Here is a 288,358-nt window from a genome sequence, read left to right on the forward strand (position 1 = left end):
TATATTTATGTTCCAATCAGAAGTAGGTAGAGTGACCTAAACCCACGGATATACTCATAAAAATGGATTATTATTTCCTATTAGTACCTTTCCAAATAACAACTAGAATAGAGATACATAAAAGTATTACTTAAAAGGGAATTCAACAGCAGCACTGATGAACCAGACATCTGAAACATTATTATATGAAATGCTTATGAATACATTGCCTCTTGTCTGAGTGTGTATATATATATATATATATATATATGTATATTAAGGTTTAAGGTTTTGTTTTTTAAATGTATTTGTGAAAATCAATTTAAGACATTTTTAAATTTGCCACTATTTTATTATATCAATGTAGGTTCACTTTTTGTAGGCTGTTTTGTTTAAATAAATATTTTAAAATATTTGTGTTGTAGAGCACCATTGTAAAGAAATCTGATTCAGTAAGTTTGTATGTAAGTCGGCTGTGTAGGTGCACGGCTGTGTAGGTGTAAAGACACCGTGCATTCCCTAACACGATAATCTTACACACACCCATGGACTAGTGTTACTCAATCTGTCTGCATGCATATCTGTTTGGCTTTCCCTGTGCAGTAGAATCAACATGACAGTAACTCACCCGTGGTTGCAACTGATGACAGGAGTAACGAGCGAGATGACAGGCAGCTGACTGAAATCACAGCATTACAGAGTGATAATATACCTAATGAGTGCAGCATTGCTGTTACTGTCTATATTTCCTTACACATAATTACCAGCTGGTCTCTTATTATGCAGGGACAGGTTACCACTGGCCTAATCCTTCCGCCAAAGGCTGTGGACAGCAGACTACACAACTGATTTCTGGAGCCTGATTTTTTCCTGTTCAAAGCCAGTCAGATATTTTCACTTAATAATTGGCTGCATCTCAGCAGTGGTCTTATCTTCTGCTTTGCAATATGTAGGCTTCATTTTTTTGCTGTAGGTTGTAAAAGGGTGGAAGCAGTGAAAGATAACATAGCTGCATTTTGAATGACATCCAAGGTCCTAACTTCTTATTTCAGACTCAACTGCACATACACATATAGAGTGCCAGCTAGGCCTTTGCCCTCGGTCAGCATAAACTTCACTTTGGTCAGATGGATCCATGCGCCTGTGTCTAGAGTAATGAGTAGCAGGTGAGTGGCAACCTAGCATAGTCCTCCTCACCTCCCTAATCCAAGGCAAACCAAGGTAAACAGCCTAGATATTCAGCTGTTCTTCCCACTCAGCCCGGCCATCAGCACAGCTCTATATTTACCAGCTTCCTGGGTTACACAAGACCACCGAGGGGCGTTCACAGACCTCAAGCCCGTGTCTGTCCCCTGGCTAAGCTAGGCTCTCTGTCCCTGCCATAGTAAACACACGAAGCACATGGTGCATGGCTAACCACTGTGGGAACAAACAAGGGGAGGGTCAAAGGCAGGGGCGTTTGCAGCCTCCAGAAATATTCTCGGAAATTGGAATGTACACAGCAGTCTCATGGCAAGCTCCTAATACCTCCTAATGAACCTTTCTCTTTACCCACGCCTGTCGGCCATTGCCTTTATATCTTGAGAACGACACCTGCGGGAGATGTTTTTGGCCTTAATGCTGATGAACCGTGACTGATTCTGTCCAGACACATTGGAATGTGAGTGATAAGAACGGACTGAGTTGAGGTAAGCACATTAATTTTTTCAAGCTTTCTGGTACAGGCAACTTTTGCAAGCTTGTAGCAAGTAGAATTCTGAGGAACACGTTTGACTCTGAACAGTAAACAGATTTTACCAATTTTGGCGGTTTCTATTAAAATTTACCTTAATGATGTCTGGATTAGGTGTGAAATCATGCAATATTTTATTAGTTGATCATTTGAATTGATTTATTAAAATTTCTATGTCTGTTGTGATCAGTTATATGGATTTATGTAGGTCCATCAGTGGAAATAATCCACCAAATTGCTTCAACTAAATGAACTCAACATACTATAAAGTTGCGGCTTATGAATTAGGCTCATTTTGAACTTTTCTGTACTGTATAACGAGTAATGAGCTAAACATTTTACTTCGTGGTGTTTGGGAATAGATTTATCACTTCATCAACATCATTCTGTTTTATGATGTTACTTTGAGAGAAAGTGGATACACAGTAACATTACCTTGTATATTGAATTATATATATATATATATATATATATATATTTATATAAACAAATGGCAAATGTACTTGAGTATATGCGTTTAAACTTTAACTCAGTCCTACAGCGGCAATCAGCAATTATATATTCAGCCAATTTAAAACAGGATTTCAAGATTATGACTCCTATTTTTGAATGTGTACATCTGCGTGTGCAGCCCAAAAGCCTTACTATTTTAAGAAAGTTTTTTTAAGTGCCATTTAAATAGAATTTGTAATATTCCAGGACAAGGCTGGGGAATACCATTGGTTCTCCTCTGTCATCACAGTCTTAGTAATGGCAGTTAATAATAAACAATAATGATTAACTTCCCAAAATAGCAGTCAGAGTGGCGCGTGTGATCTGGGGGAGAAATAAAATCAGTAGCTGTCTCTGGGGTGATAAGACGACTTAGTGCCAATAATAGCCTCATGAAATGCCCTCGTCCAACCAGTGAGGCTGTCAAGGGCAAACCTGGTGTGTGTTCAGACACAGCTGGGATATGATGCAACCGTTTTTATAAAATCAATTTTGAAAGGAAGATGAGGCCCACAAGTGCTACAGGAATTTATTAGGATGAATCAGGGGAGATGGGATTTTCAACTCGGGGAATATTACCTTGCAAAAGTAAAGGTAAACACATATTAAAACTTAAATGTTTTGAACGGTGTTTTTCATAATATAAAACAAGGAATATTCCACATTCATTTAAGGTGATTGAAATATGACCATTGGACCACAGACTGATCTAGCATTGATCCTTTTACCACCAATTACCATAACTACAGCAGACAGTTACATTTTTATCATCAGTGGTGAACCGTGACTAATAGAGCTAAGAATATAGATCAGGCCATATATGTTCAAATTTGAGAGTTTACATCTACTATAATGCTAGCTCTTGCTTCTATGGGACTCTAGTTCTATGTTTGCATTTAGCTAACTTGCAATTAACATGCATATTTTTGGGTGTTCTACATAAACCATGGATGTTTTAAGCTTTCAAATGACATTACAGTTTTATTTGAAGCCTTACTTTAACTTGTATTGGGCCTAACCAGTAGTAGAGCTAGCTTGGCTGTAAAAAAAAAAATCCCAATTGGAAAATTTTCTGTTGGCCATTTCAAGTACCTTTTGTTTCCCACCACAACAAAATAGGAGAACTACTATAATACTAATAAAATACAGAGTTTAAATACAACAAGGATGTTTATTCTATTCAATTAAAATGAACTAAAAATTCAGACAAGTACTTCTATTTTACTGAAATCACAGAAGACCGTGAGGATTTTTCCCATTTATTATTTAATATCACCTTGTTGTTCCTAAAATATTGACCAACATATCTAAATATACCTTTAGTGTCTGTTTTTATTACACCTAAAGGGTCAGTTTTGTGGAAATGGATTAGGTGACCAGTGGTTACCCATTTTGAAAGTGGTACTGTATTACTCAATTTGATATTATTTAGCATCTACAACCGATGCCAAGCATCTTTTCATGCTTGAGATTTATATTGTTTGCACCTAAAGTAAACGTAAGAAACTAAATAACACTCAATCAAAATGTCATTGTAGTCCTTTATGTCAAATATACTACTTTGTTGCTTTGTTATAATGTTTAAACACATGGTGCCTCTCACTCTCACTGTTTACAGAATGGCCTGTTCATCACTTGAGATCTTTCCATTCAAGGATCAGGAGCTTCCAGCCCACCTGCTGTGCCAGCTGAACCTTCTCAGACTGGAGCGTATCTTCACTGACGTGCTCCTGTGCACAGAGGACAAAGAGATTCCCTGTCATAGGAACGTCCTGGTGTCCAGCAGCCCGTACTTCCGTGCCATGTTCTGCAGTAATTTCCGTGAGAGCAGCCAGGCCCGGGTGGACCTAAAGGGCATCAGCTCTGAGGTGCTAGCAGGGATTGTGGACTACATCTACACAGGAAGCATCACCATAACAATGGAGCTGGTGCTGCCTCTGATGCAGGCTGCATCTATGCTGCAGTATGTGAGGCTCTTTGAGGCTTGCTCAGCCTTTCTGCAGGAGCAGCTGAACCCAGACAACTGCCTGAGCATGATTCGCTTGTCAGAGATCCTGCACTGCGATAGTTTGAGGGACAGGGCCAAGGAGATGGCCGTGCGTTGCTTTTCAGATGTAGCTGCCTCTGAGGACTTCTGTGAGCTTTCCCTGCCCGAGCTTATGTGTTATCTGGAGGATGACAGGCTGTGTGCAGAGGAAGAGCAAGTGTTTGAGACTCTTCTGGCCTGGATCCACCATGACCCCTTTTCTCGACGAGGTGCCATTCATGACCTCTTCAAGAAGGTGCGCTTGCGTTACATCCACCCTACATATCTCTTCCAGTTCATCGCCAATGACCCACTAGTCCAGTCCTCCACACTCTGCACTGAGATCATTGAGTCCGTGCGGCGTCTAATGTTTTCGGTTAGTGCAAAATGTACCCGTGAACTCAAGCCCCTGTGGACTACGCCTCGCCGCTATACCTGCCGAGAGACTTTAGTGGTGGTCGGGGGCCGCAAGAACAACGAGCAGACTTCCAGAGAGGCGCTGCTCTATGATGAACGCACCCAACGCTGGCAGTGGCTGGCCAAGCTGCCCTTACGTCTGTACAAGGCCGCTTATGTCTGCATACACAGCATTCTGTATGTGGTCGGAGGCCTCAGTCTCAGCCTGGCATCTGGAGACAGTGCAGTAAGCGCAACTGTCTATACTCTGTCATTGAAGACTAACCAGTGGAGGACGGCTGAGCCCATGCTGGAGCCACGTTACGCCCATCAGAGCGTGTCCTACCTGCACTTCATCTTTGTTCTGGGAGGTATAGGAGCCAATAAACAGATATCGAACACAGTGGAGCGCTACAATAGCATGTTCAACCAGTGGGAGGCAATGGCCCCTATGCCCACAGCAGTCCTACACCCTGCAGTGGCTGCCAATGACCAGAGGATTTATGTATTTGGAGGGGAGGATTCCATGCAGAATCCAGTGAGATTAATACAGGTAGCTATGCAGAGAATGAATCTGTGATTTGCTTATATTAATCATAGTCTGATTTCTCCTAATGAGTCAAATATCTCTCACTTTTCCAAGGTTTATCACATCTCACGAAATCAGTGGTCTAGACTGGAGACAAGGACAGTGAAGAATGTCTGTGCACCTGCTGCTGTCATAGAAGACAAGATTTACATAATTGGAGGTGAGCTTAGTATTGAATTCTTTTTCAACTGTACAGTATATTGTTTGTTAAAAAGATGCATGTAGCATCTGCTCTAAACATGCCGGCTCTTATTCTACAGTGGTGCTACAGTCCTTAGAGGGTTTCTGGTTTAAGAATTGGTAAAACCCCCCCTTGATGACATATCTTGAAAGAAACTTTTGAAAAGCTATACCTGCTTTAGGGTGTCATCTAATTTTAGGCCAGAATGTCCTTGTAATCTTTGTCATGACATTGACCTTCGATTAGACTTTGATATGGCAGAAGGCTGCAGTATACAAATGTAGCTAAATGCCTTTAACCTATATTTTTTCTGCACTGTGTGCTTTGGACATCTTGACCATCACAGTTCCACATGTGTGTTTGTGTGGGTGTTTTAGTGAATCAAGGTAATCTTGTAATCTAACAACAAGTTATTTTGGTCAAAAATGCATAATAATGTCACATTATTAATTCACCAACACATTTATTATATGCACAATGCACACGCCAATCTCAGTATGTAGTAATAGAATCACAATACAAGTACTTTGTGCGTGTTGTGTAGCCCTACTCTTTTAGATCTGGATTAGGGATTAAAAGACTTTTTGCTGTTTGTTCACAGTGATATAAAAAAGGCCTTTATATTATTTCAAAAAAGTTCTACGTACCTTATTCTGACCTTTTTCTTGAATGAAGGGTACACAAGAAGAGTGATCGCCTATGACACCAAAGCCAACAAGTTTGTGAAATGTGAGAACATGAGGGAGAGGAGGATGCACCACTCAGCTACTGTCATCAACAACAAGGTCTACGTGACTGGGGGCCGCTTTCTCAACAGCCACGACATCATAGAAGACTCTGACTGCTTTGAGTGTTATGACCCTAAAGCGGACGTATGGACATCCAAAGGTTCTTTGCCGTACAAGCTGTTTGACCATGGCTCACTGGCCCTCATCTGTGTCTCCAACCGGCCAAACCCACCATGACTGATGAGAGGGGAGACTAGTTAATTCCCTTGCACACACACAAAAAAAAATCAAATGAAGTGTCACAGTTGAAACTGGAAAACCATTTGAGAAGGTTTGCATCCCCTCGGAGGTCCAGTTTCATCTCAGCTGTGGCTTTGATGGTATGCTACTGATGCTCAGAGCATCTGTAGGGTCTTAAATCAAAGGAGATTTGAGCTGATGAGTGGCTATGTCACAGTGTAATGTCCCGGGAGTGCGCTCAGGAGTACACACTTGCACAACACACAGCTGTCCCTGCACAACTATGACCCGAAAACCTTCACTGAGCAGTGTGTCTCATTCGAGCACTTTCCATCACCATCTTCTCCTCTCAAATGGCTTAAATTACAATGAACAGATATTTGAGATAAGGGTGGGTCATATGGTAAAATTATAACATCATGATACTTGAAGGCATATGCAATACACAATATGTATGACAATATTCTTGGTAAACCATTTCGGAATAGACATGCACTAGCAATACAGTTATGCTATGAAAAACCTAGTTTGAGGATTTATTTGTTGTTTGCAAAAATAAACTATTTAAAGTCATCTATTCAACTATGTATCTGCTACCTGGCTAACACTTTATTTGAACCCCACTACAAAACACAAATATTAACTGTGGTGTAAATATATCATGGCAGATGTCATTAGCTGCCCTGAGTTGTCATGACAGATTTGTTCAGAAATAAAACAGTGTCATGTTACCTTCACTGGTAATTGTCATGACAGATGTCATAGTGTAATGACAGCTTATGCTAATTATTGTGTTCATTTAGCCATCATGACATCAAACATTGTGGCATCACATGTTTATAACATGGTTATATTAATGTTAAGTAGCAGAGTTCAAGTAAAGTGTTATTGCTACTTGTTCTTGTGCAGTTCGTGCAGTTAGTTTACACTGATTCTATTGTTTACAGGCTCTATAATTGGTCTACTACTTGCCCTTGATCAGTGGTGTAAAAGTACTGATGACACCCATGATATACTGAGAAAAGCGTATCACGATAAAACTTACCACAGTATCAAACCTGTTCAAAAGTTCAAAAGAATCACTTGCCATTTAAGTCATTTTTGTTATTTATTTTATAAAGTAAGAACTTTTACAACAAACTATTCATAGCTAGGCTTCCCAAAAGCATCTTAGCACTAAGATGATTCTTAAATGGTGGAGCGAGTATTTCAGTGAACACTCTCTCTACTAGTTCAGATGATCTAAACACCAAGATGCTTTTGGGAAACTGGGCCCACAAAGGGGATTTTATCTTTGTGCATTCAGTATTCATTAGTATTCTGTGAACAAGTAGTGAATAAAACGGCAAAGACAAAAATGTAGTGTTATATTTTATTATTTGATATAATTATTATACTCTTTACATTATTTTTGTTAACTTATGTGTCTTGAGATTTGACCTTCACTATGATGACTTAGTTGCCTTTTTTAAAACTTAATTCTATGATCTAGAGCTTTCTAAGTCATTCTAGAACCTTTTAGAACCTCCACTCATCATTTTGGACACATCTTTCCAGCGTCCTACTAGTTATTGATTTGATTAGCTGTATATTAGAACAGAAGTAAATAGATAACATTCTTCTACAATATGCTGGTGCACCATGGTCCCACAGCGTAGTTCATTTAAATTTTCTTTTTATGAGGACACATTCCTTAAAAGCAAAAAAGGAAAATTTAGTGGCTAAACTACTAAAGCTGCTGTGGAGCTCCCAGAAAAGATGACTGCTAAAAGAACAGAAATGGCTGCTGTGCTACACTTTGTATTTGCATGTATTCTGTTGACTGCAAAGCCTTATACTGTTTACTTGACAAGAAGACCATTTCTTCTGCTCCATCTGAAACAGATGGAGGCCTGGAAATGGTGAAGTTCAACAAAACTGAAAGCTGTTGCTCTGCGAAGATGACTTGAAATCTTTTAGTGCTGCTTTTGATGATGTGTTTACTGCATGACTGGTGGAAGGAGACTGAACCCCATGATGGTCAAAAACATAGATGTTTTTGTTGTACCACTGCAGTCTGAGAATTCCCATTGGTAAATGTGGCTCTGATAAGTTGTCCACTTATCATACATTTGTCTGTACTCTGTCTCTGTGTGTGGGCATTTTTATGCCCCATAGAACAAAATGTACTATTTAGAGCTTCTTTACTAGTCATAACATTTTCAAGAACCTTTTTTTCAATGCCGTGACCTAAAACCAGACATGTTGTCGTCTGCAGGCTCCTCAACTTACAGACTATCTGTTTCTACAACCTTTTCAGTTCTGCTGTTGAGGAGAAGTGTTTGCTGCATGTCTGGTGAAGGGAGGCTTCACCACTCAAGGCCTGAAACTGCTTGAAATGTTTCTAGTGTTACAATGAAGAGAAATCATACTGGTGAATGTCTTTTTGCCCATTCTTTATATTTATGTTTTTATTTGTTCAGTTTAAAGCAATATAGGAATATATGTAGTATATGGATTTAGCATGGACAATAGGGTGGGAATCTCTTGGCACCTCATGATTCGATTACGATTCAGAAGGCCACGATTCAATTATAAAACGATTATCGATGCATCTTTTTTTATATACAGGCTTTTTTTCTTTTTTTCCTCACTGTGTGACAGCTTGGTACTTTCAAAGCAAAGTACTAATAATGATTTATAGTGAATTTACTTCCAATATCTTTTATTAATAAAACAAATGGAAGTGAATCGGAAGACTCTCATTTACTGCTTTTGTTTGGAGCACATTAAATGCTGCTGCCACTCATCTGTGATAAAATGCACGGTTACGGTGAAATAAGATCCTGAGATAATGGTTGACCATGCAGCGCATGTTACAGCCATCTTCTTGCCCGTTTTCTTTAATGATTGTATAACTCCGGATTTGGTCATGTTGTAGAGAGTCAGTGGTCACTGTGTCAGTAAAGTATCTGCGAGACGGGACGTGCAGAACACGGCGCAAAAGCCCCATTTCTCAACGAGACTGCAGGCCACTTAGCAACACAGTCTCTCCTGGCCAGTAGCTACGAAAAGGCAGATCCTGGAACATTAAATCTTCAACAAGAGACTGTCAAACACTACAGTTGTGAAGCAGAAGTCTCTTCTCTTTTGAATTTTCCCGTTCCACCTTAAATGGTGCCACGTTTACACTCAGCGCCTCAGTCAGAATTTAAGGTGGAACGGAAAAATTTGAAGAAGAAGCTGGAGAATAAGAAGGAACATCAGCCTCGTAAAACAGCCGAACGATGAGAGACGTTTTACAATAAGCCACTCTACTTCTGAGGAAAAGGTTTCTGGTGGAGGTGGGAGGAAAGCGGCTATAGCTGAGCTAAAGCTTAAAGCAGAGCAAAGAGAGTTCATTAATACTGGGCATTAAATGTTGTGGCTCCCAAGGTGGTCTGATTTTTGTTGAACAAAAAGACTTCTTAACATTCGCAATGCATCTAAGAATCGATCTTTTTCCTGCACCCCTAATTCAGTGAAAACATTGCTGTGAATATTTCAAAATGTGACTTATTTACAATTTAGAATCATGTGCCATATTTGCTGATATTTTATTAGGCATAAGAAAGTATTTTAAACAGTTTATTTAACTTTTAAAAGATGCCTGTTTATCGCTGTGGACATGATTAAGTTTTTGTTGTTGTTGTTGTTGTTTACAGCTTTGTTTAAACAATTTTAAACAGGGCTGCCCAAAGCATGGCCTGCAAAGACAATTAAAAATGTATTTTTTACATATTTCATTAAGAGAATACGAAGTTATAAAATACATTGCATTAATTTGAATCAAAAAAAGTTTGGATTTTAAACTTACATAAGGGCAGAGTACTAGCATCATACTGCAGTGAATTAATGCATGTATCCTCCAAAAATGTGATACTAGTATTATAGAAAACATTGAATCCAAAATTTGGAACAGTAGCATGCATATGTTTTTTCTTTCCTTTGGACAATTTGGATTGAAGTACCTGCACCACCCAGTCCATAAAGTCTACTTTTGGTATCTAAGCTGCAATAATAACAGCCTATCTCTAATTTTTTCTGTGATGTCATAAAAAACAATGCAGTTACCTAAATCAGCCTATTTTAGCCTACAGTAGTTTAGCTCCACCCATTCACACTGAAGTCATGAGGGGTGTTTCCTTCAAGGCTGCTTTTTGAATGAGGTACAATACAGGACAACCAATCAGAACAGAGGTCATTTACATATATCAGTCTTAAAGGCAAAGTCACAAAACAGCTTGGTAATTTAAGGGAAAAAGAGATGAATTATGACTTTTGATACATAAGAACAAACAGATGTTAAGTGTTATAAGTGACTTCAGGGAAGATGTAAAATACAGAACTAAAGTACGATACAGAGTGAAGTTTAGTATTTATGGCCATGTAATTCTACAACATTTAAACTCATCGAGGTGTTACTGAAAGTAACATAAGCTGTATTAAATTTCGTTGCTGCATGGTCTAGACCAGAGCATGGCTGAGCCTTGTTTAGCACCTTGGCTGACTCATGTTTCCCAGTACTAGAATGGAATCAAGCACGACCACAGAGAATGACTGAGACATGAACACGCTCAAGTGTCACGTTGCGCACGCCAAAGTGCCTGCGCTGCAGCAGATGGGCAAAGCACGGTCCAACGAGAAAGCTGGACAGCACCAGCCACCAGAGAGGGCAGTGCAGCTTCAAAAGATACAAAAGCATGTAGGACACTGTGACTGTGATTTAGGGTGTTCTCAGGTTAACTGCTGTATTTAAACAGAAGGGTAAGGTGTTCTGGCCTTTTGCCACTTAATCTGTTCTGCTAGCTTCCATCTGCTTTGTCAGACTGCTTTGAATTACTTCACATGTTTCATTGATTTAAAAGACGTTTATTACCAGCCACTGTAATAGAAAGCCCTACACCTGCCCCACCATGTACACTATATTTCCAAATGTATTCACTTACCCATCCAAATAATTGAATTCAGGTGTTCCAACCACTTCCGTGGCCACAGGTGTATAAAACCGAGCACCTAGGCCTGCAGACTGCTTCTACAAACATTAGTGAAAGAATGGGTCGCTCTCAGGAGCTCATTGAATTCCAGCATGGTAACATGAAAGGATGCCACCTGTGCAGCAAGTCCAGTTGTGAAATTTCCTCACTACTAAATATTCCACAGTCAACTGTCAGTGGTATTATAACAAAGTGGAAGCGATTGGGAATGAAACTTGCCAACTTCAGAGTCAAACGTTACAGACCTCCAAACTTCATGTGGCCTTCAGATTAGCTCAAGAACACTGTAGAGAGCTTCATGGGTTTCCAAGGCCGAGCAGCTGCATCCAAGCCTTACATCACCAAGCACAATGCAAAATTTCATATGTGTGAAGGCAGACGAACAAATACTTTTGGAAATATGAGTGTAGCTCATCTGTCGATACACTTTTTGTGTGAACCATCTCCAGGCTTTTGTTCCAGTCAGTTTCTGACCACAGAGAAGATTGCAGCTAGATATTTTTGGATAATGGACCACTTTTAACCTAGCAGTGACATTGACGTGTAAAAATCCCATCAACACTGACGTACCTGATACACTCATACCAGCACCACACACACACCCACCACCATGTACTCTAAGTGTCACTGCTGTGCTGAAAATGAATCACCACCCAAATAATACCTGGTTAAAAGCAGCGGTGAAAAACTGACCAATGATAAACGGGGTAGTGTGTACACCCCTCACATTTCTGCAAATATTTTATATCTTTTCATGGGACAAAACTATAGAAATGAAACTTAAAGTAGTCAGTGTTCAGCTTGTACAGCAGTACAGATTTACTGTCCTCTGAAAAGAACACACAGCCATTAATGTCTAAATAGCTGGCACCACAAGTGAGTCCACCTCACAGTGAACAGGTCCAAATTCTGCTCAAAGTGTCAATATTTTGTGTGATGATCATTATTATTTAGCACTGCCTGAACTCTCTTGGGCATGGAATCCTCCTGGAATCCTCTTCCATTCCTCCATGATGACATCACAGAGCTGGTGGATGTTAGACACCTTGCACTCCTCCTTCTTCTGTTTGAGGTTGCCCCACATGTGCTCAATTGGGTTTAGGTCTGGAGACATACTTGGCTAGTCTATTACCTTTACCTTCAGCTTCCTCAGCTTCCTTGGGGTTTTTTTATCGTGTTGGAAAACTGCCATTTAGCAAAGTTTCCGAAGGGAGGGGATCATCCTCTGCTTCAGAATGTCACAGTACATGTTGGAATTCATGTTTCCCTCAATGAACCACAGGTGCCCAGTGCCGGAAGCTCCAGACCATGAGGCTACCACCACCATGCTTGACTGTAGGCAAGAAACACTTGCCTTGGTACTCCTCACCAGGGCGCCACCACATATGCTGGACACCATCCAAACAAGTTTATCTTGGTCTCCTCAGACCACAGGACATGGTTCCAGTAATCCATGTTCTTGGACTGCTTGTCTTCAGCAAACTGTTTCTGGGCTTTATTGTGTGTCAGCTTCAGAAGAGGCTTCCTTCTGGGACGACGGCCGTACAGACCAAGTTGATGCATTGTGCACCAGGTCTGAGAACTGACAGGCTGACTTCTCACTTCTTCAACCTCTGCAGCAATGCTGGCAGCACTCATGCGTGTCTTTTTTGTAGCCAACCTTTGGATATGATGCTGAACACATGGACTCAACTTCTTTGGTCAACCCTGTTGAGGCCTGTTCCAAGTAAAATCTGTCCTGGAAAACCACTGTATGACCTTGGCCACCATGCTATAGCTCAGTTTCTTATATCCTAGGCCGTCTTTGTGGAGAGCAACAATTCTATTTCTCACATCCTCAGAGAGTTCTTTGCATGAGGTGCCATGTTGAATATCCAGTGGCCAGTATGAGTGAACTGTACCCAAAACACCAAATTTAACAGCCTTGCTCCCCATTCACACCTGGAACCTTGGAAGTTATATCCAAGTTTCATTTCTATAGTGTTGTCCCATGAAAAGATATAATAAAATATTTGCAGCAACATGAGGGGTGTACTCACTTTTGTGAGATACTGTGTGTGTGTGTGTGTGTGTGTGTGTGTGTGTGTGTGTGTGTGTGTGAGACCGGCCACTTTATTAGGTACCTGTTCAGTTGCTTGTTAACACAAATAGCTAATCAGCCAATCACATGGCCACAACTCAATGCATTTAGGCATGTAGAGGTGGTCAAGACAGCTTGCTGAAGTGCAGACCGAGCATCAGAACGGGGAAGAAACGTGATTTAAGTGACTTTGAACGTGACGTAGTTGTTGGTGCCAGACGGGCTGGTCTGAGTATTTCAGAAACTGCTGATCTACTGGGATTTTCACGCACAACCATCTCTAGGGGAAAAAGAGAAAATATCCAGTGAGCGTTGATGTGAGAGGTCAGAGGAGAATGGGCAGACTGGTTCGAGATGATAGAAAGGCAACAGTAGCTCAAAAAACCAACCAAAATCTTTGAGGAACGTTTCCAACACCTTGTTGAAAGTATGCCACAAAGAATTAAAGCAGTTCTGAAGGCAAAAGGGGGTCCAACCTTTTACTAGCAAGGTGTACCTAATAAAGTGGCCTGTGAGTGTGTGTGTGTGTGTGTGTGTGTGTATATATATATATATATATATATATATATATATATATATATATATATATATATATAAATAAATGTATGTTTTGATCGACACTGAAAAATGTAAAAAGTGACTTTTATATAATGGCTGTTTTGACTGGACATAAAATAATAAAAGGGTTGTCTGACTTTTACGCAGTAGTGTAGGCGTTTTTAATAAAGTGGCTAGTGGATGGACATATATTATAGATGTTTCGAGCAAAGGAAACAGTGAATTCGTGTTAATGTAAATGATATACTTCTACAGCACTTGTTTAAAAGCAGAAAACTTTAAATGACACGGACCTTTTGAGCACCACAGAAAGCAGCGGTCACCTAATGGACGGTTATTTTTAGAACTGTGTTTTCATTACCACAAAGTGAAATACATGGTTACATGGTTACAGGGTTAGACATGAGGCACGGGCAGTGTCAGAGTGCAAGATACCTCAGTCTGACTCAGATTACATCAACCTTTTGGCCTCCTTTTCAGCCCACAAGACAAAGTAGTCAGTGAAGTGTTTTCACACAAACCTCGACTCAGTGTCATAATACATCCAGCAAATAACCAGATTAAAGGAAAACTGCTTGTCGTCTGTAAGATAAGAAGCCACATTCACTTTCAGCTTCAGTTATTCTGCCACCTACAGGATGCAAGCTGTAATTTGATGTCCAAGAGCAACAAAACATCAGCACAAATCCCAATACTAAGTAACAGATGTTCCACAATTCTGTCATCTGTCTAGAGGATAATACACTTCTAACAGAATAGTTTAATGATGTAAGGCAGGTACAAGGCCAGTGCTTTGGTAAGCACTGCTTCTCTTTGCCATTAAAGCAGTAGAGGCAGCCTGCTCACACTTTACCACTAGATGTCACTAAATACTAGCTAAAAAGTACAGAAACGTGAATGTTCTGGTTGCAGAATCCAAGAGCTAAACACTAAGACTACGCTGATCAAGTCCATTTAAATTAAAGGGGATTTTCACTTTTTTCAAATTTTCTTTTCAATCAACCTCTGAGGTGTAAACAGTGTGTTTTGAGGTGAAATGGCTCATTGTAGAGAAACTTACTGACTCAGATTTTACAGTGGTGATGATAGGAGCCAGGGGTTGTGAGGTCTACAACACAAATATAGCCATTTTATTCACCATCAGAACCAGTGAACCTGTTTTTGAGTTTTGATATGTAGTCTTGTTGATGGTAAAATAGTGGTTTGTCTAAAAGTGTTTTTTTTGTACTCTTTTGTTTGCATGATTTTAAAAATACATTTTAGCCCAAAGCCTTATGTGACAACCACCATTAAACAATGTTTCAGCGATGATCATTTCTTCCAATAACTTTGTGATGTAGCTTTTAGAAGCTTTTAAGGCTTCAAACTTCTGGTTTCTATCACTAACACTGTGAATAATCTTGACGTTTCTCTAGAACTGAGCATTTTCACAACAAACCACTCTGAATGAGCTTGTGTCCTACAGTTTCTTGCATTTTTTTTTCTCCCCCTTGGGGTCCACTTGTAACTTTTGTGTTATTTATTTTTACATCTATTTTCCCTCCTCTCTTTTTTACATGACAATTTTCTATCCTCTTTATTTCTTTGTTTTCTTGCCATTCCATTCAAACAGCAATCCAAGCTGAAACACTCCTAATAAGTGTGGATATTTGTAAATGAGTTGGTTTTCATGACATTACAGAAACTTTGAATTCAAAACAGGCCATTTTTTGCAGCTTTGCTTCTTTACATGGGCTATATGGACCTTATGGACGGAGGGTTTGTTCTAAAACTAAATGTTTCTATACTTAATCAATTTCTTATTTTTTAAAAAATTAAGAAAAATCAGTTTTAGGCCCTTTAACAATTTAATTTTGCAGATAATTTGAAAAATGATTTCTCTAACAGTGGGAGAGGAAAAAAATACAACTTTCAAAATTGCTACAGTAGTCTTAAAGTTTGTTTATTGTCAATTTATTCACTTTTTAAAAAACAGATCCTTAGTTTTTACATGCACATTTCATCCTTTACAGAGAGGCAATACAGTCAGCGGAACAGTATGGGACTTATAGCACAGTTATATGAGAGGTATCAGCCTATCGACTAACCTGCTAAACACCGAACTACTGTGTGTTTGTCTGTGTTTAGGAAATTAAGGAATAATACCTCAACCCTGTATTGAAGATTAAGTGATCTTAAACCCATAGTTAATTCAACAGCTTCACACCAGCAGGGCAGCCATAGGAGTTCTGGAATGTTACATGGCACTTACAATTACTGATTGGAAACAAAGATAAAAGAAAATGCAGCATTTTGTCGTCTTGTGAAAGTGCTATCTGTGATAATATGACAAAATTATGAACAGAACAATGGAAATATTTACAATAATTATATTAATATAAAACCATATGAACATATCATAAGAGATTACAAGATATATTAGGTAAGCAGATCAGGTGTGATTTGGACACATGGTGTGTTTCTAAATGTAATCCTAAAAAAGTAATCTCCTATTTGCATCCTTTAGTTTAAGAATATGACATTTCCTGCATACAATAGGTCCAAGACACACACAGTTCATTTTTTTCTTTTTTGGCACAAGCAAACCATTTCTTAAAAACTTCATCACTTAGCATCCAAACTATCCCTAGAAAAAGGTCTGGGGTCATATTTTGACTAACATTTTGACTCTCATAAACAAACAGTCTTTAAAGTGGAGCAAAAATATATATATCCTAAAACAAATTTTGGCGGTATCAAAAACGTTCGCTAATTTGGACCATAGGACTAACAAAGCAGCAGTTTAAACAAACACCAAATGAGGAAAAAAGCATTTGGTCAGAGTTAATTGTAAATGGGCAGAGGAGGGCAGACTGGCCAGACCTAATCTGCCTGTCAGTCTCTCAGAGATTGACTACTTAACTCACTTCTCCCTGAGTGGGGCCAATAAGAAGCGGTTAATCTTTTCTTTCTTTTTTACATGTGTGGGCTGATCCTTCAGCTTACTATTTACATACAGTTGTATGGTTCATACTTTATGAAAATGTACATTCAGGCCCTGCACCATTCAAAAAACAATTGAATGCTCTGAGCAGAAACTTTTTAAAAACTTTTCTCTCCCAGTGTTAACTTAAAATCGCCTCACTCTCGCTCAAGTTCATTCAGTGTTAGAACATGCACCTCTGTAATGTGAAGAAAGCTGGTAAAATGAGCTTTAAAGTCTGTGGTACAAAGTACATTTCCACAGCTTTAACTCCAAACTGGATAACCTTTTCCTGAGACAGGGGAGCAGGGCTGGTTTGATTAAGGACCCATGCTGGAAGGACAGGCTCATTCTTTCAGCCACTTCTGGCACTTCATAAATGGAAGAGGAAAGGAGGGGTATTAAAGACAATCTACAGTGACTTAGAGATCTTCTGATCTGGCCATGCTGGCATGTGCAAGACCCATCATGCCTGACACAGTGTCAGTGTCTTGGACTCTTACCAAGAGCACAAAATCATTCTTCAAGACGAAAGCAACCTAAACAGATGAGATGAATCATATGACTTGACCAGACCATTAGAGTTCCCACCACTTTATTGAGGGACAGCTAACATGGCTGCCATAGAGTGCAGTGCTGATGCGCAGCGAAAGAGGGCGTTATATTTCATTAATAGTTCGTTCTGAGGGACGGAAATCCCTGGAGTTGGAAGGTGACATGTAGAAGGACTGGGTCTTGCGCTTCAGACGGGCACGTTTGGTGGCCAGGGACAAGCTGCGCTTGCTGGAAGAGATGATGTCGTTGATGAACTTCCTGCAGTCTACGCACACCTCCATAGTGCTCCAGTCTTCTGTCAGCTCCTTCGGCAGCTCCACTTCATCCTTGGAAAACGAGCGCTCCCCATGCTTAGAAAATCTGTAAAGATCAAATAGTTACCAGGGGTGCAGTAACTACTACTTTAAAAGCACCGTGCCCTGTAATGTTCATATGTTTATTAGGGCTATGAAACGATTAACATGATTAATCACGATTAACTGATTTTTTTTTCTTTACTTAATTTGACCCTAAAGAAATTTAAGAAGAAGCAGTTCAGTATGTTACACATAAGATGGGCCTACAATCTTATCTACAAAGCGCTGGTGTGGCTGCAGGAGCTGGAGCACACCTGATTTCACTAGCTTTATCAGTTGGTCTCAATCTTCATGCGTGCACCTGCTTGGCTGGAATAAAAACCTGCAGCCACAACAACTCCTTGTGGATAAAACTGGTGATCCTTGCTTTAAGAGTTACCTGGAGATGGAGCGATTCAGGCTGTGGCGGTGGTGGCTGCCTGAGGCCTTCTCTGGCTGAGCTGCAGCTCCTGTCTCCTCCTTAGGCAGGGTGGTGGAACCCAAAGAGTAAATGGGCAGGTTGGCATAAGGCTTGGATGGAAGCCTCATCTTAGATGGAAACACAGACACAATTAAGCAACAGACTCAAAAATGAGATTTACACCACTAGCTGGACACACATATCAAACTGAAGTTGAGTCACGCTTACCTTCTTACAACATTGTGAACAAACAGGCCTGCAAAACAAGACACAGTTTAATGAATTCTTCAAGCACACCATTCTTAAACTAGTGTTTCTTAAATCTGTTACTAGCCGCCCCAACACTGCACAGATTAAAATTATCTCTGCACCACCACATCTGATATAGCTCATGCAGGGCTTGAAAATCAATGAGCTGAATCATGTGTGCTGAGTCAGCGAACAGATGAAACTGCAAGGCAATAGCTCATCAGGAGCAGGATTAAGAAACACTGCTTTAATCCCTTAAAATGGCCAAGACATGCCAAAGAGCCCCAACTTTTAGTACACACTTATAAGTCATAGGAATACCATAGCCATTTTGCATTGTAGTCTAGGTAGTTACTGAATAAAAAGTCCTAGGATTTAACAAAACTAGGATTTTAAGACATTAAACAATCAATTTTCAAGTTCAGTAACAATAAGTACTTATTTTATCACAAATTTTCATATTTCATTAAAAATAATAATAAAAAAAAAATACCTCTTGCAAAACTGACAGGTGTAGGCCCAAGTAAAAATGGAGAATCTCTTTGTCCGACAGGAGAAACAAAGCTGAGAGAAGAAAAACTGGGTTCACATACAGTGTCTTTACAAAAATATTAATCATCATTCATATTTCTGCATAATTGGCAGCATCAGAAATTGAAAAGACATGAGCCCTTGTTCAGAATAAGCATTAGACAGAGTTTATAGCAGTGCTCACTTTTCCTTTCTTGAGTGCGTTGTAGATGTCTTTGTACTGCTGGAACTTCTCCAGTTCAGCTTTCACCAGAACCTGCCTGATGTGCATGACTTCCTCCACTGTCAGAGCCAGACACTCCACAGGGTAGCAAAATTCCTCCTACACAGATCATTTAAAAAAAAAAAAAAAAAAAAACACATTAAAAGCAGACCTGAGCAAAATAGCCAACATGCTGCTGTCATTCACATGTATGCATGTCATGTTTGCAGATTCCAATATTGTGTGAGGCAACAGCAAACAGGCAACAGAGCAATGGGGACACCTCAGACCAAATTACCAAAGCAATGGACATTTGTGAACAAAACAACCATAGCACAAATGGAAATGGCGCGAATACATAACAACATAAGCTGGCATTAGGGTGGTACCTCCCACTGTAGTGTTTTGTTTTGTGTTGCAACCCAGCTAATCCATTCCCAAAGCCTCAAATGTACATGCGCGGTGTGTTGAAACTTCCAAGCCCCCACAAACATGCATCCAATGGCAAATGTAAATGTACAGCACCCATTTAATTATAGATCCCATAAAAGCCAATCTGCATAATACTAATTATACTAACCTCTTTTTACCAGTAAACTACCACTTACAAGTCAAAACAACACTCCGAAATACCCACATATTAGCTTTTATGTACCCACACACCACGTTAGGGAGGAATTAGTGTTGTAACAGTATCTGTGTAGTCTCAGACATTAATCCACTCTTCCACTGGACATTATTGCATACCACTGCCTACTCATCCGAGTAATTGGTATCCAAAAAGTGCTATTATGTCATGTATTTGGTAAACACTCTCACCCAGAGTAACTTAAAAAATCTTGTTACATATATAGATGAATGTAACGTTAGGTGTCTTGTCCAAGGACTCTGGCATAGCGTGGTGTGCTTTCCTAGGCACAGAATCAAACCCTAGTCTTCTGCATGGAGGGCAGTGGTTTTTATCCTCTACAACACACCAACCACTCTGGTGTCTTCAGTATCAGCAATTAACTGTGTAGAGGGTTTTTGTATATCATCCATATCTAAATCACACTGTCCAGTAAAGGCCATTATTATGTTACGTTTTTAGTGATTTAATTTGTGTTTTATGCCTTTTCTCACTTACAGATCTGTGTACTTGTGTTTTTAAATAACCCCTTTGAGTCCCCTTTGCTAGGAACACCTTATTCTGTGAGGTCTTGTCAAAGTCGGAATGTTAGTAAATGGAAAGAGGCAGTAAGGGCGATTTACCTTCTTTTCCGATGGCAGCTACAGCAGAATGCAGAGGAGGAAAGAATCTTAATTACAGCTCTAATACTGAAGAACATTAGCACTACTACCCACATAGTCTCTATGAAAGGTCTTTAGTTTAGATGGACATAGTAATCCAAAATAGAACTGGTCACAATAATAAGCAGTTTTGACTTTGAGCTATTATAAATAAGCAGGTTTTATTCAACGGAAAAGCTCCATGGAGGTGAAACATACTAGAGATCTGGAGCTCTGGCGAGATGGAGGCACAAATGGGCGGACGCTGGTGGGGGCTTCCTTCTCTATGGAGTGCCTCCGCTGAGGAGCCGTGCGTCGGTCAGGCTGAGGAGTGGAGGATATGGGGAGAAACTGCGGCGGACCTGAAGAGAAAAAGAGAGAGAGAGAGTACAAGAGAGCGAGCGAGCAAGCGAGAGCGTGAGAGAAAGAGAGAGAGAGAGAGAGAGAGAAAATGCCAAAATTTTACAGTGCTTGTAGAAAGGACACTACAGCATTATTTTTCAAAACAGAAATCAAAGTCTTTACTCTTCTTGCCCGTGACAGACTCTGGAGAGGTGTCGTCCACCAACGAGGTGGACATGCTGGAGCTGCTGACTGACCGGCGAGTGCTGGGCTCCTCCTGTGGGCAGAACAACAGCCATTACGACTTACATAACATTCCATTTAAGACCCAACCCAAGTAAAGAATCTACTCATGATTTATTCCTAATTAACACAAGCTCTTTAAGACCCAAGCCTTAAAAAACTGGCCCCATCAGCATTATATATAGATTGTAATGCGGTGTTACATCAGCAAGTGATCTCTGTCCTCTGATTAAACTCAAACTTAATTTGTCAGTCATGTTAATTACTGAACAGAAATATTCAAAATAAAAGAACTACACTCATGCCTTCTCTGGATCTGGTATATTTAATCGTCTGACTGGCGGCAAAACGCTAATAAAAAATAAGATGTAGTAATCAATGGATATTGACATTAGGACTGGAAATTGAAATTCAATCCTTTTATGGTACAGAATTACTTAAATGCTACAGAAAACTACATTTCAATATCCAAGGAGTAGGTCTTATCAGTATCGGTGGGCTTGTGTTAAAATCCAGATTAACTGATTGTCTAAATTACATTCGTATGCATGCTAGTAACCATGGAGCTAACTGACTTGCCATTGTGTTGTGTCAAAAATCCAGGAATCTACTACTGGAATATACATTAAAATATTTTAAACAATACCCAGCCCTATCTGACTCTCATTCTATTTCCACTGTGACTTAGTGGGCAGACGACACAGTGGACTTTGCAGATGTAATGTAGATTGTGCCCAGTATTACTAACAGAAGTACATCTGATCAGAAAGCTCAGTTTCTCTAGTTTAATGTGGAATTTGGAGCTTGTTGACATCTCAAATGGCCATAAGTTGAAAATGGTATGTTAATGTTTCAATGATGACTTAGTTGGCTAACAAATACATGGATTTACATCATATTAAACACTAATGGTCATAAAAAGAGGAAAAACAAACAGAAAAACATACAGCACTGACAAATATTACTGCTGATAAAACACAAAACTAGCATCACTTGACAAAAACTAGACATATGAAACACAAGAGCAGCACACTTGGAGCTTTTTGTTTTGCTTGGTGCTTCCATTATTCTACTTGGAACTGGCAGGCATACACAAACACACTCACGTCAGAATCAGAGCTGTCTAGCTCGGCAAGCGTCGGTGCCTTGAGCAGTCTCTTTCTCTGGGAGAGTGGCTGAGCCCCAGCAACTCCATTCACAGGGCTGTGAGCGGATGGTGTGCCATTAGCCAGGGTAAGCGTGCTGACCGCCAACTTCCTGGGTCCATCAGGGATGGATAAGTCTGTACAAGGTATCACATGGCACAGTCAGACACAGAACAGCAATGTAGCTAATTAGATCTCATTTTAAGATCTCATTTGATGAAATGACTGCACATGCCACAATTCCCTGACCCTATGATACTAACTTGTGACTCAAACAAAACAGAATAGACCCAATGAGAGATTTTCACAGTGACTGTGACTGCATGTCATCAGTGAAATCCTGCATGTCATTTCAATTAGGAGATCCTCAGATAACATCAAGATCTGTGGCAGCCAGTAGGGGCATGTGCTTGCATGCAGTTTCTGACACATACATTATTAATAGTGCAAGAGCACAAAAGTCAGACTTGTTTCATGTTCCATTAAGAATAAACAGACAATACATCTGAAACTGAATAAATCAGTGAATGATACTACAAGCAATTAATATCATGCCATATTATGGCACTTTAAAAAGGCTGAACAAACCTAGCTGATATTCGAGTAATGTTTCAAGAGGAACTATGACTTCAGTAATGTATGCATTTAGATCTATAGGAAACACATCAGTAAACGTGGTTAAGAAATTTAATTGAAAGCGCACATTCAAAGCCGTGACACTAGTGCACCAGTGATTTTTGATCCGACATGATTTTTGATCCACCCTCATCAAAACACCTATAGAGGGAAGAATGGTGCTCCATCCTTCCAGTACAGTTTCAGAGATTTGTGAAATCTATGTAGTGGTGGCTTGTGGTGTTCTAAACTTTTATTAAGACACTTTATCTTGGTTTTTCCTTTATTTTGTCACTGTACATCATCCATTCATTAGCAGTACAATACAATTACAAATGCAAGTTTGAGCCATCAGGCCAGCTCAAGAGCTACTACAGAACTATATACGTAAGAAAATTTAATGGATGTTCATTTTTTTGCACAGATCAGTATAAGCACTGTACATGTTGTATGGGTGAGCAAAGCATAGAAAAAGTAACACTTCATTAAATACTGATGTCCGAAGATTCAGAATTACATAAGCACACAAACTGGACTAACCCTCAGCTAGAAGAAAACATGAAATCTGTGAGCTCCGGCGTAAGACGACTGCTCACACACACTTAATATGAGCGAGACTCTCTCATACTCAAGCTTACAAAATTCAACCACTATCACCAACACTCCACTAGACGAGTGTATGAGTGGTCTGAATTTCATGCGTGCTTTTATAATACTTTACCTGAGCTTCGGAACAAGTCTTGAGGAGTGCTCATGCTTTTGCCTGCGCCTAGAAAGGAACATATCCTTCAATATGATCCCAAAAACACCAACATGCGTTGCTGCTTTATCAACAGTGCCTGCCCTGTCTGAGCTGTGCTGTGACTGTGGGGCTCTCGATTGATAAACCAAATCAACCAAATTCACAGTGAAACATCAACCAATCAGCCACAATCACACAGTGAGCTCAGCCAATAAGCACAATACACACAGTGACGTTAGCCAGTCAGAGTACAGCACACTGTGGGAGCTGGATATTAGCACACAGAAGCTCAAACACAGTCTAGTAAGGGCTAAGAAGCAGCAACTCATTACTTATGGTGTAGCATGGTGGTGGGGGCCAAGAGCACACTAAGAGAGAGAGAGGAGTCGGAGGAGAGGGTCAGAGCTAGCAGCCACACTAACTGCCCACTGGGGGCTGACACACAGCCTTAGACGATGTGCGCGGAGGTCAACTGTGGCATAAGGGAGCAGCTGTTACATAATTGCGAGTCTGGCATCATCTGGACTTGCACTCTTGGGATTATTATGGCAAGCTGGCCATGAGAGCGGGAGCTACCATTGTGATTAAACCCTATTTATTCCCTTTTTTGAACGCTATAAGAAAATAAGACAGTCGCTCAGCTAATCTAGAGGGAAATCCAATACCAGTGGTCTGCAACTACATGCCTGTAAGTTCGGTGCTAGTTTGGTGTAGTTAGGTGTATTAGCCAATACTTTCAGTGCTAAGTGATTACATTAGCAATGCTGGCTCAAAAAACTCATGGCAGACCGCTACAGACATGCAACTTTGTATAAACCTAATAAGGATGCGCAATAAAAGCAGAATTATATCGGTATTAACAGAACAAAAAAAATGAATGTCATCAGACAGATGATTAGATTTGACGAATATTTCAAACCAATATAATCCAGGTGGATCTAATCCTGATTTCTATATTTGTATATCTGTATATGTATCATTGCTAGTTGATATAGGGTAGTGAGTTACACCTCTGCCTTCCATGTTGTAGACTGGGGTTCAATCCCCTGCATGGGTAAGCACCCTACACACTACCAATAAGAGTCCTTGGGCAAGACTCCTAACACTACCTTCGCCTACCTGTGTAAACTGATCAAATTGTAAGTTGCTCTCAATTAGAACTGAACGATTTGAGAGAAAATACATAACTGTGATTTGTGAAAATATAAAGAGAACCACTGTGCTAGAGGATGACTACACTAAGGAGGTCAGTGTAGTAAGGAGGCACCCGCTGCCACATCAATGCATGTGAACTCAAAAGACAGGATGTAGCCTCTCAATTTTCAGTGCTTCCTAAACAGAAACTAGCATTTGACAGAAGGCTAGAGTAACACTGATGTAATGTAGATATGGCTTGGGCTGAGGATGCCGCATTGACCCCTTCCTTTCTCCTTTCTCTTCAGAAGTGTGCGGATGCACCAGCAAACTCGTGTACTTTCCTACAGCAGGAGATGAGGGGAGAAGCTACTAAACCAGCAGGTCTAACATGACAACATCAACTAAAGGATCAGAGGTAAAGAAGCCACACTGAGTCTTTACCTGATGAGTCAAAACTCACAGACATGCTAAGCGGTCGCATTACTGAGAGATCAGGTCAGTGTTAAAGGAGAACAGGGAAAGGAGAGGAAAAGAATAAATGAGGCAATTACAGTTAGTTACAATATAACATAAAAGCTTTCAATGATAAGTTCACAGAAAATAATGAGGAAAATATACACAAATTGCTAAACTAAAATTTCTTGGAAGATTTCAAGTGATACTATAGTTCTGCACCATGATATGCGTGATATGATTTTTCAAATAATTTCAGGTTAACTCACCTGCATATATGGCACTGTACTTACCACAACTAATAATAAACTGTACTCTGTTATACTAGAAAACCCAAATATAGCTGCAGTACTAGATTAGCATTGCTTTTTTTTAATTTTATGGCATAATAATAACCCAGCCAAAAACTATTCATGTCCACTATGTTTACATAACTGAAAGCTTCAACACTATATAAGTACAAAAGGTATCAAATTACTAGTGGTTATGTTGTATTAGGAACAGGGTTGCGAAACAAGATATAATCTGTTATTGAATTAAATAACAATAACAAAATGACAGGTAAACAGAGACAAAACACATGACAATTAACACTTTTATCTCAGTAATGATTTCTATCAGTGTGCAATCTAATCAATTTCTCTTTCTATCTGAAAGACGATACAACAGTGTTGACAGTGTCTCTAAGCCTGTATTGTCCCTCTGGGGGAGGTGCTTTTCACAAAATCACAGGAACACAATGAAACAGTCCTACTGTACCAAAATCATGAAACAATTTGTTAATTATAGTAAGGCAGATTAGTTAAAAAGTTTTTAAAATATAGCCATACACAGCCATGGGTTAGGCAACTACTGACTATTGCCTGACCTTCAATTGAAAAATTTTCATAGAAAACTTTGGGTGTAATGAAACATTTTAGGTTCAATATGATCTTCTTCTTTTGGCTGCTCCCTTATGGGGTCGCCACAGTGGATCATCTCTTCTATATACATATCTATACATATACACACATATATATTTATTATTTGGGCATACTGGTTTGTTTTTGTGACAAAAATTGCATCTCCTTGTATTTAAGCAGCTTCAGAAAGAAAACTCAGTCATTTGAGCAGGAGTGCATGCAATGCGTTAGTCCTGCCCCCTTTCTGCCCACTATATTCCAATAGGATGCACCCAGATGCATTGTTTTGATCACTGACAGTGGTTTCCATGAGAGACACAGTTTCTGAATGAATCTGCACAAGCTACTAATATGATTTCAATTAATATGGTCTAAAATAACAAATGCATGTGCTCTACTTTGTCCTGATTCAATCATTGTTTCCAAATTTAGCACAATAACAGCCACAAGTTAGCCAATGATGAACTAAAAATAGCATTAAACATAAAGTATCCTACTAGCATGTGTCCATTAGGTTGGCACAAAGACAAAGCCCTAACTACACCATGCAGCTCAAACAATAAATGAAATCATCAGTCATTTTACAGCAACAGGAAATGTAGAAGTAATATTATTTATAAACCATATGGAATAATAATTCAATTAAAACAAAGTAAAAGGAAACTGAAGGTAAATCCATGTTTGTTGGTGGGAAGCCACAAACAGAACAGTAAGGATGAAGCATTAGCATGGAGGAGAGAGCCAGGGCCAAATAACAAAAATTCATGTCAGTTAGGACTTTGAGGCGATATTAGAGCAGCAGCAGAGGCAGCCATGCATGAGAAAATGGCACAATGTCACACATCCACACTGCCACATGGATGACCTGTGCTGACCTCTTCTTTCTTTGACTGAGGTACACTCATACAGTTTGTTCTTAATAAATGACATGACATTTCTTTGGTATTTAAGTTAACAGAACTCACAGAACTGCTTCATTTGCACACAGTTAGGGTAAAGTAGGACAAATAAAGTCATCATGAAATAAATGCAATCTAATAGGCATTCATATAGATTTTTCCAGACATATACAGTTGTATGCAAAAATCTGAGCACCCCTGGTTAAAACTCACAGTTTGATGATTTCCTACGTTATTACACATCCTCTACAGAGAACACACTTCTCCACATTTTAATGCACAGTTACTTTTTATTTACTAAATGTGATATAATGGGGAAAACAAAACATAAAATGTGGTCTGTGCAGAAGTTATGGCACATTTTATATTTTATCCAAAATATTACACTCAGCAAATAAATAGACACTGAAGGGTTCCTGAATTTATAAAAAAATAGCATATTTGAGTGTGTTCTCTGAAGAGGATATGTAAGATTTTACCAGAGGGGTTTACACTTTTGCTTACAACTGTATGCATTACAGGATGTGCTGGAACTAAGTGGACATTTTCATGTAACTGGACATGTAAATTGCGAAAGAGCACTAACCAAGCCGGCTCCTACGGATCATATCAGGAGAGACAGGCCTGAGTTTCCTCTCAGCTTTGATCTCTTCCAGGATGCGCTCATGAAGGCTAGGGGGTCTTGGAGGGTGGGGCTTTAGCTTACGAGCTGAGACCTAAAGACAGATACACATTCACACAGATTACAATAGTAACTCCATAAAAGCACGCAGAGTATTTCCAAGCCCTTGTCTTTTGTCTTGACAAAGAGTCACATTACAAGTATGCACTCAGGAATATGATTGAAGTGCAAGTCACTCTGGATTAGAGTGTTTGCCAAATGTATAAATGTACAAAATGTTTCAAAAGTGATGATCAAATCTCAAGGCAGATAACTTGATAAAAATAACTGTAAATAGAAATTTACAGTATATTATTTATCATTGAATATTTTTTGGTGTTCCCAAAATATTTCAAATTGGGCTCTGACTAATATGAAAATGTTGTGGTCGATATGACACCAATTGTCATAATATGTAACTCTATATTTATATTTTAGACGTAATCCAATAGCTATACAGCGCTTTACTGATGACTGTTAATACTCACCTGTCATACTTCCTAAACTCAAACAACAGAAACACTCCAGTCTTAAATAATATTGTAGCCCAGAACCACCGATAAATCTTTATTTTTCTGGATTTTGTTCATCAACACTGCTAAGCGGCACAATTTATCACTTACTGATATAACAGTCAGGCCCTCCTTGAAATAATGAATTAAAATGCTTCTAGGTGTGTTGTTTATTACACTTAAATCTATGCTATAGGTAGTTTTTAATGTGTAAAGAACAAACAATAAAAATCAGTAATGTGTATAAATTGAAAAAAATATTAATTACTATTGTAAATAAATTGTATGTAAATATCACTTAGTATGATTTATGATTTAATAAGCAAGTCTACATTTTTAAACAGTATGTCACGTTTGTGTGTGTGCTTGTGTGTATGTGTGTGTGTTTGTGGGTGTGTATACACTCACAGGATTAAGAGGAGGTCTGGAACGTATGAATTCTAGTATGACCTCATGAGCACTCTTCTTTAACCTGGGAGGAATGTCACCATTCACCTGCAGAAGAGAATCAGAACAAAGATCAACGGTCACACTCCTCACGCAACATGGTCACCAGCGCTATCGTGCGAAAATGTGCCGCTGCAACAACAGACAGGTTCGGAACAAAGCAAAACACGCAGTACCTGTAGAAAGTACCTTGTGGTTTGTGACCCAAGAAGAATCTGTGCTATGGGCTTATAGGCATTTTCTGTTTTTGTGATTGTGTTTACAAAGTCAAACAAAATTTAAAAAGTATTTTATGTTGACCAACAGCATTGCTCACAGTTAATCATGCATTAATTACTGAGGACAAAGGTGTGCAACGCAAATAAAGTTGACCTATTACTTCACAAGTTACTCAAGCACTTTCATTTTTATTGGTATTAACCATGACGGGGCAGTTCTTCAAACTGCTGCTCTTTCTACATATATGCAAAATCAAACGTGTATTCTGACGTCCTAGAGTGGACTTGACCTTGTGAAATACCATTAAAACTTATCATTAAACTTAAAGAACAACTAAGTCATCTTCTGATAAGAAAAGCAAATATTGCTCTGTGTAAATGACTGGTACACAGAACATTAAAAGTGAACGCTATGAACCAAAATGTGGCCTACTCTCAGACAAGGAAATGGTGAAATGGGGAAAGTGATAAACCAGCCTTCCCTATATGACTTGAGAAACCAAAAGTTCCTACAATAGCTCTCAGAGAAAGGCCGCCTCTGCCTTTAACATGAAACGTTCCATATAAATGTGTCCGAATATCAAGGTTGATTTAGATCTTATGATCGCCAAAAACTGAAGCAGACATATCCGTCCTAAACAGTAACTTACCTACAGCATTGCACTGATCCCAGGATCCAATTAGTAAGCTTATGTTAGCAACTCAATATCAACTCAATATTGTCACATTCATTATCTCAGTGAGTAAGTTTAAGCTAGTGGACCATAAGTACATGCACATGGGCATTTTGGTACCCATGGCACATGCTTGTCATGCTCCTGTAAATTAGTCTAATTAGTATTTGAGATATTTACACATTTTGATTAACAAATTATTATTATTAAATTAACAAATATTCAGTCAATGATTTAACAAACAATTGTGGAAGCCAAAACTTCATTAACTAATAACTGATTCATTATAATAAATTAACATCACTAAGAGTACAGAGTCCTTCTGGCTGAAGTTTTAGCATGAGCTAGATAACAAGTGCTAATTTAGCATAGTTAACTACAGTAGCTATAAAGGGGCCCCAAAGTATGGACTATTTTTGTTTGTTTTTTGAGTTTGATGTAATATGTAAACACTGTTTCAAAATGTACCATTCACTCCAGTCCACATATGGAAGGTAATGTGCAAAATTAGCCTGCGTTAATATTTAAAAAATATTCAATATTTTTGTGGTGTCATGAAAACCTGCACATTCATATTATATATATATATATATATATATATATATATATATATATATATATATATATACACACACACACACCTGATAAGCCAACAGAAGTGTTTCAGTACAGTGCAATACAGGGCAGGCAACCACAATAGAGGTCATTTATAGATCAGTCTTAAAGGCACAGTAACAAAAAACACCTGTTTAATTCTAATGAATAAAAATAGGCTGGATAATGGTCATGTAAAAGTGCATTTTGACTATGCACATAACCCTACACAAATGCCATAACTGGACATCAGGAAAAAAAGACAAGAAAGATGTAGGATATGAGCCCATTAACAAGTACTTTATGTTCAGGAACAGCAGCATGGCATTAGGTCAGCCACAAAAGATAACTTCTAAAGATTAGCACTGCAGGCTCATTAAAATGATATAAAATGATATCAAGGATTACATCTGAAAACCCCTGGCAAATATTCATGGCAAACATTCAAAATGTGAAGTTAGAAGCTAAAACTAACATAAACCTAATGGGCTATGAAAGACAATATCAATTAAAGATTATGCCCACTGAAAACAATCATGCAAATCTCTAGTTTAAAGAACCCATATCCTACATTTGTCTTGTATTTCATCCGCCCCAAATGTCCACTTAAAATTTGTGGATTTTTTTACAATCGTAATTCATTTTTACATAATCATCTACCTTTCTATACTTTAAAATGGGCTGTTTTGGTACTGCGCCTTTCAGTCTGACATATGCAACATATATGGCTGGTATAGCGTAGAGGGTTACACCTCTGCCCTAGGTTCAATGCCCAGCCTAGGCAAGCACTCTACACTATAGTAATAAGAGTCTTGCCCAACACTATCTTCACCTACTTAAAAATGATCAATTTGTAAAGTCACTCTGAATAAGAGATGGAAATATACAAAGGACCGTTGTTCTGACTGGAACAGTCCTTAATATCAGCAAGAACAGATGGCATTAAACTGATGTAAAGACTAAAATAGGCAGATATATGTAAATATAAGGGTTTTCATGACATCACAGAAACAATTAATTCAACACCGGAGTCCAGATGCGTTTGACTTTTTTAACAATGTCAAGATACTACATCAAACCTATTTCACAAAAGTGAGAAAATTCAGTTTCCCATGATATGGATCTTTTAAGTAAAAGGCAAATGTATTATTACTTATTACGCACAAAACACACGCACCATGACTTTACGCAGTTTGTAGCGTTTAGAGCGGATGTCATCCATGAGCATCTCGTACGGAGTGAGCTGGTACTCGATGGGCAGAGGGTTATACTGACGCTCCTGAACCTTCTTCAGCTTCACACCGTTCCTCAGATCCCTCATTACCTGCACCCAGAACCGTGCCTGCACCACACAAAAACACAAACATCAGAACACATACATCTGCAGACGTGTCCATTAATTATGTCTTCAGATTTTCAACATGTACATGCGTAAAAATGCATGTCTTTGCTTCTGTTGTATGAAGAAGAAAGCATGCTCTGATACTGAATTCTCTCGTTTGGTGTGGACTATGGTAAAAATACATCCAACAGCAGTCAAAATGACTGAACAAAAGAAGAAGTTTGATAGGTCCGCTCCAAACAAGGTAGCCCTAAATGCCTCCAACGATTACAACAACTATATATGCCAACAAGGGATGACAATAAACCTATACTAATACAAAAACACCCACATTCAGCACTGAGTCAGATTCTGGTTTCTATATTTAAGCTCCTGTGGGCTTGTGTGAGAAGCTTGCTCATACCCAATCAGCATTCTGCAGTTCATTCAGATCTCTGACAGGCTCCTCAGGAGTCTCTCCCTCCATACGCCTCAAATTCTGAAAGAAGAGGAAAAGGAAGAATTTAATCAGCATGAAAGTTCACTCAGCTGGCTAGGGATTCAGCCTTAGCACAACTGCAGAAAAGTGTTTGTTGTTTTATTCATCCTGGACTGTACATTGATATGTGCTGTTGTGAGAGCGTGTCAAATTGTGTCAACATCGAACTGAACTCTGCAGGAAGCAATCAATGCACAGCTAATGTGGCTTTTTAACTGTCTGAACTTCTGCCAAGCCCACTGAACCACTGTAAAACAGTTAGAATAACAGGGTAACTATGAGGACAGAGCTAGCAAGACTCGCAAAATTCGTATTCCCACATTTAACTTTTGAACATGTTGAGGGATGCAATATCCTACATTAATACCACATTTATTGTACTTGTGGGAATTTTTAACCATTCTTTCAGAAGTACATTTGTGAGGTCAGACACCGATGTTGGACGAGAAGGCTTGGCTCACAGTCTAATTCATCCCAAAAGTGTTCTATTGGGTTGAGGTCAGGACTCTGTGTAGGCCAGTCAAGTTCTTCCACACCAAACTCACTCAACCATGTCTTTATGGACCTTGCTTTGTGCACTGGTGCGCAGTCATGTTGGAACAGTAAGTGGTCATCCCCAAACTTCTCACAAAGTTGGGAGCATGAAATTGTCCAAAATTCTTTACGTACTGTTCTTGAGCTAATCTGAAGGCCACATGAAGTTTGGATGTCTGCAGCGATTGACTCGCAGAAAGTTGCCAGCCTCTGCACCTCAGCATCCGCTGACCCCGCTCTGTCATTTTACGTGGCCTACCACTTTGTGGCTGAGTTGCTGTCGTTCCCAATAACTTCCACTTTGTTATAATACCACTGACAGTTGACTGTGGAATATTTAATAGCGAGGAAATTGACATCCTATAACAGTACCACGCTGGAATTCACTGAGCTCGTGAGAGCGACCCATTCTTTCACAAATGTTTGTAGAAGCACTCGGCAGGCCTAGGTGCTTGGTTTTATACACCTGTGGCCATGGAAGTGATATAAGATTTTTGCCGTAACACCTACCTCTAGTTTCAACTCATTTTATTCTCTGTTTATTATCATTATTATTGTTACGCAAGTATAAAACCACTATAAGACCAAAAAAGTGCATAAAATTAGTGTGTTCATCAGGCTCTGCTTTTTACTCTAAGAGAGCGAAATCTAGGAGAATTAAAATTATGAAATACAAATGTCCAATCCCCAAAATAAACACTACAAACTTAAAGAAGGTGCATCTTAATTGTTTATTTCTTGATAATCAAGTTACTAAGTTTAATTAATTACTCCTGACAGCCTTGTTTCACCAGGGGTAATTTCTGCAGATATTTGTAATGCATTTGAGATCTATGTTTATTATGTACATGAATGATGCTGAGCACTCAAACCAAACTCCAGCTGTTTAACACACCTCAGCACTTAGTACATAGTCCTAAGTAACAGTACTGTTACCATAAAAAGCAACATGCAAAAATTCACTTCAGTAAAGCACTGAGCCTCTTTTCGTCCCCTCTGTCTAGTGTGCAGTCATCTTTCAACAGAAATGCTGCAGAGAGCAGAATGTTCTTCTCATACATATAAAGCACGCATATCCACAAAGGGATTCTGGGTCTTCTGTGGCCTGAGGCTATGTGAAACATCAGAACCAGATCAGATTCTTTCTGTCAGCCATCCTCAGATCAGAGGAAAGCCTTAGAGAGAAAATGCTGATTCCACAGCTTTACAATTCCTCCACCATATAACCATCACTTCTTCCACCACCTTGTTTCTATCCTACAGTCTCTGAAGTCACTGCAGTACCTTCCATCTCACCCACATCAGCCTGCTGCCTACAATTTGTGCTCAATGTTTATTTCTGTAGGATGCAGGAAGTGAGAATCTGTTTGCAGTTTTATTTAGTCATGTGTTTTAGCAAATGTGCTAATCATACTACTTGGCTGAACGCCTAGGAACATCCATAAGGGGAAGCTGTTTGAAGTGCATGGTGGGTACATGCTATTTGATTATGTATTTCAGAATAAACACATTTTGTACTGATATGCCAACACACAAGCCCTGAATCTAGACTGTTCATACAGTAAATCATCAAATATACTGAAGCCCCTCATTAGTATTATAAAACAGTTTTAAAATCTGGCTAAGCCACAATCTAAGTTACAAGAATGTCACTGAACATATTAGCTGTATTCTGTATTACTGCATCAAGTTATTAAATAACATTGTGTTGTTCATGTAATAATGTTTCTTGAGAACCAAAACCACTCCTTTTTAATGAGCTTCAGAATAATTCTGCCTTCTATGCTGCAGACTAGGGTTCAATCCCACACCAAGGCAAGCACCCTACACTACCAATAAGAGTCCTTGGGCAAGACTCCAAACACCATCTTGGCCTACCTGTGTAAAATGATCTAATTGTAAGTCGCTCTGGATAAGAGCGTCTGTTGAATGCCTAAAATGTAAATGTAATTCCTTTTTGTGATTATTATTATCTATAATATTATTCATATTTTCATTATTCAATTATTGATTGACTGTTGGTATATAGTACTGTCCTTTATTATTGTCCTTCCTGCTGTTTCACTAAAGTAATAAGCCACTCAAGGCTGTCCATTTCAAGGTGGTTTTAAATATACATTGTAAAATTACTATAATGAGTGACTTTACATGTCTAATTACATGTCAATGTTACTGTATTACATAACAAAAGTCAATGTGGCCAACCCTATATTGTTTATTATATATTGTCACCTGACACAGTCCGTGTCTTTAGAATATACTAACTCTACCTGGCAAGTTTACCTGGTACAATAAGGGTTTTATACACAGCCCCAGAGTACCGGTAAACAAGTACTTGCTGTAGCTTTGTACACATTGTTCTGCAGCATTGAGACGCCTTAGGTAGTTCTCAGGCAGAATCTCTCATAACTCCCTTCCACATAAGGCAGAGGTAGAACTCTAAAAAAAGTTTCAAGTGACTCGAGGCAAACTGGCACACCCAGCACAAACCCATTACGCGAACAGAGGTGAGAGGTATGCTGTCTGCTGGCGAGTGCCTTTAGAGTAATCACGAGGAAGCGGATAACAAGCCAATCCCTCTGCAAACAGCTGACAGAGTGGGACAGAGTGCTGGAGGAAACCCTCTCACTAAGCCATGTTAAGCAGCTACTGGGTGGGACAGCAGAGAAAAAAAAGCCATAGAGTAACACAACTCAGTCAGTAAGCACAAGGCTTACCCCAGCCTTCCTGTCTCACCTACAGATGCATAAAGCCTTGAAAAGTAATTACATACTTACAATGATTACCACCACAATAGTGAACAAAGGGCATGAGTGGTAGTGGGAGAATTGCTTGTTCTAAATGTTGTAATTTGTAGTATAACAAATTATACACAACATAGTGTAAAATGTTCAATATTTCATTATGATATCACATTTATTATAGATATAAAAATGTTTTTCATTATACTTCGGTTTTTATTTTTCCCCCCCCCAAAGCCTGTTACATACAAAATTGTTACAAATGGATATACAGCACTCTGGAGTGAAATGCTTCATATGAACCACCACCTTACTCCCTGCCTCCAATCAAAACACACTGCACAGCTGATTACGCTGTTAGTTTGTGTTTCTGTGTTAGACTGCAGGACATTAACATCCAGCATTTTATGCAATTTATGGATTTTTCTAATTTAATCTAGTGTATTTCTCATTGCTTGCTTAAGTGATTGTAGCCTTTGGAGCGGTGTCTTCTACATTCAGTGAGCACAAGTATTACCTTATATGCATGGATGTATTTAAAAATGTTTTATATAGCAGCAACTGAACCTCTGTAATCATTCAGATCTCTTGCTTCCCTCAGCAGAGGAAGGAACTGATCTCAGCACTGCTTTTTTCGTTTACATCAATTTCTGCCTTCCACAGAGGATGCAACTCAGAAAGGTCCAGAAGCTGAGGCAGAGTGATGAATACAGCAGTTCCTATTGCTTCCTATGAACGAGAGCTGTCTGACCATTTCAATTTCAGAGGTGATGCACTGAGAAATCTTGCAGTGAATTTACTGCGAGTTACTGTGTAGAACTTCTTGAAACGGATATTTCTGGTTCTAAAATCTGATTGGCTGAGCCAATATGTATAACCACATAAATCAATTGAATTCTGATTTTTATGGTTCTAAAATCTGATTGGCTGAGCCAATACATATAACCACACATCAACTGAATTCTGAATTAATGTGCAAAGTTATGCTATATAAAAAAACAAAGTGATGGTATTCATGGAATAGTCTTTGATCACCATGTTGATGGGCAACCAAAACTGTTTTAATTACTGTAATTATTAGTGACATATTATTGACCTTTGATGCGTTTTATCATTTTGTATTTTGTTGCCATTTCATTAAAGCAGTAAGTCACTCAAGGCTGAGCAGTACAGTGTTACAGTACAGTGCTAACCATTATAAAATCTCTAACATACAGCACCACGTGACATCGATTCAGTAATGTGATATAACATAAGGGACATCACCTCTTTGGCACTCTTGATCTTCTCAAGGAAGGTGCGTAGCTCCCTGGTCTCAGCATACAGAGCCCGGCACACAGCCTGATAGTGGTTCGGAGCATCCAATGGACTTGGGAGGTGGGACGTGCACAGCTGAAGAAAGAAAAGTGTCTTTTTAGTTACCATTATTGGTGGACCACAGGAGTGATTTCTTTGTAATTGATCATACAGCCACTGAAATAAAGCAAATGCTTCCTCTAGTAGATTCATTTAGAGGTCTGGTAATTCAATATTATACAGCAGACCAAAGCACCTCATTTTCATTATCAGAATCAGGACTAGACGATATCAGATCATCTTGAAAGAGGTCTGTTGGCAGGTGTGCCAGTCACAGAGTTTCACATAAGAAAATATGAAGTGATATTAAAAAGGACATTGAGCTTTCTATTGAAACATAAATTTACTAGAGATTTAATTTAATCCTCTCTAACTCCTAGCCATTATTCACATTTACACTAACTTCAGTTCAGCACAGACAAAACTAAATAAATAAATTCTCCATAATATTGTTGTTTCTGAACAACACCTACAATAATAGAAAATCAAAGTCAACTTTAATTTCTTAGATTATTGCTACATTATACATCTGCAAAGCACTGAGCTGCCACCAGTATGAGAAGTTCACCACTCTGTGAAAGACTGCACAGGCAAATGGTGCAACAATTCAAGAACAACGCTTTCTCAACATAAAATAGCAAAGATCACCTACATTGTTAAAAGATTTAGGAAATACAGAAAAATCTCTGCATGCAAGGGAGAAGGCCAAAAAAACAATATTGGATGGCCATGATCTTTGGGCCCCCAAGCAGCACTGCAGTAACAACAGACATGATTCTGTAGTGGAGATCACTGCATGGGCTCAAGAACACTTCTCAAAGCCACTGTCTGTGAACACAGTTTGTCGCTGCATTCACAAATGCCAGCACCTGTGATAGTGGGGTGGGGTGGGGTGGGGGGGGGGTTATTATCTTACTTTGCATGTGTGACTTGCACATCTGTGAAAGCATCATTAACACTGAACAATATATACAGGTTTTAGAACAACACGTGCTCCCATTCAGATGATGTCTGTTTCAGAGAATGTCTTGCTTATTTCAGCAAGACAATGCCAAACCACATCCTGCAAGTTTTACTACAGCATGGCTCTGTAATAAAAGTGTCCAGGTGCTAAACTGGCCTGCCTGCAGTCCAGACCAATCACCCATTGAAAACATTTGAATTTTTATGAAATGAAAAATCGTTAACCGCTTATTCCAGGTCGCAATAGCAGTTGAGAGAGCAGAGAATCCCAGATGACCCTGTCCCCCACAACTTCCTCCAGCTCATTCCCGGGGACCCTAAGCCGCTCCCAGGCCAACTTGGAGATACAATCCCTCCAGCTGGTCCTAGGACAACCCCAGGGTCTTGTAGGCTGTGGCTGGTACACCCCCACCGGGAGGCATCCTGGGGGCATCCAGATCAGATGCCCGAATCACCTCAGCTGGCTCCTCTCAATGCGGAGGAGTAGCAGCTCAATTCTGAGCTCCTTCCAGATGGCCGAGCTCCTCACTCTATCAAATAGAGTGTAGCCCACCACCCTGTGAAGAAAGCTCATTTCCGCCATTTGCATTCACAATCTCATTCTTTCGGTCATTACCCACAGCTCATGGCCATAGGTGAGGGTCGGGATGTAGACTGACCGGTAAACAGAGAGCTTCACTTTACGTCTCAACTCCCTCTTCACGACTACAGTCCAGTACAGTGACGGCATTACTGCTGCCGCCTGTCCCAGCCTGCAGCCGATCTCACAATCCCTCTTCTCATCACTCGTGAACAAGATCCCACGATACTTAAACTCCTCCACCTGGGGCAAGTCCTTTCCCCATACCTGGAGTGGGCATGCCATCCTTTTCTGGGCTAAGACCATGACTCATACTTGGAGGTGCTAATCTGCATACCAACCGCTTCATACTTAGCTGCACACCGCTCCAGTTAACACTGGAGGCATCCAAGTGATCCAGCCAAAAGAACAACATCATCTGCAAATAGCAGAGATGCCACCCTCTGGCCTCCACACATAATGCCCTCCTGACCACGGCTACACCTTGACACCCTGTCCACGAAGGTCATGAGGAGTGGAGACATGGCACAATCCTGGCCGAGTCCAACGCCAACACTGAAAGAGTCTGACTTAATGCTGAGTATACAACCACAGCTCTCACTCTGGGAGTACAGAGATTGAATAGCCCAGAATAGTAACCCCACCACCCCATACTCCCGGAGGACCTCCCACAAGATATCAAATATCTCAGGGAACAAGATACAAAATATCTCAGGGAACACGGTCGTAGGCTTTCTCCAAATCCACAAAACACATGTAGACTGGGTTGGCAAACACTCATGCCCCTTCAACAATCCATGAGAGGGTGAAAAGCTGGTCCATTGCTCCATGGCTGGGACAGAATCCGCATTGTTCTTCCTCAATCTAAGGTTCAACTATCGGTCGAAGTCTCCTTTCCACCACTTTGGCATAGACTTTCCCAGGAAGGCTGAGCAGTGTGACACTCCGATAGTTGGCACACACCCTCCAGTCCCCTTTTTTAAAAATAGGGACCACCACCCTAGTCTGCCAGTCCAAGGGTACTGTTCCCGAGGTCCATGCAACATTGCAGAGGCGTGTTAGCCTCGACAGCTCCAGAATATCCAGAGCCTTAAGCATCTCCAAACGGATCTCATCCACCCCCTATGCCTTGCCACTGAGCAGCTTGCAGTGACCTCCACCAGGGAAATGGAGCTTGACACACGAGAGGTCTCTGGCCCTGACTCCTGCAAGGGAGGCATGTCTCCCGGATTAAGGAGTTCCCCAAAGTGCTCCTTCCACCAACCGACAATATCCTCATTTGAAGCTTGGGCACAGCCACCCCGACTGCTCCTGCGTCACCGGACAGTTGTCCAAAACCTCCTTGAGGCAGACCGAAAGTGTTTTCCCATGGCTTCACCAAACTCCTCCCATGCCCTAGATTTTGCTTCTGCCACTGTTGTGGCTGCCACCTTTCTGTACCTATCCGCTGAGCCTGGAGTCCTTTGGGCCATCCAGTCCCTAAAGGCCTCTTTCTTCAGCTTGAGAGCCTCCCTCACCACCGGTGTCCACCAGGGGTTTTTGGGTTACCGCCCTGACAGGCACCACCAAGCTTTTGGCCACAGCTATGCCTGTCAGCTTCCACAATGGAGGTTTTGAACAGGGTCCATTCAGACTCCATGTCCCCTACCTCCGGGACACGAGAAAAGCTCTCCCAGAGGTGGAAGTTGAAATCATTCCAAACAGGGGCCTCCGACATTCCTAGCACACCCTCACCCTACCAGGTCTGATCATCAGTCTTCCCTGCCACCTGATCCAACTCACCACCAGATGTTGGATCAGTTGACAGCTCAGCACCTCTCTTCACCCAGAACATATGGTTCCAAGTCAGATGCAACGATAAAGTTGAACAAGAACTTGGTGTTCGTTATGGACAATCCATGTCTGGCACAGAATTCTAATAACAATTCACCATTCGTTAACACTGAAACAGCATCCATGGCTTGCTTGCTGAAATGGTACTGAGCCCCTTTTTAAATGCAGGTTTCAGAAGACACTTTCTGACTATTACAAGTCAGTGAGAGGTAGGTAAACAATTTCAGACTCTTGGGAATGTGCCCTAAAATATATCCTGTGGTATATAAGCAAGCTGGCTAATGGTAGCAAAAATAATCATTACATCCATATCTAACCAGCATCTATATAATAACCAGTTATCTACAGATAACGATTAAGGGGAGAACACTTGCTTAGAAATAAAATATCGGGTCACTTTTGTTTTCTGCCGCCTTTGTAGCCACAGCAAACAAACTGTTGTTGATATTACTGGTTCCCAAAACAGAGCCACCTACACTGTGTGACGTCTATGAACCCATCAGACATTTAGACAATGGAGATTCAATCAGTCAGGGGCACTGAAAGGCTCTTTGTCAGCGACTTCGTAAAATACAGGTAATACAGGGAGCTGTGTCAGTGGTCTAGAATGTGTGTTTTGGATTAAAGCACAAGCTACTATTCTGCCAATATATAAATCGTCTTTACATTTGGTCTAAATTCCATGTCCAGTCAACCAATCCCTAGACATTCATCATGACTGTGTCTGATGAGTACATTTTGTTCAGCCACTCAGATGGTTATGTTGTTAAACACATTCTTGTGGTCACCCAACCCAAAGCCTGAATAATTGGCAGCTCTAAACAAAGATTTGAGTCAGACTTGATGCAAGTCTCTAAGTCATTACCATAAAAGCATAACACATGACTGAATGAAGCCTTGATGTTTTTAGGCTCACTACCAACACCTCCAACCGGCTCAATAGCATTTTCCCCCATACTTTGCTGTGCTCTGCCCTGTTCAGGAATGTCTGACATGGCTGAAGGACTCATGTCTACTCTGAGGATCTTTACTAGGAAAATTTTCTGAACAGTAACATTTAGAGAAAAGAGCATATGACCTTTAAAACCTGTTCCGCTTCCAGTTAGAACTATTCAGAGTGCCTAACAAGGAATTCATGAAACAGGTTCACAATTGTTTTGAGAAAACCAGCAACTTCTGCATTTGTTTTGTCAATTTTCTTCTTCTTTGTCTGCTTCCTTTGCTCAGTAACAGCTCCTGGACAGCTACACATTCTTTCAGACCCATAGTGTCCTCTCACAGAAACACCTGTGGATTTTTTCAGATCTGTAGCAAAAGTGGAGCTTGATTTTCTCCTCTCTCTCTCTCTCTCTCTCTCTCAATGATGAAAGCTTTAAGCACTGTTTACCTGAAGGTGCCAGTTTTGGTTTTTGAGCTTTGGTTTTGTTTAAAATTTCACTTTCTCTCATTTGACTTTCACCTTCCTTATGCAAGTGGATTGTCTTGGATCTAATCTAATCAGAAATATCTTCTGAAAAATGAATAAATTGTTTTTAATGGCCATCTAGACTGGTAAAATAAACAAAAGCACAGTAGTATATGAATCATGAAAATGTCTGCAAAGTACTGTGATGCTACATTTTTGCTATAACACCCACCCTTAGTCAGTATGCATGATGAGATATGGAGTCAAAGTAAGGGACCTTAAGCTCACTTGGAAGAAGCTCGGTCACCTTAAGTCTGCATTTTCTCTTCCATCATTCCAGATAAATGCACTCAGACAGTGACTGAGCTGTGTAACTTCAAGGGGGATGCTTTTTCCCTTCATTCTCTTCACCCAACATGCACCCACTCAAACACAGTCAAGTAAAAATAACCTCCATCCCTTTGGCACCTCAGCACCATGGAAGCAAAGTTAGAGTTAAATTAGGAGAATCAGACTGGCCATATCATTTGATTTCTCTTAGCCAGCTCCATTTCACTGGAGCTCAGCAGCGAAGGCTGAGACAAAAAGGCCACAGAGTTACCTAACCAGGCCTCATGCTACACCTCATATTGCCGTTGTTCTGACCTAGCATGACCGTTACGCTGCTTACTGGATGTTAATTCTATTCCAGAGCAGCTCAGTTCACATGCATACAGAAAAGAAACTCTGTACCACTGGCCTATGAATGTAACACAAGGCGGCCCTTTTTCCATCGCAGAGTGCAGTTTGGTTAGTAAACAGCTAAATCCACAGCTGCTGTTGATATACTTATTACAGCATATAAATAACTAGCAGCAAGGCAAAACTCAGTGGTGAGTTTCAGTAAGAAAACTGAGCTAGCGGGAGCCTGAAGGAGCCAGTTTAATGAATAGGAGCTAAAAGAAACCTCCACCTCATTGCTCTTCAGTGCACAGTTATAATAATAAGGGTGGTACAATATGGAATCAAGAATATATACAAAAAATAAATAAATAAACTATCTACAGGCATATATACAACTAGAAATATATCCTGAGATAAAAAAAAGGCAGTGCAATAATGGATGAGCAAGGAGGCACAGGTAATAGCATATGATGACAACACTGAATATGTGCATACATTTGTAATGAAATAAAACTTACATAAGTCAATTCAAATCTGAATGCTGTCAAGGAGTTCTGCACCAAAAATTCTCCATTTAAGTGAAGCATGACCTAATTTCAACATCTGCAGCATCTTGCCACTACTGTCAGCTTCTTCTGTTGCCACTTCACACAAAAATCTAATTTACACTATTTTTCCACATCCAAAATATAACAGTTTTCTCTCAGTGACCTTCTGCTAAATGAAATATCCCTTACCATTATGATGTCACGGTAGCCACGTATACTGGAGACCTCCTCTGGCTCTTCCTTGCCCTCATCTTCCTCCCCCTCATCTTCTTCCTCAGTGGCTTCGTAGCCCTCATCAGGGCAGGGATCTGACTCTGTGTCTGTCATGTTGGTCATGAGGTCAATGAGCTGCTCCAGAGGAGGACTGAGCTCCCTCTCCTCATTCTCCTTCAGCCCATAGTCCAGAGCTTTATATATCATAATGCCCAGAGATTCAATCACCTACAACAAACACACACACACATACATATATCAGAAAAGTGACTAATACAGAGGTGCAGATCTTGATCTTTGACCACACCAACTGGATTATAATACTTTAGGAAATGATTTCATCATAATTCAGCCAAATGGCTTTGGTACATTCAGAAATATTAAAAATAAATTTAACATGAAAATGTGACAAGAGGAACTATTTACACAATGCAACATGGCACTGAAGAAAATACACCTACAAAGTTGTCTTTTTTATATTACCACTTTAGAGATGTTAAATAATTAGCACATATTTGTATATATTAATACAGTAAAATCTCAAATGTAATATTAATTAGCCCTTTATGATAGTGTGATGTATTCGCAAATCATCAATTATTCATAAGTAAAATAACAATGTGTTGATAAAAGACTGAAAGAGAACTAGAGAATTAACATTTAAACAGCTTGCTAAATAACACTAAACAATACATATACATAATGTTCACTTATTGTCAAAAGCTGTTTCCCCAGAGTGTCTTTAAATTTGCAGTATTTTCCATACAGCTGAAGTGTCCCAGTGGTTCAGATGAAACAAAGCATGAAAATAGAAGACTACATGCTTTTTTTTAAGTATGTGGACATGGCTTTGGAAGTCACATGCAGCCTGTAGCTTCTCATGCAAGGGCTGCTTTTAGCATGCAGGTCGCCATCAATCTACAGCAAGGAGCTCTTGAATGAACATGTTTGCAATCACATCTATTAAAATGGATGAAACTTTCAAAACATGCATACATACACACACACACACACACACACACACATATCTATACATATATATCCCACATTCACACTGACACATCAATGCAGTGCATCTTTACCACCATAGAATATTATAAATATAATAAATACAGTAACACCAGCCGAGCCAACACAGACCAAAACAAAAATAGCACTCATTATTAATGCAGATTTTTCTCTGTGCTGGATTCTTATCAGACACAAATCAGACAGCCGAACTCAATAATCAAAAATAATCATTTTGTGTAAGACAGACATTTTCACAATTCAGTAGTAACTGAAATGTAGTGAATCTACAGGAGTGTGAACTGTGTACCAATCAGCCTGGTTTAATCATCCCTTTTCTAATCTGATGAGACCCAAACCTCACTGGTACTTCCAGTCAGACATCCACCTCATTGTCCTTCAGTGCCTCACATGATTGTTTCTCTGGACACAAAGATGCCTTCTGTTATTATAATAAGCCATCAAGTAGCTATCAGATTGGCATCCTCCTCAAACCAACTTAAATCATGTCAAGGTCAGCTCAGGCCACACAGATGTTTACAGTGTGGAAGTGGCCACACCAAAACAGAGTAAGATGAAACACACGAGCATGACAGGCAGCAGAAAGAACAGTAGCAGTAAGAAATCTGTCACAGCTAATGCAATTGTGGTGTAAGAACAGTTCATGTGAGGTGAAGTGTGTACTTAACTCAGGACCTGAAGGTAAAAGTTAATTATCCAAGAACTTTCTAGAGTCAAAGTCAGCAGATCATTATGACGTTGTTAGGTTATGTCCTTGGTTATATTAAGTATAATTTTTCATATATTGTTTAAAAGACAAAATTCTTCTTTTCCTGTAATCATCCCTTACTGCCCGCCTCAAAAACATCTTTTGATTTTTGATTACATCACTGTGTACCAGTGTTCAGGGAAAAATAATATTAACCAATAATGTCATATATTTCACTTCACTTCCATCTCCCACCATCCAACATTAAGTGACCATACTCATGGCTTCCCTTGAAGCCATGTTTCACTCAAAAATACCTCATTGCACAGAAGGAAAATGTTCTTCATCAGTTGATAAAGCAATTTAACATCAGTACTTGACCTTACTTCCTCCAGGTTCTCTAAATTGCCCCTAGGTGTGCGTGTGTGAATGTATATGTCTGTCTGCCCTACAATGGGTGTGTGTCCTGCCTTCCACCCAGTGTCAGCTGGGATGGGCTCCAGCATCCGATGATACAACAAAAAAGTTGCAGGTTGAACAATGAAACCAATCAAAAATCCAGTCCAGTGTGGGAAAAATGCTAAATATTTTCCATTTCTTAAAAACATCCCACACATCTCTTACTTCCTTACCAATTACATTATTTACATAACGTCTGTGGAGTTCCAAAAGCGAGCCAGTTTTTCTGGAATACCGCAGGCATGTGAGCACCTTTAACATTCAACAGTGGCTTACATTTCAGAACAGGGGCAAACGTGGATTACAGATTTGCCCTCACTCCTTTAACCAGTAATCTAAAAGGTGTTCTGAGTTGTGTGCTATAAAATTAACTGCTTAGCGCACAAACTGGGCCTGAAGTGCATTATTGCTGCCACAAGACAAAAGCCTGTGCAATTTCTGTTATTAAAGGGAGTAGCCAAACAGGTGAGGCCAGGCCAGCAAGCACCAGGGCGTAGGCCTGCTGAACACTGCGCATGAGTGAAGGAGTGAAAGGACAAGCACTCTCATGAAAACATAATGCAAAAAATCTTTGTACTTTACACCACCTATGACAGATCTATGCAGCTTACCTCCATCAAATATCGATCCTGTAGAGTGGTTTCCTGGGAATCACTGGACACTGCTCACATCAACTTGTGTTCCAAACAATAATCCCATTCATGACATAAATAAATAAATAAATAAATAAATATCATAAGCGTCTTAATGTTACGTAATCTAATCCGCCTTGGTGTAATAGACCACCATAAAGCACAACAGCTGAACAGGCGACAGCTACTATAAAGTCAGCCTACATGCTGATGTCTACTCAGAAAAGTCAAGAAAAAACAACAAGTACATTTCCTGCTTGCAAATTGATTTCTCTTTTTTGAGGCTTTCCAGAGGCCCATGGCATGCCAGCTTAGTAAGCAGCATACAGTTCTCCTCTCATCTGCCTTTTGCTTTAAGAAAACAAACACTCATATAGCATTCACACTTTTTTATTCAGTTTTTCAAAAAATATTACTGCTAAAGTGCAAAAGTTTAAAGTACCTGCAAATTAGCTTTTTAAATCAAATTTACTAGATTTAAATTTGAGCAATAAAAGTTCATCAGAAATATAGCCTTTTTTAAAAACAAGGAATTCTTGTTACTTTTCACTGTATTTGTTTTAGTTGCACTTATTCTAATAATATATGGGGTTTCGCAAGCACAAACACATTTATTGCCAAGATAAACAGTTTTAAATAACGTGCTTAGATACCTAAAACAGGCTGCCCCTTCAGAGATCATGAGCTAAAACTAGAGCTAACCGGTACAACGCTGAATGTTGATAAGTAACATGAGATATTTTCTCCTGAATGCCAACATGCTAGTTTGTCAGTTGCTATTTTCAATGTTTCTATAATTCTACCTACTGCATACTTAACAGTGTGTCTTTGGCAAAACACTCATGTTAAGACACCCTTGTTTCACACCAGCCAAGTGTAATAAAATACACATTTATGTGCAAATACAAGCAAAACTAACTAATAGAGAAGGTCATAAACTACAGCATCTCATTCAGGGAATACAGCCCCTACTGGACACAGACTGGCCTTTTGCATGTGCCAAGTAAGAGACAAAGATCCACAGAAGGCCAGAGAGGCAGAGGCCCATTTTCCCACAGTGAAGCAACAAAAGCACCTGATTCCACTGCCATGATGACAAAAGGCCAAATGAGCAGCTTTGACTCACAGCAGTCTAGCAACCAAGAGACTCCCACAGCTAATCTGTGCTTTCCTGTTGTCATCTTCAGGTATGAACTCCAAATATAGAAAAAAATTAGACAGTATTTGCAGAAGTTGCAAAATGTTAAAACAGTGTCATTACAGCAGTCTGACAAACAAAACTGAGTTATTTCTATATTTGTAACTTTTTTTGGTTCCACCATCTTATATTAATAATTACTAAAACAACAACAAAACAACAAAATCACTCCAAGATAACTCCAATTTGATAACTGTTGCTGAAAATTCCCAACATAGGTCGCTAAACAAAGACTGATTGAGTGCATTTTGCTACTTCCTTAATCAAACTAAATATTGTTGTTCAGGGAAGCTGGTTCATTTAAATATTCATAAAATGAGTAAGTAAAACAAGCTAATCCCACTCCAGTAACTCTACTTATTTGCATATCCGCTACTTTGAGTGAAGTGTTGTACACTAGAGGACATGCATAAATTGGATGAAGTGCAGGCATCGGCCGAGAAAGAACACTCTGTCCCAGTGGACATGCAAAAAGAGCTGAAGAAAACAGGACTTTTCTCTCCAATTACACATCACAATCTCATTTAGGGGCTTGTGACTCAGGAGGAATTAGGGCAGGGCAGAGAAAGACCGAAAGAGAGAGTGAGTGAGTGTGGGAGGAGGAGAAAAGGCCTGACTGTGTGGAACTGAAATGACAGGATAGGATGAAAACAACTCTGGCCATCTCCTCCTCTCTCTCCCTCACATATGAATAAAGACAGGGGGAGAGATGGGAATGAAGAAAGTTAAACTCATTTGAGTCAAGATTTATTGCAAGAATACACAGATTAGGGCCATCATTATGCATTATTTTCGTAAATGAGCAAGCTATCGATAATCGGACTATTCAAGTAAACAGGGTTATTAGTGAAGTAACATGAGTTAGGTATAAAAATAAAGGACCTAAATAGACACTAACAAACCATGCATACGCTTTTAAAGATTACAAAATCACAGTCAAGTGAAATCAAATCAAATAAACTGTCAGGTTGGGTCTATTTACCGTAAGGCAAGCCAGTAGGATGTTGTTAAAATATCATTGTTATTGTGATAAATTGTCAAAATATGCTTTTCTGAGCATATGATAGTACTGCTAGTATCTCTTTGTTCAATACTTAATCAACTAACAGTCTGTCATAATCTGATTTTTATACAGGCTCTGCATTTCCCTACTGTAAAAAGCAGAACACTTAGGCAAAGCCTGGCTTGCAGAAGGAAAAAACACAGGAGCTTGTAATACATGCATGTTTGCTGTCCAAAATGTGTCAGAATCTACATGCATATGGGAAAAAGCACAATAAATATGACAGAGCTTTGTTTAACAATCACTTTGGCAAACTGCTAACAAGCTAACCCAGTAATATTCAGAGCAAGGTGTTTACTGGAAGATTAACTGTAAAACTGCATACAAAGTTTCCAGAACGCCTGACAAGCTTCAGATGTCCACATTTAGGCTAGTACCACTACAACTAGTATTAAAACCAGACTGGGCAAGTTCAGATACATCACTGTTAGCTTGGTGAACACATAACACTAAAAAATGATTAAAGCATTAGCCAAATGAAATGAGTGAACATTAAAACACAGACAAATACTATCAACTATACAGTGACACGTAAAAAGATAAAATTAAAATGTTAAGTTAGGCTTAAACCTATTAGCTCAGGGATCACCAATCGTATCCACAATGGGCCAGTGTGGCTGCAAGTTTATATCAAGCAGAACACTTGATTCTACATGTTTAATCAGTTGGTTTCAGTTTTAAATCTTTTTTATTTTCTTTAGTTATATGAGGTTGTGCTCCTGCTAAGTTGGAATTCAAACCTGTAACCACACCAGGCCTTTGTGGATAGGATTGGTGACCCCTGTATAAGGCCATCTTAAAAAAGACTTAGAATACAATAAAATGTATCCAAGCGTTCACTACTTGTTAGTGACATGATGTAGACTGTAAAAATCAAAAAATGCATTTAGTTTTACACTCCTAGTTCATGCTACTGCAGATGGACAGTATGAGGCAGTTGTTTTCCTCCGACCTAGCACTGTCTCTCACGCTAAACAATACAATGCACACACAGAAAGCTTCTCTGAGCTTTTCACATGACATCATTGCTCCGAGGCAAACTCAGCTTCTTTCACCCAACATCGTATGTAGATGAGCTACTCAAACCGAATGTTTTTTTACATAATCCTCTGACATAGGAAGGTGGTTGGTTTTGCAGTTAAGTCTTTTGTATTGGCCTAGTCATGCGACATGATGATGATTTCCATGTTTATCACTAACGTTTCTCTTGCATTTTCCACCCTTCTTCGGAAATACACAACTCTCTTCCAATAACAGCTTAAGGAATTCCTTTGAAGTGTATTAACTAAATACAAAGAAAATATTTGCTCCCATCTTTGTCTCTCATAGCTGCAGATTGTTCCAAGCCTTTTTTATAAAGTCCAGCTCTTTCTAGGCCAAAATGATCAATTTGTTTACACCAGCTTTAAAAGTTTAAACACCATTTCTGAGAAAAAGAGACACTTAATTATAAACAACACTCAACCAAGTCTACAGGCTATTGGCAGAGATGAGGCCAGCAGTGACACACACTCTCTCTCTCTCTCTCTCTCTCTCTCTCTCTCTCTCTCTCTCTCTCTCTCTCTCTCTCTCTCTCTCTCTCACACATACACACAGTGATGCTGCCACCACTGTGTACTGCTCTGCTTCCACTATTAGGTTAAGATGCCAGTGCCTTTACGCAGATGTTGGCCAGTCAGACGTTCAGAGAGGAATCCAGTTGTTACTGGGCCAACAGCACAAGCCTATGACGCATGAGTGAATGTGATAAAGTGCACATGCAAAAGCAATTCCCTACCAAATTCTGCCAAGCAAAAACACAAACACTGCACCTGTGAACTGTTGCATTTGAATTACGGATGCTCCGATTCAGTTTTATTCTCTCCTGATACCAATTCTGATATCTGGTATTATAGTATTGGCCAGTCACCAACACAATGCAAGCATGCTTAAGGCACTCATGTTTTGTAGCATGCAAAGTACATGAAATTACAGTGAAGACTAATTGTGTAACTTTCAAATTATTCTAAACAGTTAAAAAACTGCACTGCTACAATTTTAAAATATGAAGGTAATAAAAAAAAGAAGTGTAACAATTACATTCAGCCCATGATTGGATTTGATTCACAAACTCCTGTTCAAGATTCAATATTCATGATATTAATTAAACAAATTAAATTATGAAAAATCAACTAATGAGCTGCTAGGCATGTGCAAGACAGGTACATGCTTGTTGATTGATGCTGGTTGTTGGCAACATAATTAAATGGTGATTTTTTTTTAACTATAAAATGCTGCTAATTATTGCATTAATTGCATTTTCTTTTATTTACTAATGGACATCTTAGCAAGAAATACAGATTTGCTGGAGCTCCTTCAGGTGAACCTCTGATCCAGACTGGTGTATGAAATCTTATTAGAAGTACAGAAGCATTTTTTTCCAAATCAATCACCATCCCTCCTGATACTCAGGTTTCTAGTCACATCTCAGCATGTCTAGTCATGAATGGCAGTTTACCATCACAGGCCATCTCATTCGGGAATTCCTTCGTCATTCTGTCTGAAGATCCAAGAAGCATTTGCAGAGATTTTGGATGACCAGTTATCATTCACAGCCCAAACTGCAAATGTTTTTTCTCTAGAACATTCAGAAAATTGAATCATTTATCTCTTGGGAGGCCACCCAGGTGCATGTTCAGTCTCTTGTTATCTGAAGGCTTGACTACTGCAACTCACTCCCTACTTACAGTGGCTGTCTGAACCACAGGCTCCCTTGCAGTCTTCACATGCAAATGGAAGACACATCCCTTTCTGAAGCACTTAAACTAGCATGTAATTAAGTACTTATTGAAATGCATTGTATTGCGCTTGCAAGGCTATGTTTAATTCTCTTTCTTTCTAAGTATTTTGGATTTAGTTTCTGGCAGCATCTTAGCTCAAGGGTAGTTGAACTACCTAGAATACGTTCTCTGGACAACAAAGCACTTTTGTAAGTGGCTCTGGATAAGAGCGTCTGCTAAATGTAAATGTGTCACACTTTTGAGTTTACTGAGTGCAACCATGCTCTAATCTATCTCTGGTCAGAGGAATGCAGAGAGGATAAATTACTGTTTGCAGTCAAACAGAGCTCTCTATTCAAAGGGAGTGGGATATGGAAATACATATGCATTATTCTGCACATTAACATTTTAAAATACCTTTCAAATACCTTTAAAACCCCATTTAAAATAGCTTTACATATAAACTTCTCAACAGGGCCTTCTCTACTGACTGGAGGTACAGAGACCACGAGGGACTGAGGAAAAAGAATACAGACAGCAGGACTGGGTGGCAAAAATGAATATCACAATACTTTGTGTGTTGGTGGGTTTGCATTTCCACACAAAACACAATATTACATTATTTATTTAATCTGAGATGTGACAGATTGGAACAGACAAGAACAACCAGTGACACTAGATTTAAAAATACTATAAAACAATAAATATATGACTTCTTTATATATTCATTGTTTCACATATTGCACTGTACTAAATCCAATAAAAGCAAACTAATCATACTTTGTCTTTGTAATGAAAACATGCAGTGGGTCAGTGTTATGCTCAGAAAAGAATTGTGGATGCGTATAAATATCATCATGTGTATTAGCATCATATTGCCCACACATAATGAGAATAAATCTTTAACATCTACTAAAGATCAATTACAAGAGGTACCAGTAGCCATTTTGGAGGCTTCTCACAATAAGCCCCCCTGTAAAAATAAACAGAGGTGTACATTCATGCATATAGTCATACAAGTCTCATGATGTTAGGTTGGTCACTGCAGCACTGCAGCTGTTTTTCATTGTTCAGGCTTTCAAGCTTATCGTCACTACCTACACTAGTGGAGCCCTGTGGTATTGCACCCAGACTTCACTGGTCCTTTGTTTGAGGAAACGGCAGTTCTAGAAAGCACACGCCACACAAGACAGTATCTAGCTTGACAGATATGGAGCAGCCTTTTTCTACCATGCAGAGCAGGGAAGTGTGATATGGTAGGGTCACAAATCTGTGATTGTGCATTTTGTTGTCATTTCCATGGCCAGGCAAATCTCACTGCAATCAAGCACACATGAATTTGCCAAGCTTGCCAAGCAGGAATGTATGAGTAAAGCTAGTGATGCAAACCACCAACTGGTCAAAGGCAGTTGTCACAAAATCATCATTCATTTATCCATCCATCCATCCATTTTCTAAGCCGCTTCTCCGTCAGGGTCACGGGGGGATGCTGGAGCCTATCCCAGCAGTCTTCGGGCGGAAGGCAGGATACTGCCTTTTTTTTGTGACTTTGGTGGATGGTGACTTTGCTACTGATTAATTTAGACCAAAAGTTGACACCGACTTTAGCTCACTCATTTAATATAAATATAAAATTTGCTTTGCAATTCATTTATTAGGTTACCAACATTAGGTGATATCCAACTCCATCCCCAAAGGCTCAGTTTGTGTCTCTGCAGACTGAGCTCCATATGAGCTGTCCGTTTCTCCTGCACTGTTTATTTCTGTCTGAGTGAGGGTGGCTGAGGCTATGCAGTGGTTTACTAGTCCAGGGGAGAGACTCGACAGCGAGGTGCAGGATCAGGATCTACACTCAGATAAGCTCCTGGCGCTGGGACAACATGTGATTGCTGCGAGATGGAGGGAGAGACAGCTTTATGTAACAGCCTGGGCTGAATCCAGACCACTACAGTGAAGCGGACGCTCATTCCCCTCAGACAAACACTACAAGGATGACTCACTGCATCACACACAAGGAAAGGCTAACAGAAGCACTAAAAGTGTCATGGAGGGGACAGATCCTGTTCAGTCCCACAGCCAAGTTTCCCTCATCTCCAGAAAATCCTCCATGCTCTTCCAGGCATCTGAGGTAAAGAGGAGCAGAAAAGCGATCCTGTGGAATTGAAGCACTGCTGGAAGGTCTTCCGTCAGCACCTTTCGCTCCTTACATAATACAATTGCCAGAACCTCTACCTGGTGATGTAACATACTTCACTTTGATGTGTCCAAAAATCAAACTCAAGAAAAATTCCATTCATTCTTTTCCATTCATGCTTTTTACTTGGGCCCCTCAAGGTATCTTCAACTTCCTGTTTCAACTGCAGTCTTTTTCATGACACAAAATACAATGACATGTGGCAGCATATTGTAACGCAAGCTCTAAAACGTGCTTATACTAACCTACACTGACAACATGCAGAAAAGCCTCATCATTCTAAACTTTAATCCAACCGCTTTAAAACGGTAAAGACAATCAATAAATATATTCTAGCAAACAGCAGCTGGCTTGTGTTGGCTCCAACGAACCGGGGAGGCTCATGGTATGCATGCGCCCTCCAATGAAGGGACTGCTTATATTTTAAAATGTCACCGTGTGCCAGTTACAAGGAATGTGTATGTGCTAATGAGTCAATCTGTGTCAGGTAGTGTAGTTACTGTGTGGATTTTTTTGCTTTGGATGTTGGTCTCCATTAGGGTGAAGTGTATGGCTAATGCTGACCTCCCATGTGAGCTCTTTATGCACTACTTCTGCTGGTGTGTTTAATAAACAGTACTTCTTGCTGCAGAAACATGGCCTCCATTGACAACCTGTTTTTGTGCTTTGTCTGTTTTAAATAATTAAACAGCTAGATAGGGTGACTGTGTCAATTCATTTTCATCATGTTTCTGTGTTGCCGCTTTATGTAGTACCACGTAGCAGAGCTATTGAATGCTGACAGGGAGAGTCAATAATATCCAGGTTCAAGTTCATTTTTACAGCTTATTTCATATAAACTGAATGACAAAGTGTTCAGCATCACGTATCACACTCGGCATCCCTTTACTACCTCTTCACAAACTTGCTGTTTTTGAGCAGGAAGATACAAACTTAAAAAGGCTAGACTAATAACATTCGCAGAGATAACTTAGCATTTGCATTTGTCTGTTTACCTAAAAGACTGGCTGCCAGAGTCTCTAAGTACCACTATGGAGTGCCGGCCCTGGTGTGCATGCCTTCACCAAAATAATGATTGAGTTTTTGGACGCTGTGAAACGCAATGGTCTTAACGTCTCTCTGTCTCACTTGCACTTGCCATTATTATGTTGGAATTGAGGCATTATTTGTTTGCATACCGCAGCAAAGGGATGTACTAACAGTTTGACAGTATACTATGTACTGCTGCATTCCTTATGAAAACTAGGGATGCCCAATTATATCAAAAGCATATTGGTATCAGCAGATAACTGCTTAAAATCTAAATTATCAGCATCAGCAACAGACAACTGGATTTGACAATATTTCAAACCAATATTTGATGATGTATTTATGGTACTCTGTAAGAACAGATTGTTTAGGTGAACAGGTCTTCTTTGCTAAAATGTCTGCATTTTATTTATTTTACTGTGTGTGCAACTCTTTACCAAAGATTGTTTCATATCTCTGTTCAAGTACTCTTTAAAACAGTGAGGACTGAGGATGGATGGGGTGTGTGTTCTCTCTTTTTAGTAAAAAACATAGTTAATGCTCAGAAGCAGGCCAGGACCCCTGCAGGGAGATCAGATGAAAAGGCTCAATAAAATCGGCGACATCCTCTCTGAGGGGGAGGGAGAAGGGGACGGCTTCCGAAACCCAAAGCCATTCGTCTCACTCCACTGACACCAGCTCTGGAAGTCCCCTGGGAAAGGATGTGATAGCTTTATGTGACTGACTGCTGGCCAAACCTGCACAAATCTCCCTAAACCTGCTCAATTCAAGCACAAGCTACTTCCTCAATGAGATCAAGTTTATGTTCATGTAAAAAAGCAAATTCATGAATTATTCCTTAGGCTGTTCGATTTGCGCATGTGACAGGGTGCCACAAGAATAATGACCAGGCAAATATTCCTGTGTTAATAAGTATTAACCTGTAATTAAATACATTCAGAGCAGTTTGATGTGAAATGCTCTGTTCCAAAGAAACAGAACAGTAATGACAGAAACCACACGTGATACATTTAATGCTTCTAAAAGCTGTGTGTCATTATCTTTTGTAAGCAATTTCCATAATTGCAGTAACTGTTGCCTAATGCATGAGGCATCCCTCTATAATATGTTTGAGATAAATGTTATCAATAAGCATAGTAGGAGGTGCACACTTCTTCAGATTTATCAGATTTTCTAGAAAGCCATACTAAAAAAGCCAGGGCTGCCGCTCAGGCTCAGTGAACGATGAAGGTGAATTCAGCAGGGCCTTTAGATTGGCCTTCACACACCACTGCCTCACATCACACATTCCCTGACACACATCTCTCACATCAGAGCTCAGCTGACCACCAGCACACACCAAAACCCCATGTGTATACACACACATACAAACACTAACCCAGCTTCAAAAGATATAGGCTGGTTGCAGGTCAGCACATGGCCTAATTTAGGTTCTTCAACCCAACTTCCAGCCACAACTCCAAAAGCTGAGCAAATGATCAGATGTGATAGTGTTTTTTGTAATTACGTGAACAAAATGTTATCACTGTGTGTGAATCAGTACTAAATGTGAATAAAAAGTATTCATGGTGTCTGTGTGCGTCACTCAGGACTGTATGTGACCCAGCATACTTAAACACTGTACCTCATCCTTCCTCTCTCGCGCGCACACACAGAGTCAGCTGAGGAGGAATTCAAACCCGAGGCGAAAGAAACAAGCTTTGTGCTGTTACAGACCAACCCTCCAAGGATTAAACCACGAGGTCACTACACCGACCCTGCACCAAACAAACAACTCCTATTAACCCTGACCACTCACAGAGGAGGAGGAGATGAGAGGAGAGGGATGTTTCATGAAAAACAAAAAAAAGAAAGGAAAAAAAAAACATACATTTTTAACCAAAGAAAAGCTGGAATATTTTTATTGTACAAAATAGAAAAAAACACAACTGAACAATATATGGATAAACCTATGTCAATACATACTTTTTTTGTTTTGTTTGTTGTTGTTACTTTTTTGATTTTCCATTCCACATTAAATGAAGCAGAACATTCTGGCACCTGCACAGATTCCTAAAAATAACTGCTGAATTATTTAAGGTGGAATAGAAATTTCAAATAAGAATCCAGCTTCATCAAATTTCTCAAGTCAGCTGTCTCACACGCGCATCCCCCAGACTTGTGACTCCCATCGTCATACATAGCTGTAATTAAAAAATCTAACAGTCATTTATACTTCAGTACCAGAGGGTTCACAACTTGTTGCGTGCAGTCAGGCAGCTTCTCAGGCGGTACAAGAGGAAGTGCAGCAATCACTCTGGTCTCCATGCTCAAAAACAAAGTGGACTACTTTATATGCAACCAGACAGATAGTGAATTGTCATTTAAGTTTGAAATGTTACTGAAACACCACCGATTCAGCTGAAGAGACTAACGTGGGTGTGCTTTGCACTGTTATGCATTCTATCTGTGCTTATTTTTCAAGAGAGACATATAATATAGATGTTTTAGCTTCTAGAGTGTTCACTTGATAACACTGCAAAATGCTTGTCACTGCTCACCAAAGCTACATGAAATGCACTGACAAAGTTTATACACTGACTTCATAGATTACAGGGGCAATACATCAAAAATACTATAATCACGATACTTCAAGACATTTTCATGACACAATGAGCATCACAATATTTAGATTTTCTGAGATCTAATGAATTGGATCACATAAAATACCACCTGTACTGCCACATATAAATACTACTACTACTACTACTACTACATAAAAAATACACTATAGTGATTTTTATTCAGTGCTTTATAAATTACACTGCACTAAATACAATTAAACAGGCCTAATTATGCTCACTTTGTAAAGAAGCATATAGGTAGTTAGTGCTCTTCAAGTACGAACAATATCCAAGATATGCTAAGAAACCGTATTATGACAGAATTCTCACTATAATGATAAAATAAAATCATATTGGCCACCATTGGCTTGCTGTTGTGCCGTCGCCGGTTTATCACTTCCAATATAAACATCAGTTAAAAATTATGCTATTCTAAGGTCATTTTAATTATGACTGTAAAAGGTGTGGCTTGCCTAACTGACTACATTTTAAGTAAAAGGAAATCTATGACTTTCGTAAAATCTGACCTTGAGCCAAACTACTGCATTAAGTAGGTTTTTTTTTTCATTTCTCAATGTTTCATTATGATGTTATACCCCTCACTTGGTCTACCTAAAACTGGGATACAGAAAAAGCAATAAAACATGGCTCTTGGGGAAACTCCTAATAAGTCTGCTAATCTCACCTTAAACCACTGACCTGAAGCTTGGACCTAATCCTCTTTGTCTGTGCACCATAGGGAAGAAGTCTGGCGCTCCTTACACTTCCACAAGCTGTGACCACATTGAACTGAACCAAGATCAGTATACTTCTTTATCTCCTGAAGTTAATGGATCACATTAGTTTGAGACAGGCTGATCTTGGGTCAGCTGGTTGCACTCGATTCCATCAGTGAGGGAGTCCTGCAGTGAGGTAGGCTCGCCTGCTCTCCAGGCACAGCTTGGTTTTAGGCAGCTGCCAACACTTTGATGAATAGAGCACTTCACTCAATGTCTGGAAGACTCGCAAATTTCTGTCTTTGCTTTTGCTCTAGTTGAAAGCTTCTGAGATGAAGCCTCTGGTCCAAGGCCAGCAGTCCAATGTGATTGACCATTCTTCTATTTATAAAGCATTTAGACACCAGCTGTCATTAAAGCTGAGTTAATGGAGAAAGTGGGTCAGTTCTCTCTATGCTGTGTACATAAATACCAAAAAGCGGGGTGGTGCCAGTGTGGGGAAAGGGTGAATCACATCAGGAAAAGGAGAGAGCCATACAGCATCAGAAGGCATAAACAAACAAATTTGGTGACTGCAGTTGACCTACAACAGCAAGGAGTGGACTGAAAGCTAATTATTATTAATTTATGGGAATGTTTTTTTAAAATAATTATTATTATTTTTATTTTATTATTATTAACTTCTATTGTTATGAATTCCCTTTTTGCCATATAGAACAGTTCGCAAAAAGGTTCTATATAGAAATCATATACAATACATTCTCCATCAATCTGAAGAACCATTTCACCATGCAAAGAACCATTTAAGCATGAATTGATTCTACATTGAATTCATGGTTCTAAACAGAACCACTACCTTTACTTAAGGATCCTCAAAGTAGTTACGAGTGTAGAAAACCCTGCTGATGATGTAAGTTAAACATGGGAAGAACAACTGCAGAAGAAAGCCACATAGTTATTGTTACTCCTAAGAGACTAAATGTATAACTGTGTTAAGTGTCATCAATGAATCACTATAATGGAGACAATGGACTGCATAAATGACAGAAATGACTCATCAGATAAAGAAGATCACCAGCATTTTAGACGTTTCTCAAATTAAAAATCTATTACAAATTCTTAAACTGTATTATTAAACTTTAATGTAATTCTGTATGATTCTGGAAAAAGGAAGCTAATTTTTAATTTTACTTCTACCTTATTTCAAACCCCATACACATCTGTAGCAGTTAGCAAGTTCAAAGTAAAATTCAATAGTCCTTTTAGTATTTACAAATCAATGGCCATTCACAGTAAACATGATTTAAAAGTTCATTAAACCCTTCCTTTACTATGAACAGCCAGTTATGCTTGGTTAAAGGTATGAATGGATGATTGTATTTGAACTAGTATAAATATAAAAAAATGGGTGCATCATCAAATCTTTATGAATAAAATGTAAAACATACAGTCCTCTCTTACCTGTTCAGGTGAGGCTGGGACTCTATAACATGGGGATCTTTATCCTTATTACTTTGTACTGCATTATACCCAAAATTAACAAGACCACAAGCTAAAGCTAAAAAGCTTTAAAGTCATCAATGTAGCTTCCTTGCTGGTTATCTAGATATCTTACCTCAGTTTGGCTCCTTTTCCCCAATTCAAAAGGTTATTATTGCTATTAATTATACTATACACTATACTATATATTATACTATACTAAATATACTAGTATTATTATTATTATATTAATGATAATAATAATAATAATAATAATAATGTTGTCTGGCATCCATTTTGTGCTGAACAAAGATCTCAAAAGTCTCGACAAGTGTAATAAAAGTTACACTAAAGCTACCTGTTTGTATTTATTAGTCTACAGATCAATGGTTAAGCTAGTAGTCAAGACTGGTTGAGCAGCACAGGGATTCCCATTGTTGTCTGATTTTTTCTTTGCCAAGTACTGCAGTGAGAGAAAACATGAAAGAAAACATGAAAACAATACAAAATTGCATATTCTGTTGAAACCATAAGGCTGAGAAATACAATGCTGAGTTACAGAACATTGCTTAATTTGACAAATAACATTAAATGTTAGTTTTAGGCTGGAATATTTTAGTCTTGCTTAAGCAATTTCTGGCACTGTTTAACCAACTGTTACCTACAAAAATGTAAAGAAGTACAAGGAAAATTCAGGCTTCAAGCCAGCTTATACTACTGATTTTAGCCACCCACCCACACACACACACACACACACACACACGTTTGCCCATTTTAAAGACTACAGTATGACATCCAATATGAGAAACCCCCAAGCTAAACTCTATTTGAGATTACTTAACAACTTGACACAGTTTGATGATTTAGTCATGCAGTATGCAAAAAGCTAATTTATGGCAGATGAGCTTCCATTACTTGTTAGCTACTTTAGTCTTGCAGCTCCAGTGTGAAAACTAAAGAACCAAAGTTTCAGACAGAACGGTGCCTTAATGATGACGTAGCTCTGTGTACCATCACATGAGGCTTCAGATTAACAGCTGATAGAGCGTGAGAGCAAGCAAGAGTGTCAAACAGGGAGCAAAGCAGATGTACAACCAGGAAAAACAGCCTACAAACTCTCTCTCTCATTACTGCACAGAAACAGGGATGAGGGTTCGAGGAGCAGGACATTTTGGCCCAAAGCCCATTCTCAGCCCGAATATACACAGACATCAAAGTAAACACAGGTCACACCTTTTTATGCATGACTGTTTCTGTACACATTAAATAACTGAAAGCTGTCACATGTCAGTGCATGCTGGAGCAGTGGAGTGGAGGGTGGGTGTGCTCGCTTAAGAAGCGTGAGCATGGGCACTTCATGCGTCCAGCAGAAAAAAATGATGAGAGGGCGCTTACAGAGAGAGCAGGAGGCAGGCAGGGCTGTGTGATTCAGTCTCCTACACACCATGTCACGGACTGTTAAAGCATTGAAGTCATTTATACTTGAAAATGGCACTTCAGAAAAGGGCAGTGTTTTTGATCTCTGAGTCCATGTGAATATGCACGGGTACATTGGATAATGTGGGTGCATAGCACCGTCCCATCTGTTCTTTCTGGAGGCTTTCCAGGTCTTTCACAAATTTAACCAAGATAGCTTACGTGTGCTGACTGTGCCCTACAGAGACAAATTTCAGGCAGAGGAAACGAAGCAGCTTTATTGCAGTAGCCCATATCATATCTTACACTTATAGCTGTCACTATGGGTGTCCGATACAGCAAACTAATATTTCAATGCATCATGACATTTATATTTAACACAATATGTAGTTTTCCTGGGGTTTGATATTTTTAAACAGAGAAAAATAGTCTCAGTGGGGACACATTTAAAAATACTATTTAACTACTAGTGCTATACTGTTTAGAAACACTGTCAAAAACTAAAACTTCATGCAATGTTTTTCACGCACTCACACACACACACACACACACACACACACACCCACCACTTAATCCAATAAAACAGGACTAATTATACTGTCTCTGTAACAAAAAATGTAGTTTGGTCAGTGTTCTTTAAGAACTGATAACATCCAAAATTTGCTTATAAAAGCCTATAATTACGTAATTAATCACAATAACAATTCAATATTATATTACCCATCCTAGCGGTCACTTCAGATTCCATTAGAAATGATCTATAATGGTGATCTACTGATAATTTTCGAAATCATATTTTTTTTAGACGTGACTGAATAATAAAGGGGGATTTAAATAAGAGTGCACTGGTTACAAATTTAAATTTCTTATGGGAAGACTGGACAATATGCTTTTTTATTGTTTGTTTTTTCTTTAACCCAAAGCTGACACGGTGTTGGAAAACCAAACACAAACATACTAGTGCATTTTTGGCTCTTTTTATCAGCCAATGTGACAATACAAATAACACTTTTACTCTGTAATAGGCCACACTATCAGTTTAAATGCATAGGCCTACATCTTAAAAATCAGTTGCCTGTTTTAATAGAATTAATCAAATGAAGTGATACATTGAAAATAAGAGTCTGTTAGTGAGTAATGCATAATTATGCATAATTGCACATTTTGGTAAAGGCGTAGCAGCAAACAGCACACACGCACTTAACTGGCTCACAGTATTAAATGGGGTGTGTCCAACAGACTTTGTTCCAGCAAAATAGAATTTAAAATACAAATTGTCATCATACAAATTGTCAATTAATTGCTAATTCATTAATAGGTGATTTATAATTAGTGATTAGTGACCCTACTTAGAGTGCACCTCTATCCTTTCTGTCTACCTTTCTAGTAAACAGTGCTGCATCATGCCGTGTTTGGACTGTACATCTTTTCTTAGTGAAGAAACTCAGAAAGCCTTGTAAGCAGTACAAAAGAGGTAGGAGTAATAAATGAACCCAAAGATACAAAACTCACAAAACTCATCTCCGAGTCAACTCATGCATGTACATTTCATTCTGCTTGTCAACCTAAGACAAACGGTCACTAACGGTTGCCAGTGAAAGGGCAATATAAAACAATTAGGCTGTCACAGACACAGCTGAAAAGGACGAGCAGACAAACATTAAATTCCCTCTGGCAAATATTTCACCCTCAGAGTCAGGCTCCAGCTGATGCAGGAGTCATCAGAGAGCTGTGCAGCTCAGAGCTAAACAGGCCCAGACACAGACCACATTATGTTTCTTCATTCTGGAGCAACATTAATTAACACCAAGGAGCAGTATACACACTGCCCGTTTAGGTACACCCAGCTTTTCAAAAGTATAAATACATTACAGACTAACCAAGTTCATTTTGAGGAAAACAATACCACATGTGTATATTTCTGATATCTATGATAGTGCACCCATTGAAATAATGACAAATCCCACACATTATCTTGTTGTGACGTCAGCACTCAAACCTTTCAGCTGTTAAAACCACCTTCAAGCCAAAAGATTTCCTCCAGTCAACCTCAAACCACCACAGCTACTCAAAACAACACCCATGCTGATGAAGATAAATTGTTTATCAGATAAAACATCAGTACAACTCATTGTTCTCTGACAGCAAAAACGAGTCAAACGTCTGAAATTTTGGATGACTCACCTCTGTTGAAGAAGTAGACAGTCTTGTGTGCTTATCTGCAAGAGGAAAAAAATGAGAAATACATAATGAAATATACCATGAGATTCAAGAGTACACTTCATAAGAATAAGAAACTACTTTTATGTTCAGCCTGTATAGTACTGTGCAAAGATCAGAGACAACCCCTCACTGTCAAAAAGACCATTAAGTACAAGATATTGATTTTTCTGTAGATATATCTTGAGGTGATAAAAGATAATCCACTTGCACAAGGAAGGAGAAAGTCTAGGAAAAATAAGTAAAACTGGAGTTCAAAAAAAATAACTGTTGAAAATGGGAATCCTAACATCCACACAAGACCTGGTAGACCACTAAAACTGAGGTTCTGTCCATCCTTCCACTGACGACTTAATGCTATGGGTTTACATGAATGTGTAGCTGTCAAGAAGCTTTACAGAGAAAAGGAAATGGACAAAACAGAAGAAACTTTGCAAATTAAACAAAGAAGCTGATACTGTTCTCAGAACAATAAACTAGACATACCAGTGTCTAGAGTCCAGACATCAACATCAAAAACGTGTTTGTTTAGCTGGAAGCACAAAACAAAAACAATTTGTAAGACTACACTGGGGCTTTGGAAAACTAACCCTGCAGATTTCACTCTTAAGTTCTTTTTTTTTGGAACAGTTTTTGTTTACCTAATGGCATGAAAGACTACTTAAAGTAATTCTTAAAGTAATTAAAAAACAGATTTGAGGGAGGTAAAACTGGACTGGCTCAGCCTGTTTGGCATGCAGTGGCTCAGGAGAGTGTGTGAAACTTACACAAACTGAACCTAGTCAGTTAGTTTTTGAGTCTAGTCAAAAGGGTGTAGACATGGGGCGATCATGCTTTGGGGGCACAGCTTATTCAACCATATTTAAAACAAACAAAACAAACGTCTCTCTAATGGCACTGGTGACACAATGTTAGGGCCTAACAGTGGTTGGCTGATTACCAGAGCTTTTCCCAGTCACCAGTGAATGAACCCTGTGTCACTGTAACAGCCATGCTGCACATCCAACAGTTAGTCTAAAACCAGAGTCCACGCTCATGGCTGCACCACCTTGTAAAATTTGTTAGATGAGGATGACTATGTATGTTTTTTTTCCTTCCATCAACAATGAGGAATTATGGCACAAGCTGACTTACTTCATTCTCTACCTAAAGTTAAAAAATAAATCAATTTCTAAACTTTCTGCCATATATGGACTAGAACTTGACCAAAACACCAATACTGTACTACATGTAGCTGCATGTGTGCAACTTTACTCTGGTGCATTAATGAAGTACTGTGACTTTCCAGTCTTTTAAACAAATCATTTAGACCATAAGTACACACGTATGGTCACCTAATTCAGCTTAACCTCTATCTTACAATGAAGCCTTTTGAGATCAGCCCAGCAACATTAGTAAGGCCCAGTCTTACAGAGGCTTTTAGAGAGGAAGGTTCAGAAACAGCCTGTCTACCCTAATAACACTGCTTCAGAAAGGAAAACGCAACACTGAGGTGTTCAGACACGGCTTTCTGATAAAGATAAAGGAAAAAAAATGGCAGAATTCATAGGTCATCACGTGTGGCTATATTATCTGTAGCAAAGACAACCTACAGGAGCATTTATGACATCCTATTCTAAGTCCATACTCTACACGTGGCACAATGTAGTCAGACAGATAATGTTCTCCTGGTATTCGCCAAACCCAGACTTGTCCATGACTTGCTGCTCCACAGAATATGTCTCCACTGCACCAGAGTCCAGTGGTGATGTGTTTTATATATATATATATATATATGGAAATAAATGCTAAATGGCCTAAAGTCTATTAAACAAATGCTCTGAAGAATCATATTGAATTCTGAATTTCGTAAATCGTTACATCCCAATTGCGAGAGAGAGATGTTCTGCTTCCAGGATGGCTGCCAAAATGTACAAATGCACCAGTGGCCAGCGTAACAAAACCCAAAACAAATCTAATCCAAGTGGTGAGTGTGTGGGTTCCCTCTTTAGAGTGAATAAGCTCTGCCTCAGTGAAGCCTGAAAACACACTAATGGAGCGCAAGACTTATTTACCCAACTCAGACTGAATAATGAATATACACACTCTGTAATTCTCTTTGATGGTTGGCTCAGTTACAGCCAGAGTACATCATGACTGCATTGGTCAAGCTCACCACCATCAGCCAGACATGGAGTACAACTGGAGTATATAGCTCTTTTGCCAGTGAGCAGCTATCTGGAGATTGCAATATTCAACTGCAGCAAAATATTGCAGTAGAACAAAGAAGTTCTACTTAAGAGCAATTTTGCTGTTTAGCTATGTTAAGCAAAATATATATTGTGTAAAATAGTCTTAATATATGCACTTTTCAACTCACAAACTAGCCTCTGGATGTACAGATAGACCACACTGCCACACATCTTTCACAATTCATTATATCTATAAAAATAATGACCATTTTACCAGACCTTGGCCCAAACATTTAGTGATTTCCATGAGATTAACCCAAGAGTAGGCAAATATACATATTGAAGTACCATGATATTTTCTCAACACATGATTGACATACACTACATTTCCAACAGGATTCACTCGTCTGCCTTCACATGCATATGAAAATGAGTGAGATCCCATTCTTAATCCATAGGGTTTAATATGATGTTCCACCACCCTTTGCAGCTATAACTGTTCTGGGAAGACTTTCCACAAGGGTTAGGAGTGCGTTTATGGGAATTTTTAGACCATTCTTCCAGAAGCGCATTTGTGAGATCAGACACTGATTTTTTTTTTTTTTTGAGATCAGACACTGATGTTGGATGAGAAGGTCTGGCTCGCAGTCTCCGCTCTAATTCATCCCAAAGGTGTTTTATTTGGGTTGAGTTCAGGACTCTGTACAGGCCAGTCAAGTTCTTCCACACCAAACTCGCTCATCCATGTCTTTATGGACCTTGCTCTGCACACTGGTGTGCAGTCATGTTGGAACAGGAAGGGGCCGTCACCAAACTGCTCCCACAAAGTTGGGAGCATGAAATTGTCCAAAATCTCTTGGTGCTGAAGCATTAATCAAATCAAATCAAATTTATTTGTATAGCGCTTTTTACAACGGATGTTGTCACAAAGCAGCTTTACAGAATTTCAGAAAAGACAAAGTTTCAACAGTACTGTAAGAATGTACAGAAACCCCCCAGTGGGCAAGCCGTGAAAGAATGAGTTCTTTTCACTGGAACTAAGGGGCCGAGCCAAACTCCTGAACAACAACCCCACATCATAATCCCTCCTCCACCAAACTTTACACTTGGCACAATGCAATCAGACAAGTACCGTTCTCCTGGCAACCTCCAAACCCAGAGTCATCCATTGAGCTAAGAGCTAACCCATTCTTTCACAAATGTTTGCAGAAGCCGTCTGCATGCCTAGGTGCTTTTTATACACCTATGACCATGGAAGTGATCAGAACATCTGTATTCAATGATTTGGATAGGTGAGTGAATACGTTTGGAAATATAGTGTATCATGATATTACAATTTTCTGAGGTTTGAGAAGTTTGAACAGATTAAAAAGACAAAAAAGAACCGGTGATCCCATGTTTAAGAAAAAAAAACTATAGAAAACCATAAATACAGTACTTACTTTCTTTAATGTCACACAAAATGTACTTTACTATATCCAATTAAACAGGCCTGATTATGCTCTTTTTGTAATTATATATGTATTTGTTTAGCGTTCTTCAAATACTAATTATATACTAATAATCCATAACATGCTCAGAGAAGTATATAGTGATGTAATTTCAAAGATGGAAAAAAGGTGGAAAAAAGCCAGCACTTCTGGTCTACAGTGAAAGATTCATTCCCAAGTGTTTTTACACACCATTATCCCACACTCATTCACATAGAACTTGTGACTCAGATCACTGGTTTGGCATATTATTTAAACTGACATACTGTCCCTGAACTCTGGTCCCAAGAAGTCGGCCTTCAATGACTTACTTCAGGCCTTATGACTAGCCAGGCTAATCCATTCCTGCCTCTAATTAAAAGCCTTTTTTAATCCTTGAAGGCTGCTGTCTTTGAAAAATGAACCAGGTCTTGAGCTGTTGTACTTCAAGTGAATATGCTTTAAAACCCACATAAGATTTTTATTAAAGGAAGAACCTCAAAAATGATGTTTATGTATCCAACAACCATTTATAACACTATTATAATAAATAAACCACTACAGCACTGATATTGATTAGTAAATCACACAATAGGCTATGCCTTAAAGTCACCAAGACAAGGAAAAGTTCTCTCTTCAAGTGATGTGCAATCGCATAACCCAAAACAACTGTAAAACACAATATTTTAAGCAGCTAAATGAGGCCAGTTGTAACTCAAAACAGTTGAATGAAAGCATGGACATGCATGTATTTGCTGGCAAAATACAAAAAGCCAGTTCAAACAATACAGCAGGAATTTGCTGAAAGAAAAAAAAATAGCCTTTGCTCATGACTATATCATTTGGAGGAAGAGGGGATGGGCTAAATTGGCATCGTAGACAAAACTGAAACAAAACTGAAACCAGGACCCTGAGGCAGTATTTGGAAATATGAAACAGTAGTCATTCAATGGGGGGTTGACCATCACTTTCTATCAATGCCATGTAGATAATGGCAAGTTGGTGACAATACAAGGTGTTATTCAATACAATCTCAGCTAAAAGGTTTCTACATAGGACAAGAAAGGTTCTGTGACTTGTAACAGTAGCCATACTCTTTCCTGATGCCATGCAGAGCTGTGTGTAAAATAGTTCTTCAAAGAGCCATACATAAATTCATCATAAGGAAGTACAATTTAACCAACATAGGAATGTTTCAAATGATTCTTAGAGTGGTCATGCTTCTATTTATAACTATTGCCTAAAACTCTTGATTAACCATCAAAGGCTGTCAGTTTTCTCTATGCATAAAAATATAAAATGGTTACTATATATCTTGCCATTATGCCAAGTGATTATATTATTAGAAATAATATAAAAGCATACTAGATCAAATCTTACTACTTTAAGCAAGTGTTTAGTATTTCTACCTTATTACATTCTCATTTTATAATGTGCACGTCCACATCTTTTCATTTTAAGGCCAAAATTGCATGCCTAAAGTGCCATAAAGCCATAAAGCCCTACACACACTGAACATTTCATCATCTAGAAATGAATCACGGTGCAGCACAACAACACGTGGCAGATTTTCTCTCATCTGTATTTCGTTATAGGGAGCACTGTAGAAAGGGCAGCATGTGCGAGACCCCTTTGTGTTGGTCCTGCGGTGAGGTGTCACAGCTGGATCAGTCTCAGCTCCTATTGTTCATAGTAAGAAAGGTGCAGGGTCGCTCACACAGAGCACAGGCCTGCACTGACCTACAGGCTATCCGCAAAACTGATGAGCTCTTACCAAAAAAAAAGAAAAATAAAACAGGGAAAGGAGCTGAAACCTGTAATAATCCTGCTTGGTGTTAAACCTGCAGTCCTTTCTGGAAGCCTGTGTTCGGAGTGATGCAGCCTGGAGTTGTTCACTTTAAATAACGTGGCGGGGGCGGAGTAGCCTGCATACTGAGCATTTTAAAGAAAACAGCCTCACTGCCCACATGCCTATAATATTAAGTAGGTAAGAGCGAATGCAGTGCGTGGTAAATAACCCCTCACCCGACGACCCAAGACCTCTATTTTCATCCATTTAATCCTAAATTAGAGCCAGTCTGGTTAGTATTTTGGGGTTACCTGGGCTGCTCTGGCGGTTTAGGTGAACAGTGCCATCTTTACGGATCCTCACATCGCCGGGTCCCTCGATCCTTCTGGCCGGACTCTTGGCGGATTTAGTCCGGCGTCGAGGCGCTAAGAATCGGCAGCACTGATAACAAACAGCCCACGCTTGTTCTTCGTTAATCGGTTGACTGTAGAGAGTTAAAATTTCCTCCAGAGACAAGGCCTCCGCGGTGTCCTCCGCTCCGTCGGTGATATCTTGGCCAACCGTCGGTGAGATTAGCGTTAACGTCCCTCCGTCGTCGTCGTTGCCTGGCCGCTTGGCCATTTTCTTGTTTCTGTCCTCCGCCGCCGACTTTCCCCCGAAGAGTGTCAGTCGTGGCTCGTTTTTGAGGAGAACGTGGGAGAGGGGTTGTGTACGGTTCGGTCTGTCATTTAGAGAGCTGAAGAAGCCTCCACCACCACCATGACGGCGTTCATTCAGCGCTACTGAAATGCCAGCGCTGTGGACTCCGCGAGCGCGCTGTTGTTTTTTTTTTTTTTAAACCAGTATTCGAACAAGCCCCGCCTCCTGCGCCCTGATTGGTTGGAAATTCATGCTCAGCAGCAGTCTGCTAATCTACATGCTAGATGTACATACAGTGCATATTATATGTAAATATATTGAGAGGTGTGTAATTGGGAAAATGACGGGAGAGGTGCCCCCCTTAAGGACAAGGGGCATTTACTGAAAAAGCAAAACCATTTCCATGCATACATGAAATAAACTGGAACAGCAGATAGTTTGTTTTTATAACTAAGCAATCTTGCTCCACTGGCGGAGCGCAGCGCATCTTTACCTGGGCTAAGAAGGTAAATCTTGCACCTATTTGTCATCTAAGTTTCACACAATGTACAATTTATGTTACTTCTAGTCTTTCCATTTTTAATTGAAAAAGTCGTTAACCTAACCACAAAAAATGTTTTTAAAAGAAACTACTGCCTCTATCTCTTCATGTCGCACTGATTACAATTCATTTTTATAACCTGTAAGAAAATACAAATGCCAGTAAAACTGAAATGTCAGTTTTATCTATTAATTAGTGATTCTTGCTAAATTAACAACAGTAACAACTGAAACCAATACGTTGAAATGGTAAGTGCAAATGATTATTGAACATGACAAAACACATGTAAATGTTCTAACTGTCCAAACTCACATGCTCACAAAAAAAAAAAAAGGTAGCCTAATTCTAGTTAACAGTTGCTATATAAGGCTAACATGTAGTGCTAATGCTAGCCAGTGACCATCTTGGTGTCTTTATCATGAAAATCTAACTGAATAATGTTTTTTGGAACAATGTTCTAAAGGGGGCTTTTTGTCCCTACATCTTTGCCTGGGGGGACTTCTTCCCCCTTACACTCACTCACATAGGTGTAACATAGGGGCAGCCTTCTGGGTTAGGGTTAAGGTTAGGGTTAGGGTTAGGCCACCCCAGTTATGGAAAACTGTACAGTCAACCATTATCAGTCAGCTAAAGCTAAAGCTACTGCACATCAATTTGATGTCACTAAGACATGAAACTAAAATGGGCTGTGGGTGGTGTTCCTGCGAGTTGTGCTACCTTATCAAAATGTTCTACCACAGCACATTTTCATAGGTGTGCTTGTAAATAAAACCTCTAGGTGGGACATTTTGATAGCTTAAAACCTGATCAAAAATGCTATTAATAATATTTTTGGTCAGCTTTTTGTTCAAGTTTTCCTGTTCCACCTTAAATGGTGCAGCAGTTGTGATTAGCTATCACAGAAATCAGAGTGGATATTTCATTTGCATTATTTTCCGCTTTCAACAAACCTGTTTGATTAGACAACAAACTAATCAGACTAATCAGATTTTGACACAATTCACAATCCAGTTTTTAGTAAGCGCCGCAATAGTCAACTTGGTGGTGTGGGATCTCCTGCTGAGCCGGTCCACCTGGTGTCACAGATGCTGAATTTTGCTAATGTCACTTTATAAAATATGGACTTACATAAGCTGGTGTTACATCAAGAGGCTATCACTGCAGTAGCTAAACAGTACCTAATGACAAGCTAGAGCGGATGATGTCATGGCAGACCATCTTGCCAGGGGAAACCACCCAAGTCCCCACAACAGCACACACACACACACACACATATTCTCTAAGCTGCTTCTCCCTCACGGTCGCGGGGGTGCTGGAGCCTATCCCAGCGGTCATTGGGTGGAAGGTAGGATTGAGGACTATATGACTGGATGTCAACTAACTTCCTCCTATTCAACTCAGACTAAACAGATGTTGTTCTTTTTGGTGATGATGATGATGAAAATGGACTCAGGACGACATACATGATGATGATACATGGGGGCTTCTACAAAGAGTGATATGACGGTGTTTTCCACATGAACAAAAACGCTGACAGGCTTTCCACAGTAATCGTGTCTATTTAATCATTTCATTAATTATTCATTAAATAGAGAGAACTTTTCAGGTTTGTTCAGCATGAAAATATTAAAAGTTATTTACAGAATCCTTGTATTTTTATTATTAAATTAAACTTCAGCTTGAATGTAATGCTATGTGTAAAACAGTTTAATAATAGACTAAAGTTTTGAAAATTGAAAGTGGATCTTGTTCTTTGTGCGCCATCTGGTGGACAAACAGAGACTACACATGTGCATCTCTGTTTTTTAACCAAATCTTGAAATTCAGCTAACATGAGTGTTGAAACTGCACTATTTGTAGTTTTGATCACATCAAACATAAATAGATGTAGATTAGATGTAGTATAATAGGAGGTATATATATATATATATATATATATATATATATATTTTTTTTTTTTTTTTTTTTATAGGACTTTTCATGCTGGTGGCATGACAGGTGATAAAACATAGTTATACAAGAAATCATTAGTATTTTTTTAGAATCAGAAGAAAATGAAAAATATCAAATTAGAAGATAAATACCACGAGACGTAGTCTTAGTTAAATACTAAGCTAAAGAGAGACGGTTCTAGACGCTTCTTAAAACTAGTAGCAGAACCTTAAAATCTATCCTGAATGATACAGGCAGCCAGTGCAGTTCTTTTAAAATGGGAGTGATGTGATCTGTTTTGTTTTTGTTAGGATGCGCGCTACTATATTTTGTACGAGTTGTAAAGTATTGTTTTCTAAGGAAGCTCAGTAAGAAAATCATTACAGTGATCAACTCTGTAACAAATGTATGAACAACTCTCTGCATCACTCTGCGATAGAAAAGGCTAAACTCTAAAATGATAAAATCATTTCTCATATCATAAACAGCTCTAATAAGACAGGTCTAACAGGTCTAAGATCATGTTTCGTACTTCAGGTTTGCTATAAGAAGCTAAAGAACCAAGTTTCTAAAAAATCATTTTTCTCCAAGTTTCTGTACCAACGATCAATATTTACATTTTTTCATGATTTAATTGTAGAACATTTTGCGACATGCACTGAGAAATGTCTGACACACAGCTGGTTAGTCTGTCTACAGAGTGTTGATCTTCAGAAGGAATAGAAAATGTATACTCACCGACCACTTTATAAGGTACTCAGTTGTTTGTTAACACAAATAGTTAATCAGCCAATCACACGGCCACAACTCACTGCATTTAGGCATGTAGAGGTGGTCAAGACAACTTGCTGAAGTGCAGGCCGAGCATCAAAATGGGGAAGAAAGGGGATTTAAGTGACTCTGAATGTGGCGTGGTTGTTGGTGCCAGACGGGCTGGTCTGAGTATTTCAGAAACTGCTGATCTACTGGGATTTTCACACACAACCATCTCTAGGACAGAGAACGGTCCGAAAAAGAGGAAATCTCTGAGGAACGTTTCCAACACCTTGTTGAAAGTATGCCACGAAGAATTAAAGCAGTGCTGAAGATAAAAGGGGGTCCAACCTTTTACTAGCAAGGTGTACCTAATAAATAAAAATTTATACTATGCTTCCTAATGACATCATCTAGAGGCGTCATCAACATCACAAACATTTAAAATTAAACGTTTATCAACATCTAAAAAAAATCTAAATATTCATGTCACGTTATGAAATATCGTGATATTATTACATTATCTGTCTATACATTTAAGAAAGACACCAGGCCTACAGCCTAAATAAAAGACCAAGGACAGTACATGCGGCTGCTTAAAGAGTTTGGATGTTTAATAGACATTAAACAAAGGTAACATTACAATAATAACATCAGATCTACTGTATTTTTCAATGTCTGTCATTATGAACCAGTCTAGATTTGCTGGGAGACACTGAATAAATACTAAATATTTAACGCCCACCTTTCAGCCCACCAGGAAAATAAATTAACGAGTAAATAATCATGCATGCAGGTTGCGAAGCCAGCCTCATGCTACTCACAGTATTTTCAGCCCAAGCCCCTTGGATTTGATTAGAGACAATGTGCAAAGCAGCTGGCCCATAACATTAATTAATTAGTTAATTAATTAAATTACACCCCCCCTAAAATAAACCATATTCCAGTCTCCAAACTTGAACAGGATTCTTCAAGTGGCTTAACTTTATCAAGGCACCACAGTAAACCCTCCTGTCAGACTCTACACTGGGGATCATCTTAGTCTTTAACTTTCCTTTGCCTTGGCTGCATTACCAGCTCATTTAACTTGACTGAACCCCTTTGCATTGCTGTCCTTGTCATGTGCGGCTGAACTCTCGCCGTTCGGCATCGCTGAGTGTGAGGCCACCTCACTGCCTGATGAAGTATCCTTTGAGGGAACAGTCACATCCTTGGACGTTCTCCACTTTGAGTCATTTGTTTGCTGTAAAAAAACAACACGATGCAATTGTTTCAAATGATCAGGAAGCTGCCGCATCTTTCTGCCAATCAAACGTGGACACAGCTGCTCCTCTGTGCAAATCATCAGTTTACTTGGAGCTCATTACACCCGTTATGTGTTCTGCACACTGCCAAAGCACATAGACAAAACGCTGCCAAAGCTTTCACATCATCCATTCCCTTCCCTCCTTCATTGCACATCATTAAAGTGACACTTCTTCAAATTCAGAAATGCTAAAGAAAGAGTAAAAACTACCTCCGGGCAGCCACGGCGAGACCTTCTCTGCTGATTTGTGCAGGTGCTGGAGGCCAGCGGCTGCTTCCCACACTGTGTGCCTGCATTCACCATCCGCCTCTCTTTGAAAGAGAGAGAAGATCGAGGCTCTACGCCTCTGCCTATGGAGCAAGTAAACAAACAGCACTTAATGACTAAGCCTAACACCACACGTCCACATGAGAGACACCACAGAAACAAAACAGAAGCACGAAGGGGAGGTTTTCATAAAGTAGGATTTCACATTTAGTCGGTTAACCAAAACTTAAGCCTATCTGACACTGAATGAAGGGGTGCGTTCCTACTGGACAGTCCTCAGTTGGGGTTTCAGTTATCCACCTGACTGAGAAATCCAGTTTTGTGAATAAGCCTCTATGATTGGTCAGTTACCTGGACAACCCAAGTCCAAACTGTGCACTGTCCATTAGGAATGTCTCTTATCTCTCCTATGGACTTAACATATGCTTAAGTTATCTAGACAACCAAGACGTTCTTTGTGAATTAGCCCCCATAACTTGTCAGTTAGCTGGATAACTTAAGCCCAACGTCCTTTATCTCTCGAGGACAGACTTCATATTTGGCTAAGTGAGAAATCCTGTGAAACCTCTCGCAGTTAGCTGCATAACTAAAGCCCAAAGTGAGGATTTCCAATAGGAATGCCCCTCATATCTCCCATTGCACAGACCTGACATCTGGCTTAAGTTATGTGACTAACTAAGAAATCCTGCTTTGTGCAACACCCTACAGAAAAGCACTCACCCACAGCTTACACGAGCACCGCATAATAACGTCTGCATGCACATTCACACTCCCACATATCAGGTCACTGATCAAGACCCTTTGAGATCCAGGCTACCTGCCACCGTGCTGTTCTCCTTCGAGGCCCCTCCGCTTTCCCCTCCGCAGCCCGCGTGGCTCTTGCTGCTGCTGCCGCCATTAGGCGTTTCAGCCTCGGTGCTGGTGAGCCATGTCGACTCGGTCTCTCTGGTCCAGCTCTCCGGATAGCGCGGTTCGATGGCATCTGCTCGGCTTCCACCGCAACCCATCGGCGAGCGAGCAAAGAGAGCAAAGCCTTAACCAGCACTCAGATCATGTGAGCTCCGCGGTGGGGTCAGTGAGTGGTCCTCCTCCAGAGCTCCAGTGTATCTAACACTGTACACGACCACCACAGTGACCAGGCTGAACTGAGCATCGCTGCTGCGTCACTGAGGGCGGAGCTGCGAGAGAGATGGGCTAAATCTGACCCCAGAGCATCTTTCTCCTCATCCCTCCCTGGCTGAAGGTAAAGTGGCCTATTTACTTATAAAGCTTTTAAAAGTAGCTTTTATAGTTATTGTGTCATTTCACACGGTTTCATGAGCAGTTATGTGTTTTAATTGTGTTTATTTATTTAATTTTAAAAATGTTTTGCTGTGTATCACTTTTTCACCTGTTATTACTATTTTATTTATTTATTTTTATTTATTTAAGTGTTGTTGTTTTTTTTTATCTTACTTTCGTTTCGTGAACAATGCTTTTATTTTCTCTAGTTTGGTTTCTTTTCTAATGGGACTTTTATTTGAGTTTAAAGCACATTATTGCCTATGGTGTATAAATAAAGCTTTATTATTATTATTATTATTATTATTATTATTATTATTATTATTATTAGCAACAACGTTGCACTACAGTCATGCTTATAAGTTTACATGCCCCTGGCAGAATTTGTCAGACATTTACCATTTTTCAGAAAATACGAACAAAACACATCTCCTATTCATCATCACAGAAATGTTAATACATCATATTAGTCATAATACCTGAAATCACAGTCTTATTGTCTGAACTCTTTTGATTAAAAGCGCTGGGTGTGGTCTTCTTGTTTAGCTTAACTCAGTATTTGACTGAAGTGGAACTGTAGTGATTTGATAATGGGGCCCACTGAGTTTTTAGGATGGTGGTGTAGTTAGATGACGTCATTCTTCCTGTCCTCTTGTTGGTGAGGTGTGATGTACTACAAGCTTAAAACAAGTGATTTCCAATAGTAGAGCAGAAGATGGTTTGAAAGTATTAGATTTTATTGATACTATTAATGCCCTTAGAATTAGATGTCTCCTAAATCCAAATTCAGCGTGGCTTTTCATCCCCACTCACATTTTTAACAAGATTGCCTTTTCTTTTAAAATGTAATTACTTGCCAAATAAGCCCCCAATTTCTCTCTCCAGGTTTCATCAGCAAGCTCTTCTTGCTTGGAAGTTGTGCTTAGTGCACAGTTTCTTCCCCCATAGAACCCTTTGATGGAATAACTCTGAAATGACTATTAGGAATGCGTCCTTGTTCTTTTCTAAATAGTTTTAAAGAAATATTAATAATATTCCTTCTTTATTTGACTATTCTGGAAAAGTGTTCTCTCATGATCAATTCATGGATTCCAAGTCCCCTTTAAAGAATGTAATGCCTTGATTAGAGCTATTCCTGATGGCCTCAGTCATCTTGTAAAATGTTGCTTTTTTAATAATACTGAAATTATGCTACCCTCATTGCTTTTGGGTGGTATAAATATACTTGAAAAAATGTGATAAACATATTCAACAAAGTCTTCAACAAAGAAACAAAAGTTCCCCTAGGGGTAAGTTTAATTGGATGTCCTTTACTGAGGATATCAGTTGGAAAAGGGCGTGGCTTGTGCCTCATAAATGCTGTATGTCCAATAAGATCAAAGAAGCTGGCTTTAAAATTTTATATATAATACACCCTGTGAATTCTGTTATTTCCATGTTTGTTGATATTAATAGCTTTTGCTCCGTCTGGGGATCTGCTGATGAAACTTATTGATGAGACTCACCTATTCTTTCAGTATGAGAGAACGTATGACTTCTGGCCTGACTTATTCCTTTAATCTCAAAGATATTATTTGTTACTACAATAACTTTACTAACAAGCCTCTTGCGTATATTGTTATTTTTTTCATTCTACATGCTAAATTATTTATTCATAAACAGAAGTTTTCAAATTCTCAGCCAATCCTGTCCCTCATTTTAATGGAATTTAAATCACTACTCCAGTCCTTATATCCTGTAGAAACTAAGAAAAGTAATAGATTCCTGAATTTCTATGACCAGCTTTATGAAGAGACACTTGTTCTGATTTTATATATATTGGTATATTCTTTAAATAAAATTATATATAAATAAGAGATGTGATTTACTATGTTATTGTTCTGTATTACAGTGAATAGCATCACTGACTAATACCCATAAAATGAGATATGCTGTGGAACTGGGTGTGTTTTGCTGTTCTAAAATAAAGAGGAAAATTATTTTTGTATGTTTATTGATCTTTCTAACATCAACGATCACTGTTGTGTTTCAATATAAATAAATTTTGACCTCACAGATGACAGACAAGACATTGAGATATTGGCTCTAGACAGCAAAATCAAACAGAATCACTAATTCTACAAATACACAACAAACACTGGAATCACAAGGAGACATTATAATCAAAAGCCTGACTGAAACAGCACCTTTTGAGAGAAAAACATGATATCAGTCTCAGGTTGTGTGTCAGACCATAACACAGTAGCAGAGCACTGAATGTTAGTGCCAAGATTATTCTTCTGCTGTAAACACGTGAAATCTGTTGAAACATACCAAGCAGACCCTGAAGCTCTGTGACTCAAAAACGGCGACATGCCCGTGTGATACATTCGACAATGTCAGGAATGAGATGATTGAGATTTGTGGGGGAAGAAAGTGTGGTGAACAAGAAAGTACAAATAATACAGGAATAGTTCTATATTTTAGAGTGAAATATGCTTTTTTTCTTAGAGTAATCACATGTTGCCAGTCAGTTCAGTGATTTCTTACGTCACTCAATGGAGGTTAAAAGTACATGTGAGAATTAAGCTTCAAAATGACCAAATAGGCCTGTTTCCAATCTGCCAAGGTGCTAATATATCAAAACGTTGTTGTAGTGGGTTTACTGCATTCAAACTGATTTGAAAAGGAGTATGTGTGCTGTCAATACGGCCGTTTTCTTTTCTTCATAGTCGATCACAACAAAATACAAGTTTTCATGTTAAGAGTGCACATGAGGGGCAAGGCATGTAGTGAAGGATATGAAGGCAATAAAGTTATGGATCTTTAAAAAAAAAAACTATAGTATAAGAAAAATCTTATATTTTGCATTTTTAAAGTAGCCTGTTTTTGCTTTGATGTCAACTTTATGCACTCTTCACATTCTCTCAAGCAACTTCATGAGAAACCCTCTCAAATGCTTTTCCAACAGGCATGCAGAGGTTCCACATATCATCACCTTCAAACAAAATCTTGCACGTCCAAAAAAGTAACTTCATAAAAGAAGGAAAAAAAAAAACCTTTTCAACATTCGGTATAACAAGATCTGATTCCAAGTCATTCTGAAACATTTATATTGGTCCATTAATCATGAAATTCTGACACAAAGTAAAGGACAGTTGGCATTTTCAAATTATGTAGAGAAAAAAAAAAAAAAAAATGGAGATATAGATTTTGTTCAGCGATGATAATGTTAAGACTTTGTTGGTGCCTGAAAATGACTTTTTAGAGTACACTCCAAAAAGAACATAAGTGTTTATAATTTGCATTTTGGAAATAATTGTTATGTCAGTGGACAAGGGGTAGTGACAGATGATGTGAACCTACAGGTATTGTAAGTATGACATTATACAACATACCTTGAGTAAACACCTGTTAAATGTGTATGACATTAAAAGTCATAAGCCAATTTAAATAAGAGTTTTGCAGACTTGAAACAGGCAATATTTTAAGACTGGACACATGTATGTCCTCTGTGAACTCTGTGAGCCCCTATGACTCTTTGTTAGAGAAAACCTCTAAAAAAAAAAAAAAAAAGAACATCATTTATTAAAATAAACATCATATGTCACTCAAAGACACTGAAGCATTCCTGTAATGCTGAAATTCCCTGTGTCCCATGGATGTAGAATGTGCTGGTGCAGCTCTATTTAAAATCAAGAAGGTTGCAGTCAATCTTGTAATAAACGTAGGGGTAATATTCCTGCTGGCTCAGGTTCAGACCAGGGATATCCATGGAGGCCTGCAAGGGAAAGCAGGAGAAGTTAGAAAAACACTGCAGTTTAGTATCTTAGACTACAAGAATGGATTTCCATGTTTACTCACATCAATAATAGCAGCACTGCCGTCCAGATGTTTATAGAGCTCATGCAGGACCTCCCGCAGCTTCTTTATGTTCTTCTTATTGGTCTGCAAAAGCATAGCTTGGAAGTTGACTGGTAATCCATACCTACAGAGTTCAGATTAGAGGGACTAAGGTGTGAATCTTCACATGGATTCGTTAATAAATACAATGCATTAACAAACACATATAGCTTCATAATTCATTCATCACCACACCTCAAGACAGACTCTGTAAAAACTCTGAGAGCCTTGATGTGGATCCATGCGATAAAAGCTTCACTGAAGTTCACTTTCAGCCACCGTACCAGAGGCCCCTGGAGACAAATGAAAAGCCAGGTTTGTTCCTTGAACACAACACTTTCTCAATTCAGTCTAATATTAACATAAACATAACTCAAAGGTCAAAGCTCAAGTATTTGATTGGACATGATTTTACATTGTGGGTCCTCAGCAGTGCCACTGTAAAAGGATTTAAGTGATGAAAGTACCATTTATTTTACAGAGAGAGTCAGGGTAACGCAATTTCACCACAGGACATCGTTTATGACTGATTCACACAGGATAAGACATCACAATATAAATTATGACTACTAGATTTACACATTATCTTCACTCCAAAAATAAGTGTAAAAAAAAAAAGTAAACACTTAAAAACTTGCTATTTTTTCATTGTACCTAAATATTTAGCTAGCTGTCTTAAGTTAATGCAACATGTCAGTTAGCATTTTCATACACTTGGGAATTTGCAGCCAACATTCATCTTTGCTGCATAAATCATATCAGTAATTTTTAGTTTTAATGTTTAATGTTGAACACAAGCAATGTTGATGTAAGATAATACATGAAGAGTGATTTGAGCCGCAGAACACAAAAGTCTATACTTCCTCGAGTGCCTTTATACTTAAGAAAAAACATGAACATTTCTTTTCCACAGGAGATGATAGCATTTTTACTGACATTGCAGTTTGCTAATATGACCTGGGGTTAATTCTACAGTTTGTTACATAGTACAGGATTAATATAACCTGGAAATATTTCTGTGTTTCATTTTATAATACAGGATTAATATAACCTGGTATTATTTCTGCATTTTGTTTTATAGAACAGGATTAATAAAATGTGGGTTTATGTCTACAAACATTTTATAACACAGGTGTAACGCGACCTGGGAATATTTCTATAGTTTGTTTTATAGCACAGGTGTAACGCGACCTGGGAATATTTCTATAGTTTGTTTTATAGCACAGGATTAACGCGACCTGGGAATATTTCTATAGTTTGTTTTATAGCACAGGATTAACGCGACCTGGGAATATTTCTATAGTTTGTTTTATAGCACAGGATTAACGCGACCTGGGAATATTTCTATAGTTTGTTTTATAGCACAGGATTAACGCGACCTGGGAATATTTCTATAGTTTGTTTTATAGCACAGGATTAACGCGACCTGGGAATATTTCTATAGTTTGTTTTATAGCACAGGATTAACGCGACCTGGGAATATTTCTATAGTTTGTTTTATAGCACAGGATTAACGCGACCTGGGAATATTTCTATAGTTTGTTTTATAGCACAGGATTAACGCGACCTGGGAATATTTCTATAGTTTGTTTTATAGCACAGGATTAACGCGACCTGGGAATATTTCTATAGTTTGTTTTATAGCACAGGATTAACGCGACCTGGGAATATTTCTATAGTTTGTTTTATAGCACAGGATTAACGCGACCTGGGAATATTTCTATAGTTTGTTTTATAGCACAGGATTAACGCGACCTGGGAATATTTCTATAGTTTGTTTTATAGCACAGGATTAACGCGACCTGGGAATATTTCTATAGTTTGTTTTATAGCACAGGATTAACGCGACCTGGGAATATTTCTATAGTTTGTTTTATAGCACAGGATTAACGCGACCTGGGAATATTTCTATAGTTTGTTTTATAGCACAGGATTAACGCGACCTGGGAATATTTCTATAGTTTGTTTTATAGCACAGGATTAACGCGACCTGGGAATATTTCTATAGTTTGTTTTATAGCACAGGATTAACGCGACCTGGGAATATTTCTATAGTTTGTTTTATAGCACAGGATTAACGCGACCTGGGAATATTTCTATAGTTTGTTTTATAGCACAGGATTAACGCGACCTGGGAATATTTCTATAGTTTGTTTTATAGCACAGGATTAACGCGACCTGGGAATATTTCTATAGTTTGTTTTATAGCACAGGATTAACGCGACCTGGGAATATTTCTATAGTTTGTTTTATAGCACAGGATTAACGCGACCTGGGAATATTTCTATAGTTTGTTTTATAGCACAGGATTAACGCGACCTGGGAATATTTCTATAGTTTGTTTTATAGCACAGGATTAACGCGACCTGGGAATATTTCTATAGTTTGTTTTATAGCACAGGATTAACGCGACCTGGGAATATTTCTATAGTTTGTTTTATAGCACAGGATTAACGCGACCTGGGAATATTTCTATAGTTTGTTTTATAGCACAGGATTAACGCGACCTGGGAATATTTCTATAGTTTGTTTTATAGCACAGGATTAACGCGACCTGGGAATATTTCTATAGTTTGTTTTATAGCACAGGATTAACGCGACCTGGGAATATTTCTATAGTTTGTTTTATAGCACAGGATTAACGCGACCTGGGAATATTTCTATAGTTTGTTTTATAGCACAGGATTAACGCGACCTGGGAATATTTCTATAGTTTGTTTTATAGCACAGGATTAACGCGACCTGGGAATATTTCTATAGTTTGTTTTATAGCACAGGATTAACGCGACCTGGGAATATTTCTATAGTTTGTTTTATAGCACAGGATTAACGCGACCTGGGAATATTTCTATAGTTTGTTTTATAGCACAGGATTAACGTGACCTGGGAATATTTCTATAGTTTGTTTTATAGCACAGGATTAACGTGACCTGGGAATATTTCTATAGTTTGTTTTATAGCACAGGATTAACGTGACCTGGGAATATTTCTATAGTTTGTTTTATAGCACAGGATTAACGTGACCTGGGAATATTTCTATAGTTTGTTTTATAGCACAGGATTAACGTGACCTGGGAATATTTCTATAGTTTGTTTTATAGCACAGGATTAACGTGACCTGGGAATATTTCTATAGTTTGTTTTATAGCACAGGATTAACGTGACCTGGGAATATTTCTATAGTTTGTTTTATAGCACAGGATTAACGTGACCTGGGAATATTTCTATAGTTTGTTTTATAGCACAGGATTAACGTGACCTGGGAATATTTCTATAGTTTGTTTTATAGCACAGGATTAACGTGACCTGGGAATATTTCTATAGTTTGTTTTATAGCACAGGATTAACGTGACCTGGGAATATTTCTATAGTTTGTTTTATAGCACAGGATTAACGTGACCTGGGAATATTTCTATAGTTTGTTTTATAGCACAGGATTAACATGACCTGGGAATATTTCTATAGTTTGTTTTATAGCACAGGATTAACATGACCTGGGAATATTTCTATAGTTTGTTTTATAGCACAGGATTAACGTGACCTGGGAATATTTCTATAGTTTGTTTTATAGCACAGGATTAACATGACCTGGGAATATTTCTATAGTTTGTTTTATAGCACAGGATTAACATGACCTGGGAATATTTCTATAGTTTGTTTTATAGAAGGTAAAAGCCTCCAAAGTCTTTACTGACATGGTAGCATGCAGTCCAAAGAAATGACCTACATGGTGGACTCACACAGGACTAAAATCACTGAAATCTTGTCTGTTCACCAGTAATATACATTCTATTCAACATCACAATAACTATAGATGTACATGAATACAACATTTTTTTGTTTCAAAAAAGTAGTTAGTTAAAAGAAGCTAGCTAGAAGAACACATTTCTCCCCAGTGTTCCCAGCAATCACATATACTTGTTAAATTCCAACATTAGCACAGTTGATTTAAAGTAATGAAGGACTGATTAGACAAAACAGACACTGGAGGACAACTACAAATAACACAGAGCTTCTTCAATTCTAGAAATGTTTAATACTTACTGTATAAAATGTTCTATGTATTTACTGTAATATTAATGTTTTTTTTTACTTACTGCCTGGATAAATAGCATTTTAAATATAATTTTCTAAAACCTTTGTACAGTACTGCATAGATACACCAGATGTATATATTTCTACATCATAGTTTTAATCAAATTTTATTTACTTCTATTGTATCTATGCTGAAGAGACAGCTACATGTTCCAGCAGCAGTTTAATATAGTGTTATCTTATCTATACTTTTGTGTTTGCTGACCTTTGCATTATTTGGTTTGTGTATGTATCTGGCCTTAAAGGGAAGGGATAGAAAACATGAAAAGGATATGAAGGAAGCAAATGATACAGAGTATATAAAATAGGGGACCATATACTGAAGCTTTTGTGTGTAAAAACCCTACAATGTTTTGACTGTGAACTGTTTTGAACATTTTGTCTGGTGCATATTAACCTGTGTACACTGTGTTCTTGTATATAGTGATAAGATCAAGTGATGCAGAAAGCGTTATCATACAAACTGCTTCTTTTTGTCTGTAGAGAGTCGAGTCAACTCCTCTTTGTCTGCCTTCATCTCCTCTTCATTATACTGGAAGTCACGCACAATAAACCTGCCATGAAGAATAACACCAGTTAGCCTTTCCCTCTCTGTGTACAAAAAGGCTGTATGAATAGCACAAAATAGGATTCTGTTATGTTATTGGCTCAAGAGAGACTCACTTGTTTTCCCTGGATTTGAGTTTGAAGTCATCTATGGCCTTTCTAAAGAGAGTGACGCTGAACAGTCCACTGTCCTGGTCTTCAAACAGCAGACTGTGAGAGAAAAAGATGTTCACCAAAGAAATTACAAAAGGCTAATGCACAAGTGGATTCATACACCAGCACTGCAGTAAAAAGAAGCAAATGCATCAAACTCGGAAAGCAGATTAAACTGTCAAGACAATGGCAAAAAACAGAGGCCTAAAACCAAATTACGACATGCAAGCATAAAATACTGCACTGCACTGTGTCCAAATGTCTTTAGACACTTTTAATAGTGAATTTCAGCTACTTTAAGGCGCAAGCATTGCTGACACAGCTTGTATAATTTCCCATGCCAAGCGTCAGCTAGAGAGATATAAGGCCCCCCCAGAACTGGGCTGTGGAGTAGTGAAACTGTATTCTCTGAACTAATGGAGCTCCATCCACAATCATCTAACATGCTCTTGTGGCTGAACACAATCCAATCCTCACAGCAATGGTGCAACATCTAGTGTAACCCTCCCAACCCCTCCCAGAAGAGTATATGCTGTTACTGCAGCAAATAGGGGACAAACTGCACATTAACACCCCTGATTTTAGAAGAAACTTTTGGACATATGATCTATCCATCACAATAATAGGGAACAGAAAAGCAGAGAAACAAAACAAAAAAAATCATTATTGTGATAATTTTTTAAAATTGTGATAATGTAGTTTTCTAAGCATATCATGGATATTGTCAGCACTTGAAGAACACTGAACTGCACGTTTCATTACAACCACTGCATAATTAGCTCTGTTTAACTGATTTTAGTGCAGTGAAGTATGTTAAATGTCAAGTAAAAGTCATTCTAAATATTGCTCAATGACTATACAATCACCAAACAACTCAAAATCAGTCACTTCTGAATGATCTAACTCTGCATCCAAAGAGGAGCAGGACTTTTCCCTGATAGAGGTCTGCATGTGTCTGTTTCTGTGAGTGCATGAGTGCACGGGGTTGAAGCCCTTGTTATTGTGTTAGTCACCACGGCCACACGGAGAGGATGATAATTGGTTTCCATAGATACTGGGATGGCTGATCACATAGGTCAACCTGTCTGTTCCCCCATAAAAGGGCCAGAAATACAAAGTATAAAAACACAAAGATTGCATTACATGATTTGAACTGAGCCCTATGTTCTTTTTGAGGGCTGCACTGTCGTCTAAGTAACTGAATTCAAAAATAAAGGTAACAGAACAAAAGGCCATCTTTATTTGTGTGAAAACAAATGAGACATGAAGGTAGGTTGTGAATCACCTACTTGGAAGATCGTGGAACCACCATTTCAGAGAGGGTTTCATATGTCTTCTGCCAGTCAGGGTAACTTGCTCTGTAAAATTAAGCAATGATCATTTTATAACAGCCACAGCAAAACTAAAAGAAATGTAAATCTCTGATTTATCATAAATAAAGGTAACAGAACAGAAGACAATCTTTATAATATAAACCTCTGATTTATCGTAAAGAGCACATTTCCTACATTTTTGCCTGCTGAAGTTTACTATACATAACATTTATACATAGTATAGTTTGGTACATAGTATGTACCAAAAACACTCATTATGCGGTTTCACATGAACATTTTCTGTATCCTTAGAATTAACCAGGCTGTTTTTTGTTACTGCACCTTTGTTCTGACTGGCCGCCCTGTATTGTGCCTCCTTCAAAAAGCAGGATGAAACACTCCTTATAACTTTTTGTCAGTATGAATGGACAGAGCTGTTGTAGGCCAAATTTTTGGATATATGCAAATTAGCTGATTCTCATGGAATCTCAACAATGAATTCAAAACGGGCTGTTTTTATAGTTAAGTTTATACGGACCGTACAGACTGAGGAGTAAACAGTGAACAGTATGTTTTGAAACTTTAGTACTTCACATACTACATTCTTATTTAAAAAAGGAAAATTCTGTTTATTATCATAATGGACCCTTAGCGAGATCTGAAATATTTGGATTCAGAATTACAATGGTTATAATCTTTTCTATCCAGAGAAAAATAACCAATTTTCCTTGATTGACTACAATGAACATCAACCCTCCTCTCAGAGGTCTACTAGCTTGAAGGTTATCCAGTGATGGGTCCACAGTGAATGGGACATTCACACTGAAAAATCAGCTTAATGTGAGGAAGACACACATTAAAAGAATTATAACAAAAAACACAAAAAGTTAAAAAAAAACAAAAAAAAAACAACCTCACTTACTTTGGAACAACTACAAGCATAGTAATAAGGTATTCAGAGTCAAGTACAAAGTCCTCTTTCTTCACGATGTCAGCCAAACTCCTTGTCAAAAGGCTCCCCCTAGTGGAAAAAAACATCAAGTTCAGGAGATCAGGGATTGATCATTTCTATATAAGAAGTATAAAAGACAACAAGCACCAGTCTGTAACAACCTAGTAAACTGCTTCGACTTACGCATTCTTTCTCTCCAGGTTCTGCAAGTTGCCCTTTATGCTGTTGTAGGCTGAAGCTCTGGCTTTCAAATCATTGTCTATCTGAGTCACTTGCTATTATAGAAAGAATTAAAAAGAGAGAAGTTTTAAAGTGCTATCTTGGAAAAGGGAAAAAATAAACATTGCAAACTACAAAAAGACTACAACTACAATAAATGTCTAAATGTGTAGGTGTACTTTCTTTCTTTCAAAATATCTTCTCTTCTGGTTCTAAACCGAAATGTGTGAATCCTCATCATTACTTTTAAGGCTGGATATTTAGTCTCTGCTTCACCAGTTGTCATTGCTCAGGTCAGATATAATTTTACTGTACCAAGTTTCACTACCCATCATTAAAACTTATGTATACCATCAACAGTTCTTGACGTGTATCATAAGTGGTGATATATTGAGTAAAAATGACTTGATGGAAAGCCTCCCGCCCGAAGACTGCTGGGATAAGCTCCAGCACCCCCCCGCGACCCTGACGGAGAAGCGGCTTAGAAAATGGATGGATGGATGGATGGATGGACTTGATGGAAACGGCAGTTTGTACACACTTTGTCTTTTTGTTCTTATGGTGTGAAACACAGCCATAAACTAAAAGATAGCTCAACATTAATGATTTATCTGTAAACACACTCATTATTTTTCAGTAAGCACACTCAATTCTCAGAAGTGTTTTATGAAGTTCTCTTGTACAGTCTAATTTGCATATTTTTTGCAATGTTCTAGCTGTTTGCTTGCTTATTTCGATGGCTGGATATAAACCGAGCTAATATCTCTTAAACTTGTTCCTGGTGACACACAGCACTGCACAGTTTCACTATTTCACCGAATCAGTTAATGAGTTGCATCAGGTGTGTTAAATCAAGAAATGCTTGAAACCAGACAGTGTGAGTCACTAATAATAGGTCTGCTCTGTGCTCCTTACCTTTGAGACGATTTCTGAGATGTTCTTCAGGGACTGTTTGATTGGATACTTGGCCATATCCCACTGGAACCTTGTGACGTAGGTGTTTAAATCAACTGCAGGAAAATAAGTATTAACAAAATGGTTAGTATTGTGTCAGCCCCTAGTAGTGGTGGAAAATAAAACGTGTTGTTTCATATCGTATATTGTGTCTTCCGTATGACTGTACCATGACTAGCAGGTTGTCTTGTGGCTACTGTGTTAGCTTGGTGCAAATATGTTAGTTTGGGGCTAAAGCGTTCAACTGGGATGACTTTTGTTTGAAATATTGTGTTTCTATAATGCTGAAAATTAAAACATTAAAATATTCATATAAGCCATACTTATAGCCACTTCTTATTTTTGCTGTATCAAAAAAACACATTGAACTGAAACGCCACTATCATTTTCAATAATGAATCTGCTGAACTGTTGTACCTCTAGTCTTTTGTATTAACATAAGAAGGCTAATGGACCTTCTGCACACCATTGCCTGGCTCCCACAACAGTGCCTGTGTCCCTGTTCAGATTTCTACTGTCTCCTAGAGGCGAACTAGTTTTTATGTTGCACATTCAATTACCTCCATTGGCCAAAAGATTCTCCTGGACTTTATCTCGGCTGTCCTCCAAAACGTCAGACATGTACTGAGCTAACTTCTTCACCACACTGAGGAGATTCAAAATGAACAACTTTGAAAAAAATTAGGAATTACTAAAAAAAAAATAACAATAATAATAATTATTTCACAAACTCTGACATTTTAATACCAGCGAGACAACTTTCATGTGTCCTAGACAACAATCATTTTAACTATCCACACTTTCTGTAAATTGCATAACCATATTTTATTTAACGATGGATAATATTTTTCTCTGGAGTATCTCTGGATGGTTCTTCAAGGGTTATTTAGTAAAGAAAACTGTTATTTTTAGAATAAATCAATACCATGAACACTCAAAGAGCCCTTTGCATGAATAATGGGTTCTTTGCATCATTAAATAGTTCTTCAGATTGATGGACAACGTGCTATGGATAGTTTTACATAGAAAAGGTCTGTAACAACAGAAGAACCCTTTTTTGTGCTATACAGAACCCTTTTCAAAAAGATTCTGTACAGAACCATAGAAAACGCGTTCTCCATCAACCTGAAGAACCCATTAATCATGCAAAGGTGCTTTGAGTGTTCATGCTTCCATATAGCACCATTTTCTTTTTAACTACCCTATGTTCATTTCACCCCCTGCCTCAAAAAAATCATGGTAATAAACATGATTAAAACAAGGGTTTTATAGACCAGGTTATGCAAGTGTTCTATGGACACGAGAGGATCTGTAAATAGAGCCCACACCTTTCAACAAAGGAGTCGAGTTTGGCAAGCTCATCTGACAGACCCACAAGGACATCAAGTGTTCCCACCTATTCGGAAAAACACAACAGCACAATATTGAACAAAACACAATAATACAGTGCGTCCGTTAAGCCACACCACAAAGCGAGCTCAGGATAGTCAGGTTTGAGAGCTGGAAGCACTTAACCCCATTTCTGTGTGTTCCCATGCATTACAAAGACACTCCAGCCAAAATAAACCAAAACCTAACCGTTTAAATCTGTTCTAAACATACCCACTTGTACCTTACAGTCATGCTGCAGTATATTCTAGAGTGAGACTTTCCAGCGTACAGAATAGGAAATTTCACATTCTGATCATTTAATCTGATCATTAAAACTGTTGTAACTCTTATGGCAGTCTGTCATACAACTGTGCTAAATGTCTTCAAATTCTCAATACCATACGGAGAATGGATAACTCCACTGATAAAAATGATTCGGCACATGAGGACAGCAAGTTAAAAGCTGAGGTTAGCAAGTTAGCTAGCTACTCTTAAAGCCAAGTTGTTAGATATGCCAGGGAAACAGTTTTCAAATCTCTCTCGTCCTCTAGATGTGATGTATATTCCTATATATCGCTGTTGTCAGAATAAAACCATGCATCTTCATTTTTGTCATTTTTCATCTTCTGTCATAATTTAAAAATGCCTATTGTCTTTTACATTGTGTGTAAATTTCATAATGAATGGACTAACAGAAATGACCCAAAACTACTTGGAAAAAAAAGTCAATTCCAATGACTTACATTGAAAATAAAGAAGGTTTTTTTCCTTCTCCTGGAAAGTTACTCCATTTTGGAGTTTTGTTCCGACAACAACGATATGCATAATTTTCCTGTGCACATTAATGATCTTCCCAATAGCCACTAAACACGTGACATATTTTCCAAGAAAACAGTGGGAAAAAACACCTTTGCATATTAAACGGACACTCTACTTTAAATACATAAGATTGGTGGTCATTTTTGCTTGTGTCTTGACAGGGAGTCGAACCCTGATATCCCAGGCGCAGGGGAGGGTGTCATACAATGTAGATTTAATATTTACATCCAAGTAAACTGCACTTCTCAGATATTCTTTAACTGAACTGTGTCATCGACAAAGAAAAAGTATCTTGTTCTTGTTCAATTGCCAAGGTAAGAGATACACTAATGACAGCTTTTTTTAATTTATCATCATCTCATTTACACCATTATAGTGTTCTGGGTGTATAGTGTAGTGTTTATATGCTAGCGCCAAATAAAAATGTCTATTTCATGTAAATTAATTGGACAGTAAAGTATAATTAAAATATAAATGAGCCTATAGCTCATCAGGATTGTTTGAGCACCACAGGAATTCCCAAAGGTCGTATGGCATTGTGGCATGCTGCTGGATATTGTATTGCATTGTAGTGGAGAATACCGATGAAGCAAAGTGATATAAAATCATGAATTCAGTCAATCCAGTGAGGCTGCAGGATATGATGAGACAGAATACTGCACTAACATGACAAATAACATTAAACCCTAGTTTTAGGCTGGACTGTCCCTTAATTTACCTGAATAAGAGAAAGACAGGTAGTCAGATGTTAGTCATTGAGCTGATTACATATGGTTACTGAGCTGCTGTAGTTTCTGAGCTGGTTCTAACTGCCCCAAAGTCATCTAACCAAAGAATCTGATCTGTGGTATTCGGCTCTGGAAAGATTTTAAGCATTTTAAACACGAGGAGACACAAAAGGCAGATCATTCACCTTGAGATCTGGAATGGTGAATTTGCTGTTGGTGGACAGGTTGGCGGTGCGAGTAGTGGCTATGTTCATTTTGTCCCATGTCTGCTGACAGGTCTTCTCTCCAGGAGCCGATATCAGCCAGAATTCTGCCATGATTTCACTCAGACAGCACAAAAGGCAAAGGAAATTCCTACAACATTAATCACAATGACAATGTTATTATTTGTGTTGTTGCTGCTGCTGCTGTTGTTGTTGTTGTTGTTGTTGTTGTTGTTATTATTATAAACAATGGCATTAATCTTAAGATTAGGAAGATGAAGCTTTTTAGGCTGCGACTCTTGCATTAAGATCATTGAGAACTACATCTGACGCCTGTACGTTTCCTCATTTATTCCTCAAATAGCAGTCACGAGTTTCCTGATCATAAGGACACCAGCTTCTGCAGCTGCTTCTAACTTACAAACCTCCAGTGCCAATCAAATACAACTCCCAGCAATACGGCTAATACACCTACCGTTCAATATACTACACATAGCTCAGACGCGGCATACTGTGAGACAGTGGGCAAAACAGCCACTTCTAAACACGACAGAGCTACGAGGCTAGTAAACGTGACATTGGCCGGCTTACCCACCTTAAATGGTGCAGCAGTTGCACGAACTGCTACATTATTTAAGGTGGAACGGGAAAATCCAACAAGAAGCTGGCTTCAGCTTCGTGAATGAACTGGTCAATGTCCCTTTTACTAGAAACGCTGCACATGAGCGTCACGAACATGGGATAAGCTGCTGATATTGACGTATTCATACATACCGAATAGGACCGTCACTTCAGTAAAGCATATCACGAGCAAAAATTACAGTGAGGGCTATTTTTGAAAAGAAGTCAGTCAATCTGTGTTTTTAATGCTGCTGTCACTGACCTGCTCTGAGCTCAACACATTCAGTCAGCTGACCTGAACAGGCAGCGTTCACGGACGTGAAATCCTGCGCAAAAGCTGCACCGTGACCAGTGAAGGCAGTTCCGGATAGTGTATTTTATACAATTCGATACTCTTCACGTGTTATTTCACAGAAGTATAGCAAGATCTACAGTATTTCGGCTTTAATATAAATCATCACTTACGCAAAAAAACGGAGAAAGAGGAGCTCTGGAAACACGGCAAAAAGTGAACACACCCAATCGTCCTCTAAATGAAATGCTCCAGTCTGAGCTGAAGCTGTAGATCGCCACCTATGAGTGTGGAGAGATCACAGCCAGTCCTGATGGCAAGCAGATGTACCACTTCTGGCAAACATGTGGCACTGCTGGCCCACTGTGGGCACTGGCAAACATGTGGCATTGCTGGCCCGCTGTGGGCACTGGCAAACATGTGGCACTGCTGGCCCGCTGTGGGCACTGGCAAACGTGGCACTGCTGGCCCGCTGTGGGCACTGGCAAACATGTGGCACTGCTGGCCCGCTGTGGGCACTGGCAAACATGTGGCACTGCTGGCCCGCTGTGGGCACTGGCAAACATGTGGCACTGCTGGCCCACTGTGGGCACTGACAAACATGTGGCACTGCTGGCCCGCTGTGGGCACTGGCAAACGTGGCACTGCTGGCCCGCTGTGGGCACTGGCAAACATGTGGCACTGCTGGCCCGCTGTGGGCACTGGCAAACATGTGGCATTGCTGGCCCACTGTGGGCACTGGCAGACATGTGGCACTGCTGGCCCGCTGTGGGCACTGGCAAACGTGGCACTGCAGGCCCGCTGTGGGCACTGGCAAACATGTGGCACTGCTGGCCTGCTGTGGGCACTGGCAAACATGTGGCACTGGCAAACATGTGGCACTGCTGGCCTGCTGTTACACAGTAACAACAGAAGAACCCTTTTGAGTGCTATATAGAACCCTTTTCTATATAGAACCATCTGTAGGACATTCTCCATCAATCTAAATATGGTGTTTATGGTGCAAATAGCCCAATTATATATTAAAGCTTAAATAACCATCTTTGTAAAACAGTGTAAAACAGATGTGTAAAACAGATCTGAGCCACTTCTGGCAAAAATGTGGCAGTGATACAGCAACACTGGCAAACCGCATGTGAGCCAGTGGTCCACATTAAAATAGGATTATTTGGTCTGCATATTTTAAAGCAGGTCTAGGCCACTTCTGACAGAGATATGGCAGTATGGTGGTCTCTGTAACATGTAGGTAGTCCAACCCAATCTGCCTCAATACGAGGCCATTGCTTAATATTATCCTAGTTTGCGATTTCATTCAAACTTAGGTTTAAATGATTTGTGTCTGCCTTAAAATGTAGTGTTCTTTGAATAGTAGAGTGTAAATTATTATTCTGGCATCTGGATTCAGACAAAGTCATTGCCGTCATTCCATGGTAGTATGTGGGGTGGAAGTGTGCACCATCACTTGTTTGCTTTCTTGGAAAAATCTTATGACACGATTGTGGACGTACAGCCCCTGGTCAAATAATGTTTTGTTGATTTTCCTAAAGATAAAAAGTTGACACTTCTTCTACAGGGAACAAACTTAAATTTGCACAATTATTGTTTATTTGCTGAATTTAATGTATTGGGAAAAATAAAACATAACATAAAATGTGCTGTAACTTTTTCACAGGCCTCATTTCCTAATATGTTAAAAATTAGCAATAACATGCTACAGAATTGCATAGCATGTGTTTTTCATAGCTAAGCAGTATGATGGCAGGCTAACAGCTCATAGAGCAACAACTACTACTACTACTAATGAATCATTTAAAGGTATCATGAAAAATACTACAGCAATACTATAAAAGTTGTAAAATGTACCATTTACTCTCCAGTCTAAACGGCTCATATACACAAACTACAGTGCAAAAACAGCCCATTTTGACTTCACACTTAAATGTAGAGTAAATTCACAAACAAAATGAATTAAAACAAGGTTTTAAAATAGTTTAAATAATCATATATTCTTGAAAACTCACATAGTAGGAAATATTTGAGATTTTGACTGGATTTAAGATGACTTCACTTGTCAGGATGTCATTTCTTGTAGGTTAGCAAACTCTCTGTCATGTTACTTGCTTTTACATAAACTACCAGAACTCTAAGCTACTCTACACAAGCAAAACTCTTACAAAAGAAGTTTACAATTCCACTGCTATTTATCAACTCCTTCAGCTGCGCAACACTCAAATATGCAGTATTGAATAAAATTCTAAGAGATATAAAGGGTTAAAGTCAACCTAACATGTAAATTTGTATTTTTTCCCTTGTTCGTTCATGTTCCTGGTCATATTAAAGCACAATTCCTAATACTAACCCATTTAAAAGACAAAATTATTATTGACGTCCTGTAATCTTTGATTGGATTGTAGTGATGTTTGCTCCTACCATCCCACCCAACATCCAGCAAAAACATTAATTCAGAGACCCTCCCTGATACTGTGCTCTGGATGCAATGGAATTTTGGGAAAACATAGTACAACCCCAATTCCAATGAAGTTGGGACATAAATACAAAACAGAATACGATGATTTGCAAATCCTTTTCAACCTATATCCAATTGAATACACTACAAAGACAAGATATTTAATGTTCAAATGGATAAACTTTATTGTTTTTTGCAAATATTCACTCGTTTTGAATTTGATGCCTGCAACACATTCCAAAGAAATTGGGACAGGGGCAACAAAAGACTGGGAAAGTTGAGGAATGCTCAAAAAACACCTTTTTGGAACATTCCACAGGTGAACAGGTTAATTGGAAACTGGGTATAAAGGGAGCATCCCTGAAAGGCTCAGTCATTCACAAGCAAGGATGGGGTGAGGTTCACCACTTTGTGAACAACTGCCTGAGCAAATAGTCCAACAGTTTAAGAACAACATTTCTCAACGTGCATTTCATCATCTACAGTCCATAATATCATCAAAAAATTCAGAGAATCTGGAAAAATCTCTGCAAGTAAGCAGCAAGGCAGAAAAACAACATTGAATGCCCGTGACCTTCGATCCCTCAGGCGGCACTGCATTAAAAACCGATATCATTCTGTAACGGATATTCCCACATGGGCTCAGGAACACTTCAGAAAACAAGTTAAAACTCTGCCATGCAAAGCGAAAGCCACATATCAACAACACCCAGAAATGCCGCCAGTTTCTCGGAGCCCAAGCTCATCTGAGATGGACTGACGCAAAGTGGAAAAGTGTCCTGTGGTCTGACGAGTCCACATTTCAAATTGTTTTTGGAAATCATGGACGTCGTGTCCTCCAAGCCAAAGTGTAAAAGGACTGTCTGGATTGTTATCAGTACAAAGTTCAAAAGCCAGCGTCTCTGATGGTGTGGGGGTGTGTTAGTGCCCATGGCAGGGGTAACTTGCACATCTGTGAAGGCCCCATTAATGCTGAAAGGTACATCCAGATTTTGGAGCAACATCTGCTGCCATCCAAGCAACGTCTTTTTCAGGGACATCCTGCTTATTTCAGCAAGACAATGCCAAGCCACATTCTGCATGTGTTACAACAGCGTGGCTTCGTAGTAAAAGAGTGCGGGTACTAGACTGACCTGCCTGCAGTCCAGACCGTCTCCCATTGAAAATATGTGGCACATTATGAAGCGCAAAATACGACAATGGAGACCCCGGACTGTTGAACAACTGAAGTTGTACATCAAGCAAGAATGGGAAAGAATCATCTGCCGGACTATGCTTAGGATCTTCTATGAGTCTGTGGGGGCAAGTGCTATCCTCTATGCTGTTGCATGCTGGGGAAGCAGGCTGAGGGTGGCAGATGCCAACAGACTCAACAAATTGATCCGCAAGGCCGGTGATGTTGTGGGTGTGGAGCTGGACTCGCTGATGGCCGTGTCGGAGAGGAGGACATTGTCTAAACTGTGGGCCATTATGAACAATGGCTCCCACCCACTCTACGACACAGTGATGAGACACAAGAGCTCATTCAGCTCAAGACTCATTCTACCAAAATGCACCACAGAGCCCCACAGGAAGTCATTCTTACCTGTGGCCATCAAACTCTATAACTCCTCCCTCAGTGTGTGATTCACAAACTCAATACGAAACTGTTCATATGTGCAATAATAACAATTGTGTGTGCAATAACTCAGAGGGACACTAACTTAATTTAAATAATTTAAATAATTGTAACTGCTTTATACCTGATGTTTCATATTACTATCACAATCACCGCCACCTTACTATATTCATAAGTACTTAAATCTGGTGTACATACTGTAAATTCTCTATATTGTCTTTAATTATTAGTAAAGTGTTTATTTTTACATAAATGGCTGCAACTGTAACAACTGTAATTTCCCCCTGGGATCAATAAAGGAATCTGAATCTGAATTCCACCTACAAAGCTTCAACAATTAGTGTCCTCAGTTCCCAAACACTTATTGAGTGTTGTTAAAAGGAAAGGTGATGTAACACAGTAGTAAACATGCCCCTGTCTCAATGTAAGGGGGAGCGAGGAGGCGGACGCACACGCTGAGATAAGCGAGATTTATTATGGGCAAATCCAGGGTCATAGTCAAAGCGGTCCAAGGTCAAAGAGCCAACACGAATAGAACGAGGGTAAGACATGATAGATGGCAGAATACAACTGTTAACACAGACAAGCACATTCAACAGAGACCGGTACAATCATATAAAGACTGGCCAACACAAGGGGCAAACCCAGGGCTTAAATACACAGAACAATGAGGGACAGGTGAACACAATCGGGGCGGAGTTACCAAACCAAAACAAACGCACATGGACAGGACTGGGACACCAAAACAAAGAAGCGCATGGCGTGGGAGGAGCCAATCGTGACACCCAACTTCTTTGGAATGTGTTGCAGGCATCAAATTCAAAATGAGTGAATATTTGCAAAAAACATTAAAGTTTATCCGTTTGAACATTAAATATCTTGTCTTTGTAGTTTATTCAATTGAAAAGGATTTACAAATCATCGTATTCTGTTTTTATTTCTGTTTTACACAACGTCCTAACTTCATTGGAATTGGGGTTGTACTTAATTCAGAAATTAAGTCTCCCTATTCAGTCCACGTTACATTTTGTTAAGGCAGAGCTCAGAATACCTTCAGTATTTTACATTTTAAAAGACTTCCCATTCACTTTAAAAGCATATCATCTTCAAAAGAAACACTATTTATGCTTGTTTATTAAATGTTTTTAAATCCGTGTTCGGCATGTAAAGACAAACATCTCAGTATGCAAAGAAAACGCAGAGAATGATTTCTGAATTCACGTGGACTTCACCTTGACAACAGTAGCACTAAATTGAGCTGGCCTGAAGCTGGCCAGTAGTACTACTTGCAAGTCATTCAGTGCCAGGTCTGCCACGTTGCTTTTCTACATCCCTAATGGTAAAAAAAGAAAAAGAAAAAAAGAAAGAAAGAAAATAAGATTTGCATAACGCAGAGAACTAAAGCCCTGAACAAATCTCATTCTATAATCTGCGTTCTACAAAGCCCTAAACAGTGCATGAGGCAAATAAGCCCATGGGCTGTTTAGGGTATTTCTAGTAGGCCTAAGCTATTTGCTCCTTTCAAGCATCAGCATGACTGCTGCCCAAAGCTCAGACTCATGTAAATTACACGGTTCTGTGACATTAAAAAGCCTGTGACTAGAATCATTTGTACTGTTCTAAATGTTTGCAGCCCCTTGTTAAACTACAAAAAGTGATTACTGTTTTATGTTCATCAGTGTACAAAAAACAACCGATAGATATCCGATGATAGAGATAAGCAAGAAATGACAGAAAGAAGACGTTCTATCTTTGTGTTTGTCTGAGCACCATTATTCAGATAGTTGTAGTGTCACCAGTATAAAAAGTTATTCATACTTCAAAGAGAAAAGGCCATTCTGTGAGATTTCCGCCTGGCTATGGATGTTTTGTTCTATAAACAATCGTGCGTTTGTGCAGTAAGCTTTGCAATCTGTTTGGGGAATCAAGTGAAATTCTTTGGCAAACCAAGCTGGCACTGGGGGCTATTATAAAAAAAATAATCATGCCAGAAATTCCAAGAAAAAGTGATCATGAATATTTGTTAATGATATCGTTGCCACATTTCATGCTGTTGTGGCATTGCTGCTCTTCGTGAACTCCACTACCATTTTCTCTGTTTAAATATCACACCCAAAATGTCTGCGAGGACACGCAAAGTCTATTAAAAAGAAAATATTTACAGTGTAAAAGCTCTGAAACGTAGTAAATACTACATTTTATGTTTAAAACTGATTTATGGTCAGGAATCAATATTCTCAATTCTGGCTGGATGATTATGGACAGAGAGGGCTTTACAGGTCTGAGGCCACATCCATCCATCCATCCATTTTCTAAGCCACTTCTCCGTCAGGGTCACGGGGGGGTGCTGGAGCCCATCCCAGCAGTCTTCGGGCGGAAGGCAGGATACACCCTGGACAGGTCGCCAGTCCATCGCAGGGTGTCTGAGGCCACATGCACCATGAATATGAAATGTGCACTGCTCCTAACACTGTTAATCTTACTGTTCAATCCAGCAAATCCTTAAGTTTAGTATTCTGTCCTGTATATCTTATTTGCACTTTACTGTATTCTTATGTCTTCTGTATTACTGTACTCTGACTAATTTAAAAGAAAGCTGGAAAATTGTGATATCACTGGCTCTTACTGTTCAAACCTCAGCACTCTTTTGTTTTTTGTTGTATATTGCAATTCACTGCATTACTATAATGTGTTCATTCATTCATTCATTGGTTGTAGTGCAAAGTTACATTGTTGAGTTACTGGGTCACTTACTGTTACTCACAGCATCCTTTAGTTTTTTATTCTATGTTGCATATCTTGAATGCTATTTGTTTCTGAAATAAGAGCTTTGAATCTAAACAACTTCTCTATTAAATGTAAATGTTTTAAGTATATTTGATTTTAACACTACAATGTTTAATTCTCTGAATAGCAAAACAATTGTTATAATATATTGTGATATTTTAATATGGGCTAATAATTGGGGAATAAAAGTGTTTTAAATGGATAAAGTGGTTGTTTTTCTACAGCCTTAATTTTTCTTCCTATATTTCATCTTTTTGTTCTTCAATGTGAAAAGCATATCTCCATGAGGTTTGATCATAACTTTAGAAACATTATGAATTCAGTTTTTTCATTTTACTATAACATCAATGTCGATGCTATACATCTACTGCCATGTTCATCAACATAGTTCTTCATTTTTATTTAAAACTTCGTCCTAAAAAACATGATTTGACATTGAACAGGGCTAGAATTTCTGAATAATTTCATGCACTTGTCTGAAAACCATATTGGTTTTGTACTGTTAAATAAAGTGATTTCAAACTTTTTAAGGCTAACATATGAGATAAAGGGACCTAATAAAGTGGTCAGTGAGTGTGTGTATTGTATCATTACTGCCTCATTAGGTATTAGAGCCTAACATTATTAATCTCTGTATTCGTATTGTAACGTTACTGCTTTATTTGGCATTGGAACCAAATGTTATTGGCTCTTTAGTCATGTAACATCACTGTCTTATTAGGTACTGGAGCGCAATGCTATTGTTTTTTTGTTTTTTTGTTTTTTTAGTATTGTAATGTTACTTCCATATTTGGCACTGGAGCTCAACGTTACTGGCTCTTTAGTCTTGTAACGTTACTGCCTTATTAGATACTGCAGACCAAGGTTATTGTTTTTTTAGTATTGTAATGTTACAGCCTTATTTGGTATTGGATCCCAACGTTACTGGTTCTTTAGCCTTGTGACGTTACTGTCTTATTAGGTACTGGAGCTCAATGTTATTGTTTTTTATGTATTGTAATGTTACAGCCGTATTTGATATTGGAGCCCAATGTTATTGGCTCTTCGATCTTGTAACGTTACTGCCTTATTAGGTACTGGAGCCCAATGTTATTGTTTTTTAGTATTGTAATGTTACTGCCTTATTTGGTATTGGAACCCAGCGTTAATTGTTTTTATACTGCCATGTGAGGTATTGAGACTTAACCCTATTGGTTTTTTAGTATTGTAACGTTACCGCCTTAGTAGGTACTGAGGCCGGAGTAACAATTGTAATTGTTACTGCCTTATTTGGTATTGGAGCCTAACGTTATTGGCTCTTTAGTCATGTAACGTTACTGCCTCCTGAAAGTGTACGATGATTGGCTGTTTCCTACATGGCCCCGCCCACAGACGGAGACCCTGCCACTGCCTCATTGATCTCCTTGCGCGAGCTGCCATTTCTTCTTTAGCCGAGCCGCGCAGGAGGAGCAGAGCGTGTTCATAGCAGTCGTTACTCAGGCATATGGCAAATACAGCCTCTTTTCTTTCTTATACCAGTGTCCCCACCACTCTTTAAAAATTCCGCCGAAAAAGAGAAGACGATTTTCCAAATCTTTCAGGCCGTTATCTCACGTAAGTACGCTGCTTCGTCGCGGACTCCATCCCCGCTGATGTTGTTGCGCTTCTTGAGGGAACGACCAGCTTACAACATGGCGGCGGCTACTGCTGCTGTTCTCCCTCGCTGATAGAGACAGGCAGCTTGTTGGTGTAGGTCGGCTGTAAACATGAATCAGGATTAGAGAGTTCAGTTTAAACCATGACCGTCGTTTTTAGGTGGTTGTAAACCTGAATGTGGCCCTGGTTGTTGTGTTGGGTGCGAACAAATGTGGCCCCCGCTTTGCCGACGAAGCCTCTTCTTGTTCCAACCTTCCCGTTCCACCTTAAATGGGGCAGCAGTTTACGTTACATTCTGGCGCCCTTTAAGGTGGAACGGGAAGATTTGAACAAGAAGCTGGCGAGTAGGAAGCCAACTTCAACCTCGTGTTTTGCCTTTGATTCGTTTGGTGTAAATCCGGGCGCTTGTGACCCGCATTAGGAGTAACTCGGCGGGTGGAGATCCAGCGTTTCAGAGGACGATCAGAAAGAGATGTGGAACTAATTTCGCTGTTTTTTTTGTTTATTTTTATTTCCAGTTTGAATACCTTCGCGATCCGTAGGGTTTTAAAGAAGTTTTGTTTAACTTGCGTGTGTTGTGGTCGGGGAGGGACTGACTGGAGTGAATGAGGTCCTACGTCAGTGAAGCTCACTCAATCACGCTACGTGCGCTGTGGACTTAAACAAAATGTTCTAGTTGGTTGCGCAACATTTTATTATGCAGGCAAAACTTTAACCAGCCGAATCTGTTGTTTACTTTCCGCTAGGTTACTTTGGTTTACTACACACTTTAAAAAAACGATGATTCTTCAGAGTTTCTTTAGTAAAGGCAGTGTTGTTACAAGCTTTACGTCGTAGATAATAGAGGAGCCCTTTTTGGTGCCAAATGGAGCTGTTTTCAAAAAGCTTCTAAACAGAACCAGAAACGACACATTTCTCCATTTATAGTAGCGTTTAGGCGTGAAATGGTTTTATGCAGAACTCATGGTTCTAAATACAACCCTTGCCTTTACTAAAGAACCCTTAAAGAACCATCTTTTTAAAGTGTGTATCTTCAATTTAATTTCATAATGTAATACAGAAATGTAACTGCTGGCTGAGAAGTATTTGCTGTTACTTAAACCAGATTAAAAATACATAATTGCCTAATATTACAGGAATTGGTTCATGATTCCGGTGAGGTTCTTGCAGTAAATTTGAACAGTTACTATAATTATTGTATATTACTGTCAATAAGTACTACAGGAATATTATACAACAGGGAACATTGATTGCTAGAGGTGTATCACACAGTACTGGGGTTTCTTAAAGTATTTATTAATTCTCTGTCATGTTTGCATTATATGTGAGCCCAGATAAACATGCCCAGAATGCAGGCACATGACTGCCCACTACTAAGATCACTGTTAAAAAAAATAAAAAAGTTTAGAAAAGTTTTGGAGATGTCTGTTCCTGAAGTGGAAACTGCTTAGTATTTCTGTAATGTAACGTCATGGAGAATTTGTATCTCTAAAGCTAGTCTAGTAATGATTCTCAGCAGGTTACCCTACTGACAGTCTGATACGGTTACCACAGTTTCCAAATCAAGACTTTGCTGGGCAATCATTAGGTCTGTTCAGACAGGACTGAAATGACATCAGGGCACTCCAGTATATGTAAAGATCACTCCTCACAAACGTGATTGACTTTTTTTTTCGCAAGCTCAGAAAATTCTCACTCAAACTGCCTCCAGGATATTTGACCGAACTCGGTGGTCTCAGTGGGTCTGGTAATGGTAATCCAGTTCACAACAGCTTCTCAGCGACTTCACTAATGTCTGGGTGCCTAGTTTCTCCATCTCAGCAGTGGCAAAAATGAGGTATCGAAAGCGCAGCGTCGCATAGGTCGGTTATTTGTGCGTGCAAACAAAAACAAATGGTGTCCTTATCCTTGGAGGTTGAAGTAATTTTTTAGTTGTGTGAGGGACCATGTTAGTCCTTGCATGCTTTACTTTCAGTCTGTTATCACAGCACAGTACCATTTGGCTGGTATCTAGCCAGTGGTTTGTGGTTGATCTTTTTAAATCCAGCCAAACAGAATCAGCGAAAACCTCAAGATTTCAGGTTTTATGCTGATGTCCAAAACTCGTGAGATTGTTCCAGCCCAAGCCCTGATGAGAGAGCTTTAATTTGGCATTTGTGCTTCATGCAGTTCCACAGTTTTAAGGAACGTTACTCTAACTAGATGACCCATAGTTCATGCTAGCCCAACTTGTTTGTATGTTCTACTTTCCCTGTGTGTTATGCTCAGACTCTTGAAATCAAAGGAATATATATATATTTGGCAACTATTCTGTTTCTGCCTGTAATCAATTGTCCATAAAGAGTCTATACTGTTAACCTTTTTTAAAAAACTACTTGTTTACACAAAATTCTTCTGTTTGCTTACACCGACAGGGCTCCCCTCTTTCTGTGCAAGTGTATAAGAGGTACCCAGAAGGCCTAGGGGAGGCGCTCTACCGCGAGCAGTTCGACTTCAACGCCGAGCCACCTTGGGATCCTAGTTGATAGCGGGAGAGGTCCATCTCCCAACTTGTCCATGTGAGTGGTCCCCGAGTATTAATAACTTGGTTAGTTATAAAAAAATAACGTATTGGCACACAACAGCACAGTAAACCGCAATTTGTCATGTTTGCCATCATTCAAAATGTATAAAGGCGGTAAACTTTCTAAACATTCTTAGCATTCTTTGATCTTATTAGACTTTTGTAAGTGTAGACAGTTGACAGCTGAAGCTCGGGGTTATACAGACAACCAAAAAAAAAAAAAAAAACCAAAAACACTCACTACATGCATGCTAAGAGAGTGGGGAAAAGGATTTTATGTTTATTAAACAGTAACATGATAATGGAATGAAATAAATCGGAAAATAGTTTAGCTTTCAAACAAACATACTAAGATATTTTTGTAATATTAAAAATGAAGTGAGGGGGAAAAAACATTATTGGTCTTCTGGAAAATGTTGGCTAGTGCATACAAAACAAAGCAACGTTTTCAGATTTCAAATGTGTTGTATGTTTTTCCAGTAATGTAGGAGAAGACTAATGTTTTTTATTTTCTTTGCAGTTTGTTGCATATTTACAGGACCCAAAGGCTCAGTAAACTCTCTTTATGATTGTCGGATCTGCGGACTACGGTTGAGATGAAAGGATTTACTGATGAACCAAACTATGTTGTTGAACTGCTTGACGGAGGAACAACCCTTGAAGATGTCATTGACAGCCACATTTATGAACAAGCTCTGGTGAGTGGAATCCAGCGTTAGTCTGTTTAATAGCAGTGCACCATTTCCATTATGAAAGGCTGCTCAGTTTTATGAAGTGGAACATGGTGTGTGGCATCTTTTTCCATTAATTGATATTTCTGTTGGATCACTCTGTCCTTCATTCTGTCCTCAGGCTGAAAAGAGTGCATTTGTTGTGGCCAACCTTGGGGCCTTGATGCAGCAGCATGTTCTTTGGCAGAGCACCCTGCCTCTGGTCCGACCTTTTTACCCAGTCAAATGTAACGGCAGCCCTGCAGTCATCGAGATTCTGGCTGCGCTGGGAGCTGGTTTTGTCTGTGCAAATAAGGTGACGCTCAGTAGCTTAACTATTCTGTTCTCTGTTTCTTAGCATGATCAGAAAAGCAGCAGTTTTAACACCTTTTTATTTATGCATTTTTAAAATTCTGAATGACATGGTATCTATTTATCTGTGAGTTCAGGCTGAAATCTCCCTGGTACTCAACCATGACGTTCCCCCTGAGAACATCATCTTGTCGGGTGTTTGCAAGCAGCTCTCGCATATTAAACATGCTGCCAAAAACGGCATCAACTACCTGGTTTGTGACAACGAGGCAGAGCTTTGTAAAATTGCCCGTGCTCACCCAAATGCCAGGTACGTTTCTGTTTTACTGTACACGTTTCATATCCTCTTGCTTGATGTTTGATTTATAAATGGACAATGTCTGTTATTTTCCACTGTTTCCAGGCTGCTCCTGCAGTTGTCCACTGAAGCTCAGACAGAGGAGGCCAACATGGCATTTGGCTGCTCCCTGAAGAGCTGCAGGCACCTTTTGGAAACTGCCAAGGAGCTGGGCGTGGATGTGGTTGGAGTAGCGTAAGTTATTTTTATAGCAACTGGGATGTCTGTGATGGGCTTCTTGTCTTACCAGAGTTTCACTTGAACTATCTTGTGTTTGTAACCCTACAGGTTCCTGGTGCCAACATCATGTAAGGACTCCCAGGTTTATACCCATGCATTGTCTGACGCCCGCTGTGTATTTGATATGGGGGTGAGTGGCCAAATGAATATACAGCATTGTAACAGTTTTGATTAAAATAACACATTTCCTAACTTCAGATGTTCAGATCTCAAGTGTGGTGTTTTTTTTTTTTTTTTTTTTTTTTTTTTTTCTTGGACAGGAGGAGCTTGGTTTTAATATGGAAATTCTGGATATTGGCAGTGGATTCAGTGGCTCTGAGTTTCAGTTGAAGCAGGTATCTTGTAACTGCTTTGCACATCATGCATTGTTTTTAATGTTTAATTTGAAAAGACATTTAGATTGACAATGTAATAATCCTAAATCTTCAAAATGCTAACCCTTTTTTTTCTCTCTTCCCTCAGGTCCATGCTGCTATCAGACCTTTGCTGGAGGCCTATTTCCCTGTTACGTCTGGGGTGCGTGTTATTGCTGAGCCAGGAACTTTTTATGTGTCTTCCTCTTTCACACTGGCTGTAAATGTCATTGGAAAGAAAGTGGTAGCCAGCGATCTTCATGGTGAGTCTAAAAGTGAGTTCAGGCTCTCTGAGTTCACCCCAGAAAGAATATTTCAGTATGAAAACATACCGTGTGTTGTATATCCCTCTTTTAATTTCGTGCGTCTCTTAAATCCTCAGCAGAGCCAACTCTGAATGATGACTCGGAATTTCTGTACTATTTGAATGATGGTGTCTATGGATCTTTTGTGGGCAAACTGTTGGGAAACACCATTCCATCCCCCACAGTGCACAAGGTAAAGAAACCCACATGCAAAACCATACACGTCCAAATTAGGTTCATAGTTGATTGTGGTTATCTGAGTTCCTGCATTTTGTTTGTCTTTTCTTTGCAGATGTCCCTCACAGCAGATGAGCCGGTGTTCTCCAGCAGCTTGTGGGGTCCCTCCTGTGACACATTGGACCAGGTGGTGGAGCACTGCCTTCTCCCTGAGCTCACTGTGGGAGACTGGCTGATTTTTAACATGGGGACCAGTGGTCAAGAAGAGTCAGCAGCCATCAGTAACTCAGACAAGCCTCCTGTGTATTACACAATTTCTACAGGCGATTGGTAATTAGGAACACATTGGATGTTCTCTTTGTTTTTGTTTGTGCTTTACTCTTCTCCCTTTTCCCGCTTGTGTTGTTTCTGTTACACCATCAGTTTGTTATGCAAGCCAAGCCAAGTTATTACATAACACTTTAAAAGCTAATGAGTTTATTAAATGTCAAGGTTGATCTTGGAAATATTCTCATGATTTTTGTTTGTGTGTGTGTGTGTGTGTGTGTGTGTGTGTGTGTATTGTTGTTGTTTTTTGGTGTGTGTGTGTCCAGGTTTGAGATGCAGGAGGCTGGAATTTCTCTTGACACCACCATGAAGAACTTTTCCTTAATCCAGTATGGCTTATAGTTGAAAAACCTCCGACACCTAGCCTGGGCATTTGAATGGCCTGCGCAGTGAACATTCCAGCAGCTGTGGGTGGGGACAAAAAAACACTTAGCCACAAGGAAAGGAAAATGACCAGTGGCATCGGGATCACAAAATAATTGTCCTTATCTCAGTTTCTCACAATTTACTGATTTGAAACACTCATTTCCCTTGACCACCAAAGGAATGAGTCCATGAGCCCTGTATTTAGTAATAACATATGCAACAAAATGGATGACTATGGAGATGGAATCCAGTCAATGGTTTTCTTAATCAACAATCGTTTACATAAGTGTTCAATTAATTTAATTATATATTGATTACCTGCTGACAGTCTTGTAAATGAGTTGTCTGTTGCACCATTATGCACTTGTCTATATTAAAATCAGATGTGATTTTTAATGAGTTTAGAATATAGAATCTGATGGATTACGACCCATTGTGTAGATTAACACAGTGAAATTTTGATATTGATTTGTTAGATCAATGCTTCTCCATCCTCGTTGTCCATGAGTTTATAGACCTGTGGAGAACATCTTTCGTTGTATCCTCAGTACATGGATTGTGGCAGTATTTCCCAATATTGATATGCATTTCATGCTGTCCGTTGGCTGTGTGTACTGTGATTGACTTTGTGACCTGACTCTTGGTAAGAAAGCTATAGGGTCACACCTGTAGATTACTCTCTGTCTTTTCCGGTACAAACACCAAGGACATTAAAGGAACCTCTTCGAACTGGGACTGAGGAAGGTGACTTCAGATGAAATTTGGATTGGGGAAGGTAATTTCAAGCAAAATGTGCAAGTGCCTGAGGCAACATGCTGAAAACACCAGTAACAGTCACCACAAATGCTGCAAGATTCACACTATTGATCTCTTACAGCTTCTCTCAGGCTTTTCCTTATAAATAGCTGTTCTAAAGATTTGATCATATTTTTCATTGTGAACAACACTGATAGACCTGATGGCTTTGGTGATAAACAGAGATGTCCTGTTGGGGGAATGAGATGTATGCAGAGTTTATATCAAAGATCCTGAGAAGAGAACGTTTTAGGAACAGCAGTTGTCTAATTGACAACAAAAAGGTTGCCAGATCAGGTCTATTTTTTTTTCTTTCCCCAATGAAACATTTGATCATATCTTGCAGTGCTGCTTCCCTTCTGAAAGGCATTGTTTAATGCCTTTTGATTTCAAGATTTATGTCGATCTCCACTCCAGTTAATAAAATCACAGCCCTTAGCGATGTAATGTAAAATATTTTTGTCTAAGGCACTTACAGACCATAGCCTGTTTTGGACTGTAATATTGTGTTCGTTGAAGTAATGAAAAATATTAACTTAATACACTTCTTTGACTGAAACAAAAGATTGAGTTTCTCTTATTTGTTATCAAAAATGTGATTGCTCCAAATTACACTTTAAACCATGAACTCCTTAAATGGACAGGGCTCGCTAGCGGGTCCAAGGTTTTGTTGCACACGCACACACACACACACACACACACACACACACACACACACACACACACATATACATATATATATATATATATATATATATATATACATACACACACACACACACACACACACACACATATATATATATATATATATATATATATATATATATATATATATATATATATATATATAAAAAGAATAACTCTGCCAGGTGCATTGAAGCCACTGTAGTGAATAAATAGTAAGGCATTGTATGTAGTAAGTGGAATTGTAAGGGGTTTATTAAGACCTTGCACTAAACATAACTGCACACAATGTCCTAATGAGCTACAAGACCTTGAACTTAAATGGGAATTCCACTGATTTAAAAAAAAAAATCAAGGTTTTTCAGACTGGTTTGCTGTAAAATGGTAAATTGTAGAGAAACATACAGACATTTCTTTGCAGCAATATTAATAGGAACCCAGGATCATGATCTCTACAACACAAATACAGCCATTTCATATTCTGTCCAAAATGACCAGTGAACCATGAGTGTTTTGTTCTTTTATATGTCATGTTGATGAAGGTAAAATAGTGATGAAAAAAAATTTTTTTTTAGACTATTTGCCTCACAACATCGTGCAGTTAATATTCTGCCCCTTGTGTACTTCCATACACAATACAATCTAAACCTTATCTCAGACCACATTAAACAAGGTCTCGGCCATCAGACAACGCATTTTAAATGTCCTGTAATGACTTACTGTGATGTAGCTTTCAGAATCATTAGATGTTTCAGATGTCTGGTTCTTATCACCACCGCTGTGAACAATTCAGACTCTGACAGTTTCTTTAGGAAAGCACATTTCACTTCAAACCTCTCTGAATTTGTTTACATCTTAACCGTTTAATTACACAGAAATTGTGAATAATCTGTGGAATTTCCCTGTAATATTTTTATTCTAGCCAAACTGCAGATGACAGTGAGAAGTGCAGTCTTTTGAATTTGGAACACGTTTGCAGAAACTTGTTTTGAGTTAAGGTATTGAGGAAAAGTAAGAAAACTAAATTAACACTAGTAACGGTACATAACCAACTGATATCCGCTTTCATTCGTTTTTTATTTGAGAAGCTTTTACTGCGGCCTCCTGTTCAGCAAATGAAATGCCTGTTTGACTGCTTTCTCTATGGAGTGAAAACAGCTCTACCTACAGCTCTGCTATAGACCTTTTGTTTTTGGTGCTTCTATTGGTAAGAGGTATGCTGAGCTATATAACTGCTTTAGAAATCAATGAAGTCTTGTTTTGTATCTGAACTATGCAGGATGATTTCTCCAGCAGACAAGATTCTTCTGCTATCAGTTGTTTTCCTCAGCCGGTCTTGCTGACAACAGCAGTGATTTCATTGTTCCTTCAGATCAGAGGTTTTTAGACTCTGACCTATTTGCTGCGGGTTAAAGTTTTTCCAAGTAGCTCTGCTAATTTTTTTAATGTAACAAACCAATTTGGACCATCTCTATTGGTCCATTTGTTCATAACATATCTACACAATGTAAAGGCCAGCTAACATTTTCAAGACAAATACACTGTAAATGTGATGCATATCAAATAGTTGATTTCATCATTTAATCATTCACTGCTTGCTTTATTGAGATGTTGAATTTGCAACGTTTCCAGTCTGTCTTTATCTATCTGTCAGCGGGTTTATGCAAGTTTATGAAGATTAAAAGATCTTTCAGATGTTATTTGTGCTCAGTCAATAAAGCCCAACGTCCTGCTAAGAAATGTAATTTAAACTAGTAAAACACGTACGACCTAACAAAAAAAAAACCTAAATTAAAAATAATACCGCGCACGTTCATCTTACATCAGCTGTTCCTCAGAGCAGTTTGGCCCCAGTCATTTAAATACGTGTCGTTATTCCCTGCGAGGCCACTGGAGGCGCTAAGCGTCCCTGCTAAAGGGTTTCGCCGTGGTGCTTGTAATCCACTCGGCTTGTGATGACGGGGACGGTAACAGCGTGGTTTTAGCAGCGCCTCTCTAATGGACACAGATGTGGTGAACATGGGGACGGACGACAACCAGTGTGAGGTGAGGAAAGCAGGCTGCTGCTCTTCATTCTGCTGGATGTATGATGAATGTGTAAATGTCCCTCCTGCTCCTGTGCGACGTTTCATAACAGAGAAAGTGCAGCGCGCTCAGCCGTGGAGGGCGAAGTGACTGAGGCTCGCTGCGTTAGTTGCCTCTGTTCTTATGTTGTTGCTGTGGTTTGGTTACAGATGGCCTCCTACTCGCTGTGTGAATTCTGCCCTGTGCTGTAATGCAGCGCATGCACTTTCATGTTATTCAAGCTTGAATGCTGTAAATGCAACTAATGAAGCCGAAGAAGAAGGAGGCGAATTTGAAGCAGTGTTGGTGGAGAAGGCAGGGAATAAAGTGGCGTGGTATCTGGCCGGGCTGTGTTTCATTCAGGTTTAGTTATAATACTTTTTACTCCGAGGTAGAATTACATACAGCTATAACTAACTGGACCGCCACTGATCCGTCCATTTAATTTTTACTGGGGGGGGGGAAACGTCACTGTTTTAGACTAGAGCGCCCCCTTCTGCTCCCACCACACACTTTTCGAAATTATTAAATAATTAAAGTAAAGTAAAAAAGAAGAAGAAGTGTAAAATATAGCCACTTTATAAATAAAATACCTCTAATTCTTGACTGGATTGCTATCATCTAGGGACGAACATTCATTACAGATGAAATGTTTAAAATGACGCAGCGTATAAGAGATTATGTGTCTGTTTGTCAGAATGGGCACAAAGATGTGGATCCACAGAGCACTGAAGATGAGCCACTACTCAGAGAAAACAGAAGGCGGTTCGTCATCTTTCCCATTCAGTACCCCGACATCTGGAAAATGTACAAACAGGCCCAGGCCTCATTCTGGACCGTAGAGGAGGTGAGTATGAGACTAATTAAATTTTGTCCCAACACAGACACAACCCACTGCATACCGTACAGATAACAGCAAAAATGTGGGTGTCCCTGGTCAAATCGCTTGTTTTGTTGATTTTCATAAGTGAAAATCCTCTACAGAAAACACGCCTCTGTATATTTTAATGCACAGACACTGTTTATTTGTGAATAAAGAAAAAGACACATAGTGTGGCCTGTGAAACACGCAGAGTATGTGTTTACTTACTTTCACTTAGAAGATCAACAAAACATCCTTTAACCAGGGGTGTTACATTTTTTACAACAGTTCGCTACCTTTCAATATTAAAAAACAAATTTGGTTGCAGTTAAATGTGTGAAATGATTCTATATACTACTCCTGTGCAACATTGTGAGGACTGAGAAATCTGTATAAAATCAAAGGTGAAATTATAATAAAATTAACATCCAGAATTCGCCATAAAATTCATCATATTGCAGAAGTGGTGATGAAATGTCAGGGCATAACTTGACAAAAATCTGTAAATAGATAATTAGAGAAGAGTGTTTTTCCTTCAGTAATTTCTGTGTTCACCGAATTCCTGAAATATTGAACTAAGAATACCTTCTAGTGAATATTTAATAATTAAATCCACACCATATTAGTTTACTGTACATAAAATGACAAAACACGTTTAATATGGCAGTTGATTCCAAGCCTTTGAAGGCTGGTGTAAGACGGATGACTGAGTATCTCTCTAAGCTGTTTCACTCATTACTGAACACAAACGTTTTACACTCGAGTAAAGACTGCGAGTTCTGCGAGCTGCATGTCAGGGGAATAGCACAGCGTCTTGTGCACCTGTGCAGACAGTATGGCAGGAAGTGTACATCCTCCTGCATGTGATCAGATTGCTAAGCCATTGTGATCTACCTCAGTTTGTGACGGCTTGTTTAGCGTGAAATGAAAGACTGTGGTGTGATACTTCACAAAGGACAAAATCGCCTCTTGAGCTCAGATCTTCCAACATGAAGTGAAGGTCTGTGTTTATGGTACTCGAGTCTGTTTACTCTGTATACAGACTGTCTAGGTGTAAGTGAGGGGTAATAACAGACTCCAGGATCGAGAGGAATAGGCTGTCATCATGTTTTTGCTAAGACTAAAACTGAGTGCGGTAGATTTGTACTCTTTGAAGCTGGTTGGTGCTTTTTTGTAACAGGGACTATAAGAGACTAGGATAGTGAACAAGTGACTGAAAACATCTGTGAAAACTGTTACTTGTTTTAGCACAATGCTTTTTTGAAGTAAGCATTTCTAAAAGCACTTAAGACTTTGCTGGCTTTGCAGTCCAAAAAAAAACAGTGTTTATTTGCTCTGAGATGACCAGCTGTGTCGGAGGAAACTTGAAGTAGTCTCATGTTTGCTGGACTCTAGTGACATCTACTGATCTTCTGCGTGTTTTAACTGTTGATCAGCCTGCTATGGGAGCGTAAAATAAGGCCATTGCTTATACAATGTCAGGGCCAGTTAATGCTATTAAAAGGTTAATGTCAGTTAGTGACCAAAAACATTGGGGGCGGTGGGGTGTTTTCATAATATTTTCTTAATACCATTATGTTTTTCATTTATGCAACAGTGTACTTACATAACAAGTGAATGATTTGTTTATACCTTAACCAGGAAAGCAATCGACTACAGCATAAATGGCTGCACTCATCACACCTTATAGTGACTTACACATAAAAGTGTTTTAATGACTGTTCAGTCTAAAAATCTGCTATTATTTGAGGCCAAAGTTTTGTGGTCAGTTTGTGTATTAATAAGTGAAAACTGATTATTATTAGTTGTTTTGTACTAATTCATTTAAAGTTAATGTCTCTGTGTGTCTGTCTGTCTCTCTCTCTCTCTCCCTCTCTCTCTCTCTCTCTCTCTCTCTCTCTCTGTGTCTGTCTCTCTTTCTGTCTCTGTGTCTGTCTCTCTCTCTGTCTTTCTGTCTCTCTCTCTCTTTCTCTCTCTGTGTCTGTCTCTCTTTCTGTCTCTGTGTCTGTCTCTCTCTCTGTCTTTCTGTCTGTCTGTCTCTCTCTCTCTCTCTCTCTCTCTCTCTCTGTGTCTGTCTGTGTCTCTCTCTCTCTCTCTCTCCCCCCCTCTCTCTCTCTCTCTCTCTGTGTCTGTCTGTGTCTCTCTCCCTCTCCCTCTCTCTCTCTCTCTCTCTCTGTGTCTGTCTGTGTCTCTCTCCCTCTCCCTCTCTCTCTCTCTCTCTCTCTCTGTGTCTGTCTGTGTCTCTCTCTCTCTCTCTCTCTCTCTCTCTCTCTCTCTTTCTCTGTGTGTCTGTCTCTCTTTCTCTCTCTGTGTCTGTCTCTCTTTCTGTCTCTGAGTCTGTCTCTCTCTCTCTCTCTCTCTCTCTCTCTCTCTCTCTCTCTCTCTCTCTCTCTCTCTCTGTGTCTGTCTCTTTCTCTCTGTGTGTCTCTCTCTCTCTCTCTCTCTCTCTCTCTCTCTGTGTGTCTGTCTCTCTTTCTCTCTGTGTGTCTGTCTCTCTCTCTCTCTCTCTCTCTCTCTCTCTCTCTCTCTCTCTCTCTCTCTCTCAGGGCCTCATTTTCTTTATTTCTTTCTCATTCTCCTCTCACTGGAAAGATTAGTGATTTAATATCAAACTGTTTGCATTGGGCCTTTGTGCCTTGTTAAGGTGTGTAAGTACAATGTAATAAAATAGTTGTTGGCTAGTAGGATCATCATTTTCCCTAAAAATATATTAATAATAAACTCCCGTTATAAGGTGGAGACTGTAGCTAAAATCAGCAACACGTTGACTTAGTTTTAGCTTTTTAATTGGGAATATTGAGGTTATCAGTTATTTCCTTCTATCAAAACTATTACAGGTTTGTTAAGTGCCAGTTTTACAGCACATGGTATTTTCTAGCCATCAACTTAAGTGATTAGTAGCCAAGCAAGACATTAAAAAACAAGGACTATGAGAATCCATCGCTACTTATTCTGGTGCAGAAATGGAGAGAACGTGAACATTTTCAGGTTTGGGTCAGGTTCACATTCCAATGTGTCCACAGTGGGGACAAGTTTAAAGGTCTTGGGTTCACGCCGTGTTTGGCTTCGGTCTTTGCAGCCCTCTGTTTAGACTGGCGCAAAAGACATCTTGAGAACACGCTTGTTCTGGTGACTGAAGGCGGTTGTTGATTATTTCTGTTGGTGTGTGCAGGTGGATTTATCAAAGGATCTGGCTCACTGGGAGAAACTGAAGCCTGAGGAGAGACACTTCATATCACACGTCTTGGCTTTCTTTGCGGCGAGTGATGGCATTGTCAACGAGAACCTGGTGAGCTTTTTTGTGTGTTTGTCTGATGTGGTTTGAAACGATTGAGCTTATGTCACTCTTATAGCCTTGACATATTTTTTGTAAAACTCACAAAAGAGTACAGCTCCTTTTAGAAGGGGGTGGATTATGATAATCCCCTGCAATAATAATAATAATATGTATTTTATGTTTGGAGGTAAGATACAGAATAAATAAAAAAATACTTTTTAAAATTGTACAAGTTAGCTTTCTGTATATTTGTTATATAAAATGCTTCATTTTCATGGTAAATTTTAATGCATCACTCAAATGTGATATGCAGTTGTCTTCTTTGATACTGTGCTGACCTGCTTTTGTCTGTCTGGTTCACCTGCAGGTGCAGAGGTTCAGTCAGGAGGTGCAGGTCCCAGAAGCACGCTCTTTCTATGGCTTCCAAATCCTCATAGAGAATGTGCACTCGGAGATGTACAGCATGCTGATCAACACCTACATCAGAGACCTAAAGGAGAGGTAAGAGGACATCAGTAGGGTCAGGGATTATTCACAGTAGGCTCAACTTGCAGCCAGTGATGTGCAGTAAATGTCTAAGTGCAGGTGACAGATGTACAGTGTTTCAGTTTGAGTACGCCTTGATGTTAACCGGGTTTTTTTTTTTTGTTTGTTTTGTTTTTTTTAATGCGGTTTTATAAGCCAACGTGAAAGAGAATGTGGTTTTATAATAAGAGCCAAAGAGAATGTCAAGGTACATAAAAAACAATGTATATTAGACTGTGTGTCATGATTTTCAGGGTAAGTTTGAACAAAATTAGTTGCATCCTGAAGTTTATCTCAGAAAACAAGAGCTTACAGTGTCTTGTTTGTAAGTCTGAAAAGCAACATAACACGTTTATAATTAAATTATTACTAATGAAGCCATTTTAATTAAGCTTTACATTGTAAGACTTAAAAAGGCATTGTGGCCAGTTTGACTGAATTCACATTCTTGGATCCTTTTTTGTGTTTTTGTCAGTGGTCTCTTAATACAATACCCAGCATGCATTGCGCAAATAAATCATAGGACCCATAAGATACAAAATATCCACTAATTCGGCAGTAATTCTCCAGATGTCAACTGAAGACATGATGTGTGGATAAACTGGCAGTTTCCATACAGGGAATAGATGGAATCTATTCGAAAGGCACACTAATTGTGATATTAAGATGCTTTATCTTATCCTTAAATCTTTTTTTATCCATCTTTTAACAGAGACTATTTGTTTAATGCCATTGAGACCATGCCTTGTGTGAAAAGAAAAGCAGACTGGGCTCTACAGTGGATCTCTGACACAAACTCTACATTTGGTAAATTACAAAGGGATGGGATTTTTAAGTACTAACTGTATCTATAATATGCTCACAAAAGCTTATTGGGACATATTGTAATCCTTATTTATCAAAATAACACCCAGCTCTATAGTAACATTGACTGACTTACATTCACAGGGGAGAGACTGATCGCATTTGCGGCAGTAGAAGGCATCTTTTTCTCGGGGTCATTTGCCGCCATCTACTGGTTAAAGAAAAGAGGTCTGATGCCCGGACTTACATACTCAAATGAGCTCATCAGCCGAGATGAGGTGTGTGGAGGTTTTGTTATTTTTTCTTAAAGGTGGCTTCAGGCTGTTTAGAATAAGCATGAACATTGTATTCCTGAAGAGATATACTCACCACGTTGTAACCTATGAGATGGGTGTGATACATGCGATTCTAACCCACTGTATATTTTGAAATCTCTCAGGGTTTGCACTGCAATTTCGCCTGCCTTATGTACAGTTACCTGGTGAAAAAGCCTTCCACTGACAGGGTGAGGGACATCATCACTAAAGCGGTTAGCATTGAACAGGTCAGTGCCATTCAAAAGACCTGCTGCTACCTCGTGGTAATTCTTGTATAGTTGTGACAACTATAACAGAACTGCTTGTTTTTACAGGAGTTTCTAACCGAAGCTTTACCAGTCGACCTCATTGGAATTAACTGCTCTCTGATGAAACAATACATCGAGTTTGTGGCTGACAGGTTGTTAACCGACTTAGGATTGCCAAAGGTTAGTAATTAGTTTTTTTTTTTTTTATGTTTTTATAAATGTAGTCAGATCTAAAGTGCAGCGTACTGGAGTTTACACGTTTAAAAGTTGGAAATCACTTTTCATATTAACAATTATTGTTATTTTTTTATATAGCAATAACTCCTACATTGCAGATTTAGATTCCATATTAAATATTTCAAGTATCTTGGCATCATTTCTAGCTGCCTCCATCACCTGAACAAAAATGCCATTTATTCCACAATTCTTTACTAAGATTATCACTATGGGAAGACAGTATTGACGTGTTATAGCTGTGACTGTAGTGATCTCAACATTGTTTAAAATATCATAAAATTCACAGCTTACCAGACCAAATGTCCTACTGTTGGGGTCCTCGTGGTTACAGCTGACCATGACATTACCTGATTTATTCAGGATTATTTAAATAAAAAAAAACTGATGGAGTTGACAGAAAGTGAGGACTCGACACTGATAGGCAGTTTTTAAAGGACATTTAAAGTTTCTTTATGTATTATGTGATGCCTTACTTAACAACTCATTTCATTTGATATTTATGTTTATGTATTTGTAGCGTTTTTAAACTTTTTTGGCAGTTTGACATTGTGACCTCTTGCTGAGGACAAGTTACATGAACTTTCTGAGTACAGACCCTGCATTTTAACAAAATCTATAGAAATTATTTCAAAATTGATTCATTTCATGAGTGTACAAAGGTCCTTCATATTTAACTTTTAATGTATTTTTTATTTCTTGATTTTTAACACAAAGAAGATTTTTCAGTGTAGATGTTTTGTCCTTTACCGCAAGACTTTGTGTATGAATATTGATTATATCAGAACGGCACGCAGTAGTTTTAGAATAATCTACTCTTATTCATTCTGGACAAATCAGAAATGTTTTACAGCTACCTATTATATATATCAAGTTTTTTTTTCTTAGGCTTATTCTTGAGAAAAGGTCTGTGTCAGATTCCTGACGAGTTTTTAAACCATAGAATTGTTCGCATCTCTGTGCTCTTGTGTGTGGAGATTCTGTTCTTACCTAAGAACAAATCCCAAAGAAAAAGTTTTAAGAAGAAATTTCTTCTTAAGAATGGTTGGTGGGGCTCCCGAGTGGCACAACCGTCTAAGCGTTGGCCGTGTCATCAGGAGATCACGAGTTCGATCCCTGGTGATGCTACAGCCGTCCGTAGCCAGGAGTTCAAGAGAGCACAATTGGCCTCGCTCTCTCTGGGTGGGTAGGTTGGCCCCCCTTCTCCTCCCATCACTAAACGTGATGCTAGTCAGTGCAGGCATCTGTTACCTGACATAACAGATCTGGCGGTTGAGGCTTTCCTCCAAGCGCATTCGGTGGCTGGTTTCACAGGTCTCGGAGGAAGCCTGTGCTTGCCTTCACCCTCCTAGCATTGGTTGCAGAGTGTAATGGGGGGAGTCCTAAGTAGCTGGTGGAATTGGAGACAAATTGGGGAGAAAATTGGGTAAAAAAAAGGTTGGTGAATGACGACCAATGATAGCATTTGCTTTATTTATTTATTGACCAATTTTCAACCTGATGTTTGATGTATTTACTCTGAAACAGCAGAATGTTTAAGGCTAAAATATGCACATTTTACTCCTTTCACTATATTTGTAACCCTATAGAAATCAATGTTACATTTTTCTGTATTGCTATTCTAGGTGGATCCATTCTCAGTTCCTCAGCATTAGCAGATATATACCTGAAAAATGTCAGATATATGCATCATCCCACAATTTCCATATCTGTGTATCCCTAATTTTTAATTATTTATGTAATTATTTTAAATTATATGAAGTTGCAAAGTTGCACAGGACCAACATTTTCTGCTGTTTTTTTGCTTAAATTAGTGCATAATATAAAGATAGAAATTGTCTTATTTATATTATATATTGATCACAAACCTTTGAACAATAGGGTTTTTTCCTTCATCTGCTGTAGTTGCTGAGTGATGTTTTTTATATTCTGATTTAATGAATTTAATATTGAAATTCTGCCTTATCCCCCAAAAGGTATATCAGGCAGAGAACCCCTTTGATTTCATGGAGTCCATCTCACTGGAAGGAAAAACCAACTTCTTTGAGAAGCGAGTGGCTGAGTACCAACGATTTGGAGTGATGTCAAATACAATGGAGTGTGAATTCACTCTTGATGCAGATTTCTAATGGGCTACGGTGTACAGTATATAACTGAGGCTGAAGAACATCCACTTGTGAAGGAGTAAAAGCAATCAGTTCACATGAGCAAAGTCCTCTAATACGCTGATGTTAAATTTTTACATTTTTGCAAGTTGTGCGAGAGTGAAGACGGCCTAATTTTTAGGTTCAGAGAATTTTACTGCAAAACTACTTCTCCAGCCTTGAACAGCTCCGGTAACAAGTGACATGAAACTGTTACAGTATGCAGTATTATTATCGGCTTATGTGAGTGTCCAGTAAAATATGACTACAACAGGACACTACTTACAGTCTGTAAAAACTGAAATATTTCATTGGTTTGTACTGAAAAAATACAGTAGTTCCAGTCGGGATGCCCTTTTTTGTTGTACGGCTAATTTCAGCTACCTCAGTTGATATTCTATCAAACAAACATGCTGTGAGAAGAGTCTTTTCTAAAAATTACAGTTCTGAAATCACTTCAGTACGGTCAAATCACAGCTCATTTATAAAAAACTTGTTCAAACAATGGGGAAATTCTCATACTAAACTAGTTATGCAGTTGACATTGCTGACAGTTGATACATTTGTTTTATTGTTTTACAGAAGGATGTAAAGTAACAGTCATTGGTGATTTGAGTATTTGTGTATTTATTGTATTTTACTCTTCTGCTGTATTCAACTCAGTGTTATAAGATCTTAAACATTGATTAAAACCTTTTGATCTTATATGTCCTGTCTTTTCTTGGTGGTGTTGAGCATCACCGCATAGGTCTAGTGATTAATTTCATGTCCGTTTTAGACGGAATTATTCAAATTTGGTCTACATTTCTGTTAGCATGACAGGATGATGAATGAGATGAAAGTAATAATAAAAAAAGAGTACTGTCTCCCTGGATGGTAATTAAGGGGTAGAGGCTACAAAATAAACATCACAGCTTATATATCTTGCTGTGTATATATGCTGTGGGATAACTATTCTATAATTCAAGATTACAGGATTTCTACATTTTGTTACTGCACAAAGAAATGTAAAAAAACAAGTTTAGTTAACCACTAATAGTGAAGCCACAATTAAAAACTGCAGTTCTGATTGTGTAAAATGATCATTCAAGTATAAAAATAAAATCATGCTTAAAATAGGATCACTATTCTCACTCTCACCATTGTGTGCAAAATGCAGATTGTATGGTAATACATGAAACTGTAACAGTTACTGTCACAGTAAATCTGCATGATAAGCTTTTTTAAGAATAAAATACTTATTTGATTTTTTTACCTGGATTGAAAATAAAAATATGCATATTTTGTATTTTTGTACCTGAACCTGAATGCAAACATAAAAATAAAAAGCTATATGACTGCTGAGTATCAGGGACTCTTTTTTATTATTATTTTTGAGTTTTTGGACTGTTGGACCTCATGGAACTCACATTTCGCAGGCTATATATATTTGCTTAATGGACTGGTTAGTTAGGTTTATGTTTACACAACCAAAATAAATAAGTAAGAAGTGTTGGCAGCACATCCAATCAGGGGCACACTATTTTAAGATTTTACCGCTTCTCATATGGTCATCATAATATTCAACAGCTTTAGTGAACATCACAACATATGGTGCAGCCCTGGGAAATACCAACACCTCAGTATGTGTTTTCTATGCTGGGTGTATTGCTGATCATCCTATTGTGAGACAACTACTCTCACAAACAGTTAATATTGCCAAAGGAAATTAGGAGGGAGCCTATGTTGGCGCACCTGTCCCTTAAGTCATGTGGCCCCATAAAAAAATCTGTTTAATATACTTTTTCTGGAGAACATGAGTTTGGTTTCTAGGTTCATCCAGAGAGAAAAACACGCATAGCAATTTACATTCCTTATGTACTGGTACCAGTGGTTCAAATCACTGCCTAGGTCAGGCTGAATCACCAGACAACGCTAAATTCAAATTTGATTGTGAATAAATGTATGAAAATTGCAAGTAGCCTAACTGTTAACAAAAAATCTGACGGGCACCATTAAAAGTTCATACTATAACAAACTATAACATACCTAATTTACTAACCACGTAACAATCAAAACAGCTTCTTTGATCTCTATAATACTTGTTGGGCATAAATGGGCGTTAATTTGACTACAAATACTGAAAATGCTCTCCGCATAAACACGCCAGCCAACGTAAGCGTTCTCGTGTACGTGCGCGCTCCAGTACGTGAGCGTATGAGTGCGTGCGCGCGCGTTCTCGTGTACGTGCGCGCTCCAGTACGTGAGCGTATGAGTGCGTGCGCGCGCGTTCTCGTGCGGTAAGATGGCAGCGACCTGGCGAGCCGCAGCGCTGGAGCAGGCCGAGCTCGTATCGGATCGTCTCCGGCGGCTCGCGTCTTCTGGGCTGCATTTCCTCCACAGTGAGTTCGGGCTGGACTTGGGCGTGAACCCGGAGCTCTGGCCGTCGTGGGTGATTATAACCGCGACGCTGATCGGGCTCCTGGTCGCGGTGTGGTGGGTCGTGGCCTGCGGCGGAGCTGCGAGGAGAAAACGGGGAACCGGTACGAAGGAAAGCAGCGTTAACGTCAACGTTACTGTAGCGGCTACTACCGTGACGGATAGGGGCAAGGCCCCGCTGGCGAAGACGGTCAGAACTGAGGAACCGAAGAAAAAGAGCAAGAAGAAAGCGGGCGAAAAGGTGCGCAGCGCCAGTTCCCCGTCTGCTCTAATCTGTGCACGTTACCTACAGACAGGCTAGCGGCGCAGGCTAACTAACCACTCTCAAACTTCAGCGGCTCAGAGATTTGTCATCTCACAGATTTAGGTCGCCGTTGTCTAGTAGAAAAGAGATTATAAGGCATTTTCGCTAATATTTCCAGGCTTCAGTGTTGTTTACAGTATAGTAAACTCATGAAAATAAATATTTAGTTTTTCTATTTACATAAAAAGTGGAGACTTTTATTCCCCGTTTTTACGAGGCTGTCTGGCCTCCTATTCGCCAGCTTCTTGTTCGAATTTCCACGTTCCACCTTAAATGGAGTAGCATTTCCATTCTGGCGCCTCTTCTATCTGGCACCAACAGCGTAGCTGCTGCTTCATTTAAGGTGGAACGGGGAAATTCGAACAAAAAGTGCACTTCAGTCTCGTTGATTTTATTTATTTATTTTTTTTCAGACTAACCAAGTCAGTGCAGGCGGGATTTCCAGGAAGGCATTCCCCAGATTAAGTCCCGTTAACTAAAGCCGTAAACAGCCACATATAGGTTTAACCAATTAAGCAATCGGCTGTAAATCCACTGCCTCGTCTCAGTAGTTGTTCTGAGAGGATGGTTAATGTCTTCACAGATTTAGGCTTCTGCCGGGACAGTAACTTGAAGTTTTAACGCTGAAATTTGCAGCAGTTCCAATATAATGATAGTTTTTAGAAACTGCCACTTAGAAAACCGAGTTCAGAAGCGCAGAGGAGAAACTGGTCAGGAGATGCCGTTGACTGTTATCCGATGTTAGTTACACGGTTATTTTTATTAATCTCATTTGTCCTGTGGGATCATCGTTACTGTGAAAAACGAGGTGTTCAGCTGGTACCGTTACCGTGTCGGTTTAGACTGTGGGGTCTTTTTCTTTCTCTCCCGCTCTCCAGTAAAAGCGTTACAGCGGGTTTCTGATGAGAGCATGTCCGAGGAGACGGGTCCTTCACCCCGGGGAGTCCATTTTAGAGAAAAAACACGACTGATTTACCTTTTAGAACTTTAAGTAACGTTAACTAGCAGTGATATCAACCACATCACGCCCGTGTTTTCACGGGAGACTGAACCTACGAGGCTGGAGTGTCATATTAGTCGGTTTCTAGTTCGCCATATTGTCAACGGACGGCGTGAAACTTAACCTATCCCCCATATTTAGCCTGGTTAGCTAGCATGCTAAGCTAACAAGGTGGCGGTGAACGCAAGTTTCGAAAGCCGCCTCTGACCTAGCAAATTTGGGCTAGCACGGGTTAGCGCTTGATCTTTAAGCTTTCATGGTGGCTGTGTGAAAGGCTCTGTGTTCTCTGCTCTGTGCTGAGCACAAGTTGATTCACTCTTCATTCGGATAACCCACCCTTAACTACTTCTGAAATAGGTTGGCTTGGCTAACGTTTTGAGTTACATAGCCGAAGGTTTACATAGGAGTTTACACGCGTGTTACGAGGCTGGGTAAAAATTATACATTATTTGAATGAGTGTTTATTTGTCGTTTCCCCGCATCAGAAGACCCAGCCAAATGGCAGGACGGCTCCCGAGCATCGAGAAGAAATCAAAGTCATTCAGGAGGCCCCTAAACAGGCGCCAGTAGTGGCGGCAGCGGCAGCACCACCGGCAGCGGCAGCAGCACCAGCACCACCACCAGCCCAACCACTTGCTGACAAAGTTGATAAAGTAAGTGGTTTACATCGACTTGCAATAGTGCATTGATAACCGCTCTTTAAATCATGTACGTATATCTGGGGGGTGGGGTAATTCGGGGGGATTATGGTCTCACCTCCTGGTCGTTCCTAGACCAAGTCTGCAGGGATCAGTGTCGGTGTGGTCATCTGGACATCCAGATATAGCGAATGAAGTGTTAACCCAGAAGTCGTTTTCTCCAGCGCTGGGTTTTAACCATCCTAACATTATTCATTTTATGGCGTTTCATTGCACTACAGAATAGAAGAGTGAAATATGTTGTGACAGTGTTTTACAGTTCTTTATGAATTTGTATTTAGGCCAAGAAAAGTAAGAAGAAAACAAAACCGGAGGTGAAGCAAAGCCAAAGTGTTTCTACCACAGATGGAAAGGAGCCTGATGAAGGTATTTGTGAACTTAAATGTGTACTGATATTACTAAATGCATACTTAAAGGAATGATTAATAACAAAAAATAAAAGGAGGGGAACTTTAGTGTAGCTCAAAACTGCAGGCAACCTTTCTAGTCAAAACCTGTTGCCTTAAGGCTTTCAGCTACATGTCGAAGATTTGTTAGTTTGTATAACTCACAGTAGTTCATACCAAACCACACCGACCACTCTGAGCGATCTTAATAGACGGCTGGATGTGGTTTGAGTGGGTTGAAAGATGTTTTGGGCATTGGTTTAATGAAAAGATTTGGTGACTTGATTTGTAGTGTTTGTTAGCAATATTAACCTTGTAGCTCCAGTTTTAGACTAAGAAGCAAAATAAAAGGAAAGAAAACTATGTAGACCCCCCCCCAACTGCCAAACCTTTTCTTTAACATCCTCAGTTTCAAAAGGTGTGAAACTTGGTATCAGTTTCTGCCACAGTGAAGCCAGTACATAATGTGAAGTTTAGAGTAGGGACCCTTATTCTCCGTGGAGTAAAAACAGGTGCATTTAAGTATTTAGTTTCATGGCGTTTATCCAGTTAACTACCTGCTGAGTCATGGGCATTAGATAAAACATCAAATCAAAGGTTAAATAACAGCCACTAAAGTTTGCTTAGGTAAGTTATCTTGTAATGCCTTAATGTTGGTCAAGTAGCTGAATCTAATCTATTACTGTCAGTGTACCTAATTATTTCACAAGGTATTCTTTTTTTTTTTTTTTTTTTTCCCACAAAGTTAAAAAGAAAAAAGCTCAGTGGTGAGAGGCCAGGTTGAGATGGTTTGGACATGTGTTGAGGAGGAATAGTGGATATATTGGTCAAAGAATGTTGGAGATGGAGCTGCCGGGCAGAAGGAGAAGAGGTAGACCTCAGAGAAGGTTTATGGATGTAGTGAAGGTGGACATGGAGATGGTTGGTGTGAAAGTAGAGGAGGCAGTAGATAGGGCAAGATGGAGGCAGATGATCCGCTGTGGCGACCCCTAAAGGGAGCAGCCGAAAGAAGAAGAAGGAGGTACTTTATGCTCTCATTGGTAGGAGCCATGTTCTTCATACTGTTTAATGATAGCTTTGTTCTTGTTGTTCTTTTTTTTTTTTGGGTGACCTGTATGGATCATCAGGTAAAATTAAGTTGTTGCAAGGCTAGATCTTGTGCGATAAGTGTTTTTAGTATTGGCCACTTGTCTCTGATGTGGCAGTTGACAGTGGTAACTATTCTTAGTAGCATAGACAGTTTGGTGTCAAAATTGGGAAATGCGGTCAGTGGAGTGAATGTTATTTCAGCATGTATCTCAATTTCTCTTTGAAAGGTGCTTGGGAAACCAAGGTCAGTAACCGTGAGAAGCGTCAGCAGCGCAGGAAGGACAAGGGCCCTGGTGACGACTCGGGAAGCCCTGGAGGTGGCAATCATGCTGGCCAGCTGACAGAACAGCCTGTGGTTTCAGCCCCTGCAAACACCAAAAAGAACAAAGGTAAGCTCTTTTGGAACTGTACCATATTAGTTTTGGCTTTTCGTTGGATCAGTGGATAAATTATTGACTTTAATGGAGATCTTGATGAAAATACTTGTGTTGTCAGACATCCTTATTTTTTATATTTTTGGAAGAAAGAACCATGCTTAAATGTTCCGTGTGTGTCTTAGAATTGTTAAATTCAAAGGCTGAGAAGGCTGACAAGACTGAGAAGGCTGAGAAGCGTGTGGACATTGATGCAGCAGGTAATATTGTGGAAGTCCCCTATTAAATGCTTTAAACTAAAGTATTTCTGCTAATACTTTCCATAGAAAAAATGTCATATAAATCTCTCTCAACTGTAGCACCACCCAGCTGGAATCCTGTGAACAGTGGAAGTTGGACTGAAAAGCCAGTCAAGCTTCCACCTCAAGTAAGTGCTTCAGACAGTAAGAAGTGGTCTGTTGGCGTGAAAACGTCTGGACACAGGAACTCCGAACCCTTGGCTTGGGGGCAAGAATCAGAAGGTAAAACATTAGTGTTAATGATCTAATCTGTAGATACGAAAGCAGTTGTGGACTTTACATTAGCTTCATGCTTAGAGTTAATAATGTCTTAATATGTGGCCAATAATATAAAATCCTTCTTGCTTTAGCATGTGTGTGTATATATACTGTAAATGCAATGCATTACTCTGCTTTTAGTAGGGTCATGGGCTAACATGGATGGAAGAATTAAGACGGAACTGAACACGGTGAAATTCTCCATGCTTGGATTAAACTCATCTGGTATTAAGCTTTAATTGTATATTGTTCGTAGAAAAATCTAATTCACAGATTTGTCATTATTTTCTAAATGTCTTATTTCAAATATTACAATAATGAAAAGCTCAGCAAAGTGTAGTAACACTTTGATCTCAGTCAGACTGCTCATCCTTGGTGAAAGATATGTCATGCTTAGTGGTGTGGTGTCTAGTACAGTAATTTCTTCACAAATTAAAATTTGATCTAAGCCAAGTCAGTCAAAATAGTATGCCTAATGATAAATATAGCAGTGCAAATGTAGCAGCATGTGGTAAAATGCATTAGTCAAAGTAGTAGGTCAGAGCTGAGAATCATGAGCTAGGAATCATGTTTGAATACTGATACCTAAAAACAAATTTGAGGTTTTATTGTACACTGAATGTTTGTAGCAGTTTTAGGGGACTGCAGAGGACATTTTTATTACTTTTTCATTCAGTTTCTAACTCGGCCTGCAATTCATTTTGTCTGCTTCAGATCCGTATATGTGATTCAAATCTGTGTCCACTGACAACTATAGACGTGGATTAAAATTTAAGGAGATATTTCTAAATTCTGTTATTGTGAACAGAATGCAGGATGTAAGGGGGTGAAATGATTAAAAAAGATTGCAGGCATAGCTTGTATTATTCCCATTGTAATGGAGATAGTAATTAAAATAAGACACAAAAATATTTGATCACTTTGTTTTAGCTGGAAATCCTGTGGCCCAGTCTGCTACTGACATGGGGAAATGGGAAACTGTCCCTGCTGTTGATGTCCAGTGGTCTGGATTCAGTAAGATGAATAAGTGTATTTATTAGCGCACGTTTTGATCAGTGTTTGACAGGTCAACATAAATGCTTGTATTATGAATGTAGTTTAGGCAGTAAATGGAGTACACTAATAATTTCAGATGGTCTTGGAGCTGCGGATCCAAGTTCAGACTGGAATGCTCCAACTGAGGTGTGGGGGAACTATGAGGAGGCCAAAGCTGAGACACCTGCTACTCAACAGACACCTGTTTCTCAGCTGCCAAAGGTTAGTTGAAAACTTGTTGTACTGCTGCGAGTTCTGCAGTAGTGGCAGAAGTAAAAGATTGATTGGGTTTTAATGTGATTTGGTCTATTTGCCTTTTGATTTCAAGTTTGTGCATGCGCTACACTGTAAGCCTAACATGCTGTGACAGTAAGATTGACCTTGATATTTACTGTAAAGGCTGACCTTTTGAAGTAGCACACTGAGCTGCATCACTTCAGAGTGAAGTGACTGATTAGTTAGATTTTTCTTCTTCAATGAATAAGCTAACAAACACTTTGTTTTATGTGTTGTGGAATTTAGCTGCTACTTTACTCCTTGGTTCCAGCATATCACTTCCCTTTATTACTGCTTTGGGACACTTAACAAATGTGTAGCTTGCTTTGGCATTCCCTGACTGACGTTCGCTGAATTTTTGTAGTTATTTTAAGCCAGAAAGTTGAGTAAAAGTGATTGTATTTTAGTGTTTGGTATGTGTTTCAGTTGCAGGATTCTGAGGATGAAAAGGAGAAAGGAGATCCTTCTGGAAGTAGCAAGTCCAAGAGAAAGAAGAGAAAGAAGAAGAAACCAGAGGATGAAAATACTGCCTCCCAGGTAAAATTTCTTGGTAAAAGTTGCTGATTTAAAATTTTTTTAAAGGCACCTGTCAGTTATTATTTTCACAAGGAACGTACTATTTCCCACCCCAACCCAGTTTTTGGTCCACAGTTCAGTTTGTGTCACTGTTCATCCTGAGAAGTTGTATTTCTATTCTGTATTTATATTAAATTGTTTTTCATACTTACAACATATTTTGTATGTTTTTTGTTCCAAGATGTTCAAATACAAACCAGAAGCCTTTCTTAAAAAGAAAATGAAATAAATTGCTTTTAAAAGTTCTCTTTTACAAAACAAAGGCACGTAAAATAAAATCTTAATCAAATAAGACAAACATGAAATGGAATAAAAATGTACAGAACACGCAGAGCAATTTTACTAATCAGTGAGTGTTTATGTTTATATATATATATATATATATATATATATATATATATATATATATATATATATATATATATATATATATATATATATATATATATATATAAACATACATACATACATACATACATACATACATACATACATACATACATACATACATACATACTTCAACTAAAAGCTTCTAACTTATGGTTTAATCAACAAAGGAGCTGGTATAACAACTTGATGTTCAGCCATTTGTTGTAACTACCGGCACTATATAAATAAAATTTAGGCCTAATTGAGAGGTTAAGTTTTAATTTGGAGGACAAATTGCTTATTTTATTATTCATGGCATTGTATTTACAGTTCATCATGGGCTTCGATTATTCAGATCTGTGGCTTTTTGTGTAGGTGAATGCCGAGGGTAGACCTGCACCTGCGGAGAGCAGCGCTGTCAAGCCCCGTCCTCACGTTCCACAGGAGGAACCAGCCAAGCAGAATGTCTTGCCACCTGCCAGTCAGAGTGAGTACTTTTGAACTGTGACTATACACATTTTTAGACAACAGACCATCTACTTCTCAATTTGCTGTATAGCTAAAGGAAGCAACTGAAGGTATGTTGCCTTCACTGCACAGAATCGAGACTGAACTGCAGAATTATTGTTTAACCAGAAACTTACTGAAATATGAACACCATCATTAACAATTAGAACCAAAAAAAACTTGCACTGCTCACTGCCTTATTCTGGAGGCATTTCAAGTAGTAGTCTTTGAAATTGAAAGCTTATACCATGAAGTCCATGTAAATAAAATCGGTATGGAGAGTTTAATTAGATGAAATGTTCAGTGTGTTTGGTCATGTACTGGTATATTGTGCATCGTTGGTAGAGCGCTGATTGTCTTGCTGAAATAAAACTATTTTTACTTCCACAGAGAAAACTGAGCAGAATTGGGAACAACCGAAGCAGGTTCAAAAGAAAAAGGCCAGAAGAGAAACATGAACCATGATATGCAAAATAATTGACAAAAATGTTTATGCAATAATCTCAGAGTACAGAATTTTATACTGAAGTTATTTGCTGTAGGAGTTGAAATCCCAAAAAAGCATAAACACCGAGTTAGACCCGCTCAGTCAAAAAAGGAGAAAAAAAGTAAAAAAAAAAGAGAAAATTACAGCAAAAGAATTATCCAAGGATCAGACAACTTATGTGCACTATGCTACACTGAAGTTTGCAGAGGAATGATTATCCTTGGCATCTCTTACTCTTGCAGTGCAGCAGATTAAAGATTATTTTCCAACTGCTACTTTTGCAAAATGTATTAACCTGAATCTGAGAAGTTTAATATCATTTGGGAAATTGCTGAATTTTGAGAACGTTTACTTTTCTGCTTTCCATTTGATTGTTTCCTGTGGCACTTTTGTACCGCTGAATTGAGTTCAGCAGTATTGCAGTGTAGCAGTTAGTGTTAGAAGCCACTGAGAGGCACTGCGAGTCAGTACGAGCTGTAATGAAGTACTTTAGTCATCAGTAGAGGCAGTGAGAGATTACTGTGTTTTTATTGATCTGGCTTGGAACAAAAGGAGAGTATAAATTACTATTGAGACTTTTCTAACACTAAACAGATTTTCTCAGTGCTTTTTTTTCTCTTCCCCTCCATTTTTGTCTGTAGACCTGTACACACCTTTTGAGATGTTTTGCATTACCTTTGTCATCTGTTAGAATTCAAAGCTTTTTTTTTTCCTCTCTTGCAACCTCTGTCGTAGAAAAAGCCACGCCATATGTACAGAATTAATAAGGGCTTTTTTCTATAATTCTCTTTAATTGCACTGTGCTGAAGGTTGTAAAAGTCTCTCTTTCCTTATTTTTTGATCTTATTGAAATGTGAACGTTTAATTCCTGTTTGATTTTTGTTTTGATATCTTGTAATGAGTAGGTCAAAGTGATTTTACTGGTGAGAGATCTAAAATGGTAAGAGCAGCTTTTCTTCCATGCCACTAATAGTATCCGTATCAGGAAGCTGTTGCCTTAATCTGTTCTTTGTAGTGTAAGCATCTGTCTTGATTTTGTCTTCTTAACGAAAGGTGTGGATTTATCATTTTGATTGATGTCAGAGCTGCACTTACTGCTGCACGAATCTTTTAACCATTTATTGTAATTGAATACGCATCCAGATTCATTGTCTACTCATACAAGTACTACTCTGGATAAAGGCTTTAAAGTATGATCCTGAAATGGGTATTGCTGTTGGCAATACTGCGGTTTTTGCTAGATCAAAAAAAAATTGTACTCCCCTTTTCAGTATCTTTTTTTTTTTGTGTTTTGTTTATTTCCCTCCGTTTTATATTTTGGGCTTTGAGCCTTTGAATTTAAATGCATCCATGTGTGAGTTGACTGGTTGTTCATCCCATGGTCACTTTTGTAAACTATGGTAGATCCTATGTATTTGAGGTACTCTGGTTTAGAATCAGACATCTGCCTTAGTTTTTCATTAGAGAGGTGACTAAACCGATGTATTTATACAATGTCTCTGGTTAATGGATGATCATGTTTACTGAAGTCAATGCAATATTTCTATGTTGATTTGTTAAAAATAAATAAAACATTTGATCATTGCTATTCTGTGTGGTTATTTCTGTGCTTTAGGAGAATCACAGTGACTGCGTCTGTAGTGACCGCAGCCACCAAATAGATGATCAGCCCTGTAGCTCTGGTGTGGGTTCAGATATTTTCCTAAAGGAAATTCTTTATCTAGCATTTTTCAATTTGTTACCTGAATCTCATGTAACGACTTGTCCTCCTTATTTAGGATTTGCAAAGCATTCGTTCTTTTTTTTCATTCATGTTCCTGCTACAGAAAATAATTTTCCAACCAAAGTTCAGCATCTGTTGTTGATTTTAACAGGAACAAGATATTGTGTGGTGGTGGTTGTGTGTGTGTGTGTGTGTGTGTGTGTGTGTGTGTGTGTGTGTGTGGTGGTTGTTTTTTTTTTTTTTTTTTGGTCAGATGCGTGTGTATGCAGTTTACGTTTGGTCCTTTATTTTCTAGTTTCACTGGCTAAGGATAAAAATGCCTTGGAGTTTGAGCTACAGTATAACCATTTATGTATTATATCTATAGCAATATACCTCCATCTGGTGTCTTTACAGATTGTTGAATCTGAGCAGCTGAAGTGATGCTTTATACTTAAGAATTCATTTTCTTAAGTCATCAGTAATGACAAGTGTGCCAATTCACTACATACATGCCAAAGCTGTGGCACTACCTCCGCCATGTTTCACAGATTGAGGTAATTACATCATCAGTTGTTGCTCCTTTATTCGAGTCCTCTTTCCATCACTGTAGTTATATTTGTCTCATTGTTTATAGTAAGCAGCAACATGTCATTGTTACCAAGTTTTACATCTTGCTGAGAAGTTTTCAACGGTTAAAATGTGGTAATCAAGCATGCGAGAGAAGGTTAAAAACTCTGTTAGTACCTTCATGACAATGCAGGACTGTGAAATAGCTAGTACCATTTGATTTGAAAAACAAAGCGGCGCTGCAGTTCCCTGCTAGCCTTTTGTGGTTTACTAATGATTTTAAACTGTGACAAAAATTTGTGTTCCTCGAGCATTTGGTGGCAGTGTTTTAATCTTCTCATTTGGCTCTAGCCTGATAAAATGACAGCTGGTGGTTAAAAAAAAAATGCTCTGCATGAAGCATCCATTTGGTCCAGTTTAAGAACGTTTCTATCTTTTGCACCACCATGTTGTTTTACTGCCGTGGGTTTTATGTACAGAAGCAGCAGAAAATCCCCTGACGCAGTGATGAAGCTGCTGCTCATGGTGGCTTAAGGGGCTTGTATCCTTGTTGGCATGGGCCATCTGTTCTCTGCTTTTACATACTGAGCACTCCACCCTCAGCATTATCTCAGCCTGAATAAACGTATTTATTTTGGAAGTGAATTTTAGGCAGTAATATCAGCTCTGGGGAAAAAACCAAAACAATGCAGGCAAATCTGTAATTTCATACACCTTCTAAATAAGCAACTAAAGAGCAACATGATTTGAAGTGGCTAAGCATACAATTCATGAATACCCACTGTAAGCACATACATTAGTTCTGCAATTACCACAAGTGTGAAAGAAGACTATAAAAAATGACTTGAAAAATATTTGTGGTTCACTACAAAAGTGTTGTCTTTTACACTGTTTGCTAAAGAAAAAAGCTTTTAGAATGGGTATCGAAAGCTTCATAAGATGATGTCTGCAGTGAGTAATGTTAATTTTGTTTTTATAGCATAGCAGAAACCTACCGACTCAAATCTCTTTACAGTGGTGGTGATAGGAACCAGAGGTCCCAGTGTCAACAACACAAATATAGTCATTTTATTTACCATAAAACTGGGGACCGTTTTGCCTGGCCATGACCTGCGTGTAGCCCTCCGCCATGAATGGATTTAGGAATACACATTTTAGGCCAAAACCTCATATCAGAACTATGTCAAACAGTGTCACAACCATTTCATTCGACACCTTTCTGTTAAGGGAGTTTTAGAGGCGTTAAACTATTTGGACATCTGGTTCCTATCACCGCCACTGTGAACAATTCCAGCTCTTTGAGCTTCAGTAGAATGGAGCAATTCACATCAAACCACTCTGAATGGCTTTGTTTACATATTGACAATGTGATTGTACAGAGATTTTGATCAGTGGGATTCCTCTTTTATATATATATTTTCTGCTTTTTGCTGATGCTGAAAAATGAATGTAAATAAACAAAGGGTGAATTTTTCACAGTATGTATTAATCGAAGAGGAGATACAATGCTGAACCACATCGCTGTATCTCCTCTTCGATTAATACACACTGCAGTGTATCACAATTACTGAACTAACACTTTTCACTATGCACTTTACACTACATACTTTTACACTACAATAATGATGCAGCTCAGAGTTAGTCGTCTGTAATATGTGCCGTTAGACTACCTCACACCACTCAGTGCCTGCTGTCTTGTAAATACAGCGAATCTAGAATCTGTCTCAGATGCCATGTAAATATGTAATTAGATATACGTTTATACTTTATTTTATTTATCTTGTACTTTAACTTATGTCAAGATTTATTCCTATGTTGTATATTTCTGCATAGTATGTGTAAGTTTAGGTGTAATTATATGTCTTGCTACTGAAACACTGCAATTTCCCTCCGTGATCAGTAAAGTTCTGTGTAGCTCTATCAATCTACATACTGTACAGGGTACCTAATAAAGTGGCCAGTGAGTGTATATTCGAGCACGGTTCGTTTCCGGCCGTGAGCACTCATTGATTATAGGAGAGTTGGTTGTGGAAGCGCGCTGATTGGTTGGTTGTGGAAGTGCGCTGATTGGTTGGTTGTGGAAGCGCGCTGATTGGTTGGTTTTAGAACGGCACTGGTAGAAGAGCTTTGATTGGTTGTCTAACTGCTCCTGCTGTCTACTGCTATCAGTCCCTGTCCCAGTATCCCCCTCTATGGTCACGTGGTGAGTTGAGCTGGCTGAGCTGCGTTGGAGCCGTAAGAGCTGTTATTGCTGTTCGTGCTATACAGCGGAGACTGGGCTCAGCCCGGAGGAGAAGGAGGGGGAAGAGGAGGAGAAGGAGGAGAAGATCAGCTCCCTGCGGTGACTCCACTTCACCCTAAACATCCATACATGCAATAGCTGCGCTCTCTGAGACGAAAAGATGATTTCGCCGTGGGACAGATGGTACACGACGAGCTGCTGCCTCTGCTGCCATGTCCGGACGGGCACCATTATCCTGGGCATCTGGTACATGGTCAGTAAACAACGGGATTTTTCACAGTTCGCCGCTTAATTATTGAAGCAGTGGGCAGTTTCGCGCCGTCTGCGTGTTTTAGGCCAGAGATGTGGGCATTCATTTATATTCAAAGCCAGATTTGGAGCAGTTTTGTATAGGTCTTCTGTTCACTGCCCTCCAATGGCGGTTTAGAGCTCCACACAAACTGCAGCGCGAGGCTCAAGTTGGTTTATTCTCGAATTTTCCGTTCAACCTTAAATGGCTTGGCCGTTCCATTCTAGCTGCCGTGTAGCCTGTACAGCTTGAACGCGACTCCTGCGCCATTTAAGGTGGAACGGAAAATTCGAAAAAGAAGACTAGAAGCTTCTGCGGTTGTGAAGTCCGGCTTCTGTAAATTAAACAAAACTCAGTTCTCTTTAATACCCCTGCATGTACGTAGGTAGTAGTTTTGTGTTAAAACCATACGATGTCACTGCTGATGGAAGCTTAACCTTCGCGTCTAAGATTATCTTAGAAAGCTTATTTGTATTTAAATAGCACCATAATCGAGTCAAATCCTTGACCTCTTACCTAAATCTGTGACTCAGCTGTGGAGCCGGAGGGAACATTAAGAGAGCTGATTATAATATGAACAAACTGGCTGCCTTAAGCAAAAAATCAGCACCTCCAGTCCCAGCCTTGTTTTTGCACGGCAAGACATGAGAATAATACAGTGACCTAAAAACTGCTGAGCGCCTCCCGTTTGAAGAATGCAGACACGCACAAAATCTAGCTTTGTCAGTGGTTTTAGATAGAGCTGCTTTTTTTTTTAAATCAAATGATTATCACGTAAAGAAGCCTAACAGAGGTCTGATTAAACCGGTTGGATTTTTTGGGCTAGAGCTGATGGAGCTGTCCAACGTTTCAGCTTCTTTTGTGGAAACCAGAGCTCTGACCAGCTTAAGCCAGTTTGTTCACATCATCCTCTGTCATGCTCTTTCAGAAGGGAGTGAGTTGTTTTTCATGGTGCACAACATGCATCACACACGATATTCCGTTTTTCCTGCTTTTGGGACTAGGGCTGGAGGGTATGGCAAAAATAAAACATCATGATGCTTCAAGTCATTTTTACATCATTCACAATATTTTGTTATTCTGAGATTTGCGAAGGCGGAACAAAGAAAAAAGAACCAGCAATGGCACATTTAGAAATACTGTACACTTAAAAACTGGTGTATGTGTACAGTGATTAAAATGATTATACAAGACTAATTGTGCTCTACTTGCAATGAAACAAGCAGTTGTTTTCAGTGTTTTAGAAAAAATGTACATAAACCATGATATGCTCTGAAAAACATAGTGATGTAATTTATCACAATGATGTTAAAAACTCATGTTGTCCCTAGTTAGAACTGACAAAATGCTAAAATATACCACTAGTGCTAAATCAAAAAAAAAATATGAAGGCCTATGAGTGTGGGGTTTTTATTTTTCTTCATTTTAAAAGGAGCAACTACAATAACGGTTGATGTTTACAGGCTCTCTATAAATGTCTTTTATATGATGCATACAGTTTTTAAGAAATACTAATACATAATTTATATCAATAACGATAACATATTGTCATATTGCCAATCCCTACATTTACCATTTGGACTCATTCAGTTTAATTCATGTAACAAGAATATTTTCGGCATGACTGGTTAATGATCTTTAACTCTAGCCTCTAGCCTAACTGATGCGCTGCTTTTGCTGTGTTCGGAAATGTGATATTGTGTCACACACTGAAACATGAACATCCTAAAAGATGTTTTATTTTAGGATCAAATCATTTGTGCTGTGGCTCCATACTGAAGTCGGTGAGGGCAGAAAGCAGACAGTAAATGATGATTTATGGTAGAAACATTTACATAGAGAAATTTTTATCTCATGTTGCTATCAGTATCAGACTCTGGGACACAGGTTACTTTTATTCCTATCTGGGTGACCTTCATTTTTGTAATTATTTATTGTTTTATTCCTGTACACCCACTTGCAGATTAACCAGACTTCCCTGATTCCCTCTTTCCTGTGCAGCTCATCAATGCAGTAGTCCTGTTAATCCTACTGTCTGCTCTAAATGACCCGGTCCAGTACCACTACCACCTCACTAGTGCTGAACTTGGCACAGATTTGGACGTCATGGACGATGCAAGTAAGTTAGCCCTTATCTAATTATTCTATACAATGCAAGTGTTCATCAGATGCATAGCAGTTTAAAAAATGAACCAGTGCTGCTTTATCACTTATCCTGACTGGTCAGCAACAAGGGGCACGTTAGGGGGCATAAATATATACCTTTACAAAAGTACGTAGGCAGGGCTGTCAGATGATGAAAGTTAATTGCAGATTCATATTATCACGTTAGGACTGAGTGCACTGTTGACTTACACTGTTGATACAGTTTCATTTGTTACTTAGTAATGAAACACATTTATCATATTTATAGAAATAAATCAGTGTTTTGTGACACCCATGTTCGGCACCTATGGTTACAGATAATCAAGATATTCAACACACAGTGTACCACCCAGTATTACATATAGTTGAAAGGTTTCTATAGGAAGGGCCAGTATAGCTGCATCTAGAGCTGCATGCTGTGGCATGAGTGACTTTAATTAAATCTGATTGCCCTAATTAAGAAGGATTAAAGTTCTGTTTTCTAGCTGTTGGCTCAGCCTTCCTTGTGCTGGGATTTTTTTTTTAATGGGTGCTTTTTGCCAAATTGGCACAAGAAGCCTAATAGTCAATAACAAACTATATTGAACATATGGACAACTTATGCACCACATAAGGATTAAGTAAAGAGTTCTTTTGATTTACATCTGATGCTGAAGCTGATATCACCGAATAAATTGCGCAATGTTAGACTTTCCTTTTATTGAGAAACCAGATTGCTGGGAACCAAAGCACCTAATCGCTATGTTAAAGCATGTAGATTTACCTTTAAACAGACCTAAAAGTTGATAAGGGCTGTCAAAAGGTCAGGGTAGTTCAACAATTACACCCTGTTCTTCAATGGTCAGGACCCCCACAGAGCAGGTATTATTTGGGTCTTGAATCATTCTCAACACTAAAGTGACACTGACGTGGCGATGGCGTTTTAGTGTGTGTTGTACTAGTATGAGTGGATCAGACACAGCAGTGCTGCTGGAGTTTTTAAACACATCAGTGTCACTGCTGGACTGAGAATAGTCCACCAACCAAAGATACCCGGCCAACCGAGAATGATCCACCACCAATATAATACCTGTTCTTTGGATCCCTCCTGACATTTGAACAGGGGAAAAGGGACTAACAGAATTTTGTTATTGTAATATATTTTATTCATCTGTAAATGATGTACACATTTGCACTAGGTAAATTCAGTGCATTGCTTTTTTCACTGTAGGTGTTGAATGTCAGAAACCATACACGACACAAGAAAATGAGCATTAGCCTGTGAGCAATGAAACGTTTTGGTTCTTATTGTCTTCTTCAGCAGTTCTTAAGTCATAACTTTTGTATACTGATGTGCTTGAAGTACGGTTGGCCAAAGTGTAAAGGGTGGTTTGGATGCTTAGGATGAACTGATCACTCAGCCAGATTATTAAAACATCTATGAACACATATAAAGCAGCTTCACCACACATCTCCTGGAGCCAGGTAGTGCTGCAGTCTTGTACCAAGATGTTCCTGATGGCGTCAGGCTTCAAGATGCTTGCACGTAATCCTAAATGAATTATATTTTTGTAATCCTTGTAATCCCTGGGTGTCAGGCAGTGGTTTCACATGTGAAAACTGTGTAGATTAGGAGATATACAGCACTTTAAGTGAAAATTCCTGTCCAGGCTGAAGTGGTTGATTTGTATGGAGAAGTGAAATAATTATTTTTTCTGGAAGACCTCTGATTTCATTAGTAAGATGAGAAGCAACATGGATACTGTAACTTTTGTTCATTTAAATTTTGGAAAAATATCCTGAGAAAATGTAAATTTTAACCCTTAATTATGAATCAAATCTTCAATTATTGTTATACCTTATTTTCAGTTTTGTAAAAATGAATTGGGAATAAGTAATCTGAATTGTTTCAACATGAAATGTACTTTTAACATGAAACAGAATCAGCTGTCTGTCTGAATGGGTTCTGCTGGCTAAATTTGATTCTGACGTCAACCCCGTTTTCTTCCACAGACATGTGCATCGCTGCTGCAATTTCCCTACTGATGATCCTGATCTGTGGGATGGCAACCTATGGTGCTTATAAGGTATTGTTGAAATAAACATCATCTGCTATTTAAGCATGTTAAGATGGAGAAAAGGGAAATAACCAACCTCTTGTGGAACAAGAGACACTAAGTGTATATGGGAGCAAATTTTTTTTTTTTTAAATTTGCACAAGCAGAGTTTCAGTCTGGTTGACAAACAGTTGGTTCTCATAAGCATTGGCAGCACATTAGGCAAATTTCTTCAGTGAAGTCTTAAAAGCATGATTTTTTTTTTTTTTTTTTTTGCTTCTTTTCTGTTACTTTTGTGTTATTTTGTTCGTCACAGGCGCTTTTTTTATTTTTAATTTTTTTTACGATTTTTGCATAATTTATTTGCTCAGCTTATTGTCACCCATCTGATTCTTTAATAAACACTGACTGGTACAGCAAAGATGTGTTAAAGAAATGCTCACTAACACAAGTTACATAGAAGACATAATAAATTAGAATTATTCTATTCATTTGTGTAATCCACTTTTTCAATTCTCTCAAAATCAGCCACATTATCATGTCCACTTGAGTCTTCATTTTTGTTTTTTGTTGTGATGACTGCATTGAAATAACTGACTTTTTATTAGAATGGCTATTTTAACTAGAGATTTTAGTCTGTATTTTGATTTTGAAAACTTAGTCTGTAGTGTGTATTCATTGTAATATTTCTTTACAGCAACATGCTGCTTGGATCATTCCATTTTTCTGCTACCAAATCTTTGACTTTGCTCTTAACACCCTGGTAGCAATAAGTGTTGTGGTTTACCCGAACACCATCCAGGACTATCTTCAGCAACTGGTGAGTGTGATCATGCTTGTTTAGTGTTTCATTTGTCAGAGAGGACTTCCTCTGTTTGTTAACAGATACTGTGACATTCAGTGACTGACAGAATGTTTCTGTCTTCGTGTTGTGTAACAGCCTGGGACCTTTCCATACAAAGAGGACTTGATGTCCACAAGCAACATGTGCCTAGTATTTGCAGTTCTGCTCTTCATCGGCTGCATCTTGGCCTTTAAGGTAAGGCTTGACACATTTACATCAATGAAAGTGTCCTTAATAATAAAGTATAGTTAAACAGGACTAACTGTACTCTCTTTGTAATGAAACGCACTTTTTCAGTGTTGAAATAATGACGATGTTCATGATGTGCTTAGAGAAAAAGCATATTTTTGATCGTGACAACAAAATTTATCACAATAACAAAACATATTACGATAAAGATAAAATATATTGTCATATTGTCCATCTAGTTAGCAGCAGCAGTAGTAGTAGTAGTAGTAGTATGGCTTTTTTCTTTGACATGAATTCAGACACCAGCATGTTGGGTATTTTGAGTAAAAAAATGATAAATAAGCACCTCCAAATGTTTTTTTTCTAGGCTTACCTGATTGCCTGTGTGTGGAACTGCTACAGATACGTTAGTGGAAGAGGCACCACAGAGGTCTTGGTTTATGTCACCACAAATGACACAACAGTAAGTGAAGGACTTTATTTAAAGGACATTACTGTGTCATGTTGTGCACCTTCAGACCTACATTGCTTAATTGCACATTCAAATCCCACAGTCATATAACAAGATAAAAGGCTTCATAAACTATGAATGAATTGTAAGTATATATTTGAGTAGCTCCATTTGAAAGGTACAGTGGGATTTTATGTAAGTTGTGGAAAGTCCTGGTCTGAATTCCTTTATTTTTGTAAATCCTTTCAAACAGGAAGTGCATGTAAACAAACATAAGATCACACCGGCCTGTCACCTTGGCAACCTAGTACTGGTGACAAGTTATCCTGTCTGAAGAGCATTTGTGAGGAAATGTCTTAATCTCTATTGGCTCACGCTTCCAAGTTTGCAGAGTCAAAGTTTACTTGTATTATCTCACCGCAAAGTGACCTTTCCTCATTCAAGTGGCTTTTTTTGCCAGGCAAATTTCATTCCCATTTGATCTGACCACCCCAGTTTTATAGTGAAGCTTAATGCTGACACATCCTCAGGTTCATAGTCTACACGTTTTTGTTGACATTAAATATAAGATGTATTAACTGCATGTAACTAGTACATATTATGTGTGTATGGTAGGTTTCCCAGATGGGATTAAGTCTAGTCCTGGTGTACATTTTCTTTTCAGTGGAGAATCTCCATTCAGAATGCTGAGTTGGACTAGGCCTAAACCCTGTCTAGGAGACTGACTCTTAGAGTTTTGTCCCTTGGTACAAACGTCTATGGCAGAGATGGATCTTCTGACATGCTTTATCATGATAGTCCATCGTGGAGTTTATTCGGGGTGTATACTGAGAGTAATAAAGAGGGCATTGTGCTGTGTCTGCTCGGACTAATCCCCTACAGTGTCTGCCACAAGTAATCCTAGCTCCTGTCTCACTGCCTCTGCCTCATCATAGCCCTTGGACAGTGTCATTTTATATTTATTTATTTTTACATTAGCTCTCTGAAGTAACTGGATTGTCAGCATTGGTTAAATAGATTGCAGTAGAGCTTTGGACCCTGTTAAGTGTTTAGCTGCTTTAAAAAAAATCCAATGAAAAACAGGGCTTTCTCGCGCTTCAGTTCCAGCCCATTACATAACTGGCTGTGCTTGTCCAGTTCATTTGAAATCCTCTCATTGATGCGGTTGGACCCCCCCCCTCCAAGGTTAGAACAGCATCCCCTTTGAGCATATTCTGGGTGCATTTCAAATTAACTCTCGTTTTATAACTCTGTTAAGGCTTATCTTTCTGATTCTGTTAGTTTTTGTTCAAGGTCAAAGGGCAGCCACATGATGCCCTGCAGTTAAAACCACTGAGCTCTGAGATGAAAGTAAAGAGAGGAAGGAAAATCCCTTCTATGTGGTGCTGAGCGATATATTGTTTATTCCACTACACTGGTATTAATTTCATCAAATAACACTGATTTTCAGCTTTAGTGGTAATGATGAAGAACAACTTAGTATGTAATGTTTAATATTTAGATTGGAACAGTTCAAATAAAAATAAAATTCATATAAACTAAAATTTACGTCTAGTATATGTTTACAATGCTGTGTAATGGCTGGCCTACACCACAGGATAACTGAGCGTGATTTTAAGGCTGATTCTTTCCTTCCTGACAGTCGCAAAAGATGTCCCCAATTCAGAATAGTCTTAAATGAGTATGGTCCCATATTATCCTGTGATATTGGCTATGTATAATTAAATCTTAACCTTTTGATCTAAGCACCGTCCACTCGAGGCCTCCCCCATTCTGAAGCATATATTAATCAAGGTCAATATTTACAATTTAATGTAAACATTGTTCTTTATGAAAGGCAGATAGTCAAGTTGAAAGCACATTTCAAAGCATAATATTACAACCCCAATTCCAATGAAGTTGGGACGTTGTGTAAAACATAAATAAAAACGAAATACGATGATTTGCAAATCCTTTTCAACCTACATTCGATTGAACACACTACAAAGACAAGATATTTAATGTTCAAACAGATAAACTTTGTTTTTTGCAAATATTCACTCATTTTGAATTTGATGCCTGCAACACGTTCCAAAGAAGTTGGGACAGGGGCAACAAGATTGGGAAAGTTGAGGAATGCTCAAAAAACACCTGTTTGGAACATTCCACGGGTGAACAGGTTAATTGGAAACAGGTGAGTGTCATGATTGGGTATAAAGGCAGCATCCCTGAAAGGCTCAGTCGTTCACAAGCAAGGACGGGGCGAGGTTCACCACTTTGTGAACAACTGCCTGAGCAAATAGTCCAACAGTTTAAGAACAATGTTTCTCAATGTGCAATTGCAAGGAATTTAGGGATTTCATCATCTACAGTCCATAATATCATCAAAAGATTCAGAGAATCTGGAGAAATCTCTGCAAGTAAGCGGCAAGGCAGAAAACCAACATTGAATGTCCGTGACCTTCGACCCCTCAGACAGCACTGTATTAAAAACCGGCATCATTCTGTAACGGGTATTCCCACATGGGCTCAGGAACACTTCAGAAAACCACTGTCAGTGAACACAGTTCGTCGCTCCATCTACAAGTGCAAGTTAAAACTCTGCCAGTCACATCAACAACACCCCAAATCAAATTGTTTTTGGATATCATGGACGTCGTGTCCTCCGAGCCAAAGAAGAAAAGGACTGTTTTCCTGGATTGTTATCAGCACAAAGTTCAAAAGCCAGCATCTCAGATGGTGTGGGGGTGTGTTAGTGCCCATGGCAGGGGTAACTGGCACATCTGTGAAGGCCCCATTAATGCTGAAAGGTACATACAGGTTTTGGAGCAACATCTGCTGCCATCCAAGCAGCGTCTTTTTCAGGGACATCCTGCTTATTTCAGCAAGACGATGCCAAGCCACATTCTGCATGTGTTACAACAGCGTGGCTTCATAGAAAAAAGAGTGAGGGTACTAGACTGGCTGCCTGCAGTCCAGACCGTCTCCCATTGAAAATGTGTGGCGCATTATGAAGCGCAAAACTGAAGTTGTACATCAAGCAAGAATGGGAAAGAATTCCACCTACAAAGCTTCAACAATTAGTGTCCTCAGTTCCCAAACGCTTATTGAGTGTTAAAAGGAAAGGTGATGTAACTCAGTGGTAAACACGCCCCTGTCCCAACTTCTTTGGAACGTGTTGCAGGCATCAAATTCAAAATGAATGAATATTTGCAAAAAACAATAAAGTTTATCCGTTTGAACATTAAATGTCTTGTCTTTGTAGTGTATTCAATTAATACAGGTTGAAAAGGATTTGCAAATCATCGTATTCTGTTTTTATTTGTTTTACACAACGTCCCAACTTCATTAGAATTGGGGTTGTATTAGTTTAATGGCTAAAATAATTTTTGAAAATAAAATTGAGGTAAATAAATGTCTCTAAAATTATCAACATGTGATCACTGCTGATTGTCGTGCGCAGTGGAAAAAATTTGTGCATTTGACCCAAACCTTTGCTAATTTGCACCACTGGTCAAATTAACATATTTTAGTTGGTTTTCCTTTACAGAGAACCAACTAAAATATGGTGAAGTTTTAGAGCACAATTTCTATTTATTAATTGAGATGAAAATGAAAACAGCCATATTTACGCTTTATTTTCTTTTTCTATATGTCAAATTCTGCAAATAAACAGGAATTGTACATATGCAGATATCTTTTCTCTGTAGAGGACGTATTAACTTATTTTCATTTAGAAAATCAGCAAAACTTATAATTTGCACATAACTTTAATAGGGATTCTGCGGATGCTTTCATAAACTGAAGGATGTAATTAAATGATCTAAATAGCACCACTTTAATAATGCTAATTAATGCTAGTGCGTCTATGGGGTTGGGGATTCTATATTAGCACCAAGCCAGCTGTAGTGTGCATTTAATACTACTCATTGAAATGTTTTCCTTATGAGCGTTGTACAAACCAAAGTGCTTTATCTGTGCTTTTTCATTGCAAAATGCACAGCTAGCTGGCGCATTAGTCTGTGCCTTACTGTAGGTCTCCTAGTTTGTTTTGATCTGAAGGCACAAGAAATTTTGCAAAGTTGTGAGATATATAGGACCATTGTTTGAGACTATTGAGCATAATATGGAAGTGTTTAGTGTTTTATTCCAAGCAGATATTTTTTTTTAGCACAAGTGCACAAGAAGCACGGATAAATATCATCAATAACATGACATATTTGGAAATCATATACTAACGTGTTGTTTTGTGCATTGTTTTCAGGTGCTGCTTCCGCCCTATGAAGAAGTTGTTGCCATTCCCCCGAAGGAGCCACCTCCTCAGTACGTTTCAGCATGAGACAGACATTTTCCTCTGTCAGAGTCCCCTGCTCTCATCCCTAATCCCCTCCAAAGAAAGGATTTCTCTATCACTATTGCCCATTGCCCTTTACTTCTTACTCTGTGACTTTTTTTTTTTTCCTTCTTTGCTCCCTGAAGGCAGTAGTGTGACTTTGACATGTCCTTTCCTCTGCAAGGCACAGCTGTCCTGGCAGCCTAAGTGCTGTGTGTCAGCTCCAATTTGATTTGCACTTCCAGTGATTATGCACAGCACTGACCTCCCTTTTTTAATACTGTGAACTTCTCAGTACTGTTGCCGTCCACAGAAGTACCTGCAAAATGCAAAGGCACAGAGTGCAATAAATGAGGGTTATTTAAGAGCACTTTTCAAATGGCTATTACCCAGGAACCCACTGAATGTAGAGACCAGGGTATTTTCATCTAACATTGTATTTGTATTAACACTAAACTGTGAGAAGACTTTCAAGAAACCCAATTTGTGGTTAAAACATGTACCTAAACCTATGAACTTAACCCAGATCAATCCTAAATCATGTCCTCTGAGAAAACCAGGTCTTTTATACCAATAGTATCCCATATTTAATGCAGCAGAACAGATTTAAATCTTTTGATAACATCATATTTAAAATAATGACCTTTTGGTGGATTCAGACAATACAAGAGTTCCAAATACTGCATGATTTAGTTTGAAAGATTATGCACTACAGGATATATCAGTGCAGTGTAATTGATGAAGGATTCTGGCCATTTTCAGAAGATTATGTTCATTATGCTTCATACATTTCTCTCTTTGTTTGATTTAATCTGAATGAAGACTATAGGAATAAAATTCCTATAGTTTGCAGATTACATACATAAAATGCAAAATTATATGAAAGCTAAAGCTTGCTATTAATCCTGTTATTTCAGATTTTTTGCCATTCATCAAGTGGCAGCATGCCACGTTCCTTCGCACACCGTTCTTATTAATTCATGTTGTACATTCTGTGTTACGTCAGTCATTGTAACAATTGAAAAGTAGACAGTAGCACAGTACCATAGTATAGCTATGACATAGCCATGTAGTGTGCTCAGGTAGTCTGACTATGAGTGACATGAAGTCTTTTGAAGTCTTCCCCAGCTTCATTCTGCTTAACGTATTCCAACACTTGCAGTGTTTTATATAAAGAGCTATGCAAAACTATGTTAAAGGAACCACTGTACTGTATTTCAGTGCTAAGCTCTCTGGTATTAATGCCTTAACCTGAGACTGCAGACTGTCTTTCACTGCTTGGCTGTACACTGGTTGACATTTCCCCCTGGTTGCCATTTTCCAGGCCTGCTTTAAAGAACCTGGTGTAACTGTTCTTGATTCCTGTAAAATTGATAATTTCTCAGAGGTCAGTTCTGTAAATTATTACCTACATTTCCATCCAAAGAATTTTTTTTTTTACGAAAACTGTCTTAAAGCTTCAAAACATTTGTCAGTGAATTTATTATTTCTTTCTTTTCTGTTGCACTTTACTAAACACATGGTTTGTCAGTATTTGAAATGTTGCAAAACCTGCAATGCATTTACACATAAATTTAGTGTCATGTGACAGAATTCCCCTGCCTGCCTCTTACAACAAACACAAATGGCATAAAATAAAAATAAAATGCATTTCCTCATCGGTAGGTTATGAAGAAAGTCAGTAAAGTCATGTAAAACATTTCAAACACAAAACACTTTTTTTAAACAATAAACCAAAAAATATAGGCAAGAAATAACATCATTACACCAAGTTTTTATCGCTAAAAATCAGTATGATGGGCATCAAAATTCACCTTTGTTTTTACACATAATATTTTTTAGGAGGTCAATCGAGACATACCTAATGGTCAGTTGAAAACCTAAAACACAACCAAATAACAAAAGAGATGGGAAAAAAAGTATCTGTAGAATGGCAACTTCATAGGAGAAAGCAAAGACTTCATTTTCAGTATAGGTTCGTATGAATTAAATGAATCCAAATTAATTTTGGAGCATTTCTATTGATCCATTCATCATGACATTTTGACAAAATATAAAGGACAGCTGCTGTACTCAAATGACAAATAATGTTTGGACAGCAACAAACTATGCCCTTTGTTTTTGACAAGTTTGAAACAACAAATCAAGTAAAGCAGTGAAAGAATGTCTGTTCACTCCAGTTAAGTAAAAGATACAAATGAGCTTGGGGTGAAATATAGTAAAATACTGCTTCATGTACCATGCATCTACAATCTACAGTAGCCAGATACTTGCTGTTTGTTCCTATGAAACAGATAGATGGGTAGATTTAATCATTTTTGTTAGCTTTGTAGCTACTCTTCAAATCTGACAGCATAGCCTGATCCAACAAATCATCTTAAATCTGTTAGGGTATAATAATAAGTTGACTTGGGAAAAAGCTGAACTATGGTTTATCCTGTCACACAGTGCAGCTTCCAAAACATACAATTTATTACTGATTTTTACTGTTGATATTGTATGTAGTCTGTAACAAAGGTTATTCAGTCAGACTTGTGATATTCCATTGGCTGTAATAATGTTTGTACTGAACATGCATCAAAAGTAACCGATTGACATACTGTAATGTGTTTAGTGTAGCGTGAATGCACATGTAAGCTAGAGCAGTACTTATGAGTAGAGAGAATGAGTGCGTGATTTGTCCCATTATGTATTCTGTTGTTGGGTCTGTTTATGATGTCTGTTTATGTCTCATTTTTAAACCATAAAGTATTCTGATGCTGTATAATCATCACGTTGTCTTTACTGTTCATGCGAAAGATCTAGATTGGGAGTAGCTAAAATCCCATCCCATCAGACTCTGTCTGGGATGACTAAGTGGAGTACTGTAAATCTGTCTCTGCCCTAAACAAAGTCACATGCTTGTCTGCCAGCCCCTCCCATCTCTTGCCCAGTGTCCAGAAAGGGAGATCAGAGTGGATTTATAGAGATGGCTCCACAAACGAGGGATTGCATTACCTTTGTCTTACCAGAAGAGACATGCTCACCTACTTTCCCCGCCTGCGTGTGCACAACTGGGTCAGCTTTAGTCAGCCACGGGTCAGAGCAGTCATTCTGTTGTGTTAAGAAGATATGAAACAAATACGGCAAGACACTTTGTGGTCCAGCCAGTGACCTATTTGATGGGTCAGCACTGGGGATATTAGTAAACATGCAACTTCACAGAAAAAGGCTAGTATTTATGGCTGTTACCGTGTGTCCATTATGCACTTGCCCTCATTTTACTGCAAGCCCAAGGCACGTGCATGACTGACGTAGGTCATTTGGCCCCTGTGAGCATTTAAGAATTAAGACTTAGTAAATGTGCAGTTTTGGCTGAGAAATGTGGGGCAATCGCTTAAGACATGAGATTTCAGTAGTAAATCCTGCTGAAATTAAATCACATCAAGATGTCGGCGGCTGCACTTTCAAAGCTTCGGCTCCATATTCCAATGCTGCCGAGTTAAACAAATCATATTAATGATATGTAAGAATTAATGGTCCTGCAGAGCTAGCATACTTATTCTTTTCAGCAGCATTGGATTATAATAACTATGTTTAAAGGGGCCCTGCGATGGACTGGCGACCTGTCCAGGGTGTATCCTACCTTCTGCCTGATGACCGCTGGGATAGGCTCCAGCACCCCCTGTGACCCAGAAGGAGAAGCGGCTTAGAAGGTGTGTGTGTGTGTTTTTTTAAAGGGTCCTTATCCTACTTTTATCCAAAAAAGTATTTAAATTTTAAATAGCCACTTTCCAACCTCTCTTTATCCCTTAGAATATCTGTTAGAGTCAACTGTATTGTGTTTTTTTTGAAGAGCAGTCCAGGATGAAACATCTCATGCAACTTCACTGAGCTCAGGCAGGGCTAAACTGCTGTAGGCTGAAGAGATGAATGTATGTTTATTTTTTTTGTGACCTCACAAAAACAAGGCATTTTGGCTGCTTATCTCCCACATATAGACTGTATGGACAGGAGAATAAATGGTACATTTTGAAACATTTTAAAAATGAAGATATATTTAAAGTAAATTCAGTTTCCCTTAATACGGGCCCCTCAAGTAACTGCACGTATAGATCCATTAATGGTATTAATACCATGACATACTGCATGATTCAGGTACAATGACAGATTTTTTTTATGTGTACAGAGCAGTTATGCATCAGCGCTTATCCAATGTGAAGACAGTAGGAAACAATCATATTTAGAGGGATTACTTTAAACCCTTAATACCTCTTTTTCACACCTCAACAAGCCCTGGCTCTCTGCACAGCGTTATTAAATTCTCAAGAGAATAAAACGAATTGCAAGCACAGGTTTTGTAACATGTACTTGCCGGTAGCTCCTCTTCATTCAGAAGAGGGCACAGGGAGGAGCAGGTTCCTGAGGGTGCTGTGCTTGTGCCAGGTGCCCTGGCTCTCTTCAGATTTCACGTTGGTCAGCAGAGCCCGTGGGAACCAGCAGTGTTTACTGATGTTGCTCGTGCATTGCTAAACTATTGCCAGTGTTTTTTTTCTTCTAAAATTAGGGGTGTTAATACTGAGTTTGGCCCCCTTTGCTGCAGTAATAGCAGCTACTATTCTAGGAAGGTTAGATGTTGGAAATTTGCTATGAGGATTTTATGGCATTCAGTCACAAATGTATTAGCAAAGTCCCAATCCTGGGAGTTTTACATCACTCTGAAACTTGGCACTGGGCATGGTGACCTTAGGCTCATGTGCAGCTACACCAGAACATCTCATTCTATTGGTAGTGCTTTTCTATGGATATTATGCAAGCTGTGTGTAACTGAATGCTGGTGTTAGTACGGTGTACACCATAAAGTAGCTAAATTAACTAACTTGAATATGTGGGCATGGCTGTCTTTAGAAGGCTGTGCTATAATTTAAGACTTGTGTATTTATGGGCACATTTTAGGCCTTCCAGATTTTAATTGCTTCTTTCAAACCAAACTGGAATATTTGCTGTACATGATCAAGCACTGGAAAATATGGCTTTGCACACACACAGCAGATTTCAGCTCTTAGTGCACTGTAAATCCCTTAATACGCATGGTGTAAGGTTAAGTGTCCTTACCCTGTTACTGTCACAGCCCGAAGATACCAATGATCGGCATCATTGACACAGCTTTGAAAACAGGTTACAAAACATACTCCTCACTGGTAGTTGCATAATTTTAATAAGTCTTAATTCAGTTCTCTCTAATGCTTTAGTCAGGCCCCTCACATTTTAAAGGATGCAGCACAGTTCAACTAGTGTGCCTAAAGAACATGTACCACTTTTTAACTATCATTGAAATATAGTAGATTATCACCCAGTAACATGTTCTCAATATAGTATGTATATTGCTTTAGTTAACACTTTCATGTCTGGTGGTCATATACATGGACAGTTTTTTGTTTGGTTTATAAAAGTAAAATTCATGCCCCAAGTATTGAAATCACATTTTTAAAAAGCTGCAAATTTTTAAGAATGTATGCATGCATTGAGACCAGCACTGCTATTTAATACTGAAAAGACTACCAGTTCCTGCCATGGAGAGACAACAGAAATATACTTAACATTTACAACTACACTACATGTATGGAATTGTATGACTTTTTTTTTTTTCATACAGCAACATCTCCTTGAATTCTGGTTTAAAATAATCTGTCGCAAAGCACAGTTGCAATTTTACTGTACTTGAGATTAAGCATATTGCACAACTGGTTAGAAGACAGCTGGTTTGGGGCAGTCGTGCACTGGGGGTTAGGGAACTGACGCTTTGACCGGAAGGTTGCTGGTTCGATCCCCAGTCCATGACTGAGGTGTCCTTGAGCACGACACCTAACCCCCAATTGCCACGCGGGCGCCGTGGATAAGGCTGCCCACTGCCCTGGGCAAGTGTGCTCACTGCCCCCTAGTGTGTATGTGGTGTTTCACTTCAGGGATGAGTTAAATGCAGAGGTGGGATTTAAAAAGTATCACTTTAGGTACTGTTCTATTACTCTCTCCGTCAACTGAGACTGGAGAGACAGGTTGTGATTAAAAAATAAAACACCAAACCATTATGACCATTTAAATCAGATTTATTTATAACATCCAGAAAAAATGGCTCTACTTCTCGCCCTGCTGCTGGTCTGGCATGCTTCTGATGATGTCAGAATCACCTGTGGAGACAAAAGGACACTGATCAACATCACACGAACTTCAGGAATTACTTGCAAAAGTTAGCACTTAAACAACAGTCACGTGTATTTCCGATATAAGCAAAGAACTCTTTGATACTGTTCTTTTAAAACACCATTGTGATCAGGAAGAGGCAGCAGAGTAATCAGAGCAAAACTGCAACCAAGATGCTCAAACATCCAAGCCAAACTACTGAAACTAAAATCAGCAGCACTTCAGACAATCACATCAACCTATTGTCCAGCTCAAATTCAGATTTCCAACAAGCAAGACAAGGCTAATGATTACACAGCTTCACAGTAAAGTTAATAACTTTAAACACCAGTTTCTGAATAATTCATAAAATATTCTGCATTGTGTTACATACCAGGATCAATGATGGCCAGTGTGCACACTCTGTAGTATTTACCACAGGCTGTGCCGAGCTCAATGTTGTTGCCACTGTAGTGGTGAACACCGGTTTTGGCCAACATGGCGTAGTACTCAATTTCTGATTTCCTGGAAATAAGCACAAAATTAATTAGTAACAATTAAAAAAAGATATTCTATAGCAAGTTGTGTATAGTAGATCTAAAATCCACCCAGGGCCACTACAATACTTTTCCCCAAACACAAATTTAATAGTTCCATTACTTTAGTACCTAATTCTTTAATCCATTATGGGCCAAAATTAAAATGTTTGAATTAAAGATTTCATGTAGTCAGTTTGGCAGGAAATCAGTCAGTAATCAATATCCACTTGTAAGGTAGTTCACTTTACTCTGAATAAGTGAGGAAAGGCTCGCATGTCTAAGACAACTAACACTCAAAAATAAGCACATCCAATATTTACAACTATTTTTCAAGAATATCTTGAACTGAACATCTGTTCATCAAAACTCATTTTTTGGCATCACTTCTTTATTACAACTTTACCAGCCCACACAATCACCAATTCCAGACAGTCCTGCTAAAGAGTAAAACGCTGGATTCGCTCATCAGCCCTTCCAACTCCATTGCATTCAGGGCCAGAACTTTAACTTCATTTACAAGAACATGCGTTTATAAGAAAGAGCTAGATCTGAAATCTGGGGATAGAACTAATATTTGTACACACTGCAGGCCTTCTTAGACCAAGCTAAACACTCGTGGTTTAATGCCACGACTCTTGGACCCGGATCTCTCTTATGAAACCAAACCGTCTTTAGTAAACAGCCTGAATGAGATGCTGGAGGAAGAACATTGCATTACATAGTGAGTCCAGTTCTCTAGACTGGGGACCTGTGTGGTTTTGCACATGTTTTATACAAAATTGAACTAGTTCACATAATCTCATTACACAAAGTTAACTGTGCTTACCTCAGGGCGGGGCAGTTGTTGGCCAGGATAACCAGCTTGGCTTTGCCTTGGCGAATCATCTTCTGTGACTGTTTGTATCCCAGAACATATTTGCCACTCTTCATCACCAGCTGGAGTCTGGAGTTGATGGACTCCAAGGACTTTTTCTATAGTGGTAAAAACAGTTATTCAAATGAGACTGGAAGACAAATCAGTAACCAAGTTGTGAAGGACATACACACAAATGAAATTCAAACCAACCAGCCACACAACGGAAATTACAGTTAAAGACAGACACGCCAACTTAAGACAGCAACCAACACAAGCCAAAAGTCAGTCCACTACTGACCAACATGTACATCACATCCAGAGGTGGGTCTTAGCTTAGTTACCTTGATTCAGCTGCATGTACAGCAAAAGCGATCGATCTGCACTTCATGTTTTCAAATGACAATACTTCTACTAAATTACATTTGTGAGAAGTGAAGACCTTTTATATTCATTAAATATGCAGTGCTGGCAATTTCTATTTAGGGCTTAATTCCATTGTCATGACTGATGACATCAGTGATTCACCTTCCACTGTTCATTTCACAGGGACATCACAAAAGAGCATAAACTTCAGGCCCCAAACTGACAGATGTTGTTGTGCAAGTTACTGAAGTACTAAGCAGCTTTTCTCACCTGCTAATTCAGTACTTCCACCCAAGTTGTCTATCTGGACAGGCAATTTTACTTTTACTACGTTTCTTAACACTTCATCCTGAGCACAGGCTTGGGCTGCTCCGTCCACCTCACGAGGCTTAACTCGGCCGGTTTCTTGTTCGAATTTTCCCGTTCCACCTTAAACGGTGTAGCGGTTTAATTCAACGCAAGGCGCAAGCAGTAACTGCTGCACCATTTAAGGTGGTCCGGGAAAGTCGAACAAGAAACTGACTTCAGCTTCAAACCCGCCTCTGCCTGCACCTCGCTTTAAGTCCTCTACCGTTGAAAGACCAGAGCCCGAAACACCGCCGCGGCGTCCATTACCGCCCGCCCAGCCGGCCAGCTCTCTAGCACTACCGCAACGCAGCGAATTTTAACACTGCAAACCAAGCCTTTACAGTCACTGCGCCCTGGCGCTCATCATATCCAACACCAGCACTTATAATAATAATAAAGCAGCCAGGCGGAATCCTCTCCGGACTCGAGGCCTGCGGCTCCACGTGAAGTCACTCACCGTTTTCTTCGCGGCAACCATTGTAGCGCTTCAGTCCGTTTCGGCCAACCTGAACACAACAACACGACAGATAAGTCCTTTCTCTTTGAAACCGGCGCAGAAAAGCGCTTCGAAACGCGCGTTAAAACAGATCATTTACTTAATTTGTCGCAGAGCTACACTCACCGCCTGGCGAACCCCAAGATGGCCTCGTAGAGAAAGGACTTCCCAGTGTGCATTGCTCTCGTAGAACCGCGCGCTGGCATCGCGAGATCACGGCTTGGGTGTTTGGTCAGAGCTGCTCTGCGTGGCGGCGCCGGTGTTGTGCCGAATTCTGCCCCCTGTCATAACCTGCACTCTCATCTCGCGGGGGCGCGCCTCATCTTTCTGGTAAGAGTGCAGGTGGCCTGCTTTTACTTTAGCTACACAGGCCAAAAGAGGTCGGTAAGGACCGCGCATTTCAGTCAGCAGTGAAGAAAAATCCTGTTTTACACAGTGGACAAAACCCAGATGTGCTTCACGTGGTTTCCTATGAATGACGCAGTTAACAAAAATGAAGCGCGGAAGATGGGGATGCATGTGAATTACATACAGTCAGTAAAAGTGTCCGGCGACCACATCAGACAGCGTTACTGTAAAGTTACTGACTTAAAAGTCCAGTTTTAAAACTAAATGTCTTTCCCCTCTTCAGAGAACAGTTCTTGTGCAGCCTTGAGGTGTGTTTCAACTCAAAAGTGAGGTACAGTGTTAGACTCAATTTGTAATCCAAAGCACATCTAGTAAAACAGATTTCAGATCTTTTTGCACAGATGTGACTGGATCTGTTTCGTTCTTAGGTAAGAACAGAATATACACCCTCAAGAGCACAAAGTGCGAACAGTCTGCGGTTTCAGGACACATCATAAATCTGATGGAGACTTTTTCTTAGGACCTTTCTTAAGAACACATTTAAGAAAGAACTTAGGAAGGTATTAGAGAACGAGGCCCATTGTAGCAAGCAGGCAAAGTTTATTTATATAGCTCTTCTTACAACAGGTGTTGTTACAAAGCAGAAAAATCCAGGTTCAAGCCCCCATGACCAAGCCAGATACAACAGTGGCAAGGAAAAGCTCCCTAAGAGTAGGAGGAAGAAACCTTTAGAGGAACCAAGACTCAGAAGGAGAACCCATCCTCCTCTGGTTGACACCAGCTAGCAAACTGTGTTAGTATAAAGTATTATAGTACCAAATGAGGAAAACATTCTTTTTTCTTTGTAAAGAAATACAAGGAAAAAAATCTGAATCTGTGTCTTTTATTTTTGAGGATAGAAAACAGGAACATAAAAAGCCATTACTATTAGGGGTCCAAGCACTAGTGCTTGTTTAGCTTGTGCTACGTCACTACTGGTAACTACTGCCTTCTTCCTTTTTCCAAGCTCTTTTACCAAGGTTTTCTTTGTTCTCTTGTTCTCCTTTTGTTTACATTGCTGCTCTCAAGCCTCATTGTGTGATATGCTCTATAATGTATAACGTGAACGCTTTCATTAATACATTCTCATGCTCTTCCTTTTGACCTTGTTTAACTCTGTTTAATATTCATAGCGAATGTCATATGCAAGTGGACCAGTGATGGCAAAACCCAAGTAGAAGGACACCCTTTCTGTACTGAATCCAGATCTCACAGCATTAAGGAAGGCTGGATGAGCTGGGATTTTCAGTTTACCATACTCAGTGTAAACCTCCCCTTGCTTAACAGTTCTGTATAATCTGAGCAGGCAGTCTTTAATATCTTTCTGAGCAAAGATGTCTCCACTCTGCCAAAGCCTGTTGCTTTTTTTTGGGTCTTTTGAGTAGTACAGTTTTGCTTTTTACCCAGCAAAAAATGAGAAATAGCGCCTCTCTTGCATAACGAATTGGGCAGCTGACGACGAGAAGAACTGCGTATGGAATTGACATAGATTCTTATGTTTTTGTCAGGAACTGATGAAGATGAACAAGGCCAAAGTAGCAGTAACGCCAAGTAGTAGGGCTCAGGAGACGAGTACTGGACTCCCTCAAAAGATGAATGAGATCCTTCTCACTCATTGCACACTTTGATTTGGGTTTGATGAGATGCAGGATTATGTTGGTCAGTATGAGGTTTGTCTTGAAATTTGGACTTCTGAATTTCACACGCTTATGTAAAAACTGATAGCATTCTTTTATTTTTTCCATTGTTTCTCCACTTCTGTTCTCTAAGTGCTGAAACAGCCCTGCAAAAGTGTCAGCTTTCTTTTCTTCCAGAAACATTTCACATGCTTCAATGTCCATGTTCTCACAAAGAAATTTCTTGCCTGTATGCGCTTGTGACCATTCAGCCTCTGAATAGAAGAATGAAATATACTTCTTGAAGTATTCTGATATCTTCCGTCAGCACCTGTGGTCTAACTCCTCCTCAAATTTCGTGCTTTTCAAGTAAAGTAGCTGTCAAAGAATTCAAAACTAGTCTTTGCCTGCTTCTTCAACCCACGGAGGAATGGTTCGTGCTTCTTCAGAACAGCTATGTATTTCTGATTCATGTCATTGTCCTCAAAATGAATGCTCTCAATAGGAATGCTACCTTTTGAGGAAACTCTGCATGTATCTTCTTGTGAGTGGATCTTTTCCATTGAAAAATGGGGTGCTGCTGATCAAATCAAAGACTGTGAGTGCTGTTTCTATAAGCCCCATGTCCACATACTGGTTGTAGCCTTTAGTAAGATGGTTATCTTCATAAGGCTCATATTCAGTCTTTGACAGTTTCTGTGCCTTTTGGAAAGCACTGGTTGCCTTTTTTGCAAGCTCGAGGTAGGTGTCGAAATTTCCCCAGGATACGAGGCATCTCCTGCTCCTTCTCTCTTTTAATTTTGTACTTCAGGTGTTTTTTGTGGATCTGGCCTATTGTATCAACAGTGAAAGGGTTTTCTATGATGTTTATCACACTTTCTGCACAATCAAGGGCCTGACAGAAATCTCTGCCATAAAGGTAAAGATACCGGGCCAAGGCTTGGGGAATGGAAGCACTTGTCTCATATCTTGATGATGCTTTCATAAAGATGTCTTGAACTTTTTGTCTCCCTTCGTCTGTGTGGATTTTTTCAATCAACAGAGAGAACTGAGTGTCTCTCTCATTTTCCACATTGCGCTGCCTCTCAATCCGCGTGCACTGAATGGAGTGTATTAAGGCATCTTTCCCCAGTCTGGTTTTAAAAAACAAATCACAGTGGAGTAGATCCATGGTAATGTCACTTTTCTTTATGCTGTATGTTAAATCCAGCTCCTCAAGGCATGCCCAGGCTATGTCATGGTGAAGAATGCGGATGGCAGAGTACTCCCCACACTGGTCAACTCTAAATTCAATAAGCAAATTTGAGTAAGGTTCCATTCGCTCAAGAACAGTTTCTTTTCCCCATAGGAATGATTTCATCCCAAGAAAGTCTTCACAAACTGACTGAGAAATATATGAATCAGTAACAAAGGAGTTCAGCAGTGCCATGATTGAGAGGAGTTGGGCTTGCTTGTTGCCCCTGTCAAGATCCTTCAGCGTATTACAAAATATTTCTTGTCAAAGTTTGATTTCATGATCATAAAACTGTAGGCATTTTCAGGCCTTTTATGATTTTCCTTAAGTTCTTGCAGTTTCTCTTCAAAGTCGTCTTGCTCTTTCTTTGTTAGCTCTTGTAATATACTGACTCACCGTCTCACAGAATTTGTGCTAATCTTTCGAGAAATGAGTCCGAATACAGTTCAGAATGATGACCAGTGAGTTTGCATTCTTTTGTTTTTTGCTTAAGCGTCTTCATCTAACGTCCTACGAATGCAGTTCCTCAGATTTTCCACATCTTCTGTATCTTTGGAATCATCAACCAACAGAAGAACTGGTGTTTGAAGAGATTCATCACTTTTCCCATACTTCATCAAGTACTTTATTTGTGATGCCACCTGATCTTCTGAGGAGCTGTCCTTTAGAACTGCACATCTGAGCTGATTTCGAAGGTCCCACATTACATGCATTGCTAATGTTGTACCTCTACATCAAGGATGGTGAAACAGATTCACCAAGATGCATGTGCTTTTAGGGTCCTTGATCTGAGATGTTTCCATTGTCCTCACGGCTTCATATTTGTCTCGTTTGATGAACGGCTTCGCTTTCTGTTTCTCTGAGAAATAGAAGTTCCGCCATTTTCCTCCTCCTGTAAAATTCTTCCTCAGTCTTGAGTTTTAAATCTTGAAATTCGGAGTTGTTTTCATCATGAACATTCTCGCACTTGTTTTCACTCAATATGTCTAAAGCTGTCATTACCTTCTGTTTCAGGATGACAGAACTAGAGCCAGCTGATGGCAGTAACTTCCCATAGGACTGAGGGTTTGGTCCCAGTTTCATTACAATTCCATTCACTTGGCTGACATCCAGCTCAAAGATGGACTGCCTGGTGATGTCAAACTCATATTTCTTTTGAATGAGACTTTGCCATTTTTCAAATTATCTCTTGCTTTCACAGATATGCAAGATGTTCTGTTCCCCACCACACTGCCTGTGGAACGTCATGAATGTATCAAAAATGGGATCTTTCTCCAACTCTACAGAAGAAAGCAACAGAAATATGACCAGGCATCTTCTACCAGGAAGGACTTCTGTTTTGAAGAGAATTGAAACCATTTGCTCTAATTCCCTGTATGTTCTTCTCAACCAGGTTTGGTTGTCTAGATGGCTACTAGATTCAGAGTCCAATTCAAACCTTCCATTGCAAAACCCAGCTCGTTTGTTTGTAGAGATTAAAGTTTTTAATCACTGCACTTGGTTCCCCATGAAAGTGGATTGGAAAGTGTAGATGTGCGATTCGGGATTCTCTGTACAGCTTATATGCACCGTTAATGGCTGAATTAGGATCAAAGTCCAAAACACAAAACAAATTAAGTTTGCAAGGAAACTGGAGGTGTTCGATTTGGTCAGTATCACTTTTGTTCATTATGATGATAAAGTAACTGTAGTGATCCAGTGTTGATCCTCCACATGTCAGCATGTTCCTGAGCTATACACCATGATTTGTTTCCTTTTTCACCTCTGTCTTTGAGTCCGTTGATGAAATGCAGATGTGGTCTATGAACACAAAACCACAAAAAATGTACAGCAAGCTACTGGAGTAATGATTATTGCACTTATTATCCCAAACAGCCACATCATCTAACATACCACAATGAGCTTTAGGACCCGAGCTAAATTTATAACAAAATCAAATGCTTTTCTTGAGTTTCTTACCGATATCCTTTGTCAGGCTTTCCACAATGTCATTCTGTGGAATCTTCTCTAATATACAGGAAGTGATTTTCAGTGCATTTTCATCCCCATAAAATCTGATAAAGTCTGCAATGTCTGTTCTTTCGTTCGTCTCCAGCTGACACACAGGAATGGTTTTGCATTCATTCAGCACAGGTTCATTTAAGTATCTTTTAAACTTTTTGAAGTTTTCTTCTGTAAGTTCCTCCAGACAGTTAATAAGCAATGTAAAGGTCTGTAGAAAAAGAAGAAAATGTTGGTATTTTTAACCAGATGTATTCAGCTTGAATGTGTTTTATTCTTAATAAGCACAAATAGTAGCATTTATTCTGGTTTAAAATACTGTTGTAAAATAAAAATGTCTAATTGGAGGTTCCTGTTATATTGCATCTTGTATTGCATGATGTTCACCGTTATGACATACCTGATTGTCCTTTTCTGTTCTCCCAGTGAAGTGTCTCTGACTCTCTGTCTTTGCGGAGGCATCTGCTGTAGATTTAATGTTTGTTTGTCTGTGATTGTGCATCTCTTGTTTGAAGGAGGCTGTTGTGTCACTCAGCTTTATGTGTTTCATTTACAGCATTTAGTTTCTTCAATCGGGACATGATCCTTACAGCTGGACCATGCTCTATTCCCATATTGAGTGGAACTTGCTTTTCAAAGCACAGTAGATCTTCTCTTGACACTTCTTCTTTAATAAGCTTGTCTGCATATTTCTGGTGAATTTGAACCTCTTCACAAAGCCCTGTGTAAACATGCCCTTTTGTCCGTTTTTCAATCAGATGATGTTTATAGTCAGCAATGGCAATTTCTTTTTGCAGAGAGACAGAGAGGAATTGGTCAGTCAACGGTAACCTGGAGACCAAAAAGTAATGCACACACAGTTCCAGTTTGACTGAGGTGTGGTGGCTTCAGTAAGTCGTACAGACGAGGATTTCTTTACTTTAAATTTCAGCACCAACACATTACAGTCTTTAGCAGCAGTGCTAATTTTTGCTGGACTGAATCACAGATCACTCTTTATGTTGTTATTGTTAGTTATCTATTTTTTTTTTAATCTAGAAAACTGATGTTGCAAGTTGTCAGTCAACCACTGTCCACTGTTTTAATTCCAGTGAGACAAGCATGCTGTTGCCATAGGTAAGAGCATGTGTAGATATTAAAGCCAAGGTGCTACACTAGTACTGTCTGTATGTGTATCAGCTAAATGTATCAGCTAAATCAGCAATGATGTTGTAGACTGATATGATGAAAGGGGGGGGGGGGTCTCATTGGGTGTTCAGCATCCCTAAAGCTCTAATCCTAGAATCGCCCCTGTCATGAAGAAAATGTAGTCAAAAATGTGTAGCTTGACACCACCGACTACTTGCTGGATCCTACTATCACTGTATTTACACGAGTGTAATAGTGGTCTGCGTTAAACACACGCTTACAGGTTTCTCTTGAAACCTAATGTACTGGGTACACCCACTCAAGCTCAGTCCTTAACTCATCCATCAGTAAAGTAAACTTAAGTATGATTTTATTGTAATACGTATTGCATACAGATCTTTGAATGCAAGAAAGGTTTCTAGGCTATTTTTGTAAAAATTCTTGGTTTAATTTAGTCGGAATATTACAAATAGTCAGTTTGAGTATCGCTGCAAATGTCAGAAGTGGGTCGTTGCTGCTTGTGTGGGTTTCTGTGGGGAGGGGATATTGTGTGAAAATACAGACATCTCTGCAGGGTACTATGATAATGTTTGATGGGATGTCCCTTCAATGCAAATCCATCTTTAATGAATTCACTTAAACCCTGACCACCATACCTTGATTGCATGTTTAGGTCAAGGCAGCTGTCAGTGGCATTACCTGTTGTAGTTTTTGTAGATTGTAAGGACCTCCTGAAAATACAAGATTACAAGACAGAAAAAGATGATTAGCCAATACTGACAAATGAGGATGTGTTAGAAATGTAGTATTAATTAAGTATGCACATTTAAAACACATGTACTTCCTCAGTTGAGGTGTTTGTTTCAGAAAGTCCAGTTGATTAGCAAAAAAGTGTTACTGAAACACTCTACCTCAGCCTGACAGCGGTTGAGCTGTTTCCTTCTACATACTGGCATTACCATTGATATTGTCAATTTAACCGTTTATGTTTGTCTTAGAAATAAATCATTTGCATCAAAAATATTTAAATGAAAATTTTTTTAAGATGCTTTTTCAGATAGGCCTTGTGATGCACTGATGACCTGTTCAGGGTGTTTCCTGTCTTCCTCCCAGTGAGCGCTGGGATAGGCTCCAGCACCCCCCGTGACCCAGGAGGATAAACGGGTTAGATTATGAGTGAGTGAGTGAGTGAGTGAGTGAGTGAGCAATGAGTTTGTCAGCTAGGTGTCCAAAGGTTTAAACTTTTGACTGAAACTGAAAGCTTTTTCTGGTTATTTTTATTTTTTCAAAAGCGTGATATTACCTTACTGGAAACTTTTTACCTGATCAGATTTCTTACCTGCTCCAGTTCTTACTCTAAACCGATATGTAGCTCATTTTAGACGGTCCTCAGCCTCCAGGCGAGTAAGGGAAATGAAACTTATCTCTTAATTGTGTTTTGCTTTGCAGCACCCCCCCTTTATTCACCTCTGTTAAAGACATTCACGAAGTAGCTCTGTACTGATCTCCACCGCATTAGGCAAATTAGTGAAACACTGTTACCGCAACTTGATGACAATATTGCCTCACACTGCACTGAACAAATAAGAGGTTATATTTGAAATATAAGAAGTAGACTGAGAACAGTAACACCAGGAAACTTAAGGCAGCCAAGTAGGTAGTCACTTTAGTTTGGTCATTACATGTAATACCCTCTGCAAATATTGACACCTCTGAAAATCACAAGCAAAATGAGCTGAAAATTATTTCTCATTACTTATTCTTTTGATCTTTCATTCAAAATGTTAGCAAAAAACTAACCTTTATTTAAAATCATGAATAAAAGGAAAAACTAAATCTTGTCATGAGAGATATATATATAATTTTTTTAAAATCTCTTAAATGGCTATAAGAAAATAGCTAAACAGTTGAAAATTCCCACTATCAGGGCTATAATTAATAACTTTAAAACAACTGGAAATGTTAAGAATCTGCCTAGAAGAGGATGTGCACAGTGAAGAGGATAGAAAAAGAATCTCCAAGGATCACAGCCGTCGCAACGTTTAACCTCCATTGTACAGACCCCCGCGCCCCTTCACTCAGTCACTCGGCTTCTCATCAAGATGGTGTTGTACAGTATTGAGCATCACATCGTGGTATGCAGTGTATTTTTTGTTCAGATTGCTTCATCTTAATGAGAGTTACAACAGAATATTTGGGGCCTCTTTCAAGTGAATCTCCCTGTATAACCACAAGTTGTTTGATGTGTTGCCAGAAGGAGCCCTCTGCTGTCAAGGACCAACAAACTCAAACTCCTACTGTTCTAATAAACACCAAAGGTGAGTTTGGCATGGACATGAAGATAGCCATGCAGAAAAATACCTTGTCGCCACTGTGAAGTATGGTGGTGGACCTGTGATGTTGTGGGGCTGTTTTTCTTCCAGAGGCCCTGGACAGTTTATTTGGATATGTGGTATCACAGACTCCATCAAGTACCAGCAGATGTTTAATCAATACTTGACTGCTTCAGCTAGGAGGTTTAAACTGGGCCATAGTTTGGTTCTTCCGTAGGACAGTGACTCAAAGCTCGCCTCAGAATGAACACAAAAATGGTTCACTGAACACAGAACTCAGAACTTCTGAGGCAAAGGAAAGCGCCATACTTTGTGGTGCATCACACTAACCCAAATGTCCAGGGAACACCGATACAGAACACAAAGCTTGGTTATTGAAACATACTGATGTCTGAAGTCATCCTAGACGTCAAGTGCTGCCTAAATAAGAATTAAACTCTTTGTGTGAAAGTGAATAAACAGCGCCGGTAGCATAACATGAGTTCCATATGGGTACTAGCAGACAGAGCATTCTTGAACACATAGATGCTGTATTTAAAGTACTTGATCTTAGTTACTTCAGAATTATGGCCATTGCATCAAATAAAATGTAATTCTGAAAGTGAGCATGAAAAAATATGATTTCAGAGGTTTTGAAATGTTTCTTTTATATTTCTATGTGCACACATTTGGTGCTCAAACAAAGTTATGCAGACCACGTGCGGTGTGAAGGAAAAATACTGAGCGGGGACCGTTAAGTTACTCAGACTGCATGTGTGGAAACAGCGGCATCTGGAGGCACTTTTTGGAAAAACAGGAGGATGATAGGCCCGTGATGGTTCAGTGTAAACAGATTCACCATCATGTAAAGGCAGTTCATAGCGTCAAAAAGATGGAGATATGACTCGAAGGTTTGGGGTGTAGACTTAAATAAACGCTAAATCCCAATATTTACATGTCTAACTATTCGAGATCATTTGATACTTTCTCCTTGTTGTTCGTATCGCAGTTTTAAAACACGGTGGTAAATTTTGCTGGAGTTAATACTCAGACAAAGGTCTGTGACTTTTAGTCTCAGGTAAATGTATGAAAGAAATGGTTAATAAGGCTGCGTATTATAAGTAATAATTAATCGCATATTTCAATAAACGTGCATTTCGGTATATTCACAATTTCCAAACCATGTATTTTTCATACGCAGGAGGCGTGGCTTGCCGGAATACGGGTGGGGAAAGAAATAACGCGGGATCAGGTTGAAACTAACGCTTGTGAGTTCAGCAGATCTCTCTGGACCGTGTGGTCAGCACTGCTCCTCTGTCTATGCAGAGCTCTGACACAGGAGCTTCTATCCCAGGACTTTCACTCCCACCGACGTCCCCTTGTACTTCTATGTTAGCAGGACAGAATGGGATGTACTGCTAGCACTCACACAACAGCTCAAGACACAACTCGACCAAACTCAAAACCAGAGGAATGCAATGGGGCGAGTACGACAGGTAAGAGTGTTTTCAGTCTCCCATATTCATGTCTTCCTCAAGTCTAGTTTCAGGTTGAGCTGACTCTCAAAGTGTTAATGGTTTTTATACATTTACTATAGTAATTTCCCATTCAGGGTCCTGGACTGGCAGACATATTGTTGTGGCTCTGCTGGTGGTGCTACATCTGTCAGTAATTCTTTATACAGTCAGTCAAAATATTACAACATGTCCACAAGACTAATGAAGTGTCAGCTATACTTTGGCTTGTTAGGTTAAAAATAGCTTTATTTCAGCCTTGAGCTCAAGGCTTTCTTCCTCTGTTTTCTCAAGAGATGCTGTTCCATTGGAAAATTACCTTTTGGTTTCTGCTGGGAAAACCTCATTACAGCTGTACACTCACAACTCCCCATGGTAATTTACCCCCAGTGAATGAAAGCTGCAAAGATGTTTCATGTTTTACTGAAACATTTACTGTGCTAGGCAGTACATTCAATAAAAAGATATATAAGAATGTATTGATGATGCAAAGAAGTCTGTAAAGTAGAGGAAAACTAGGGGGATTAAGCTGTTCCCAGAAAGACTCCCCTTAGCTCCTTACTGGCTCTCTCAGCAGAAGTATTCACATTTATATATATGGCATCTTGTTATAATAGCCAGTGCTTTTAATTCCATGAAGCTGGAACGTGGCTTTAGGGGAACATTTCATGCAAATATTATGGATAGAAGAGCAAATAAGAGAATGTGTCATGTTACCACATCTGCATGTTACAGACTATACTGGTACAGCTGGCATACTGTACATTACAGCTAGTGATTTGAAGGGCCGTAGAGCTTTTCTCTTCGGAGTACTAAGTTGTTAAAACTGCCTAAAGGAGAAAAAAATCATTATGGGAAAGAAATTAAACAGATTAAGAATAAGATAATCCTTTATTAGTCCCACAGTGGGGAAATTCACAAGTGGGGAAATTCACAATATATTGACATCAACAATTTCCAGAGGGTCAGCCACGAAACCATGAGCTTTCTTGGCACAAGTATGTCAGATACGGTACCTTTATTATGTTACATGAAAAATTTGTACCTTTCATTGACTTAATGATCAAGCCTAGCAGTTAATGTATCAGCTGTGTGACACAATCAAGTCCAATACAGTATATAAACAGTATATAAACCAGCAGCATTAGATTACATGTGTAAGGCATTTTGGTGGATGAAAAAGAGTTGATAACACAGTGAGGCTCTTTACGTCATACAGAAAATGACTGATCATTTCTTGGTGCAGTCAATATTGGCAAAAAGAGAAGACGGATGAAGAAGTGCAAGGAAATTACAGCTTGACCAAAATGTCATCCCATCCTGCCAAGAGTGCAAAGAGATTACCCTCACAATTCACCTCTTCCAGTTGCAAGTGTAGAGTGTAATCTAAGCTCACTCGGTTAAATAATGAAGTTTCCTGGTTCATCTACTGGCAATTCACTCACCCCTTGTTTGTTTGTGTTTGACTTCAGCCACCATTATCTGTAACTTAAACAAATGTTAACTATTCAGCAGTTTCCTTCATGTTACATGCCACTGAATCCAAAACGAAGCATGGATATAATTTCAGCATGGAAATTCTATTATGAAACATAACATAGTTTATCTGTTTATGTGAACATATTATAGACATGCAGTTAGTAACCAACTTTGATGGAATTTGTTTCTCACTCAGGATGTTTATATACATAGTCCTTGACCAAATAAACATAAGAATTATCTAATACATAACATAACAAATATGCAAATGTCCCAATCTCACAAGGAACAGCTACAGAAAATGTAAAAAACGAGGCAGCAAATGAGTCTGCCCCAGAAGCGGCCGATGAGAAATCGGAGGAGCCGCAGAGCTCTGAAGCTGCTGCAGCTGAAAAGCAGCCTGAGTCTGATGCTCCTCCAGCCGACTCCACCACACCAGAGGCTGCGCCAGAGCCGGCACCTGTGACTCAAGATGAAGGTACATAATATAACTTGTACTCGTCTCCTGCTTCTGGCCAGGCAAATAGGCTGGTCAGTTCAAACAAGCTTATCTTCACATGCAAAACAAGCAACATGCTCCCTTTTAGTGGTCATGCAAAAGAAATATCCCTACTCTCTTGAGAAACTGTTTCTACTTATTTCAAACACGTCACTTATGAACTGGATTGAACACTAAAACAGATCACGTGTTACTGCCTCACAAAATACTTTGCGTGAAAGCATATTTTAAAATTTCATACTTCAAGAAGTGCGTCATCACTGTTGTAGCAAAACCTCACGTTTTAGAAATGGTGAATTTAATAGGAGATAGAAAAGTTCTTAATTTTATTGTATGTGAATTTAATGAGACTTTATTCCAAGTAATCAACCCCTCATTCTAATTCTGTTGGTCCACTTGCCATGGATTATTCGCATAATGTACAGGGCAGTTGCCGTTTTTGAAAACGGAATTGAAATGGCTGTGACGATATTTTCATAAACTGGTAAATCAATGAACAGTGATACAAATGGCCCCTTTATTCAGTGTTAGATGATTGACAAAGTCCATATCTACCCTGGTTAAGTTTCCCTTTTCTTTCTACAGGCCTCCCCACAGGCTCTGTTTCCGAGGGTTTCTATTACACAAGAATTTTCTGTCACCTAATGAACTAACTGAACACACATGGCCAGACAGAACTCAAATGAAACACATCAGATGATATGTATATGTGTGTGTGTATATATATATATATATATATATATATATATATATATATATATATATATATATATATATATATATATATAGACATTTGAATGAAAGCCCAAAATGTGATATTACACTATTTACTTACCTATGTATACCTATGCCTTATTGATCAAATAACCCTTAATATTGGAGTGTTACTGCTATACCATCCTGGATTGTGTTTATCTGCAAGGTTCCTGTCTAAGTCAATGACCTAATTGCAGGTTTATATAACCCTGGGTATGAAACCATGTCTCACTGTCATGATGGAGATAAATACAAATGAGTTGACTAATGCAAATGTCTGTGTGAACATATGAACGAGACACTCTGACTGTATTACATGCAAAATGGCAAACCACAAAGTAGAACTCAATCAGATATATGTCCAGAGTATCCAAGAGTAACACCCAATAGTCCAACATTTCTTCTAAAATACATAATAGGGAATTTGTTCCCCCTTTAACTGCACTAACAGCCTCTGCTCTCCTGGGCAGGATTTCCACTAAATGTTGGCTCATTGCTGCTGGGATTTGATTCCATTAAGCCACGAGAGCATTAGTGAAGTCAGCATTGATGTTGACCAATTAGATTTGAATCACAAATGGCACTCTAACTAAACCCAAAGGTGTTCAATGGAGCTTCATCAGTCCTGTTCATCCAAAACGTATTGTCTTGTGCTTTATCACTCTAGAGAGCCCAGTTCGCTGCTCCACAGCCCAGTGCTGTGACATTTTTTGGCACTCTGGTCAATGCTTTTGAGAGTGCATCTGCTTTTCTGGAGATTATACTGGTGTACAAGCACAACTGAACACCTTTGTCTGCAGTAGGTTTGCCATAGCAGGGTATGTAGTGCCTGTTTTGCTGTATGAAAGTCGATATTTTTTATTTAATATAATCAATTATTTTTGCCCTCAAGACTCCATTATCAGATTAACTAGGACATTATTGTGATTATAGTGAAGCGTTTAAACTCTGCATTGAGCTGCTAGTGAGCAATGATGGCAAAACCCGGGATGAGAATCCCCTGCTGTGAAAGCAATCCAAAACGGCAGAACTGCAGCTTTCATGGTATAAAAATAATTTAACTTCCATATTAAAAGTAGAATTTGAACACAATAAAACATTTTTATAAATGTTGATCTAATTGCTTACATATGACAACGAAAAACCAGTTTGCCTTTTGAAGGAAAGAATGCAGCGTTCAATTGAGGAACCTAGAAAAAGGTTAACCAGCCAAATCCAAAATGGATATTTCTAGACATATATTGTACTTTACTATGCCAAATTTATTTGAAAGCTGTTAAAATTACATATGCAAATATTTAACTTCTGATGCAGACTTAATTAGCCAAAATATGGCATAGTCAAATAAAATAATTTCATAATGTAAGGCCTTGATAAATCTGGAGATATAATGGATTCTTTGGAATTGCTTGCAGTTTAAAGATCAACTACTAGACAATCTATTAAAGTTCAAACTGAACACTCTAATCTAGGTTCGTGGACATGGATTCATTTTAGTCTTGTGTTATAGTTTTAATTTTACTATAGCAAATCCTGTTTAGGTTTATGGATACTGGGGGTCTAAACTGGCTCTCTATCTTCCAGCAGTGATCTTTGGACTATGATGCTTTAGTTGAACAAAATCTAAAACTAGTTTTGTTTTTTTATTCCTTCCTATCCTGTTAATTCAGACAGAAGGTTATTAGCATTACTGAAAGGGTATAATCTAAGCCAAGCATTATGACATTATGAATGTATATTTTGTTCCTCCTTCGAAAGCTTCAACTTCAGCTTCAGCAGAAAACCAGGCAGAGTCAACCCCAGGTGAGTAAACTTTGTAAAGAACCAACTACAGGTATCATTTCTGATTATCACTCCCATAAAACACCTCTCTCTCTCTCTCTCTCTCTCTCTCTCTCTCTCTCTCTCATTCAGCACCCAGTGAAGGAAGTTAAGGCTACATTCACAAGCAATGACACACCAGAATCATCATGGGAAAGCTAAAAAACCTCTCACACATTTTAAAACAAAACGGGAAACTTTCAGGAGAGATGCTTGAAATCTGATATAACTTATTGTTAGCCTGTTGCCAAGATGCAGACTGACTGATCTTTCAGATTGGGGTCTAGCAGACATCACAGTGCCTTTCTCTTTGTCAGTGGTGTTGGGAACTTCTACTTTTGTATATATACTTTAACTTTTAATGAACTTCAAATTAGAAAGATCATCTCTTTAGAACTGATAATGGCCTATGTTTGTGACAGAATGTAATGTTGGGATACTTCTTATTGCTGCCTCTTCTCAGATAAAATTGTTTAGACTCTGAAGTGCACTCTTCAAGATCCAGATAATGTAATGTTCATTCATATGGCATTCATATGTCTTCATCTTGTACATATAACAGTGTACAAAGCCAAAGAGTATGGGGAATGTCTGTAAATGCACCTAGGCTAATATACCACAAAATAATTTTGACTAATAAATCCATTACTGTGAGCATACAAACCAAGATTTATCTTTCTTTTGTAACAGTGAAAATGCAGCTATGAAACTTTGAAATATTGGGAAAAAAAATAAACACTTTAAATTAAAGCAAGTCCTGATTTTTAATGTGCTTTCCTATTTTAGTGTCTTAGATGCAACAAGAAACACATCACAGGGCTTGATAGAGGATTAAACATTTGGAAAAAAAGCACAATAATACTGCTAAGTGAAGTGTAGTCTTGAATTAGTCTGCATTATAGACTATATCACTACATTCACTTCCTCTAATGTCAGCTCACAGAAAGTACAAATCAAAACACCAACAGCAATACTAACATGTAATGGGTTGAATTGGCATGTGATATTATGACCATTCGTCAGTGCAAAGGAATGTATTTTCTTCTGTGTTTACAAAATCTGAAGGTATATCTCAGGATGAAGGCAGTTAGTGATCGAATTTTAGGCTCCTCAATTAAAGTTACAATTTATTCATGCTTGCGGCGGTTAGTCAGGAGGCATCCGTAATGGGTCCCAATACAGCAACTGCTTCGATCTCAACAAGACCACCCTTTAAAAAGGACAATAAAAACATGATGAGGAAAAAACAAAGTGTGGCCAGGCAAACTTATCATTTGTCATGGGGATTAAAAGAATAGCCCAGTGCAGTCAATGTTGTATTCTACTAATTTTATTTAAATAAGACAGAAATGTAACTGAACTGGCTGAACTAGCTCACTCTTTCATTTCAAGTAAAGTTTAGGGGCAATCCCATGAAGCAGGACATGTTTCATCCTACCTTTTTTGTAAAAGGTGAACAAATCAATAAAACAAATCAATAAACCTATATGGCACAAGTCTATATACCAGTAGAAGTGGATCAAAGTAGAACTTGCGATTGGTTGAGGAACTAAAAATGCTCCAGTTATTGATGTTCAGTCACACGAGGTTTTGATAAATTTGGGAACTGAAGATTCAGAAAAGATTTAATGAGCTTCAGTTTCACATCTACCACTTCATTACACCAGCATACTCACTCTGGGTAGAGCAGCGACTTGGTAAGCAGCCCTGGCTGGAAAGTTTCTGGTGAAGACTACAAAGAGAAAAAGACAATGAATTATCAAGGAGACGACTATATTGAATAAACTCTGGAAAACTCCCTATCAATAAAACATACAGGTAAAGAAGAGTACTGTGCAAAAGTCACCACTCTTTCATTTATTTAATTACAAATCAAAACAAGCATGTAGGTCAACATATTCTTTTTCATCACCAGGAAAAAACAGCTAGATTATAATATCTATTTTTTCTAAGAGAGACTTGTTTTTGTGTTTCAAAGAAATTTGCTGGGATATTTTCCACACCTCCAAAGTTTAGTCTCACAAGTTGATTTCTCTGCTTCTTATGTTCCAGTTAATCACAATTACATAAAACCTTACTCCACAGTGGTATTCTAGCCTTTTCTGTTATCAACAGCAGCTTCTTGACAGCTACACACCCTTTCAGACCCACAGTTGTTGGGAGTCACATTTTCTCTTATTCCTTTAAGAAATTTTAGTTTAATTAGTCCACAAATTTTTGAACTCCAGTTTTGGAAACTGCTATTTTCTATTGACTTTCCTCTTCCTTATGGGGGTGAATTATATCTAATTGCAGAAATCTGCCCTTTAGTTTTAAATGCATATTAAAAATACATTTATGAGGCAGCTAAGGTGTGTCTGGGTAGTTGCTTGTGTGTCTGTGAAGGGGAGCGTAATGTCAGTGCCTCATTTGGCAAGAGCTTTTGTTGGGAGGACTGAAAGGATGGAAGAGTTAGGATGCGCAAAAGTAAGTCTAACAACAGATTTGATATTTTACTTAGTGTCTGAGGTTTTTGCGTAATTTTCTGTAAATTTAAATATCCTGCTTTTTTTCCTTACACAGAGAGACAAATCATTAGCACTTAATAGCTGTTTATGGGAATAAATCGAACGGAAGGGTGGTCTCTGAGTTTTGTAAAGTTCTGTGTATTTTGTTTTTTTACTCGTATTCTCATTATGAACTACTGACATTCCCGAACACTATAATTTACAATGCTTCCCATCAGTTCCCCTCTAATATAGTGAACCCGTGAGCTACACAGCTCATGCACCCTGTACATTTCCTATCCAGAGATCAGTCACCTTGACCTTAAAAGGCTGGCGACAGCAGTTCTTGAATACTGAGAGTGTAGAGTTTCTTCCTGATACAACATAAATGACTGTTTCTGTTGTTCTTTGTCTATGATGAAGAGCCCTCACATCCTTTTGCGAACATTTATAATATTAAAAAGGTATAATGTATTTTGTCCATGAGTACATGGTGGGGGAAGGTAAGTTTGGCGTGCTAGGAGTCAGTGTAGACAGGCTGTCTGGAACAGAGGAAGCTTTATTTTCACCTCACTGCACTGTATCCCCTTACACACAGATACTACGATTGAATTACCCCTCTGCATGATATCAAAGAGGCAATACCCAACACTAGCCAAAGATGCCATTGTTTGCCCTTTGACCAATAAACTGTAACAGCCTAATGCAGCATATTGCAAAAACATCAACCTGCTGGTTGGCCAGGTGAGATATTTAGGAGTAGATTATGATAACAATAATGCTGAAACAGCTGAAACATTTTTATGGACAACACTCTATGTATCACATGGTGTATTCAAATGAAACCTGCAGCTGTAAGTGCAGTGGTGGTACACTGTATGTCCAACCATATATCCAAGACCCCTACTAATTAGTAAATTCAGCTCCTTTAAACTGTACAGACAGCTTATATAATCTCCATAAAAGGCACTGCCAATAGGATGAGACTCTGAAGCAGCTGCAAATGAGCCTAAAGTCAGCACTGGATTGAGGAGCAGTGGAACTGTGTCCCCTGGCATGAGTTGGAGTGGTGTTTGTTTTCCACAATTAATCGTCTAACATCAGTGGTTAACTTCAGTAATGCTATTATGGCTGAATGCAATCATACCCTCACAGCAATGTTCCAAAATCTAGTGCAAAGCCTTGCCGGGTGAGCAGAGGCTGTTACTGCAGCAAGTATGGACAAACTCATTATTAATACCCTAAATTTCAAAGGAAACACTGGAAAAGTAGGTGTCTACAAACTGTTGGAGGAACAGTGATGGTTCAACCACACCATGGAAAAACAGTGACACTATGTGGCAGCTTTTAAAGGTAGTTGTACCTCTAGCCAGTCTATGCAGGCATGTTGCTAACAGACCATACTTACATTGCTTGTAGACCTCATTGACATTGTTGAAGTCATTAATGTCTGCCAGGAGCACAGTTGTTTTGACAACTGCAAAAAAAAAAACATGATTTACAACTAATACGACATCATACACTGAATGCAGAGTATTCAGTCGATTAGCAGGTGACCTACCATTTTCATATCCACATCCTGCTGCTTTCAGAATCTCACCCATGTTTATAAGAGCCTTGAATAGACAGAAAAAGACATGGACATTTTTTTTGTATTTCATATTTTCACAGAAATTTACTCTGAGCTGTCCTGAGCTCAGTGGGATGCACTAATCTAAAATGGGCAAAGCTTAAAAAAGGCCAAAGGGCTCAATTTATATCCATTCTTACCTGTTTGGCTTGAGCCTGCACCCCTCCAGCCACTAACTGCCCTGATGCTACGTCCATTCCCAGCTGCCCAGACACATACACAGTGCGATCTACCACCACCGCCTGGCTGAATTCATGAGGAATAACCATAGATTTAATTTAACAGACATGATACAGGTTTGTGAATATGTAATGAAGAGGCAGCAGCTTATGGAGATGGTTTGGACTTTATGCTTTCCTGCCCCCTGCTGTAATATTGGCCATACACCAGTTAGCAACTGACCTACATTAAATTGACTTCTTCCACTGCGGAATTATCAGACGCAGTTTCTACTGTTTGATGTTTTTGTTTTTTTAAACTGTATTTTAATATCTGGAAGAGGTGAATTTAGAGCCAACATATAGTATAATCATAATATCTAAAAAAACTGCATTGAAAAGTATTTTCAATAACAGTAACTTACACACTGTTTTCATGAATTCAGGTGTGGGTGTTCTAGTAATGCTGATTCAACTTCATACTAATCCACTTGGAAAACATACAAAGGTTGAAAAGCTGCCAAGTAGAACAAACTGAATCTCCATAATTCAGGTTAGCTCTGCCACTCTTCTGCAGGCCATTGGCTGAGACGGTCCCTCCCCCAACCCACCAGTGCCCGGAATAAAATAGAATTACATACTTATTTTTAAAATAACTGCATAATTTGAAAAAGTCTAAGTGATGGGCAGCTTTGGAGGCAGGATGATAATGTCTATTGGATTTCTTTGCAGGATAAAACTGTTGGTCTCTTCAGACTGACAGAGGCTCTGCACCTGTCAATGTTAATCTGAGAAAGAGCAAGAGCAGTAAACAACATACAAGTAACCAAAATGTATTAAATGCACTTTAAGGCTTATGTATCAGTGATAATGTCAGGGACGTGCCACCTACCTATATATGCCTTGTCTAACTGGGGCTTTAGATGTGTATGGTATTTGCCTTCGAATAGCAGCCATCTCTTCCAACATGAGTGGATTAATAACTTTCACAAAGTGTCTGTGCTCGCCTACAGCCTCTGTCGACACGCCTCCGAGCAAAGTTTACACTGATCATTAACTTAGGGCACGAATTTGACTCTTGACAGCTTTGTTAATGCAGAAAGTTCAGACAGATTGGCGGCCACATGCACGAAGACTCAGAAATACTGTTTCAACCAGTGTTGTGCTAGAAATGTTGTATGCTTTACCTGTAAGGCCCGATTGCAGCTGGAGCAGCAGCAGTGGTGATAATTCGTCTTATTAGCGCAGACATGTCAGGCGGGTCGTTTCTACGAATGAGTGACAATCTCACTGGAGTTCGTACCGAGTGGGATAAAGCCTTGTTTTTATTTCCCACCTGTATTCTGACCAGACGCGCCTTCTGCGCCTGGCGGACTGAGGCATGTAGGTATGAAACACTAGCCAATCCAAACGCGCAGGGGAGCTCTCCAGCCAATTACAACGCAGGAAGGGGGCGGGGTTATATTAACCAACCACGCACAGCAGGCGGGGTTTGTCGGAATACGGGTGTGAATAATAACGCAGCGCTTGCGCTTGATACCACATGACCTGGATGTACCGTAGCAATCCAGCTATAAACGCATGTAAAGTAGCTCTGAAAGGCCGTAATGATGGAACTGTGTGCGCCTGTTCTTTCCTGGGAGAATTTATATATACCATTACTTTTGATTAACACTTTTGGTTAATTAATACACAATAATATCTCAGAATAGGTGGATTGAAATATTACAAACTATTCGCCAAAACATATTTTTAATATTTAAATAGTTCTATTCAATATTTCAGCGTATCTGAGTAGTGGGAAGTTACTGAAGGATAAAATAATACACAGTGAGTATTGTACGTTGTCAAGTTGTCTGCTATGAGATTTAACTCTTCAAATGTGATAAATTTTGGATGTTAACATTATTAAAACGTAACTGTCGGTGCTGTACAGATTTCCCAATCATTTCAGAATCATCTACAGCTGTGTTCATCAGTCCAGACACATCTAACATTTAATTTTCATTACAACCTTCTAGCTCTCTACTGAACCTTTTTATTTAGAATATTTTAATCATTTTACACACTTGTGAGCAACTAAATTGGTTTAAAAACATTCTTTTCCAAATTTCTAACTATAGTGTACATATTCATGTGTTTATGTGAATGATGTCTATGCCAATATTCATCCATCCATCCATATGTAGACATAAAAATACACCAACACAAACTCTTTAGAAACATTAAGAGCAACATTAAACTTAATGGGAAAGCTACAGCTGTGTGCAAAAAATGTGGGCGTCGAATCACATTTTGATTTTCTAAGTGAAGAGAGATGTTAACTCACTCTACAGAGCACAAATTCCTACACATTTGAACATAAAATAACTGTTTATTTGCTACACTGAACATATTGGAAACATGCAGCACACACTGTAAGCCATGTGTGCTCCCACCCTTCCCCCAGCCATGATCTATGGGACAGTATTGCATGTCAGGTGTCTAATTCAAACAAATAGGTAGGTTTTATTAACTAACATTTTATTATTATTATTTTAATAATTAAAGTATTTATGTAATATTTCAAAGTTGATGTTTTGGGGTAATAACTGTGTTGATAAAGGTTTAGGTTGTAACAAAATGTTATTCAAAAGTGAAATAAAGACGTGTTCTTTGGCTCAGATTTGTTGAGATTTCTTAGTGTGACCCTTTCGGTGATTGAATTTGACACCCCTGCTGTAGAGGATGAGCTCACCGATTTTCATGGAGAAAATCAAGAAAATGGTCATTTCATCAGGGGTGTTCAAACTTTTGCATATAACTGTACTTGCCTGGTTGTGCCTTAAAACAAATTGGCCAGCCACAGTGTTACAGGTTTTTTGCATCAGCCTTAGTTAATGAGTTTTACCGTCCTGTAAGGTGATTTACTGTGTGTAAAGCAAAAAACATCACCGTTTTACACTTCTGTAGAGAAAAGGGTTCCTAAACCATGACTCTAAAAATGAAGAAAACGTATACATTTACAGTCACAGACTGTTGTACAAATTGACATAAGCACAGATGAAAGACTCATGATCCAAGAAACTGAACTTTATTAAAGATCACTCTCAGGGGAGAGTGACTAGGTCCTATTGCAAGAAAACCTTCCCCTAAAAGAGCAACTTTTCAGCAGACATGAAAACCTCCTACATTTCCACTACTGTCCCGATAAACATCACGTTGTAGTTAGAGTTCACTGAGCTTGTGGAGCTGTAAAGGGTCAGAGAAATAAGTGGAGTCTGCTTTTTGTTTCAATTCCAAAAAAGGTTTTCATGCAACAGCAGCAATAATCGATATGAATAATAATAAATTAGGGTACTGAGTGGAAATGTGTCTATAATACATGTTAGAAAGAATGAAATATATCGATATAATTCACAAAAGGAAAACATAAGGCATTTTAAGCACAATCTTAAAACTAACTTCATGAGTAAGTTCTTGCAAAACCAATGCAACCATTGAAAAACCATACTTCACACAATCTTATACTCAGTATTAGCAAAACATCCACATATGACATCATTCAGTATTGTACTCTTGGACATTATGTTTTAAGTTGCCTCATTTAGGACATCTTGGTTACAGAGATTATTTTCAGGTTATGTTCGATTGTGTGGTATTGCTTAGGTACCAGTAACAGACAAACCAATAATAATGCTGGTAGACACAGAGATTACAATATAAAAGTCTTGAATCCTTGACAAAGGACAAGAAGGAGAAAGAGAAGCGGTCGTTAAGCAACCCCTGAGATAAAGTGAAGGATGAGGACATGTGATTTGCACTTCCTCACAGGAGTGCTTACCATACAGAACACATGATTCAGGCACTAGCAGAGAAAGAATAAATAGAGCAACATGAAGAGAGACCTAATTTTCAAAACATTCAAAAATGAGGAATGAAAATGACATTCGGAATAAAAACCAAGTACATGAAACTTTAGTCCATGCATATTTACAGAGCAAGACTGGGCCCTTAAGAATGGTCTTAACAGTGGGGAGTACTGTTATATTAATTGCTCTATTTCTTCCAATCACTGCTGCAAACTGGGTACATACAGCATCACTCAAATCTTTTTTGTCAGTCAGTTATCTCTGTCTAAGTCATGTAACTATGGAAGTCTCAATTTAATTTTAGATTAAAAAAAAAAAGAGAATTCTGTCTAAGATTACAAGCTAGGGCTGACCACTGAAAGCTCTCTAAGGCCCTTGAATGATTGTCTTTGGTTTTTTTCCTTTTTAAACTAATGCTTATAAGTCCAACCAACAATTTCTTAGATACCCCTCATAATTTCAGACATTCTAATCATGCTCTTCACTGTAGCCACATTTATGAAACCAGAGAGGTATTAGATGATGTTACAGCTAGAGAAATACATGTGGAAAGGGAAAATTGTAAGAAGTGGACATACGGACTAACCCATTTTCCCCAAGCCCCTCTTCCAGTTGTGGTCGACATAGTTGGAGTTCTTCCCTGCACTGTTCACTCACTCAGAGCTTCATATAAACTACTGCTATGTAGATTCGATGCATGCAGAAACTTTTTCCCTTATAGTTTTATGTTCAATGTGTTTGTGTCTATAATTTTGCATACAGGGACTCACTGAATGAGGCTCAGGTCTCAGGTAAGTCTTCTAGAAATAAAGGAGAGGAAAAAAATGCACTTAGCCAGATGCTCCCATGTCCAACAAACAGAAGGAGGCTTATGGTAAGAGGCTAGACGTCAGTACTAAAACTGGATGTAAGACTTCAAAGGGAACATATTATCTGGCTTGCCAGTTTTGAAAACACTCTGCAGGTATTTCTTCCTTCATGCAGTTTTAGAAGTTCTGCTGCCGACGCTTCTTGGCATCCATGGCATCGAGGATGGGCTGCCTTTTAGCTGTGTAGCGCTGCCGCAACTCCTCGATTTCTCGCTCCATCATGGGGTCCAGAGCGCTGAGGCGCATCTGCAGCTCCTCAAAGTCTAGATTTTTCAGCTATACATAGACACAAAAGTAATAAGTCCATTAGCATAATGAAATCTCCATTACTGTTTTCTAATTAGTTTAAGATACAGATGCTTGTACAATGTGGACATGTCATAATTACTGCACAATCACTTGACTTTATCGACTAAATATTTTTCACAGTTGTTAACTTAACCAAGACAATTTAACTAAGTGCATTTTCATCCGTTGGGCTGAGGCATAGTCATGAAAATAAAAGTTAAAAAACAACAACAACAACAACAACAACAACAACAACAACAGAAGGTCTAACTTCTGACTGATATTACACTTTCAACGGGTGGTGATGAGTAATGTTTATTTAAGTTTCAGCAGTGTCGTCTTCAGTTGGGAGCTACTAAGTACTGATAGTTAGGAGGCAGTAGGGTTGGGCAATATGACAATATATATCGTTATCATGATAAATTATGACAATAATACAAAACAGTGTTCTTTTCATTTTATTATAGAGAGAGCAAAATTGGTCCCATTTAACTGGATTTAGAGTGATGCAATATGCCAAATATTGAATTTAAAAAAATGTATCAGTTCTTTCTCTGTTCCAACTGATCAGATGTCTGAAAAATTGAATATTGTGACATATCATGAAAAAGTATCGCAATATTACATTTTTGCCATATCACCCACTTCAAGGAGGTAGCATAGCTAATCAGCCATTCTGGCCATGTTTGGCATGAATTTTAACATAATTTAATTATATAAAAAAAAGAATATTATATGTAAATCACAATTTTATATATATATATATATATATATATATATATATATATATATATATATATATATATATATATATATATATATATATATATAGCATTTAATCGTTAGCTAAAACTTTAACAGGCACAATACAACGTAGGTCATCAAACTTTTGTGATTAAAAGTTTTTCTTTGTTCCTCATCTTTCCCATCACGACATTTCAGTAAGAAATATGTACATATTCAGGGCTTGCCCAAAATAAACAAACAAACAACCTCACATCAGACTTGGTTTATCTTAGATGAGTAGAGAAAGTACAGGATGGATGATCCATACATTCCTAACACAGCCAACAGACATTGGAGCACAGTATTCAAGTATTCCTGCACCCAGAAGCCTCCACACATTGACCACACCCTATACCTTAAATTACACCATGAACTTACCAAATTTTATCAATAGTTTAAAGCTAAAAACCTCTCAAAAATATCTGTCCAGTTACTAATCATTCTAGGATTGGCTTTACTGACCCTGGCTGCTTTAATAATACACTGTATTTATACTCTGTGAACCACATCCTTTTAAGATGACTTCCTGGCTCAAACCTAGATTTAATGATGGGTCTTTGGCAGTTGTTGAAGTTGTGTGTAAAACTCTGCTGACTTAGAGTGAGATTGAGAAGACAGTCTTCGTTCAACAGGCAAAGGTTGAGTTGCTTAAGAAAGGTTTTGTTACATAAGGTTGACATTAAATGCAGAGCAAAATCCCATAATTTAGCTACTGGTTCACAGCCTCAAAACATATGTATAATGGTAGCCATACCTCTCCCACTGCAATCCTGATGGAGTTGCTTAGTTTTTAATAATGCATAGGGGTGGCTTTTGCTGTATGGATGACTTACTATTGGATAAGGCGATGAGTTAAATTTTTACTGATAGTAGGAATATTTTCCCAAATCCGCTCCCAAGTTAACTGACTTAGAGACAATTATTTCTCCCAAATATTAGTAAGTGGAAGTGTATGGGATAAGTAAGCTGGAAGAAGTAAGATGGAAGAAACCCTTTACTTTTAATTTACAGACCATTAAACAATGTTTGTTGATCTTAAGATTCTACGAAACATCATAGGCCCCTAAAGCACTTATGCGTAGATACAAAAAGTAAGATTGGCTGGGAAGACTATATGATTCTTTTAAGTCTGAAAAGATTGTAAATCTTGATCAGTGAAAATTAGGTCCTCCAAATTTTCTTCCTAGTGTCTATATACATGTTGCCAGAATGTCTCCCTTTTCAATGAAAATCTTGCCTTGCCTCTGCTTCACCTTCACCAATCGCAAGGTTGATGTCTGTATTATTTTGTTAATTGTCAAATGACAATCAAACTTGAATGATCTTCCTCTCTGAGACTGAGCAACCTAAAGAGCAAAGCTAACCTAACAACATTTAACATTTCAAACCCAGTGAGGCTTTAACAGTAAGCCAAATGAAAAGATATACATATACTTACGAAATCAAAGTCTCCATCTTGTGGTACTTTCCAGTTGTCAGGGAAAGCAGTCTTGGGTATGAGGAAAGGGTCCTGCTGGTTGTGATTGTAAGTCTCCTGTGCTTTGTTTGAATCCTGCTTGTCAAAATAGTCCATGAAAGATGGCCGCTGGCCCTGTGGTGCTGTAGGGTTTCCTACAGTTGGAATTTAAGAAAAATCACATGCAATAAGGCACATATTAGAATGGATAAGATCCTAAGCAAATCTGTCCATGTTGGGTGATCGATGAACACTCACTCCTCATTGAGCCCACATCTTCATCCTCATCTTCTTCGTCACTGTTTATCACCATGGTGCCTAGGTCTGACTCAAGCATGGTGCTGCCATGCTCGATCATGGTCTGTGCACCGTCACTCATTGTGCCTGTTGCTCGCATGGTGCCAGCACTTTCTGAGCCAGATTTCACCATTGTATGAGAGTCCACCTCCACTTCTTCCTCCTACAAAACATACAGAAAGATCAGTCTAAAACACTGCACATGTAATCTCAAGAAATAAATAAGCAAGCATTACACTGAACACTCTCTCTACCAGTTAAAAATAATCCCCTAACAGTCAAAAGTATCATGCAAACATGAATAAAGTACTAGTTCTACCGAGTTATCATCCTCCTCTTCCAGTTCTCTCTGCTGCTCTTGTTGTCTCTTTGCCTTCATGTCCATGGCTTCTGTGATTAGGTCCCTCAGTATGGTCACTGGTTTCGCATTGGTAATGAAAGGATGCTGCAGAATGAAACAGAATGAAAACTGCAACTGAAATGGGAAAATTCAGCAAGAATAACATACTAGTCTCAAAAGTTAATAGACCATTAAAAACCAATATACATTTCATATATGAATGCATCTCCAACAGCTTTTGGGGCAAGATAAAGATCAACTGTTTTCTTATTTAAAATAACAATTACATTTGGTGTACTAAAGGAAACAACTGAGAATGACTTTAGCCATTTTCCACAACATTGGAAATTTGTAAAACAAACAAATGTATTGCTTACTGCAGTTTACCTAAAATTTTTGCTTCACAAACCTGTAACAGTTGCGTGGCCGTGGCTCTCTGTTCAGGGTTTTTCACAAGACACTTTTTTACAAAATCTGTGAAATCATCACTCCACAGCTCTGGCTTTCTAAACGTTGGTGGGGGATTTGTTGGAATCATGAAAATAGCCTATTGAAAAAGAAAAATTGAAAACCATGAATATGAAAGAGGCATCTTTTCACTAGTCAGTGTGAATTATAAAAATGCTAAGCTCACCCTCATTGGATGAATGTCTGCATAGGGAGGCTTGCCCTCTGCCATCTCTATCGATGTGATGCCAAGGGACCAGATATCTGCCACACAGTTGTACCCAATCTCCTGAATCACCTCGGGAGCCATCCAGAATGGTGTGCCAATTACAGTGTTTCTCTTTGCCATTGTGTCCTTTGGTAGACAAGCAAACAAACCACAAATCAGTTATCATATTTTGCAGCTGTATTAAAGTAAGCATGGCTTTTCTTTAAAACAAAACACTTACAGTAAGCTGCCCAGCCACTCCAAAGTCAGCAAGTTTAGCATGTCCTTCAGTATTAAGGAGAATGTTCCCAGCTTTGATGTCCCTGTGGATTTTTCTCATGAAGTGCAAATACTCAAGACCCTTCAATGTGGACTTCAGGATGGTAGCAATCTCATCCTCTGTGAGCTGGATGAAACAGGAAAACCAGAATCATTACCCTTGAGCTCAAAATTAACAAAGCCTTTTTCTTCTTTTCAAGCACAATGTAATTCACTTACTGTTTTATTACGTAATCTGATGATATCAGACACAGAGCCAGCACCGCAGTACTCCATCACAATCCACAAGTCTGTGTTTTTAAAATAACTGCCATAGTACTTCACCACATAGGGACTAGACAGAGAACACAGATACCAGTGTCAACATCTAAAGATAATGGCAACACATATTAATCAGAAACCAGATTCAAAGAAATGTCCTAGTGATGAGTGTTGAGTCCTAAATAACCAAGCAGAGGTATGAAGGTTTTACCTGTCACATTGCTGCATGATGGAAATCTCCTTGATGATTTCCTGCAGGTCAGACTCCACAGGAACCTGCTTAATGGCCACTACCTGTCCAGATTCTTTGTGGATGGCTTTAAATACGCTGCCATACGAGCTGGACAAATATGCATCAGCAAACACAGATATGTAAGTTAGCTTAAAATGCATCACTGACATCCAGTTTAAAGTTTAAAAAAGGCTACACTGAAAAATCAGTGAGACACATTTTTCTCATATCTTAAATGTAGACGACGGGTTAAGATTTGTTTGGTGTGAAACTTGCTCCTAAGTTTCACACCAAAAAAGGAGCAGTAAGACTACTGTAGTGACCAATAAGGGGAAGCTATGTCAGTTGAAATCTTTTTTAATGGACGATCAACATTTGAGACAAGGAATACTTTTTTTCGACTACGTTTGAGATACTGGAAAAACCCTCTTTTCGTTTCACTTCAGTCCTCATTACCCTTCTCCGAGTTTTTCAAGTACATCGAAGACTTCCTCGGGTTGCTTGGTCAGACTGTCTTCGCTGAGCTTCTTCAGCTTACTGTCAAAACAAACAAGAATACATTAAATCGCTAAATAAAGAAAAAAACTGTCGCTGTCGTTTCTAACGCGACTTCTCAGCTGAGAGCTTCCGTTGCTACTGTAAACAGTGGTTAGCTAAGTTAGCTAGCAACCAAATAAACGTTCATTAGCTAATTATCTAGAACTCGGTTTGACTCGCTATCTAGCTACAAACACGAGCACCTAAAAGCTCATTTCTGAACACACAGCAGATCACAGCCAGGTCATTTCGGCAATATGAATTAATGTCTCTACACAGCTCCGGAGTTCAGGACGATACGAAGGCCTGTAAACAGCCATGTTTGTTAGCTGGGCGCTAACGTTACTCACTTTTTAGGCACCGGCTGCTCCATTGCGCTTAAAAACAAAACCTGAATAAATTACTACCGTACACTGTCCTTCAACGAGCACTAAACTTATAACCTCAATGAAAACAACTACAAATCATGACTTCTTTCGTCTTTCAAAGAACACCTGAGTTCTATTTTCATCGCCGTTTGCTCGCACTCGTATGAAGAACCGCGACAACTGACACACGGCAAAATCAAACTGACCATCAAAATAAAAGTCCGCACTCCTTACTTAGGGCCGTGTCAAAAATACTTCACTAACGTTTTACAGTTTAGAGCTAGAATAAGCGATGCACACTGTGCACATGCAGTCACAAAATATAAGAAAATAAGACTACAGAAAATAAAATAGGCAACTAGCCTGTCAGTGCATTTATGCTTCCATTCTTTCTTGCTTAGTGTAATTTAATAGGTCTGTTAGTTAAATGTATTTAAATGTAAATATAAAATGATTAATTACCTGTAGAATGTTATGTGTAGGCTCAGTAATGTATACACAGAGACAGCATAGAAACTCTCTTCCTCACTTTCTGTCTCTCTCTACATAAAGGCTACTAAGCAGTGAGTTGTCTATTGTTGATTGATTGATTGATTGATTGATTGATTCATTCATTCATTTAATTAATGTGTGACAGTGTACAAGTCATATAAGTGACCCTTATTGAAGATTCTTTTTACGACTACTAATAATAATACTAATATAAGTCAATTCCTATTTATATAGCAATTTTAGATGCTTTTGTTTTTTTTGTTTTTTACAAAACTGAAGGAATCATTCACCAAAAAATCAAATAGGTACTATCTTCCTTTACATAGTCTGTCAGCTAGGTGAATATAACAGAAGTCTAGTTACATTAGCCATGTAGCTAGTAAAGAGGCAAACTTTAGGCCCTAAACATGTCCTGGGCAGCTGACTATGTTTGAGGCGTGGGGGAGGAAACTGTCCCAATTTTTCATTGAGCTGTTCCTTTACCACTGCACATTTGTTAACGTACATTTAGGGCTCGAAAATTGTAGTTCTTTTGGTTAATTACTTACACTATGGAAAAAAACACAGTCAGAACATCCACATTACTAGTTTGGCAAGTCACCACTGTTCATGAGTTAGACAGTGCCAAGCTGTTATTGTTGCAGTGAGACGACATTAATTGTGCACTAGTGACTATTTCAGAATAACACACCTGAAGTAGCTGTCTGTATTCTGCCTCTAGCAGATGTCAGAGTGTGCACTGTCAGAGAAGAGTGCGCTGCCAGCATAGACACATCACATAGCACGTCACAGCAAAGTGACTTGTCAGTCATGGCCCATTCTCACTGTCATGGCAGATTCAGAGCAGCCAATCAGTGACAAGGAGAAAACAGGAGGGACGCTGCTTAGCACCGAGCAGCACCGCATCACTGTCACCATTAAAGCTGCCTTTAAAAAAGATAGCAGGGATTATGAGAAAGCAGAGGGGAAATGGATATTTGGCCTGAATGACACAGTAATGCTTTCACTGGATTGGAAGGCTGAAGTAAAGGAACAGGTTTAAAAGTCCTACATGGAAAAGTGTGATAAGATTCCTTCTAGCAAAATGAACATGTAAAGTAATTTTTCATAAATTATGTGTATTATATTCCAGTGTGAATCATATCATTATTTATATAAATAAATATTACTAATAAAAGTATATACATAAATAAAACTATTTATAAAAATATTAATCAAATGTGTTATTGTTATTATGATGATGATGATGATGATTATTATTAATAATAATAATAACACCACCAATAATAATGGCAATAATAAAAACCACAATAATAACAATAGTAGTAATAATAACCATCATATCATCATCATCATCATCATCATCATCATCATCATCACAATCAACATAACACACCAATAATCTTCATTAACAACAGCAATAAAAAGAGAAACAACATCAACACCAATATCAGTACCAATAATGACAAGTATAACTGCTGTTTAAAAAAGTCTATTTAAAAACTTTTTTTGTGATTTGTTGAAAGCTTCTGAACACATCTGTACTATTCCAGCTGTACATGGACAGAGCAGGGTTATATGTGCTGGTCACATCACCGTAGCCTGAGCAGGTGGAGTCAGAGTGGACACGTAGCATAGAGCAGCAGTTCGTGATAGTGGGGTATGGATGGGGGAAGATGGGGGATGTGTGTGTGTGAGAGTGTGAGAGGGAGGGAGAGCCACCAGGGGGGCGGATATCAACCCGGCTCACAAGCAGCGGCAGGCACCACGTCAGAGACGAGAGGACACACAACATGACACGGCTCATAATACCACAGCCGGAGCAGCCATAACAGCAGCAGCAGCAAAACCAGCACCTCCGTAAACCCTGCACTCCAGGAGCCGAGCTGCACCACCAGCAGCACTAACGGACACTTACAGCACTGAGGTCACACAGAGGGCAACTGAGTCAGTGAATGAGTGTGTATAAATGTGTGTGAGCATTGTTGTGTGACTGAAGTACCCTCAGAACAGCGGTTAATGAGTGGAGTCCAGAAGAATGAGTCTTGACCCTGTAAAGGTCATGAAGGGCCAGGACCCTATGGCCCTTAGCTCTCCTCTAGCATCTAATGGAGACAGCAAAGCATCCTGGGAAGAGAGTGAGGGCTTCTGTGACGGCCTGGGTCCCAAAAAGCCCAAATCAGTAAGTTCAGGCACCCTCTATATTCTTTTTCTCTTCTTCTTCATCAGTTTATGACCATAATAACTACGCTCTTAAAAATGTAGGTTTCTCAATAGTTTTTTGTTTGGATGTACAGTTTTTGGTTACTATCCTTATGTCTTATTATTCAAAAACTGTTTTAGATACAGCTCCTTAAACTGCAGACATATTATTGTCATTAACTTCAAATATTATTATTCAGAAAATAAAATTACATACAAATCACTCTTTAACTTCAACTCCTTAAACAGCATATATTGGTCAGTTATCAAACTCAAGACTTATTGTTCAGAAAACTATTAGAAAGTATATAGTTACTAGTATGTAGCTAAGACCCTTTTAAACTGGAGCCTTATCATTAAGAAATAAACTTCAAGTTTTAGTATTCAGAGACTATATGAAATTATATAGTAATTACTATATAGCTGCAACCCCTCAAACTGTAGACTCAGGTATTCCCACCAAGCCTTATTTTCAGAGACTATTAGAAATTATATAGTAACTACTATGTAACTACAATCCCTTAAACTACAGGCTTATTCAGAGGCTCATTTTAAGCTATATCTTTAAGTACCTATATAAAATGATATTGTAGTTACTATGTAACTCCAAGCTTATTAAGCATAAGTCTTAATTTAGTAATTACTGCATATTATTTGTTAACTACTATGTAATTAGAACTCTTTGATGTTCAGGCTTATTATTCAGTAATTATTGTATTCAGTGATATGTATGTGATGTAGAATGAAGCTAATGTGTATGTTTTAAGACTGTGGAACTGAACACTTTAGATTTTCTCATCAGGCATCTCATTTACAGAAATGGTTCTCTAGGTTCTTCAGTGAACTAAAAGGGGTCCTTCTATGGCATTACTCTAGAAACACCCTTTTGGCCCCTTATTTTTTAAAATTGCACACTCTTTATTTTTAAGAGAAATATTCCTCTGCTGGCTGGAACACACAAGGCTGCGGGACAGTTCTATACGGTGCAGCATGTCAGATGTTTACATTGCACACGTGTTTCTCAGGTCATTTGTGCAGCTGCTTTGTCACTGTTCGCTCTCTCTCTCTCTCTCTCTCTCTCTCTCTCTCTCTCTCTCTCTCTCTCTCTCTCTCTCTCTCTTTTTCTTTCTCACTCACTCTCTCAGCACCTAATTCTATAAAAGAATAAATGACGGTGGCTAATCACTTTATAGGCCATGCATACAGTCAGTGTTACAGGTTTGCTGATCCTCCTGATGCAGATGACCCTGTTTCTTTAAACTTGATCTGTCTTTTCATGCTAAAGATTAACTTCTTCAGTGAGTTTTAATTAGCCTTTAATGTTTCTGTTTCCTGGCTGTGTAATGATATTTGTGTCAGGCTTGATAAAAGAGAAACAGAACACAGCTACAGTTCCAGGACAGGCACAGGGGTGAGAGAGGGTGGGGTAAAGAGAGAGTGAGCGAGTGAGACCAGGCTGTTAAGTAACAGAGCTAAAAGTGGAGAGATAATTCCATTTGAGCTGCAGCAGGTGCGGATCACGTCAAATGGGCGGCCGCTTATTTCAAGCGCTCTAGCTCTGCGGTCAGGATATCACTATGTTGTCTTTCAGATGGGACAGCAATAAAAATGTGAGACTGCTGACGAGGACAGGGCTGAATTACAGTGTGACTTGCTATATACACTCTATATGTAAATACTGTAGTGTATGTGACATTAAAGGAGTCATCCAGTGTTTCTCAACTTAATCTATTTCTGCTGTATCTGTGGCATAAGCTTAATCTCCACAGACAATAATTTCAATGTGTTTGTACATATGGAAGTACTTACTTACTTACTGTAAACTTACTTACTTACTTACTGTAAACTTACTGTCACTGAAAGGACCAGAAAACTTCGATACAAATCTAATTTATAACAGAAGTCAATGGGCAGATGCTGATATTATCCATTAGTTTTGAGTCAATGGGTTTCTAATGTTTTTTAAATATAAGGAAATTATTGTCCAGATAGATATTTGATTGAAAAGCACCACATTAGTTCTCTAAGTTATTGTATTATGATACTCAATGATTGCTTAGAATGAAAAAAAATTGTAAGCCAAATGTTCCTAAATTCCTAAATCCAAGGTCCCATTTCATGAAATTTTTTTTAATTTACTTTCTTAAAAGAATATTTTGATGCAATATGTGAACATTATCTCAAAATGTACTGTTCAACCCCTCCGTACGTCCATATATGCAAACCAAGTTGCAAAACGGGCTATTTTGAACTGTTTCTGTGTCTGAAAACTTATTCACATATATCCACCTATTCAGCCTACAGCAGTTTAACCCCTTTCATTCACACCAAAGTTATAAGGAATGTTTCAACCTGGATTGTTTTTTGAATGATACACAATACAGGACAGCCAGTCAGAACAGAGCTCATTTACAAGCATCAGTGTTAATTAAAGGCACAATTGCAAAAAAACATCTTGTTGGATAAACAGGATTTTTGGTACATAAAACTGCACAAATATCATGTGGATAATAATACATGAAATTATATAAGACACATGTAGGATGTGGGCCTTTTATTATATATTATATATTATATATTTATTATATATATATATATATTATTATAACAAATATCGTACACTAAAAAAAAATCTTGGCAGATCAAAGCATCTTAAATCTAGTCAGTATTGTATATATTTATAACATATCGCTGCTGTTGGAACAAAACCTCCATTTTTGTCATTTTTCACTTTTTGACATAATTTGAAAATGCATGTTTACAATATATGTAAATTTCATGATGAAGGGACCAAAAGAAATGGCCTAAAATGACATGGAAATAAATGGGAAAATGTCTGGTTCCACTGACTTCCATTAAAAGTAGGGTATGTTTTTCCCTCTCCTGTAAAGTTACCATTTTGGAGATACGAGGTCTTGTTCTGACAGCAACAATATGTCATTTATATAATGTAATTTATAACACACACATGTATTTCTCTTCAAGAGATTGTTGTAAAAAACTCAAATTACTTAACCTATGGTTCTATTTCTATTCTTTTTTTTACTTATTTTAAGGAATTTTCTAAAGCAAAATGATCTAATTTCATTGCTACATACATAGAAATATTATTTCTTAAAACTTTACAGTATAGGCAAATACCTCATCACAGAGAGTTAGAGAGTTAGAGAGAGAGAGAGAAAGAGAGAGAGAGAGAGAGAGAGAGAGTATATGAATGGATGCTTTTTCTTGAGCAGCTTTGTGAATGAGACATGTTTATGTTGAAGCTGAGTGTAGTTGTTTGAAGTGAACAGCCAGTTGGTCAACACCCCACCATCCATGCTCTTCTCTTACATAGCCTTCAATTCTTTTCTGGTTCCAGGAGCTGCTGGCCTTTCCCCACTCTATTAATAAACCTGTTTCCCTCTTTACCCTTTGCTATCCTCCCCTCTCCTCATATTTGTTCAGTACCTGGCCTGCCTGCCCCCAACTGCACCCCATTAGCAAAGGGAAACACCAGAGCTGTCAGAGAGACTCACAGCCCTATAGAACGTTTAGTATGGTTATCTTACAGAGGATTAGGCCTATTATAGCTGGAAGTGGGATGCAGGAAACATAACGCACTATAGCCATTCCATTCTTCATCCCACAAGCCTGATATTTTTTGTTCCTTGCTGCATGATTCGATATTTGAAATCTAAAGAAAATCATTTAGAGAGGTTTGATGTGGAATGTTCATTTCTTTATCATGGTAATGACAGGAACCAGGGGTCATGATGTCTACAACACAAATATAGCCATTTTATTTACCAATCAAAATGACCATGAAACTAGACGCCTTCATATGCTCATATGCTTTTATATGTAATGCTGATGATTTTAAAATAATGCAAAATCTTTTGGGGACTATTTATCCAATGGTCTACATGTACCTCTCCGCCTTTAAAAAATGTTTTAGGCTGAAATCTAATCTCAAAACTATCGCAAGATAATGTCCCAGGCATTAGTCAGCGTATTCATAACTGCTTTGTGTGATATCTTTCTGTTAGAAGGCTCTTCAGAAAGATGGTTCCTATCTGTGAACAAATCTGACTTCACTGGAATCTTAAATTAGTTGACTGTACTTAAGCAAATCATGCAAACTTATTACCTTCAAAATGTTAGATTTATTAACAGGATCAAGCTTGAATAACTTTATATTTGAGTTCCAGTTACTAATTTTCAGTTATTTACACTTCTGCAGTAAGTAAGGTTAACTTCAACTGCCTAGTTATTATTAATGGAAGAGCTGGCAGTGCTCTACTTTTACATTAGTTAGTTTAACTTAAATCAAATGTCTCACCTTCTGCAGTGTATTAGTATCAAGACTACTTCATTATATTAAATGGACTGCTTTAATACATGCTTTAATACTCTGCCCTGCAATGGACTGGTGACCTGTCCAGGGTGTATCCTGTCTTCCGCTCTATGACCGCTGGGATAGGCTCCAGCACACCCCCACGACCCTGAGGAGCGGCTTAGAAAATGGATTGGATATTGGATAATCACTCAGTTCTAAGGGCTCTATTAGCTTAATGCATACTTCTGTTAGCATTCATAGTACAATAATTATTCTTTTTATGAATTAGAAAAACAAGAGTGAATTAACAGAAAACAACAAAACCACTAAAAAGGCTGGGGCATAAGGTTCTGCGGTATGTAGGACCTATTCAAGTGAATCTTACCTAGATTTCCTTGAGTAAGAATCATATAAGAAATAACTTGTCACTAGATTACTATTAGTACTAGTAAAAAAATGTAGCCAGTGCGATTAATATATTTTCTCAAGGGCAGAGCAATTCACATCACACCACCTGAATGACTCTTATTAATTTAATAATGCATACATTTCAAAAACATGGTGGCCCTTAAAGGGCTCATTTCATGGAAAACCAATTTTTGTAAAATACAATAAAATATATAGCTCATTAAGTTTTCACTGACACATTCCCTTACCTTAAGTGACCTGCTTAAAGTAATTTAATGGAAAAAAGCTTCACTAAATCCTTGCTAAAGCTAAACAGAATTTCCAGTAATGATTCACCATTGACACTGCAATAGTCCAAGACTAGACTTAACCCACATCTGATGGAAACTGGTCCTAAGATCCTTAAGTTTTAATAACTTAAGTTTTTGACAGTTGGAAAACACAGTGCTGAAAATCGCTTAAGCGTAATCCTTAATTAAGAAGAGCAGTTAATAAGTTTAATGAAATCCACTTAAGTTCACCCCTTAGCTTAGATACATTTATCCCTTTAGTTAAATGTTAATGATGTTTTATAAGTGGCTGTGGGTATCAGTAACTACAGCTTTATCAGCAGAATATAATTAACAGGTCTGTATTGAAAGGGCAGAGAGATTGCACTATGAATGTCACCGCAAGAGAGCCAGCAATAGGGGGGCATTTCAAAGCACTATAAAAAACACTGCTACAGGAGAGATCTGTCCTTCCAGTATCATATTCTCACTGCAGCTCTCCATCACTGTCTTTACATTGCCTTTCCACTGATGCTCCAATCCTACAGACGGCAATTTGAACACAAAGTGACATGATAGCACATTGACTTGAATAATGATATTTACATGAGTGCTAGAGTTTTATTAACAGGTATTGTAATACACAGAAACAACTACATACTTTACCTTGATTAAATTGTTTTTTACTAATGTTCTTCATCTGATGCCAATCTATCAGCCTGCCAAACCTTTTCACCACTCTTAGCATCTAAATATACCGTTTCTCTAAACTGATTTCTTAGAGACTGACATGAAATGTGCTTTTGTAAAGGGACCAGTGAGACGGGCCAGGAAGGTGGAGGGAGGCATTTTCTTTGTAAGTATTACAAAACTTGAGGTTACAGTGGCTTCATCTCTGCCCTCTCATTAACATCCTCTCTCAGGATGGTTCTGTACTAAGCGCATGGTGTATTGTTGGACTGTACTAACAATAAACATGTTAATGTCTTTTCAGAAACACTAACTTTAACATGCAGCTAATGTTACAGTTGGTATACGTTCATTACAGACACTCCGCACATGAACACTGATCTTTGCAGAAATCCTTGAAAGTCACCAAATTTGAAATGTGTTATTTAAACGGATACAGCCTTTGCTGGGGAGGCCATAAGCAAAAATGATTTTAGTATCCATAAAGACGTCAGCATCCTCCAGGGCATTTTTAATCCTTTCTGGATCAGTTGTCATTAGACCTTGATATCTGCTCTAAGCCAATGTCTCATTTGCTATTCCTGTAGATTAACATTCAGGCTTTCCCCTTTCAGTGACGCATGTACATTTCGCAAATGAATACAATATTATACTCCATTTCCATTTGGAACATATAATGATTACTGAGTCACTGTGAATGGACTGATTTATGATTAGTAAAAAAAAGTATTACTTATAGTTACTTAGCACTAAACATCTTCCACAGTCTCAGGAAATGTTATTTCTAATGCCCAATTGCCTCTGTAATGTACTTAAAGAAGTACTTCAGTGTTTTTCATCCTTTTTTCCATCAGTCTTCTGTGGCATATGGTCAGTTATTACAGAGAATAATTTCTATGTTTTTCTAAATGTAATAGAAAAACAGAAAAGCCCACTGACTTAAGATTCCTGTATAATAGAACAGTACAGTAGAATAGTTCGATTAATACTTCAATAACTTCAGTGTCATTCATAAAACTGTTTAAATTGCTGCTTGTTCCATCTTCATCATCATGATTTGACATATCTAAATATCATTATATTTTGATAATAAATCTTATCTCAGTGGTGTTACAGAAACATAAAATGAATAACACAGGAAGGTCTTTTTGAATCACTTCTTGTACAGTCTCAGAAAAAAGTTGCTAAACTATCACTGGAGTGTCACCCCTCACATCACAAGGGGTGGTACCCTTAAGGGTTATCTTCAGTACCTTTAGTTAGAGAACATAATTGTACAGTAATCCATTGCAATTAAATGTTAAGCTATAAGCTATATCTTCATCCTGTCTTTAAACTAGGCTTTTTATTGCTATTTTTTAAAAACATTTGTTTATGACAAGGTACACATTTGTGCCTTATTTCCTCTGGTACACACCTTGACCTTAGAACCACTCTTAAAAAATATGGTACTTCAAAGGTTCTTTAGTAAAGACAACGGTTCTATATGGAACCATGAACACAGACCATTTCCATGATTAGAAGGTTCTTTGCATCATGAAATGGATCCTCAGACTGATGGAGAATGTGCTGTAGGGGGTTCTATATAGCATCAAAAAGGTCCTGCTACTGTTACAAGCTTGACATCATTAGAATAAAAGAACCCTTTTTGGTGCAAAGGGTTCTTTGAGTGTTCATAAAACACCACACTTTTGCCACCACAATGGTAGAATAACCCCTCTTTTGTAATTATGTTTTGAGTCTGAGGTTTTCTCATTTTTTCTGTTCTGCACTGAAATAACTGTCTATGGTAATCGACCATACGCTGCAGACACGGCTGACAGAGATTAAGTTAAAAGGGCTGGCTTATTTCTTTAGTTCATTTCAGTTTCCTCCACAAAGCATTCTCTGGGAATAGTGATGTAGAAACAGTTCACTTTTTCTCAACATGTTGAAACATGTTGAAAGAGACGTTTGCTATATAAACTCAGTCCAGCTCCTCCACTTGCACTGATATAATCTTCATGTACTTTTTGTTGGTAAATAGGTGAAAAGTCACCCTGCAGATAAATGGGCCACACTGAGGGCATCTGTCCAAACAATCCTGTTTTAGTTAAAGACAGATCCCAAGGCTTCACAGGTCAGTGTGGCTGTGCTCAGCATTTAGAGTAAATGCTACCGCTCTGGCAGTGTTAGATGCTGCTATCATGTCCCAGCACCTTCCGAACTACAAGCTGTCAGGGCCGCAGAGTTAAGTCTTCATGACCACAGCAACTGGAGGTCTTTCAAATGTTCTGCCATCCTATTCTAACCTGCAGAATCCCCTTTCCCAATGGCTCACCCTAACAGCCTATCAAACCCCATTCAGGACCTCCCAAAACCCTCTCACAGTAACTCCCCCTCCTCATTGAAAGTGACGCACGGTGCCTCGTATGGAATGCCAGTCCTGCCCTCAGCTCCTCGGATGCGTTCCTTGGGGAGGAGCTGCAGTTTTTCAATCTGTCACAGATGCTCTCAGTTTACGTGGCCTGTCCTTTTCACATGTCAGCCCCCTGAGAACACACTGATGGGGGGTGGATGGTGGCTGCTCTGAGGGTTGTGCTTAGCTGCACACATACATTTTTTGCTGTGGCTGTTTCATCACAAAGCAGAATCCCCTTCTCGCTGTTCCGATCACAGAATCACTGGAGACCTCAGTGTCATTCTGTAGTTGTTGTCCAGCCCATATTAGGATCTAACCCTATTTCTCAATTACAGAAGTGAATGGCACCTCTTGTTGATTTCTGTGGTAAACAAAAGTGTTCGGATATGTTCTGTCCTGTGTATATTTCCCCAGTGTCACTGGATTATCTGAATTTTAATTGAGTATGTTCAGCAGACAAAATATTAATAATGCTACATACATACTGAAATTATGTCACATAAAAGTATGTCTACTACTGCACTTTGTAAACTTTCACTGTTAAAGAGTTGTATGCAAAATTCAGTGCGCAGTGCTAGCTTGCGTTTTAGTTTGGGACTAAAGTGTGCCAAAGCTGATATTTTTTGCCATGTGGATGCTTTTCCTCAGAAATTGGCCAAATCCTCTGAATCATGAGGTCATTAGGAGCCAAAATATGTCTGTTGCTACATACAGGCTAACACTGCTGCACACTGAATCGACATTTTTAACAGGAAGCTTCACTAAAACACCTCACACCAACCGGTAGGAATTGTCACGTGTGGTAGTTGCTTTGGCAGCAGTAGCTACAGGATAAGTAGCAGGTGTTGTATATAATAGTGTTTAAGTTGAATAGTAGGCTTGCTTTCATGCAATGTCATTTCAGTGTGTAGGATCATTAGCTTACTAGCATATCACAGCAGATCATTGCTGTCCAAAAAAAAAAAAAACCCAAGTATTTCTATATTTTGTGATTTTTAGTTTTTTAGCTTTCTACATAATTTAAGCTCAGCAGCTAATCTTTACCTTGTGTGAAAAATGTATGATGTTTGGGCAAACAGAAATGCTCCAAGATCGCTTCTAATAAAATCTCTTTACATTTACTTACGTTGAAAGTACAGAACGTATAACAATTCAGCAGAATCCAGACACATGCGGATAAAAGGGAAAAGACTGGTTTTATTATTGCAAGGCTTAAGCGTAGTAAAGTACCAAGCAGGGGTCAAAACCAAAAGGCGGATGAAGATCACAATAATATCACAAATAATAGTCCGAGAATCCGTCCAAAGCGTGACAGAATTTTTTTGCCCTCTCCTGTAAAGATCAATTCTAGGAATGCTTTGTTGGACAGTGACACAATATGTAGCTGTTTGCATTTTGATCATTCAGACATTCCAGTAACATTCAGAAGACAAATACTCAGAAACACAGCAGGTATCGAAGTTTTTTGTTTAGCATAGCTTGCCATAGAGAAAACCAGCATGATGGGCATGGGCATGATGCTAATTACAATATGATGCATAACTTCAGCAGTCTGTTGTCTACCTATTAACAATCAGACTCATTACATTAAATTACATGTTTTTAAGGGGCTTTGAAAGTAGCTCAGCTAATGTCAGCTTCAAGTACAAACTATGAGAGTGCTCCTCTGGGCTTACATGGTTGACTGCAGCAAGAGAAAATCAATGTTTCATTTTATTCCACAAATGAACAAGTTTGATTCATTTTATTAATTAATTTTAGTAACTGAAGGATTTTCAAGTGGCTCAGGTAGTTGCTTTAAAGGAATTTTGTTCCTGGAAAAGGGATATTGAACCAGGAATGTCTTACTTGAAGAAAACATGTTCACCTAGATAAGAACATCTGCTAAATGCTGTAAATTGTAGTGCTGGGTTTGCAGATCAGTCACACGCGGATAAAAATGAACCCGAAAGATTTATTCAAATGGAGATAAACAGAGTTAACACCAGACCAGGTCAATAACCAGACTAGTAAGACAAAATACATAGGCATAGGCAAAAGTCGAAAATTCAGGCACTGGGTCGAGGCTCCACTCACAAAACGTCCTCTCCGATGACCCATGGAAGAGCCAACTGGATGACCTCCAGTGCCGGGCAGTCTGGATGGCGCTGGTGAAACTCCTACACCAACCCCAGATCCAAGACATACCTAACAGGAACCCAGCTCCTCTCCTCAGGTCCATAGCCCTCCCAGTCGACCAAGTACAGGAGAACATCTCCTCTCCTCTGGGAATCTAGCAGCTTGCACACAGCATACACTGGAGAGCCCTCAACCTTGACCTCGACTGGAGGGGGCTGCTGAACATTGGGCAAAGCCTCGTCCAGCGGACCAGAGATCACTGGCTTCAGAAGGGAAACATGGAATGAATAACATACTCGGTATTGCCGTGGTAACTGAAGCTGATAAGTGACCTCATTGACCAATGTATTTAGGAACCTGAAGTCCCTGGTCAAAATCCACACTCAATCCCCTGGGAATATACAATCGGCCTGATGTTTCTGACGACGCAATGCCTTCTCAATATGCTGGTGTGTCTGTTCCCAGACTTGTTCACTACATTGCATCCAATTGTCAACCGCAGGAACATCAGAAGAAAGGGCTGACCATGGTGATAAGGGAGGCTGATAACCGTAGATACACTGAAAGGGAGTGAGACCTGTAGAAGAACTGATAAGAGAATTTTGTGCAATTTCTGCCCAAGGTAAGTAACGAGCCCAGTCTGACTGAGTCTGATATACAATCTCAGAAATTTGTTCAACTCCTGATTGACTCTCTCACACTGACCGTTCATTTGTGGGTGGTACCCCGATGTTAAGCTGACTGTTATACCCAGTCTTTCAAAAAAAAAGCTGACCAAACCTGGGAAGTAAACTGGGGACCACGGGCTGACACAATATCTTTGGGAATGCCAAAAAGACGAAACACGTGTAAAAATAATGTTTCAGCGGTTTGAAAAGCATCAGGTATAACTATAAGTGGACTCCCTTAGAGAAACGTTCTATGACAGTAAGAACTGTAGTGTATTCTTCAGACTTGGGTAAACCAGTAACAAAGTCTATTGCTGTATGTGACCAAGGATTGGTAGGAATTGGCAATGGTAGAAGTTTTCCTGCAGGAAGGGACTTGGGGACCTTACACTGTGAACATTTGGAGCATGACGCTACAAACCTATGAATATCATTTAACATGTTCTCCCTCCAGTACCGGTTTTATATGAGTTGTTGAGTACGAGTCTCCCCAGGATGTCCTGAAGAAAGAGAAGAATGAGCCCAGGTACTAATGCGGTCTTGGAATTCGCTAGGTACATATTTATTGTTTGGGGAACATTGTTCAGGGACCTCAACAGTTGCCAAGGATCAAAGAAAACACAGTAAACTCCTAATAGAAATGGGGACAGGCCAATTTAGTACCGTGTCTACTTTAGTTCCTCGGAACTGTTTATATATCATAGAAAGGATGTGGACTGCAAATGGAATTCACATTTCTCCCCTTTTACAAACAATTGATTCTCCAGTAACTGGGCCAAATACTGACGGACATGATTAATGTGTGTGGGAAGATCTGGGAAGTAAATCAAGGTATCATTGATATAGGTGATGACAAATTTGCCTAACATGTCTCTCAGCACATCATTAATAAAAGCCTTGAAGGCAGAAGGTGCGTAAAAAAGGCCAAAGGGCATAATTAAGTATTCATAGTGCCCCCTGGTGGTGATAAATGTAGTCTTCCATTCATCTCACTGTTTCATTCTGACAAGATTGTAGTCACTGTGTAAATCTAACTTAGTGACACCTCTAAAACAGTGACACCTCTAAGCTGTTCCAAGGCTACTGGTACAAGCGGCAAAGGATAAGGATAATTCTTGGTAATTTAATTAAGTCCTCGATAGTCTATGCTGGTCTTACTTAGTCCTCCTCCTTCTTCTTCACAAGAAAGAAACCAGCAGCTGCAGGTGAAATGGAAGGACGGATGAAACCTTGAGACAAGGCCTCCTGAATATACTCCTCCATAGCTCTATTCTCCTTCTGAGTATGGGGGTAAACCCTACATTTTGGAGGAACAGCACCTTCAATGAGTTCAAAACTTGTCAGAAAACATTAGTTGGAGTAGGCAGAGAAATACCAGGCATAGGATTAGTTTCACTAGATTTGTTGGTATTTTTGTTCTGCAGCTGAGAGGTGATCTCCTTTAAGCTGTTCACGATTAATGTTAACTGCTGTTGTTCTCACTCTGCTGTTGTGTGAGGGAGCCAATGGAGTGAGTAAGTGAAATAACTGACTGTGTTGATTTTAAATAGCACCCTGGTTACTTACAGTCGAGATGATCTCCTTAATATCCTTAATATATCTGCATATTGGTGAAGTATTCTGTAATGCTGTGTTTGCAGATCAGATATATGCAGATAAAAATGAACCTGGAAGATTTATTCAAACGGAGATAAACAGAGTAAAATGTGTGACATAAATTTAAACAATAATACTTGTTCTCTTTTATGCCTACATAAAAAGATACATTGTTTTAAATAAGTAGACGGTAAAATCAGAATGAATGGCTACTGAATAATTACTGAACAAAAATACCTTACTTACATACATTCTTAGCACTAAAAAGATTTACAGCGTAAAGCAATGTAATTTCTAGATTGATTAAAGTACAGCACTAAAATTCTCTTGATGAAAATATGTACATGATATGCACAAAAATAAAAAAATATTATGTGATCATAATATCATAAACTGCCAAATCAGATGTTTTAATGTTAATTGATCAGTTTCCTCTATATTACACAGAAACATTTGACAAACATGGCCTGTCGTATTAACATCACTCAGTTTCAGTAACAGAACACTCAGTTTAGGGGAAGAGCTGCATGCCATGCTGTGCTGCACACACTGCTTTTGCTGAGTCATCATTCAGTAGAATTTAACCTTCTGAATTTAACCTGTCCATCTTCCCTTTCCGCTGCCCATAGCACACTGAGCACACAGCAGTCAGCAGAGATGTGACTGACTGCATGCATGGCTGTGTACTATACAGTATTTGCTGATGTCAGTATCTTCAGCCCAGCTGGGAAACCATTCAGACAGCATGAGAAATTATCGTGATGTGACTAGAACACTAACTGGCAATTACATTCACCTAAATTTTACCTATAGTCTCAGCACAAGCCAGAGAATACAAAGACCTTGGTGCTAGAAGTGGGCCTGTCTCAACAGAGGAGGCAAGACAGGTGCTAACAAGAATGATAGCCTGTCTGTGGGGTTACACAGTGGCAAAATCTTGTTGTTTTTCATTGCAGTGAAGCAAAACTCAACTGGCAGTTAAAAGGAACTGCTCAAAAGTTGTTCTTGATGTAATGTGCAAAAGCAACAAGAAAGATCATTTTTGTCAGTTGCAGGATGGTTGTTGAAAAACATACATTGCTTACATTGCTGATAAACATTGTTTGATAATGTCATTGCCATAAAATCTCCCATGCCAGGGATATGAAATATCCGTCTATCATTGCGGATTAAAACAAACTGAATTTTGGAGAAGAGATACATGCAGCATGCACATAAACATCTCTGTGCAGCAGCACTGAGATAAACAGCTAGCCTAGCAGCTATTTTCACTTCCTTTTATGAGTATTAACATTATGTATGTTTCCAGTGTCTCCATAAGGAGTGTTAGCTTCTTAGCAAAAGACTTTTGCGTGAAGCAGACTCTTCACTTAATTCCTGTGCAAATGTATTTCTACCAGTTTTGCAATTGATCCCAAACTCTTTAATTTTATTGTTTTGTTTAGTTATAGTTAGTAATGACAAAAAAGAAAATAAAAGCATTAACCTGCCTCAATGTTGCAAATCATTTCAACATATATTCAATGTACTATGACCGTTTCATGACTTTTGCTGTAACAGTTCTTAACAGTCCTACTCATCTCTGCTTAATTATCATCAAGCAAGCAAGTAAAGTTTATTTATATAGCGCTTTTTACAACAGGTGTTGTTACAAAGCAGCTTTACAAAACAATCAATATTACAGAAAGAAAAAGAAAAGAAAAATCCGGGTCCAAGCCCCCATGAGCAAGCCAGTGGTGACAGTGGCAAGGAAAATCTCCTTAAAGAGGAAGAAACCTTGAGAGGAACCAAGACTCAGAAGGGGAACCCATCCTCCTCTGGTCGACACCAGATAGTAAAACATTGTTAGTATAAAGTATTATAGTACAAAGTGGGAAAAACAGTGGTTAATTTGATTAGTTTATGATTATGCAATGGCAGCAGCATCTGAGGGTGAGGATTGCACAGCGTTGTACAGCAAGAAGCTCAGTGGTGGTCAAGCCGGTCCAGAAGGCTGGTGAGCAGTGGCACTTGATCAAGGCAGAAGAGGCATCAGCATCAGACGTACAGGATGGGCAGCTATTCAGCTCGGCAAAGAAAGGAAAGAAAAACGCAGTCAGTTCTGTAAAGAGTGACTGATCACAGATTACAGTGTTAACAGAGCAGCAGAGACTGTCAGGTCTAGATCTGACAGGGAAGACTAATCACCAAAGGCTTATCTATACAAGTAAGTTTTTAGCCTAGACTTAAAAACTGAGGCTGTGTCTGATTCCCGAATATTAACAGGAAGATTATTCCAGAGCTGGGGGGGCTTTGTATGAGAAAGCTCTCCCCCCTGATGTAACTTTATTAATCCTAGGAACCAGTAGTAAGCCAGCACCTTGTGAGCTAAGTAGGCATGATGACTCATCATTATCACATCTGTTAATATTGAGGTATTTTGCTAAAATATTGTACTTTGTAATAGGCAATACAATTTAACTATTATACAGAATAATACATTATTATATTATAACATAATTATTTCTTTTACTAATATTGTTATTTTTTCTATTTTGACACATAAAACTTTAGACATCATAACAATATTGTAGCTTTCTCTGGAGGCATATTTTGTCTAGCTAGTTTTATGTTTACCTTGTTGCATGCTGGCTATTGCCTCCTGACGTTGCCCTCACCACGTGTCAGACCAAATTTGCACCTTCCAAAAAATATGAGTGTTTGAATGATTAAGTTAGAGTGGTCTTCAAATGAGTGATGAATTTGATCAGTTTTTGTCTGGCTTGGTTGAAATTCACAGCTTGGAAGCTCTGGCTAATGAGCTACGGACCCCATACAAAATTCATAGTAGCCACACAACTGATAGACACACACATATCAAACAAGTGGGGAGAATTTTCTTATTTTGAGATTTTCACTTTTTCAGTAACTAACAGGGATATATTCCTTCAAAGACCACTAAAACTTTTAATGACATTATCTGAACACTTCTTTCTTAACTGCCAGTGTAGTACACTTTCCTTTTCAGCTAATCTGGAACTGTAAGCCAACTGTACTTGAAAACATCCTACTAAATAACAGAATGACTCTTTTGGTTTACAGTATGGATAGATTCACTTTTAAGGCACCTAATCTCACTGTAAATGGTACGTGAAACCTATTATTTCAACTGAAGAACCTCATGTTTTTAATACAGGCGAAAGTAGCCCAGCTTCAAGACTTACAGAAGTGTACAACAGAGGTGTTCAATTCTGGTCCTGGAGATGGTGATTTCCCTGCTCGGACACTTGAACTTCAATTCATCTGTTATTTGCCAGGTTTAATCAGAGTGTTAGAGCAAGAAAATCACCAAACTGTGCCCTCCATGTGACTTTGCATTTGATTCTTATTCTTTATGTCTTTACTTGTTTTTGGTATGTAGGCCATGTCTCTCATCACACTTGTCATTCTCCATTCAGCCAAAGCCAGAGAACGCAGTCACGATAGCGGTTTCATCTCGCGTGCTGTTCCGCACTGAGAAAGAGCAGAAGGTGTTTGAAGAGAAAGGTGTGGAGGAATACATCAAGTACCAGATGGAGCATGAGAATGAGCCTTTTGCTCCAGGACCAGCGTTTCCTTTTGTTAAGGTAACACAAAGACAGAGAAAGCCATGTTAACTGGACTGTAGGCTGTAGAGTAGGAGTGGGTGACATCACAACTCTTTGAGTCATTTTCTCAATACACAATATGCACCGTCTCATCTAGTTTTTAATATGGTGTAACAGAGAGAAAACATTCAGTAGAGCCACATTTAAAAATACTATCAAAACTATTAATACAATGACTTGTATTCAATGTTTTACAAACTGCATCGTAACAAGTCACAAACTTTTGAATTTGACTCCATATGATACAGCAGTTTCTTAATTTGATACAATTTTCAATACAGCAAAAATATGGAGTGGCTGAAAATGTGCCTTATGCTCATGTTAATGTTTCCATATTCGTTTTTAGAGTATTCAACATTGCAAAAGTACAATATTTGAAACACGAGTTCTGTAGTGTTCCCGTATAATGCTCCACCCACAAACTAACATCTTAGTCCCAAGCTAACACACTAGTCATAGGCTAACACAATTGTGCCAGGCTACCACAAAGGCGAGAAGCGGTGTTCTTTCAGTATTGTCGGTATCCACGATATGCTCAGAAATACATAATGTGACATAATGTGATGTAATTTATCACAATAAAGAAAAAGATCATCATATTGCCCACCCCTGCTGTAAAGTCAATTCACAAGAAGACCATGTAACACTACATTATGAGTTTCTGATGTGAAAAACAAACATTTGTCTCATTTTTTTGTGAATAAGAATGTGTTGTAATGAAATATTGAAAGCGAAGTTTAATGAAATAAATGTAGCCTTATGCAAAAGTTTGAGCACCCTGATCAAATCACATGTTGAGTACGTAAGTAAATATAAGTTAACACACTCTTTAGAGGGAACACATTCCTGTACATGTTATTGCACAATTACTTTCTATTTGCTGAATTTAAGAAAAAGAAAACATAAAATGTGGCCTATGCGAAAGTAACACTACATTTTATATTGTGTGTTTTATTTTTTCCCAGTATGTTTCACAGAAAAATGCCATATTGAAGTTCCCTGTAGAGGATATGTTAACTTCTTTTCACTTAGAAAATCAACACAACATTGAATTTGACCAGAGGTGTTCAAACGTTCATTGTTCATTGAAATGATGTATTGAAAACAAAGTTAAAGGAAATAAATAGATGTTCAGTTAAATGGTTTTATTTGAAGCAGCCGTCTTCACTACATCACTACAGTTGATTTAGCTAATAAATTCTAGGAAGACCATTTTAAAACTAAAGTTAGCTACCAACACTTACAGTAACACAAAATGATAAAATAAATAAAATTAGGTTTGGACAATAATTATCCATTATACACTCTCAGAAATAAAGGTACGAAGCTATCACAGGGACTGTGCCACTCTTGTCACGAGGGTGGTTTCCTCAAGAGTACATCTCAGTATCTTTAGTCAGGGAACATATTTGTACCTTAATCCATTGAAATGATATTTTCTAAGTTGTACTGACTCCACACACCCTGTCTCATCTCCAGGCTTTTTACTTTATTGTTCTGTTTTAAAACATTAGTTTATGAAAAGATACAAATATGTACTTTTCACCTGGAAAAACTTACACAATTGGATCTTAAAACCACTGCTGTACCTTTGAGGGAACATTTGCATTGTTTGCACCTTGATGAGTGAAAAATGTACCTGCACAGAATGTTTATTTATAACAGTGGATATTTAAAGAAACATAATAAATTGTATAGTGTGTCTGCGTTTTTCATCTGAGGGCACAGAACAACATCATACTGAGCAGCTTTCTCATTAACAGGACCTCTGTATTTGTGCTCTTTCAGGCCCTGGAGACGGTTAATGCACGGTTACGGGAGCTGTATCCTGACAGCGAGGAGCTCTTTGATATTGTACTGGTGACCTACAACCATGCGCATGTAGGAGTGAGGCTTATCAACACCATCAACCACCACAGTGAGTGACTTTTGACCTCCCTTTCACCACCCCTTAACAAAAAGACAAAAAACAAACATCAATTCATAAACACAAATATTATCATAACAAAACAGAAACAGAAAAACCTAAATTGGCCAAGTAACCAAGTATATTGTTGTATACTATTGTATATTATTGTAAGGGTGATACAATCAACTGGTTCCCATTCAGTTATGCAGTATGTACATCAGAGTGTTATGGCTTTTAAAGGATCCCTGTCCTCGTCCTGAAGGAAGCCTATCATGTACTGTCTGGAATCTGCCCTGCTGTTGCTCTTTCTCAAAAAAACGATGAAAAGCTGGGTCCTTTTCATGTTTGTAAACAAAACACCACCAACCTCCCAGACCTCTCAGTGGCGTCATCTCCGCTGACCTCAGCTGAGTCTCAGATAGACCGATAGAATATCATCCACTGGGAATATTACCAAATGACCATTTGTCTTCAGCCCTGCATTTCAATAGTTTGTGTAACAGCAGGACTCAAAGTACTCAGCATACCCAGTTTTGACCATTTAGCTTGGGAACCAAGACAGCAGAGATATTTACAGGCAGTTGCTGTCAGTAGAAGTCAGTGGTGACTTTTTTTACTGTCCAAAGTTGTCAAAACACTATAATAGAGGTATAACATCAAAAAAGTCAGAAAGAGAATGAATTGTATTACCTAAAAATGTCAAGAGAAATTATGAACCTGCCCATTCAAAAATGCTGTGTACTATAAATATATTAACAGCATTTTGCACTATATTACATTGTTGGAAGGTAATTTGTATAAAACACAGTTAAATGTCTAAAAATGCATATGACTGTACCCATAACCTTTTAGTACACACTAGGCTACTTCTTGTCCTGAGTGGATAAGACTAATGCTAGTTTAACTGTCATAGTGTTTGTTGACATTTGGGCTACACTATATGTTTTTCAAACAAGTGATATAAAAACACTCTGCACACACATCTGTGTCAAGGTCATGTATCCAATGTCCAATGATGAAATCATATGCATCAGTAGGCCTGAGATGAGGATGTACAGGTCAGATCTCACCAGGTTCTGTCATTTTTTGACATATGTTCTGCTTGAGGTCAAATATCCAGCTGGCCAATCACATCTTCCCACAGAGATGTACTGGAACTTCTAACCTTCGTGTCATAAGACAGCCACTTCCTGCTCCAGTCCCCGCTGTGACCCATCTGGGTGTGCTTTGATCGTCCCGGTGGCAAATTCACAAAACCAACAAGCAACAGCCCATGCTCTGGCCTCTCTCTCAGCAAAGATAACAAATAAGGAGATACTGACTGACATTTTAGTACAATGTTTTGTAATTTCACAATATGTCTGCATGTTTAATAGGGCAGAAAAAGCTCTTTGACTTCTTCATGGTACATTTTTGCCATATTTCCCAGCACTAATGCTATCTAATGCCTGAGTAGTTCTGATATATTCTTTTGTTCTTAAACATATTTTTTTTAAAATACAGGTAGGGCATTGTTAGGCAAAACAAACACCACTGTTGTGCCATTAACAACATTACATATACAAACTCTGAAGATACATGCATGTTCACTGGTCATTTTGAGTTGCAAATAAGCCAATAAATTGATTTTAAGTGTAAGTTCTTAACAATTAACTAAACCACTCTGACTATTTTATATCTCAGTGCCGGAACTATGCAGAAATGAAAAAAAAAAGGTTTTCCACTGAAAAACAATGAAACAAAAACAAATGATGAAGTTTTTTTCATAACAAAGTTGTGAAGTTTTGATATAAGCATAAACTCGGACTGCTGTCATGCTGCTGTTATGCTAGTGTGCTGGAACCAGTCCTCAGATGAGCTGCCCAAGTGTAATGAATGAATATTTAAACTAAAACATCAAGGAGAAGGTTGGAAAGTCTCCCACGCTCTGCTGTTCATCTCATGGGGAAATGTGTGTGTTAGGGTTCTTCCTGTACCCCCCACTCTCTTAAAATAAACCAGCCAGCTACTGACTCAATCACTTACAAACTTTCACACTTTCTAATCCATAGCCTCTCATTTCTCCTCTTCTCACTTTTTACAGTATATGCCTGGTCAGTGTTCCTCAGTGTTCTGCTGTATTTTCACAATATTGTTTATTTCTTCTTTTTTTCTGTATAGCATAATACACTATGGGCCAGTGTCCCAGACCAAAAACTAAGCCTAAACCTAGACTAAACAACATTTCCAATTTTGATTCACCACTGTAATCCCTGAACTTAATCCGTTTCTGGGAAACACTTTAAGATTAATTTCAGTTTCCAGTTATTCTGTAGCACATCATGCTCTCTCCCTCTACACCTCCCTTTTGCTGTGAGCAGCCTGGCACAGTGATGTTAAACATTCCACCTGCTAGCCTTAGTCTAAGCTGAAACATAAACCAGACCACCAACCTCCCAGTGATACCTGCTGATGACTTCTCCTTCTGTATGCTTGCCTAGGACACCATGTGTCATTAGCTAAAGAAGGCACATACATCAGACTTTCCCACCAGTGTCTGTTTCTCACCATCATGAATACGCACACAGTAATATCATCATTCAGGGAGTTTGCTGTAGTGACAGTCTGCTAATTAAATGTCTGAGTGACATTTGACTCTAAAGGATTGTTAGTTGAAGTGTACTAAAAAAATCCTGATGGTAAAAGGGAGCTGCTGCTCATTGCTTTGTTGTTTCATGAATCTAAAAATAAAATGTGCAGCCTTTTCATCTTATTCTTGTTTAACTCATAATGTATTACTGTTCATTGATTCAGGAGCTCAGTGTTGCTGTGCCTTCATTTTCAGCTCATTATTCATGAACATGTTCTCCATCTAAATTTCATCTCTTCTTCTCTATCTATAGAATACTATGTATTACTCTACTATGTATGGTATATGATATTTATATCTTTTCTTTCCTTTTCCCCTCTCAGATCTGTTTATTGAGCGGTTCTGTATGACAGGAGGCAGCAGCCCCATTGGCTACCTGAAAGCATGGCACACAAACTTGTACCTATCTGCAGATGCGGAAAAGGTCCAGGAGGCACTGGCTCAAGGTGAGCAGACTAAGAAGAGCACTGGACTATTTAGAGAATATGTGTAGTGTTTTGTCAGTTGTTGTTAGATACTGTATTTTTTATGGTTTGTGAAAATATCCGGCAATTATCTGGCAAAGATTCAAAGAACTTATCTCTAAACGAGGGGTGGGGAGCTCCAGCCCTGGACTCCTATACGGTTAGGCAGGCACATAAACAGGAGGACCCCAAGACGGCTTGAACCTCTGCCCATTACCCTTAGGCTGTATAAATGCTGTCTTGATTGGTATGAATAATAATTGTGTTTCAAATGTCCGTTCTTCAAGATACATTTCACTGAGACTCAGCCTCACCCCGGGAATAGAGCTTGAGGATCAGATTGGGTTCCACAAGCTTCAACGCTCCAGAATGCCCCTCTGGTTCAGTACTGACTACCTGCAACTCTGACCTTCATGAATCACCACAGTGCAGTAAAGCAAATACAATTGGTTGCTTTGGGGAAAAAACTCATTAAACTGCACTTGGAACATGATAAGTGTCTCGCTTGATAACAGATTTTACAATACACTTTAAATTAAATCAGGTTTAATTCCCATTTAATTTCCCATTCTCATTTTCCTTTCCCCTCAAAATGTCTGCACTTAGATGATTTTTCTGCTTAACCACACCAGATTCAATCATCAATTAATTGTGTAAAGGCAGGGGACCCTATCACCTCTGCTCAAAGCAGTAATGGCTTGTAAGCACCATTTTCACCTTAATTTTATTAAATGGCCAAAAGTATGTTGTGCACAGGGGACACAGTCATGCTGGAACAGAAAAGGCTCTTCTCCAAACTGTTGCCAGAAAGTTGGCAGTCTATAATTGTCTAAAATATCTTTAACATTACCCTTCACTGAAATTAAGGGGCTGAGCCTAAAGCCTGAAAAATAGCCCCAGACCATTATGCCTCATCCACCAAACATTACTGTTGGCACTATGCATTATGGTAGGTTGTGTTCTCCTAACACCAAATCCAGATTTGTCCCCAAGACTGCCAGATAATGAAGCATGATTAATTTGTCCAGAGAACACGTTTCCACTGCTCCAGAGTCCAGTGGTGGCATTCTTTGCACCACTTCAGCTGAGGCTTAGCATTGCACATAGTAGTCTTAAGTTTGTGTGCAGCTGCTTGGCCCTGGAAATCCATTTCATGGAGCTCCTGATGCATACTTCTTGTGCTGATGTTGCTTTCAGAGGTTGTTTGGAACTTGGTAGCAAGTGATGTAGATATTTTAGAAGCAATCTGGGTAAAAATATATCAATTACATGTAATACTCAGATCCCAGTGTTTGTTGTTACTGTTCACAAGCCTCCTAAATCATATCTGCAGAGATATCATTACAGTCTATGACTGTCTATCATCAGCAAATACAACAAGGGTATAATTTTACTTGATTTTAATATGCATATTGATGCTGTCCTAGACTAGAAGTACAGGAATATCTATCAAACCTGATCACTGTGGACTTCTATCAAGCTGTTCTTGATAATTAAACTGACCTGTCACCTGGAAAGACCAACAATTTTGAATAGTTTCAGTTGAGTTTTAATGTTCACCATGGCACTGAAAGTTATTAATGATTTGAGACTGAATATGAAGAAGTCTTTCATTCTAATACTACATTGAGCATAGGTGGTCAACATTCACACTGAGCCTCTGCACTAATAGGTTGGCCTTTCCAGATCAGTCCTAACCTTGTTTCTGAGCCACTTTACTGGTCAACAGCACTTAGTGTCAGCATAAATGCGCCCCTTTTATGGGGTGTCCATCAGGGTTCAGTTTGGGTCCAACCCTGTTGCCTTTCTATGAGGAATTCCTTTTTCATAGCTATGCAAAGGAAACACACAAATATACATCTCAGCTTCCCCCGACTGATACATTAATAGTATTCATCAAAAACCTTATAATAAGAATTATTTTTACAATTATACAAGGACAAAATAAAAGTATTCATTTAACAAGGTAAATGTTACCCTTTCCTAAGTACGGTGTCTATGTGTACATGTGACAATCCAATGACCTATTTGCAATGCAACTAATGGGTACCATTCATTACTGGCTTTTATGTGTCATGGATCCTACTTGTTTGACCTTCATATTGAAGTGTAGCCAGAGCTTCTTATTGGCTTGTTTTTGTTTGGTTTTCTCTCAGGCATTGCAGCAGCCACCATGTTTATGCCAGAGAAGCAGATAGAAGTATCAGAGACCCAGCTGAGAGTGGCATTTGATGGCGATGCTGTTCTCTTCTCTGATGAGTCAGAGCGTATATTCAAAGCTCATGGTCTGGACAAGTTCTTTGAGCACGAGAGGGAAAATGAGAACACACTGCTGGATCATGTATGTACTGAAATGCAGTTGATTGTCAATAATAGTGATTATGCTCAATGCATGCTTTGGATGCAGGGCATGAGCGAAGCGCAACCCTGTGTTGATCTTTCATCTGTTAATGTGATGTTTGTAGCTTTTTACTTTCTGTTTTCTTTTATGTTCATTTACTTTTTTTACATTCCAAAATGTATTTCAAACACTAAAAAAGTCGTAAGATTGACAAATTCATGTCTGAATAGGGGAATTTCCAAATTTCTGTATAATTAAATTGCTAATACTTAAGTAGCCATTCGGAGTGCTTTGATATGAAATGCTCTGTTTTTAAGAAACTTACAGAGTCTTACTAAGTGAGAACTTTACACAGTGGTGGTGATAGGAACCAGACATCTATGTGTCTAATGCCTCTGAAAGCTTCCTCACAAAAGGTTACTGCATAAAACACACTTTTTGATTCTGAAGTCATTGTTTTAAGATACTTTTGTGATAAAGCTTTGGCCTAAAATGTCTCCTTTAAAGGAAAATTTATGGTGGACAGGTACATGCAGAGGAGGTAAAACAGGTAAAATAGTTCCAAAGAAAATAAATTTCACATTTACTACTATTTTAACTCTAGGGATTTAGGTTCACTGGTAACTTTAAAAATATAAATGGTAGAAAATGGCTATATTTCTTAGCTGTCCAGAGAAAAACAAGTGGAAAAATAAATGTAGAAAAATTAAAATTGGGGAAAAAAATGGAGATACATGTTTGGACAGGGATGATTTGTATTACAGACATTATGAACTATGCTTTCTCTCACCAAACTGTAAAGAAATCTGAGTTGGTAAATTTCTCTACAATGTACCATTAGATATCCAAATACACTGAACGACTTTGTTTACATCTCAAGAACTGAATTCTGGATTTCAAAAGTCTATGAAATAATCATCTCATAACATAATAATCAAATAAAAGACTACAGATTCTAGAAAGCTCCCAATAAAATCAGTTATTCTGTGTCTGTCCAACTCAGGGCCCACTGAAGGGTTTTCTTGAGGCCCTGGGAAAGCTCCAGAAGAAGTTCTATGCTAAAGGCCATCGGTTAGACTGCCCCATTCGCACTTACCTGGTGACAGCCCGCAGTGCAGCCAGCTCAGGCATCCGTGCTCTAAAGACTCTCCGTGCCTGGGGACTGGAGATAGATGAAGCGCTGTTCCTGGCTGGTGCCCCCAAAGGCCCCATGCTGGAGAAAATACGACCCCACATCTACTTCGATGATCAGATGTTCCATGTAGAAGGAGCAGTGGAGATGGGCACTATTGCTGCACACGTGCCCTACGGCATAGCACAGAAATACCCTCATAAGAAGGGCACCAACTTTGCCAAGTAGCAGAGACAGAACGGAGCAGGAAAGGACAGCAGAGATTCAAATGAGTGCACTGCCCTGCATGCCTGAGTGGGTCCTGCAGAAAGACTCATGTTGTGGATATTTTTTTTTTGACAAGCTGATTTGTCATAAAAACTGAACTGAACACACTGATTGCTGATTTACTTTCATTTTCAAAATGAATTTTACACAACAGTGTGCTGCCTCTGCCTGACAAAAGACTGATTTGTCCTGTCTTCACTGTTATTCAACCTCATTTCTTGCTTCACTGTGGTTAAATACCTGAGTGCAATTAGAAGAAGATTCATCTGCTGAGGTGAAAATTCTTTCCATCATCGTCCTCAGTTTCTTTATACGTGAAACACATGAAGTGAACTGAGTGTTTAAACTGTTAAAACTGTGTATAAAAGAACAATGTACATTCATGTGTAAAGTGACTTGCTTTGCTTTACGGGACAGAAATATACTGTAACTTTCTATGTTTGTTTATAATGTGATATCATGTTGTTCTGTCTTGTACATTCATGTGATCATTTGAATTAACCACTGTAGCAACAAAGTAAGCCATAATGTCCTGAGAAGCCATAATAAGCCATAAATAACAGCCTGAAGTGACCATTATTGTTGCTTGTTGTATAGTCCTCTACCAACAAAGACAATTGGAATGACCTCTGTGAGTGAAGGTGGCCAATCTAATCCATTAAAGCAGTGTTTAGTTTCTCATCACATCATAATAAACTGAGAAACATATTTTCTAAATTGATTTACATGCGCAGTGTATAATGTAGCACGGACAGTTACAAGACATGAGTGTAGGTGAGACACTATATCCAGCAGTTTAATACAGCTGATTATTATATTTGTACAGTTTTCCCCACCCTACAAGAAACAGGTAAACATCACAAATAGATCTTGTTCTGGTTGGAAGGAATACTTACTGTTATGCAGTTAAGAGAACGATCATGCTACCTTTTCACAACAGTGTGGTGCTGTTTGTCACACAATGAACTAAATATCCCATTACAGCAGCTATGTCTGCTTGTGCCAGTCATTAACACTACAGTATCTTTTAACTATAAAAGCATGGAATGATTATGGTTAGTTAACTGAAACACAAAACATGGTGAGCAAAACAAAATCATGTAAAATTAGACTGGGGATAGAGGTTAGAATCAGCTCAGCAAATAAACAAAATATGTAAAGAATGTGTTTGTTTCAGGATTTAACATATTGGGGAAAAAATGTACCATTACTTTGCAGAGGCCACATTTAATGTTTATCCTTTTCCAGTATGTTAAATTCAGCATATAAACAGTAACTGTGCACTGAAATGTACAGAAGTGTGTATTTTCATGAAAGAGACAACTGTAAGAAGTGTGAAAGTTCGGTGATTATTTCTTGTCAGAAAGATTGTATGAGTGAGCAGTGTTAGGAGGGCAAAGCACTGTACATGCACTGGAATCTGTAAGACCCAAATTACATTTTATTATAAGAGGTGTGTATCGTATAATTCATTTTATATTTAGATTTTTCTTAGATTAGATTTTTTTTTTAGACTTTTAATATTTGATTAGTAAATGGGTTCTTGCCAATTAAGTCCCAAAAGTCCTTTCTAGTTACCGGTAATAGGTCTATATCCCATTTTTTTGGCTTGGAAGCTGTATAACAGAACCAGGATAATAGATCAGTCTGTATATTTCTGAACTTACACACACTGTAAAAATTGCTCATCAGTTCAACCCCAAAAAATCACTTTATGTAGTAAGAAGTAAATTAATTGGTTTTATTCAACCTAAATAAATACTTTAAATGAATGTTTCTTTCAATCAATGTAGTTTTTTGTGCTCGATAAAACTAGTTTAATTGTTTGTTACTGCATGATCAAATCTTTTTGGGTTGATCTGATAAGCCATTTTTTTCTAAATTGCATTAGGATGCTTTATTACGATACTGTACTTTATCCTTTTTACTCTCCTTTTACCTTAAATTGGGGCAAATGGGTGTGAATCTATCACAGTATTTTTGCCCATTTCTGTCCTTTATTTGCCAATACTTTTCCTAATTGTGGTTCACATTTGGTCTAACCTTACAGCAAAAAAAAGATTAGATAGGCACAGACTTAGCAGTGGATTCCTTTGTTAATAAATTTTTATCATTATATTTCTCTATTTTTCAAATATTGTACAAATCCTATCCTAAAATATATATCTACAACTGTAACATACATGTCTGACTGAAAACAAAATATTTCATCAGTTGACAATGTTTACAGATACTGCCCTCTTCTGGATAGACCTGGAAATTAGCCACATCTAAAAACACATCTTAAAAAGAAACATTATTTTAAACAAGCTATAGAGATTATGTCAGTATGGTATACTATTAATGGCTAATGATCAAACTGCCCTCTGTATGAATTATTAATTAACTCTGGATTTCAAGGAGTTTCTGTGTATCTGGACAGGCAGTGAAATTTGGGAATAAAGAGTGTGTATCAGAAGCTGGTATAAAGAGCTTGTTTATTTTAGTAACATTTCATAATTTAACATGCTTTTGCTCACTTTTGCTCAGTTCCATAGTAAACCTATATTAGATCCTGATCGATAGTATTGCTCCAATATTTCAGTAACTACAGGCAAAAATCAGCAGCTATACTAATCCACTGTATGTCAAGCAGTATGTTTGATCCAAATAATAGACTGATGTGCTCTTGTACCCGTTCCTGTGTTCTTAGTTCTCAACTGGTAATTAATTAAATTAAAGACAAAATGGGAAACATTTGTTTTATTTAATGAGAAAACATTCTTGTTTACACAGGTAATTTATATCACACATTAGTTATTTTATTATTATTTGATCATTTCTTTTAAAGTATAGGCCTACCACAACCTCTAGTTCTATCAGTACTGTCTTACCAAGTGAATAACTGCCAAATAATTATTTAGTGAATGTATTTATGCCACAGTTTGGGTCTGTTAAATGGCCACTGCTCACCGGTAGGCCCCAAAGTTTTATTATTATTATTATTATTATTAGAATTATTATTACACACTTCTAAAATCTAAGAATAGCTCAGTCAATTTGCACTGAAGTCCCTGTAGGTAGCAAGTAGCCTTAGTATGCATAAAGCCTGGGATTTTAAAGAGTCAATACCAATCAATCATTGCTTGAATGCCGCAGCCTATTTGAGTACTGCTGCTGACCATGTTCATCTGTCCATGACCACAAGTTACCCATTTTCTTATGGCTATTTCCAGCATGTTAATGCACCATGTCACAAAGCCAAAGCTGTCTCAAACAGATTTCATGAATGCGACAATAAGAATCCAATACAACCTTTACCTTTGGGATGGGGTAGAATAGAAGATTCGCAGCATGAAATATTTCCTGGAAATCTGCAGGAAGCGATCCAGTCATGTTAACATGGACCAGAATCTCACATGAATGTTTCCTACATCTTGTGGAATCCATGCCATGAAGAATTATTTTGACAGCAAAGTGAGGGCCCCAGTATTAATATGTGTTTCTAAAGTATAGTACAGTAGTTAGATAAGGTGCTCGGAGAGTGTATATGGTTATACTGTCATAATGTACATATATTGTACACACTGTGCAATACTATCAATGCAAATTTACAAATGCTACACATTGACCAACTTTCTGCCCCTCATCTGGCAATGTATCTCAGGGATACATACTTTACAAAAGTTACTGAATAACACCAGAAACACTGCTAGACCATTTTTCTTTATCTGCATATTAAATCAACAGTAATAATACATTTTTATTCATTTTTGTTATTGTTTAAAAAAAAAACTATGATTCATACACTATATTTCCAAAAGTATTCACTCACCCATTCAAATAATTAAATTCAGGTGTTCCAATCTCTTCCATGGCCAGAGACGTATATAACAAAGCACCTAGACATACAAACATTTGTGAAAGAATGGGTCGCTCTCAGGAGCTCAGTTAATTCCAACGTGGTACCGTGACAGGATGCCATGTGTGCAACAAGTCCAGTCATGAAATTTCCTCACTACTAAATATTCCACAGTCCACTGTCAGTGGGATTATAACAAAGTGGAAGTGATTGGGAACAATAGTAACTCAACCATGAAGTGGAGCGGCATCAGCTGATGCTGAGGCACATATTTCGAAGAGATCGCCAACTTTCTGCAGAGTCAATCTCTACAGACCTTCACACTTCACGTGGCCTTCAGATTAGCACAAGAACAGCGTAGAGAGCTTCATGGAATGCATTTCCATTGCCGAGCAGCTCCATCCAAGCCTTACATCACCAAGCGCAATGCAAAGTGTCGAATGCAGTGGTGTAAAGTGCCGCCACCTGACTCTAGAGCAGTGGAGACATGCTGTCTGTAGTGACAAATCACACTTCTCCATCTGGCAATCTGATGGACGAGTCTGGGTTTGGCAGTTGTCAGGAGAACGGACACTTTTCTTGACTGCATTGTTCCCAGTGTAAAGTTTGGTGGCGGTGAGGATTATGGTGTGGGGTTGTTTTTCAGGACTTGGGCTCAACCCCTTAGTTCCAGTGAAAGGATATCATAATGCTTCAGCACCAAGAGACTTTGGACAATTTCATGCTCCCAACTTTGTGGGAACAGTTTTGGGGACGGCCCCTTCCTGTTCCAACATGACTGCACAGCAGTGCACAAAGCAAGGTCGATAAAGACGTGGATGAGCGAGTTTGGTGTGGAAGAACTTGACTGGCCTGCACAGAGTCCTGACCTCAACCTGATAGAAAACCTCTGGGATGAATTAGAGTGGAGACTGTGAGCCAGGCCTTCTCGTCCAAAATCAGTGTCTGACCTCACACATGTGCTTCCGGAAGAATGGTCCATAATTCCCATAAACACACTCCTAACCCTTGTGGAAAGCCATCCCAGAAGAGTTAAAGCTCTTATAGCTGCAAATGGTGGGCCGACATCATATTAAACCCTATGGATTAAAAATGGGATGTCACTCAAGTTCATATATGTGTGAAGGCAGAGGAGCGAATACTTTTGGCAGTACAGTGTATATAATTACTTACCACCATGTCAGTAAAGCCTGCACCACTGGTGGCCATGATGATTTCTCAGGTTAACTAAATGATGACATATAACCTGAACCAAGTCCTGTGAACTATATACTAATATTAGACAGACTTTTGATAAAGTATAACTTAACTGGCTAAAATCCTTCAATCATGCGCCTTAACTTAACTTACAGGATGGTAAAGAATTTGTATCTCCTAGTGCACCTTGTCTGTTTTAGCGTGAAGGAAACCAGTTTGGAAAAATGATGCAGCCATCACAAATTGATGGTTTGTTTTGGCCTCTGTCTCCTCCCCTGTTCTTCATCCTTGTCATCTGTGTCACCTGTGTGTAGTCTGTAGCCCTGCCCTCATGTTAGCCCCAGGTGTTTCTTGTTTGTTCCATGTATTTTTTATCCCTGGTTGTGTGCTTTGATTTTTCTTGGTATTTTGTGTTGTCAGGTTCTATTTTGTTATCTCCTGTTAGCTTGGCAGTTTTCTTCATGTGCCTTTGTGTTTTTTCTTTAAGTACTTTTGTCATTGTAACATGGGGGAGCGAGGAGGCGGACGCATATGCTGAGATAAGTGACTTTTATTAAGGGCAAATCCAGGGTCATAGTCGAAACGGTTCAAACAGCCAACACAGAGAGAACTCAGATCAGACATGACAAACAGAAACACAGAACCTCAAACAAGAATCAAACACTACAAACATATAAGCAACAAAGACTGGCAAAGACAAGGGGCAAACCCAGGGCTTAAATACAACAGGGATGATGAGGGACAGGTCAAAAAAAGAAACAATCAGGGGTGGAGTCACGAAACAAGGGGTGGACCAGACAGAAAAACAAACGCAAGTGGAAGATTAAAACAAAGGGGCACGTGGATGATCAGAAAGTAAACAGAAAAAGCACATGGAGTAGTGGGAGGAGCCAACCGTGACAGTCTTTATTGTTCTTTCTTTGTTTTGTTGTTTTTGCAGATTTATTTTCTTCTGTAGTTTTCAATAAATACAAGGACTTACACATGCATCTTGCCTCTTCGTCTCTCCCAACATCACAGACATTACAGAAGGACTACACATTGAGCAAAAAACAAAACTGTGTAGACATAGAGTAACTGTATAATTTATCAGTATATGTTGCAAAAGCTACTTATAAGGCCAGTGAAAAGATTTCTGCATTAAACATTGATATGTAATAGCATGTGTGGCTAAACGGTACTCATGATTTTATGACTGTATCTAGGTCTCAGTGTAAACAAAATAAAAAATTCATGAAACGACTGCAGTACGCTTGTTGGTACAGTTAGGCTACACTCAGTTCAGCATCTCGGGGTCTTTGTAAACTCCTGTTTTTGGGAGGCCCTGTGTGGACTTTCATGCTCACAGCACAAATGCATAACAGAAAGAGGAAGCTACAGAGGCTGATCCTAGTATGTCACAATGTATTTTGCTCAATTGCTCAAGGTCAAAAGTCATGGACCATCAGCTCTGGGGATCGAACCGGCAACCTTCCAGTCACAGGGCCAGTTCCCTAACCTCCAGCCCACGACTGCCCCGTAATATTTTATGTTATGAATTTATGTTAAAGCCAATGTTTTACAGACCTTAATCAGGCACATTAAGGAACATAGGAATGATTTTCTTGTTCGAGGCATGAGAAATGTAGGCACATATTGGACTGAATTGTATCAGATCTGAAGTATAGACAACAGAAGTATTGAAGTACATTGAGTAATAACTTGTTTAAATGTATATACACACACATACACGCACACACACATATATATATATATATATATATATATATATATATATATATATATATATATATATACACACACACACACACACACACACACACTGCACAAAAAAATAAAGGGAACACTCAAATAACACATCCTAGATCTGAATGAATGAAATATTCTCATTGAATACTTTGTTCTGTACAAAGTTGAATGTGCTGACAACAAAATCACACAAAAATCAATGGAAATCAAATTTATTAACCAATGGAGGCCTGGATTTGGAGTCACACACAAAATTGTGTAAAGTGGAAAAACACACTACAGGCTGATCCAACTTTGATGTAATGTCCTTAAAACAAGTCAAAATGAGGCTCAGTATTGTGTGTGGCCTCCACGTGCCTGTATGACCTCCCTACAATGCCTGGGCATGCTCTTGATGAGGTGGCAGATGGTCTCCTGAGGGATCTCCTCCCACACCTGGACTAAAGCATCTGCCAACTCCTGGACAGTCTGTGGTGCATGGAGTGTGTTGGTGGACGGAGCAAGACATGATGTCCCAGATGCGTTCAATCGGATTCAGGTCTGGGGAATGGGCGGGCCAGTCAATAGCTTCAATGCCTTCATCTTGCAGGAACTGCTGACACACTCCAGCCACATGAGGTCTAGCATTGTCCTGCATTAGGAGGAACCCAGGACCAACCGCACCAGCATATGGTCTCACAAGGGGTCTGAGGATCTCATCTCGGTCCCTAATGGCAGTCAGGCTACCTCTGGCGAGCACAAAGAACTGCCACTCCACACCGTTACTGACCCACTGCCAAACCAGTGATGCTGAAGGATGTTGCAGGCAGCAGATTGCTCTCCACGGTGTCTCCAGACTCTGTCACGTCCATCACATGTGCTCAGTGTGAACCTGCTTTCATCTGTGAAGATCACAGGGCGAATTTGCCAATCCTGGTGTTCTCTGGCAAATGCCAAGTGTCCTGCACGGTGTTGGGCTGTGAGCACAACCCCCATCTGTGGACGTCAGGCCCTCATACCATCCTCATGGAGTCGGTTTCTAACCGTTTGTGCAGACACATGCACATTTGTGGCCTGCTAGAGGTCCTTTTGCAGGGCTCTGGCAGTGCTCCTCCTGTTGCTCCTTGCACAAAGGCTGCCAGGTTGTTGCCCTCCTACGGCCTCCTCCACGTCTCCTGGTATACTGGCCTGTCCCCTGGTAGCGCCTCCAGCCTCTGGACACTACGCTGACAGACACAGCAAACCTTCTTGCCACAGCTTGCATTGATGTGCCATTCTGGATGAGCTGCACTACCTGAGCCACTTGTGTGGGTTGTAGAGTCCGTCTCATGCTACCACAAGTGTGAAAGCACCACCAACATTCAAAAGTGACCAAAACATCAGCGAGAAAGCAGAAAGGTACTGAGAAGTGGTCTGTGGTCCCCACCTGCAGAACCACTCCTTTATTGAGTGTGTCTTACTAATTGCCAATAATTTCCACCTGTTGTCTGTTCCAACAGCATGTGAAATTGATCGTCAGTGTTGCTTCCTAAGTGGACAGTTGGATTTCACAGAAGTTTGATTTACTTGGAGTTATATTGTGTTGTTTAAGTGTTCCCTTTATTTTTTTGAGCAGTGTATATATATATATATATATATACACACACACACACACATCATACTTGTGTCATCTGAAAGAAGCAGCTCTGTACTTAATGCTTATTACTTTTGTGAATATGCTCTTAAGAACAACTAAAGAGTTATTTATTTTGGTTAAACAGTTAAAGAGTTTACCACATAGAGCTAATGAAATCATAAAATCAATTTTTTTTTTAAATTGGAATTTTTAGTTACATTTTTTTTCTGTCCTGCACCTCCTCTGCATCACTTTAGGTGGCAGTGGTGACATTTGGCAGAACATTGCAGTGAAGCTTGTGGTAAATCTACTCAAGAACAGAATTTATTCTGTTTAAAAGCAAATGAGCTTAAGAAGTAGCTTTATTTAAACACAGAAAGCAACACTTCTCAAGTTAGAATATAAAATTAGGCCAACAGTCAGCATGAGAGGGTATTTCAGTCCTTAGCACCTGCATGTTGTGAGAAGTGCACAGTACATTAATACAGTAGCAGTGAGAGGTCAGTGACCTAGTGGACATAATGCAGCAGCGTCAGCATCAACAACAGCTTGGTTGCCTGAGAAAATTTCTTGTGCCTTTATGCTCTTACTAGGCCTTAAGTTAAGTAATATGTTTATACCACTATTTTGTTGTTACCAGACTCTATTTCAGAGCATACTATTCTATTAGCAGTGACTTTCTATGTAGTCTATTCAAGCTGTGTCAGCAATGGGTGCACCTTAAAGTAACTAAATTCACTAATTCGAAGGCTTGTCTGGATATGTGTGAACGCATGGTGTGTGAATGCAGGCAGTCAGGTCTTTTGGTTCTGTACAGCTGCAATGGTTTGTCTGTCTCTACTTGGGATTAGGAGAGATTATCTGTGGGAAGATTCATTTGCTCTGTCTTTACCACTTCAGCTGCATCCTAATGTGTTTGTTCAGTTCAAACAGAGGATAGAATTTCAAGGAATGTGCAAATTCATTCAGGCTTCAGACCTTATGTGTATATTTGCAACTTGGCACAAAAAAGCATGATCAGTTCCAGCATCAGCATAAATTCTTCCACAAAAGCTGCACAAAGCAGAGCTTGATGTATGAGTGCCTTTCAGCTGTTTTCAGTATAGGGCTTGAAGTGCATAAAGAGAGTGAGGAAAGGATGATGCAGTGCCCTCTCTTAAAGAGTTTTCTTTTTAAGATGTTTCCCACAGTGCTGATCTCTTTCTGCACCCCCTGAGTATCGCATTAGGTGGCAGCAGTGACATTTATATAGCTGAGTTTATTGGATGCATTTACCAAAACACAGCACACTTCATGACAGCCTAAAAAATTGCATATGTTACTTTTCTGCTGTGTTTTGGACTTATATATAAGTTATGTAGCTATTAGATTTGGGAATAGAAGTGTAGGCCCACATATGGCTCTCTTAGGGTTCAAGGATTTAGGGGGTGTTGTTTATTTTGTGATAAATTCATAAATGTGCCATCATCCACTTTGTGTGTGTTCATCTAACATTTTTACAATGACTTTAACTGTTTCAGCTAATCAGACTTTGGAACTATTTGTTTTATACCTTTTGTTGTAGAATTACTTAAAGGTCCCATATCCTACATTTTTCTTGTACTTGTATTTTTTTCCCCTTGAAGCCCACTTATGACATCTGTGTGTGATTAAATCCCCAAAACAACCCTAATTAATTTTTACATGACCATTTTCCAACCTCTCTTTATCCCTTAAGCAGGCTGCTTTTGTTAATGAGCCTTTGAGACTTATGTAAATGATTTTGAATCTTCTGATTGGTTGTCTTGTATTCTGCTTTATTCAAAAAGCAGTCCAGGATTAAACACTCAGTGTGAATAGGTGGAGTCAAACTGCTGTGATTTTTGTGACATCACAGAAATTACTCATTCAAAATGAGCTGTTTTTGAAGCTTGGTTTCTATACATAGACTGTATAGTGAAGAATCCAAACCCTAACTTAACCAGGGGACCAGCCGTATGTCTGGAGAAGTGAAGTTTATTAGTTTGCGCACAGGTACCAGACACCTAGCCAGCCCATAAGACACTGGGCTGATGCAGTTTTATAGCAGGACTGATACCACGGTTAGGCTCAGCCTATACATGACAAGTGACAGGTAAGAAAGACATGACCATTCAGAGAAAAATAAGGATAGACAGAAGAATGTTCTAAATTACAGTACATTTCTACAATGGACTGAAGGATAAATGATATATTTTGAAACTTTAGCATTGTTTACATCATACTGTCTCATATAAATGAAGTGAGAAAAGTTCAGTTTTCCACTATAGGGGCCCTTTAAAATCAGACTGGAGCTGGGGATCAAAACAAAACACTGGCTGAATCACTTCATCAACAGTACTGAAATATTCCATGTTTTTCAATTACAAAGTAATCAATTGGTCACTATTATCAGCAACTGTGAGCCAATAATCATGCTCCATTCAAAATCTAACTGCTGATTAGTCTAAATTACGTTCTGTGATTCTAATGAATCAGCCAGTTCTTCTTTTTTTGAGTCTGCTAATCATGCAGTCCATAAATACAGAATAAGGCCAAAAGTATTTGGACACCCAACCTGTATACCTATATGAGCCTACTGAATATCCTATATTAAACCTATTGCCATTAATACAGTAATATAGGGTTGCCCCCCCCCCTTTTTTTTGTGGCTATAACAGCCTTCACTCCTATAATAAGGCTTTCCATAAGGTTTTCCATAAGTGTTTCTATGGGAATTTGCCCTCATTTATTCAATAAGCATTTGTTGGGTCAGGCACTGCTGCTGGATGAGAAGGTCTGGCTTGAAATCGATGGTCTAATTATCTCCAAAGGTGTTCAAAGGGGTTGAGGTCAGGACTTTAGAATTCTTCCACACCAAATTTGTCAAACTATGTGTTTAAGGAAATTACTTTGTACAGTGGGGCACAGTCACACTGGAACAGGAAAGGGCCTCCCCCAGGCTGTTGCTACAAAATTCGAAGTAATTATCTAAAATGTCTTTGTATAAACTCTGTAGTGAGTGATGGGCGACTTTTACATGTTATGCACTTCAGCACTAGTGGCTTTACTCTGTGAGTTTTCATGATTTACCACTTCATGGATGAGCTGTTGTTGCTCCTAAATGCAACCATCTTGCAATAATAGCACTTACAGTTGACTGGGGCAGATTTAGCAAGTCAGAAATTTCATGAACTGATTTGTGGCAAAGCTGGCATCATATGACTGTGCCATGTTTAAGGTCACTGAGCTCTTTAGCATGACACATTCTACTGCAGATGTTTGTATATAGAGACGGAATGACAATGTGCTGGTTTTTTACTCATATGTTAGCAGTGTGCGTGGCTAAAACACCTGAACTCAATAATTAGGAGGAAGGTTTGCATATTTTTGGCTGTATAGTGTATACCAATTTCTAGCACCTGAGACTTCTTTCTGGTTTAAGCCAATACCACTTCTGGTCTTAATTTAAAAGGTATCAGAAATAATATTGCCCAGAAATCAGTATCTAAGTAAAGGTATCAAAAGTTTCAGTCACACTGTTAATGCATCACGACAAAAGCCTTTCTTGTGTCCAGATGAGAATGTGGACTATGAACTGCATTCAGGTGACCTCTAGCCCTCATTACAGAGCAATGTTGTTGTTGCTGCCTTGCTAGTAATCACTGCTGGCTGCATCTCCACTGAGGAGTCACTCTGTTTGTGTGGTGAAAAGAAGTATTGGCAATGTCCTTTCTGCTGATACCTGCTGTCAGTGCCAACAGTACAATGAATGCGGGCCTGCTAGGCAGACAGTTTTGGTGATAAACTGAACCTGGCGCCACACTGTAATGAAGACACCACTACACTTGGTGATTGATCAGAACTCATTTCCATTTTATAACTGCTGAGATGTTGAAGATGAAGGGCTGAGGGGGGACCACTGCCAGCTGGCTCAGCCTTATCACTATAGTGCAAAAAGACCACATTAAATAAACCCATTAAACCCACTGCTCATCTTAGTAGTATCCTATGATGTATAATAAGGACTGGACTTTATCTCTCAGTATTTTGAAGTGACATGACTTAGACAAAGAGACCTATTAAGTATAAAGGCAGGTAAGGAAAACCTGAATAAACGCATGGAGAAACATAAAATGCTTGTAGACAGGTGTCCTGCATTATACAACTAAGCAAATTAACATCCTACCGTGCTCTGTGGCATGTATAAAAATGCTGACAGGCTCAATTGACCTTGATTTTGAATGAGGATGGCGTAGAGGAAAAAATCTAAGTGAATTTGAATGAAGGTTAATTATTGGGGCATTGATGGCAGGAGCTTTAGTCACAAAAACTGCTCAACTGGCTACTGTTTCAATAGAAAAAGTGACTTAAATAACATCAGCATTTAGCTCTGTAGGAAAGATCTCAAAAAAGTTGAAAATTGTGGTCAACTGTGCAAAATAAATGCCTTTGCATTAGTGCTGTATGTAAGGAAAACATAAGAGTAATTGTTCCTCCGGTGACTGTTAATGTCAATGCAGGACATGATCAGAGTGTCAGCGAGAACAGTCCATCCACAACTACAGAGACAGGAGAGAGGGATGTTACAGTAGGCTTTCAGTGCATAAACACCTCATTACACAGATGGATGCACATTTGAGTGTTCAGTGGTGCAGAAAGCACAGGAACTGGCCTACAGAGATATGGAACAAAGTGATATGGTGAGTAAAGTCCTCCTTCGCCATGTTTTCTCTAATCGGGAGAGTTCATGTGCAGTGTACACCAAGACCACAGACCAGGCCCGAATGGCTGACCTACCTACCCCCTATAGTGAGGGGATCTGAAAATGATGTAAATCATATGCAGTGGCCTCCACAGTCACCAGATCTTAAATAAATTGAACATTGAAAACTGGAAGTATAGTAGACAGCGCTCTCCACCAGCATCATTAAAACATCAATTGAGACAATATCTTTTGGGAGAATGGTGGTCAATCCTTTCATCCCTTCAGGACAGTTCCAGCAAAGGTGTAGTTAAGCTGTCTTGTGGTGGACCAACATCTTACTAGGACTCTTTTTGTTGTTTTTGTTGCCCATGTGTGTATTTTTATCTACATATATATAGAACCATCTTCTACATGCTTTGTACCTTTGTATTTAACTGATTTGGGCATATTTATCAGCAGATGGACTATATTTCTCATAGTTTCAGTTTATTCCAGTTTGTATGTGGTGCATCTGTTGACTTATTTGTTGTTTTACATGTCTGCAAGCTGAGCTTCATACTGAAGCTTCGGTTCATTAGTACAACGTATGGTTAAAGATGGAAATAGTTTGGAGAAAAGTTTTATTGATTTCATAGTGAATGTTTGATATAATTTCTTTTATGTTTCTGCTCATAAATAGACCTCCTCTGCTTTTCAGCAAAGAGCAACTTGTCTTATATATATCCTGTTGGCTCTGCTCTGTGTCTCAAAATATTTTGTCTAACATCCTGTTAGCTTGCAAGAGCATCTTTATTCTTAACACAAACCTGAAGCACGACATAGCTAGATGAAGGGGGGGGGGGGGGGGGGGGGGGGTTAGAGCAGAGAATTTACATGATCTGTATGCTCTCAATTCCTCCATAATGTCATGAGTGTACAAATGCTTTATTTGATTTATATTAGTAAACGTTGGCTACAGATTGCTGTTTAACCTCTGGGGAGCACATATTGCACTTTGTACTCTATTACTTAGCAATAGAAGCAATAGAACACGAGAGGCCTTCGGCTCATGCCTGCAACCAAATCACAGCTGTGATGTTATAGCGATAATACATGACCTCAAGTGTTCTATTGCTTTTATACAACAGTTACATTAAATATATAAATAAATTGGGCAGTGAACGTGGCATTTAATATTTTTTAATGTTAGTGATTCCTTCCGCCAAACGAGCAGCTTGTGGCTACCTCAGAGTAATGAGCTCCACTCACTCGCTGCACAGCCAGCAGTTCGGTCCTTACACAGACCAACTGACAGTTTGGGAATTTAGTGTGTAGTCTCATCTTCACAGTCTGACCAAATTGGCTGTGGGTCAAATGTGATCTTTAAAGGATCCATTTTCTGTTTGTGCACAAAGTAAGAAGTAAAAACGTCCAAATGGCCTGAGCATCTCCTACAGCCATCAAAGTCGTTGCTTAGCAACGGAATCTCAGCAGAGTGATACAGTGTTTGTGTTAGAATGCTTCTTAATCAATCAGCTTGCATGACCAGGCCAAACTGTTGTATAAATATATGAGTCCTTCAGAAATAAAGATGAGGAGGGGTTCACCACTCTGTGAAAGACTGCACAATCAAATAGTGCAGCAATTCAAAAATAATGTTTCTCAACACAAAATAACAAAAACTTTTGCTTTTCATTATTAAAACTCTAAAACACAAAGAAGAAACCACATATAAACAGGACCCAGAAACACTGCCACCTTCTCTGGGCTCAATCTCATTTAAAATGGACTGAGGGGAAATGGAAAAGGGTCCTGTGGTCTAACAGTTTAGTGCGTTATGAAATGAAAAATATGACAAATGAGACCCTGAGACCCAGAGTGTTTTTAAAAGAAGAGGTGATGAAACACAGTGGTAAACATACTCCCGACCCAACTTTTTTGGAGTATGTTGCTGGCATCAAATTCAAATTGGACAGGCATTTTTCTAAAACCAATACAATTTTTCAATTTCAATTTTTGATATGTCGTCTTTGTTGTATTTTCTGTTAAAAATATAGTTTGTATAATTTGCATATCATTTCATTTGATTTTTCCATGTATTTTTACACATATATATATATATTTTTTCTAATCACTGTACATGAGCTGCAGATGTGTAGTGGAGGACACACTGTGTATATATATATATATATGTAAAGCCAGGGACATCATGACATTAAAACCAATACCCCCACAATGTCATTTGCAAGTTCCTCTGTATGTATGTAGTTTTTTGACATGTTTTTTGACCAAAGTAACAATCATGAGTTTGAGTTTAGACTACTGTACCCACCTCTGCTTGTTCTAGTTGGTAGATCCCATGTGTAACATTTCACTTTTGTTCTGTAAAATTATGTCAGACCCCAATTATACCTGATTATGATCCTAGCAGAACTCTGCTGCAACTGAGCAGTGTGAAGTTCTGTGCACACGTGTCTGGCTGTGAAGCTTTACCAAATCCGATGTGATGGAAAAATGGAAGTTAGAGAGATGGAGAGAGAAAACTGAGTATTACAGCTGATGATACAGAAAGCATCGGCTTCAGTCCAGCCCAGCACAGACAGATGGTGAGAAGCACTGAGAATTCACACTATCATCCTGCATCAGCGAAGGTCACTGCCACCCTCAGCAGGACACTGGGGCATTTAATAAGTAGTCCACCCCTCAAATGAGCCGATATGTATTCAGATCTGTGGTTTGCAGATATATTCCCTCTTCCAAATGTGATGTTCTAAGCTCTGCAACCCTGATGTTTAATATCCTGTATGGAATTGATAGCCTTGTGCCCCTCCATTATGGGCTCTGAATTGCTGTTGTGGCTGGAAATTAGGTAATAGTGATGTAATTGCAAGGCTTTCAACTAATAATGTTGATTATTCTATATCAACAGATATGGGCGTTCATTAGGAAATAATGTGGAGAGTAGACAGCACGTATGTCCCTGGGGAGTGAATCATCATAGACCAGTAAAAGGCAAGAGTACAGCATTACACATGAAGCATCAAGTTTCAAAGTCACGTGTGGCCATTTCGGCTGCTTTCACAAAGCCAAAGTATGCATTGCTACAAGTTGCCGGCTTGCAAGTATGTTTGTGAGTTGAGATCTATTGTGAGCAAGAAACTCAGTACAATCATACATGCTCGTAAACTACTATTGGTTACTGTTCCTTGTTACAGATGGAAGCAAACACTTGTTGGATGTAGAGTTGTGAAACAGTGAAACAATGATTAGTTTCTTCTCTCTCTTGCTGAAATTCAGATCACATCTCAGGTTACAAACACTTATCACACAGGTTGTATCCTCAAAGGTATATCTACAGTACCTTTATGGCAACTTTCCACTGGACAGTGTGGTATAGTACAATGCATTTAATCATTTTCACTGACAAGGGAACTATACTGTACTCAACCACCTGTGCTGAATTTTGGTACCAAGCATGTTGACCTGGAACATGTGGGTGATGTTGTCACGATTGGCCCCTCCCAGTCCTGTCCATGTGCTCCTTTGTTTTGGTTTAAGTCCTGCCCCCTGTTTGGTTACTCCGCCCCTGATTGTGTTCACCTGTCATTGTTCCGTGTATTTAAGCCCTGTGTTTGCCCCTTGTGTTTGCCAGTCTTTGTATCTTTGTATCTGGTCTTTGTTTAATGTGTGGATTCTGGTTTTTGTCATGTCTGTCCCCCGATCTGTCCGTGTCGGCTATATGAACCTGGACTGTTATGACCATGACCCTGGATTTGCCCATAATAAATCTCGCTTATCTCAGCGTGTGCGTCCGCCTCCTCGCTCCCCCTTACAGATGTTAATAACAATGTTAGTACCATTTCACTGTTTCTTGACTCCAAGATTTTTGAGGTTAATCATGAAAAGACCCCAACCCCCCCCAGACCATGCATGTCAAACTGGGGACTTTATGAGCCGAAGTGCCGTGGAGATTAGTGTTTACACTTTTCTAACACTCTGAATTCAGTTCATGAAGGCCTTGCTAATAATTAGCTGCTGAGCTGAATCAGGTGTGTTTAATGAGGCAGAGTTGTGCTAGTTCTTTGATAAGTAATAAAGTTGACCGTGGCAAAGAAAACAAAGCAGAATATGCAGAATATGAAAAATGAAATTGTGGCTATGCCACTGCTATACAGTACTAAGAACAAGTTCTGGCAAAACCTCAACTCTAGTGAACATTTTGCAGAAGACAATGGAGTGTTATTGTCATGCATTTGATGGTGTCAGTTGTCCATCAGATTGTTCTCTTTGAAAATAATGGTAAGGACTTTAGATGGAAAAAAAGTTTTTTTCAACACGGCCGTAGTCTTCATCATATTGTCTGGTGTCCTCCAGTGACATCTCTATATCAAAGCTACTTATCAGCAGTTCAAAAATAGAGGCAGTCTTCATCAGAATGGAACTGTTTTTGATAGATCCATCAAGCGTCATTGTAATGCACTCAGTTCTGGCTGATAGGGTCACCTCAGTCGGCACAATGAAGCAGAAGGGACACAATATCAGCTTCTTATCCTTGTGGAGACACCTTCTTCCTGGGTGGTGGTGCAGGTGCAGTTCAAATGTCTGCTTAAGTAAGCATGCAGACCTGGTCAACTGGTGCATAGGCGTAATTGATTTTCAGTTTGGCTGTATGCAACATTGAGAACCACTCACTGACCTGTGTCTAAAAAGGATGAAATGGATCTTTCACAAAGACAATCCAGCTTAGAGACCCTCAGTTAACAGCATATGATTTTGAACCTTTCCAGACAGCCATAGCTTTAGCATTTTCTTTCTTTTGGTGAAGATATGAGGGATCTGTGGAAAGTATCCATGGCAACCAGCTGAAGTTGTCCCTGGAGGTAGGGGGTAATCTATGCTTAATCTTTACAGTATGTATTAGATTAGGTACACCTTATCACTGTCTCCATAGTAACCAGAACCCATGTAGCATCTTAAGAGCAAACCATTTACGACTTTGCACAGGGTAGCGCTGGCTAGTTGTTTTAGCTCCTCAAGGTGCATCAGCTCTGGACTCTACCAAAGAAAAGAGCTGAAACAGAGCCTCAGTGCTGCACTAGAGGTATATAATGTATCTACACTCAGTGTCTAGTTATTTGAGGTCTTCATATATAGTCAAAATTTGGACACCTTTGTCAAATTACGTTTTGCTGATTTTCTAACTGAAAATATGTGCACATTCTTTACAGTGAACACACTTCTGCACATTTTAATTCAGTTTTAATGTTTATTTGCTGCATTTAACATAAGAAAAATAAAACATAAAATATGGCCTGTCTATAAGGAGATAGCACACTTTAGATTTTATGTTTTATTATTTTTTGGTATGTTAAATTAGCAAATAAATGGAAATTGTGCACTAAATTTTGCAGGTAAATACCATATTTACATGTGTTCTCTGCAGAAGACGTGTTACATCTCCATTTTGTTGATTTTTAATTTTTTTTACATCATTTCAGCACATCAGCTATCTTTTACATTGTGTGAAAATTTCATGATGAATGGAAGAACAGTGAAACTCTAAAATCACTTGGACTAAAATCTCTTTACATTAACTTGCAGTGAAAGGTAACAGTGTTTTTGCCCCAGTCCTCGCCATGTGTTCAGGTTTTGGTTTAGCACCCCTCCTTTCATGACTCCACCCCTGATTGTCTCCACCTGTTTTCCACCTGTCCCTCGTTTTTCCTGTGTATTTAAGCCCTGTGTTTGGCCTTTGTTTTCGCTGGTCTTTGTTTGCTGTGTCCTGTCCTGTCCTGTCCTGTTCGCCCGACCGCAGATCTATCCGTGTTGGCTCTATGACCCTGGACTCTCTCGACAATGATTTTGGATTTGCCCTTAATAAATCTTGCTTATCTCAGCACGTGCGTCCGCCTCCTCGCTCCCTGTTACAATTTGGCATTTAGCAACTTCTTAGAATTACAGATTTGTTAGCCTTTCTTTACCTTACACTACGTGTAGGACCAACCACAGAACCACAACTGAGCAGGTTTCATTGGGTGGTGGATCGCTCACAGCTCTGCAGGGATACCAACATGGTAGTGGTATGTTAGTGAGTGTTGGATCAGATACAGCAGTGTTGCTGGAGTTTTCAAACATGGCTTATCAGGCCTGTACCAGTAACATCTCTAATTTGGGGAAATGTTTGGAAAATAACAGCTGGCTATCTGTTAAAGCTACACACCATGTGCTAAGGACTCCAGAGCTGCCCAGTACATGCCTGAGGGTGCCACCTACTGGTGCCTGAGAAGAATGGCACATGGTAATGAGAGAATTCTCTACACACGTGTTTTTCCAATGTAATGATGGAGGCGATGAGGCAGAATGCAAGTGCATGTTTTTATTGACATCAGATTTAACAATGACATGACATGAAGCTGCCAACATGTACACCACACCATGTAGGCAGCCTTTTGTACAGGCATCTCTGCTGAAAAAAACCCTTAGAACCCATTAAGTATATCTGTTGGTTCCTGATGGTTTTGTAATATATTATCTCTTTTTTAAGCAGCTGATATCACAATATAAAAGATCCCAGTGGTTTAACAGGTTTACCAATGGCTGATTCTATATGCATTTTATGGTTTCCTAATGGGATCTAAAGTTGCTCCACAGGAAACTAGTAGTCTTTTTCGGAATCCATTAAGCCAATTCCCATTAGAAAGAAAAATCATTAAATTTTAATCCTAATGGTTTCTAATGGTCCTTTTTCACTCTATTAGACACAACAACCTTGTTGGTACATCTTGTAAATGTACAGTTGTTTCATCTGTTGCATCTTGTAAATGTACAGTTGTTTCATCTTCTAGTCCATCATCAGTGGTCCACAAGGTGCTGTTGGCTGGATATTTTGGATGGTGGACTGTTCTCGGTTCAGTAGTGACATGTGGTGTTTAAAAACCCCAGCAGCACTGCTGTGTCTGGTCCACCCTGACCAATGAGACAACCACAGTCAGTGTCACTGTAGTGCTGAGAATGATTCACCAACCAAATAATACCTGCTCTGTGGTGGTCCTGTGGGGGTCCTGACAACTGAAGAATAGGTGCTAACAAATCATGCTGTGAAACTGATGGACTTACAATCTGTGATTTTAGAACTACAAAGTGCATCTATGTGAAGTATTAAGTGGACCTAATGAAGTGGACAGTGACTGAAGATACAAGGTAGGTGTACCTAATAAAGTGACTAGTGAGTGTATATCAGCAAAATGTAGTCTATGATGCCTTGTAATTCCATCTGGCACTTTTAATTAGTAGAGAGTTGTTGAGTTACTGTCCCTCAGGTTGTCAGAGCAGAAGTTGTCATGTAGACCCTTTTTGTCAGACAACTTCATCATTAATGATAAATTATTATTATTATTATTATTATAAATGTATTATTATTAATAACAATTACAACAATAATAATAATACACTTACTACTACTGGCAATAATAATAACAATAATATGCCAGAACAAATCTTTGTATGCTAAAAACACTGCATGTACATATCTAATGCAATGTAAAACAAGTTGTCTGGAGCTGGCATCTGTACATGATGCAATATGACTATAATGCAAAGGCGAGAGATCAATGTGTAAATAAATAAAGATTTCCTTTTTTATCTGATGAGTCACCAAACTCAGCTTGAAGCTAAACAAGTCAGAGCCAATAGGTCTTCATGGACTTATTCAGCAAGAAAGACTGCAACCATATGTTTATTTCCACACTGATTGCCGGGTCTTCCTGGTGAAATTCAGCTTGCATACATTTTAGGTAAGTGTTTACTCCTGTAATGAGACACTTTTGATGCCCCTGTCAATTTTGCCCAAGCTACAGTCATCTGCCACGAACAATGTTGATTCATCACTGATACCCCTGTGGCTGGCACTGCCAGACTAATTTGGCACCATGCAGTCCCGCATGGAGTGCTTTTAGACAGTGAGTTTACAGACACAGCAGCCGTCCACATCCACCGTCACAGGAACACGTCACGTCCTCTTTCTGGGGTCAAGGAAATTTTATCTTAGAGTCTCAGAGTCACAGTCTTCTTTATTTTTAAACTGCATCCTCCGTCAATGACCAGTGGGGCTGTTTTGTTGGTGTAATGCCATTGATCTGACACTAGGTAAATAAGGCACTTTGAAGACTTAATAAAAAGTACCCTAATTTAAGGCTTAGCAGCTTCATTAATTATAAACTCTTAACAGGTATAGATCTCTTACACAGTAATGCATCAGTACCACTAAATTATAGAAACACTTTGGCCACAGGTAAGGATACAATATGGTATCTCTGATAAGGATATGGTATTAAAGAACAGAGGGTGGAAAAAATTTCTCTTCAGAAAAATGATAGATATTACATTTTCCCACAGTGGTTTCCATTCCTTTATCCTTATGACTGGAAAAGCAGCAAACTGCATTGCAGAATCATCTGCTCTGGGCTTTTTCAATGAATGGTGAAATTGGAAACTGTGCAAGCATGTATCCCTTTTCAAAGCAATGGTTGTCAATAGCACTTGTGTCTAGACATCACACTGTTATAGGTCTGTTCCTGTAAAAGGACAACAAAAATAATAACCCTCTGACTCGAAACCACTCAGATGTTACCAGATTTCGTCCCGCTTCTAATTCCTCTGAGTCAGTCACCATGGGAGTGAACCCTTTTTACCACTCACCATGGAAACCTGTTCTGACTTGGGCAGTTTCCAGCTCACGCAGTGTGGGTTTCATTCATAGAAACAGTGCGGAAGACCCTTCTGGAAAATGCCAGCTGACAATGCTTTATACACGCTATGAGAAACTTCAGTGTGGAAATGTGAAGAATTGCATAATGGTTATTCCATGTGCCAAGATGTACTGCATGAGCTGATTCGGTTTGGCAGACATTTGTGTCCATGATGTACCATTACCACAGTCAGAAAGTTTGTAGTGTTTTTGATGGAAAACACAAACATTATTATATTCATCATGATTTTTGGCCAGCCCAAATAGAGAGAGAGAGAGAGAGAGAGAGAGAGAGAGACCAAGGGCTATAGTATATCATGTGAGGAAATAATAAAGGTTGAATGTCATTTATTTATTTTGCGTACTCATAATAGAAGGCTATTGGGCTTAAATGCCTTAGGCACCCTCTAAGAGCAACATAGCTACTTTTCACTGTGGCTCAGTTGATTCAGTTATATACACATGCTACTTTCACTTACTGAAATTGCTATATGCAAACATGAATATAAACTGACTCATAGAGTTTATGACTGCATACACTAACGCAGCAAAACCAGTGCCAGACTAGGTATCTGGAAGTGAGCCTGTAAAGAATTTGTGCTGGGAGGGTGAAGTTTTGTGCTGGTTATTGGGAACTAACAACATTGTTAGAGTCCGAATTAAACATTAATATATTATTAGTATTTTTGTCGCCCACTGGTGCACAATAACACTGTCATTGTCACTGTCAAAGGTCATTACTTTTTGATGAAGGTTTACAAAAAACAAGCATTTTGTCTTTTAAATGATATGAAAAGATGAATCCTGCTTAATATAACCACAGACATGACCTAACCAAGTGAAAAGGTCAGTTTTGATTTCAGGTTGTCTTTGAATAGATTAGCTAATGAGTCTTGAAGAGCATGTGGAGATTAGCCTATCTAAGGCAATGAAATAGACAAAAACAACCAGACTTAAGAAAACATAGTTAGCCAAATTAATTTTACTGCAGTCGTTCTCCACTATGTTAGCTACTGGCAATTTTCAGGAATAAAATAAGTGATTGCATTTCCTTTGTATTGTATTCATTTCTTCCCTTTCATTTGTTATAGTTTGTGTGTGTTTGTAGCAGAGGTAACAGATTTAGACATAGGTCGGCTGGTCATTTTGACCAATCAGTCTGTTCTATCCTTCTAGAGTTCTAGAAGCTATTTTATCACCTCAAGATGGAACTGAACAAAACTGAAAAAAGGACCCATCTTTTTCACAAAATCATCATCATCAATCATCTACTTTCATCTTGCAATGTCAATAGTTATATATAGAGCATGGCAGTGAGTAGCTATGGGGGTCAGAACCTGCCACTGAAAGCAATGACATTATTATTCATAAAAGGCCTTTAAGAAAACTTCCCAAGAAGCTGACATGAAAAAAAAAAACACAACAGAAAAAAGCTAAGACCCCACATCACAAAATACCCGTCCCAACTTTGTTGCCATGGAGACTCTTATTCTTCAATTTATTTTAATTAAAGTGCTTGAGCTACCAAAGGCTCAGTGCTCAGTGAAGGCCTATGCATGCACCTCCTCTGTCGAGTCATACTTGTTTTAAGTCAAACTGCAGTACCTCTTGCTCTTTTGCTCTTTGCCTTGGTGGCTTCTGCGGCTCTGCAAAGCCACAGATAACAGAGAATTTGATTTATTGGGTTCAAAGTGTTCTAACACTGTTCCTAGCTCAAAGAAGAAGTAAAATTCGGTTAAGTTCAAAGGAATGCAGTGTAAATACAATTACCACAGTCCTCTGAACTTATGCAATTCATATGCTTTAGTTAGCACAATGTCATGCGATCCTGCTCATGTTAAAACCTCATTCCTCTCATAATAAAAGAAACTTTCTCCAAAATGGTCACACTTTGTGATAGTATGCTAATGGATAGTCTCTATTGTAGTTAAAAAAAGCTTCAGAGACTGGCATCAGAGATTAGCCAAGGAACAATAATCTGTCAGATCTAATTCAATGCACATGCAAATTCTTTCTCATTAATGCAGCGAGAGCAGAACGGAAACATTTGACCTCTCTGCATAAAAATAAGGCCCAGAATCCTCTAGCATGACGCTAATTCAGACTGGGGTGTCCCGGTTTTTGTCCTGGTAATTAAGACAGTAACAAAGAGGCTAATTGGAGCAATCCAGATTAATTAAATCACTCCCATGTGAAGCTGGTCTCAAATTGCACTTTAATCGAAAGATTGCTGCAAATGTGATTTGTGTTTGCATAGAGTAATCCAATATGGTCCTCCACTTGCATTGATCCTTAGGCCTAATGCCTTATTTTGCTTTTTAATTGCACCACAGGTTGTAGACCTCCTCCAAGGATTTCTGGTAGTTCAGTGATAACTGGTTGTTTACAGTTGTTTAGTGGCAGGGAAGCATGAGGATCAGGGCAACATTAAGATATGGCAATGCCTTCTTGTTGAAGATCCCATCAAGAAGAGAAAAAATCTGCAAAAACAAGCTCCAAAACAGGTGACGCTTTTGCATGGATTAGGCAGCGGAGAACTGTGACTATTAGAACTAGGCCGTCAGTTCAGGCCATGACACAAACCCCTCTACTTTAATACTAATTAAGTTGTTAGCGCATTTATGGGATTCTTTATGGTGATGCACATGAACATTTTTTGGCCATTTTGGATTAAGTGCTGACATTTGAAGCTTGTGAAGACAGTTTATGTTTTACTTAAAGCTTGTAATGGGTATTAATCACAGCTGTTGGAAGAAAACCTTGTATCTCCAAAATGATGACTTTACAGGAAAAAACCTACTTTACTTTTAATGTAAGTCAATGGAACCAGACTTTTTCCAAGTAATTTTGGATTGTTTCTTTTAGTCAGTTCATCATGAAATGTACATACAATATAAAGAGCAACAGGCATTTTCAAATGATGTCAAAAACTGACAGCAGCGACATATTTACATTGAATATAGCTGTTTTACAGTGTCTCAGTAAAGAACTTTGCCATAGAGCTGCTGTTTAACATTTAGAACATCTGAATGAAACCTAGTGAGATCCCACCCACTGGAAATCAAAATGTGATTATATTGGTAGTTAATCTGATGACTTAGGCTTTCAATCCAACTTCTGAAGGCCTAACCAATGGGAGATCTGCCTTGGATGTATCTACCTAGACACCAGCAAGAAAAAAGTCCAGGCTGGATCATTTTCCATTGGGCGTTTCAAGAATTTACCTCTTTTGTTTCAAACCAAAGCTTAATAATGAAGTAGTATTGTAGTACTTATATAGTTTGAAAACAAGCCTGATTCTATTAGATAAATGTGAACATAAAATTACAGATATTACTTTTTAGTTCCCAGAAATCATTAGTCCTACTCTGAAGGCCTAGAAGGCCCTGAGGATTCCCATCTGGAAAGAGGAAGAACGAGTTTTGAAAAGTAGCTGTCACAGTCAAGACTACTTGTTGATGCCCAACGAAGTTGATGCCCAATCATTTAAACAGTTGCTTTTCTGTGAAAGTATGAGAATCATCATGCTGATGGAGGCAGCAGGGGCTTCCCTTAATGAGCCGTGGTCCTACATAAGCCATGACAATAAAGCTGCTGAATGGCTTTAGACATTCTGAAGCTTTTTCTTATACTTAAAAACACAGAAAAATAAGCGTCCAGCCCAGACTGAACATTAGCACTCATGGAAACATAAAGTAATTAATTCATGTTTAAGAGAATCTCCGAAAGTGGTTTAATTTTTAATTGTGCCACTCGGTGCAGCATGGGCAAAGTGTGCATTACTTTCCATGAATAATTGACAGGTCATGTTCTGCTCAGTGACTGGCTGAGAGGAGTGTGTAAAGTGATACGTGCACAATTTTGACCCCTACAAAGACCCATCATCACAAAGAAAGACCTCTGCATACCTAAATGATATCAGCATATTATCACTGTCATGTCAAAACCAAGTGACTGAATTTCTCACACCATTAGAAAATAATTGCTATGCTTTGCATTGTTGAGCATTTCATGACAAATGGAGAAATAGAAAGGAAATAAAATCATGTTACACTAATGGACATTAGAATGAAGAGCATTATTTCTCTTTTCCTCTAAAGTTAACATTTTAGAGATGTGAGGTTTTTTTATACGTTACAATAAATCTCAATATGATCTCAATATGTATTAATGATTTACAACCAGAGGTAGAAGAAGCCGAAAATATACTTGAGCAAATTCAAAAAGTATCAACATTTAAACGTACTCTGGTATAATGACCCTTCAAATGGCCAGGACCCAAAGCTTTATTACACACTTCTATTACCTAAGACAGCTCAGCCAGTTTGCACTGTAGTCTCTGCAACTACAGAATAATAAGCCTTAGAAATGTTATGAGCCTGAGATTTAAGCAGTTAAAGTCAAAAGAGAATGTTTTAACAGATTTGAAGTGCTCTTTGTTTGGTGTGTGTGGTGTGGTGACTAATTGGTGATACTGATCCTTGAACAAGGGCAAATTAGCATAGTTGTAGGCAGCACTATTTTATAATTATTTGAATCTGATAGAAAGTTTTAATAAAAAAATGAATTCAGAGGATGAACTGCACAGGAAAAGATGAGTTTTTTTTCCCTCTTGGAAGTGTAATTGAGTAAAAATACAATTATTCATTAATATTCTATAAAGTACAAGTCAATATTACTTATAAAAGACTCATATAATGGTAAAATAAAATTATTATGTTACAAATTACAATTACAATTACAAATATTGATGTAGTATGTAAACACTGTTAAAATCTCAAAATGTACCATTTACTTCTGAGAGTGTAGAGTCAATACATAGAAATTAAGCAGAAAAACAGCATGAATGAAAAAACAGTGTTGACACAGTATGTTGCCAGCTATTTAGACATTAATGGCTGTGTGTTGAATTATTTTCAGAGGACAGTAAATCTAAACTGCTATACAAGCTGTACACTGACTACTTTAAGTTATATCCAAGTTTCATTTCAGAATCAGAATCAGAATCAGAATCAGAATACTTTATTGATCCCAGAGGGAAATTGCAGAGGGAAATTTCTCCAGTGTTGTCCCAGGAAAAGATATAATAAAATATTTGTAGAAATGTGAGGGGTGTACTCACTTTTATGAGATACTGAGATACATTAATTTATTCCACCTACAGTAGTTTAGCCTTGCCCATTCACATGAAATGCTTTTTGAAATGGCACAAGACAGGTCTGCCAATTATAACCCAGTTTCCAAAAAGTTGGGACGCTGTTCAAAATGTAAATGAAAACAGAACGCAATGACGTGCATATTATTTAAATCCTATATTTAGCTGAAAAAAGTGCAAAGACAATATATCAAATGTTGAAACTGAGAAATGTGGTTGTTTTTTGAAAATATAAACTAATTTTGAATTTGATAGCAGCAACATATTTGTTGGAGTTGTGAGGTCCTTCACACATATTAGTCTGAAAGGCACAGTAAGAAATAACCTGTGTAATTCTAAGGGATGAAGAGAGAGTTTCATGTTTCTGTTTTTAGTACATAGAACCACCCAGAGTCCAGAAGTGGAATCTAATCCAGGAAGAATGTAAGATATGGGCCTTTTAAACACAGTAAAAGTGTACATTATTTGATCTTCCACTGATGTTTACACTTACATTTTTGAAGAGTATTCCTGATTGTTTGTCAAACAATGCACTGCATTTAATGTGTCACAGCCCAGTATCTTGTTATTTCTGCTGTATTTTTGGAAGAAAAATAGAAACTGGTCACATGGTACTTGAGGAGATATTTGCACTTAAATGCAGTTTGTGAAGGAAAGGGTAATATTGATTTTTCTGGATGGGTCTCTGTGCAGGTGGTCCAGTATGTTTTTTACTCTGCAACACAACACTAATGTCTTCACATCAGTATAGAGTTATATGTAAAAGTTTGGGCACTTATCGTCAAATGAAATGTTTCTTATCATATTTTGTTGTTATAATACATCCTCTGCAGAGAACACACTTCTACATTTAATGTACAATTACTGTTAATTTGCCGAATTTAACATATTGGAAATATTCCCAATATGTTAATTCCAATATTTTTCAGACAAATGTCATATTTAAGTGTGTTCTGTTTAGAGGCAGTGTAAATAAACTGGGGTGTTCAATCTTTTGCATATGGATGTGGATGTCTTTCAATAAAGAATTTATTGCTATAACAGCATGAAAGAAAATACAAGTTTCCAAAATAAAGGCATAAATCTTGATGATGAATTCATCACCCATGAGTCAGTATGGTGGATGACCACTGCTCTGACTGTTTAACTGTACTCCTCCAAGCCAAAGAGCATATGTTCTGGTGCCAGTCCACTGAGCATAATTACTTCATCCTCACTTTCTGTGCCTGTAATAATTTGATTGTTTGTGGAGTGTGTGTGTGTGTCTGTGTGTGTGTGTGTGTGTGTGTGTGTGTGGGAGTAAATAGTGTGGAGGATAAATGGAATTGATGGATGTGTGTGTGTGTGTGTGTGTGCCTGTGTGAGAGAAATGAAAGGAGTATAAACAAATCACCGCAGCAGAACCACTTTAATCATTCTCATCAAGTGCTATTGTCATAAATGTCAACTTTAAACTGTTGCATTATTTTGGTACTTTGACAAACACTTCACAAACTTGGACTAAATTTTTTCTGTACACATGCATACTAATGAAGGCAATATAAACCATACACGTCACCCAGCAGAACTGCCTTTTCTTATAACCCGTATAGAACAAGATAAATGCAAAAGTTTAGGTGTCAATTACTTTTTAGAGGTTGAAATGTTTCCTGAGAATATGTTGGGGAGTGTTTGACTGCAACATCAAATAAATATCATTGTTTAAAAGCCACTCATTCTGTGTTTATTTGATGTTACAGACAGGCTTTCCCCAATTTCTGAACACTATTTCTCATTTTAAAAAGTTACAGAAAAGTTTTTCAAGCTTAAAGATTTGGATTAACATTGGAAGAAGCTGGGAGATGTAGTTCACAATAGTGCACCAACTGTAGAGGTGAAACATGGGAAGGAAACTGGTTTTTCTCCCTTTTTACCTTTTAAAAAACATACAAATGAGGCATGACACACTACCTATTTGTGTTTAGCAAGGCTATGTTATAATCAGTATTTCCACAAATTCCCTGATTTTATGTAAAATTGTGGATTTTGAGCTGAGTTCCAATTTGATTTTTTGATTAAATTCAATACTATGCTAGCAGTATAATGCCGAACACAGACATACACAAACACAAACCATCATACATAGGAGAATAAATGAAGTAGTTTATTAGCAGTTGTTAACAGTTTGCTTCTTTAGTTCTGTACAGGTGCTAGAAGGCTAATAAGGCCAAAGTATATGGGAAGTCTTTATCGCCCAAAATCTATTATATAAGCCTTGTTATTCCAGTGCAAACTAAAGAAGCAAACTTCAGACACCAAGCATGTCTTTGCTGATCAAGTTCTTCTGGGATAAAAAAAAAGTGAGATTGGATTTTTCAGTAAAGCATTTCTTTAACAACAACACCAATTATAAAATAATAAATACATTAAATAAAATAAATACAAAACGAAATAAACAGCAAAATCATTTTTCACATTAAACTTTTTTTTAGTTTAGTCAAATTTTAGTTTTCTACGTCATTTCAACACACCAGCTGTTCTTTATGTTGTGTAAACAATTCCTGATGCATAGACCAATAGAAATGCTCTAGAATCTTTTTAGAGCATTTCTATTGAGTGTTTTTGCCTTCTCCTGTAAAGCTGCTGTTTTGGAGATATTTGTTTTTCTTTGGACAGTGACGATGTGTCATCAGTAACATACCACTAGAATGCCACAGGGATGCTAGCAGAAATGAGCATTAACATAGAGGTGTTTTTACAGTGTTTCTCAAACACTGAAGATTCAAGAGTTATATTGCAAAGCTAAACAGGCAGTTACACTGTACAATTCTTACTTTGCCTAACTCTAAGAGTTACCATTGAATTTAAACAACATTCACTTACTACAAAAACACATGCTGAGATATTTGGACCTGTGCAGAAATATATAACAGTGACACTGTGTTGAACCTGCAGGGCAGGTTTCTAACACAAGCCTGCCCTAACCGCTATCACAGCCTAGACAACAATCATGTAGATGCAGTAAGACAGGACTGACTGTTTTCCTCCTTAGAATGCAGTGCATGCAGCTAATCAGACGTACTCAGTTTCTCAGTGTAATTGGACAGAATCCATACATACATTGTGGATAGTGGCACTGAAAGCAATATGTTCAATTTAACAGAGATCCTGTTGTACTACTTGCATAGATTTGATTAAACTGGAATAAATATATAGGATATGAGAGTTCTGAGCCATGCTTTGGAATTGTCTCCCACACCATTTGGCAAATTATTATCTGTAATAAATTTCATGAGAATCCGACAGTCATTAGGCAGCAGGGCCTGTTACACTGTTTCAGTACACTTTATTCGCCAGCAATTCAGACATAGCTAAGCTTTCTGTTACGCAATGTACCATTGCACAGGCCTAGAGACTGACAAATAGTTTTACAAACCTTTTTAATGATATAGTCAAGTCACTGTTAGTTTTTTAGAAGGAAACCCTCAAGACTACATATGCTTCTAAAGAGGCTTATAGAATATAGGCCCATCATTTTCAGTTCATGTTTGATATAATAACCTTTTGTGAATTTATGTTCTGAAAGTAATGAAGTAAGGATTTGAATTCAAAGCCAGTCTTTCATTGGTTAGGACATCAGAAGTGGATCACATGGCCTAATGCTTCAAACTACTGTCGTGATTGTCATGAGAAGGACAAGGGAGTCAACTAGCCATGTTTTGTTCTTACTATATATATGGGACCAATGGAAGAGAAAAAGGGCTCAAAGCCTTCTGCAGGCCTTTTGGAAGTCAGAGATATGTCTCTAACTGTCAATACGAGCAGTGGTCTAATAGCTTAGTATGTTCATTTTGTGTTTCTTTTAACATTAGGGGTGTGATGATTCTGAAACGGAGACTGAAACTGCAGTACAAATGTGCATAGTACAAAACACGAAACAAAAAAAAACACAGAACCACAAAACACCTCTTCATTCAACCAGCTAGAATGGGAGTCTATATGGTTGGTCTCTTGCAGAGCTAGTTTTGGGCCATCACTTATTACTATAGTTTCTGCTCCTTGTGACACTCACATTGCCCCTGCAATGTGGATCTGGCCAAAGTTGCATTTTGAGCCCTCTGCTTTTTATTTTAGCCGTACAGATCCTGACCTCAGCTGTTCAGACTATAAAACCAGACAGAGAGCATAAAACCATTCTCAGGATATAAACTTGGCAAACATGGATAGGATCTCATTCCATTGCTTTGTTTGTGATTGACATTCTCTTTTTTTCTTTCTGATATAGCAAACTTGCTGTCATGATACTATTTTCCTATAAAAGTCAACTCTCTTGCTGCAAGGTTAATTGAAATAAATCAATTTTATTTCTCCTCCAGGTTAGTGCCCTCCACGCACCCCATTCGCTTTATTAATTTCCTTTAGCCATCACCAGCGATTGATTCGCATATCCTGAGATTAACATCAGAGAGTAACTCCAAAAAATGAAAAAGCAATTATTCATAATTGTTTATCTCAAAACAATTAAGGATGATTTAGGGAGACTCTTTTTCCAGAGTAGAGTATCCATTATAAAACCCATTAAAACCTTTCAACACATACAGTACAGTTTAAAAGTCAGAATAAACACATTTAACAGAAAACTACATGGATGTCAAATTCATTTTTATTTTTAGTATTTACTGTGTCCACTCTCGCTTTATTACAGCTTCCATTATTTTCAGGAGACTTGTTTTCAGTTTTTCAGAGAAATCTACAAGGGCATTTTTCTACACCTCCAAAATTCAGTCTCAGAAGTCGGTTGCATTTTTTTGCTGCTCATGTTCCAAGTAACCCAAAACACATTCAGTGATGTAGAGGTCTGGACTTTGGGGTAGTCATTTTACTGATAACACCAGCAGCTTCTTTGACTGAATTGAGATTAATATGATAATAATATTTGTGTCTTTTTGTTTAATATCATTTAATATATACACATTTTTTAAAACTTATTTTCTTATTTGAAAACACCCTTTTTTCCTTTGACTTTCACCTTCTTTATGCATCTTGTATCTCCTAAGATCTCCTGAAAAGCCATAACTTGCACCTAATGGCCATTTTTACTGGAAATTAAGAAATTGAAGGGATAACAGAAAGGATAATAGAATTTCACTCTATTATCAGTCACTTTCTCATGGTGCTGTGGGCTGAACAGTCTATGGGTATAAATGTATTTGTTATTTTTCTAAACAAAATTGCTTTATTCTCCTTCCTAAACATAAAATCAGCTTTTCTTACTCACACAAGACTTTTTTTTAATTTAAAGATTCACTCTGTATTCAATGCAAGCTCCCTTCAGATGCTTTCTTAGTTAATTATCCTCTGATTAAATATTAGTTGATGTATAGGGTGTGGTTTCATGTCTGTATAAGAGACTTACAGTATTTCTCAACTGCTGGAGAAGATCCCAGCATCTGTGATGTGGGAGAGAGAACAGCTGCTGAATAGCAAGCCTGATGGGATGGAGCCTATTCATTAAGGAATCAAGTCCACCAGCCATTTCATTTAAAGTTTATTCATGGGGCCTACACGGCCACGCTGCACTGGTTTCCCAGTGAAAGACACAGATGAACTATACAACCACTTTCACAGTAACACTGGCATTGTGCTGCGTATATTTTGGTAATGGAGCGATATCTTTAGCATTTGGTCAAGCAAAAATGCTGGCTGTTACCCTGGGCCTTAGTAGTGGGTATTACCCACCTTATGTACTTTAAATCATGACTCCTTACTGCAGCTCTCTGTCTTGCAACGAACACGTCTTTTAACCAGAGTCAATGAAGTTAAAAAAAATACTGCAACAGTTTAATGCAAGTGTTCTTTGTTAAAAGTTTTCAAAGGCTACATGGCGCCTATATAATCCCCAGTCAAAGTATGTTTTCTCAATTATGGTAAAAATCTGTAAAATTACACTCATTTAATTTGTTAGAAATTCTGTCTTAACTGTAAGTCAACTATTTCACTAGTTGAATTAAGTTTTTCTGATATACAGTATTTTACGATAAAAGTAGCAACCACTAAAAGAAATGCAAATGTTTGTGAAATAAAGGTGATCATTTGTTTTTGTGAATTTACATTATATTTCTGTAAATTAACCACAGTACTGTAAAAAAACAGCATATGGATGGTTTAATTACATGTATTTAACCTTTTTTTCCTTCAAAAAAACAGGTGTTGACCATTCTATATTACACTACTTTGTCAGTGAAAATACTTTCTCACTCTGCACTACCTTCCAGACGACACGTCACCATACCAACACTACATAAATACTAAGTACTAAGGAAAAGAAAGGTAAAAAATAGAAGAGCAGGTAAATTGTCATAAATATATATGCAATTTTTGCAATGCAATTGTGCAGTGTATTACACAGCAGCTACTATTAAACTGCACATATGCCAACATCAAATTTACAGATTTCTTACCTTCAACCCCTGGAATTCTGAATTAAACTGCACTTGAAGCCAAAGCTGGTATGAGACTGTGCGTTAGGGTCCCATACCCAAAGGAGCTCAGCAGATATGCCATCTGGACACCTGAGTAGGCAGACCATACCTATTGATTCTTTCTTCTGGAATCTCTAAAGACCCTGTGTACCCTGAGTTTTGAAATACTTCTTAGATGTCAAGTCGTTCTGCAGAAACTGAACACCGAAGTAATGAACTGTTGGATATTTTATTGGACTCTGCACCATTGATTGTTGTTCCTGGAATGTCTGAAGATGCTTTACCACTCAGGGAAGTCTGTGTCTGTGTCAAGTCTGTGCATTCTGGAAAACTACTTGCATGGCAAGTGACCTTTGTAGACACAGAACACATGGACAGTGAACTACAGGGTCTTATATTGAATTCGCTAGACTTTGTAGTGCCCTAGACTCTGCAGTGCTGCTTATGGCTGATGCAATAGAGCAAGGCATCACGTCCGTGCTAATGAGCTAGTCCTGAGAAATTCTCAGTGATGCTAGGACCTCTGGCTGTTGCACTGCTCTGTGCCTTTTTGTCTTGCTATAAAGATCCAATGGACAGTGTGTGTGGACAAGAAAGCCACATTAAACATAATTACAAAAAGACAAGGTGACATTGCAGGGACTCAAAGAAATGAAATACCTATTAAACAGACATTCATCTTTTGATTTTTTGTTTTGGTTGATTTAATTAATTAACTTCTAATGCTCCTAATTAACCTAATACTTCTTCAGGTCTGGCTTGTTATGTTTTTTCCTGATAACGGTGCCATTGTTTCTCCATTGACTGATTCTAATTAGGCCACGAAGCTGAAAAGCTATGACCACTAGCATGGCATGTCTGACTGCAATCAACTGAGGGTGGTAAACAACATTAGAAGCAGGTCTAATGAACAGGAAAGTGACATCAAAAAGAAGCCTGAACGATTTATAAAAAAACAGCACCCTTTGGTTTCATCTCATTCGTCTCTTACCAATTACACAATGCAGGCATTAAAAAGCAGAAAACCTGGAGCAATGCGAATGTTATGGGTGAGTTTTCTGTGAGCTATTTTGTCTGTTGCATCAATGTGGGGAATTTCAGCTCAGCTGTCTAAAAGCCTGCTTTTTTATAAATTGAATCAAATGAAGGATGAACCAGCACACAGTGGTCCAGCTTGGGGTAATAAGTGAACAGACCCACTCATAACTAGTGAGGCTGATGCTATCAGCAGTGCCTTGGCTACCTTAATGATAAAGGTGGATTGTACTGCTGAAACCCAGAGCAGCATGAAGAAAACAAGACATGAGCACAAGAGGACGCACATCCAAATCCAATAAAAGCTAGATGGTAAATTGTGAATTTCTAGGCTATATCCAGTGTGTACTGCCTGCTACGGTACACATTTAATAACCACATTTAATAATACTCATAGGTTCCTACTGAGACTGAGCCTGTCCACTAACAGGAAATCAGTAAGATTTACTGTTTTAATACCTTAAATAAAATTAAATTATTCAATACTATTTAGAGGTTTAGGATGTGTTTTTAGAGGGATGTGAATTTGTTTGTTTTGGTTGAAACTGTGCTTTTATCTTGAGTTGAGTTATTAGATATTAATCAATTTGCAAAGTAAAATTTCCAAAACAAAAAACAAACAAACAAAAAATACAAAAAAAGATTAAAAGACTGAGAAAAAATGGGACTCCTGCCTATGCAAGATTTGGTAGACCACCAAATCTATCCCCAACAGACAAACAACACTTAAAACATCCATCTTTAAGACAGGAGAAAGTCAAGCTCCACTCTTGCTACAGATCTGAAAAAGTTCACAGGAGCTTCTGACCATTTTTCCACTGTTAGTTCTACACTATGGGTCTGAAAGAAAGGGTCACTTACTGAAATCTTACTGAATAAGAATGAACCCTTACAGAAAATGTGTAAATTAAAGAAGCTGCTGGAGTTCTCAGAACACCAGACCTCAACATCACTGAATGTGTTTGGGATTAGTTCTTATTATTATCTTCTAACACTGAACTTTGGAGGTGTGAAAGAATATCCCTGCAGATTTCTTAAAAAACAAGTTTATATTTAGTTTTTGAAGCTTCAGAGCAATTATCTGTTAAAATATCTGAAAAAAAGTTTCTGAAAAATAATTCATCTTGTCTTTACAGACTGTGTTTTTTATTTGACAGAAAATGTACAGTGTGCTTATAACTGGGTTAGTGGGTGGTTGGTTGGTGTAGTGGTTAACACCTCTGCCTTCTACACTGTAGACTGGGGTTCAATCCCCACCTGGTTAAACACCCTACACTATACCAATAAGAGTCCTTGGGCAAGACTCCTAACACCACCTTGGCCCCCCCTGTGTAAAATGATCAAGTTGTAAGTCGCTCTGGATAAGTGCGTCAGCAAAATGCCATAAATGTAAATGTAACTGAAGCTAATGCAGCTCACAGAAATATATACCCCTTTACAATGAAATCTGAGAAGTAGCTGAATAATTTTACCCCATTTTTTTTTCTAATCACTTCTCTGCACAGTTTCATGATTAACTATATATTTTAGTGTTGAAATATTTGTAAATGAAATTTTAAATTTACTCCATAAATTTGAAGGAGAAAATCATGAATCTGTAGAGGAACAGGGGGGATCTGGAAATGAGCATCCCAAGTGTCTGACAGAAGTGTTTGAAAAGGACTTCATGGACTAGAAGTCTCTATTATGTCTCACTGAGATCTATGCAGTTTGCATAACAATTGCATAAACAATTTCATAACAATATTAATTGTCCCATTTGTCCAGCCTGCAACGTGTTGTTTCACAAAGATGACTCAAAATCTATTTTTAATGCCGTCCTTATGAAGATCGATATTTAAACATTATGAATGTATAGCGGGTTATGCTCTGCAGGCTGCTGCACATTTCTGTAAGAAAGTGAATTTGTACTGCATGTGAATCTGTCAGTGCAAGGACTGCGTGGATACTATTGGATACTATTATTGATTTCAGATGCTCGGAGCTTCTCAGACACGACACAATGAAATCATGTTCTTGTGTATAAATGTTGTTACTCATGATGGAGTTTTATCACTTCACCTAATGATATTCAGAAATGCACAGACAGGAAGAGTTACAGTGCTTCTACCTGTTGTAAGATGTCATTTACCTTTGAAATGAACTCTGCTTTTTGGTAAGATAAGACATGGGAAATCCTGTGACTGGCAGAAAACTGAAGCCTTAATGTGAGGTTAGGAAGCAGGAAATGACACATATTATGCCAGATAATGAGGTGTTCACTATGCCTCTGAGCAACTGCATGGACAAACCTAGAATTCTGACTGCTCTTGTACAGCTCTCATCAATATTGCAGTGCTGCTCTTCTCCTGCTGGTGGGCTCCGCTGTCATTACTAATTTAGCTTTGTTTTCTTTTTTTCATTTTTCCATCTCTTGCTGTTCAACTGCACTTGTTTGAAACACCAGCCTCACTCCAAGTCCAGATTCAGGACCACGTATTCAGCACTTTGACATGATTTCTCATTGTGGTAAATGGTAAAGACTTAAAGCATTATGGTCCAGATATTTGTGTACCATCCTATTAGTGCAGGTTCAACACACAGGGATATTTCTTGACCGGAAACCAGAAAAGACAGATCCAGAGGTTAGACTCCAGATGGAATGGATATCAAAAGCAATGAGAAAGCTCAGCAACGCACACAAGCAACAGCAAGACTTTGTAATGGACAAAGCCAAACAATGGGGTATATATGCCTGAGCCCTAAACAAGTAACAGGTGAGTGGGATTATGAGTGGGTGGAGCCAGAGTGGAGCCAGAGCTGGTATAGGCCAATCTCAAATCCATGTGTAGTATCCCTAGAGGATGGGACATCCTGACTTTTTTTTTTTTTTTTTTTAAAGAGATCTTGCTTTTTTACATGTGGTTGAATTGTATTTTCATAGATTAATATTAAACATTAAACATTAACATTAAATAAATAAAAGTTTTTTATCACATAGGGTTTTATATATACATTTTGATGGGAGTCAAGTGAATATAATGTATAACCAACAGAGGTTCTACTGATCAACACAAGCTCGAGAGGTGAATTGACTAAAGCACTGTTTCCACTACAGATAAGCACCACCAGAGAGAGTTTCCATCTGGCTTATTCAGGCTGTGAATAAAGGCTAAATGAGTTCTACTGAAGCAGTGATTTGCTTCATTTATTTCATTTCCAGTTAAAATGGCCAACAGGTATAATGTATTAATGTTTCAGTGTCAGAATAAAAGCAGAAAACATATTTAACAGACAATTTCACAGAGGCCTTAGCAATTAAATATAATATTTCCTTTTCAGTGATTAGTTTGTTCATGCTTTGTCTTTTTTACTGGTTGCATTCTTTTCAGGAGACTTCAGCTTTTCAAAGAAATCTGCAGGGATTTTTCCCCACATCTCCATCGTTCAGCCTGGTTGTATTTTCTGCTTCTCAATATTCAAATTATTCCCAAACACATTAATAATATTTAGGTATGGCCTCTAGGGTGGTCAGTCCATTGTTTTGAGAACAACAGGAGATTCTTTGCTTCATTTGTACAATTTTCTGCTGAACTTCCCCTTCCTTGAGCAAGTGGATTATCCTCTATATACATAAATACCTCCTGAGAAATAAATAACTCAATTGCCACTTTGACTGAAAATTAAATGCATGAAATTAAATACACACTCTCTGAATTTTGCACAGTGCTGTAAATGAACAGTACAAGTTTAAATAATGTTTTTCTGGGAGCCTTTATTTTCAGGGGTGCAACCGAAGCTAGGCAATGAGGGAGAAACAGTATCTGTCTTTGTGCTGGGCTTTTGGACTGATACAGGTGTTGGCTGATAGTGTCCATCACATTTCTGGTCTGTGGTGGAAGAAAACAGAATGAATTCGTAAGTGAGGGGATGAAGGATGGGGCAGCCACATTTTCATGCTGCATGGCTTCACAAAGAGGCAAACTAATCACATTATGTATCATTTTAAGGTCAGTGGTGACCCATGTGGCCACTGAACAGATATCATTTCCGAACATCAGGATGCAGAAAGCTGCAGCCACAGCGAGATCATGTAAGCTAAATATGGAAAGAGTGGAAACAACAAAAGCCACTTCTCTTGCTTCTTCTCCGGAACCACAGTCTACAGTCAGCATTCATTCAGGTCAGTTATAACATGTTAATTTCTCAAAGGACCCAGCTTGTACATAATCATGTTGGATGTTTTAATTTGATCATCAAATGGGTGTCTGGGACAAACAACACCATGCCACCACATCAGTGTCCAGAAATAGCTGGGTACAGATAATCTGTAGTTTGTCATTTCAAAGATTGTTTTTTTTTTATTTACTTTTTCAGATAGATAGAGAAAAAGCAACATGAAAGCTGTGTTGTATTTTATTCACTTTAAATCTGGGGCAGATGTTTGTAAGTCTTTATGCTCTAGAACCCCTTGTGATCCCAAGGTGAAATATATACGCCCTGTGACATCTGTTATATCAGGGTTTGTCTTTTCTTTATCATCAAAAAGCAGGACTGTATTAACCTCATGAATCTTAGACTTATTGTTCAGTTATTGTGGGGCATATATTATGTTATACATTTCAAAAACAGTCATAATTCTTTTTTTACATGACCATTTCTAACCAGTCTTGATGCCTTGGAATTGAATAGGCTGTTTTTTTACTGTGCCTTTAAGACTGACATATGTAAATAAGTTACTAAGTATAATGTGGTTGGTTAGTGTAGTGGTTAACACTTCTACGGTGTAGACTGGGGTTCAATCCCCACCTGGGTAAGCCCCCTACACTATACCAATAAAAGTCTTTGGGCAAGACTCCTAACACCACCTTGGCCTACCTGTGTAAAATGATCAAATTGTAAGTCACTCTGGATAAAAGCGTCTGCTAAATGAATGTAAATGTGCTGTATTTTTATTGGCTGCTCTGCATTGTGCCTTCTTCGAAAAGAAGTTTGAACACAAAAACTATTTGGATGTGAACAGGCAGAGCTAAACTGCTGCTGGTGGAATAGGATATATGTAAAGTTTTTGTGACATCACAAAAAAATATGAATTCTAACTGCAGCTTAATTTCTATTCATGGGCTGTATTGACTTGCGAGCGAACGATACATTTTGAATCATGTTTACATAATACATTAGACCCATTAAAATAATGAAGAACAATAAATCTTCATGATTAGGGCCCTAGACTTGTTTACTAACAAATATAAAAGTAATATGTAAATGATGTAGTTTTGAGAGTGAGAAATGAGTGTGGGCTCACAAACAGGCCTTTGGGTTAAATAATCACAATTTAGGATTGCTATTGGTCAGATTTCATATCAACAGCATTTTGGCATGAAGTCTTTTCAAAAGAAAATTGAGAACCCTTGCAAGAGATGTATAGAACACGAGTGCAACACATGAAATAGGCTTTTTGCTGAAGATGTACTTCAACCGTCATTCATAACAAATAAATAGTTTAACCCAAGTTTAAATCTTAACCTGTTATTCAGTTATTAATCTTAAGGCTTATTAACCAGCAACTATTATAGATAACTCAGTAACTACTGTGAAACTAAAAATGAGTCCACCAATGAGTACTATTCATGAGCTGAATGAGTGAGTTTAAGAAAGCAAGTAAACATTCAGTCTTCATGATTAATCTTATTGCCAATTTAAGCAATGGAACATATGCTTGTGTTATCGCGAATGGCATAATGGGATGAGTGATATCAATCATCACAGCTGTGAAGATATTCATGAGAACAGACAACCTTGAATGAATCTTTACATATAGAGCGTGAGCACTGTTACAACATCAGCTTCAGCTTAGCTTTTTCAATCAAGTATTAGGTTATCGTACTGCGGTAATCATACTGCGTTTCTGGCTAAATCCAGTTTGTTTACTTTTTCACAGCCTTGCGTAACCTCTTCTTCAGGAGCTAACCAAGCAAGCTGCTGGTCAAATATTATCTTACAGTAGTTATCTGTTGCATCCCTTTTCTGGTTTTGTATGTGCTAAAGCAGAAACTTAGTAATGGTTAGCTGTAAAATAAAGTGAGTTGTTGCTTAGCAACCAGTTCTCAGCAAAATGATAAAGTTATTGTGGGAAGAAAAGTGCATTATTTGTCAAAATGCTTCTCATCCAATCAGATTGTGCCACCGGAACCAACTGTTGCATAACTTCAAATGTCAGTGTATATTTAAGGTAGATATTAAGCTGATACATGAAAAACATTCCTTAATAATTCCTGCTAAAGCCCTAAAGATCCACAACACTGGCTAAATTTGAAATGATCTGACAATCCACATTTACAGCATTGTGGAATGTGGAAAACCACCCTGGTTCCCATTGATGCGTGCTCATTCATTCAGTCTTTCTCTCGCTCATTCATCATCTGTTGTGCTTGTGGGGTTACGAATGTACCCGCCCTGCTCTTTAAGTTCAAAAGCGATTATTTATTTCTTGTGCCAAGTCTAAGTATTTCAGCCGTGAAAAGCACATTAAACCAATCTCCCCATTAGCTCAAAGACGCATTAAGACGAGACCTGTGTGTTTGTCCTCAGTAGCTGCTGTTTAGTATTGGTCCGCCTCCTAGTGGGATTACGGGGCAGCCTGTCCTGTTTCCCCAGAAATAGCTCATCTAGCTAATCTCCTAGCACAGGTCAAATCAGCTGTGTAAGGATTAGCTGCCGCTGTGGGAGGCTGTGACCAGGTGAAAGTGTCACTTAGTTCACAGGTCCCACAACATGGGCCAGAAACAATATACTGCCAACCCTAGCCACGATACCCTTAATCCTGAAGACTGCAGGGAGGAAAAGCTGTTCTTTTTTGTGTGTTTTTTTTTTTTTTTTTTTTTTTTTTTACAAATGGTTATGCTCAGGACCATGAGTTAAATTAATAAATAAATTAAAAAGGCAGGTGATATTTTCAAATGGTGTAAATAAATTAAAAACGAAAATATAGAGTTGCGAGAGTTTGACCTGACAATGATGATGGAACTCCTAACAACCATGCAAGACCTGACAGACCACTGAAACTGACCCCGTCAGATAAACAGCACCTAAAGCTTTCATCTTTGAGAGTGAGAAGATAATCAGGCTACACTAAGGAGATGATGAATCCTTCCACTCAACACTATTCTGAACGCATATGTAGCTGTCAAGAAGTTACTGAGAAAAGGAAACAGGTGGAAAGAAGATAATTTGCAAATCAAACAAAGAAGCTGCTGGAGAATAATAAGAATAAGAACAATGGATTTACCACCCCTGAGTCCAGAGTCAGATCACTGAATGTGTTTGGGACTAAATGAATTATAAGTAATTTTGGAGCATTTATTTTGGTCCATTTAATATGAATTTTTCACATGATGTAAAGGACAGTGTCTGTTCAAATGAAGCAGAAAACTAATAATTGACAAAAATAAAGATGTTTTTCTTTAGACAATGACAATATGTTCCTTGCTTTTGTTTTTTTTTACTGGTGGTGAAAAATGAGCTACTTGTACGACACTGTATTCAAATAAAAGTGGTCTTTGAGATTTGCACAGTGTTGTAAACATCTGTTGCTGTCAATGTTAAGATATGTAGATTTTTAGAATAAATTAAAGATATTTTAGATCAGGGGCCCAGCATTTAGTTTCTCAACAACATTGGCTTAATACGAACAGCAAATATTAGCTGGTTTGGTAGGTCAATGATGGATCACACCACCTTACTGCCATCACTCCTACCACATCCATGTCAGAGCATATCACAGTATTCAAGCACCAGCTACCGTCTGGGTTTCTCTGTTCTATCATAGTAGTTATATCTGATGCTGGCTGCAGTGTGACTCTCACACCAGACAGAGTCTACCTTTTAGCTATGTTTAAACTGAAATCAACGCTTTTTTGTCAAGTTTTATCTACAGTAACGTCAATTTGCCATGCTGTGAGAGTGTCTCGAGCACTGCTTCAAGTTAGCCAGTTGCTAAAAACAGCTAGCATGGGAAGCTAGTGTTCTCCCACTCTCCAATGAAATGAAACATTGCATCTTTTGTTTACTTTTCTTTAAATCAGGGCTGTGACTTGAATGAACCGATTTCTTTTTTCACGTTTGTTGTTTGGGAATGCACTAACACTAAAATATGTCTGAGCGCTGTGACTGTGCTGTAGTTATGAGGAGCAGACATGATTTAATGCTGATAAAGCTTGTTAGGATGCTAGGAAAGATGGGAGTTCGCTGTTGGACAGTATAGCTACACCACATATCTCGTCACTCACACTTGGTCACAGCAGAACAGTCACTTGAATCAAACAGGGAATATATAACTCCAGGTTTCAGACGTTGCTAAAGTATATTTTGAGACTCATTTTCCCCATCGCCACCTCCCTCTCTAATCGTGTCAAAAAACTCAGAAGTGTGCCCTCTCCATGCATCTGTCGCTACAACATGGAAGTGTGAGAATGCTCTATTGTATCAAACAATTCTTATAGCTCTATCAAGGAAAATTATATCGCGATTAATTATTGTTATCGTTATATCGCCCAGCCCTAAGCAGAGGTCTTCAAACACTGATGCCAGTTTCTTATCCAGGATTTTGTAGATTTCTGTGGGAGGTCTGACACTAGGTGGCCACTCAGTAACATCAGCAGTTCAATCAACTGCTAGTGATTGTAAGATCCAGGACTGGAATCTCAATTGAAGGTCCAGAATTGAAGGAAGGGTGGAGGAATGGAAACAGCTGAGGAAGAGCAAAAGAAGTAATTGAATCACATCAGCCTCTTGTTCATAGGCTACCGTAGAGCAAGAGAGAGCTAGTCATGGAGTACAGGACAGAGGCAGAAGGAAAGACAGACTAATGGAATCAGTGAAAAATTTGTTACTTGTACTATACTTTATTCAAATAAAAGAAAGGTGGTCTTTGAGATTTACAAGATACACTATATTTCCAAAGGTATTTACTCACCCATCCAAATCATTGAATTCAGGTGTTCCAATAAAATATAAAACCAAGCACCTAGGCCTGCAGACTGCTTCTAGAAACACTTGTGAAAGAATGGGTATCTCTCAGGAGCTCAGTGAATTCTAGAGTGGTACCATGAAAGGATTCCACATGTGCAAGTCCAGTCATGAAATTTCCTCATTACTAAATATTCCACAGTCAACTGTCAGTGGTATTACAGCAAAGTGGAAGTGATTGGGAATGACAGCAACTCAGCCAAGAAGTGGTAGGCCACTGGACTCTAGAGCAGTTGAGACAAGTTCTCTGGAGTGACCAATCATGCTTTTCCATCTGGCAATCTGGTGGACAAGTCTGGGTTTGGCCGTTGCCAGGAGAACGGTACTTGTCTGATTGCATTGTGCCAAGTGTAAAGTTTGGTGGAGGGGGGATTATGCTGTGAGGTTGTTTTTCAGGATTTGGGCTCGGCCCCTTAGTTCCAGTGAAAGGAACACTTAATGCTTTAGCAGACCAAGAGATTTTGGACAATTTTCTTACTCCCAACTTTGTGGGAACAGTTTGGGGATGGCCCCTTCTGTTCCAACATGACTGTGTACCAGTGCACGAAGCAAGGTCCATAAAGACATGGATGAGCGAGTTTGGTGTGGAAGAGCTTGACTGGCCTGCACAGAGTCCTGACCTCCACCTGATAGAACACCTTTGGTATGAATTAGACATCTGACCTCACAAAAGGACTGACATCATATTAAACCCTATGAATTAAGAATGGGATCTCACTCAAAATCACATGTGTCTGAAGGCAGACGAGAGAATATTTTTGACGATATAGTGTATGTAGATTTTTAGAATAAATTAAAGATATTTTAGCTCAGAAGCCCAGCATCACAAACATTCTGCACTTACAGAGTTCTATAAAATATATGTTGTCTGCTTTAGAGTATATCAGTAAGGTGAAGTTACAAAGAAGAAGATTCTATTAAAGAAGCTGGTGAGTATATACACAGCATATCAACCCTTTTTGTTTGACTTATAAAAGTCAGCGTTCTCTTACAGCATGCCTCAAAAGCTCCCCAAAAAGACTGAGATGAGAGTATTTTCATGCGAGTACGATGACAGCAGGCAGATCTTAAGTTCTTCAGTACAGTTTGCTGTGAAATCAAAGTGACAAAGATACCCAGAGAAATGAGATGGAGCTACACATGTTACGTAAGGAGCAAGAAAGTGCAACTCCAGCTTTGAACACTGCTGGGAGACAGAAAGAAGCCTGCCGTTGCGGAAGGGTGGAGGAATGGAATCAGCCAAGGAAGAGTAAAAGAAGTAATTGAATCACATCAGCCTCTCGTTCATAGGCTACTGTAGAGCAAGAGAGAGCTAGTCATGGAGTACAGGACAGAGGCAGAGGGAGAGACAGACTGAGTTCCAGCACGACTAATGGAATCAGTAGCAGCTGAATCAGTCTGGCCTTGCATTGCACTGCACATCATCTGCACAAATTCAATATCCATCTTCTAGTGGCTCTCACTTCTGCTCTGCTCTACCTTGTAACAAATGCACTAGGGCTGCAGATGACAACTGTGATCATTTATGCTCAGCTTAGTCTGTATATTCCATTGAAGTTTCTATAATTAAACCCAAAATTCTGCAACAATCTGTAAAAAATGTATGGCAGCAGAGTTACCAGTAGAAAACTCTTCTTTTTAAATGTAATTAAAGTCATTTTAACGATATTGACTGTTATATTATCAGTGAGCATCTGTTGTTATATAACTGAATAGTGGTGTAAATTGATTGTTAATGACTGTATGTGATATTAGTTTACTGGCAACTGTGCTGCCATGTGATTTAGCCAGTGAAACCACAGAAGCATTTAAATGAACAGCATGCTCACAAAAACAGATTTTTGTGTCATCTCAATGTTGTCATCTGTAAAATCTAACAGTAAATTATCATTTGACCCTATTTAATTTTTAAATATTGTGACAAAGTTTCCATTCTACACATGATTGTTTTATATGGGCTTTGTGAGTAATACAGAAAAGCAAACAAAATTTGAATACTGTTAATCACCAGCAGATGGGAGGTTTTCTTTCCATTTATACTCCTAGCCTTTTGAAGACATAAATCAGTATTTTTTTTATACTTGTTTAAATAAAACAGTAAGATGGCCTTCTCAGGACAAGTGCTGAATTCACTAACATAAAGCATCTTAAACATCTTATATACACTGCTCAAAAAATGAAAGGGAACACTCAAATAACACATGCTAGATCTGAATGAATGAAATATTCTCATTGAATACTTTGTTCTGTACAAAGTTGAATGTGCTGACAACAAAATCACACAGAAATCAATGGAAATCAAATTTATTAACCAATGGAGGCCTGGATTTGGAGTCACACACAAAATTAAAGTGGAAAAACACACGACAGGCTGATCCAACTTTGATGTGATGTCCTTAAAACAAGTCAAAATGAGGCTCAGTATTGTGTGTGGCCTCCATGTGCCTGTATGACCTCCGTACAACGCCTGGGCATGCTCCTGATGAGGTGGCGCATGGTCTCCTGAGGGATCTCCTCCCAGACCTGGACTAAAGCATCCGCCAACTCCTGGACAGTCTGTGGTGCAACGTGGCGTTGGTGGATGGAGCGAGACATGATGTCCCAGCTGTGCTCAATCGGATTCAGGTCTGGGGAACGTGTGGGCCAGTCCATAGCTTCAATGCCTTCATCTTGGAGGAACTGCTGACACACTCCAGCCACATGAGGTCTAGCATTGTCCTGCATTAGGAGGAACCCAGGGCCAACCGCACCAGCATATGGTCTCACAAGGGGTCTGAGGATCTCATCTCAGCACCTAATGGCAGTTAGGCTACCCCTGGCGAGCACTTGGAGGGCTGTGCAGTTCTCCAAAGAAATGCCACCCCACACCATTACTGACCCACTGCCAAACCGGTCATGCTGAAGGATGTTGCAGGCAGCAGATCGCTCTCCACAGCGTCTCCAGACTCTGTCACGTCCATCACATGTGCTCAGTGTGAACCTGCTTTCATCTGTGAAGATCACAGGGCGCCAGTGGCGAATTTGCCAATCCTGGTGTTCTCTGGCAAATGCCAAGCGTCCTGCACGGTGTTGGGCTGTGAGCACAACCCCCATCTGTGGACGTCAGGCCCTCATACCATCTTCATGCAGTCGGTTTCTAACTGTTTGTGCAGACACATGCACATTTGTGGCCTGCTGGAGGTCATTCTGCAGGGCTCTGGCAGTGCTCCTCCTGTTCCTCCTTGCACAAAGGCGGAGGTAGCGGTCCTGCTGCTGGGTTGCTGCCCTCCTACGGCCTCCTCCACATCTCCTGGTGTACTGGCCTGTCTCCTGGTAGCGCCTCCAGCCTCTGGACACTACGCTGACAGACACAGCAAACCTTCTTGCCACAGCTCACATTGATGTGCCATCCTGGATGAGTTGCACTAACTGAGCCACTTGTGTGGGTTGTAGAGTCCGTCTCCTGCTACCACGAGTGTGAAAGCACCACCAACATTCAAAAGTGACCAAAACATGTGAATACAATCGGATTACAGATATAGTTTATTCTCACGCTGTTCAACAATCTGATGAAAATCTTCGTTTACATGCTCACTACAAGTAATCCGATTCAAAATGACGTGCATGCGTGGAGCAGCGCTTAGAGTAAACGTTACCATGACTGCATTTCTGTCTTTCACACCATACATACCCAGCACCTCTTCATCCCCTCTGTTCCCTTCACCAACATGTCCATTGAAGTCTGCACCAATCACTAATCTCTCCTCTCTAGGGACACCATCTACCACTTCATCCATCTTACTCCAAAATTCCTCTTTCTCCTCTAACTGACAACCAACCTGTGGTGCATATGAACTGATCACATTCAAAATTACACCATCAACCTCCAACTTCAGGCTCATGATCCTGTCTGACACTCTCTTTACATCCAGAACACTTTTCCCAAGGTGTTCCTTTAGGATTATCCCTACTCCATTTCTCTTCCTCTCTACACCATGATAGAACAGTCTTAATCCACCTCCAATGTTCCTGGCCTTGCTTCCTTTCCATCTGGCCTCCTAGACACACAGAATATCTACCTTCCTTCTCTCCATCATGTCTGCAAGCTCTCTGCTCTCTTACCATTGTCCCTATGTTCAGAGTCCCTACTCTAACCTCCACACTCCTTCTAAACCGCCTTTCTCCTCTCCTCTTTGATGGTCTTCGACCTACAGTAGTCCAATTTCCACCGGCACCCTGCTGGTCAACAGCACCACCCCTAAAGTACACCCCTAATGGCTGGTTTAGTAAGTTTTATTAATATATGTCAAAAACTGAAAAACGACAAAAATGGAGATAAGAGGTTTTGCTCCGACAGCAGTGATATTTTCATTCCTCTCAATTTAATAAGCTCGGCCTCCCGTGCTTCTAATCAGAAATTGTTGACTGTATAACAGATCTATTTCTACGGCATCATTCCTCACTCTGAGCTGCCATTTGTTATCAAAGCGTGTGAACTTTGTTGCTCTTTTGTGTAGCTCTCATCATGACTGAAATTAGGTTGTTACATTTATTGTAAGGTGCGTTGTGACTATGTAACTGATTACATTCAGCACACTGAATTCCCAGAGGACACATACTGAAACAATGTGATTAAGAAACAACGTTGAAGAGGTCAGTCCATTCACAGAAGACTAAAATGTGACAGATTATTCGAATTCTTTCCTTTGACATTTGAGGCTCATCACATTACTTCTCCTGTATCTGAGGCCCATTATGCAACCTACATGTCCCGATATAATGCTTTGCTGATTCCACGTTTCTGATTAGGGAACAGCTCACTTTATTCTCATTTAATTTAACAAAGGCTATTATTAGCATTCTTCTCTGCTTCTCAGGGATGTGACTCACTACATGACCTTTAAAGTTAATAGTTTTACATCTAAGTCAAATTTTGGCTGAATCTTGTTCATTTCTGAATATGGTTAAGCTCATTTGGTAGAGATGTTGAGATTGACCCAACTGCCCCTATAATAGCATTCAGCTGGCACTGATGGATCAGCTATGAATGAAAGAATTCATCCATCCATAATCATTGACCTGCCCCAGGTGCTCTTAGACATGCATTTAATGAGCACTGATGGATCAACCATGAACTTATTTGTACATCAAGTCATAGCTCAGCTATTGCATTTCATCTGCTCTGTACTTGTACTCTGCACAATGACAATAAAGTTGAATCTAATGTAATCTATCAATACTAGCTGAATTCCAGTATAGCAGGAACGGCCTCAAGTGCAATAACTACACTTGCATTCAGTTATTCATGCATCAGCTGTTCTTTGAAAGAGGAATTCCACAGATTTTTCAACATTTCTGCAAAAATCAATCAGAAATGTAAGTAGCAAAGTAAAGTCTTTCAAAATGTTTGCATGTGAAGTGGTTCACAGAGAAACTTACAGACACAGATTTCTTTACAGTGGTGGTGACAGGAACCAGGTGTCACAATATCCACAATACAAATATAACCATTTTGTTTACTATCCAGAATGACATGTGAACCTACATGTGTCTGCTGAGTGTTATTTAATGTGTGTATATGTGTGTATATATATATATATATATATATATATATATATATATATGGAAATGAAATGCATCTTGAGGTGCGACCTGGACACATCTTCAGTGATGCGACTGGGGTCACGGGGTGTTTCAGGTCTTACATCAGACACCCTCACCCGGGTGACCTAGCCGGGAGTGATCAGGCCCCGACTTGTGTCCAGGTAGCGCACTACGCCACACATCCCCATTAATAGTTTTTGAATATAAATATATTTTAATATACAAATTTTAAATGAAAACTATAAATATCTGAGGTTTCAGGCAACATATTTGCAAGTATTTTACACACTTAAAAGAGATGGTTCTTCAAAGGTTCTTTAGTAAAGATAATTACTAAAGTTTACTAAAGTGAACTATTTAGAACCATGAGTTCTATTAGAACCATTTCATGCTTCTTTGCATAGTGAAATGGTTGTTTAGACTGATGGAGAATGTGTTGTATATGGTTCTTTATGGAACTTTTTGAAAAAGGTTCTATATAGCACCAAAGGGTTCTGCTACTGTTAAAATGTCAGGGTTGGTGTTGTATTTTGTTTGAAAAGGGTTCTGTACAGTGCCAAAAATGGCTGGTAAGAACCATCTTCTATAAGTGTATATCTTCCTGTCAGGGAGTTTTGGGGGTCCCTAAAACTATCCAGACGTCTGGTTCCTACCACCACCATCGTGAGCATTTCTGACTTTAGGATGGAGCATTTCTCATCAGACCGTTCTGAGTGACTTTTGCAGGATCCCCTTCACTACTCAGCTGGTCCATCAGTGGAAGTGCAGGAGCGCTTAGGGCTGTCTTTACATTCCGAAAGTGCGCAGCTCCATTCAAAAAAAGAGCGCACAGTTCCATTACACTTAGGTGAACTTGGGGCTGGAGGTGGTCGCGGTTGTGTTGGGGTGGGGGGAGGTCCTGACACCAATCGGCATTGTGACATCTTATTAAAGCAGCACCACGTAATCCTCCCCTGCACCCCTCCCCTGCTTTAAAATCCTCTCGCCCCGGCGCAGCTCGCAGGACCCAAGAGCACCAAGCGCTCGTTCCCTCCCTCCATCCCTCCCTCCCTCCCTTCCTCCATCAGTCCGTCCGTCCGGGCAGTTAGCATGCTCTGATGCAGTGAGGAGCAGCACGGATAGCGTCTTCTCTCCGCCACGCTCATCAGCACAGCCGAGGGAGATTCGAGGCATTTCGGACACGGTAAGGGCGACGCGACGCTTTTTCCTCAGCTGAAATATTGATAGCAGCCTTTAAATTCGTAATAAGGACTGGAACGGCATCGACGTGCATTTGCTGGGGCTGCGAGTAACATTAGCGCCGTGCAATGCACACCACGAGGGCTGCATGCATCTCATATGTGGACACAGTCAAATAAATGCACCGTTAGCGAGCTTTAGACAGTCAGAGTTAGAACAAGTTCAGCCTGCTGCATCGCGTGCAGCTTATTTTGGGTTTAGATGACCTGAGCAGTACTTTTGTGAATGAAACCCCTCTAACGGAATTCATCGTTTCGTGAAGAATAACCTGCTCAGAACGTTTCGTGGGACATGCGTTGTTTTTTTTTCCCACCTATATTCCGGAAACCCTCGCCCCCTATGCTCGGATTGGCTGGTAGTATCCCGAGTCCTGAGCTACGATTGGCTGATAGACTCTTCCTTTTACGCTGGTTGAGAGTGTGAGGTGCTAGCCAATCGTAGGTCAGGACGCGCGATAAGACTAGCCAATCCGAGCGCAGGAGGCGGAGCGTGTCGGAATACGGGCGGGAAAAACTGAAATACCCTTAGATTGGTAGCTGTGGAGCAAGTGCAGTGTTTTAGTGCTTTGTACCTATTGAGGTGTTAAATTATATAATATGCCCTTCACATGCGTTCATTTTCACGTTGCACTGCTTCTATGTTAACTTAGTACAATATTACACGAAAAAAAACGCTGTTGAAATAGCATAAGCTACTTTTTCTCACAAACGGAAGGGAGTGATAATGGGCAGCCAGGATCAGTTCGTTTAAGTTTGCAAACCAAACCCAATAGTGGTGTGTAGGCCATGGAAGCTTACTGCATTTGACACGTGGGCTGTTATATTTGTAAATTTCAAGAAAGTCCAGCAAATCAGTCATTTTATGACACACATGAACTTACTGAATTACTATTGATTCGTGGCACATTAGGTGGTCTTCACTACAGAGCATATGGAGTCGCCTATACAGGAGATGCAGTAACAGAAAGCATGTATTAGAAGGTGGTTCTCTTAAGAAACTCTATACAAGAGGTTTTCCATTGTGTATAACTATTGCTTTTACTAAATAATTCTTGAAGAAGCATTTTAATTGTGACTTGGATATGATGATGAAGATGCTTGTTCAGACACAATTATATGGCCATACATAATCTTTAACAAGTTAATGTTTTAATCATAACACTGTGGTTTTAAGTAAATTGTGTTTGGGATTTATGTGCGCAGACACAACTATCACCAGGACAGAAACAACGAAAGCTTAGTATCTGGTATATTCATTCATTGTGTTTAGCTGGGTAGGTAACTCAGGAAAAAATGCATAATATTCCTGCCCGTAATCATGTCAAGTTCACACTCTAATTGTGCTAACCGTCTGACAGTACCATTAACATGATGACACGTTACCATGATGACAAAATCAGTCTTCGTGTCCAATAATTTACTAAATACAAACTGGTATTATGGATCATATGGTGTCATGTGAATGGCAGATGGGTGTAGCACCATACGCTGAGCAATGCCTCTGTGCTTCTGTCAGCTGTGTCTCCCTGAAGTGCTGTGTATGTTGATAAAGCGTGGCTGTTATGTAAGAAGATGAAGAGAAGGGAAGAGTGGAGGGCCCATCAGTGCCAGTCTGTTTAAGCTCGTTGTGGGTTACTCTGAATCCCTTCAGGCCACATTTAATTACAGAACACATAGAAGAGCAGAAGAGGGTGTTTGGCGGGACAACAGGTAAAGAGTGATGGTGAGATTTTGCATTTTCCTGTATTTCCTGTAACATATACAGGATATAGAGTGTTGTATATGGGATGCTTGTGTATGTGTGTGGGTGCATGTGTTATACATCTTAGTCTGAACATTAAGGATGGCCTCCTGAATTGCAGCGAATGTGGTGCGGCTCATATAGGTATTGTGATGGCTTATATTCCTTTGAAAGTCAGTCTCCGTCTGAGTGAAGACAAAACAAATTGAAGATGACAGTAACTCAAGGGCGCTGTATGGAAGTGCATTCCATTAACAGCACCATTTTACATTATTGGATTAATGCAGTAGACACATGAGGCGTTTCCTTTTTGTGGCATGATTCTCCCTATGGGGTTTTTTCTTAGACTTCTTTTAGAAGTCTCTCTGGCTCATTGTCTGTCTCATTAATTCTCACTGTGCTGTTAGGTGAAAGCATGTGATGGCTTTAAGTGATGGTGAAAGGTGCACGTTATAAAGGTTTGTACTGGAAGTTCGTTCAAGTCTGATGAGATGAAGTTGGTCTCCTTTGCATTATCACACTTCACTTGAGTAGGAAAGAGACTTCCAGATGTTGTGATATGAAATACTGTACACTTGATAGGTTCTGTTTTGTTTGGCCAAGTGTGACTCTTGATCTGTTCATTTTTAGAGGAGTGCAACCCATGGGACGTATGTAAAGGCTGCATGATGTGGACCTAGTACAACAGTGTGATTGTTGGGGATGCACAGCAATATTGAAATCTTCTCAGTATTAGCAGATAATTCCTAAAACCATATTTTTGGACAAATTGTTTGATTTGATACCAATCTTTGGTGGCATATTCATTTTACTCCAGAGGAGTATGGTTTGGCAATGCAGGGCTTCTGTGCTAAAATATCTCAAGTTCATTTGATCTACTGCATTTGTAACCCTAAATACAGTAAAAATAATTACAGTCAAGACAGCTGTTCATTTATAAAGTGTCCATCGTTTGTCTTTATTGCAACTTCCATTCTTTTCAGCACACTTGCTTTCAGTTTTTCAAAGAAATCGATAGGTATTTTTCCACACCTCCAAAGTTCAGTCTTAGAAGTTGGTTGCATTTTTTTGCTTCTCACAATGCAATTAAGCTCCAATATATTCAATGATGTTGGGGTCTGGACTCTGGGCTGGTCAGTCCACTGTTCTGAGAACACCAGCAGCTTCCTTGTTTACAAATGTTCTTTTTTGTCTATTTCCTTCTCTCAGTAATGACTTCTTGACAGCTATACATCTGAAGCATAACTGGAGCTTGATCTTCTCCTCTCTCTCTCAAAGATGAAACCTTTAAATACCGTTCATCTGATGGTGACAGTTTTAGTGGTCTACCATGTCTTGCAGAGTTATTATGAGTTCCATTTCCTTTGTAGTTACATCAGATTTTGGCAGCGGCTTACAATTCCCGTATCAGTTCATCCGTAGCTGATGTGTTGCGATTGCTGCCTTGTGACATATTAAAAACGCATTAAGGAATCTATAATGTGATGTGATTCAAGACAACTTGCATCATTAGACTACCTAATGTCTTGATTAATCAAAACACCTAGAGGAACACTGATCTGGAGCTGCGATTGGTCTCGATGCTTCCAGCATGCACTAATAAACACTGTGATTGATTAAAGAATCACTTGCATATTGTAGCCCCTGTTACATCAGTATTGCAGGCCCAATATTATGATAACGGTTTACAAACAGAGAATTGCAGAGGCCTAATAAAAACCTCAGCACATACTCTTATTAGTTATACAGTGATGCAGACCTCTGGCCCTGATACCTTTCTGTGCATTTAAACCCCCCCCTGAGCAATCAGCCTCTTGTTTGCCTCTTGTCTGACTGTCATGCCCCCTCAGCCATGATTGCAGATGTATTATGGGATGTGATTGTGTACTGGGTTCTGTCTCTGAGGTGGATGTGGGCTGTACCACCCACAGAGAGCCTCTCACTTCCCCTCTCCAAAGGCGCCGTAGCAGTGGTCTCAGCCCTCCATTAGAGAATGCTGACAGGGCAGCAATTACGCCCAGCGCCCGCACTGTGGCTGATTCTAATGATCTCTTTCAGAGCAAATGTGTTTTTCTACAGTAAGTGTTTTGTGTGTGTTTCAGTTTGTATGTGTCTATGTGTGTCTGTGTGTGTGTGTGTGTGTGTGTGTGTGTGTGTGTGTGTGTGTGTGTGTGTGAGAGAGAGAGAGAGAGAGAGAGAGAGAGATTTTACATGTTTATGTTCAAGTGGAACTAAAAGCAGGGCCGCTATTTATGTGTCCAGTCGGCAAAGACGCTCAAGAGTGTTCAGTCTGATGTTGCATGCACCCAATCAGCACTGATGTACTACGCTGCACTACTTGGCCATGATTGTTTGCAGTAATAATGGAGAACATGCGAGTGCCCTGCTTTACAAGAAATACTCCCCCCTCCTCCCCGTCCTCAGCTCGGCAGGCTGCGGCACCCAAGGAGATGTTCCACAGGAGAAGAGAAGAAATCCAGAAAAATGCCTCCAGCTCTTCTGCTACTTCTCTGTTTCTGTGAGGTCAGGCTGAGCCACAGCGCTCTGGCAGTTCAGCCTGTCTTCACTGGCTCTCATACTCCTTCCTTGCTGAACTCACCATGCCTTGCCGTGCAGTTTCCACTAGAGATGATACTGGTCCAAAACAAATGAACCCGATCCAATTATGTAACAAATCTAGAACTGATTTTTAAATTTTTTTGTATTCTGTCATGTATTATAATTACACAACGCTTAGCAAAATGGTTATATAGTACCAAATAAAAAATGTCTTATGACTTACTAAAAGCCTTTTTGGTTGTATGTATAGAACCTTTAAGCCATGCAAACAATCTCAATGCACTCAAATGAGTTGTTCTACATATAACCATTGCCTTTATTAAAATAACCCTGAGGGTGTAGAATTACAGATGCTTTGTTTTGCACACAGTTATACTGTAAATCATTTTGTTGACTAAGTATTTTTGCTCCTAGTGCGGTGTTTATTTTAGCAGTAAACAGACATAATTCAGGGCTATCTTAAAAAGGAATTCAGCTGCTTTTTTATTTCTGCATAATACAGTTGAGTTATAAACAAAGTCATTCAGAGTGGTTTGATGTGAAATGGTTCATTATAAAGAAACTTACTTAGATTTCCTCACAGCAGTGATGATAGAAAGCAGGGATCATAATGTCTACAATGCAGTTATAGACATCGAGCGTGACCAGTATAGGCCAAAATATTCTCAAACTATCCTAAAACTATGTCTCAGGCTTCAGGCAGTGTTTTTGTAACCATTTGTGTAATTGAAGATGCCTTTACTTAAAGCAGATGTCTGGTTTCTGTCACCAACAATTATCCTGTAAATTTCTCTGGAAAACCATATTTCACATTAAACCGCACTGAAAATTGTGTGGAATTCGACTTTAACCCCTTAAAATTCCAGGCTTACACACTAAGGCTTTTTATTCAGTAACTACATGGATTTCAATGCAAACTGCCTGAGCTATTCTTAGGTTATATAAGTGTTAAAAAAAACTTTGGGCCTGCCAGTGGGCCCTGGCCATTTAAGGGGTTAAGGGTAGTGATTCAACTTCAAACAGCTCCTTTTTGAGCTTATCAGTTTGTAAGGGTAAATAATTGGCTTGGTATTGACATCAGCTGATTCTTGGAAAAGAAAATAATGTGTCTCTGGTTTCCACTGTACTGGGTGCATAAGGTGCAGATCATTCACATGGTGATGTTCAAGCATTAGTTTTGTGCAAGATTGCTCTGGCCTCCTTGTGTGACCTTTTGCTGGCACTGGGGAATTAATAGGGCCGCTTGTGCTTGACCAGAGGAAGGATACTGGGGATTTCAGGGATGATTTGACAGCTGGAAGGAATAACAAAGCAGGGGAGAGATGAGCAGAAGAACAAACCCATGGAAATTTTATGATGGAGCTCTTTGTTAAAGTTTTCGCATCCTCTCTGGATTTGTGATGGCCATCTACAGTGTTCCGAAGATACATAGAGAATCCCGCAAAAGTACTTTGTTCAAATTTACAGAAGCAAAATCAATTTACTGGTATGCTGAGCCATTTTCCAAGTGGAAATGGCATCAATTAGCAACACAATTTGTCCCCAAGGCTCCTCTATCTACTGTAGCTCTTCCAGACTGATAGAGTCAAATGGGAAAAAAACAAATATTGATTACCCAGCTCTGACCATGCATATTTGTAGTGCATTAGAAAAAGCCAAAGAAACTGAAATGGCTTTAAAGCCTTTGAAGGAGGCCTAATTATTATCGGCACTATAATGCACACCCAAATAACCCAAATAAAGAAAAGGGAAAGTCAAAGGAAAATTATAAAAACTGGAGTTCAAGAAATTAATAAAAGATTCAGAGAAAATGGGACTCCTAACAGTTGTGCAAGACCTGGCAGACCATTAAAACTATCACCATCAGATAAACAGCACCTAAAGCTTTCATCTTTGAGATAGAGGAGAAAATCAAGCTCCACTCAGATGTTTCTGCTAATCCTTCCACTCTGAGAAGACAACTCAACAATATGGGTCTGAAAGGATGTGTAGCTGTCAAGAAGAACCTCACTGAAACCAATTAAAGTAAATGGTGAAACAAAAAAGCTGCCAGCGTACTCACAACAATGGACTGACCATCCCAGAGTCAAAATGTCTTGTATCACTTGTATCACAAGAAGCATCAAATGCAACCAACGTCTAAGACTGAACTTTGGAGGCGTGGAAAAATATCCCTGCAGATTTCTTTGAAAAAAGTGAAAGCAAGTCTGAGAGAACACATTAAATATAGAAAAATCTGCTAATATATTTAGTCCTATAGTCATTTAGCTTGTGTACTTATCTATTAAATATATGCTTTTGGCTTTTGACAATGACAATGAAAAATGTACTTAATGCCTGATTTATTGAAAATTAAATAAAAGAAGGGAGGTCTCTGACTTTTGCCCAGTATTGTATGAAAGCCTTTGTTTACACCATTAAAAAACATCTGCTGCTCTTTACATTGGTCTGGTTTACAACTGGTCCAAATGACTTGGAATACGATCTTGTTACATTACTGCACATCGATGTTCAGAATGGCTTTTCTGTCTCTCATAAAGCTTGCGTTTCATAGACGGAAGGCCTTGTTACAACTGCAATGGCAAGTATTTGAAGCAATCTTAGTGAGAGTGGTATGGGACCAGTGTCAGTAATGTGGATAGATACTGAACTAGTGATGGGAAGTTGACATGTGATGTCAGTTTTACGTTTGCATTCATGCTTCACCGGCAAGAAGAGGGACAGCATTGTCAGTCAGGTATTGATGTACTGGGTTAACAGAAGGGAACAGGGACAGTTTGATGGCTACTACACACAAGGAACACATGGATAGAGGATGAAAGGTCACAGCACTGTATGCACTACAAGTGGATCAAAGTGAACTTGCGGTGAGTGCATCTGATCGCATGGCCTGGGGATTGTGGGGGAGGCTTCCTGCACAGAGGCTGTCTACTGTGCCACATGATAGCTGGTGAAAGGGGAAAAATTTGCTGAGAGGGCAATTTGTATTCTGATGAAAGAGGATGTGTATTTTTAGCATGGTTCTCATCATGACAGGAAATGGGCTACTGGAGTCCATAATGTATCAAGTAACATAGTTTCTAAATTATTTTCCTTTCCCTCGTGTTTTGTGCCGTTTCCCAAGCCCTTGTGCTGAGAAATAGCTCGGATAGTTCACACTTATTTGGGAGTGCTGTAAACTCGGTATGAACAGAGTGTATGTTTTCTCTTGCGGTGTTTCTGTGAATGTTTCAGTTCAGCAACCCTTGTAATATCCATCAGGAATAATCAGCACTCTCAATCAAAACATGCAGAAATGCTTGGTCATGCCTCATATAACTGAGGCATGGTAATAGAAATCACTGTCAAAGAACACAAAGACCAAGATAATCACATCCTTTTGCAACTTTATTAGTAAGCTTTTATATCTGTGCCTAATGTGGTCAGTATGGTTCTACAAGGATTATATTTTCCATCTTCTAAAGTAAAAAGTAGTATGGGACATATTACCCAGATGGGAGTGGTTCAGTTGTGGTTCAGAATCATTTAGCAGCCTCCTTTCCTTGGCCATCTTGCCAAGCCGAATGCCGCAAAGACTACAGATTTTAGCATTTAAATATTATGTTTGATATTTTTTTGTAAGCATGATGAAAATCTGAAAATATGAGGTTCCCTGAATGGCTGAAATGCTGAAATGTCCCATAGTTTGGCTGGAATTCCACCTTTAAATGCATGGATGGGTTACCAAACCATTTATACATACCTTGTCACTAATGACCTAGCACAAAGTGATCTACAGACTAACAAAGTAGTTTAAAATATCAAAACATTTATGTTTATTAATGATAAGAGCAATATCTTTTATTAGAATTTAATATTTATGTCACTTACAGCATCTGAAAAGACAAAAGATGTTAAACTGGGGAGAGGTCACAGGTCACTATCCAGACAAATGTAGGGTTAACAAACAAAACAAAGTTAAACAAAAGCTATTCAAATTTATATTCTCTAAACTCAACATTAATGTCTGGATATATGCATTCATTTCTATTAATACTGTGAATCCCAGCCAGGTTTCTCACATAATTGGCACAGAGACAAATGGCTTGAAACAGACCGCAGCCAAGCTGGGGCAGCTTTGAATCTACACATACTCATCAAAACAAATCTGCCGACAACTTGCTTTCCTGCTTTCTGTCATGGTGTACTCAGTCAGATGTGCTATCACAGGTGTGAGAGGAAAGTAGCTGTCTGCGTGCCATGCTGTCATGGGCCAAGCGGAAGTTGGCATGTCAGCCCGATGGCGGGACAGCCATGCGAGTCAGCGCTTTGGAGGCTTGGCACCAGCTCCAGTCTCAGCGAGAGTCTGCTTCTCTCCATTACGGCTCGGGAAAGTGAGAGATCTCTTCTCCTTGACCTCAATACTTCTTTGCCTTCAGCAAACAAGGTACTGAGAGAGTAATTTCTGTGTGGACTGTGGGTGTGTCCTCTGAGTCTGCCACAATCTCGTGTGGAAAATTAGAAATAGAAAGGAATAAGCTGAGCAGGGGCTGCAGCTGAGATTAGATTGGGTGATTGTGGATTGGATTCCACAGTCTCTGAACCTCACATTGAGTAAATAAAAATGGAATTTAAACTCCTGTTTACTATCATTAGCAGCACTTTTAATGTTTCCAAACAAAAGGCATGCTTGCTCTGGAATTGTTATCTTGAATGGTGAGAACTGGATGAAATTGCAGTAAAATGTGCAAGAAGCTGTATAGTCCTAAAAATGGCCGAGTGACGTTGCAATTAGTTGATAGAACTTAACGTCTGGGTTTAGACACGCCATCTCAGGCTGAGTCACAGAGCATTGAACCTTGAAAAATCAATTGGACTGCTTTTTATTGATGATTGCTGCTGATAGAACTAGTGAGTCATGGAAAATCCATCCTCTCCCCTGAGAGCTTACCTGTAAAATTCTGGTCAAACCAAATTAGCCAACAGAAAAAAGCTCATTGACAACATGTCACATTGCTGTGACAGATATGTTGCATCATCTGTTCCCTGTAAAAGAGTAAATTAAGTTACCTTAGCAGACAAAACGATTATCTTGCATGACTACATTGTGCCAATCAGGCTAAATGAAGGTATTTTTGCAAATCCCTGTAACATTTTGCAACTAAGAATTTGTATTTGTGCTTACAACACCGATTGTACTCGTAGCTCATGTAATCACCAAAGAAAAAGGTATCACTTTCTCTCGTAGACTGGCTGATGGCTTTGCATGCTGACTGCTCAAAACCTTGGTCAGCTACTTCACTAATAAGATCAGCATCGCTGGAGAATGCTATTTGTGTTCTTCAAGCTGGTACACTTAGAGCTGCCTCCCAAATCCTAGTCAGTGGGATTTACACCTGCAAAAAGATTCACAGCACGAAATGGGTGTGGCACTAGGCATTACATTCTGTGAAGTACAACTTCAGAGAACTGTATTGGATTAGATTCTTAAACTACAGGGTTATTATTTACTATTATGAATAGTAAGATTAGTAATTAGTGTGTTGTAAGACAAAATAGTCCCCAAAGAAAATGTATTTTTAGGGTTTTCCCTTATTTCACATCATTAAGATTACATTTAAAAACTCAGAAGACAAATGTCCCTGTTTTTGAATCATAAAACAAGTTCTCATATGTCTTCCTTTGCATGCATGCTACTATATTTTTGTGCAGTACCAGTGCTGTCACCTTAAAAAGTTAGCTTACAGCACTGCATTATTTTTGGGCAACGCCCAATTTTTATCCCTTTTTTCTTATGGTTAACCAGAAATCCATTCATGAATTCTTACAGATACTTGATTATCAAAGTTAGAATATACATCCCTACGTATATTACTTATAAAAATACACTACATGATCATTAGCACACAGCACTTGTTTGAAGCATAGCAATAGCCAGAAATACAGAAATTACATTGATATATGTTATTTAGAGGTCATTTGTTTATGTAGGGGGGCATCCATTAGTTAATTGTTCATTTGTTGTAATTGGGCCCGTAGGTTCCTAGGTAAACCTCTACCAACACTATTTGAAAGCAAAATAATAGAAAGCTTACTGCAATGACAGAATCACCTTTGTGTTGCATCCATAATACAGGCTTCCACCAAGTTTCCTATATCCAGCAGTAGATGTACTGACCCAGGTCTTTGGCAACAGTTCAATGTTTACATACAAAACTCTGTTATTGTCCTTCTGAGTAACTATGTTACTTTCCTACCCACTCATGACTCATGAAGACATGCAGTCTGTCTCAGCTGTAGGAAACAGCAGGAAGCTCCACAAGGTCGTGAGGTGATGATGGATGTATTTATGCCTTCCGCTGGTGGAGCAGCAGGGCAATGGCAGCACGGCTGGAAAGAGGCTGGCGCTCTGGTTGGCAAATGGAGCTCAGAAACTGATACCCTGTGAGCTGTGAAGCAGGAGGGGGTTTGATAACGGCATTAGCATGAACCTTTGCTCATGGTCAGGCACTGTTGAAATACTGACAAAGAGGTCACACTGAAAAGAGCAATGCATTGAAGCACTGAATTTACACTGAATCTTTTTTTTAATTCAAACACGTGCATCATTTCCACATGAATAAAATCTATTACATTAACACAGTGATTTGCCCTCGAGATTCCAGACCTGGAAATGGAGTGACAAATCACTTGGTTCATTCTGAGCAGAACCAATATTTTAATGTTACCCTTCTTCCTTTCCAGTCTCTACATAAGGTTCCTAAACTGGTTGGTGCTGTTCTGTTTACATAAGCTGTTTGTAGGCCTAGTATAGTAAATCAATAGATTTAAAAAGCTATTAGAACCAAAAGTTGTTTTTGGAATGATGGCATGTTCACAAACAGGGTTTCGAATTGTTTTGTTTGTAGATCAATATACAGGGTGAGCCATTTATATGGATACACCCAAATAAAATGGGAATGGTTGGTGATATTAACTTCCTGTTTGTGGCACAGGCTTCCAGTATCCGTAGTTTCAGGTGCTGCACATCTCGTATCTTCACAGCATAGACAATTGCCTTCAGATGACCCCAAAGATAAAAGTCTAAGGGGGTCAGATCGGGAGACCTTGGGGGCCATTCAACTGGCCCACAACGACCAATCCACTTTCCAGGAAACTGTTCATCTAGAAATGCTCGGACCTGACACCCATAATGTGGTGGTGCACCATCTTGCTGGAAAAACTCAGGGAACGTGCCAGCTACCAAAGTGGATTGGTCGTCGTGGGCCAGATCTGACCCCCTTAGACTTTTATCTTTGGGGTCATCTGAAGGCAATTGTCTATGCTGTGAAGATACGAGATGTGCAGCACCTGAAACTACGGATACTGGAAGCCTGTACTAGCATTTCTTCTGCGGTGTTGCTATCAGTGTGTGAAGAGTGGGAGAAGAGGGTTGCAGTGACAATCCAACACAATGGGCAGCACTTTGAACACATTTTATAAGTGGTCAGAAAGTTGTAAATAACTCATGAAAGAATAAAGTTACGTTAAAACCAAGCACACCATAGTTTGACGTGTCACACGACCCTCTTCCCATTGAAAAAACCAAAGTTGGATCAAAAATGGCCGACTTCAAAATGGCCGGCATGGTCACCACCCATCTTGAAAAGTTTTCCCCCTCCCAAATACTAATGTGCCACAAACAGGAAGTTAATATCGCCAACCATTCCCATTTTATTTGGGTGTATCCATATCAATGGCTCACCCTGTACAACTGTAATGTATAGCTGGAAAAAAAAGCCTTGGCTAGGTTAGCTTCAATTGGCTAGCCATTCAAACTTTGTAAGGCAGAATATTTTGATGTCTGAACATATTGTCTAAACATAGTGTACAGACATTTTCTGAATAATTGCTTTGTCTGGTTTAGAACTATTTCCTTTCTTTTTGTGTTGTTTATGTGTTGTTTATGTGTTGTTTTTGTGTGCTGTGTAGCCTTTGAATGAATTTTTATTAGCAGTCATGTATAACAAATAGTTTACTACCCATATCTCATTCTGAAAATAATGAATCAAATAAATATTAAACATTTCAAAGTATTTTATTACTCTTTGGCTTATAAACAGTGTTGTCTGCCATGGGTTTGAGAACAGAAATACATCAGAGGGCAGTAGTATCAACTACTGGGCAACTTCTTCAGTCAAAATTGACACCTTTGTTCCTGCGATTCGTTGCTCCTCCAAAGGCTCATCCACATGTCAGTTGAGCTGTCAGTCCTTAAGATGGCATGGGGGAATCCCCCGAGGGGAAATAGTGAGGCAATGTTGACAAGGCCTTGTTAAAAACGGTATTGGAACAGGTGGCTTGTCTATTTATATGCACTTGATGGTTTTCAAGGGTTCTTTAGTGAAGGCATTGGTTCTGTTTAGAACTATAAGTTGTGTACAACACAGTCTCTATCGATCTGAAGAACCATTTCACCATGCAGTGAACCATTTAAGCATGAAATCGAACTCATGGTTCAAATACAACTATTGCTTTTACTAAAGAACCCTTGAAGAACCATCTAATTTAAGTGTGTAGGTCATGATTACCAAATGAATTGTTAGCCTAAGCAGAAAAATACAATATCCACACAACAGACATGTACTAAAATGATACATTAAATGTATTCACGTGATACCGATCTAAACCACTGGGTAGTTTGGACATAAGATGTAATAAGCTACGCAGACAAAGACAATACTGTTATTAACTGGTAACAGAGTTCAAATGTATGTTCTGCAACGGTTAAGGATGATTATGTTTATGGTAATTTTTTTATTTTTAGCAAAATACCAAATGATTCATCAAACCAGTTTGTAGCCCTAATTGTTGTAAGTACATAAACACAGTTAATGCCTAAAGTAAGTAAGAAAGACAAAATGGTGTTGATGTTATATATTTTATTTGTGTGGAAATGACATACACATTTAAATTCAATACAGCCATTGTTGGTCAGAGCAGAAGGAAAGAAGCAGTGAGTTGACTTTGATTCTGTACAAGTTACTAGTTGCATTTGTTGGCTGCTAAATGAAAAGGTGACGCCACTCTCAACTCTGTGCTGTGACATAATAGATTAAAGGCTCTGTGTGCATATCTGTGTGCAAGTGAGTGATAGAGAGAATGTTATCATGTGTATAGTCTTCTCTAAATTTAATCTCAGCTTGTACAACTGGGAGATAATCCGGCTGCCATACCTCACTGTGCATATTATATTATGAAAGAAACCTTGTGGTTTCTGAGGTTATGTGCTGCACATTTTACATTTCAGAAAAAAGCAATAAAGGCCATTACATCAGCATAATCTGGATGACCGCAAGTTAAAGCACAAAAGCCCGCTTTTAAACAGCTGACCTTGGCCATGGAATGTCCATATGAGTAATAACAAAAAGTGTTCATAGTTATTCATGATTTCTTATGAAGGCTTCTTGGCTACTGAACCCCTGTTTTAAGGAGTCTGGTCTCACTAGGTGCATGTGGCTGTGCAGGGTCAGGTGCATGAAGAGGTCTTGCGGTGAGAAGTATTACAGAGAATCTGAACTTGCTTTGTGCCTTTGAGGTGTGACCTTTACTTCTGTCTTAGTTGTACACTGTATTTCTCTGTGTTATTTCATCCTGTTTTATAGTTTAGCAAGAACTTGAAATGAACCACGATCCTGTTTTTCAATTCTTCTGGCAAAAGCCCAGACCTGCTGAAAGTCTCTGTACCTACAGCTGTTTATGTTCATGGATAAATTAGTTTACCTTAACCCATTCATGCCAAACATTTCAATTTAGTATGACAAGGTAAAATGCCACAGAGCCTCCTATGATTGGTTTGCAGTTGTGGAATTTTGTGCAGTTATATCTTGGGTGAATGTTTAATATCATCCATTTGAATTTTTTATTGCATGAAATTTACATACTATTATTCATAAGCAACGGCCCTTTAGTGCCCATAAAAGGATCAAAGGAGCATTTGCTGCTCTTTTCCCTCATTGCATATGCATTTAGAAGAGTTTCCCTCTCAAAACACAAAATCGTGGATGGCTTTAGTACTTCGGGAGCCTTAAGCAGGATTTTTGGGGGGCTCTCCATCTTCCTCAGCGCTCCCCCAGACCTGCGGCTTGTAAACGGTTTAAAACAAAATTTGGAGGATAATTTTGGACAGAGAGTCCTCAGGCTATCATTTACAATGATCAGTTTTAGTACATTATTTGTTGTGCTTTCTGTGATATTACTGAAATGCACTAAAGGTAGTTAATTGGCTAATGTTGCACATTAGTTTTTATTGACTCGAGTGTGTTGGATCACAAGTGTCCAATTCGTGGCTTAGCAGTTTGATTGAATATTGCTATGGTATGTTTATTTATTTTGAGTCCAGTTTGTTTAATATGCAAAAGATCTGCTGAATTATTGTGTGTATAAGTACCAGGCCAGATGTAATCTAGGTAGTTTAATCCAAATCCAACCAAATAAACATTCCTATCCTAATTTTAGGAAATAGGAATCCTAATTTTGTTTACATAACGTTACCAAACTAGTTAGTTTGTAAGCTGATGTACTGTAAAATTAAAAGCTAATATAAACAACCTTTGCATTTATGGCATTTGACAGACACTCTTATCCAGAGCGACTTACAATTTGATCATTTCTTTACACACGTAATGGTAAAGGTAGTGTTAGGAGTCTTGCCCAAGGACTCTCATTGGTATAGTCTAGGGTGTTTACCTAGAGGTGCTACCCACTACACTATACCAACAACTAATTGACCACCACAAGCTGTCTTAAATTTGTTATTGTTGATGATTGGAGGTCAGTGATTCTAATCAGTTATATTTAAAAATGAAAACCAAAACATTCCTTCATATTTTAAATTTGTTTTCCTTTTCTCTTTTTTGAGACTTGATGCATGCCAGTGCCACAGTGATATCTTGACTCCTGTTTGTCTGTATTAGAGCTCTGATATGAGCTGATAATCCCAATTTTAACTGCCCGCTTCAGTTCAGACATTTATTCTACCGCTGTGGATTCCTGGGTAACTGCTTTCTACTGCATTTCTTTAAAAGAATAAGCGATAGCATGCAGACTAGTGAGCCGTCTATCTGGATCAGAAAGAATAACAATAAATCAATCAATAAATAAAGTTTTTCTTTAATCATTCAAATAAACCCATCGTGAGTCTTTTATATTCTGATAGAATATTTGAAGTCTAGAATCAAAACCAGAATCAGAAATGGTTAAAAAGAAGTTTTGGTCTTAACTGGTGGAAAAAGGCTTCCATACAAAAAGCATATAAGCTAACCAAGGGTTTATATTGTTTATGCATATGTTCATTTACATAGAGGTAGATAACTTGCTAAACTGACCACCAGCACTGGTGCAAAGTGGCATAAATATACCCCTTAATGCACTAAATTAAGCGATAATCACTTTTTTAGCTATGTGATTTAAATTAAGAAAACTTGTCACACTCAGACAAGCTCAGAGAACATATGGAAATTAGACATTATATAAAATTGACATTAATATGTTAATACCTTTATATCTTTGTTTTAAAACTGGACTGCACAGCTCAAGTGAAACCTAAGCTGGTGTCATCCACTGTAGTACACACTGCGTACACGCTTTTTCCCCTTTACTGCCCTCATTTTCTTCCTTCCTCACCCATAGTCTCTTCTTAGCATGCTGTTACTCTTTACTGTCTCCATGGTGTAAAGGTCAGTTGTGTTATGAATCCGTGATGTAGTTTTGGTGCTTTCGCTGACGACACTGCCTTTATCACGCATCTCTCTCCAGCACTCTGAGGAGCTCTTTCCACATCCTTTGGGGGTGGGGGGGGGGCAATGGATGTAAATCAAATGCATGTGCTGTAGTCAGTACTTAAGCTTCTGCCTAAGGGAGCTTATGGCAATTGAATAACGAGATGATATTATTTTGCTGCTTATCCTCTTTCCATAGCACTTATTTGCTTGCTCTCCATTGTGTGATGGAATCCTGAGTGGCATTAGGTCTGTATTCATGGCTGAGGACCATCAGGCCTCCACATGTGGACCCCTGTAGAGTCTGTAAGACCTTATTGATGTGCCTGTGCATTGGTGCATTTGCCCTGTAGGCAGACTCCCACTAGGGAATAATGACCTTTTTTTCTCAGCAGACATGTAAAAAATAGTTTGTCCAAAACACATATGTGGCAATGCTCTATAAAAAGGCATGTCGCAATATTCAGCAGACACGGTAGTGTAACCAGGATTTGATACATGAATGAAGACTGAGCCATTATGCAAAGTCTTATCTTGAAATACAGAAATATGCACATTGTCAGAAACACTGCATTCATGTTTGTATAATACGTGCAGCATAATGGTGATAACTTCATAAACTGCAACAAAAAAACAACAAAACATTTGGTAGCTAATGCAATATGCATTTTTTATGTTGTCTAAAATGCTAATGCTAACAGCAGTTGGAATGAGTCAGGTCATTAAACACTGTAAAATGGTATAAAATTATTTTATTTGCATTTCACTCTTGATATCTTTGAGAGCGGAAACCTGATGTTTCTCATTAATATTAATAATCTTATTATATAATTATTCAACCAATTTTGTTTCATTTTCTTTTTAATCATATGAAGCAAAATTACCCTACACAATTTTTCTTCTTTCAAGAAGTAAGGGTTGCCAGTGCAAAGCAAATTACACTTGGTAAGATTTTGTAAAATAAGTAAAATATCTAGAAATAGGATGAAGCAGGTTTTAATTATCCTTACAGAAGCCCCATAACATGAAATATTAGATATATTACCCTTATTCCAGATGTTTTCACATGCTCGGATATCATTGGTGCACATTAGAATGACTTTTCTAACTGCTGGGTATTGCTGAACAAGATGCTGCACATTAGCATCTCTGCCTAAACTGTCCCTTTGGGCTTAACTGGTCACTGTGTGTCAAATACTCAAAGTAGTGACTCTGACATTTGATTTGTTCAAGTCAGAGCTCTCTGTGGTTAAACAGTAAGCTGAAGTACCTTTTTAAGCAGTAATTGCTTTGTTTTGAAACAGATTGAACAGAATTTATTCCCCCATGTACTGATTCCTGATGGGGTAATAAAGTTGCTGTTTGAGCTCTTTAGGCTCATCAGAGCTGTTTGTGAAAATGTGTTTCTTAAAGCTGATGTAAACAAAAGACTTTTAAAATGTCTGACTGTAGCTTTAAAGATCACACGTTCATTCATCTATTTTGTATAAGCTTGGATATGATAATCATCTATGAGCTACTACTACTCTTCTTAATGAGGTCCACAGGGAATCAGTGCTTTGTGTTTGACTTTGTCAGATGTGTTAAGGCCTGGTGCAAGTGAGAAGCAGGAGAATCCATCCATCCATCCATCCATCCATCCATCCATCCATCCATCCATCCATCCATCCATCCATTTTCCAAGCCGCTTCTCTGTGAGGGTTGCGGGGGGGTGTTGGAGCCTATCCCAGCAGTCATTGGGCAGAAGGCAGGATACACCCTGGACAGGTCGCCAGTCCATCGAGAAGCAAGAAGCAGGAGAGTGTTCAAGAATACTAACACAGCAATAAGAAAAGTATTCAAATGTAGATAAAAAGTAAACTTAGACAAGCAGGAAAGCAATAGATTGCCTTTCAAACTGAGTTCCACAGGAGTGCTGTTGTCATTGTCTGAAGTCTTACTGCCAACTCTAAGGAGGCTACTTTGTCTTGAGGAATGAATTTTTCATGGCTGCGATTGAGCGGATCTCCTTTGTGTCCCTGACTTCTTTGAAATTTGTTGCATTATATATTTCATTGAAAACTCAGTTCTCCTATCTTTTTTGTTTACCACTGCAATAGCAGATATACCGAAAGGAAATCTATTGGATTTGGGAATTACTTCACTCACAAAGACTTTCATGTAATATTGAATGGTGAGTGATATAAAACTGTTTTGTTGTTATTTTGACTCCATACATAATAAATATAGGTTATTGCAGGCAGCGTTTCTATTCTAGCAGTAGCTCTCTCTGCTTTCTCTGTCCAAGTGTGTGCGATTCTTCTTCACTTACTTCTTTTCAATGGAATGCTGTAAGAAATGAGGTTCTTACATGACAACAGATCTCATTTCCATTTCCATATAATGGCAAATAATCAGTAGATAGTGGTCTGTTATAAAGCTGAAAGCTGGCTTGTTTCAGTTTGGCGCACCAGTGCTTGTCTTTGTCTCTGTCTCTAGTTTGGTGCAATGCCAGTGTAAATGGAGGTCACCATTCCCTCTTTGTGTGACCCATTTAGAAATAGAAAGTACCTTTAAAAAGTGTGAGTTCCTCAAAGGAAGCATGCTCACGGTTGACCTCATTGTACCGCCTTCCTCAAATGCTCCATCTCAGCTGTGAAGTTGTCTTATTCTCTTAGTAGTTGATTTTGCTTGTTTCAGGCTTTATTTCTTGGAGCGAGCAAAATTATCTGCATTATGTTTTTAAACAAGCAAAATTATGTGCCAGTAAAACAAGTACACACCTAGAAATAAGCTGAATAATCTTATATGGTCTAAAACAACAATGATAAATATTAGACAAGTCATTCTACCATTGTGGTGGCTAGTAGTGTCCCACAACTTTGAAGCCATGAAATTGAGTTCAGAATAAGAATAAAAGCATCATGATGTCTTTGTTCTATTCCTAAATTTACCAACACAAAAACTATAACAGCTCTTCTTTGATTTTTATCCATGCTACGCATAAAAAGCAAGATGTCACAGCAGTGACTTCACGGTGCTGAAGTGCTATTTTTATGTGAAACAATTTTGATGTGTTAAAATGATTGTTTGTACTATGTTAATATTATTTAAATATATACAACACCAATTCCAATGAAGTTGGGACGTTGTGTAAAGCATAAATAAAAACAGAAAACCTATATTCAATTGAATACACTACAAAGACAAGATATTTAATGTTCAAATGGATAAACTTTATTGTTTTTTGCAAAAATTCACTTATTTTGAATTTGATGCCTGCAACACGTTCCAAAGAAGTTGGGACAGGGGCAACAAAAGACTGGGAAAGTTGAGGAATGCTCAAAAAACACCTGTTTGGAACATTCCACAGGTGAACAGGTTAATTGGAAACAGGTGAGTGTCATGATTGGGTATAAAGGGAGAATCCCTGAAAGGCTCAGTCATTCACAAGCAAGGACGGGGCGAGGTTCACCACTTTGTGAACAACTGTGTGAGCAAATAGTCCAACAGTTTAAGAACAACGTTTCTCAACATGCAATTGCAAGGAATTTAGGGATTTCATCATCTACAGTCCATAATATCATCAAACGATTCAGAGAATCTGGAAAAATCTCTGCAAGTAAGCGGCAAGGCAGAAAACCAACACTGAATGCCCGTGACCTTCGACCCCTCAGGCGGCACTGCATTAAAAACTGACATCATTCTGTAACGGATGTTAATACATGGGCTCAGGAACACTTCAGAAAACCACTGTCAGTGAACTCAGTTCGTCGCTCCATCTACAAGTGCAAGTTAAAACTCTGTCATGCAAAGCAAAAGCCGTATATCAACAACACCCAGAAACGCCGCCGGCTTCTCTGGGCCCGAGCTCATCTGATATGGACTGACGCAAAGTGGAAAAGTGTCCTGTGGTCTGACGAGTCCACATTCAAACTGTTTTTGGAAATCATGGACGTCGTGTCCTCCGAGCCAAAGAGGAAAAGGACTGTCTGGATTGTTATCAGCGCAAAGTTCAAAAGCCAGCATCTCTGATGGTGTGGGGGTGTGTTAGTGCCCATGGCAGGGGTAACTTGCACATCTGTGAAGGCACCATTAATGCTGAAAGGTACATACAGGTTTTGGAGCAACATCTGCTGCCATCCAAGCAACGTCTTTTTCAGGGATGTCCTGCTTATTTCAGCAAGACAATGCCAAGCCACATTCTGCATGTGTTACAACAGCGTGGCTTCGTAGTAAAAGAGTGCGGGTACTAGACTGGCCTGCCTGCAGTCCAGACCTGTCTCCCATTGAAAATGTGTGGTGCATTATGAGGCGCAAAATATGACAGCGGAGACCCCGGACTGTTGAGCTACTGAAGTTATACATCAAGTAAGAATGGGAAAGAATTCCACCTACAAAACTTCAACAATTAGTGTCCTCAGTTCCCAAACGCTTATTGAGTGTTGTTAAAAGGAAAGGTGATGTAACTCAGTGGTAAACACGCCCCTGTCTTTTATCCATTTGCACATTAAATATCTTGTCTTTGAAGTGTATTCAATTGAATATAGGTTGAATTAAGGATTTGCAAATCATCGTATTCTGTTTTTATTTATGTTTTACACAACATCCAAACTTCATTGGAATTGGGGTTGTAAAACTGATTCTATTTTAATAATAAATGTTGTCCATAGGTTTTTTGTCAGTGGTGTTTTGTCCTTAAAAAAAGGTACACTGCTCAAAAAAATCAAGGGAACACTTAAACAACACAATATAACTCCAAGTAAATCAAACTTCTGTGAAATCAAACTGTTCACTTAGGAAGCAACACTGTTTTCAATCGATTTCACTGCTGTTGTGCAAATGGAACAGAGAACAGGTGGAAATTATTGGCGATTAGCAAGACACACTCAATAAAGGAGTGGTTCTGCAGGTGGCCCTGCAGCAAAATGACCTCCAGCAGGCCACAAATGTGCATGTGTCTGCACAAATGGTTAGAAACGGACTCCATGAGGATGGTATGAGGGCCTATTGTCCACAGATGGGGGTTGTGCTCACAGCCCAACACCGTGCAGGACGCTTGGCATTTGCCAGAGAACACCAGGATTGGCAAATTCACCACTGGCGCCCTGTGCTCTTCACAGATGAAAGCAGGTTCACACTGAGTAAATGTGACAGACGTGACCGAGTCTGGAGACGCCGTGGAGAGCGATCTGCTACCTGCAACATCCTTCAGCATGACCGGTTTGGCAGTGGGTCAGTAATGGGGGATTGGCATTTCTTTGGAGGGCCGCACAGCCTCCATGTGCTCGCCAGAGGTAGCCTGACTGCCATTAGGGACCGAGATGAGATCCTCTGACCCCTTGTGAGACCATATGCTGGTGCGGTTGGCCCTGGGTTCCTCCTAATGCAGGACAGTGCTAGACCTCATGTGGCTGGAGTGTGTCAGCAGTTCCTGCAAGATGAAGGCATTGAAGCTATGGACTGGCCCGCCCGTTCCCCAAACCTGAATCCGATTGAGCACATCTGGGACATCATGTCTCGCTCCATCCACCAACGCCACGTTGCACCACAGACTGTCCAGGAGTTGGCGGATGCTTTAGTCCAGGTCTGGGAGGAGATCCCTCAGGAGACCATCTGCCACCTCATCAAGAGCATGCCCAGGCGTTGTAGGGAGGTCATACAGGCCTGTGGAGGCCACACACAATACTGAGCCTCATTTTGACTTGTTTTAAGGACATTACATCAAAGTTGGATCAGCCTGTCGTGTGTTTTTCCACTTTAATTTTGTGTGTGACTCCAAATCCAGGCCTCCATTGGTTAATAAATTTGATTTACATTGATGATTTTTGTGTGATTTTGTTGTCAGCACATTCAACTTTGAATGAACAAAGTATTCAATGAGAACATTTCATTCATTCAGATCTAGGATGTGTTATTTGAGTGTTCCCTTTATTTTTTTGAGCAGTGTATTTTTGAATTGCCTTTGTATGGATGGACATCTCAAGTGAAGAAAGTTAGGGAAAGTTCCAGTTAATGTTTTATATATTTCTATAAAACATCATAAGAGTCAGTGGTGTTGCTCATTAAACATTCAGTTCTCTTAAATTTGAAATAAAATACATCATGAATGCATTATTTGTAATTTTGTAAATACAGTGTGACCTTTCAAGTAAAGTAGCAGTACATTTTTTTTTACAAAAACTCATATTTTACTAATTTAGTTAGTGGTGTTACAGCTTTACGGATGTTAAAAGTAACAGACTATGCTTTACACTGGAATATTTCAACATTCACACCCCTTTTGTCACATCAACGGTAGAATGACACAGTTATATTGACTAAATTTAGATGTTTTGAGTAGATGTTTTTACTTGCAGAGATATTTCTTTGCAGTGTCGTTATTACATTGCTTCATTTTTGACCCCTAGAAGTTATTTTTCTGATTACATAATTACTTGCATGGTTAGTTACATAATAAATTGCATTTATGTTCGATTTACATTATGTATCAAGATGTTTGAGTCTGCACTTCTGACTTTTCCTATTTGTTTCGATGGCAAAAAATATGCCACACATTTAAAGCAAGGGTGTCCAGTCTTATCCACAAAGGGCTGGTGTGGCTGCAGGTTTTCACTCAAAACAAGCTGGAGCAAAACAGATTCTACTTGTTTAATCAGTTGGTTTTAGTCTTCAAACTGCTGATCAGGTGATCTCCTGCTTTGTTGGAGTAAAATCCTGCAGCCACACCAGTCCTTTGTGGATAAGATTAGACACTACTGGTTTAAAAAATTGGTGCCTTTACAATAAGAACTTTTCATCAAATTCATATTAAAACAGGCCTAATCATAATCATATCACCTTATCCACAAACACAAATCAGCATGGAAACCACACTTTGGACAGAATTCCTTGACTTGAGCCATGAGTCAGATAATTAATATTGCATTAAACTTTGCATTTGTTATCAGTGACAAAAATTGAAACTTCAAAGGATGAAACTCAAGCTGACTTAACTGGAATGCTGTGCATCTGTTATGGCTGTACTGTGCTATGCATCTCTTGAAGTTAGACACAACACAGATGCACTTCGGCCTTTGATGGGAATTTAGTCCATGTCTTTTCTTCTAAGGAGAGAGGATAATGCACTATGTGGAAATGAATTAATCCTTTCTGGAGAAAGCCCTGGCAACAGGCATAACCATCATTCCTTAAGCAATTCCAGTGGATTGTAGTGGTCCACCCTCCTATCTGCCTCTTTCTTGTCCTGTTTTAGCCGTGACACACACCCACACGCGCACACACTGCGCGTCCCAGAGGTCATTCAGCCTCCAGTGAGAGCAGCCCTCCGATTATCAGGCCTCATAACCCCCCCACCTCGTTCTTTCATGATGATAAAGTGATGTGCGTGCCGTGTGCAGCCGGGTCGTGATTATAAAACTCCTGTGAGAGCTGAACTGGGCTGCTCTGATAACAGGGAGCACTCAGTCTGATGTGTTTGTAGATCCACAAATGAACCTGAAGGGGGCGGGCAGCCTACAGCTGCATTTACATCCATCTGCCTACAACTGGCACATTTACACCCACCACACTACTCACATCTCTCTATCTCTCTCTCTCTCTCTCTCTCTCTCTCAATGAGTAATATCCTTTCATTCGCATGCCATCATTTGTTCCCCAGTGTAATCAGACTGAGGGATGAGTGTATGTTTATGCACCTCAGCTGACCCTCACAAGTCATTCCCACCCAACACATGTTAAATGAAAACAGCCACAGGCTTTATGGCCTGCAGCCTTGCTCCACCACCCTCATCCTCCTGACGGATGGACAGCTAAGATTGGCAGCAGTCCCAGTTGAGGAATTAAATAAGGGCTGCAAAGTGAGCTGTTATTCTTGCCCTGACTGGAGGGACTTCACCCACTGAGGACACAGCCTCATTCTTATTTTTACCGTCTTCATTAGTATTCTCTCTCTCTCTCTCTCTCTCTCTCTCCTTTCGTCTCTTTCCGCTCTTGCCCTCGCTCCATGACTCCCCTCATGAAACCTTCACCAGCACCTCCTCCTGTACGAGCGCAGTGTGAAATAGACGCTCCATTGATTTGGGTCGGGGCTCGACCCCTGCCGGCTTCATTAAAACGTTCCTGCCAGCTAAAACGTTCCGCAAAGCCTGGAACAGCACGACATGATGCTTCAGTAATGTTCAGAGATGCTCCTGCAAGATATTCAAATATGTTAATGCTGGAACAGTTTATCAAGTCAAAAATTCTGATATTAGATGAAGCTAAAAACATACCTTTCTTCACTGGCTTTTTATTCTGTTTTGTTGTCCGTTTCATTTAGAGTTGCCACCTCTCTATGATTTCCCTGGATCATCCTGGGTTTTGCCCTGGAATACATTCCCATAAAACACTCTCACAGAATCAGAGCTTTATCGTACGTTACTGCTTCTTACGTTAGTGTTCAAAAGTTTGGGGTCACTGTTTTCAGTAGCATTTTTAGAATGTTGCAGATAAATGTTTAAAATGACTCTAAAGCTAATACTTTACAATTTTACATATTTCAACTAATTTGTAGGAAGCTGTAAAAAAATTCAGATTGCAGAAGGATAAACAGAGCTGTAGATAACGAGTCTTTTACGTCTTCATGTGTTAACGTCACATGCACAGGCTCAAAAAAGAAGGTACAGTTCAATGTTTACATTTCAAAAGCAAAATCAACACTATACTGATGAAGATACGATAACAACACTAGAAAATTCACTCACATCTTCTGGGTTCTGTTTGTTCTCAGTTACTCTCTGAGCTCTCTCTTTCAAAATGCTTGAAGTCATCAGATTCATCCACTCTGATGAAGGCATGGCTGAGGGATGTTTCCACCAGATATTTCCACCAGAGAGGTCTGCATGTTCCCAAAACTTACATAATGTGGCTTAAGAAAGCTTTATAACATTGAGAAATAAGTTGTAATAAATTAACAGAATGCTTTGAAAAGTAGTGATCAAATCTCAGTTAACAAACAGTACTGTGCGAAGGTTTTAGGCATCTAAGCAATTTTTTAAATAATTTACCTCAGCAGTGAGTTTATCACAATAAACATTAGAATAAAGTCATATTCATAGTTCAAATAAACATAGAAACAATAAAAAGTAACAAGAATTTCTTGTGTCCATATTTTTCCTTGACACCTTCACAGCCACCACAGAGACTCGTTAATATCATCAATTACATCATGAGCGCAGTTTACTGAAGCACTGATTGGTCAAACCAGGAGCTGCTTTTTAACTACATATAATACTGTAACACTGGGCTTCCTCAAGGAGAGGTTTGAAAATGGTTAAACAAACACACCAACATCCATAAAATCACTATTTATTATTTATATGATTTTTATGTATGTATATATATATATATATATATATATATATATATATATATATACACACACACACACACACATTCAATTGCTTGTTAACACAAATAGCTAATCAGCCAATCACACGGCCGCAACTCAATGCATTTAGGCATGTAGAGGTGGTCAAGACAACTTAGTGAAGTGCAGACCAAGCGTCAGAATGTGGGAAGAAAGGGGATTTAAGGGACTTTGAATGTGGCGTGGTTGTTGGTGGAGTATTTCAGAAACTGCTGATCTGCTGGGATTCTCACGCACAACCATCTCTAGGGTTTACAGAGAACGGTCTGAAAAAGAGAAAATATCCAGTGAGCGGTCAGTTGTGTGGACGAAAATGCCTTGTTGATGTGAGAGGTCAGAGGAGAATGGGCAGACTGGTTCCAGATGATAGAAAGACAACAGGAACTCAAATAACCAACCAAATCTCTGAGGAACGTTTCCAACACAATGTTGAAAGTCTGCCACGAAGAATTAAAGCAGTTATGAAGGCAAAAGGGGGTCCAACCTTTTGCTAGCAAGGTGTACCTAATGAACTGGCCAGTGAGTGTACATAATCATTATTAATTAATGTTCTATAAATTTTGTAACACTTTTCTCAGCAAATAAACACACACTACACAAATAAATAGGTTTTGAAAATGTGTCTTGGGTGCCTAAAACTTCGCACAGTACTGTTTGAAACATTAATGTAAATAAATAAACACAGTATATTATTTACCATTTAATAACTTTGTGTTCCCACATATAACTTATTAAGAAATATTAAATAAACATCTTGAAATGCATTCTGATGTCTAGATTACAGTATTTCAATCTACACTTTCTAAGTTACTGAATAAAAGAACAGCAATTATTAATACATCAGGTGATTCCAAACATTTGAGCACTAGAATAATCTAGATCAACCAGGTTCTCCCAGGACTGAGATATCACAGCATGTTCATCTTTATTTTTGTTTACTGTTTGTTTATTTTGTTTTGCTGCTTTGTGATGCGTATTAAGTACCGAAGGTGCTGCTCAACTCTACTGTATCTAATGTGTCATCTGTGACATTCAGAGTCTTTGACTTTGTCCCCTTAAACTCAGTACAGTCTGCATGCATATCTGTGTTGGTCATATTGAGCATATGGAACTGGAGCTTTCTGTGTGCTACTGTGTTTTCTATCACTGTATAAAAGAAGCACCATGCTGTCCTGATTGCTAAATGCACTGTGATCTGTGATAGTGGAATGCGCACATAGTCAGAACACACTTCACTTCACTATGGAAACACTTAATATTGACTGGGTTAATCAAAATAACAATAAAAAGCGACTGAAGTATTAAGTATTCATTTGGCATGTGTTTAGTTGCTCACAATAGCAGTTTGCGACACAAGATGAAAGCCTACCAATGACTTTATTAGATCACATATTGTAATATAAATAATATTATTAAAAGTAGAGTAGATCAAAAGGCCTTTTTTGACTTGGGATTGAGGGATAAATGGAGTTGAGTTGAGCTGAGTCGTGAAGATGTTCAGCAAGTGACTGAAGGATTAGATCCGCACTTTAACTTCATCGTGTTCATGTTGCTGGCATGCCCTAGGAGGAACAGAGACAGGCAAGCTGCCTATTGGCTCAGCGAAGCAGCACCGTTTGATGCACTGGGGATGTCAACAAAGGATTTGCAGGGGGGAGGTCCATCTCTGGCTTCGAAGAGATCAAATGGCCCTGTAATGTTGCTAGGATGTCGGCACAGGGATTTGTGCATGTGCTTTGGAGATGGGGGGAGAGGGGAGGGTTGGAAGGGGTGTGTGTGTGTGTGTGTGTGTGTGTGTGTGTGTGTGTGTGTGTGTGTGTGTGTGTGTGTCTGTGTCTTTTTTCCATGCCACGGGGAGAAGAAAAAAGATGGGAATAAAAAGATACAGAGAAAAAGAGACTGTATTCAAAGAAGTAGCAATTAGACTGAAATATACAGGGATGAAAAGATAACCTAAGGACAAATAAATAAAGGTCAGAGTCACTGGGGAGAGAGAGAGAGAGAGAGAGAGAGAGAGTGGGAGAGAGTAGGATGATTTAGAGAGATCAAAAGTTGCTTGTCATGTCGGATTGCTTCTCTGATTACTCCTGTTCCTCCAAAATGGACGAGGAGGATAAAAATTCAGAGGATGAAAAAAAAAATCAATTCTGCTCTCTGCTTTTCTTTTTGCCTCAGACTTTTTATAGATGCTGGAATAAGATACTCTCGCTGTGGGGTACATTTTATCCACTCTTGCCTGCATATCTTTTCCCCCTTGTTCTAATATTCTCATTTATTTGGTGCACAGAGGCACCCCTCCCACCTTCTGCCTTTTGGGAAAATACTCACAATACTGAATGAATGTCATGATGTCATTTTGTTATTTTTACCCACTTTTCATGGCTAGTTTTCATTTCCAGTTCCACCCAATATTTAGGTCTCCTATCACACAATGCTACCAGATGAAAGCATGAAGGTTGGTATGCGTTCTTTTTTCAAGACAAATGAAATCACCTCCACACTTTTAAAAAAAGATGGCTCTTCAAGGGTTCTTTAAGTGAAGATGTTGGTTCTATATAAAACCACGAAGACCTAAAGACCCATCTACATGTGTAAATGATTCTTTGCATGGGGAAATGCATCTTCAAATTAATGGAGAATGTGTTTTAAATGGTTCTGCATAACCTTTTTGAAATGGATTTTATATAGCACCAAAAAGGTTCTTCTATTGTTACAAGCTTGACATTGTAACAAGTGCAGAAACCATTTTGGTGCTATATAGAACCATTTTTTAAATTTTTATATATAGAAACATAAACAACACATTCTTCATCATCTGAAGAGCCATTTGGGCTGATAATTGATATTACTGAATATTGTGATTGTTTAAATATGTGCTGATAGTATGAAAATGAGTTATTCTTTAAATCTGTATCTTTCTCTTTATTTAACCGTTCTGTCTGTACGTTACTCATTAACTTCACACAATGACTGTCTGAATGGCACTTGGTATATTAAAGATTATAATGCAAGTAGTAATAATTTGGTTGAGATATAGCCTACTGTATGTAAACAGTACTTCAGGCTATCTGTGCAGAATGTAGTTAATATTTTAAACTAATAACTAATACACTATATGTATATAGTGTAATACATTGTAATACATCCAAATCATTGAATTCAGGTGTTCCAATCATTTCCATGGCCACAAATGTATAAAACCAAGCACCTAGGCCTGCAGACTGCTTCTACAAACATTTGTGAAAGAACGGGTCGCTCTCAGGAGCTCAGTGAATTCCGGCATGGTACCATGATAGGATGTGCCTGTGCAACAAGTGTCCAGTCGTGAAATTTTCTCACTACTAAATATTCCACAGTCAACTCTCAGTGGTATTATAACAAAGTGGAAGTGATTGGGAACGACAGCAACTCAGCCACAAAGTGGTAGGCTATGTAAAATGACAGAGCGGTCAGTGGATGTTGAGGTGCATAGTGCGCAGAGGTTGCTGACTTTCTGCAGTCAATTGCTACAGACCTCCAAACTTCATGTGGCCTCTAGATTAGCTCAAGAACAGAGTGCAGAGAGCTTCATGGAATAAGTTTCCATTGCCAAGCAGCTGCATCCAAGCCTTACATCACCAAGCGCCATGCAAAGTGTCGATTGCAGTGTAAAGTTTGATGGAGGGGGGATTATGGTGTGGGGTTGTTTTTCACGAGTTGGGCTTGGCCCCTTAGTTCCAGTGAAAGGAACTCTTAATGCTTCAGCAGACCAAGAGATTTTGGACAATTTCATGCTCCCAACTTTGTGGGAACAGTTTGGGGAACAGCCCCATCCTGTTCCAACTGCTGTGCAGCAGTGACCTCAACCCGATAGAACACCTTTGGTATGAATTAGAGTGGAGACTGCATGCCTGGCCTTCTCATCCAACATCAATGTTTGATCTCACAAATGCACTTCTGGAAGAATGGTCAGAAATTCCCATAAATACACTATAAACCTTGTGGAAAGCCTTTCCAGAAGAGTTGAAGCTCTTATAGCTGCAAAGGGTGGGCCAACATCATTTTAAACCCTATGGATTAAGAATGGGATCTCACTCAATTTCATATGCATGTGAAGGCAGACGAGTGAATACTTTTGGAAATATAAAGTTTCAGAAGCTAGTTCAGTTACAAAAAATTTCACCTTTATGGAAAGACTCTGTAATGCTCAAATGTAGTACTATATAACAGAATTTAGATAATGATAATATTGTTTATTGCAACAGTTTTTATCTAAATTTACATTATCGTCCAAGCGTAGTCACCACATAGGCTTAAACTGCTACTAGCATGACATCATTGGACAGCTCAGCATGCTTGGAGGAGAATGATAACAGACAACCACATTGGCCAGCATTATGCTGAGCAATGGGAAAGATAGAAGGGGCATCTGACCCACCCAGAGATAACTAGTTATACTGGCATTGCCAGTGATCAAACATGCAAGCTCCCAAAAGATGCTTCTTTGGTTGCACCAAGAGTGAACTCTGATCTTATTAAAGTTTTTTTCATAAGATACAGTATGTGCAGTTGCTCAGTGTTCCAGAAGCTCTGATGATGCCCACAGTATACTCAGAAAACTCAGTAATCATGACATTGTCATAAAATCAGCCAAGACATGTATGGTATCTGACGTTTTCTTCTTTAGTTTTGTGCCTAACACAGCTAACAATCGTATACCACACCAGTTAGCATCTAGAATAAGCTAATGTGTAATGCCCCCCCAACCCTCTCATTTATTTGGCGTACACTGGCACCCTCAGCTTCAGCCTTTATGCTCTTAATGAGCATCTTGTTTTTCTTTCTGCTTGCGCGAATCCTTTGGCCTCTTTTGTGTGAGTGTTTCTCCACAGGAATGCCTCTTTCTCTTTTTTTCACCATGGCAGCCTCAGCATCCTCCCTTTCTGTCTGTTTGTGTGTCCATTTATTCATTCACCCTTTCACAGCTGGATCTTTTGGCCCAGATGTTGCTGACCCACATAGGGGAGAGGACCAGCTGTCTGAGAGATGAATGAGATGGAATGAAGTGGAAAGTTTGTCCTGGATATGGACAAAGCTGGACGTTTCCTCAGTACATGTGGGCCACTCTGGCTGAAGAATGGATTACTGCTTAAGCCTGGTGATGAAAACTGCAGTTTGGAGAAATTGAGGAGCCAAATGAACAAGTGTGACAGTTCATAGTGTGGTAGATTAGACTGGCTAGGCAAGAATTGCCACTCCAAACGGCCCATGTGTTTGCTGAGTGGTTTTGAGGAACTTTTAGGGGAGTTTTACCTCCACTCATGACAATGTTTATAAATAAACTTTAAGCCCCACTCTCATAAAAATAAAGGCCCCCAAAAGAGCTCTTTGGAGGAGTGCCCTGGAAGAAACACTTTAGTGGATTAGTGGATGGTTCTTCAAAGTGTTCAAATGTGTTCAATAATTCAGCATTTGAGATGTAAGAAAGTCATCCAGTGGTTTGATTGATGATAAATATTCTATAGCAATTTATGTTTTTTCACCCAAGCCAAGAAAATATTT

General features: G+C 38.9%; 14 protein-coding genes and 1 pseudogene across 31 annotated transcripts in view; 8 read left to right on the plus strand and 7 right to left on the minus strand.

The window, feature by feature from the left end:
* Positions 1 to 416: 416 nt before the first annotated feature.
* klhl38a (kelch-like family member 38a) lies at positions 417 to 8,828 on the plus strand. Its single transcript, XM_017693315.2, has 4 exons — positions 417 to 1,667; positions 3,822 to 5,178; positions 5,269 to 5,374; positions 6,071 to 8,828. The coding sequence occupies exons 2-4, from the start codon at positions 3,823 to 3,825 to the stop codon at positions 6,358 to 6,360; spliced, it is 1,752 nt and encodes a 583-aa protein (XP_017548804.1). The 5' UTR covers positions 417 to 1,667; position 3,822; the 3' UTR covers positions 6,361 to 8,828.
* Positions 8,829 to 15,937: 7,109 nt separating this feature from the next.
* spire1a (spire-type actin nucleation factor 1a) lies at positions 15,938 to 68,514 on the minus strand. Of its 5 annotated transcripts, XM_017693328.2 has the most exons (19): positions 68,006 to 68,514; positions 62,230 to 62,264; positions 42,757 to 43,008; positions 36,486 to 36,611; positions 31,870 to 31,944; positions 31,302 to 31,466; positions 28,600 to 28,686; positions 27,605 to 27,734; positions 25,206 to 25,247; positions 23,607 to 23,654; positions 22,232 to 22,407; positions 21,066 to 21,159; positions 20,760 to 20,902; positions 20,523 to 20,540; positions 19,254 to 19,391; positions 19,032 to 19,102; positions 18,518 to 18,545; positions 18,269 to 18,417; positions 15,938 to 17,893 (listed from the first exon to the last, which is right to left on the minus strand). In XM_017693328.2, the coding sequence occupies exons 1-19, from the start codon at positions 68,313 to 68,315 to the stop codon at positions 17,638 to 17,640; spliced, it is 2,343 nt and encodes a 780-aa protein (XP_017548817.1). In that variant the 5' UTR covers positions 68,316 to 68,514; the 3' UTR covers positions 15,938 to 17,637. The 5 variants fall into 5 exon arrangements, with proteins under 5 accessions (XP_017548817.1, XP_017548834.1, XP_017548825.1 ...); XM_017693345.2 differs by lacking the exon at positions 25,206 to 25,247; XM_017693336.2 differs by lacking the exon at positions 20,523 to 20,540.
* A 3,632-nt stretch (positions 68,515 to 72,146) lies between these two features.
* si:ch211-215i13.3 (brain and acute leukemia cytoplasmic protein) lies at positions 72,147 to 74,296 on the minus strand. The gene is made up of 3 exons (XM_017692591.2): positions 73,950 to 74,296; positions 73,076 to 73,215; positions 72,147 to 72,802 (listed from the first exon to the last, which is right to left on the minus strand). The coding sequence occupies exons 1-3, from the start codon at positions 74,137 to 74,139 to the stop codon at positions 72,638 to 72,640; spliced, it is 495 nt and encodes a 164-aa protein (XP_017548080.1). The 5' UTR covers positions 74,140 to 74,296; the 3' UTR covers positions 72,147 to 72,637.
* Positions 74,297 to 76,389: 2,093 nt separating this feature from the next.
* atp6v1c1b (ATPase H+ transporting V1 subunit C1b) lies at positions 76,390 to 90,802 on the minus strand. 4 transcript variants are annotated; one of them, XM_017693383.2, is made up of 13 exons: positions 90,735 to 90,802; positions 89,631 to 89,799; positions 87,856 to 87,923; positions 87,088 to 87,173; positions 86,489 to 86,583; positions 85,538 to 85,629; positions 85,325 to 85,423; positions 84,379 to 84,447; positions 83,054 to 83,146; positions 82,851 to 82,944; positions 78,491 to 78,588; positions 78,257 to 78,380; positions 76,390 to 78,173 (listed from the first exon to the last, which is right to left on the minus strand). In XM_017693383.2, the coding sequence occupies exons 2-13, from the start codon at positions 89,760 to 89,762 to the stop codon at positions 78,078 to 78,080; spliced, it is 1,146 nt and encodes a 381-aa protein (XP_017548872.1). In that variant the 5' UTR covers positions 89,763 to 89,799; positions 90,735 to 90,802; the 3' UTR covers positions 76,390 to 78,077. The 4 variants fall into 4 exon arrangements, with proteins under 4 accessions (XP_017548872.1, XP_017548864.1, XP_017548855.1 ...); XM_017693375.2 differs by lacking the exon at positions 90,735 to 90,802 and adding an exon at positions 90,532 to 90,626; XM_017693366.2 differs by lacking the exon at positions 90,735 to 90,802 and adding an exon at positions 90,423 to 90,547.
* An 8,043-nt stretch (positions 90,803 to 98,845) lies between these two features.
* Positions 98,846 to 106,117, plus strand: azin1b (antizyme inhibitor 1b). 4 transcript variants are annotated; one of them, XM_037535534.1, is made up of 12 exons: positions 98,846 to 99,026; positions 101,483 to 101,626; positions 102,152 to 102,329; positions 102,484 to 102,657; positions 102,791 to 102,963; positions 103,057 to 103,185; positions 103,279 to 103,360; positions 103,491 to 103,565; positions 103,693 to 103,858; positions 103,966 to 104,081; positions 104,181 to 104,395; positions 104,659 to 106,117. In XM_037535534.1, the coding sequence occupies exons 3-12, from the start codon at positions 102,228 to 102,230 to the stop codon at positions 104,732 to 104,734; spliced, it is 1,308 nt and encodes a 435-aa protein (XP_037391431.1). In that variant the 5' UTR covers positions 98,846 to 99,026; positions 101,483 to 101,626; positions 102,152 to 102,227; the 3' UTR covers positions 104,735 to 106,117. The 4 variants fall into 4 exon arrangements, with proteins under 4 accessions (XP_037391431.1, XP_017548888.1, XP_017548894.1 ...); XM_017693399.2 differs by having other exon boundaries at positions 103,969 to 104,081; XM_017693405.1 differs by having other exon boundaries at positions 103,693 to 103,846.
* Positions 106,118 to 108,158: 2,041 nt separating this feature from the next.
* Positions 108,159 to 117,420, plus strand: rrm2b (ribonucleotide reductase M2 b). Its single transcript, XM_017693421.2, has 9 exons — positions 108,159 to 108,286; positions 109,002 to 109,151; positions 112,339 to 112,455; positions 112,811 to 112,944; positions 113,681 to 113,775; positions 113,917 to 114,050; positions 114,212 to 114,316; positions 114,404 to 114,517; positions 116,548 to 117,420. The coding sequence occupies exons 1-9, from the start codon at positions 108,239 to 108,241 to the stop codon at positions 116,698 to 116,700; spliced, it is 1,050 nt and encodes a 349-aa protein (XP_017548910.1). The 5' UTR covers positions 108,159 to 108,238; the 3' UTR covers positions 116,701 to 117,420.
* Positions 117,421 to 118,962: 1,542 nt separating this feature from the next.
* mtdha (metadherin a) lies at positions 118,963 to 128,375 on the plus strand. 4 transcript variants are annotated; one of them, XM_017693439.2, is made up of 12 exons: positions 118,964 to 119,374; positions 120,923 to 121,090; positions 121,417 to 121,501; positions 122,838 to 122,999; positions 123,170 to 123,244; positions 123,344 to 123,505; positions 123,686 to 123,766; positions 124,472 to 124,555; positions 124,674 to 124,798; positions 125,279 to 125,389; positions 126,173 to 126,284; positions 126,695 to 128,375. In XM_017693439.2, the coding sequence occupies exons 1-12, from the start codon at positions 119,000 to 119,002 to the stop codon at positions 126,760 to 126,762; spliced, it is 1,608 nt and encodes a 535-aa protein (XP_017548928.1). In that variant the 5' UTR covers positions 118,964 to 118,999; the 3' UTR covers positions 126,763 to 128,375. The 4 variants fall into 4 exon arrangements, with proteins under 4 accessions (XP_037391421.1, XP_017548928.1, XP_017548936.1 ...); XM_017693431.2 differs by having other exon boundaries at positions 118,966 to 119,374; positions 123,683 to 123,766; positions 126,695 to 128,370; XM_037535524.1 differs by lacking the exon at positions 124,472 to 124,555 and having other exon boundaries at positions 118,963 to 119,374.
* Positions 128,376 to 131,239: 2,864 nt separating this feature from the next.
* On the plus strand, positions 131,240 to 144,341 carry laptm4b (lysosomal protein transmembrane 4 beta). Its single transcript, XM_017693459.2, has 7 exons — positions 131,240 to 131,558; positions 133,596 to 133,713; positions 135,732 to 135,805; positions 136,473 to 136,595; positions 136,716 to 136,814; positions 137,176 to 137,271; positions 141,503 to 144,341. Exons 1-7 carry the CDS (start codon positions 131,466 to 131,468, stop codon positions 141,575 to 141,577), a joined length of 678 nt encoding a protein of 225 aa, XP_017548948.1. The 5' UTR covers positions 131,240 to 131,465; the 3' UTR covers positions 141,578 to 144,341.
* A 3,298-nt stretch (positions 144,342 to 147,639) lies between these two features.
* rpl30 (ribosomal protein L30) lies at positions 147,640 to 150,542 on the minus strand. The gene is made up of 5 exons (XM_017693472.2): positions 150,459 to 150,542; positions 150,294 to 150,342; positions 149,096 to 149,241; positions 148,125 to 148,255; positions 147,640 to 147,738 (listed from the first exon to the last, which is right to left on the minus strand). The coding sequence occupies exons 2-5, from the start codon at positions 150,312 to 150,314 to the stop codon at positions 147,686 to 147,688; spliced, it is 351 nt and encodes a 116-aa protein (XP_017548961.1). The 5' UTR covers positions 150,315 to 150,342; positions 150,459 to 150,542; the 3' UTR covers positions 147,640 to 147,685.
* A 1,250-nt stretch (positions 150,543 to 151,792) lies between these two features.
* Positions 151,793 to 156,072, minus strand: LOC108424425 (annotated as a pseudogene).
* Positions 156,073 to 160,265: 4,193 nt separating this feature from the next.
* si:dkey-284p5.3 (uncharacterized protein LOC557830 homolog) lies at positions 160,266 to 165,829 on the plus strand. 3 transcript variants are annotated; one of them, XM_017693515.2, is made up of 4 exons: positions 160,266 to 160,506; positions 162,296 to 162,481; positions 165,017 to 165,061; positions 165,173 to 165,742. In XM_017693515.2, exons 1-4 carry the CDS (start codon positions 160,416 to 160,418, stop codon positions 165,190 to 165,192), a joined length of 342 nt encoding a protein of 113 aa, XP_017549004.1. In that variant the 5' UTR covers positions 160,266 to 160,415; the 3' UTR covers positions 165,193 to 165,742. The 3 variants fall into 3 exon arrangements, with proteins under 3 accessions (XP_017549004.1, XP_017548995.1, XP_017549014.1); XM_017693506.1 differs by having other exon boundaries at positions 160,268 to 160,506; positions 162,290 to 162,481; XM_017693525.2 differs by lacking the exon at positions 160,266 to 160,506 and adding an exon at positions 160,758 to 160,899 and having other exon boundaries at positions 165,173 to 165,829.
* On the minus strand, positions 165,825 to 170,683 carry rida (reactive intermediate imine deaminase A homolog). 2 transcript variants are annotated; one of them, XM_017693494.2, is made up of 6 exons: positions 170,541 to 170,683; positions 169,336 to 169,441; positions 169,127 to 169,181; positions 168,974 to 169,042; positions 166,756 to 166,811; positions 165,825 to 166,289 (listed from the first exon to the last, which is right to left on the minus strand). In XM_017693494.2, the coding sequence occupies exons 1-6, from the start codon at positions 170,603 to 170,605 to the stop codon at positions 166,230 to 166,232; spliced, it is 411 nt and encodes a 136-aa protein (XP_017548983.1). In that variant the 5' UTR covers positions 170,606 to 170,683; the 3' UTR covers positions 165,825 to 166,229. The 2 variants fall into 2 exon arrangements, with proteins under 2 accessions (XP_017548983.1, XP_017548974.1); XM_017693485.2 differs by lacking the exon at positions 170,541 to 170,683 and adding an exon at positions 170,246 to 170,397.
* Positions 170,684 to 172,409: 1,726 nt separating this feature from the next.
* On the minus strand, positions 172,410 to 179,753 carry stk3 (serine/threonine kinase 3 (STE20 homolog, yeast)). The gene is made up of 11 exons (XM_017693538.2): positions 179,555 to 179,753; positions 179,124 to 179,204; positions 178,647 to 178,775; positions 178,394 to 178,508; positions 178,137 to 178,301; positions 177,875 to 178,042; positions 177,650 to 177,787; positions 177,220 to 177,345; positions 176,862 to 177,063; positions 176,586 to 176,758; positions 172,410 to 174,349 (listed from the first exon to the last, which is right to left on the minus strand). The coding sequence occupies exons 1-11, from the start codon at positions 179,575 to 179,577 to the stop codon at positions 174,191 to 174,193; spliced, it is 1,479 nt and encodes a 492-aa protein (XP_017549027.1). The 5' UTR covers positions 179,578 to 179,753; the 3' UTR covers positions 172,410 to 174,190.
* Positions 179,754 to 181,839: 2,086 nt separating this feature from the next.
* nt5c1aa (5'-nucleotidase, cytosolic IAa) lies at positions 181,840 to 209,560 on the plus strand. Of its 2 annotated transcripts, XM_017693552.2 has the most exons (7): positions 181,840 to 182,246; positions 188,073 to 188,117; positions 198,172 to 198,339; positions 200,149 to 200,278; positions 203,222 to 203,344; positions 205,519 to 205,703; positions 206,707 to 209,560. In XM_017693552.2, the coding sequence occupies exons 1-7, from the start codon at positions 182,103 to 182,105 to the stop codon at positions 207,061 to 207,063; spliced, it is 1,152 nt and encodes a 383-aa protein (XP_017549041.1). In that variant the 5' UTR covers positions 181,840 to 182,102; the 3' UTR covers positions 207,064 to 209,560. The 2 variants fall into 2 exon arrangements, with proteins under 2 accessions (XP_017549041.1, XP_017549051.1); XM_017693562.2 differs by lacking the exon at positions 188,073 to 188,117.
* A 47,596-nt stretch (positions 209,561 to 257,156) lies between these two features.
* hpca (hippocalcin) overlaps positions 257,157 to 288,358 on the plus strand; it is a 47,086-nt gene continuing 15,884 nt past the window's right edge. The window contains exon 1 of the mRNA XM_017693570.2: positions 257,157 to 257,336. The gene's annotated coding sequence lies outside the window, so the exon portion shown is untranslated. The remainder of the gene's footprint in view (positions 257,337 to 288,358) is intronic.

This window comes from Pygocentrus nattereri, chromosome 27, assembly GCF_015220715.1.
Source record: "Pygocentrus nattereri isolate fPygNat1 chromosome 27, fPygNat1.pri, whole genome shotgun sequence".
NCBI classification, from domain to species: domain Eukaryota; kingdom Metazoa; phylum Chordata; class Actinopteri; order Characiformes; family Serrasalmidae; genus Pygocentrus; species Pygocentrus nattereri.

What these genes read in the sequence shown, in the direction of transcription:
- rrm2b (XM_017693421.2), top strand. Translation starts at nt 108,239, where the DNA reads ATGGACACAGATGTGGTGAACATGGGGACGGACGACAACCAGTGTGAG. An exon ending in CGGACGACAACCAGTGTGAG is followed by an intron (nt 108,287 to 109,001) that starts GTGAGGAAAGCA and finishes TCTGTTTGTCAG; the next exon opens with AATGGGCACAAAGATGTGGA. An exon ending in CATTCTGGACCGTAGAGGAG is followed by an intron (nt 109,152 to 112,338) that starts GTGAGTATGAGA and finishes TGGTGTGTGCAG; the next exon opens with GTGGATTTATCAAAGGATCT.
- mtdha (XM_017693431.2), top strand. Translation starts at nt 119,000, where the DNA reads ATGGCAGCGACCTGGCGAGCCGCAGCGCTGGAGCAGGCCGAGCTCGTA. An exon ending in GCTTGGATTAAACTCATCTG is followed by an intron (nt 123,767 to 124,471) that starts GTATTAAGCTTT and finishes ACTTTGTTTTAG; the next exon opens with CTGGAAATCCTGTGGCCCAG. An exon ending in CTGTTTCTCAGCTGCCAAAG is followed by an intron (nt 124,799 to 125,278) that starts GTTAGTTGAAAA and finishes TATGTGTTTCAG; the next exon opens with TTGCAGGATTCTGAGGATGA.
- klhl38a (XM_017693315.2), top strand. Translation starts at nt 3,823, where the DNA reads ATGGCCTGTTCATCACTTGAGATCTTTCCATTCAAGGATCAGGAGCTT. An exon ending in ATCCAGTGAGATTAATACAG is followed by an intron (nt 5,179 to 5,268) that starts GTAGCTATGCAG and finishes CACTTTTCCAAG; the next exon opens with GTTTATCACATCTCACGAAA. An exon ending in CAAGATTTACATAATTGGAG is followed by an intron (nt 5,375 to 6,070) that starts GTGAGCTTAGTA and finishes TCTTGAATGAAG; the next exon opens with GGTACACAAGAAGAGTGATC.
- si:dkey-284p5.3 (XM_017693506.1), top strand. Translation starts at nt 160,416, where the DNA reads ATGGGATGTACTGCTAGCACTCACACAACAGCTCAAGACACAACTCGA. An exon ending in CAATGGGGCGAGTACGACAG is followed by an intron (nt 160,507 to 162,289) that starts GTAAGAGTGTTT and finishes CAATCTCACAAG; the next exon opens with GAACAGCTACAGAAAATGTA. An exon ending in CCAGGCAGAGTCAACCCCAG is followed by an intron (nt 165,062 to 165,172) that starts GTGAGTAAACTT and finishes TCTCTCATTCAG; the next exon opens with CACCCAGTGAAGGAAGTTAA.
- atp6v1c1b (XM_017693383.2), bottom strand. Translation starts at nt 89,762, where the DNA reads ATGGCAGAATTCTGGCTGATATCGGCTCCTGGAGAGAAGACCTGTCAG. An exon ending in ATGCTTGTAGTTGTTCCAAA is followed by an intron (nt 84,448 to 85,324) that starts GTAAGTGAGGTT and finishes TTAATTTTACAG; the next exon opens with AGCAAGTTACCCTGACTGGC. An exon ending in GCAGTGCTGCTATTATTGAT is followed by an intron (nt 78,174 to 78,256) that starts GTGAGTAAACAT and finishes TTTCCCTTGCAG; the next exon opens with GCCTCCATGGATATCCCTGG.
- nt5c1aa (XM_017693552.2), top strand. Translation starts at nt 182,103, where the DNA reads ATGAGTCTTGACCCTGTAAAGGTCATGAAGGGCCAGGACCCTATGGCC. An exon ending in CCAGGAGGCACTGGCTCAAG is followed by an intron (nt 203,345 to 205,518) that starts GTGAGCAGACTA and finishes GTTTTCTCTCAG; the next exon opens with GCATTGCAGCAGCCACCATG. An exon ending in AGAACACACTGCTGGATCAT is followed by an intron (nt 205,704 to 206,706) that starts GTATGTACTGAA and finishes TGTCCAACTCAG; the next exon opens with GGCCCACTGAAGGGTTTTCT.
- rida (XM_017693485.2), bottom strand. Translation starts at nt 170,322, where the DNA reads ATGTTGGAAGAGATGGCTGCTATTCGAAGGCAAATACCATACACATCT. An exon ending in CAATGAGGTCTACAAGCAAT is followed by an intron (nt 166,812 to 168,973) that starts GTAAGTATGGTC and finishes TTCTCTTTGTAG; the next exon opens with TCTTCACCAGAAACTTTCCA. An exon ending in AAGTCGCTGCTCTACCCAGA is followed by an intron (nt 166,290 to 166,755) that starts GTGAGTATGCTG and finishes TCCTTTTTAAAG; the next exon opens with GGTGGTCTTGTTGAGATCGA.
- rpl30 (XM_017693472.2), bottom strand. Translation starts at nt 150,314, where the DNA reads ATGGTTGCCGCGAAGAAAACG. An exon ending in TGGTTGCCGCGAAGAAAACG is followed by an intron (nt 149,242 to 150,293) that starts GTGAGTGACTTC and finishes TTACCACTATAG; the next exon opens with AAAAAGTCCTTGGAGTCCAT. An exon ending in AACAACTGCCCCGCCCTGAG is followed by an intron (nt 148,256 to 149,095) that starts GTAAGCACAGTT and finishes GCTTATTTCCAG; the next exon opens with GAAATCAGAAATTGAGTACT.
- laptm4b (XM_017693459.2), top strand. Translation starts at nt 131,466, where the DNA reads ATGATTTCGCCGTGGGACAGATGGTACACGACGAGCTGCTGCCTCTGC. An exon ending in GGACGTCATGGACGATGCAA is followed by an intron (nt 133,714 to 135,731) that starts GTAAGTTAGCCC and finishes TTTCTTCCACAG; the next exon opens with ACATGTGCATCGCTGCTGCA. An exon ending in AGGACTATCTTCAGCAACTG is followed by an intron (nt 136,596 to 136,715) that starts GTGAGTGTGATC and finishes GTTGTGTAACAG; the next exon opens with CCTGGGACCTTTCCATACAA.
- spire1a (XM_017693328.2), bottom strand. Translation starts at nt 68,315, where the DNA reads ATGGCCAAGCGGCCAGGCAACGACGACGACGGAGGGACGTTAACGCTA. An exon ending in ACAAACTGCGTAAAGTCATG is followed by an intron (nt 28,687 to 31,301) that starts GTGCGTGTGTTT and finishes TCTCTTCTGCAG; the next exon opens with GTGAATGGTGACATTCCTCC. An exon ending in CCAGACCTCCTCTTAATCCT is followed by an intron (nt 27,735 to 28,599) that starts GTGAGTGTATAC and finishes ATCTGTCTTTAG; the next exon opens with GTCTCAGCTCGTAAGCTAAA.
- si:ch211-215i13.3 (XM_017692591.2), bottom strand. Translation starts at nt 74,139, where the DNA reads ATGGGTTGCGGTGGAAGCCGAGCAGATGCCATCGAACCGCGCTATCCG. An exon ending in GGAGAACAGCACGGTGGCAG is followed by an intron (nt 73,216 to 73,949) that starts GTAGCCTGGATC and finishes CTTGCTCCATAG; the next exon opens with GCAGAGGCGTAGAGCCTCGA. An exon ending in CTCGCCGTGGCTGCCCGGAG is followed by an intron (nt 72,803 to 73,075) that starts GTAGTTTTTACT and finishes GTTTTTTTACAG; the next exon opens with CAAACAAATGACTCAAAGTG.
- stk3 (XM_017693538.2), bottom strand. Translation starts at nt 179,577, where the DNA reads ATGGAGCAGCCGGTGCCTAAAAA. An exon ending in ATCATGCAGCAATGTGACAG is followed by an intron (nt 178,509 to 178,646) that starts GTAAAACCTTCA and finishes TTCTCTGTCTAG; the next exon opens with TCCCTATGTGGTGAAGTACT. An exon ending in AAGATGGAGACTTTGATTTC is followed by an intron (nt 174,350 to 176,585) that starts GTAAGTATATGT and finishes GTCTATGTATAG; the next exon opens with CTGAAAAATCTAGACTTTGA.
- azin1b (XM_037535534.1), top strand. Translation starts at nt 102,228, where the DNA reads ATGAAAGGATTTACTGATGAACCAAACTATGTTGTTGAACTGCTTGAC. An exon ending in GCTGTGTATTTGATATGGGG is followed by an intron (nt 103,361 to 103,490) that starts GTGAGTGGCCAA and finishes TTTCTTGGACAG; the next exon opens with GAGGAGCTTGGTTTTAATAT. An exon ending in CTGAGTTTCAGTTGAAGCAG is followed by an intron (nt 103,566 to 103,692) that starts GTATCTTGTAAC and finishes CTCTTCCCTCAG; the next exon opens with GTCCATGCTGCTATCAGACC.